General features: G+C 43.1%; 3 protein-coding genes, 1 long non-coding RNA gene and 1 other non-coding gene across 6 annotated transcripts; 3 read left to right on the top strand and 2 right to left on the bottom strand.

Moving 5' to 3' along the window:
• Positions 1-46,356: 46,356 nt before the first annotated feature.
• On the top strand, positions 46,357-136,368 carry PPP1R16B (protein phosphatase 1 regulatory subunit 16B). Its single transcript, XM_089673305.1, has 11 exons — positions 46,357-46,612; positions 67,521-67,838; positions 90,060-90,130; positions 102,327-102,472; positions 106,832-106,935; positions 110,214-110,338; positions 112,408-112,533; positions 114,616-114,691; positions 115,302-115,431; positions 118,901-119,051; positions 131,744-136,368. The coding sequence occupies exons 2-11, from the start codon at positions 67,583-67,585 to the stop codon at positions 132,215-132,217; spliced, it is 1,659 nt and encodes a 552-aa protein (XP_089529431.1). The 5' UTR covers positions 46,357-46,612; positions 67,521-67,582; the 3' UTR covers positions 132,218-136,368.
• Positions 70,819-169,578, bottom strand: LOC149465790 (uncharacterized). 2 transcript variants are annotated; one of them, XR_016312206.1, is made up of 4 exons: positions 169,423-169,578; positions 117,777-117,865; positions 71,297-71,342; positions 70,819-71,054 (listed from the first exon to the last, which is right to left on the bottom strand). It is a non-coding gene; the product is annotated as an uncharacterized LOC149465790 (long non-coding RNA). The 2 variants fall into 2 exon arrangements; XR_016312207.1 differs by lacking the exon at positions 117,777-117,865 and having other exon boundaries at positions 169,423-169,569.
• LOC149465792 (U2 spliceosomal RNA) lies at positions 111,488-111,681 on the bottom strand. The gene has a single exon (XR_016312220.1). It is a non-coding gene; the product is annotated as a U2 spliceosomal RNA (small nuclear RNA).
• A 290-nt stretch (positions 169,579-169,868) lies between the features above and the next one.
• On the top strand, positions 169,869-193,191 carry SACK1D (scaffolding CK1 anchoring protein D). Its single transcript, XM_089673304.1, has 4 exons — positions 169,869-170,368; positions 183,884-184,051; positions 186,447-186,571; positions 186,814-193,191. The coding sequence occupies exons 1-4, from the start codon at positions 169,916-169,918 to the stop codon at positions 187,748-187,750; spliced, it is 1,683 nt and encodes a 560-aa protein (XP_089529430.1). The 5' UTR covers positions 169,869-169,915; the 3' UTR covers positions 187,751-193,191.
• A 19,559-nt stretch (positions 193,192-212,750) lies between these two features.
• DHX35 (DEAH-box helicase 35) lies at positions 212,751-275,456 on the top strand. Its single transcript, XM_089673303.1, has 22 exons — positions 212,751-213,010; positions 223,985-224,112; positions 225,725-225,817; positions 227,338-227,415; positions 232,506-232,610; positions 234,261-234,322; positions 235,566-235,635; positions 238,348-238,407; positions 244,488-244,600; positions 244,702-244,798; positions 251,447-251,605; positions 253,338-253,548; positions 257,058-257,182; positions 257,611-257,665; positions 262,169-262,264; positions 265,430-265,524; positions 268,042-268,119; positions 269,394-269,523; positions 271,866-271,947; positions 272,739-272,810; positions 273,246-273,357; positions 274,754-275,456. Exons 1-22 carry the CDS (start codon positions 212,824-212,826, stop codon positions 274,796-274,798), a joined length of 2,253 nt encoding a protein of 750 aa, XP_089529429.1. The 5' UTR covers positions 212,751-212,823; the 3' UTR covers positions 274,799-275,456.
• The last annotated feature ends 12,902 nt before the right edge of the window (positions 275,457-288,358 follow it).

The following is a 288,358-nucleotide window of genomic DNA, read 5'->3' as shown; positions in this document are numbered from 1 at the left end:
GCTGCTGCGGCTGGTTAGTAGTTTCCTCACTGCGCTGGTGAAGAAAGCTACTCATCATCGACTGCAGACTGAGGCAGCCGCTGCTGGTGGAGCTGCCACTGCTCCTACCACCCCACCCCTCCCCTGCTGCCATGCCAGCGGAACGCGAGCGCACAGGGCCCACAGTGTCTGAGGATGGACGTTGGCGCACAAAGGCAGAGACCAACTGACTACATAGGTGGTTTTTATAGTACGTAATTTTGGCCTCCCTCTCAGCAGGTGTGAAAAAGGCCACCATTTTGGACCGGTAGCGAGGGTCCAACAAGGTGGACAGCCAAAAGTCATCCCTCTGTCTGATGGTTATTATTCGGCTGTCGCTACGCAAGCAACCGAGCATGCTATGGGCCATTTGTGCCAAGGAATGCGAGGGACTCCCTGCCTCCATCTCCACAGCATACTGCCACGGTGCGTCTGGGTCCTCTGTCTCCTCCTCCTCCTCTACCAGATGCTCCTGCTCCTCCACTCCTGTCCGCTGAGTGGAAAAACCACCCATTTCACTCAATAATTCCTGAGCACAAATGTCCTCCTCTACCTCCTCCTCTTCTTCCTGTCCTGCCCCCACAGGGGTCATGTGGCGTTGAGATCTGTGCGCCACGTCTACCGCACCCTGACCAGCCATTGTTAACAGCATTTGTTCCAGGACGTGCAACAGAGGAATGACGTCGTTCATCCCATAGTCCTGCCGACTCACGAATAGCGTGGCCTCCTCAAAGGGCCTGAGCAAGCGGCAGGTGTCACGCATGAGCTGCCAATGGCTGACATCTAAGTTACACAGGGGAGTACCTTTATCCGCTTGTAACATCAGGAAATCGGTGATGGCCTTTCGCTGCTCGTAAAGGCGGTCTAACATGTGTAGGGTTGAATTCCACCTTGTTGCAACGTCGCAGATCAGGCGATGCTGTGGAATTCCGTTCTGCCGCTGCAGCTCAATGAGGGTGTTCTTTGCGGTGTAGGAATGGCTGAAATGCATGCACAGTTTACGTGACATTTTAAGGATGTCTTGCAGTGGGATGGTGGATTTTAGGAACCGCTTGACAACCAGATTGAACACGTGAGCCATGCATGGCGCATGGCACAACCTTCCTTGACGCAGAGCAGACACCATGTTCTTTCCGTTGTCAGTCAACATGGTTCCGATTTTTAGTTTGCGCGGAGACAGCCATCTGTCGATTTCTCTGTTCATTACACTCAGCAGTTCCTCCCCTGTGTGACTACGTTCGCCAAGGCATACCAGGTGCAGCACAGCGTGACACCGTTGCGCCCTGCACATGTGATATGCCGGTCGGGTAATGGGACTTGGCACGGGGGTGGCGGCTGAGGACACGGCGGAAAAAGAGGTGGTAGAGGCGGACATGCTTGCTGGACCAAGGACGTGCAAACGTGGAGGCAAAAGCGTCGTGACCTGTCCAAGTTGCTGGTGCGGCTGTGCCGGCACCACGTTCACCCAGTGGGCCGTAAATGACATGTACTGTCCCTGACCGTAGTTACAGCTCCACACGTCGGCGCTGCCGTGCACTTTGGCAGAGACCGACATGCTCAAAGACTGGCCCACCATCTCTTCTACATGTGAATGCAGGGCTGGCACTGCCTTTTGGGCAAAGAAATGACGGCTTGGCACTCTCCACCGCGGCGCGGCACAAGCCATCATTTCTCGGAAAGGTGCTGAGTCCACCAGTTCGAAAGGGAGGGACTGCAGCACCAGCAACTTGGACAGGAGGACGTTCAGCTTTTGCACCGTCGGGTGCGTGCTCGCAAACTGTTGTCTCTTGGATACGGATTCCAAGAAAGACTGTTGACGGAATCCGAGAAGAGGAGTAGCAGGAGAAGGAGCATCTGAACGAGCGGAAGATGCCAATGAGCGACAACTCCCCTCAGCAGAGGTGTTGGAGCCTTGACTGGCTGATAGAGGGCGATTGACGACGTCGGGTGACGGAGCAAGTAACGGAGCGGGTGATGGAGCGGGGGCTGGGGCAGGCAGAACCGCCGTATGTTTATCACGGTTTTCCCAGGCCACCGAATGGTGACGCTGCATATGCTGACGCAACGCTGTAGTCCCAACATGGGCCCCCTGGCCACGCTTGCATTTCTGGCCACATAGTCGACATACGGCTACGTTTACTTCCTCGGGCGGCTTGAGGAAAAATTGCCACACCACCGAGTAGGAAACTTTGCCCCCGCTACTCTTCACTGGCTGACTGCTACTTCCTCCGTGCGCAACGGCACCACTACTGGCCGTGGTGGTAGGCTGCAGTGGAGCTGGTGCTCTACTCCGTGGACGTTTGGCTCCACTGACACTGATGCGACCCTGCTGCTGTCTCCTGGGCAACCCACCGACTGTTTTGCTCGCTGCCAAGCTGCCACCCTCTTCTCCTGATGATGCGGAAGAAATTGCCTGATGACGACGAGGCTGCCAAGTGCGATCAACCTCCTCATCATCAAGTAGGGTCTCCGCCTCACTACTAGCCCCCTCGGCTGCGTCTGGGTCAGGAGACAGACCTGTCTCTAGACCGGCTACCGAGCCACTCTCCTCGCCAGTACTTGTTCGCTTGGCTGCTGAAAAGGCCGATGTCTCCCCCCGTTCCTGACCGCCCTCTGTTAGCTCTTCCTCACTGTACAGTGGGGCTGAGCCCACAGCATGCGATACTTCGCTTGGTGAGGGAACAGCAAAGGACAGGGGCAGGTAGAGGACACGTGATTTCAGTGGGCTTGGTCCCGGGCCATGCCAACTAACGGTTGTGTCTGACGTACCCACCGACCGTTGGCTGTAGGTGTCAGAGGTGACCTGGGAAGAGGAAGACGACCGAGCCAACCAATCAATGACGGCAGGGTTGTCGGTGGAGACACGACCGCTGGATGACACCGGGAGCACTGGCCTCTGGCTGCGAATACTGCTGCCTCGACCCCTTCCTCTGCTGCCACGTCTGCTCGCTCCTAAAACATTGCCTCCTCTGCCACTCCTCTGCATGTTGTCTGACATACTATTTAATTCAACGATTAGGTGTCCCTGAGTAACAATTCTCTGGCACTCAGTAACAATTCTGTCTGTCCCTGAGTATGAATTCTGTGGCCCTGAGTAACAATTATGTGTCTGTGCGAGTAACAATTCTGTGTCTGTGCGAGTAACAATTCTGTGTCTGTGCAAGTAACAATTTTGTGTCTGTGCGAGTAACAATTCTCTGGCACTCAGTAACAATTCTGTCTGTCCCTGAGTAACAATTCTCTGGCACTCAGTAACAATTCTGTCTGTCCCTGAGTATGAATTCTGTGGCCCTGAGTAACAATTCTGTGTCTGTGCGAGTAACAATTCTGTGTCTGTGCAAGTAACAATTTTGTGTCTGTGCGAGTAACAATTCTATGGCACTCAGTAACAATTCTGTCTGTCCCTGAGTAACAATTCTCTGGCACTCAGTAACAATTCTGTCTGTCCCTGAGTATGAATTCTGTGGCCCTGAGTAACAATTCTGTGTCTGTGCGAGTAACAATTCTGTGTCTGTGCAAGTAACAATTTTGTGTCTGTGCGAGTAACAAATCTCTGGCACTCAGTAACAATTCTGTCTGTCCCTGAGTAACAATTCTCTGGCACTCAGTAACAATTCTGTCTGTCCCTGAGTAACAATTCTCTGGCACTCAGTAACAATTCTGTCTGTCCCTGAGTATGAATTCTGTGGCCCTGAGTAACAATTCTGTGTCTGTGCGAGTAACAATTCTGTGTCTGTGCAAGTAACAATTTTGTGTCTGTGCGAGTAACAATTCTCTGGCACTCAGTAACAATTCTGTCTGTCCCTGAGTAACAATTCTCTGGCACTCAGTAACAATTCTGTCTGTCCCTGAGTAACAATTCTCTGGCACTCAGTAACAATTCTGTCTATCCCTGAGTATGAATTCTGTGGCCCTGAGTAACAATTCTGTGTCTGTGCGAGTAACAATTCTGTGTCTGTGCAAGTAACAATTTTGTGTCTGTGCGAGTAACAATTCTCTGGCACTCAGTAACAATTCTGTCTGTCCCTGAGTAACAATTCTCTGGCACTCAGTAACAATTCTGTCTGTCCCTGAGTAACAATTCTCTGGCACTCAGTAACAATTCTGTCTATCCCTGAGTATGAATTCTGTGGCCCTGAGTAACAATTCTGTGTCTGTGCGAGTAACAATTCTGTGTCTGTGCAAGTAACAATTTTGTGTCTGTGCGAGTAACAATTCTCTGGCACTCAGTAACAATTCTGTCTGTTCCTGAGTAACAATTCTCTGGCACTCAGTAACAATTCTGTCTGTCCCTGAGTAACAATTCTCTGGCACTCAGTAACAATTCTGTCTGTCCCTGAGTAACAATTCTCTGGCACTCAGTAACAATTCTGTCTGTCCCTGAGTAACAATTCTCTGGCACTCAGTAACAATTCTGTCTGTCCCTGAGTATGAATTCTGTGGCCCTGAGTAACAATTCTGTGTCTGTGCGAGTAACAATTCTGTGTCTGTGCAAGTAACAATTTTGTGTCTGTGCGAGTAACAAATCTCTGGCACTCAGTAACAATTCTGTCTGTCCCTGAGTAACAATTCTCTGGCACTCAGTAACAATTCTGTCTGTCCCTGAGTAACAATTCTCTGGCACTCAGTAACAATTCTGTCTGTCCCTGAGTATGAATTCTGTGGCCCTGAGTAACAATTCTGTGTCTGTGCGAGTAACAATTCTGTGTCTGTGCAAGTAACAATTTTGTGTCTGTGCGAGTAACAATTCTCTGGCACTCAGTAACAATTCTGTCTGTCCCTGAGTAACAATTCTCTGGCACTCAGTAACAATTCTGTCTGTCCCTGAGTAACAATTCTCTGGCACTCAGTAACAATTCTGTCTATCCCTGAGTATGAATTCTGTGGCCCTGAGTAACAATTCTGTGTCTGTGCGAGTAACAATTCTGTGTCTGTGCAAGTAACAATTTTGTGTCTGTGCGAGTAACAATTCTCTGGCACTCAGTAACAATTCTGTCTGTCCCTGAGTAACAATTCTCTGGCACTCAGTAACAATTCTGTCTGTCCCTGAGTAACAATTCTCTGGCACTCAGTAACAATTCTGTCTGTCCCTGAGTAACAATTCTCTGGCACTCAGTAACAATTCTGTCTGTCCCTGAGTAACAATTCTCTGGCACTCAGTAACAATTCTGTCTGTCCCTGAGTAACAATTCTGTCTGTCCCTGAGAATGAATTCTGTGGCCCTAAGAATTCTCTGGCACTCAGTAACAATTCTGTCTGTCCCTGAGTAACAATTCTCTGGCACTCAGTAACAATTCTGTCTGTCCCTGAGTAAAAATTCTGTGGCCCTAATAACGTTTCTGTGGCCCTAAGTAACAATTCTCTGGCACTGAGTAACAATTCTGTCTGTCCCTGAGTATGAATTCTGTGGCCCTAACTAGCGTTTCTTTGTCCCTAAATAACGATTCTGTGGCCCTCATTAACAAGTCTGTGTCCCTGAGTAATGGTTCTCTGTCCCTAAGTAACTTCTCTCTGTCCCCAATTCTCGTTTCTGTGGCCCTAACTCTGTCCCTGTCCCTAGTACAGAGCGGTCTGCCTCTGTTCAATGACTGCAGGCAAATGAAGATTTCCAAAATGGCCGCTATATATACCTCGACCATTACACAGTGCTGGCTGGCTGGCTGCTGATTGGCTGATGCGATCACATGTCGTTGAGGAATGCATTATGGGGCAGCGCGCCTTGTCTGCGCGCCTTCCCCGACATCCCCGCTCCGTCGCCGCACATGTCAGCCGCCATTTTCGGAAAAATTTCGATTCGCGCGTCCGAATTAGGCTGTTTTTCGGATTCGGCACGAATCGAAATTTTTCCGATATTCGACTCGAATTCCACTTCAGATACTTCGATTCGCTCATCTCTAATAATAATAATACATTTAATTCAATAATATAATCAAACCAAAAACACTGAAATTTGAAATATAGCGCCAAGTTCGCACATCACTGAGCAAAGTCGCAGAATCGTTTTCAGTGTCTGATGACGAATTTCCCCACGAATCATTATCACTCAATTCTGCAAGTGGTTCTGATTTACTATCGCTGTTCTCTAGCCGGTCTAAAACCACTTTTGACCTAAAGGGACACTTTTTGGACGTCATGGACGTTTCTCAGTTTCCAGGCAGAAAGAACGGTAAAAATGCAGGCAGGGCACAGGACAAAGCACTCGGGACAAAATGTATGTGAAATGGTTTGATACAGGAATGTTTTACTATGTGATTTTAGTGTATTTAGTGAATGTCACTTTTTATCATTTTTAAATTTCCAGCCAGTTCCGTCCCCCGTACATCCTGACGTCGCAGGGAACGGAACCCAGAAGACAGATGCCGGCATCAGCCGGAAGACACTGCAGGAGGGACATCGCAGGAGGACAAGGTAAGTGAAGAACAGATCCCGGAGCAGCGCTGCAAGGTATTGCCGAGTGTAGCTCGGGGTTACCCCTTGTGGTGCTGAAACATTACCCCGAGCTACACTAGGGAATACCGCCAGGGAGGTTAAAGCAGTTGTAAAGTCTGCTGTTAAAAAGCTGCAAGCAGGCATGCAATATCTCTTCTGCAATAAAATAAGCCTACCTGCCTGCTCACAGTCTCCTGTAGAATGTACACTGAGCTGTGCATGTGCAGCTCAGATTACATTCCGGAGCAGTGCTTGTGTTTCAGGAAAACTGCACTCCTGTGCATGTGCGGGAGTGACGTCATCTTGTACCAGCCAATCAAGATGGCTAGAGACTGGCCTCAGAAGAAACCAGAGAGATGATACCAGGGATGGAGCTTGCGGGATTTGGACTATTGAAGCACAGGTAAATATTGCAAAGTTTAGCTCCGCTTTAAAGCAAACCTGTGCTTTCCCTATACCACGTAAAACAACTGGGTGATTTTAATGCCCCCCTCCCCATCACACTCTCCATCAAATCCTCTTCTCGTCTTTCACTTTGTTTATCTGCTGAAGTCAAGGAAAATATCCATTATGGGGGAATATGACTTTCTCCCCTTCCCCTTAAACAGCACTGGTGCTTTGAGATATGTCACATGGAATGGCGAGAGAAAACCCTAAGCTCCAACTAGAGTGACTAGGAGTTAGCACTGACCATATGTGGCTGCTTATACCAAGTGTTGTATATTTGTAAGCTTAACCTTATGTGACAACCAGGGGCGGACTGACAACTCATGGGGCCCCTGGGCAATAGGGGATCATGGGGCCCCTGTGTCCTTGCCCAAACTCAAAAAAGCCTATGAAAAAGGTATCATCTGATGGGGCCCCTACTGAACCCGGGCCCTCGGGCAGTGCCCGAGTTTCCAAATGGTCAGTCCGCCCCTGGTGACAACAGTTTGGGGAGGGTAGGCAATAATTTCTAGCTATGGGTGACCCTGTAGATACCGCACAGCTTGACAAACTTCAATCTGAAAAGCAAGGGAGCCAGATGGACATTCCTCTGTTGATGCAGTCACTGTTGGTGCGGGTGCAAGCTGGCAGAATATCTCCATCCACAACGCATAGTATGCATGAGGAAATTTATGGTTTTCTCTTGTGCAGGGCTGAAAGAGAGAAATCTTAACATGTATTGCAAGCCTAAAATGCCTTTGTATGCTGTAGCTCAAACACTGTCTTTCACTTGACACACCTCAGCTCAGCAATGTGGTGGCGTGTTCACATAATTAGGCCATGAAGGTAGGTGTAATCAGGTGTGGGAAAAGGGGTGGACAGGAGGGGCAGCTGCCCTGGGCACAGTGGTGATGTTGGAGTTAAGGGGCATGCCCCTTCACCTCATGCTGCAGGCCAGTGGATGGCAACCAGCAGGTTGCACCTTGATGCTGTTTGTGTGCAATTTCCTTCTAGGTGCCAGAAAGCAAACGATTGGCCACGCCTGTGCAGCACACGCCATGCCAACCATGGGCAGCTGGAGCAAGGGGGCAGTGAATGGGTGCAGAGTGTTACACCTATTCTACTCCATGCATTAGCAGTGGGCGAAGAGGTGCAATTCGACATCCTTGCCCTGGGCGCTGGACAAACCTGTGCTGGTACTGGGTGTACCACACACTTTTGGCCATATAGAATACAGCAAGCCAATCTCTTTTACATATACTGGATATGTAATAAAAAAAATGAAACGACAATATTGTAAAAATATATTTCCCAGTAACCAAATATAAGGCCTCAGTAACTTCTGTAGATATACAGTCAGTGGTAGCCTATTACAATCATCATTTTGCTGATCCTGTATAGCCTAATGGAAAATCACAGTGCTACTTTCTGGTAGCCTAGAGGGAAAATGAACAATTAGGACTTTTATGTGATAACAGAGCCAGGAGCAATAATGTGCAGTAACCTAAAGCAACAGACCAGCTTTCATTAGTCTCATCACATAAAACTATTTCAATTGCATATTTGGCTGCTATAGCTTGATCATGGTAAATGGTGCCAATAGTTTAGACAAATATAAAACTATAGAAACTATATGCAAGACTGTAGAAATTGTCTCTAGACAAGCCAAGACAGATTTCAGCAAATGGCTTTCAGGTTATTGTTTGCCAATCCAACCTATGCTTTTCCTGACATATCCGTTCCTTCTATTGATGGACAATGCCTGGATCTCTTGAACATGAATGCCTTGTGACTTCAATGAAAATGTGATAAAAACATGTATTTGGTCTGACAAGCAATGTTGCAAATGACTTAGAAGATGGGTTTATTTGTATTGTTACATTACGTCTTTTTTTTTGATCCTCTATAAAGGATGGTTGATGTTCCTTTATGAGCATAACTATGTTCACTTCCTGATCGGAGATTCCAATTGGTTTACCATATTGTAGTTTTATGTTGGCAGATTGCTCAGGAAGCAACTGCCAATGGACAAGGCCAGCAAATAGCACTAATTGGATTGAATCATGCCAGAAGGTCAAGACAAATACACTGTATGGCTAAAGATTTGTGGACACCTGACCATCACACCTCAGTGAGTTTGGTATCCCTTTACAAAACCGCTTTTGGCTAAGATCAAGTGTAGTATCTGTTCTTATCAGTGTCCAGTGGGGGTTCTCCACGGCCATTCTAGCTTTGCGGGGATGGCTGGTTGTATAGTACCCCTGCTGGAATGATGGGGTCTGGACGGCTAGTACCGGGAGAACAGAAAGCGTGGTGCCCACGAGTAGTAGCTGGGGCCCGTGAGTAACTCTCACAAGGAGACCGAAAGGACCCAGTTCCTCCTGATTTGGATGGATCTACCTTGTCTGGCCAGGGGTCGGGAAGGCAGAAAGTCCACAAACCAGTGCCCCTGAGTAGTCGCCTCAGGGGTGCCACTAGTAGCACCTGGGTGTGGGACCCCACAGTGTGAAAATGGCACATGGTCACTGTTTCCACTTTTCTTGCACAGCGCCCTTAGGACCAGGCCTTTTGGCTAGGACCAGGGCAATTTTTGCTACAGGCCTCAGGGCCTGGTCTGTGCACTATTTGGCACGACCACTTTTTTATTTTTTATTTATTTAATTTATTACACCTCCCACGTTTTGTCACTTTTTCTTACTTATGTGTGTGTTTTTCTCACAGGATGGAGGGTGTGGGTCCTCGGGCCTGCCCTGAAGTCTAGGGGGAGGATGTGTGGCCTTTTGGTTCCTTCCTCCCCTGTCCCTAGGGGGTTTTCTCTTCGGGAGAGCCCCCTGACCAAGTACTGGGTGTCTGGCTTCGGCTGGACACAAGGAACGGTGGTCCACCAGGCCTTTTGGCCAGGAGGACCAAATGGGAACCTTGTCCCTGTCAGGAGCTTCGTGCCCCGGGGGATCAGGGTAGTGGTCCATCCCCTTCGGGGGAAGGACAATGCACACCCCTAAGTGCACTTTTTCGTGTGGTGTTTTACACTTGCACTTTTTTTGTGATTCACTTACGGGTTTTTCGTTATCTGCACGTTTGCGGACTTAAAAAAAAAATCCCTTTCCAAAACCAAAGGCTTTATTATAAAGTTAACCACTCCTTTGCAGCTATAACAGCCTCTACTGTAGAGGGATTCACCACAAGATTTGGAGTGTGTCTGTGGGAGTATTTACATATTCAGCCAGAAATGCAGTTTTGAGTTCTGGTACTGAAATGGATTGAGAAGACCTGGCTCACAATCAGCATTTCAGTTCATCCTAAAGGTTTTCAGTAGGGTTGAGGTTAGGGTTCTGTGTTGGTTCCTCAGCACCAGACTCTTCAAACTGTGTCTGTATGGAGTTGGCTTTGTGCACAGGGCCACCGTCATGCTGGAACAGAAAAGGGCATTTCTCAAACTATTGTCTAAAATGTCCTTGTATGCTGTAGTATTAACAGTACCCATCACTGGAAATATATGAACTCAACATAATGATAATATCACTAACTGGACTAATACTTTCTGATGTTCTTGGCATATATATATATATATATATATATATATATATATATATACGTTCTTGTCAAACTTTCCACACTTTTTTTTACTCTACTGTATATATAAAAGTGCGTAAACATTTTGAAGACCCATCACATACATATACTGTATATACTATTTTTACTGTTTTGTACTTTTGTACACTTACTGTTTTTTTTTTGCCTTACAAAGTCCCAGGGGGATATTTCTATACTTTTTCTTATAAGGAGCAAGAGTGGATACTTTGCGCTCCCTAATTCTTAAAGCCCAATTGAAGCTTCCACCTAAATTGTATAAATAAACTATGTGTGCAGAAAACTGCTATATTTCCCACCTTTGTGGTGTTTTCATAAATCGCCTCTCTATTGTCGCAGAAGAGTGCTTCTTCACAGTATACTGCAAAGTCAGACAATGGCACTCTGTGTGAGGGCATTGGTCCAATCTGCAGTGTTTTTGAATGCCCCTGGATGTGTTGAAGCTACAGTTCTCCAATCATCAATGTTTTCAGGTGGTGTGTCAAACAGCTACAGAGAAAAAAATGCTGCAGTCCACATCTGATACAACATGGAGGATCCCAAATGGTCCATGGCATGCAGCTTCCCTGAGCATAGTGTCCATTGTCAGCGGCATAACCCCACTTCCGCATTTTCTATTCTTAAAGCATAGTGTCCACCGCCAGTGTCTTAACTCCACTTCTGCAACAGGAATCCCAGTGGTCTCTTTAGTGCTTGGCTCTCTTAGAAACACGCAGTTCAGAATGTGACCCTGAATGCGCTAAATTATTGATGGGAAAGTGATAACAGAAGGCATGTTCACTAAGTTTTGGTTCACTCCGAATACGGCTTTGAAATCGTGCTACTTCAGCTGAACTAATGCAATTTCAAAGCCGCTGATCAGTGCGATTTCCTGTGCAGCTTCATGCACACACGTGAATGCAAGTTGCATATGAAATCAACAAAAATAGTGCAAGAACCTTTTTCAAATCAATGCAAGTCAGAGTTGCACCGATTTGAACGGTTCCATAGGCACAAAGAGGGTCAACTGTTAAATCGCATGACAAATTGCATTGGTGTGAACGGGGCTCAAACTGAAAGAATCTAAAAGCATAACAAAGCAAATGATTTATTGGCTTGGGTATTGTTGTACAATTAGATAAACAACTAGCGATTTTAATGTAATTTTACTTTAAAAATATGCACCAATTTTCCATTTCCTCCCAGATAACCTTTTATTTAGGCTATCAGGAAATTCTAAGAGGATGTGGCTGTTCATGAGATAAAACCATATCCTTTAAAACTCCATGCTTTGATGGTGCATGTAAAGGTTAATGTGCAAGGCAGGGTCTCATTTTGAATTCCATAGATAAGACACAATATGGACAAAGATTATAGAAGTTATAAAACCTGAGTTTCAAGTATAAGTAATGGAATGGTAGGAAGTGAGCAAAAAATTAAAAGGAAAGGGAAATTTAGGAGCAACATAAATATTTTAAAATATGGCTCCACCTACATAATCTAATACACACTGGAAGCCTAGATATGCAAGACCAGATTCCATCAATAGAGTCTGTCCTCAGCATATTAAGAAAAAGGGGTTGATTTACTAAAGGCAAATAGACTGTGCACTTTACAAGTGCAGTTGCTGCAGAGCTTAGTAAATGCGGAGAAGTTCTGCTGTTCCAGCTTAAATTCACATACAAGCAAAACTGCAGTTTTTCTTTTCTTTGCATATGATTGGGTATTCTTTGCAAAGTGAAGCCTTACCTCATTTACTAAGCTCTAGAGCAAGTGCACTTGCAAAGTGCACAGCATATTTGCCTGTGGTAAATCAACCCCAATGTGTAACCTTATATAAGATTAACCTCCCTGGCGGTATTCCCGAGTGTAGCTCGGGGTAAAGTTTCAGTACCAAAAGCGGTAACCCCGAGCTACACTCGGGAATACCATACGGCGTTGCACAGGGATTCCCTACAGCGCTTACCTTGTCCTTCGCTCCCGTGATGCGTCCCCTGCAGCGTCCCCGGCCATCTCCTCCGGCCGATGCCGGCATCTGGCTTCCGTGTTCCGGTCCCTGTGATGTCGGGACGTACGGGCGCCGGAACCGGCGGCAAATTTGAAGATTTAAAAAAAATTACATTTTTTTTAAAACGATTATTTCATAGCAAAACATTCCTGTGTCAAAGCATTTCACATACATTTTGTCCCTACTGCTTTGTCCTGTGCCCTGCCTGCATTTTGACTGTTCTTTCTGTCTGGAAACTTAGAAAAGTCCACGGCGTCCCTTTAGGTCAAAATCGGTTTTAGACCAGCTAGAGAACAGCGATAGTAAATCATAACTACTAAGTAAATCATAGCAGAATTGAGTGATAATGATTCATGGGGGAAATTCGTCATCAGACGCTGAAAACGATTTTGCGACTTTGCTCAGTGATTTGCGAACTTGGCGCTATATTTCAAATTTCAGTGTTTTTGATTTGATTATATTATTGAATTAAATTTATTATTATTATATTATTATTTTTTATGAGTATTTATTAAGTAAGTAATTACTAAGAATTGCAGGCCTACAATACATAACACCAAATTTCCATGCAAAAAAATGGTACCGCTTTTGGTACAAAATTCCTGACATAATCATACCGCCAGGGAGGTTAATGAATTTCTGAAGGTGACTGGAAAAATATGAGGTTGATGGCTATCTATATAGAAAACAAACCTCCTTTTTGCCATCACTGCCTATAAGCAGAGATCCATCATACTGTGATGTTTTACCTAGCAAAGCAGGTACTTGTCTGTTAATTCACCGGATTTATTTATATATATATATATATATATATATATATATAAAATATATATATATTTTTTTTATATATTTAAATAAAACATAAAAAAAAGAAAAAAAAATATATATATAAATAAATCCAGTGAATTAACAGACAAGTACCACAAAGCATTTGTAATAACCATCCACGTGCACCATATGACTTTGTAGCATATGAAATGCTATAAGAGAAGACTGTGAAAACAAAAAGGGTGGATTCACAATTCAAATTTCTGCTGATATGCCAGTTTTGTTTTATAGCTGAACTCCAGCCCAAGCTATAAGACACAAATTAATGCATCTCTACATTCTTCACTATACCATTAGATCTATTTTTAAATGAAATCAGTTTATTTGACTTGGTATCAGCCTCGTGCGTCCCCTGTACAGCCCAGGTCAGACTGGGATAGGGGGTGGGGGTAGGACTAGGAGCTAATCAGGTGTACTGCATTCAGATGTGTTGATATACTGATAGGAAAGCAGTGATCACCTCTTTATCTGCTGCTGCTGTTTGACGCTCGGTTCACACTAGCCTGCAGGCTGTGGGCTTGTTCGGGTGCAGAAATCACACCTGTTCCCGCACCTGCACCCACCCACAGCCGAATCGCGCTGCTCTTTATGGTCTGCTATTCGTGCCCCATGCATTTCAGCCCGCAGTGTGATTGCGGGTGTGGGAACCGCATGGTCTTTATAGTCTTGCGAGATGTGCAGGCTTGCCATTCATTCCCCATGCATTTCAGACCACAGCCTGCCATTCATGCCTCATGCATTTCACCCTGCAATGTGAATGCTGTGTGGGAATGGTCTTTACGGTCTTGCGAGATGTGCAGGCCTGCCATTCGTTCCCCACGCATTTCAACCCACAGCATGATTGCGGGTGTGGGAACCACATGGTCTTTATGGTCTTGCGAGATGTGCAGGCCTGCCATTCGTGCCCCACGCATTTCAACTCGCAGTGTGATTGCGGGTGTGGGACAGCATGGTTTTTCTGGTCTTGCGAGATGTGCATTCATTCCCCATGCATTTCAGACCACAGCCTGCCATTCATGCCTCATGCATTTCAGCCTGCAGCATGATTGCTGTGTGGGAATGGTCTTTATGGTCTTGTGAGATGTGCAGGCCTGCCATTTGTTCCCCACGCATTTCAACCCACAGCATGATTGCGGGTGTGGGAACCACATGGTCTTTATGGTCTTGCAAGACATGCAGGCCTGTCATTCATAAACCACGCATTTCAACCTGCAGCGTCATTGCGAGTGTGGGAACCACATGGTCTTTATGGTCTTGGAGACATGCAGGCCTGCTATTCATGCCCCACGCATGTCAGCCCGCAGCATGATTGTGGGTGTGGGAACCACATGATTTTTATGGTCTTTCGAGATGTGCAGGCCTGCCATTTGTGCCGCACGCATTTCAGCCCACAGGGTGATTGCGGGTGTGGGAACCACATGGTCTTTATGGTCTTGCGAGACATGCAGGCCTGCCATTCATGCCCCACGCATGTCAGCCCACAGCGTGATTGTGGGTGTGAGAACCGCATGGTCTTTATGGTCTTGCGAGACATGCAGGCCTGCCATTCATGCCCCACGCATGTCAGCCCACAGCGTGATTGTGGGTGTGAGAACCGCATGGTCTTTATGGTCTTGCGAGACATGCAGGCCTGCCATTCATGCCCCACGCATGTCAGCCCACAGCGTGATTGTGAGTGTGGGAACCACATGGTTTTTATGGTCTTGCGAGACGTGCAGGCCTGCCATTTGCGCCCCACGCATTTCAGCCCACAGCATGATTGCGGGTGGGGGAACCACATGGTCATAAAGACCATGCTGTTTTCCTGCAGCTCCATTTTTGGAAAAGTGCATGCACCTTTTTCCTGCAGGAAAAGCAGCACAGCAGTCCATTCAAATAAATGGGCTGCCCTGCCTGAGCAAATGCGGGCCGCATGGCCCAAAATAGTGTGAACCAAGGGTTACTCTCCAGTTAGAAGGCTGTGGGAAGTGCACATGCGCAGCTCAGTTTACATTCCCACACACTGACAGTGTGCCGATATGACTGCAATCCCATGTATGCATGGGACTGATGTCACTTCATTGGCCAATCAAAACAATTTAAGATTGGCACCCGGAAGGGAGAAAATGTTGGTGTGGAATCTTGCAGGCGTCGGACCGTTAGATCTAAGGTAAGCATTAGCTCCTTTAGTTCTGCTTTCCGCATACTGGTAGGTTAATTGGCATCATCCCCTAGAGTTGCTATAAATGTAGTAGAAACATTCGATTGTGAGATTATTTGGGGGACAAGGACTGAGGTGAATAGATCTATATACTCTCCAAAGTAGAATATAAATACAGTTGGTGATGGATGAAAACTGGGAATTCATCCCCTTTCTCTCTAGGTACCAGGGGCAGACTGACAACTCATGGGGCCCCTGGGTAATAGGAAATCATGGGGCCCCTGTGTCCTCGCCCACACTCAAACCACGCCCAAAAAAGCCTATGAAAGGTACCAGGGGCATCTCATGGGGCCCCCTACTGACCCCGGGCCCTCGGGCAGTGCCCGAGCCCCTAAATGGTCAGTCTGCCCCTGCTTGGTACATTCTGTTAGATTGTAAGCTCTTATGAGTAGGACCTTCTTAATCCTTTTGTTTGATTGCATTGTAGCTGTACTGTCTCCAGGGCTGGTGCTTCCACTAGGCAAACTAGGCAGCTGCTTAGGACGCACTGCCATCTAGGGGCGCCTAGGCGCAGCACAGGCCGGCACTCTCTCTATGTGGGACACTGCCATGTCATGAATGATCCTTCAGCTGAGGGGAGGGGTGGCAGAGGGGAGGAAGAAAGGGCAGAAGAAGATGCCTGGTGTAGGGGGCCAGTGTAACAGCTGAGCTGCGGCGCCTTCCAGTGTTCCTCTCAGACTCAGTCCCTTACTGCAAGCCAGCTGGTGGCTGCCGATCACTGTGTAGTTCCAGCCCTTCTCTTCCCATTCATCAGCAGAGGTGGAGCTACACCTGCAGTGGAAGGTAATGTCTGACTCTGATGTCTCGTGTTTGTGTTAGTGTGACTCACCCAGCCATCCATCACATGTGCAATGTATCAGTGAGTGATGACACGATCCCACAGCTTGCTCTTCTAGTGCCTGCTAGGTCTGCTGATCTGTGTCAGTGTTGGTGGTGGTGTGTTGTGTCGGATCTGTCACTGTGTGGGATCGCTCAGTTCAGGTGTTCTGTGTGTGTGTGGGGGCTGGCCTACCTGCTGTCTGCCTGGGGAATTCTAGCCTGGGATCTGTCAGAGTGTGGATCCATCATCTTCCACTCACTGCAACTGCCACTGCCAGCCACAGATACAGTCCGTCCATGACACTGATTTTGTCTTTAAAGTGTTACTAAACCCAGGACCCTGCATTCAATATATCTGATCTCCCACAGTACACAGAACATGGAAATGCAATTATTTTAGTAAATATAAACTGCTAAATACCCTTTCTCTTCAGCAGTTAGAGTAGTCTTGTGACTTCTATCAGTGTACATCTGAGTACTGGTTAAAGCTTGTAGGAGGAGTTTTCATTTTGCTCTAGGAGGATGCAGAACCCCTGACCTCTGCCTGGACAATGCTGATTGGCCCTGTGCTGATTACATGCACTCTTCCAAGGAAAAAAAAACTTCTCTAGCAATACACACCAAACTTGTGCAGAGTGACTCCATATGATATGTCTTATCAGGAGATAATAGGGGGGCATTGGAAGAAGAGGAGGATCAGAGAAGTCAGGATCAAACCGTGTTTTTACACAATGTGGAGGATTAACCCCTTAGGCTACATAGTGAGTATAACAAGCATGCTTTACAGCATATACAGACTGATTTACTGTTGTGGGTTTAGTAACACTTTAATATTGGTGCTGGTGGCATCTTATGGCACTTATTTTTACAAATTAAAAGAAATGTAGCAGTTTCATGTTTTAAATTTTTTTTTTTGGGGGGGGGGGTGGGGGTGCAAGGGCGCAAAATAGTCTAGCACTGGTCTTGACTGTCTCGCTTTATATTGTAAACTGTCGATATATAAGTCCTGTATAATAATAATATTAACTCTACCTAAAATAAAGTAATTTCCAACTAGAAGAGTGTCCTCTCCTAAAGCAGATAAACCTTTTTTTTTCATTTTGGATAGAGTAAGGGAGGGTTTTAATACCTGTCACTTTTTTGTGTCCCAATGCTGAGATTTCCCTTCACTTCCTGTCCCATAGCCAAAACAGAAAATCCCTCCAAAGTGAGGGCATCCCTGATTGTCTCCAGGGTCTTCATTGGAATATTTCAGTCTATTTCTATTCTGGTGACAAAGCAAAATTTGGGATTTAATTTTACTTTCATTCTCGGTGATAACAGTAAACAGAACAAACAGTGAGGGTGAATCTCCATAAAGGACAGAGACAGCAATAAAAACCTGTCAGGTGTTCTAATCCCTCCCCACTTTATCAAAAACTTAAAAAAAAGGTTTTGCCTTTAGTTATTCTTTAAAATTTTCTTTTGAATATATTCCTTCTACAGTGCGGGCTGGCTGCGCAGAATTACGTACATATGCGTAATTTTGCATTTGCGGGTAAGGGGGGCGCATGCGTGCCCGTCAACCTGGCTGTGCTGTCACTAGCTCCAGCATATGCCAATCACCGGGTTCTGGGCCATGATTTATAGCCTGGGACCTGCCGATTGGCAGAGCACATGTCAGGAGAGGACAGGAGATAGCTCTGTGTTGGTAAACAACACAGAGCATTCTGCTGACAACGGCGTTGTACTGGTTTTTGTCTCCCTGCAGGGAAGCAGAGGATAAAAACCGGCACATCCCTTAGTAAAAGCAGAACACAGTAAACACTTTACACTTGTTAGGTACACAGTTAACCCTTTGACTGCCCCCTAGATATTAACCCCTATCCCAGCCAGTGTCATTAGAACAATGTCAGTGTATATTATTAGCACTCATTACTGTATTAGTGTCACTGGTGGCAGTTAGTCAGTTCCCACAAACTGTCATTTAGTGTCAGAATGCCTGCCGTCCTATCACTGTCCTACTATAAGTCCCATCACTATTATCAAAAAAAGAAAAATTCCAGTACAGCTTTCACGCAAACCAATTAACCACTTGCCCTCCAGAGGATTTACCCCCCTTCCTGACCAGAACATTTGTTGCGATAGAGCGCTGCGTTACTTTAACTGACAATTATGCTGTCATGCAACGCTGCACCCAAATGAAATTTACGTCCTTTTTTCCCACAAATGTAGCTTTCTTTCTGTGGTATTTGATCGCCTGTGCATTTTTTATTTTTTGCACTACAATTTTGAGAAAAAACAATATTTTTGACTTTTTGCTATTAAACATGTCAAGTAAAAAAATGTCAAAAATCAAATTTCATCATACATTCAGGCCAAAATGTATTCTGCTACATGTCTTTGCTAAAAAAAAAACCTCCAATACTTGTAAATTAATTGGTTTACGTGAAAGTTATAGCATTTACAAATGGCGATATAGAGACTGGAATTTTTTTTTTTACAAGTAATGGTGGCGATCATTGACTTATAGCGGGACTGTGGGACTGCGGTGGGCATTCTGACACTAGGGAAAACTAAGTTGGTGTCACTGATGTCCCCAGTGACACCAATACAGTGGTCAGTGCTAATAAAAAGCACTGCCACTGTACTAATGACACTGAGCAGGAAGGGGTTAACTGTGTGCTGTTTTACTACGTGGGCTGTGTCTGTGTTTCACAGTAAGCACACTGCTATGCAGAGCCATACAAACAGTGTGCAAGAGCTGACGGGAGATATTCGGTGATCACCGGGTGCTGGCGAGTAATCACCGGCTGGGACACGGTTATTGACAGCCAAGGCCCCAAATAGCGGCGCGGGCAGGGCACACACACGGCTCACGCGTCCCCCCTACCTGCAACTGCAAGATCACATATATATATAAGTGATTCTGCACTCCCCTGCCACCTTGTAGCAGTATTTCTGCTATAGGGCAGAGGGGAAGTAGTATACATGCTTATTGGGATTTTTTGTTTGCCAAAAATATGTAGCAGAATGCCTTTTGGCCTAAATTTAAGAAGAAATTTGATTTTTAATTTTTTTTTATTGGATATGTTTTATAACAGAAAGTAGAAAATATTGTTTATTTTTCAAAATTGTTTGTCTTTTTTTGTTTATATAATAAAAAAATGAAACAACAAAACAGCGATGATCAAATAGCTCCAAAAGAAAGCTCTATTTTTGTGAAAAAAAAAAAATATATAAGGTCAAGTTGTTAATAGCCACAAAGGATATACATTTATTTTGTGTGCACCAAATTCCTTTGCCAACGCAGTTATTACCTTGTAAAAATAAATGTGAAATAATCACTGTTCAAAGGATATACATTTATTTTGTGTGCACCAAATTCCTTTGCCAACGCAGTTATTACCTTGTAAAAATAACTGTGAAATAATCACTGTTCAAAGGATATACATTTATTTTGTGTGCACCAAATTCCTTTGTCAGCCCAATTATTACCTTGTAAAAGTAACAGTGAAATTATCACTGTGCTGTACATAACCTGTGCAGAGAGCAGAGCTGTGGGAGGGACCAGCAGGCCCATGCTGTACAGGCTGGGTACATGATGGGGTCGATATAAGACCAGTCTTTCATACAGGAGGCACAGAGGCAACATTTCACACTCGATTACTGCATAGATCTGGATGAAAAACACAAAATGTAAAGATTTAAGGAAGAATACAGATGCTTTTTGTGTTTACACAATATTTTTCATATCCCAGAGTTCACGTTTAATGTTGCTGCAGGATAATGTGCACCAACACCACCTGGGTTGTGCCATGCATTTTGCTTATGGACGTGCTCTTTTGCAGCCGTTGCTTTTCTATGTTTCTAAAAGGAGAAGAGACAGCCTGACAGCTATCCTAGCATGCGCTGGAATGGGCAAATGTCATCTATGACTTGGAAAGAGAGACCACACAGAGTGAAGTTGCCTGCTTTAACCCTTTCGCTGCCAACCCCTGCACTCTACTTTTAAAATTAGGTGGCCAGACCATTTTTGTAAACTTCCCATTGCTTTTTTATTTTTCCCTTACAGCTTTAAGAGTTTGTAAAAGATCCACCAAACCATATATTTTCTGAAAGCACATGACCAGTACAATAAAAAGAAGGTGCTACTGAATTTTAAGGCCCCGCAATATTTGCGCAAGTGTTTATCAAAGCAATATTTTTGCTAAAAATGCACTAAAATCATTATTTGCAGATATAAACACAGAAAATTGTTACAATATTCCTGCTAAATTCCTACTAAATATATATGCTCAATCTTTACTGAGCTAATAAATAACAAATATTTGTAAATTTTAATTTGCACTTTTTTGCAAAATGGTGAAAATCGAATGTGTGCAAAAATGTAAATAACCAAATGTCTCTAAAAATCTGGAGGTTTTTTATTTTTCCCTTACAGTTTTCAGAGTTTGTAAAAGACCCACTAAAAGCATATATTTTCTGAAAGCACATGACTTGTAGAATATAAAGAAGGTTCTAGTGATTTTTTGGGCCCCACAACAATTGCGCAAATGTTTATCAAATTGCTATTTTCACTTAAGAACTAAAATCCTTATTAGCACACATAAACACAACATAAATTACAAAATTCCTGCTAAATTCCTACTAAGGCCTCATTCAATGGGGTGTGCTAAAGTGTATGCCCATGGAAGGACATGTTTACTTGCACGGGGATGCACAGGTGTTTTGTGCATCCCTATGCAGGCAGTCCTATTCATGTCAGCTGGGATGCAGCAGCTGCAAAGACAGATCTGACATCCATGTGGGTATAGGTGTATGGCCCCAAATGCCAATAGTGAGAGTTCATGGACATGCAGCAGCTGCATCCTAATTGTTATGGATGGGACTGCTTGCACAGGAATGCACACAGCACTTGTACATTCCCGTGCAGACTTTGTGTCCCAATTGACAAAAATGGGACTGTCTACATGGGGATGCACGGAACACCTGTGCCGCTAAACACGGCCCTGCAGTAGTATTCCCCGCATGAATGAGGCCTTAGGCTTTGTTTACATTTGTGGTTGGGGGGTGGAAAAAATGTGCAGTTGAGCTGTGTTTCTGCCGCCCATCAACCACCACCCCTTATGCTGCAATAGGTAGCGACAGGGGTGTTGTTTAACTGCTGGGACTGCGATGCTTCAAGCCTATGGCAAAGTTGACCAGACTTGTAGCGATGCCACTAGCCAAATCCTACACATTCAAGTCAATGGAGAAGTGTCGCATATGCCACGCAACCATGTTCAATGCATGCAGTTGCAGGGCATTTGTCTGCAAAAATGGGGTTAAAACAGGTGGTGAGAAGGCGTTGCATCACTTCCTCACCACCTGTCAGTAGCCTCTAGAGTGTAGCCTTGGGCTTCAGGTAAGGGAGATTTAGACGCATATCTAAATCTACCCTTACTAATTTTTTAATTTTTACTTACAATTGTATTTATTTATTTTTTTAATCAAATACAATTTCTTTTTAATATTTTTTATTTTATTTTTTTGGGGGGAGGGGCTTTGGAGAGACATCAGGGGTCTAAACATACCTCCAATGTCTCTTTTTTAGACAGAGGAAGGGACTGAAGACAGTCCATTTCTCTGCAGCCTGAGCTGCACTGTAGATGAATGAATAGGAGTCTGTGCAGACTCCTATTCATTTATAAAATGAAACATAGTACATGGTGTTTACTATGTTTCATTCACAAACTAACACAGTTTACTGTGAGTCAGTGATTAATGAATACAGAAACGATGTGTACTAATAGCTGTCGGTATTCATTCAGGTAAGTAAGGGGGCTGGTAAACACATGTGTACCATCTCCCCCACTCTCCATCCTGACAGCGATCTCCAGCTGCAACCAGTGGGACGGTGAGGAGGAAGTGCCAACTGCATGGGGGGCTGAGGGATCAGGGGGAGCAGGAGATTGAGGGCAGGGCGGTTTGCACTGCTATAGTGGCCATAAGCTTATAGCAGTGGTTGCAGTTCTACTCTTTTGGCCCAGACTGTTTACATTTGTGCATTCATGACAGAACCCTGTGTTAGTTCTCCCTGAACAAGCAGGCATTGTCCCTGCGAAACATGTTGGAAACATCTGCATGACATCTGGGATTATGTTTATTGGTAAACTGCTAATTATACCAACTGCAGCTCTTTTTTACACTTTCGCTGTTGGAATGCTTTGTTTTTAAATATCTTTGAAAGTTTTTGTATAATAAACATGAATATGTTTATATATAGCTTGGTGTAGTACTGTGGTCCTAGTAGTTAGCAATGGCGGCAAGCCTCAAAATTTTCACTCACCTGCTCGCTTTTGGTGAGTGGAAATAACATGTGGGCAAGAGAGTAGAGGTAGATCTCCGTTGTGTCGATACAGAGCTCCCTCTTCCACACCCCTCATGATCTGGTGGACCAGGGTATTACACAGCTCTTGCAAACGTGGAGGAGGAGAGGGAAGTTGATCTTGGGGTGCACGGAGTGGCCCATGTTCCTCCCAGACCTTGGCTGGTTGAGGGAATTCCTGCCTGACACTGATTTGCCTCCACCCTGACTCAGGAGACCCTGGCTCACCCCCCTCTTTTGCAGCTTTTCCTTGTGGTTTGTTCCTTCTTGTCCTGCACTGATGGTGGAAGTGGCTCCTCCTCCAGCCAGCCAGATCCCCTGGACCTGGAGAGTGGGGTGCAGCTGGCCCGAATGAGTGATTCTTCTGGGAATTCTACTTCACTCACCCTTCATATCACTGTACTCCGAGGGGGGGGGGTGACTGGAGAAGAGGGGGACATGGGATGGGATAAATGGGACTGGAGGAGGAGATGGGATGGAGGAGGAGGAAGACATGGGACGGAGGAGTTTTTACATTCCTTTATGTTCGTATTCTTAAAGTTGTTGGTCATTTTTATTTTTGTAACTTTATTCTGCATTAAACATTTAACAGTGTCATTTCATGAGATAATTTTACAAGGATGTGTGTAGGGGTGGGACGGGGCAGGGTAGGGGTTGGGTGGGGCAACTGGTGGCGAGTAACTCTGAAGGCCTGGCTAGTAGCTCTGGACTTGAAATTTTGAGCCCTGATGGTAGTCTTCTTCTTCAGAGAAGAGGCAAGATACCAGTGCTGGACACTATAAGACCTGCAGTGCTCAGGTCTGAAGCAGGTGAGAAGTATAGAGGCAGCTGTACTATTCTTGAAAACTTTTTTACACAACTCTGGAAAACGTCTACAAGAACATAGTGTTGAGCTGAGGTTAGGCTATATTAACAACTGTAAACATTCTAAAATGAGCGTGCCTAGGGTTGGGCTTTGTGTCCCCACCTCACTCTGCTCCAGGAAATACTTTGGTGACATCTAAACACATTACTATGCCATCTAAAAGTTTACACAAAGCAAGTGATTAGCTAAGAAAACCAGCCGTGTACTGAGTACTGATACTAGTACATACCAGTCATACTAGTACTTATCTCAATATATTGGTACTGAGATAAGATAGAGAAATAAACCATTTTTATGACTCACATGATATGCACAAAACACAGAGAAGAACAATTCTTAATGAACAGTAAAGCCACATGTCAAGGTAAACAGCATATCCAGAGGTATGAGCCATATCCAGAGGTATGAGCCATATCCAGAGGTATGAGCAGCTGTAGTTCCATGCAAATCTCGACTTTTTATGTCAAAGTGCATTTAATTTGGCTATCTCCCCTCTGAGCTACCAAGATTCATGAATGATAATTTATGTAAGGGATTGTCTAACTGACCAATAAAAAGACTTGGAAGGTAAAAGGGGACAGATTCCATCTCCATTTTTACAGAAAAAGCCAACATGTGTATGTAATTTCAGCTTCCTTAAAGTGTTACTAAACTCATAACAGTAAAATAAGTCTGTATATGCGGTAAAGCATGCTTGTTATAATCACTGTGGAACCTAAGGGGTTAATCCTCCTCATTGTGTAAAAAGGCTGTTTGATCCTGTTTTCTCTGATCCTCCCCTTTTTTCTACTGTCCCCAATCCATCTTCTGATAATGCATAGCTGTAGGAGTCACTCTGCACATGCTCAGTTTCATGTGTATTGCTAGAGAGTTTTTGCAGAGTGAATGCAGGATCCTGGGTTTAGTAACACTTTAATTTCTGAATTTACTAATAATTGCAGACATGCTGTTATGGGTCTCGCTGGCAAGTGAGGTAGGCTCACCCAAGATATCTAAGTGACAGTTGGTCTTCACCAGAATAACTGAAGGTGGAGATGTGAAGGAGACCCCAGTGGACCCAGATTAATTTGCTGCAAACTGTCACTAGCTTGCAGCCCTTAAAATATTCCTATCAAGAGGATAGCAGAAACCGAATGGCTGTGGTGTAAAAACTGAGCACTTGGCAACAGGCAGGAAAATACTCAAGTCAAAGCAAGTGGCAAGCAAGACAGTAGCCAGGTTCAGGCAAGGGCCTTGACAGGCAGCAAACCAGACAAAAGCCAGTTCCAGGCAGGGGGTCTAAGGGCGGCAGCAATTAAGAGAGCAGTCAGGCCAACCTGGTAAGCAATGGTCTTGCATTCCTATAGGTAAGTAGCTCTTTGCACAAGGGTAGCTGGCTATAAGACACAGCAACAGCCACATCAAAGGCTGGAGCTTAAACACCCTTATGGTCAGAGGTCCCACTGATCATTTTTTTAAGGACTTTGGAAGTCCTGGCAGGGATTCTTTAAGTACCATTTGAAGACCTGGCAGGTATTCTGTAAGTTTCAATGGAAGAACTGGAATGGATTCTATGAGTATCATTGGAAGTCCTGGCAGGAATTCTGGGTACCACTGGAAGCCCTGGCAGGGATTCTCTGAGTACCACTGGAAGTCCTGGCATAGATTTTCTGAGTACCACTGGAAGTCCTGGCAGGGATTCTGAGAGTAGGAGTTTTGGAAGACCTGGCAGAGATTCTGAGAGTAGGAGTTCTGGAAGGCCTGGCAGAGATTCTGAGAGTAGGAGTTCTGGAAGGCCTGGCAGAGATTCTGAGAGTAGGAGTTCTGGAAGGCCTGGCAGAGATTCTGAGAGTAGGAGTTCTGGAAGGCCTGGCAGAGATTCTGAGAGTAGGAGTTCTGGAAGGCCTGGCAGAGATTCTGAGAGTAGGAGTTCTGGAAGGCCTGGCAGAGATTCTGAGAGTAGGAGTTCTGGAAGGCCTGGCAGAGATTCTGAGAGTGCGTGACTCATGCACTTTTCTAGTCATCTCTGGTTATGTGTATTTCCATCATGACTTCTTTGAATTGCCCAAATCTGACATTTTTTTCTCTAACAAAGGAGCAAATTTAACATTTTAGATCATTTAATGAATTGGCATTTCCTTTAATTTCCTTTAAAAGGACAAATGGTATAACCAAGAAGCATGCAATTAAAGTAGAACTAAAGGAAGGAATACCCCCTGGCCACCACTAGTATCTTCTCTTGTGTGCTGGGTTTCAGCCATCTTCATTGGCCAGAGTGGAATGACGTCACTCCTGTGTATACGTTCTGGCACACAGGATCGGCCCAGCTGCTGTAAGCTGAGCAGCTCAGCTCACAGTCGGGGAATGCTGTGAGCAGACAGGTAGGTATGTTTTATTGCAAAAGAACCATTGCGTGTCTCTTCTGCTCTAAAATGCCTGCCTGCACACAGTGTATCATAGCACAACTTTACTTCCACTTTAAGCAGCAAAGTGAAACTCCGTTCAAAATTGAAAAGTTGTAGCTGATGTTCCACTTTAACAATATACCTACAGAATATTAGGTATTTTGTGACATATTGGTCCCTGAAAGACCTATAGACCTGGAAATTGATATGTTAATCCACGGGCAGGGCCATAACTAAACAGATGGCTTTCTAATACCTCTCTAGTCTGGGTTCAGCTAACTTGTAATTAAGAATGGGGAAATCCTGACCATTGTTAGCAGTGTTGCCATGAAACAAGTTTGAATAAAAATCTATCATGTTAGTTTTAGAATGGGCCAAAGAAAAGCAATTTTGAAAATTAAAATAACCAAAGTATCTTTAAAGCGGAGTTCCACTCTGTAAAAAAAATAAAAGTCAGCAGCTACAAAAACTGTAGCTGCTGACTTTTAAAAAACAGCCACTCACCTGTCCCACGATCCCGCGGTGCCCCCCCCCCCCCCCAGAAGTTTCACCGGCCATCCTGTATTCCAGGCATCTTCAGTGTGGGCACCCGGCTGTGACAGCTTGCGGCTTCACAGTCGGGTGCCCACTACGCATGCCCGAGTAGCGCTGCGCTTCCTGATTGGCCCCGTCGTCTTCTGGGACCTGACACGTGTCCCACAAGACTACGGGGAGGGAGGATGAGAGGACAACTTCTGCTTCCGATCGCCTAGGTGATTGCAGTGGAAGTGGGAGCGGGTACCTGTCAATTTTGGGTAATTGCTCCCCCCCTCCCCAAAGGTGCCAATCCTTAATGGAGAGTGGGGGACCAATCTTTAAAGTGGAACTTCCCCTTTTGGGTGGACCTCCGCTTTAAGGTAACACCTCACAGTATCCATAGATGTAGAAGAGAGGATCATGCAAATTAGTAATAAAGCAGATTAATGTGGAATGGGTCCATTCTACAACAAACAGCTGGTCCCCACAAATTGCTATTTTCACAGGGCAAACAAATCTTTTAACCTCCTGCTCTCTAGCTCTCTTGTCTCTGCCTCCCATGCTCATCTCCAGGACTTCTCCAGAGTCTCCCCCATCCTCTGGAACTCTCTAACCAAATCTATTAGACTATCGCCTACTCAGCCCACTTTTAGGCGATCTCTGAAAACCTATCTCTTCAGGGAAGCCTATCCTGCCTTCAGCTAATAATGGAATCTTCTATTCCTCCTACCAGTCCATCCCCCACACTTATTACCTTTTGTACCACCAGCCCCTCCCTCCTAGATTGTAAGCTCCAAGGACCAGGGCCCTCCTAACCCTCTTGTATTGAACTGTATTGTTGTTGTATTGTCTCCCTTTACATTGTAAAGCGCTGAGCAAACTGTTGGAGCTATATAAAACCTATATAATAATATAATAATAACAGGTAAAGGGGTCCTTTAACCCCTTTTGTGGGCATAGAGGTTCCACGAATCCTTCAGACCCATTACAGCTGACTCAAGGCCTGCCATTTACAGGCCTACCCCGATAATAATGGACTTCCTTATTATGGCAAATATGTTAAAGAGAGCAGGTTTAATTCTGTGTGTAGAGAATGGTGACTGAACAAGTAAAGAGTCCAAAGGAGCCCTTGACTGAGCAAGTAAGTGGTCCAAAGGAATACCCATTGGAGTAAGTAAGGGGTCCAATAGAGTGCTCAACTGAGCAAGTAAGAAGTCTAAAGAAATACCCAATTAAGAAAGAAAGGGATCCAAAGGAATACTCAACTGAGCAAGTAAGCAGTCCAAAGAAATACGTAAATAAACTGGTAAGAGGTCCAAAAGGAATACCGTATTGAGCAAGAAAGTGAGTCTTTATGAATACCTGATTGAACTGATATGGGGTTCAAAGGAATACCAGATGGCGCAAGTAAGGTTCCAAAAAAATACTTAACTGAGCAAGTAAGAAGTCCAGAGAAATACCCATTTGAGCAAGTAAAGGATCCAAAGAAATACTCAAATGAGCAAGTAATGCATCCAAACGAATACCTGACTGACCTATTAAGGGACTGAAAAGAATATCGATTTGAACTAGTTAGTGGTCCAAAGGCATCCCTGATGAACTGATAAGGGGTCCAAAAGTAACAACTCAAGTTTGAGCAAGTAAGAGGTCCAAAGAACCCCATAATCTAGTTTACTACATAGGCAGATTGCAAACATCCACCAAGTAAATTGCACCCCCCATTCTTCCAAGTTACCTGTGATAAAGATTTTGTGATATTCTCCCATCACAGATCTGTAATGGCCATGGAAATAACCGACCTTCGGACAAGTAAGTTAGGATAACATGCACTATGAAAACACCCACCAAGCCAGACTTATGTTGCCTGAAGCTGTTTCCATTGGCAGATGAAAGCAGTGTTTCTCAAGCAGGGTGTCATCTGGGTTCCCCTGGGATGCCACAAGCAAAGGACAAAGTCAGCCCTGGATCAGCATCAAGAGCTGCCATTGTGTGGGCAGGCCATCATCACCATAACAATCATTACACTCTAGAACTAGGACGCACAGCTTTATTCATTGCTTTGGTGATGGCGGCTGGTTCGCCTGCACCATGACAACATATGACTCTGATCTAGTGCAGGCAGCATGCAGAGCAACCTGCAGCATTCAGAAGAAGATGGAAGCCCACCTCCTCCAGATTCTGCTGCACTGCTGGAGCCATAAGGTAGGGTTTTTATGTGAAGAGTGTACTGTGTGATTGAAGGGCTCAGTGATGGGGGTACTCTGTGATTGGAGGGCTCGGTAATGATGGTGGGGACTCTGATGTGATAAGGGAACGCATGGATAGGGGACCTGTGAAGTATAGGGGTGCCTCTGGTGTGATGGGCGGCACTCATGTATGGGGGGACTCTGATATGATGGAACCTTTGACATCATAGGAGGCCTCTGATGTGAAGTGGGGACTCTAAAGTGAAGTTAGTTTTATTAACCCTTTGAGGACCGTAAGATTTTGGAACGCCAAAAGAATACATTTTTTTGTTTTTAAAGTTCGTACACTTCAGTTGCTGTAACTAAGCCATTTCATGAAATAATTGGCAAAAAGCTAGATCCATTTGTTGTTTGTTGATAAGAACTAATATTTTGACTCAAACCAAAAAAAAAAAAGAGTTTTAAGTTCTTAATCAGATGATACACGCAAATAAAAACATGGAACAAATACGTCCCTTGGCCCTCAAAGGGCAGTTGTGAGCATTGTCCCAAACTTAGGTTTCTCATTGACAAGTAACATTTACAATTTTTTGATTTTAGACTGGGGTGTCTGGAGACGCTGGATTAGAGAGGGCGCATGGATGAGGTTTTATTGTGTATAACAGCCAGTTTGTTGGGTCTGCACCCCATCCGTTTCTTCTGAAGCTTTATACATAGATAAATAACCTTAATCTTACAAATGTATTACTAAATTTGTTGCGTTTAGTGTTTTTCCATTCATATAATTATGATAAAAGACCCTTTCAGAAGAAAAAATGATCTTAAAATGCAAAAAATAGTTGCAAGCAGGAACATTTTCTGTTTAATTCTTTTCTTTCAGCTTTGTAAACAACCAAATTCACTTTAAATTATTTTTTGGGAGAAATTTGCTGGCAGCAGCCATTAGCATTGATGACATTACATGAAATTTTATCTGCAGTTGAGTAATCCTAATAATTAGCTCCAACATTCAAACAGCAGTGTCCTCTCCCAGAGAACAGAAGCATATGATTATGTACGCCTCAAGGTCTTCAACCCACTCGCTGTGTACATGTATATTACACACTTTCATGTTTAGCGTTACTCATTAGAGAAACACTAAAGACACAGACTTCAAAATACCAATATTTTCTTTCCAAGTAAAGTTGATTTTTATTATATTAACCTCTTGCCACCCATATAATGCGAATGTGCGATGGCAAATAGGGTGAGCTTTAATGCCCACACGCCGCACATATGTGCCCATGGACAGACGAGCTTATGGTTTTCAGAGTGCGCTAATTGCGTGTTCACAGCACAGTGACCGAGCTGTCATAGATAGTTTTCGGTCTCTCGTCTGGATCCAGAGAGACAGCCTTCTGATCACGTGACAAACAATTACAGTGGTCATGTAATCATGAAGGCCATTTTGCCCTTTGCGAGTAAAGACAAGGCCTGGACTAAGCAAAGCTAAAAGGGAGGGCCAGCATGGCGTGCAGACGAGGCGGAGCGTGTATTTTGGGTGGGAGTATATGCAGGAGGTAAGGGGGGTGGTTACTTACCTGATTGGAGTACGCAACATTGAGGGGTGGTCTTGCCAAGATTAGGAGGGGGGTTGGGTCTTGTCGGAGGTCAGTCGGAGCTTGTGCCAGCACTGGGGTGGTTTCTCCTGCCCTCCCTCCCTGGAGCTGTTTCGTATTTTGTTTTGCTGTTTTGGTTCTGGTTTGTTCTTTGTGTTTGTCCTGTTGTTTGTTTTGTGTGGGTTCCTTGAGTTTGTTTCTTGTTGGGAATGGCTTTTGTGTCCCTAGGTGTTTGTCTGTTTGTTTTGTCATGGCAGCCGGCAGGGGTCCATGGGTCTTTAAAGGCGGTGCTGGAGTGACAATTTGGTGGATTATGGGTTGGGCCCATCGTAGGTATGGGTGTCCCTTCCCAATTGTAAGGTCACGTTGGTAAAGTGGGAGTTCATTGGCTGTATCTGGGATTACTTATTTTAACCGGGCCCAGATAAAGGTGAATAGGGAGGTGGCGCGGTTTTTTGTGCGGAATGGTGGCCTAGAAGTCCGTCATCGTGAGTTGGAGGAGGAGTCCTGGCGGTATTTGCATGCGGATGGGGTGCATCTCAATGCTGTTGGCATTGACTTGTGCTCGTTAGGCCTCCAGGATGGTATACAGCGAGCGTTACGGGTTTGGCGGGCTACACGAGTGTAAGGGTTCCATGGGTCTTTGAAGGCGGTGCTGGAGTGACAATTTGGTGGATTATGGGCTGGGCTCATTGTAGGTATAGGTGTCCCTTACCAATTATAAGGTCACGTTGGTAATGTGGGAGTTCATTGGCTGTATTTGGGATTACGTAACTGTAGTATTGTCTCCGAGGCGGTGTAGTAGCGGCTGGGGGCCTTTTCATTGGGTGTCAGATACAGCCGAGTTTGTGATGTGAGTAACGGTGCCTTCGAAGACCTTGGTCCCGGTTGGGATCATTACTGTCAGTTATTATTTGAGCGTACTGTAAGAAGTGTTGTGTTTGAGTTATGTTATATAAATGGCTGCTATGGCCGGTTTTACACCAAAAAGAGAGTCGCGTGGTCATTTAGGTGGGGAAGGTTTGAAGGGTGGTAGTGGTTTTATGGATTAGGGGTAGGTATTAGCCTCGATATTCTGCAAGTCCAGCAGTCAAGACCCATTTAAAGGGATGTCAGGGCTGGGCAAAAAGGACCCAGCCTCCAAACAGGTAGAAAAGGTCACCATTTTATCCAGTTATGTATTCACTATAAATCATTCTTGTATTTTATATAGGACTAGTATAAGTACCCAAAACTTTCTTTCTGCTGGCTTCCTGTAGACCCTAGCAAAGAAGACTAGAAGGGCGGCAGCACTGTCAATCAGAGGCGTCACTAGGGTTGGTGTCACCTGGTGCGGTAACACACGTGGTGTCACCCTGGTCCCGGGCTCTGTGTTGGGAGACGGAAGGATGTCCTGTGCAGGGACTGGCCAGTGATGTGTGATACAGAGGGGCGGGCTCTGGGTGGGGTCATTACCAGTCATGGACTGACAAGTAGAGTAGGAGCCGGCCAATCAGAGGGCAGGGGACAGGCTAGGTGTGAATTGGCCTGCAGCAGCAGCTGTGATCCCAGGGATCGGACCCCCCCCCCCCGCAACCCCCCGCCGGGACACGACATCTCACCCCCCGCATGGCACGGCTGTTCCTGGGGCTGCAGGAGGGATGAGGAGCCCCGGTACCTGGGGAGAGGATGGGGGACACTCCACTCGGATGGATGACAGCCACTTACAGCTCTTCTTTTTATTTTGGTGTCAGTCCCTGTGATGGTGTCACCCAGTGCGGCATCGCACCCCCCTAGTGATGCCACTGTTGTCAATTAAGATAGAGCTCTTGCTCTAAACAGTGTTGTTAAAGTGTACTGTATCTAAAAGCATTTTTTTGGATAGCAGAAAGGGTAAAAGCCCCCCTATAATTAAAGGGTTATATGCTTTTCAAGTTTAGGGGTAGAGGGATAAGGTGTAATATTAACTTTACACCTCACTCCCACAGGCTCTGGTGCTCCTCTTCTCTCTGAGTTGTGGGCAGGCCCTCGCCATCCTCATGTACAATGCAAGTCTCTGTGTTCAGCACCGTCTTTGATGACGTCATCATGTGACCGCTGGTCCAAACACATTAAAGAAGAGATTTCAGGGGATTGTTCACACAGTGTGGAGGAAGGCTGCTGGGTGGAAGGAGTAAGATAAGGGTTACACCTTATTCCTCTACCCCTAGACTTAATGAGTATTTAACTTTGCAGTGGTGGGGGAGAGCTTTTATTTCTGCCTCAAAACCACATCAGGTTGTTTTGCTGTTTGTGTCCCATTGGGGAGATTTCCCTTCACTTTCTGTCCTAGAGTCTCAACAGGAAGTAAGAGAAAATCTTTCCACTATCAAGGGAAATTTACCTCTCAAATAGTTGTCACTAGAACTGCTGTCCCCATTGGAAGATTTCCCTCACCTTCCTTTGTTGGTGGCGGTGACAAATGTAAAATTTGGGATTTGCCATCACTTTCTGTCCCACTGAAAATGGTCCCCAGGACAAATACAAAAGGTAAATCTCCCTAACAGGGACTCAAACAACAATAAAAACCTGATTCAGTCTTTGCTTCCTCCCCCCAGTAGATAATGTGTACAGTTTCTGCTTCTAACCCCCAACAGCATTCCCAAATCCAACCCTCTATCCATCCCACCAGTGCAAATTCCATCACAGAAGCAGAGGTTCCTGCCTTCATCCTTGCAATGGGGACAATAATGTAAGAGGGGCTAATATAGGGACTCAAATATAAGGGTGACTCTGATGTAAGGGGATGGGGGCTCAGATGTAAGGCAGGACTCTGATGGGGAAACTAATGTGAGAGGGGCTCTGATGGGTACACTAATATAAGAGGGGCTCTGATGGGGACACTGATGTAAGGGGGGACTCTGATAGGGACACTAATGTGAGAGGAGCTCTGATGGAGACTCTAATGTAAGGGGGACTCTGAAGGGGACACTGATGTAAGGGGAACTCTGAAGGGGACACTGATGTAAGGGGGACTCTGAAGGGGACACTAATGTGAGAGGGGCTCTAATGGGGACTCTTGATATAAGGGGGGACTGTGATGGGGACACTGATGAAAGGGGGAGGGAGGTTCTGATGAGGAAACTGATATAAGGGGGCACTCTGATGAGAAAGATGCAAACTGAATATATTTTTGTTCAACTTTTATCAATGCTTCAAGATTAGTTGGAATTTATTTTTGCTTTATTGAAAATCTCAGTTGTGCCAAATCATATCAGGCTGATTACAAGAAAAAAGCTCCAAGTAAACCTCATTCATCTAAACTTTATTCATGAATTTATAAAACTGATTTTTTTTCAGCCCACAAATTATTTGTAAAAAACACAATGTGGCTCTCCTACTGAAAACTGTGGAGATCTCTGATCTACCCATGCTGTACATAATCCCCTCAAAATTTGAGACTTTAGATTCTCTTTCAGCATCTATAAATCCAATCACTAAGATCTCTTGTGTAATGTAATTAACCTCCCTAGCGGTCTGATTATGTCCATATTTCTGTGCTCACAGCGGTAAATTTTTTTGCATGGAAATATGTATTTTTTTTATTGTAGGCCTGTAATTTTTAGCAATAACTCACTGAAATCTGTCCGAACAAGAGTCTAGTAAACATCCCGGGTATGTTAAAATTTGAAACACGAAATAATAAATTATAATTTAATAAATAATCATAAAAAATAATAATAATAAATTTAATTCAATAATATAATCAAACCAAAAACACTGAAATTTGAAATATAACGCCAAGTTCGCACATCACTGAGCAAAGTCGCAAAATCGTTTTCAGTGTCTGATGACGAATTTCCCCACAAATCATTATCACTCAATTCTGCAAGTGGTTCTGATTTACTATCACTGTTCTCTAGCTGGTCTAAAACCGCTTTTGACCTAAAGGGACGCTTTTTGGACGCCATGGACGTTTCTCAGTTTCCAGGCAGAAAGAACAGTAAAAATGCAGGCAGGGCGCAGGACAAAGCACTCGGGACAAAATGTATGTGAAATGGTTTGATACAGTAATGTTATTCTATGTGATTTTAGTGAATTTAGTGAATGTCACTTTTTGTCATTTTCAAATTTCCTGCCAGTTCCATCCTCCGTACGTCCCGACGCTCGCAGGGGACGGAACCCAGATGACAGATGCCGGCATCCGCCGGAGGACATTACAGGGGACACTGCAGGAGGGACATTGCGGGAGCGCAGGACAAGGTAGGTGATCGAGGGATCCCGGAGCAGCGCCGCATGGTAAACCCGAGTGTAGCTTGGTGATCCTGCCATGAAGGTCTTTGTCTAGGTACTTCCTGGTATAGTGTTACAATGCTGTTTCTCCTGATTGTGCTCCTGCATTGTCACCCTATCATACAATGTGCAATGAAAACTACACGTGGCTGTTTTAACACACATTACTCGGCCCACTGTTGTCACCATCAAGGCACTGACTCTTCCTGCAGCGTGTTGCAGTTCATTATGAATGGCAACCCAATATATTGTACAGCAAATCACAACAAAGTCCACCACGACACCACAACATTTTTTTCATGTGTTCCTATGGGCTGTCTGCACTGGATTCACACAAAGCAGACAGCTCAGATAAGGGGATGCATCTGATTGTCTGTCTGAATGAGCCCTAAATATTTATGACCTATGATCACCAGCTCCATCTAGTGGCCACAATGCAGTATTTTCCTGATTCACTCTATTATTATGAAAGAAAAACATTCTACCTAGAGAGATCACAGCCTAATAACATTTCTTTTTTCCTCCATTTACACAGAACGAATATACATGCAGTTTCATAGGACAAATAGCTCTGCAGCTAGGTATCAGCAACAATAAAACAGTTAATTTTTTATCCCTTATTCTTTTAAGATGTTTAGAAAAGCAATTCAATGTGGAAACCCAATACTTTATAACTCTGTAATGCCTCTCTGTTAAGTAGTACTTAGATAACTTGCCATTCAACAGGATTAAGAAAGGTAACGTGTCACCTGAGTAAACCAAAGCAGACAATTGTGTAAGTGATATTTACAACGTCTCCCGGAGCTTCTGAGCCTTTTCTGGCCAAACATTTTCCGTAATACCATCGCTGTATTTTCATATATCACACAAATGATGACTTGTAATAGTCATTTTAAACATTGCTTCTATAAACTTTGGGCTTCCAGGTTAGTAATACTATCCGACCATTCTGTCCCCTTTTAGATCGACTTAATCTGTCCTTAAAGTGTACCTGGTGAGTAATCGGCAGTTCCAAGTCAGCAGTTTTGGTGGGTTTTTTTTAAAGATGAACTCCGGAATAAGCACATTTGTCTAAATACAAGTGATATTTGTATTCTTACTTATATTTTCAGGGTATATATTTAAAATAAATAAATTACAGAACTTTCCATCCTGTGAAACTGCATGTGCATTGGTAATGGTGGTAATGGCGGGCAAAAATGAATGTTGTCAGGACAGTTTCTTTTTGGATCGAATGTTATTCTTCATACAGAATAGAGTCAATCAATGAAATACTGCATCATGGCTACTAGATGGAGTGGATGTCCATATGAAAAAGTATTTAATCATATCTCCTATGGTCCTCAGCTTCATCTAGTGGCTTCAGTCCAACTCTTCCCTGGGATCACTTGAAGCCAGGGGCGGACTGACCATTGGGGAACTCGGGCACTGCCCGAGGGCCCTGGGTCAGTAGCAGGGGCGGACTGACAACCCATGGGGCCCCCGGGCAATAGGGGATCATGGGGCCCCTGTGTCCTTGGCCAAACTCAAAAAATCCTATGAAAAAGGTACCAGGGGCATCTCATGGGGCCCTCTACTGACCCCGGGCCCTCGGGCAGTGCCTGAGTTTCCAAATGGTCAGTCCGCCCCTGGACAGTAGGGGGCCCCACGAGATGTCCCTGGTCCCTTTCATACGCTTTTTTGGGTGTGGTTTGAGTGTGGGCGAGGACACAGGGGCCCCATGATCCCCTATTGCCTGGGGGCCCCATGAGTTGTCAGTCCGCCCCGCTTGAAGCCAATCATTAAAGTAGATGTAAACAATATGGGGTGTATTTATACAAAATTCACAGTTATTCCTCTTGTGAAACTGCAGGTACATTTGTTCTTTGCGAATGGGGCGAAAACAAATGTTTTTAGGCTTTGATCACCCCAAGTTGAATGTGTTTTAGCCCTCATGCACACTGGGGGGACATTTTGATAACGCTGGTAACGTGAGCTGTGTAAAGTCATGTTAAAAACATTTTCTGCTTTTTTTTAGCGTTTTTGCATTAGCATTGAGCAGCGTTATGCCGCCCTTAGCGGTGTTTTCCCGTGTTTAGCAGCATTTTCCCACGTTTGCATTTTCTAGCATTTTTGTTACCCACAAAAATTGGGGGGTCAAAAAATGCCGGTGTGCAGCGTTTTACCGCGGTGTGCCGCGTTTTTCAGCATTAGAGTGTTTTTACAACTACAAAACTCCTCTAGAAACCCACTAGTCCTGGGTTGTTTTTCCAGCCAAAAAATCGTTGATTACAGTCTATGTGTGCATGGACATATAGGATAACATGCTGGGAGGTTTACTAGCTGTAGAAAAAAACGTCAAAAGCCAAAAACAACCGCTGGAAAAACATCCCGTGTGCATGAGGACTTATGGGCAGTACAGTGGCTAAATGGTTAGCACTCCCGCCTGGCAGTACTAGGGTCGTTGGTTTGAATCCCAACCACGGCACCACCTGCCTGGAGTTTGCATGTTCTCCCTGTGCCTGCGTGGGTTTCCTCCGGGTGCTCCAGTTTCCTGTTACACTCCAAAGACATGCTGGTAGGTTAATTGGCTCCTGTCTAAATTGGCTCTAGTATGTGTATGAATGTAAGTTTAGGGACATTAGATTGTACACCCCTTGAGGGTTAGGGACTGATGTGAATGTACAATATATATGTAAAGCGCTGCATAGATTGACAGCACTATATAAGTACTGAAAGAAATAAATAATATTAGAGTGAATCAGGAAAATACTGCATTATGGCCACCAGATGGAGCAGAAGATCATAGTAAATAAATACTTATTTACTATGCTCTGACCTTCCATAATGCGGCATTTTCCTAAAATACTCTAATATAAACGAATATCATTTTTCCTGGGAACTAAATAATCTACTTACTCAGAACAAATGTACATGCAGTTTCATTGGACAAATAACACTGAGAATATTTTTTATAAATACACCTCTTGGTGTGCCTTTGTATTTCTTCCAGATCTGTGCAGTAATCCAATGTGAAACATTGCCTCTGGGTAGGAGCTTCCTGTAACAAAGACTGGTCTCTCACTGTGCAGGGGGACTGGTCTTGTGTTCATACCCCTCCTGCAAACAGCCTGTGGTGGGTGATCCTTCTGGGTACCTCCTACAGCTCTGATCTCTGTACAGGCAATGTGCAGCACAGATGTCACCATTACCTTTGCAAGGTAATATCTGGGATTTCAAAGCAATTTGGTGCACACACAGCTGATTTATATACTTTGTGGCTATTGAGGAATATACTTAAATTACATTTTTTGTGCCCGGAGTTCAACCTTTAAATTGTACATTTCTGATATACTGTATTTGCATAAAAATATGTAGCACTACACCCATAGGAGCCGCTGATTAGGATGGGTCCTCTGAATAGCACTTTATGGACTGTTATGTTGCACTTTATTTATGTTAAATATATTTATGTTAAAGTAATTTGATTACATATATTTTATCCACTGTTTATTATTGGTCCAGTATGCTATACATCCTGTGCTAAGGGTTTCAGTTTATGTGGACCTCATTTACACCAGTCATTATAGTGTAATATACACTGTCACTGTATTTATATTTTGTTTATTGCCTGAGAACGTTAAATTTTACATCTTTATATGGATTGAATTTAATTTTATTATTATTTTGTTTTTTAGAGCAGCACTATTTTTTCTCTTTTCTTGTATTTCTCATAGTTGTGGAACACTGTACGGGTGCTTGCTGCTTTCTTGATTTTTTGTTTTATTTGTAGTTTAGTTTTTTATTTGGTTTGTGTGCCAGTGCATAAGATCTTTACCATTATAAACATACAATACCACAAGAAATCACTGAAAGTAATACTTAGTACCCAGTAGTAGCGCTATGTCAAATAAAGTAGGCACCAAACCAGTAGTATAGGCAACTTAATATATTGTCACTCAATATGTTTGGAAACTAAACAAGCATAAAATGGATTAGCAATGGTAAGAACAGAATTTAGCATACAAAGTGATTAACAGCAAGGACTAGGCATTAGATGGTATTTGGCATTCAGATCAGCATAAACAATAGCAAGGTCACCTCAAGAGCAGCAGTCAGCAGTGCTAGAGTTTAATCTACCGCGTGCTGGAACTATACTGCCAGAGAGCATTTATGGTGGTGATGCTAGTCCTAGACTGACTGGGTATGCACTGTCCAAAAGAAAATGAAGAAGGTAGTAGAGAAGGCAGGTGCAAAGGGAGCTTGCAGACTAATTATTATAGAAGGGGCAGTCTTGCACTATATACTTCTGCCGGCTATCATTGGGGCCATTTAAGAGCATTGGTGCACTTAACGACAGTCCCAGTTAATTTGTATGCAGTATAGGTATGGTATAGTCTGGGCACCGGTGCAAGGTAGATGTGGTTCCAATTCGGTAAAGGTTCAGTATAATGTGGTGTAGGGTTGGTATAGGTACAGCCTAGGTTTGAAATAAGTGCAATATGGGTGCGGTATGGATTGGGTACACTTACACACTGCAATAGGAGGATAGCTCTCTCATCATTCCCCAGGATGCTGCAGTGACCTCTCACTGTAGAAGGCTCCAGGTTCGGATCTCCCCTGGTATGGTCTCCAGCTGGCAGGCGAATATTCAGACAAAGGTGCACTCTCTCTAACTCCCTTGGTGCCAAGAGAAAGAACTTTCCCAGGCAGTTTAAGAAAAAAAAATCATTGCTCCACTTCTACCGCACAGCGCCTATTGGTATCTGTAGTGCAACCATTATAGTGTAGCCATTATATAGCTGCGATCTCAAACTACAGCTCCCAAGACTCTCAGCGCTCTGCACAGAAGTCTATAGGCTTGCTTGGCTTTAGCTCTTCCCATGCTGGCCGGAGGAGGATGGTGCAGCATGACATCAGTATCTCAGTAGAGAGAGAGAAGAATAAAGGGCAATGTCTCCATTGCACCAGGCTGCAAATACATGTAAGCTTCACAGTGTTATAAACGCCCAAAATCCAGATGGGGGCTACAAGAATGAGTCAGGTCTGGAGTTTCATTCCACCCCCCACCCCCCGGTACCCTAATTGATCTATACCAGCTTTTCTCAACCTTTTCAACACAGAAGAACCCTTGAAATAACTTTCTGGTCTCAGGGAACCCCTGATAAAAATTACTATATCCACCACTCATGATACGTTAGTGTGAAGGTCAATGGGAAGAGGCTGAACTGCTGTAATACTGACACTCAGTGGCTGAATATCTCCTTGCCATGGGAACTCTGCCATACTGAAGTTTCTATCTGCCAAACCCAGCTCTGATGAAGAAGGGAGCACCCTTCGAAACGCGTTAGCCTTCACCCCCCCCCCCCCTTTTTGATTTACCTGTAACCCTGTTTGGATTATGGTTACTTATGCCTGTTATACAATCATTTTGTGAGTATATTTCCTTATTAATAAAATTAGTCACTATTTATTGAGGTAATGCGCAAGCTTTGTGCGCTCTTTCTTTCATCTTCCTCTACAATGGGAAGAATGCTCCTTAAACTTGTGGTCATGGGGAGGAATTGCCACCTCATAGATAGCTAAAAAAAGATCATTGGTGTCAGTGGGAACTTATCTGAGAGGCAGAAATTGCCCATTGCTCAGGGAACCCCTAACAACCTATGGAGGAACCTTAGTGTTCCATGGAACCCTGGTTGAGAAACCCTGATCTATATAATCACCTCCTCCACCCTCCTAATTATATTGCCTGCCATAGACCATAAGTTATTAAGTCTAGATGCCTATACTATCCTAAAGAACAATAACAGAAATAAACAATTGTGCAACCCTGTGTATCTACTTAGGAGTACGAATAAATACACACTGTGGCGCAATTGTTTATTGTTCTTGTTCTTGTGAAGAGTATGGCCCCTTTCATATGGGGCAGACCCATCAGCAGATTCACTTGCTCAGCGGGGGGATCTGTCCGCTGATCCCCTTTGAGCAAGTGAATGACAGGTCCATGTCCACTCCACTTACAGTATGTAGCACGGACACAGACACAGCCCGCCGTCTTCTATGGGCTGTCAGATGGCAACGGACCGCCTGTGCATTTCCATCCAATTGTCATTTGATCCAATCCACCAGATGGATGAAGAATGGATCCCCATCCATCTGTTTTTAGCAGACAGGATCGGATAGGATGAAGGTGGGTGTGAACAGACACATATCCATTTACAACCTCCGCTCTATAGAAAGCAATGGAGCATCCAATCGATTCCGCCTGAAAAACGGACAACTGGACCCAATCGGTCTGCTCATGTGAAAGGGGCCTATATGTATCAAGACTTGCACAATAGGTTTTGGTCTGTGGTAGCCCCCATAATGAAGAGGGTGGAGGAGATGTTAACAAATACTGTATACTAACCTTTATGAGATAAAGAGAAGAAAAGAGAAGCACCTCTCAATGTAGACACTACAAAAATGTATTGCTAAAAATGTAGGCAACTTACATATAAGTGGAGAATAAAGGCACATCTAGATAAAAACCATCGGCGGGGAGCTCACCACTTGTAGGGATGCCACTGGTCATTGCTGCCGCCTTACTCGAACAAGGAAGCTGGCCAAGAAATGTCTTGGATCTGAAAGAGAGCGCTGGAGCACTCGTGGACCGCAGTGCCAAGCATGATGACGTCACTGGAGAACTTGTAATGCATTTCTGAGCATGTGCACTGTGTATCAACTGACAGCAGCACTCCTTTCTCTCATATACAGTATATAGCATAATGGAGCATCCAAGTGGCCCCAATGTACACAACATATATAATTAACAAATAATAAGGAATAAAAACACAGTATATACTACCAAAGTAAATAAAATATCATGGGCTGGGCAGCCGTGGAACTACAAGGCTCAGCAAGTATACCTATGTTGTAGATCTATTGTACAACAAAGAACATTGGTCATACAATTAAACATATAATATATAAAAAGATGTATACTAGTCATAGTATTTGGCTCAGTAAAATACTAAATGGTTAAAAATATTATACAATAGCTGCTACACTGAGCTAAAGTGTATCTAAACACAAAAACAAAAATATAGTATACAGTATTGCAGCGTACGAGACCCTAAGTTAGGTTCACACTGTTGCATGTTGCATGTTGATGCTGGTGCAGGACAGCATGTAAATCACACGTGTTTCCACAGCCAAAACACACTGCTTCTTAATGGAACTCCCACACATCTAAAAAAGGCAGTGCATTTTCCGGTGAGGGAAATCACACGGTGCTTGTGCACCATGTGATTTCTGGGCGGCTGTAATTTTAAAAAGGTGCAGGGACTTTTTTCCTGCAGGTACAACAGCCCACTCAAATAATTGGGATGCTGTGCTTGCGCAAACGCAAGCCGCACAAGACACGACAATATGAGCCTAGTCTTAGATGTGATGGCTTGCATAGAAGCTTCACAGCATCAGAGGATATTTATTTATTTATTTCAGGTACTTATATAGCGCCATCAATTTACGCAGCACTTTACATATATATTGTACATTCACATCAGTCCCTAACTGGGTTCCAGAAAGTAGTTGTTACAGGAATCATCTGCCCTTACTCAAGATGGCTACAGCTAGAAATGTGATTTCTCAGCAAAATACATCCCAGGAGTCTTCAGGAGGGGTTTTCTCATCTAAGCATGCCCTCTTGCCTGTATGCCTGGGCTAAGGATAGATGGATTCCAGGAAGTAGTTGTTACATGAATCATCTACCCTTACTGAAGATGGCTACAGCTAGAAATGCAAGGAGTGTTTTTCTAAGTGATTTCTCAGCAAAATAAAGCATGGAGACATAGATGGATGGGGGAGTTTGCTTTGGATATTAAATGGACCGCTCTTGTTCTGGGAGGACGTCATATGACGTCCTTCCATTCTTGCCGCACAGCGTGGCAATCAGTGTTGAGCTGTGTCCCTTGAACATAGCACATCACCGATCAGGGTAAAGAGCCAATGACGTTGGCTCTTTACCATGTGATCAGCTGTGTTCAATCACAGCTGATCACATGTAAACAAATGTTGGGTATTGGCATTTTCTTTCCTGTCGACAACTGAGGAAAGGAAAGCCAATAACCAGCTTTCCTGTGACAGGGACATTTTCACTGTCATCAGTGCCCTGATTATCAATGCAGAACCATCAGTGCATCCCCTTCAGGGCAGCATATCAATGTTCATCAGTGCAGCCCCATCAGTGCAGCATACCAGTGCCCATCAGTGCAGTATATCACTGCCCATCATTGCAGCATATCACTGCCCATCATTGCAGCATATCACTGCCCGTCAGAGAGGCATATCACTTATCACTGCCCATCATTGCAGCATATCACTGCCCATCAGTGCAGCATATCACCGCCCGTCATTGCAGCATATCACTACCCATCAGTGCAGCATATCACTGCCCATCAGTGCAGCATATCACTGCCCGTCATTGCAGCATATCACTGCCCATCATTGCAGCATATCACTGCCCATCATTGCAGCATATCACTGCCCGTCATTGCAGCATATCACTGCCCATCAGTGCAGCATATCACTGCCCATCAGAGCAGCATATCACTGCCCATCATTGCAGCATATCACTGCCCATCATTGCAGCATATCACTGCCCATCAGTGCAGCATATCACTGCCCATCATTGCAGCATATCACTGCCCATCATTGCAGCATATCACTGCCCATCATTGCAGCATATCACTGCCCATCATTGCAGCATATCACTGCCTGTCAGAGCAGCTTATCAGTGCCCGTCATTGCAGCATATCACTGCCCATTAGTACAGCATATCAGTGCCCATCAGTGCAGCCCCGTCAGTGCAGCATATCAGTGCCCATCAGTGCAGCATATCAGTGCCCATCAGTGCAGCATATCAGTGCCCATCAGTGCAGCCCCTTCAAGGCAGCTTATCAGTGCCTATCAGTGCACCCCCATCAGCACACATCAGTGAAGAAGAAAAATTACTTATTTTAAAAATTTTATAACAGAAACAAAGAAAAAGTGTTTTTTCCCACAATTTTTAATCTTTTTTTTTTTCGTTTATCAAAAAATAAAAACCTTCAGCGGTGATTAATAACCACCAAAAGAAAAATTAATAAAAATGTCATATGGGTACAGTGTTGCATGACCGCGCAATTGTCATTCAAAGTGCGGCAGCGCTGAAAGCTAAACATTGGACTGGGCAGGGAAGGGGGTGAATGCACCCGGTATTGAAGAAGTTATAAATGGATTAAATAGCGCTTTTGGTTTGTGGTGCTCAGGTTCAGTGTAGTTCCCCTCGAAGTATTCCTGTGTGAGCGAGGCCTACAATTCCACCACTTTGCAGGAGAGATGCTTGGCAAAGTTCAGTCAGGGTTTGCGACAGATTCACATACATCTTATACATGAATGTGCGCCAAGTTCGGCCATTTGACGCACAACCATGATGTCGATTTCAGAAGAGTGACCACAACTCTATGAATCCCAGGGAATGTCACTAATGACTAATACACAGAGAAGATGGCTATAGGAGGTGAGGCAGAGGTTTGCTGACAGACATCTATCAGATAAGTGGGCAGAATGTACTGCAAATGAAGGCCGGAGAGGAAGAGCACTACCGATATGGACAGAGGAAGAGGCCTAGGTTTTACTGAAGACGCACGGGAGATGTGCAAAACATGTTATCCCCCAACTGTGCCGTATCAAAGTAAACAGTGTGTAGGCGATTCACATTATATATGCAGAAACTGCCAGCCGCTCTCTGTACAGAATCTGCTGGGTACAATGTGAAATCACATCCACAGGTGTCTGCGATACAATAGAGAGAGAAGGCGTCCCATTATAAAACAGACGCTTCTATAGGGGAACTGTTCCGTCCTGCTATCGCCAGGCAACCGTCATCACTTCTGTCTTCTGCCACACACGCATCTCTGGAACCACACAAAACTGCAGAATGTGGTATTAATTGTGTCTGTTATACACAGAGTGATTTGTTATTAGAGTCATCTGTATTAGGCCTTGTTTGCACTTGTGATGGGGGGTATAAAACACAGTGGAGCTGCATTTTAACCACCCTCCAACCACAGATGCAGCAAGTAGGGGTGTACACATGCCATGTCCACGATGCTTAGAATTGCAGCATGGCAAAAAAGATCTTCCTTGTCATGTACAGCCCCCCAAATGTCACCCATTCAAGTAAATGAGGCCTGACACCACTGCGTGCAATGCAAGTGGTTGTGGTGCAATAGTGCAGACTTCTAGGGAAGCAATATAATATACCATCTGGCAATGCTAGTGTGAGCAAACCCTTATATACAGAGTGGTCTGTGTCTGTATTATATACAGAGCGGTGTGTGTCTGTATTATACACAGAGAGGTGTGTGTCTGTATTATACACAGAGCGGTGTGTGTCTGTATTATACACAGAGTGGTGTGTGTCTGTATTATACACAGAGCGGTGTGTGTCTGTATTATACACAGAGCGGTGTGTGTCTGTATTATACACAGAGCGGTGTGTGTCTGTATTATACACAGAGCGGTGTGTGTCTGTATTATACACAGAGCGGTGTGTGTCTGTATTATACACAGAGAGGTGTGTGTCTGTATTATACACAGAGCGGTGTGTGTCTGTATTATACACAGAGAGGTGTGTGTCTGTATTATACACAGAGCGGTGTGTGTCTGTATTATACACAGAGAGGTGTGTGTCTGTATTATACACAGAGCGGTGTGTGTCTGTATTATACACAGAGAGGTGTGTGTCTGTATTATACACAGAGCGGTGTGTGTCTGTATTATACACAGAGAGGTGTGTGTCTGTATTATACACAGAGAGGTGTGTGTCTGTATTATACACAGAGTGGTGTGTGTGTATCTGTATTATACACAGAGCGGTGTGTGTCCGTATTATACACAGAGTAGTGTGTATCTGTATTATACACAGAGTGGTGTGTGTCTGTATTATACACAGAGGGGTGTCTGTATTATACACAGAGCGGTGTGTATCTGTATTATACACAGAGCAGTGTGTGTCTGTATTATACACAGAGCGGTGTGTGTCTGTATTATACACAGAGAGGTGTGTATCTGTATTATACACAGATCGGTGTGTGTCTGTATTATACACAGAGCGGTGTGTGTCTGTATTATACACAGAGCGGTGTGTGTCTGTATTATACACAGAGCGGTGTGTGTCTGTATTATACACAGAGCGGTGTGTGTCTGTATTATACACAGAGCGGTGTGTGTCTGTATTATACACAGAGCGGTGTGTATCTGTATTATACACAGAGCGGTGTGTATCTGTATTATACACAGAGTGGTGTGTATCTGTATTATACACAGAGCGGTGTGTGTCTGTATTATACACAGAGTGGTGTGTGTCTGTATTATACACAGAGCGGTGTGTGTGTCTGTATTATATACAGAGCGGGGTATATCTGTATTATACACAGAGCGGTGTGTGTCTGTATTATACACAGAGCGGTGTGTGTCTGTATTATACACAGAGCGGTGTGTGTCTGTTTTATATACAGAGCGGGGTATATCTGTATTATACAGAGCGGTGTGTGTCTGTATTATACACAGAGCGGTGTGTGTCTGTATTATACACAGAGCGGTGTGTGTCTGTATTATACACAGAGCGGTGTGTGTCTGTATTATACACAGAGCGGTGTGTGTCTGTATTATACACAGAGCGGTGTGTGTGTCTGTATTATATACAGAGCGGGGTATATCTGTATTATACACAGAGTGGTGTGTATCTGTATTTTACACTTACAATGCGTCTGTGTATTAAACCCAGGGTAGTATGTATGAGACATGCGGGCTGTGCTCTGTGTATTAGCAGTGGCGGTTGTGCTGTAGGTGGAGTTGTATAATGAGACGTCTCTGCACTCTCTCCCCCTCCTCGCAGAGCTCTCAGGCTGCAGCAGACGCCTCCTCTCTTTAGCCTGCAGAGCTGACAGCAATGTGCACTGATGCCAGCAGTCTGCCTTCTACGCCGGTCCCCCAGCACTGTCTGCATTAGTCCCTCTATGCTGTCAGGTGGCTACCAATTTCTTGATTGTTCTGCCCCGGTGGTCAGCCTGTCTACCACTGAGATCTCCTGCTTCTCCTGAGCCTTGTCTTCTGGTCCCAGAGCAGTGATCCCCATACAGAGCAGTGGTCCCCACACAGGTAAAGAACAATCTATTCGATTTTAAGCTTCAATTATATTCTGTACATGTCACATGTTTATGTCTATGTCCATTATGGTTCCCATTGCCTGAAATATATGTGAAATGATCTAATTTTCTAATACAATTGTATTCGTGTAGTGCGAACCAGCAGCGGGTGCAATGTGCACATCATATACTTACATCTTGTATATGCAGCATTGGATGAATGTATACAGTGTAGGGGCATAAAGCATGTGTGACTATACTGCATATATAGGGGCTGTGTTCATACTGGACACAATACCTATACATCATTGTCACTGCTCTGTGCAGCAGAACACATGTATCGGTCATCCAGGGTGAACTGTAAAGTATATAGGTGTCCCAGGATATAGAAAGATAGATAGATAGAGAGAGAGAGAGAGAGAGAGAGAGAGAGAGAGAGAGAGAGAGATAATGTTTCACGGAACAGGAGATAGATAGATAGATAGATAGATAGATAGATAGATAGATAGATAGATAGATAGATAGACAGACAGACAGATCAGCCTTATAGTTTTCAGGTCTAGGGAACCCTTGCTAGAACCAATTAATTGGTGGTCAGTGAGAAAAATCTCCTTGCATTAGTGGTCATTGAGAAGTTTGAAACCCTTACAGTGTTGGTCAACGTGCAGCCCCTACAGCAAAACAAATCATGACTTCAAGACTTCATGTAACTGGCTCTACCAAGTGGTGTTGACCCCAGAACTTCGCCAACACACTCAGATGGAAAGTCAATCAACCACAGCCCAAGGAACGTGTAGCAACCTTCGGGTTCCTTGGAACCATGGTTGAGAGATAGACAGATAGATAGATAGATAGATAGATAGATAGATAGATAGATCATCCTTTCTCAGTCTTTTTACTCCAGAGGAACCCTTGAAATAGTTCTCATGTCTTTGAGGAACTCTTGCTAAAACCCATTCCTTGGTGGTTATTGGGAAGATTGCAACCCCTACTGGCTCCACCAAGTGGCAATGACCCTGGAATTATGCTGGCACCATCAAATGAGGGGGTCAATCAGTCACAGTTCAGGGAACCTGTAGCAACCCCTGAAGAAACCTTGGGGTTCGTCCGAACTCTGGTTAAGAATGGCATAGATAGATAGATCAGATAGATAGATAGATAGATAGATAGAGAGATAGATAGATAGATAGATAGATAGATAGATAGATAGATAGATAGATAGATGCCAGAGAAACCCTTGAAATAGTTCTCAGGTCTTTGAGGAACCCTTCCTAAAACCAATTCATTGGTGGTCAGTGTGAAGACTACAACCCCTACTGGCTCTACTAAATGGGAATAATCCTGGAATTATGCAAGCACCACCAGATTGGGGAGTCAATCAGCCACAGCTCAAGGAACCCCTAGCAACCCGTGGAGGAACCCTGGTTGAGAAAGGCTCTGATAGACAGATAGATAATGTGTCCCAGAACCAAGATATAAAACAGAGAGATAAATACATAAGTAAAATAGTAAAAAACGTAGATCTACAATGGCATGTGTATACAGTAACAGTGGGTGGCCGAGCCTTTAGCGTCCATAGCAGGGCTGGCTTTGGAGTGAATATTCAGAGCATATGCTAGGATGGTTGTCCCTTTTTGCCTCAAGTTATTATTTATGAAAAGATTTTAATAACAGAGGTGACACTGAAGCAGTAGACAAATGTAAAGCTGACAATGAAGGCTTAAGAATGTGTACCCTTTGATAGGATTCAGAATTCAGGAACAAGTCAATTAGGTGTTGGAATGGAAGCATTAAACATGTGGTTGCCTGTGAGCAGGATATATTCCAAAAAGTTGGACTCTAGTTGAAGGTAACATTATTTAAGGTACATCGCTCAACTGGATCTGGAGTGTCTTCAGCAATGCTCCGACACATTATGCTGGAACCTCCGTAAGACAGCAAATGAAGGAAGTTGTTCCACCGAATAAAAACAAAAAAATTTGACCTATACAGTTATGCTTTTAATTGCTGAAGAGTAACCATACTGTAAGACTCAAGTAATAGGAAAATGTTACCCAATTAACACACCTTACCTAAATATTTATTATAAATAAGTCTGGGATATCTATTCAACTATTCAGGGTTGCATAGTTAATTAAAGATCAATATGAATAGTATGTATTTATTTTTTGCACACTATATTTAATAGCTGTCAGTTCAAAGCATTCAGTATTTAATCTGCCAAAAACGAATTCCTTCATTTGCGCTATAAAATTCGGCCTAGGGTTTCCGGAATAAAAGGCATGACAGCGTATCGTTTCTGGATTACGTTTGCCATGAGATTTCAAAGCTCATCCTTTGGACTTTCTTGTCTGTGTGAAGACCGCATGATGCCTCTGCATCTTGAGCTGTAGAAGGAGGCTTTAACTAGTTCTGTTCCAGTTCAGTTCCAGATCACAGAGTCACCACAGGAGGCTGGAGGCTTATACGTTAATCTCAGGTGATGCTGAGAATTCCTGGCATTTGTGCATATTTGCACTGATTACGCTTCCTGCTAATCGGTTTCCATGCTTCCTGATGTCATGTGGCACGCTGACAGCAATGAGCAGTGATAGGTCTAGGAATGAAATCTGGTGGTGTCAGTTTTTCCAGCCCGTATTGTAAAATGGCATTTTTATTTGTAGAAACATTTGATTTCTAATTTCAGTTTTTTTCTATAATATCATCTGGAATACGATGTGCTGTTTATAGCAACTAATAGAGCCCATTCATGCCAGCGGGTGCGCATTGAAGTGACCCTAAAATGATATCCTTATTACCCAAAAGTAATCTATACACATCCACTACTTAATGGTCCTGTAATCTACTTTTCATAAAATTCTTGCTTACTGTTGTTTTTCTGCCTCCTTGTAACATCATCTGTGAGCTCCCCTTCACTTACATGTTTGGAACAAGCAGCGCACATTAGATGCGGTCATGTGTACTGCTCTGTGCATACTAAAAAAGTCCATAGTCCACCCCAGGAGCAAGCGAGAGAGGGTGACTACGCTACTACATACATTGGGACCAAGAAGAGCAAACGTTGCCACCCTTTAACAGGAAGTCAGGCCACAGCACCAAAAATAAGGAATTTAGATGAGAAGGGACTACATACAGTATTTGAATAGAATTTTCATTTTTTTTAACCAGAGTTTAGAGTCCATTTAAGGTGTGCATAACACTTTATTAACCCTGACCAACTGACAGATCACTCACTGTTGAGCTCTGCACAGCAGCACGTTGCAATACATTGTAGCTCATCTTAATCCACTACGTAAAAATGAAACATATCATACTTTTTTTTACTAGAATGGAAACAATAGGACATTAAGCAAATTGCCTTGTCTATGTGTTGGGACTGTGTTGTCCAACACGGCCCAATGCAGCCCTTTGGGGTTGGTGTGAACAAGCCCTTAAACTTATATACAAAACTCTGAGCTGTGCATGAACATTGCAGCCTGGCCAATCAGGATGGCAGAAGATCCTGAACCTGAAAAAGACCGGGCAAAGATGCTGGCACCGATGAGGGTGCAAGGAGAAGTGAATATGGATCTGTTTCAACTGCAGAGAACCATCACATCACCAAGCTAGCTGTACTGTTTGGTATTTTATATACATCAGGACTGCATATACAGAAATACTAATCCTTTCACAGATAAACCAGCTCTGTAAATGTATTTAAATACTATATTTAGCTGTTCGTCTAGAGCAGCCATTCTCAACCAGAGATCCATGGAGCCCTAGGGATCCTCCAGAGGTTGCTCCAGGTTCCTTGAGCTGTGGCTGATTGACTTCCCATCCAATCGTAGTTCTAGGTCCAATTGGTTCCAGGACAAGGTAATCTAGTGCCCGGGGTGAACAGGCCAAACTGGGCTCCCCCCACCCATGATGTGTGATAAGCATGTATCAGAAAATATCGCCTCTCTCCCCACCCCCAAAAAAATTGAACACTGAAATTCTCCTCCCAGTACAAATCCCGCCACTGAAATCCCCCTTCCAGCACAAATCCTTGCCCCCCTCAATCCCCCTTTCAATTTTAAACCCTCTCCCCCCAATTCATCCCTCTTTACACATCCCTCCCCCCAAATCACCACTCATAGCAAAAATCCTTTACCCCTTAAAATTTCCTCTATGTACACGAATCCTCTGCCTTCTCCAAATTCCCCCTCTCAGCACAAATCCCATCAAATCTCCCCTCCTAGCACAAATCCCATCAAATCTCCCCTCCTAGCACAAATCCCATCAAATCTCCCCTCCCATGCCCCTTCCCATATCAAATCCTCTCCCTCCCCTGCTGAAATCACCCTCTCAGCACAAATCTTTGCCCCCCTCAATCCCCCTTTCAATTTTAAACCCTCTCCCCCCAATTCATCCCTCTTTACACATCCCTCCCCCCAAATCACCACTCATAGCAAAAATCCTCTACCCCTTAAAATTTCCACTATGTACACGAATCCTCTGCCTTCTCCAAATTCCCCCTCTCAGCACAAATCCCATCAAATCTCCCCTCCTAGCACAAATCCCATCAAATCTCCCCTCCTAGCACAAATCCCATCAAATCTCCCCTCCCATGCCCCTTCCCATATCAAATCCTCTCCCTCCCCTTCTGAAATCACCCTCTCAGCACAAATCTTTGCCCCCCTCAATCCCCCTTTCAATTTTAAACCCTCTCCCCCCAATTCATCCCTCTTTACACATCCCTCCCCCCAAATCACCACTCATAGCAAAAATCCTCTACCCCTTAAAATTTCCACTATGTACACGAATCCTCTGCCTTCTCCAAATTCCCCCTCTCAGCACAAATCCCATCAAATCTCCCCTCCTAGCACAAATCCCATCAAATCTCCCCTCCCCATGCCCCTTCCCATATCAAATCCTCTCCCTCCCCTGCTGAAATCACTCTCTCAGCACAAATCTTTGCCCCCCCTCAATCCCCCTTTAAATTTTAAACCCTCTCCCCCCAATTCATCCCTCCTTACACATCCCTCCCCCCAAATCACCACTCATTGCAAAAATCCTCTACCCCTTAAAATTTCCCCTGTGTACACAAATCCTCTGCCTTCTCCAAATCCCCCCTCTCAGCACAAATCCCATCAAATCTCCCCTCCTAGCACAAATCCCATCAAATCTCCCCTCCCCATGCCCCTTCCCATATCAAATCCTCTCCCTCCCCTGCTGAAATCACCCTCTCAGCACAAATCTTTGCCCCCCTCAATCCCCCTTTCAATTTTAAACCCTCTCCCCCCAATTCATCCCTCCTTACACATCCCTCCCCCCAAATCACCACTCAGCAAAAATCCTCTACCCCTTAAAATTTCTCCTGTGTACACGAATCCTCTGCCTTCTCCAAATCCCCCCTCTCAGCACAAATCCCGTCAAATCTCCCCTCCTAGCACAAATCCCATCAAATCTCCCCTCCCCATGCCCCTTCCCATATCAAATCCTCTCCCTCCCCTGCTGAAATCACCCTCTCAGCACAAATCTTTGCCCCACTCAATCCCCCTTTCAATTTTAAACCCTCTCCCCCCAATTCATCCATCCTTACACATCCCTCCCCCCAAATCACCACTCAGCAAAATCCTCTACCCCTTAAAATTTCTCCTGTGTACACGAATCCTCTGCCTTCTCCAAATCCCCCCTCTCAGCACAAATCCCTTCAAATCTCCCCTCCTAGTACAAATTCTCCCCCCACTCCAAAATTCCCCTCCTAGCACAAATCCCCCCAAAACACCCCTACTAACACAAATCCCCCTCATCCCCTTCCTAGCACAAATCCTCTTCTTCTAGCACAATTTCACCCCCAAATCACTGCCATTAGCGCAACCCCCCACACAAATCTCCTCTCTTTGCACAAATCCTCTTCCCCGTCATATCCCTTTCCTCCCACAGCCCCTTCTTCCTCAAATCACCCCCCCCCCAAATCTTCCTTAGCACAAATCCAGTTTCTACCCAAATTTTTCCTCCTAGAACAAATCCCACCCCCCCCCCCGCTTCCTTTTGCAAGCAAATATTTCCATCCAGCCCCCGGGCCACGGTTTGGAAACCACTGATATAATGCACAAGCCTGCTAAATCAATTACTGTATTTATAAAAGATTTAATCCCTTCTCTGGTGAGGTTTATATATAGACAGTATAAAATTTACAGTCATAAACATAAACCTCAATGCCAGTTTTTAACATCTTTAGCCATACATTTGCAACCAACTGAACTTCTGGATTAGGGCAGTTTCACACTCCATGCTGTGGTTTGGCAGCAGTGGGGGGTGCAGCAGAATGTACCAGCCAGGCCCGGACTGGCCTTAGGGCACACCGGGCATTTGTCTTGTAGACCAGGGCTTCCTGGATAGTAGGGGTGGTGTGGATAGTAGAATCGGCAAGGCAGCATATAGAGGAACTTATACGTCCATTTCTCTCCTGTAGCCGCTGAATGCCTGCTTCTCCTCCTCTCCCTCCTGCATCATTCAGTGGCTGCAGGAGAGAAATGAATGGATTGGTTCCTCTATATGCTGTCGTTTGATGTTTCTACTATCCATCTTCTTTCTGTTGCCTTCGGGCCCCTGTTCTCTCTCCTGGTCCCCCTTACAAACAAAATAAAATGGCTAAAAATAATTAAATAATTAAAAAACTACTGACACCAGTGGCGGAAATACCAGGGTCACAAAGGTCACACTTGCGACCGGGCCCTGGTGTTTCACCACCAAGCTCCAAGAGAAGGGCCCCTGGGCTCGGGGCTGCTTAGTTTTAAATGCCCAGGCCTATTTTTTTGTCCCAGTCCAGGGTTGATACCCCCGGTTACCTGCAGTTTCCCATAGATTTCAATTAGATTGCACGTGTTTGGTGTGTTTTCTGAAAGTGCACCATAGATGCAGCATGTTTTTTTTGCACTTTCACACAATCTAATAGAAATCTATAGGAAACCGTGGGTACACCGTGATGCACTTGCACTGCAGGAACTGTGAAACCGACCTTACTCATGGGATAACAGAAGATTTGACATTACACCAGACATGTTAGCAGTCATCATTTTTGTCCTAATCTGTTTGAAGTCTGTCAAACTCTAATAATGTATTACAGATAAAGCTTTGGTCTCAAGTTTGGTCTGAATAGAAAAACAAAATATCCCTTTGGCAGCCACCTTGAGAGCTTCAAGGTTCCTAATCACTGGTGTAGTTTGCTTTTTTTATTCCAGGTGTGTGCAAAAATAATTTCCTCTTTTGAGAGACAGCCAGCAAGAGAGGTGCCGGCTGCTGCAGCAGAGGCATGGGACGGGGCACCGGAAACAACACTGGCTATCTTATTGGGACTGTGCAGTGTTTACTTACCTGCCACCTACCCACATTCTTTGCTGCCGTGATAAGAGCAAGGAGATAGAGTGTGGGGAAGCAAACACTGCACAGTCTGGCTCTGGCAGTCCCAATCCAAGAGCTCAGCTGCGGCAGGGGGAAAAGCTGGAGGGGAGAGAGAGCATGGCCCACTCCTCCTCCCAGCTCCACTTCAGATTTGGTGTGTCACTTCCCACACTAAGCTGATAGGAGTGGTGAGATGCTGCAGTCACTACTTCTCTCAGCTTGTAGTGTCAAGAACCGTGATGCCCCTCACATAATACCAAAGTGCCCAGGGCAGCCTCCCCTCCTACTTACCTTTTGTCAGGGCCCTGGGTCCAACGCCATTTGACAATGCCAACAGCATGACACCAATGATCATTTTAGCTATCTGTCAGGGTGGCATTCTATCCACCAAGGTGGGGGGGGCATTTTTCCCACTGCCCACCAATTTAAGGGACATTCTTCCCATTGCCCAACAATGTTGGGGGGCATTCTTCTTACTGACAACCAATGTAAGGGACATTCTTGCCATTGCCCACCAATGTTGGGCGGCATTCTTACCACTGACAGCCAATGTAAGGGACATTCATCCCACTGATCCCAATGAATTAATTTCACCTAGATTCCCTGAGGCCTGAAAATTATTTTAGGGGACCCTTTGGGTTAAAAAAAGATGACAAAGGGTGGTCTAAGGTTTAGCTATAACATGAACCTATGTTTTACCCATAGAGTAAAACAACAAGTTAATTTAACTGCCTTTCTTCCCAGATGTAAACAATCATTTTCCCTTCTCTCCACTGCCTTTCCATTTCTCCCATCAGGCGCTCTGTACTTTCAGGTATGGGGAGCATATGACCCCTTCCCTCACTCCCACCTGATGACACTAGGGCTTGGTAATTGGTCACTCAGGCACCCAGAATTGTCACAAGGTGGCTGGGAGAGAGTCCTCTGCCCAATGTGAGCTCTGACTTGATGGACTTGGAGCTTACACAGGACTTCCTCTCTTCTCTCTTTGCTGCCAAACACAGGAGAGGGAAAATAAAGGAAGATAAATATGTGCAACTAGGCAGGGTAGAGGTTAAAGCCACTCTATTATTAAAATAAAAATGTAAAGAGAATTTCCTCATAAGGAAGAGTTAATGCCTTTCTCTCCTTCCCGCTGCCTGCACCTACAATCTGAAGACAATATGTATGCCTAAGGAACCTTCAGAATCTGACACTTCCAGAATTGTCTGAATCTTGGTCCTCTGCTTCATGGTGTGGGTCATTCCACCAGCCCTTATGTCACATGGTAGAGAAGTAGGATAGATGGACAACAGGAGAGTCAAAGTACTGTATATCTAAAGTCAAAACTTTTTTTTCATTTTGTAAAGAGTAGAGGAAGATTAAAAAGGCTGTCATGTGTTTCATTAAAGAACAACGCCACCCTACCTAGTCCCTGGTAATTGTTTCTGTATATAAATAAAAAAAAGACATACAGTACTTACTATTTCATGAAATCTAGTATTGCCCTCCCTCCAGCCCAAAGTTCTTCATCATCACTCTACTGCCACGCTGCCATCTTGGATCGGGACTCATGGCATGTTTGTGCATGCATGAGATCCTACAAAAGCCCGGCGCATGCACAGACAAGCCATGCGACTTTGTCAAGTCCCATAGACTGGCAGAGACCTACTGCTTTCTATATGTGTGTGGGAGGTTTGCTGGATTTTATGCCTGTGCAGACATTCTTTAGGTCTCTGCTGGATCCTATAGACCTGGTAGATACCCCGTTCTGTCAAAAGTAGGAGGATATCTTTCCACTGAGACTTAGACAGTTAACACAGGAACAAGTGTCCCCATTGAAAGATATCACTTCTAGTTATGTTCCGATGGCAGCTTAAAATTTTAGATTTAACCTAATTTTCAGTTCTGGTGACACTGATGTTCAGGAAAAAAGTGAATCTGCCTATCGGGGACATATACAGCAATAAAAACTTGACAGGTGTTCTACCTCCTCACCATATTTTTAAAACGCTTGTGCTGTACCTACTCTTGCTACATACACAGTTAAAATACATCAATATAAACTGTTTTACCTGCCAAAATTCTGTTCATCCAATATTAGGATTGACATGCTCCTGCCAGACAATGCAGCCAAGTACAGTTAAAGGGGAGGAAGTCTTTCATTTTTTTTTAGAAATACGAGTGCAAGTGATAAACTTAAAGTAAATAATCTTATCAGTGTGTCATATTGTTTCCCAAACTTTATTTCTAAGTATAGTTTAATTAAATATATGTACAAAGGAGTGGCCATGTTTGCTCATTACATACAAAGGCTTTTCTTTATCTTTTATCTAACCTCAAGTCTCCCTAATTGCAGTCTGTAATGACACACCGTATGCATTTGGTAGCCTGGGATCATGTGATCCTATGCCTAGGGTTAAGGTCACATGAAGGAGAGCAGGAACAATGGTTTTGTACCCATAGCAAGAGAGTGTTATTCTATTATACAGTGCATCCAGAAAGTAGTCACAGCGCTTAACTTTTGCCACATTTTGTTATGTTCAGGGGCGGACTGACCATTTGAGAACTTGGGCACTGCCCAAGGGCCCGGGGTCAGTAGGAGCCCCATGAAATGCACCTGGTACCTTTTTTATAGGCTTTTTTTGAGTGTGGGCAAGGACACGGGCCCCATGATCCCCTATTGCCCGGGGGCCTCATTAGTTGGCAGTCCGCCCCTAATAATGTTACAGCCTTATTCCAAAATTTATTAAATTCATTTTTTCCTCAACATTCTACAAACAATACCCCCATAATGACAACGTGAAAGAAGTTTGTTTTGAAATCTTTGCAATTTATTAAAAATAGAAAATGAAAAAAAAAACCACATGTACATAAGTATTCACAGCCTTTGCTCAATACTTTGTTGAAGCACCTTTAGCACCAATTACAGCCTCAAGTATTTTGAGTATGATGCTACAAGCTTGGCACACTTATTTTTGGGCAATTTCTCCCATTCTTCTTTGCAGTACCTCTCAAGCTCCATCAGGTTGGATGGGGAGTGTCGGTGCACAGCCATTTTCAGATCTCTCCAGAGATGTTCAATTGGGTTCAAGTCTGGGCTCTGGCTGGGCCACTCCAGGACATTCAGAGTCGGCCCGTAGCCACTCCATTGTTATGTGGGCACAATGCCCCCCTCATGTATAGGTTGACCGTATTTTGATAACTGCATGTTTTTACTATGTGCTTAGTGGTAATTTTATTTTTAATATACATGAGGGGGCATTGTGCGCAACTGTGACTTGTTTTGCTCTTGTCTCCTCTTTTGCGGAGCATGTTTGTACTATGGGTCCTATCATGGATATATGACGCTTTTATGTCAATAAATGGTTATGTATGTTACTGTGTGGTCTCTTACTGTGCCCTAAGAATCCATAGCCTTTACCGTACCTAGCAGTTTGGTTTCTTTTTCTTTTGTATCTATAGGATTTGGCACCAGGAAGCTTTTTTGGTATTTTTTTTTATTTGTATTTGCTGGTATTTGCTCAGAATGGATGTATATTCAGTTTCGCAGAACAAATAGCTTTGCAAATTTTTTTATAAATGCACACCTTAGTGTTAAATAACCTGTAGACCTGGGGTTTGGAAGCTTGGTGCTGCCCTTCTAACTCCCCTAGGCACAGGCTTACAAGTCCGGTAGGTAATCAGCTCCAACAAGTCCACTTGCCAGTGGCCAGGCAGAACTGAAAATTTAGTTTTGGCTATTGATGGACTTAATTTTTGGCTATTTATGTACGAAATATTAATTCTACCAGGCTGGATGTTGTGTTTTAACGAGCATTGCAAGAACAGAAATATCTATGCTATGTTATGTAACAATTAGAATGCATTTTATACACTATCTGAGCCGGTCTTTTTTCATTTGTATAAATCCTTTGCGTGTTTATTTGGTGCCGTGTTCATCCTCTGCTGCTCTGGTATTGAGCCGTGTGTCACTGCAGGAAGTCACATCGGTTCTCGGTCTCTGTCTTTCCTGCTTTGGTTTCAGTTGACGTATCTGGCTGTGTTAACCGCACAGGAAGCTCCCCATAGCTGAATGATCAGAGATTAAACCCCTGTGCTATCAATTAGATCATGTGGTGATGAAGCAACATATCAGCATTTATTTTATAATGAATTGTGTCATTAACCGGAACACAGCTAAGAATTATTGAAATCTAAAATGACCATGTAATTCTGTCCTGGTAATAGAAACATTTCTGGGAAGCCTTCCTTAGCTAACATGGATCATGTATAGAAGTTTGAGTTTTTTTTTTATTAGTTTTGGACACGGGAGGTTTAAAACCGCTATCTTTCTCTTCATTTATTGTCGGGGCGGTAAAAATGGGCAATCTTACACTCCTCCCCCAGCCACCCATCTAAAGGCCAAACAACATTTGGAGGAGGCTGTTGACATCCCCCAGCCGCAGCAAATTTACCTGCACGCTGAGTTGACAGGTGGCATTGCTTGTCAAACTCGGCCATTATGATCTATGAGGCACCACAACCACAAGCCAAGTGCTTGGCTGTCCATCGAGTAAACAATATACTGCTCAGGTACGTATACTCACTCAAGTTCCATGCAGGTGCTCGCCACAATATATGCAGGAGAAAAGAAGACAATGGCTGCACACCACAGACTTGATGAAGATAATCCTTGATTCTTCCTATAGTGGAAGGAACAGCACAAAGGACTGACAAGCTGTTAACACATTGCACACAATTAAGTGCTTTGTCATAACTAACTGGTTATTCCTAAGCACTTAATAGTGTGAAATGCGTTAACAGCTTGTCAGTCTATTGTGCTGTTTGTTCCACTATAAGAAGAATCAAGGATTTTTATCTTCATCAAGTCTGTGGTGTGTGGCCATCATCTTCTTTTTTCCAAGTGCTTGGCTGTGTCAGGGCAGGGCTGTGGAACGGACAGGTAGGCCTAGTGGCAGGGTAAGGCACTGGCTGACGACAACCACCACCAACAGACCGAAGTCCCTCAGGGCGCGGAGTCTAAGTCCCAGGCTGCCCTTCACCAGGGCCCCTGATGGTGGGGATGGACTTGACGCAGCCAGGAACCAGGTCGCGGCCCCCGAGACACCCCGGCTGCGGTAATGGCGTGTAGCTGGTGAGAATGACAATAGCGTAGTCAGGCAAGCCGAGTCGACAACAACGGGACAAAACAGTACAGAACAGTAGACAGAGAATCACAGGTCACGGGCCGGGTTCAGCAACGGAAGGTCAGATCGAAGGAAAACACAGAGAATGGTCTTAGTCACAAGCCGAGTCAGAATACCAGAAGAGTCACGAGCATATACACAGAGCTGTAGCAAGACAAAGACACAAGACACAAGTGCAAAGAGCATGTGCGGATCACAGGCTTATATGTACTCAGCCACACCCCTCTGGGGGATGGACCTCAGAGACCTGAAGGCATAAAAGCTTCCCACCATGCTCAGCAGAAATCCAAGATGGATGCCAGCACATGAAGTAACAAAACCTCGGGGAAAAGGTAGGACCTTGACAGTACCTCCTCCTCAAGGGCCCCTCCCCCTCCGCGGCTCAACAAAAGGTTTCTGAGGAAAGCGGGTATGAAAAGCGCGGAGGAGGGCAGGAGCATGGACATCCGCGGAAGGAACCCAGGAACGCTCCTCGGGACCATAACCGCGCCAATGAACCAGGAACTGTAATCGACCGCGCACCAATCGAGAGTCCAGGATCCGGCTCACCTCATACTCCTCATGACCGTCAACCCGAATGGGACGGGGCCGAGGCAGAGAGGTAGTGAAGCGATTGCAGATCAGAGGTTTCAACAGTGATACATGAAAGGTATTGGAGATCCGCATCCCAGGTGGAAGGGCAAGGGCATAGGCCACCGGATTCACCTTGCGGAGAATGCGAAAAGGACCGACAAAACGGGGAGCTAGTTTGGGTGTGGGCACCCGAAGATTGAGGTTACGAGTAGACAACCACACCTGATCGCCGACCTGGTATGAAGGAGCGGGCAACCGTTTGCGATCAGCCTGGAACTTCTGACGCTGAGCCGAGTCCCTCAAAGCCCTCTGGATCTGCCCCCATGAAGAACGCAGGGCAGCAAGATGGTTCTCCACAGCCGGAATGTCCTGTGGTGAGAACCTCTCAGGTAATACCGTGGGTTGGTACCCATAGTTGGCCATGAAGGGAGACATCCCGGAGGAGGAGTTGACCGCTGAGTTCCTGGCAAACTCTGCCCAAGGCAGGAGATCGGCCCAATCGTCCTGATGGTCCGAGACATAACACCGAAGGAATTGTTCTAAGGCCTGATTGGAATGTTCCGCAGCCCCATTGGACTGCGGGTGGTAGGCTGAAGAAAAGGAGAGACTAATACCCAACTGGGAGCAGAAGGCGCGCCAGAATCTGGACACGAACTGACTCCCGCGGTCCGAGACAATCACCTTGGGCAACCCATGCAGGCGAAAAATCTCCCTGGAAAAGACCGTGGCCAGTTCTTGCGCTGTTGGTAATTTCCTGAGTGGAATACAATGGCACATTTTGGAAAAACGATCGACGACCATGAGAATGACCGTATGACCCCGAGACACAGGAAGGTCTACAATAAAGTCCATGCCCAGGTGTGACCAAGGACGCTCCCCATTGGGAATGGGTTGCAGAAGACCCATTGGAAGATGCCGTGGAGATTTATTCTGGGCACAGATCGAACGTGCCGCTACATAAGAGGCGATGTCGGCACGGAGAGTTGGCCACCAGAACAACCGAGAGACGACCCAAGACAACTGGTTCCTCCCCGGATGCCCGGCAGTTTTGGAGTTATGGTAAGTACGCAGCAGACGAGTGCGCAACCCCTCGGGTACAAAACATCTACCCTCCGGTCTCTCGGGAGGAGCGTCAGTTTGAGCCGCCAAAATCTGCTCCCCAAGGGGAGAAGTCAGACTGGTGTGAATGGCAGCCAGGATCTGATCCGGAGGTATGACCGAGGTTGGCTCAGAGTCCTCCCTGGACAACTCAGAGTATTGCCGTGATAATGCATCAGCCCTGACATTCTTGGAACCAGGCAAATAGGAGACCACATAGTTGAACCGCGACAAGAACAAGGCCCATCTGGCCTGACGGGGTGTCAATCTTTTGGCCTCCGAAAGATAAGTCAGGTTCTTATGATCGGTAAGAATGAGGACCGGAACTGCGGAGCCCTCGAGCAGGTGCCTCCATTCCTTGAGAGCCAGAATGATTGCCAACAACTCCCTATCTCCAATCTGGTAGTTGCACTCTGCAGAGGAAAGCTTCCTGGAGTAGAACCCACAGGGAAGTAGGGGTCCATCGGGTGACCGAGTTGAGACAGGAGAGCGCCTACTCCTGTCTCGGATGCATCGACCTCAAGGACGAAGGGCAATCCAGGATTGGGATGAGACAGTATCGGAGCCGAAGCGAAGGCGGATTTCAGAGCCTCGAAAGCTACGATGGCCTCGGATGGCCACTCGTGAGGATTACTGCCCTTCTTGGTTAGGTCTGAGAGAGGCTTTGCCAGTGTGGAGAAGTTCCTGATGAACTTCCGATAGTAGTTGGCAAAACCCAAAAAGCGCTGAATGGGCCGAAGACCATTGGGACGAGGCCACTGCAGAACCGCCGAAACCTTCTGCGGGTCCATGGAGAATCCCTCCGCAGAAATGATGTAGCCTAAAAAGGCAACTTGGGATTGATGGAACTCGCACTTCTCGAGCTTACAAAAGAGTTCGTTCTCCCGTAATCGTTGCAGCACCCGCTTGACATCCTGGATATGGGACTCCATGGAGGTAGAGTAAACCAGGATGTCATCCAGGTAAACCACTACGCACTGTTGCAACAAGTCACGAAGGACATCATTTATAAATTCCTGAAACACTGCGGGCGAGTTACACAACCCGAAGGGCATCACCAGGTATTCGTAGTGGCCGGTTCTGGTGTTAAACGCGGTCTTCCACTCATCCCCCTGTTTGATCCGTACGAGGTTGTACGCCGCCCTAAGGTCAAGTTTGGTAAAGACTGTTGCCCCCTTAAGGCGGTCGAACAACTCAGTAATCAAGGGAATCGGGTATGCATTCTTAGTGGTGATTCGATTGAGACCCCTATAATCAATGCAAGGCCTCAATTCACCACCCTTCTTCTTTACAAAGAAAAAGCCCGCTCCTGCTGGGGAAGTAGACTTACGAATGTGCCCCCGGGAAAGCGCATCCACAACGTACTCCTCCATGGCCTTATTCTCCGCAACCGAGAGAGGATACACCCTGCCACGTGGAGGAGTGGCACCGGGTTGCAAGGATATGGCGCAGTCGTAAGGACGATGAGCAGGTAAGGCACCAGCGCGTACCTTATCAAACACGTCCTAGTACTCCCCATAATCAGTGGGCAACGCAGAGTCCGAGGAGGCACACAACACCTTAACCGGCCCACGGATGCACCCGGCCCCACACTGTGGAGACCACGAGAGAATCTCAGCAGTTTGCCAATTGAAGGTTGGATTGTGCATCTGGAGCCAGGGATACCCCAAAACCACCGAATAGTGCGGAGAAGAAATCACCTGGAAAAAGGCCAACTCCCTGTGAACAGCCCCAATAGCTACTTCCACTGGCATAGTCTCGTGGGTAACCTGCGGTGGTTGCAGGGGCCTGCCATCTATCGCCTCAAGAACCAATGGGGTAACTCGAGCCTGCAGGGGAATGGAGTGCTGGGCAGCAAACGAGCTGTCCATAAACAACCCGCCGGCCCCAGAATCTACCAACGCCTGGGCCGTCACTGAGCCCTCCGCCCAAGAGAGGACAACGGTGATTAGTGGCTTATCTCTGCGGAACGCCGGGGACGAGGAGACTCCACCCAAGATCTGTCCCCGACAGGATCTCAGGTGCGAGCGTTTCCCGGACGGACCGGACAGGACTGCCGAAAGTGCCCACCAAGACCACAGTACAGGCAGCGACCCTCCCGACGCCGAGCGACCCGCTCCCCCTCGGAAAGGCGAGCAAACCCCAGCTGCATGGGCTCACCACCAGACAATCTATCCCCAGGAGGCATGGGAGGAGAGGGGGGAATGGGTGGGACAGAAAACGCAGGTGCCAGTCGATTGGAAGGCCTCTGCAGGCGTTCCTTGAGTGAAGGCCTCTCCCTGAGCCTGGTATCAATCAGGATCAGGAAGGAAATTAGTGCCTCCAGCTCCACAGGCAATTCCTTGGCTGCGATCTCATCCTTCAATGCATCAGAAAGACCCTGAGAAAACGCAGCCACCAGAGCCTCATTGTTCCAACCCACCTCTGCTGCCAGGGTACGAAACTCTATGGCGTACTCGGCAACGGTCCGTGAACCCTGATGCATAGACATGAGCAGCTTGGCAGCCGAGGCGGAGCGAGCCGGTACGTCGAATACCCTACGGAAGGCATCGACAAAACCGGAAAACTCGTGAATCACTGGGTCATTCCTCTCCCATAAGGGATTCGCCCAGGCCAAGGCCTTGTCTGAGAGTAGCGATATTAGGAAACCCACCTTTGACCTCTCAGTCGGAAAAGTGTGGGGTATTAATTCGAAGTAAATCCCCACCTGGTTGAGGAACCCACGACACTGACTCGGCTCACCCCCAAAGCGCTGTGGAAGAGGGGCTGAACCAGTCATACCTCTGGGTGCCGCGGGTGCCGCAGCAGTCGCGGCGGTAGGTGCAACAAGCGGAACAGCAGCGGGAGCGACCACCGGAGTGACAACCGGCCTAATAACACCAGGAGTAAGGTGCGCGGTGCGTGCCAGCAGAGTTTGCAACGCCTGAGCGAACTGATCCAACAGGAGATCCTGTTGTTCCAGTCTGGCGACCAACATTGGAAGCGAAGGCGTACCTGCACCGTCAGAATTCATGGCACTTGTGTAATGTCAGGGCAGGGCTGTGGAACGGACAGGTAGGCCCAGTGGCAGGGTAAGGCACTGGCTGACGACAACCACCACCAACAGACCGAAGCCCCTCAGGGCGCGGAGTCTAAGTCCCAGGCTGCCCTTCACCAGGGCCCCTGATGGTGGGGATGGACTTGACGCAGCCAGGAACCAGGTCGCGGCCCACGAGACACCCCGGCTGCGGTAATGGCCACCGCCAATGGCGTGTAGCTGGTGAGAATGACAATAGCGTAGTCAGGCAAGCCGAGTCAACAACAATGGGACAAAACAGTACAGAACAGTAGACAGAGAATCACAGGTCACGGGCCGGGTTCAGCAACGGAAGGTCAGATCGAAGGAAAACGCAGAGAATGGTCTTAGTCACAAGCCGAGTCAGAATACCAGAAGAGTCATGAGTATATACACAGAGCTGTAGCAAGACAAAGACACAAGACACAAGTGCAAAGAGCATGTGCGGATCACAGGCTTATATGTACTCAGCCACACCCCTCTGGGGGATGGACCTCAGAGACCTGAAGGCATAAAAGCTTCCCACCATGCTCAGCAGAAATCCAAGATGGATGCCAGCACATGGAGTAACAAAACCTCAGGGAAAAGGTAGGACCTTGACAGGCTGGCAGTTGCAGTGCATTAGCCCCATTATTAAAATAACAACCAAAAAAAAAAAAACAGACAGTCAGGTGGCAGGATCTCCTTCTGAAACCCTGACAGCGGCTGCGTAGATGCACTCTAAAAATGTCAAGGTCCTACCTTTTCCCAGAGGTTATGCTGCTCCATGTGCTGGCATCCATCTTGGGTTTCTGCAGAGCATTGTGGGAGTCTTTTTTGCCTTCAGGCCTCTGCGGTCCATCCCCCAGAGGGGTGTGGTTGATCACATATAAGCCTGTTGTCCGCACGTACTCTTTGCATTCATGTCTTGTGTGTTAGTGTTGCTACAGCTCTGTTTATACTCTCGTGACTCTCCTGGAATCTGACTCGGCTTTTGACTAGACCATTCTCTGCGGTTTCCTTTGATCTGACCTCCCTTTGCTGAACCCGGCCTGTGACCTGTTATTCTTGTCTACCGTTCTGTACCATTTGTCCAGTTGTTGTCGACCCGGCCTGCCCGACTATGCTATTGTCTGATCTGGTTCCTACCAGCTACATGCCATTGGCGGTGGCCATTACCACAGCGGAGGTATCTCGGGGGCCGCGACCTGGTTCCTGGCTGCGTCAAGTCCATCCCCACCATCAGGGGCCCTGGTGAAGGACAGCCTGGGACTTAGACTCCGCGCCCTGAGGGACTCCGGTCTGTGGGTGGTGGTTGTCGTCAGTCAGTGCGTGACCCTGCCACTAGGCCTGCCTGTCCGTTCCACAGCTCTTGCCCTGACAAAAAAGTGATCCACCATACATTTCTTTTCAGAGTTATGCTTAGTGTAAACCTAGCCTAAGGGAGAGGAGAACTCCCATCTTAAAGCTGGCCATACACTGTTAGAAGTTCCTGATAAACTGGCCGAAATTATCTTGTTGGCCTTCAACCGCTCAACAGCCTTCAAAATACAAGGAGCCAAATAATAAAATTGCTCACCCAACAACTACTGTATCCAATCACACGCAGCCACTGTTTGGGTATTCTGACAGACGCTGGTTCAAGCTTCAGTAGGAAAATCATCCATCTATGCTGTACAGTGCCAACAAGCTAAATGAAAGAAAATCTAATAGTGCATGGACAGCTTCAGGCAGTTGCCCAGAACATTTGTTCCTATTGGATAACTTCCCCACACAAACCACCAAAAAAACCCCAAAAAACTTGGCACAGCTTCTAACCCTCCCCACTCTATCCAAAATATAAATAAAAAATTTGCCTTTACAATACACTTTTAGGTATTAGTTATTTTACCCAGTTCAATATGCCTTTGCTTTAAATTGAACTTGTTCTTTGGCCATATATAGATTCACTTTAATGCTCAGTCATCCAAATGGATCAACTTTACCTATAAATGTTATATTCAGTTATATTCTGTGTATCTAAGAAAGAATCCAGGACTTTTTTAAAGCAATCCACTGAGCTGGCCAGAACCAACTCTTGAGGGAGTCTATTCCACATTTTCACAGCTCTCACTGTGAAGAAACCTTTCTGTGTTTGGAGATTAAATTTCTTTTCCTCCAGATGTAGAGTGCGCCCTTGTCCTCTGTGATGACCACAGGGTGAATAACTACACCGAGTTCACAATATGAACCTCTGATGTATTTATATATGTTGATCATAACCCCCCCTGCTCTCCTCTTCTCAAGAGAGAATAAATTCAGTTCCTCTTTCCTCATAGCTGAGCTCCTCCATGCCTCGTATCAGTTTGGTTGCCCTTCTCTGTACTTTCTCCAGTTCCCTAATGTTTTTTTTGTGAATTGCTGCTCAAAACTGAACTGCATATTCCAGATGAGGTATAACTAATGATTTGTACCGGGGGAAATGATATCTCTCTCTCTCTGGAGTCTATACCTCTTTTAATACAAGAGAGGATTTTGGTCGCTTTAGAAACCGCAGCTTGGCATTACATGCTATTATTAAGCTTGTGATCTACCAGAACTCCCAGATCCTTCTCCACCATTGATTCCCCCAGTTGTACCCCCCTAGTATGTATGATGCATGCATATTCTTAGCCCCTAAGTGCAGAACCTTACATTTATCAACTTTAAACCTCATTTGCCACATAGTTGCCCAATTAATCAGTGCATTGAGGTCGGCTTGTAAGTTGAAGACATTCTGTAAGGACGTTATTCCACTGCACAGCTTGGTGTCATCTGCAAAGACTGAAATGGGATTTTTAATCCCAGACCCTATAGTGTTTATAAATGTATTCAAAAGTAAGGGTCCCTATACTGAACCTTGGGGAACACCACTGACAACCCTAGACCATTCAGAGTATGAATCATTAACCACTACTCTCTGAATACAATCATTTAGCCAGTTTTCTATCCATTTACATACAGATTTTTCTAAGCCTGTAGACTTTACCTCACAGATTAGCCATGTGTGGGGAACTGTGTCAAACGCTTTTGCAAAGTCCAAATATACCACATCCACCGCCATCCCTCTGTCCAAGGTTTTGCTCTCCTCCTCATAAAAAGAAATCAGATTTGTTTGACAATTTCTGTCTTTCAGTAATCCATGCTGTCTGTTGCTTAAGATATTTTTTTCCAGCAAGAACTCATCTATGTGGCCTTTTATCAAACTCTTCAGTATCTTCCCAACTATAGAAGTTAAACTGACAGGTCTATAATTACTTGGTAAAGATTTTGACCCCTTTTTAAATATTGGCACCACATTGGCCTTACCCTAATCCAGTGGTACTATGCCAGTCATTAAAGAGTCCCTAAAAATTAGAAACAATGGCTTTGAAATGACAAAGCTCAATTCTTTAAGGACCCGTGGTTGTATGCCATCCAGTCCAGGTGCTTTATTCTCCTTTACTCTGTCTAAATTTTGTCACTTACCTGGCAATGCTAAGTGATAGAGCTGTGTGTAGCTTAGGACTGAATGAAGGGAAATACAAATTCTTTGGCAGATAAAACAACTCCCTTATATGTATTTTATGTGTATATTTAGCTTTTTGCCTGTAGTTTAGCCTAACGGTTTTCTTTACAGCTTGAGTTATCCTAAAGATCTCACTCTATGCTTCATTCACCAGATATGTCAAGGACTCCTGCGCTTGTTCAAAAGGAGAAGTTTTCGCTACCCTGACAGTAAAATATGGCCACAAAGCCTATGGATCTACTGGCAGAACTTCAGCTCTTAGAGAAAGCATCTACTCTAGAGAGACTGCGTGCCGCAAAGAAACGGAGAGAACAGCAGTTGAAGAGGTGGGTGCAAAATGAGAGGGAGGAAGACAACAGAAGGCGACGTCAGCAGAAATCCAGAAGGAAGACGCCCACCAGGAGCAAAAGAGTTTCCTTTCCTTCTCGAGTTACTCTCCATGAGGCCTGCCTGAGGAATGACCCAGACGAAGGTGAGCACAGTAACATGGGATAATAGATACTGTACATAAGACAAAACTGAGATCCATTTATCAAAGAGTAATTTGGATTAACTGATAGGTCTGTTGCACACAGTCAAGAAAAAACACCACCATCATGGTTGTATAGTGTTTTTTTTTTTACAGATCTGAATACAGGTGCATTGTTGTCTATGGAACAATGCACACAGCTGCTTAAAAGAGAAGTATGGGAAATATATATATATTTTTTTAAATCATACTTTCCTAGGTGGATGCAGCATCAGTCCAATGCTGTATCTGTCCCCCGTTGGCTCTAAGGCTAAGGGCGAGATCACATGACCACTGATTGCTGAGTTCTCACCCCAGTTGTGAGCAGAGAGTGGTGACTGTCAGTCTCCGGATCTTTGCTTTGCCCCCCACCCACACTAACTGGAGTGCTGAGCTGTGGAGGGGAGGGAGCAGCTGGCTTAGGCTCTCAGCGTCTCGCTGAGAGGCTGAGCCAGGTGCCACTCCAGACTCTGGGGTGGATCCCGACCATATGCTTGTGATCCTTCCCCAAGCCCGGACCAGCTAATACACACTGTCTGCAGATAGCCCACCCCAGGTTTTTATATTTACTGATTCTGCCTCCCCTATGAACCAGCTTGGCCCCCATGAGACAGGATTTGCGCCTGGTGATTGGCAGCTTAGACCTGAGCACTGTCACATTCGAGAGATCATGTCCCCATCCCACCTGAAAGCCCCTCTTCTTTAGCAAGGGCTCTGGCAGTGCCGGAGTGGGGTATGTTCGATCTGCAGACACTGCCATTTTGCCCTGAACCGATCTTGTCAGAAATGTAGAGTTGTCCTATGCATATTTATTAACTCCCTCTTATCTCAAGAGGTCTAATTAGCCCTCCTAGTTTCCATCTAAAGCCTTGTACACACAATGAGAATATCGGATAGATGAACGTCCGTTATTTTTTTTTTTACATGCTAGTCTCATATCAAAAATGAATAGTTTACTAAGGTTACGAAATTCTCGTAAAATAGAATACAATTTCTGAAGTAATATAATGTATTGTATTGTATTCTTTCGTTTCTGAGCATGCATGGTCTTGGTCACTTGAATTTTTTCAGATGAATAATGTACTGAATAATTGAAAATCAATCATTGTGGTATCATACGAGAAAAAGTTTTGTGCTTGTTCTTTCAGATAATTTCACATAAACTGTCATGATCTGCTCTGAAAAGCTGTGTACTAACAATCAGATTATTGGACGATCACTTCGAAAGCGGTATTTTTCGTCCAAGTTTCTCATCGTGTGTACTAGACTTAAGACTACAGAATGATTATCGTCTGAAGCTGGCCATAAATGGATTGAAATTTGGCCAGTTCAGCAGGAATCATGTATCCATGTATGGCTGTTCCTGTTCAAGAGGAGTTGATCTAGTTAGTTTATTTTTGCTTGATCATCATTTGTAGCCAATCGGCTACAGCACTGATTAATGTATTGTGGCAGCAGAGGAGTTTGCTGCCAGAATACAGTAGCACAGCAGGATGATTCCCCCATCCACCTCGAATGTGTGGATTGGAAAATCAGTTTGTTTGTTTTATTGGTCGGCTGGCTAGCTAATCAAAGAAAAACAAAGATCCATCTATGGCCAGCTTAAAGTGTAACTAAGGGCAACTTTTTTTTACATTCTACATAGAGTAAGAGTGTAAGGGACCACCTGGCGGCACCTCTAGCAACCCACTGGTCAGGTTTCCCCGGAGCGCGGAATCTAAGTCCCAGAACACTTGTTCAACAGAGCCCCTGATGGTGGGGATGGACTTGGAGTGCACCGAGACCAGGACGCGACTACTGGGTATACCCACCAGTGGTAGAGGAGTCCGCCAGAGGCTCCCGCAGGATGAGAGCCTGATGTGAGGGGACCAGGAGGTCCCGGTGGAAAGGACAGATGGATGGATGAGCTAATGCAAAGTCAGACAAGCCAAGTCGGTAGCCGGGGGGGTCGGTGCGGTACAAAGCAGCAGGCAAAGAATGGTCGGGTCACATGCCAGGTCGGTAACAGGAGGTCAGATCTATACAGGGGCATTCAGGAGCAAGGTCAGGCAAGCCAAGGGTCAGGACAGGAGAAATCAACAAGATCAGGCAATCCGGGTCAGTAGTACTCACAACACAGGTTTCAAGGAACAGGAATCACAGGAAGACCATACGGCAACCAGTGACGGCACAGGGGGATTTAAATACCGCGCCCTGCGCTGTCATTGGTGCCAGGCGCGCACCCGCGAACGCCAGTGCGCATGCGCAAGCTCCGTCGCCGCGGCTGGCCGGGACCTAGCGCCCGCATCCCCGCATGAGACGGCATAGTGCGCATGCGCCGGGACCAGCGCCGCGGCGATCCCTGACAAAGAGGTTATAACCCCTGTCAATATTTTTTGCACCTGTCACTTTTTTGGCCCTCTGTGTTCCATTGGTGAGACAGATTTCCCTTCACTTCCTGTCCCATAGCCAAAACAGGAAGTGAAAGGAAATCCCTCCAAAGTGAGAAAATCCCTGGTTGTCACTGGGATCGCCAGAACTAGTGCCCCCATTGGAAAATTTCCCTTCTATTAGTGTCCTGATGTGAACCCCAAATTTGTGATTTTTTTTTTTACTTTTGATGGTAATGGTAAACAGGACAAATAGAGAGGCGATCTCCTTGGGGCACAGAGAGCAATAAAAACCTGACAGGTGTTCTAATCCCTCTCCAGGCAAGGAAATTAATCCAGAATTTGCTGCACTTTCTCAAATCCTTTATTGAATCTTCTGATAAAAACATCACAGCCACTGCTGGAACAATACAAGTCACCATGTTTTGTGCTGTGGTCAGTGCTTACTCATAACCTTGCAGCAAGTATTAATTTAGTCGAGGACTGAATTGTCCAGTGCTTATCTGTTCCTGTCCTAATTTATGATGCTGGTTTGCTCTGGAATGTGCGCACATAAAGAAACTCACACTGACACGTTTGGTCTGTGAAAACTTCTCTCTAATTTATTGAAATGAAACTGTGAGTTTATATATGAAAAATGATGCAAACATCTCGTGATAACAGCATAAGCATTATATTAGTCTTTGATTGGTCACTTTCCTCGAAAACAATCTCCGTCATGGTATAGGTGTAATCTTCTTCCAAGTCTTATCTTATAGAAAGAAAAACATTCCTTTGTCTTCCAAATCAGATGATTGGAGGGGGTCTGTGCCTGTGAGCAAACATTTCTTAAGCAAGGATTTCTTAAAGTACCACAAAGCCCAGCAGGCAGAAAATATTCACACAACATATATATTCATGCTAAACATTTATAAATATGAAGAAAGAAATAGTATTAAAGTATAAAAGTAAATATGTATAGAAATGTGTATAAAAAAAGTGTATATATATGTTCAATAGGAAACCAAATAGGCATTTTACCATATCCATCACAGTATTATCTTGATTTCTCACCTGGAGCGGCTTTACTCTTCCACTTTTACTTCTAATCCCTCTTCATCTATCCAAAACAAAAAAAAGTTTTGCGTTTAGTTATACTTTAAAGCAGTAGTAAAGAAAAATAGAAAATACAATGTCCTACAATAGAAAAAAAAAAAACTGGGCCCCCGGGGCAGTTTAAGCCATAATGTGCTGGTATGCCACACATACTACCACATTATGTCAGACCTTAAACAAAGCTCTCCAGCAGCGTGCTGTCACTGCTGTTGGTGCTTGCATCTTCACCTAGTCTTCCTTCTGTGTTCACACTCTGGCCAGTTGAAGGCTGTGATGATGTCACTCCCAGGGGCGGACTGACAACTCATGGGGCCCCCGGGCAATAGGGGATCATGGGGCCCCTGTGTCCTTGCCAAAACTCAAAAAAGCCTATGAAAAAGGTACCAAGGGCATCTCATGGGGCCCCCTACTTACCCTGGGCCCTTCGGGCAGTGCCCGAGTTTCCAAATGGTCAGTCCGCCCCTGGTCACTCCCATGCATGCGCATGGGAGTCATGGCACAGCGCTCTCAATGGACAGCATACTCGAGGAAATATTCACTGTACCTACAGGTAAGCCTTATTATAGGCCAGGGGCGGACTGACAACTCATGGGGCCCACGGGCAATAGGGGATCATGGGGCCCCTGCGTCCTTGCCCAAACTCAAAAAAGCCTATGAAAAAGGTACCAGGGGCATCTCATGGGGCCCCCTACTGACCCTGGGCCCCCGGGCAGTGCCCGAGTTTCCAAATGGTCAGTCCGCCCCTGTTATAGGCTTACCTATAGGTACAAGTCATAAAGCGGAGTTAAATTTTGGAGAAAAACAACTGGGTAGGGCTGACACCAAATCTTGTAATTCTAAATCCAGAAAATCCTACGTGTTGTCAGCCCACAACAGGAAATTAGGCGCTAAGTACATTTATGGCAGATCAGCAGTTTTTTCTGTAATTGGAGGAACTTTAAAGGGATAAAACAAAGGGAAAATGTAGATGTATTGCAATAATGTACTACATATGGTTTTGGGTTTTCTTTTATTTTGTCTTGGCATACATTTGGAAATAGGTGGGGTGGGGCCAAGTCCAATTTATACAGGAAAATGTGAGATTTACATATACCTGGAGCTGCTTAAATCTACTGTAAATGTATTGATTATTTTTACTTGTGTGTTTTTTTTTGTAAAGTGTAATCTGCCCAGGTCTGTGAAATGTTTGCTTAGTTAAAGTGGTATTAAAAACCAGAAATATAATATACTGTATAGCAGCTTGTCAATCATTATATGTGTGGACTGCATTAGTTTTCTTTTTTGTAGGCTTTTTGCCTCATCATGTTTTCATTTGGTGATCTGGCCAGTAACACACCTCCTGTATTAGAGTGGCCATACTCTGGATAAAGGGCCACAGGGTACACCTTTGGACAGCAGCATTGTCATTCTGGTGGACTGGAGTGTTAGATGGACTAGCAGACTTAAATACAATAACATAGTCAAACTCCAGCTAACACTTTATAAGCAGTTCCAGAAGTCTATTTTCCTTTTGGGACAATGTTTTTACATAAATGAATAAAAGCTGATCATTGTAAGCACCCCTGTCAGTGGTAAATGGTTTCCCTCAACCTTTTAACTGCTAGATCTGCAGGACAGCTTGCTCTGTTAAAAAAACAACATACTTACTGGCAGGATCACCAGGTGAAAATAAAGGAACGACAGTTTAAAAAAGAAAACTAATACAGCCATCATGTATATCCAGATAAAATGGTGCAGCGCTGCACCATTTTATCTGGATATACATGTATTATTGGAGGTTTTTCTTGGTTACCTTTTTCGGTGTATCAGCAGCTTATTAACATTGTTGTGTATATATATATATATATATATATATATATATATATATATATACTTTCATTTTTGTTTTAAGGTAGCGCTCACTAAATATCCTTTACTATATAATACAGCCATCACATCCAATAATTGGTAAACTGAAATTTATTACATTTTTGGCTTTGGGTTTAATACTACTTTGGGCCAGACCGGAACAGTACAAACAGCCTAGCTCAGTCACCTGTACGTATTGCAAATGATAAAGCAAAGATATTCTTTAATATTGAAGTTTTAACTGTAGGAATCAGCGCTCTGTCCAGAAGAACGGAGAAACGTAATAAGTAGTTTGATGTAAGGTGGAGTTGAGTTGTGTTGAGATCAGTGTGTATGTGATAAAGTTGAAGTACGCTTTGATCAGTGGTAAGCTTGACATGACGGGGTTAGTGCTTCGAGCTGTAAAATTCTGTAGGGATTAGTTTTGTAAGTGATGTGGCTGAGGTATGTAGAGATCAGTGCTATAAATAATGAACCTGAGATGTGCTTAGGTGCTTGCGGTAAGTTTGATGTGTCGGAATCAGCAGCCTGACTCATCGCTGCCTCTGGTGGCATCACAGTGGGGCGTTTGATGCAATATATGGAGTACACAATTGCCCCTAACCATCATTAATGACCTCTTAATGAACTGTGCCAATGCAGACTGTGATATTTTATTTGAAACCAAGTTATTTTACGTTGGAATTTAAATAAAATGAGATTCAATCCAGTTTTCTTATGCCTGGACTTATTCTCATTTACTGGCATGCATTCAAGCTCTCCGGATTGATATAGTTTAGTACTACTAGACAACAAATGCTTGCACATAAGAATAAGGCTGCCAAGTTTATTTGCAAACCAGCCAATGTATTGTACACACTGTGGCAGGCTAGGACTTGGAACCTTTGGTGTAGGGCAGGGGTCTCCAGACTTTCTAAAGAAAGGGCCAGTTTACTGTCCTTCAGACTTTAGGGGGGCCAGACTGTGGCCATTGGAAGTAGAAAATGACCCAGCAGCAGTGGGAATAAACAATGCTTCTACATCTTTGGTGGCAGTGAGAGGAATTGTGCCCCATCATTGGTGTCATTTGTGGGAAGAATCATGCCCCATCATTGGTGTCATTGGGGGGGAACATATTTCCTCCTCATGTTTTCAACTTGTGATCTGGCCAGTAACACACCTCCTGTATTAGAGTGGCCATACTCTGGATAAAGGGCCACAGGGTACACCTTTGGACAGCAGCATTGTCATTCTGGTGGACTGGAGTGTTAGATGGACTAGCAGACTTAAATACACTAACATAGTCAAACTCCAGCTAACACTTTATAAGCAGTTCCAGACGTCTATTTTCCTTTTGGGACAATGTTTTTACCTAAATAAAAGCTGATCATTGTAAGCACCCCTGTCAGTGGTAAATGGTTTCCCTCAACCTTGTAACTGCTACATCTGCAGGACAGCTTGCTCTGTTGATAAAACAGGCTAGGACTTGGAACCTTTGGTCTAGGGCAGGGGTCTCCAGACTTTCTAAAGAGAGAGCCAGTTTACTGTCTTTCAGACTTTAGGGGCGCCAGACTGTGGCCATTGCAAGTAGAAAATGACCCAGCAGAAGTGGGAATAAACAATGCCGCATCTTTGGTGGCAGTGAGAGGAATTGTGCTCCATCGTTGTTATCATTTGTGGGAAGAATCATAGCCCATCATTGGGGTCATTGGGATGGAACTTATTGCCTCATCATTGGTGTCATTGGGAGAAATTGTGCCCCTTCGTTGGTGTTAGTGGGGGTGCGGTGGGGGGTTATGCCCCAATGATGGTGTCAGAAGATGAAATATTGCACCAAGAGCTGGGTAAAAGCAATCAAAGGGCTGAACCTGGCCCCAAGGTTGCAGTCTAGAGGCCACTGGTCTAAAGGAAAAATACAACCAAGTGGTCCTTTCATGACAGAGACAGATCTCTGTAGGCTAAAGAAAGTATTCTGTGCAAAGCGTACTTTGGTGCTACAAAGATTATTGGGTATGGTGAAAAGTGAAACACCTATTCACGTCTTCCAGCATCTTCCTCTGCAGCATTTAATCACATTCCATCACAGAGCCTCAGAAGGAAGTCGGTGGTGGAAGACTTCCTTCTGCTAAATGCTGTGATCACAGGTCTGACTGGGGAGCAGCTGGCTATATAATGTCCAGCATGTGTCACTGACTGCAGGACCCTCTGTGATCAATGTCTGAATGTTGAAGTATCTACAAATCAGAACCATCAGCCCAACATATCTTATCAGTACTAGCCCAGGGGACAACATTTCCCCCAAACCCAGTCCACTCCTAGTATGTGGTGTAAATGAGCAGGATGTTGTAAACCATTAATAAAATCTTCTGTTCTCCATTTGAAAATGGTGCATGTTGAACATGTAATCCTAGCCAACAAAAGTAACATTGGCCGCCTGAGTGCAGACTCAATGGACTACTTGATCTTTTTGCCATCACTTTGCTTTAGTTAAGCCATAGATGGTATGATTTTCTTTCCTGCAACCGTGGGTTAGGGTTGCAGAAAAGAAAAGCACTCGGTTCCCCCATCAACACAGTCAGTGATCATGGAGGAATCCCTCCCGCAGCACTATTGTGTTCTGCAGATGGGGTGCTTTCCCTGTTGACAGAACACAATGATTACTGCTAGCAGCTATAGCCTCTGGCAGTAATCAATTAAAGAAAACCCCACATTTTGGGTTGTCCCCAAACAAGTAATAGAGGGAAATGTTTCCAATGGGGACACTAGTTCTGGTGACCTGGGGCTCCGCAAGGAATTCCCTTAATTTGCGGGGATTTCTTCTCACTTCCTGTTTTGGCTATAGGACAGGAAGTGCAGGTAAATCTCCCCTATGGGACATAGATGGCAAAAAAAAAATTGACAGGTGACATAACCCTTCCTTACTGTATCCAAAATGAAAAAATACATTTTGCCTATAGTTCTTCCTTAAGTCAATCGATGGATTGACTTCAGTACAATCAGCCTGCCCATAGATAGATCAAATCTCGGCCGGTGCCTGCTGAACCGGCGGAGATACGATCCATCTATGGTCGCCAGCTTTTTTTATCCACACTACTTGTTGGCCCTTTGGAGACCCTGCTGCTGCATGTCTGTGGCCATTTATTGCCTCTGTGTACCTTCAGCTGGTCGGCTCTGGTGTCTCAACTTGCCGTGTCATTATCCATTGGCGGATTGGTGATTTCTGGCATGTAAGTGTGCTGCTTTCAATAAAGGTATTTTTCACTCTGTATTTACCTTGGCTCCCTAATTTTTGGTATTTACTATCTAAATGTGGTTCAAAACATTGAAAAAGTCCAATGTATGCTGTTTTTCAAAAGAGTAGTAATAAATAATGCTGTAATATTCATGTGGTATATATCACAAGGAAGGGATGACCACAAAAGTTTAGTTAGCTGACATTTCTGATAACTCTTAGGCTCCAGTGACCTATATATCTCTATATTCAAACAGTCAGCCTAGTCTATTGATAATAACTATGTTACTAACATATGTTCTTGGCCTAATTGCTGGATTAATATGCTTTTGATGGATCATAAATGCCAGCGTGATGTTGTCGAAGCTGCAATATTACAAAGGTGGTAGGGTGGGTCATAAAGGTATGTAACACTGCGGCACCATTGTAAGAAGGTTAAAGAAGCACAAGGACACCTGTCTATTTATGGGCCAATAAACCTTTGTGAACTTGTTAGGTTGGCTTGTTAGGAACTGGTACAGGCGGGTTTGAGAGAGCTGAGTACCAAATCTACATTTATTAGAAAGAGAGTATCCAGACTCTATACCTAATAAAATACAGCTCATGCCTTCTCTGTGTTTGTATCTCATATTCCGATGGTTATAAAATTTCACAGTAATGATCTTATGATTATGGGCTAAGATTCTGTCCTGATTATATCTTACACCAAAAACTAAACTGAAACATCTCCCTACAAGATCTTTTCTATGGATAAGATAGCTATTAAAAGGTCAATAGACCTAGTCTTGTTCAGAATTACCTACCCAAATCTACAGTACTTGGGTTTCAGCTTAGGACAGCCAATTGAGAAACAATGGTAGAGCCAGGTCCCTTGCTGCATGGAATTCTAGAGCCCCCTCTGTTGCCCCACAGTTAGGCTTGCCATACACTACTAAAACTACAATTTTCTGAACAATTTCTGCCCAATTTCCTTTAGATTTACCTTCAACTATGTAGTGCAAGAGCCTGCCTAATTGGATATAACTGAAAGTGTTGTTTGGGTTTGACCTTGTATTGTCAGGGATCAGGGTATGACCAGAAATGTGTGGACTGACACAGGGAAGTAGCAGGCTTCAGGAACACAGGCGTAATCAGGGCTGGAGAGGTGGAATGGTCAGGCAGGCCGTAAGGTACTGCCAGGCACCGCCCGGTGGGATCTCTAGTGACCCACAGAACAGGATTCCCCAGGGCGCGGAGTCTAAGCCCCAGTCTGCCTTTTCACCAGAGCCCCTGATGGTGGGGATGGACTTGGAGCAGGACTGAGACCAGGTTGCGGCCCCTGAGTGCACCCAACTGTGGTAGAGGGGTCCGCCGAGGGTATGTACCGGGGGAAAGCCTGATGTGAAGGGGCTGGCAGGTTCGGACAGTAGTGACTGGATCCGTGCGGGATGGATGGATGACAGTATGGAGTGTAGCGTAGTCAGACAAGCCGGGTCGGTAACGTTGGAGGCAGATCAGTACAGAGCAGCAGGCAAAGAGTAAACGGGTCACGAGCCAAGGTACAGCAACAGGAGGTCAAACAGCATAGGAGTAGGCAGAAGAATAGTCAGGGATGAGCCAGGAGTCAGAGCAGGAGATGGTCAACAGGAATCAGGATCAGGCAGGGTCGGCAACAAGGTAACTTCTCTCAGTAACAGATGCACAGGAAACTAGGAACAAGATACAGGGGCTCATGGGAAACATACACCAAGGCACTGACTGCAGGTCTGGCCATTCCTTAAATACACCTCCTGCAATCAGCCTCAGGTGATGGCTGATTGCAGGAGTGAGCCTCTGGTTGCTGAGAGCACCCACTGGCCAGCCCTGGTACTGCAGCCCACAAGGCAGGTGAGTCCCACCACCATTGTCAAGTCCATTCCTGACACGCATTATATGGTTTTTGGTAAATCTAAAGCAAAAATTTCAAGAAGATTGTATAGTGTATGGCCAGCCTTACGCTTATCGCACAGCTCAGCAGGGAAGATACATATATTTCTATGCATCTCTTGTGCTTGATCATGTGATCTGTAATGTCATATGACTAAACAAAAGGAACACAATTAGGAGTTGCCATGTGTTGGCTTGGCAGATTCCCTGTGTGGTCCTGTAGGGTCTCTTGGCTACACAAGTTTGGCACACTTTTCATTTTAGGTGCATGATAATGTATTATGTGCAACATTGGTATAGGGTTCAGATGGCGGCTACCACACAAGGGGGAAAAGGCTCAGTAAGATAAAGCGGGATCTTTTTCACTATACCGAACACTTTGTACGAACACCCCACAAAAGCAGATGGGAACCACACATCCTAGGGTTATACAGATCCCTAAGCTAGATTTACACCACATCTGTTATTATTAAGGGTACTTATGTAACATATATATTGTACATTCACATCAGTCCCTGCCCTCAAGGAGCTACAATCTAAGGTCACTAACTCATATACTTGGGCCAATTTTAGACAGCAGCCAATTAACTTACCTTTGGAATGTGGGAGGAAATCAGAGTACAGCGAGGAAACCCACGCAGGCACATGGAGAATATGCAAACTTCAGGCAGGTAGTGCCATGGTTGGGATTTGAACTGATGACCCTAGTGCAGCTAGGCAGAAGTGCTAACCACTTAGCTGCTTTGAGCTTGCTTTGACTCACGTAAAATGCACTTTTTGCAATTTTTTTTAAGGAATTGCAACTTTACAACTTGTTGCATGTATATGCAGGTTTATATACAGCAGGAGCCAAAATGTATATTTTTTTCTTAAGGTAAATTGCAGTATAGTGTGATGCATTGTAGAGTGCTGCACTGCATTTGATTGAAGCACATTCCATTTTCACAAAGTGCACACCAGCGCAGTTCACTGACGTGAACTACACCTTTTGGAGTCTCCAGTCAACAAACATGAGTCTTACTTGACCCCAGGCTGGTCACCCCTTTACTAATGCCTCTCCATTTGGATAGAACATGCAAAGACATGGAACTAGTAGCCCCCTTCCTCCCAGCTACAGGCAGCAATTAAACACCAGGTCTCATTTCCCTTTAAAGAAGATTACCGAATCGGGTCAACTTCTTACACCAGTTCTCTCATTGCCTCACTGTTCCTCGTTCTCATCAGCCATGATCAACCCCTTTCCTTTGTGATTGCCTGTAAAAACTCAGAAAAGTGATCCCGTAGGTGGATGCAGAATGAATGCAGAGTTCACACAATCTCTTGTTGATCAATAACCGAAATATTCCATCTCAATGGCATGGACATTGGGCACAATCCAGATAACAGGCTATAGTAACATGCAAGGTCAATTTATAAGGTTCAGACCCTCTCCTGTGAAAAAATTCTGCATGATAGTGCTTCAAAAATGTACCCGTAAATATATATATACGCACACACCTTACCCCCAACTTACATCAGTGACACCTAGGCAAGGGTGACGCGACACTCCATCCTGTGAAATCCTGGGGAATACAGAGTAGCCCAAATTTCTCGAGAAGATGCTCTTGCATTGGACTACAGTGTCTTCTTGTAAGACTTTGTCTACTCTGCATCCCCCAGGCTTATTAGCATGTCAAACCCTGATGGAGATGGCAGATGGGAGTAAGCAGATAGTCTTTTTACCTTACAGGTACATTTTTGAAGTTCTCATGCAGAGATTATTATGAGGCCCTTGACCTAATGACCATTGCATTTTACTGCAAGGTTCTCCCTGACAATGGTAACACAGAGGACCAGCAAATCTCTCTTCCTTCACCTCCACTCCATAGAAGAGGCAAACTTAAAGCCCCCAGGGAGAGCATGGCTAGCAATGCCATACTCCCTTTAGTTGAGAAACTCTAGACATCAGCTACATAGAGACTTCAAACAGACATACTGGCTTGAGAGATCAAAGCTTAGGCTGTCAGTACTCAGGTATTCACTATGTCACAGACAGTTCACCTGCACACTTTCATAGTCTATCTTAACGGAACTTCATCAATCAGAGAATTGACTATAACAGGAATAGTAATATTGAGTGCATATTTTTTTTTTTTTTTTTGGGGGGGGGGGGGGGTTACACAGGAACCCAGAATTTTAATTCTTGTTTTTTGGGGTCAGCTGGTTTAAGGGCCCTGGGTTCAGATATTGCCTGTAGCGATTCCACCAGTCTGTGCTATATCACGTACATTGCTGTGCATTTTGCTGCCAATAATTGTGTTTAGACATGTGAGAACCTATTGTTTCTATCAAACCCATTCTCACCCATTCTCACCAAAGTGTTGTGTTTTCTTTGAAAGAGTCCTGTATGCTTAGATGCATGTAAACTGAATATAGTGTTTAGGTAGGAGTGGACCTCACACCACATAGCTTTGGAAAAAATGCTCTGTAAACGCCGGACCAACGCTTGTCAAACGCTATAGGGGCATTTGGCAAGAGTTAGAAAAACAGTCAAGTGTGAACGAGCCCTAAGTGAGCCAATTCAAGTGACTTGGAAAATAGAGACTAAGGGCTCTTGCACACGTGCGCCCCATTCAATATCAATTCTGGCGTTCCCTCCCTTTATCATAAACACAGGTATAGTGTAAGGGAATAGGCAAAAAATAGAAAATGTTCTACACTGCCAACACCTGGGCACACCCTACACTTTTCCCGTAGCTTTCTTTACCCTGGGCATTGTGCCAAGCCTAACAAACACTTTCTGACTAACACTAGATAGATTCACACTATTGCGTTGCAGTAATGCACAGCATGGCATATGACATGTGGTGGTGCATTGCAGTGCCATTAATTCTGAATGTCACTCCAACACACCTTGCCAATGGGCATGTGTTGCAGCTCAGGACAACATGCTAATGTGCATTGCCATTCCGTGCACTGCCAGAAATGGTACATGTATCATTTGTGGTGCATTTTGGTGCATTGGTAGACCATCCTTCTAGAATTGGCAGCCTTAGTGCCCTCTCTTGACCCATAGACCCCTTTGATGGAGCAGTTGTCCTTGTGCTCAGCCATGCCTGTTATATGAATCCTTTTTCTAGATCAGTGGTTCTCAACCTTTCTAATGCCGTGACCCTTTAACACAGTTCTCATGTTGTGGTGACCCCCAACCATAAAATTAGTTACCCAGTAATTATAATTCATGAGTGTCGTTTTACCTGCAATACTGCTGCTTTCAACACAGTAGCTGCTTTTAACAGAGTAGCTGCTTTCAACACAGCAGCTGCTTTCTACACAGTAGCTGCTCTTTACAGATTGGAAATATGTGTTTTCTGATGGTCTTAGGGGACCCCTGTGAAAGGGTCGTTCGACCCCCAAAGGGCTCGCGACCCACAGGTTGAGAACCACTATTCTAGATACTTGTTCTGATTTTCTGACTCGGGGGTATTAAAGTTGTGGGATCAATGACAGCCAAACAGTAGTAAGTCAAAAACATTTTTCCTTGAATGTTCTCCTTAAAGCTAAAGTGTATCTATACCCAGCAAAAATAAAACATATTGCGGATTAGCAAGCATTTGTTGTGTTGGCTAATTTGTTGTGGTGATCCTGCCAGTAACACACTTCCTGTGCCAAGGTGACAACAGTCATTCACTGCACTGTATCCAGAGTGGAGCAGCATTGTCACCTTAGGTTAGGCTGCAGAACACCCCCCCCCCCCCCAGTATTCTTCATAACATAGTGAACAGGAGGTCTGTAGTCTGCTGGGAACAATGCTAACTGAAAATAGCCAGCAGAGGGAGAGAGCTCACAAAATTGTTGGCAGTATCAGCAGGTATATTTTGCAGTTATCAAACAGATATAATATAATGTTTCTATGATATATTTGACAGACCAAATAAGATAAATTGCTTGTTAGATTTTACTAGGGCCGCCAATATGGGGGGTACCACCAGGGGCGGACTGACCATTTGGAAACTCAGGCACTGCCCGAGGGCCTCGGGTCAGTAGGGGGCCCCATGAGATGCCCTTGGTACCTTTTTCATACGCTTTTTTGAGTTTGGGCAAGGACACAGGGGCCCCATTATCCCCTGTTGCCCAGGGGCCCCATGAGTTGTCAGTCCGCCCCTGGGTACCACTAGGCCTCCTACAGGGGGTCCTGGACAGCAGGGGGATCGGTGTTCTGGGATGGGAGTACAGTTACAGAACAATGCATTGTATGTGTGTCTTTCCCTCCAGCAGCTGAAAGCTGGTTTCTCCCCCTCTCCTTGGCTTTCAGCTGATGGAGGCCCTCCTGTCCCTCCACACCAATCCCCCTTTCTGTGCTGCCCAGATCCGATTCCCCCCTGTGTGCCTGGGCCCCCCCGCAGCACTGCCAGGTTTCCTATCTTGCTGCTGCTGGTACACAAGCAGGTGGACAGTTGAGCGAGGCGGGTAAATATGCAATTTACAGGCCTCTTCCTTTTCTGAATTGGACACAGTGAGTGATCAGTACCAATCGCTCCTGTGTCCATTTATAACTGAACTGAAACGGTGTTTACTATGCTTCAGTTTATCAGTGAACAGGAGCCTCTGTCTCCTGTTCATTTGTCTTCAATGTAGCTGAGGCTACAGAGAAAGGAACTGAAGAATCTGTGTCCTCAATTGCTTTCTCTGTCTCAAAGGTGAGATGTAAGGAGTCTCTGATATTTCATCCAAGCCTTCCCCTCCCCGAGGAGCATTGTAAAAAAAATGTACAAAATCATTTTTAAAATGTAAAAAATTATTGTGAATAAACATTTTTTAGAGTTGTGGAAAAAAAATTAGAGATAGAAAAACATTTTTTTTTAATTTTTTGTCATTTTGGGGGGGGGGGCTGTCAGGTAGGCTGTACAGGGCCCCGTGATTTGTAACAGAAGCCCTGGATTTGCATACATGTTAACATTAAAGTACAGGTCTGCTTTACATGGAGCAATGCAATAACTGATGAAGGCTGGATCTTACCTGCTTTGTGATAGGAACTAAGCACACAGGGCAATGTGCCACCCTAGTATGGCCAGATCCACTGCATATTTGATTAACGCCATGCTGTGTAAATAGTGAAGGTCTGTGTAATTACATTGCCAGGAGGGTAGTGAGAGCAGACTATAGAGGAGGGAGTCAATGCTTTGTCTGCGGTAATCAATACATATTTGGGTAAAGTGTTGCTAACCTTTATCTCCTTCTGTGTCAAATGCCACAATCTGACACAATTAAACCTGTATATTGCCCATTCAGGACGAAGGAAACGCTCATTTTAAGGGGTAGTTTACACGAGCTATATGCCGAATATGCTGCACTTGGAACTCAATTAAGTGTTAAATGTCATATATCAAATAACATCATATATTATAATAAGAAGAAGGTCAAAACATAATGATGCAAACAAAAAAACAGTGCTGCATAAACAACAGTGTGAAAACAGGAAATCTTAAAAATAAAAGAAGTACAAAAAACCAAATCAAAATGAAAAATCTAAAGTCTAAAAACCATGGAAGTCCTTCCACTCCAGAACTATCTCCATGACTATGTCAAAATGATGAGAAAAAAACAGAGTGGTTCTTACAGACGTCAACTTGTGAGCTTGCCAGATAGCATATGACTCTTAGTATAAGAAAAAGTCAAACAGCACTTGTGTGTACCAGTCAAAAGATCATCATCACAACAGAGCTCTCCATCACTCCTCGCTCATATTTACTTGCACAGATCAATGCTCATGGAAGAGAAAAGAAAAGATCACCATGCTCTCATAGTGTAAAATCCTCAAGGAATGTATTATAGTTAAAATGCCAGTACAGGAGTATACGTCGATTGGCAGCAAAACAGACTACAATACCCAGAAAGCTTTTCTCATTCATGCATGCGTGGTGACGTGACAACTTCCACTCAGGCCCTACATGTTTCGTCAGAAATGACTTCATTAGGGGCACAGAATAGTTTTGCCATTTCACATTCATGACTATTTGCGTTAATCATAAAGTATTACATATGAATGTTTAACATTAGTAACCAGTAGGCAACAGGGTTAATGCGAGATCAGCAGTTTTTGTAGCCACTTTATGCCATCCCACCCCTGCCACCATAACCCAGCTTCACAACAGCCAACAGTTTTTTTTTTTATTTCTTTCTACCTTACCTGGGAATTTGCTCCCCATCTCCTAAATTCTGGACTTGATATTTCTATTGCCTGCAACATCCTGGGATACCCACATCACACATCCCAGAAGAACACTGGGATGGTATTCTACTGTGCATACACCAGGGCATGTCATTGGGAGCAAGCTCTCTCTTACTAATACCAACTGCCACTTCTCTAATGAAAGGGTGCAACTAAACTTGAGAAGCAAGAGAGATCAGCTGACACACATGGTCTCACACATTTTTTAATAGGGAAAGCATCTGAACAGACCAATCTTGGTGTGATCAGATGCTTTTAGAGCAGAGGAGAGATCGGGGGTCTAATAGAACCCCGATGTCTCCATAAAGAGTACCTGTCACTGCCTGTTGAATAAAATTGACAATAAAAGTGATTAAAAAAAATGTAAAGAAACAGTGTAAAAATAAATAAATGAAATAATAATAATTTAAAAAAAATTTTTAAAGCACCCCCGTCCCTTCATGCTCATGTTCAAAGACGAACACATGTGTTGGTCCCTCACGCATACGTAAATGGCAGTGAGATCAAAAATTCTAAACTCTGTAACTTCTACTTCTAAACTAGTAACCGGTAAAAGCTTTTAAAGTGTCGCCATTCCACAAGCGTGTGCAACTTTAAAGCATAAAAAATGGGTATTACATTGTGTTTGTGTGCATTAAAATGAAAAAAAGTGTATTTGAAAAACTGCTGCGCAAATACCGTGTGACATACAAAAATTGCAAAACCCACCATTTTATTCTCTAGGGTCTCTGCTAAAATATATATATATATATATATATATATATATATATATATATATATGTATATATATATATATATATATATATACATATACATACACACACACACACACACACACACACACACACACACATATATATATATATGTATATATATACATACACTATATTGCCAAAAGTATTGGGACGCCTGCTTTTACACTCACATGAACTTTATTGACATCCCAGTCTTAGTCCGTAGGGTTCAATATTGAGTTGGCCCCGCCCTTTGCAACTATAACAGCTTCAACTCTTCTGGGAAGGCCGTCCACAAGGTTTAGGAGGGTGTCTATGGGAATGTTTGACCATTCTTCCAGAAGCACATTTGTGAGGTCAGGTACTGATGGCAGACGAGAAGGCCTGGATTGCAGTCTCCTCTCTAATTCATCCCAAAGGTGTTCTATCAGTTTGAGGTTAGGACTCTGACAGGCCAGTCATGTTCCTCCACCCAAACTTGCTTATCCATGTCTTTATGGACCTTGCCTTGTGCTCTGGTGAGCAGTCATGTTGGTACAAGAAGGTGCCATCCCCAAACTGTTCCCATAACGTTGGGAGCATGAAATTGTACAAAATGTCTTGATATGCTGATGCCTTAAGAGTTCCTTTCACTGGAGCTAAAGGGCAAACCCCAACCCCTGAAGAGCAACCCCACACCATAATCCCCTCTCCACCAAACGTTACACTTGGCACAATGCAGTCAAGCAAGTACCGTTCTCCTGGCAACCGCCAAACCCAGACATGTCCATTGGATTGCCAGACAGGGAAGTGTGATTTGTCACTCCAGAGAACATGTCTCCACTGCTCTAGAGTCTAGTGGCAGCGTGCTTTACACCACTGCATCCGACGCTTTGCATTGCACTTGGTGATATAAGGCTTGGATGCAGCTGCTTGGCCATGGAAACCCATTCCATGAAGCTCTCTATGCACTGTTGTTGTGTTAATCTGAAGGCCACAAGAAGTTTGGAGGTCTTTAACTACTGACTCTGCAGACAGTTGGAGACTTCTGCGCACTGTGTGCTTCAGCATGCACTGACCTCGCTCTGTCATTTTACGTGGCCTACCACTTCATGGTTCAGTTGCTGTTCCCAGTTGCTTCCACTTTGTTATAATACCACTAACAGTTGACTGTGGAATATTTAGCAGCAAGGAAATTTCACGGATGGACTTATTGCACAGGTGACAACCTATCACGGTACCATGCTGGAATTCACTGAGCTTCTGAGAGCGACCCATTCTTTCACAAATGTTTGTAGATGCAGTCTGCATGCCTAGGTGCTTGATTTGATATACCTTTGACTATGGAGGTGATTGGAACACCTGATTCCAATGATTTGGAGGGGTGTCCCAATACTTTTGGCAATATAGTGTGTGTGTGTATATATATACATATATATATATATATATATATATATATATATATAATGTTTGGGAGTTGTAGGTAATTTTCTAGCAATAAATAAAAAAATACAGATTTTTACTTCAAGTAAATATACAGTAGATGATCCTAACTATTTATGATTGTCAATGTATGTGTGTGTTATGAGCTGATCAAAGGATAATACTAGTTGGAAGAATTTGGAATCGATGAAGAAAGTATGTTTACTGACTCTCACACTAGGACATTGAATAAAAATAAACACTGGAATTAGTTCAAGTGCTTCTGTTTAAGGAGGTAAGGGGTGAAAACTGAAAGAACTGTTTGCTGAATGCTGCTACTCATGTATAAAACCGACGATAAAAAATATATATATCCCGTATATATGGTTTTTCAAAAAAATCCCTGTTTTTAAGAATATTAGTTCTTATTGTCTAGTTATTTCTCTGCTGTTTAAAGTATAAAGTCATAATGGTTTATGTGGTTCATGTGATTCATGTGGTCAATCCACTAAGAGCTGGAAGGATTGACCCCTGGTGGTTTCTCCGTAGGAATCTATAAAGAGGCACTCAGAAGAAGAGAAAAAGGAAGTGACATTATCATTGCTCCCCTAATGGGTTCAAGTAGAGAATGCATTCCATGGCAGGGTGGTCAGAACACTACAATGCTCTGAATGTCACAGGGTCATAAAATATGGAGTATAAATATCTATTCTCAAGAGGGACCCAGCAATAACATTTTTTGACAGAAAATTTAAGCTGTACACAAAATATTAAAGACCTCGGTACTATGCATATGGGTGCAGCTCAGTCCCTAAACATGTGAGAATTCTCATATACAAAAAGTACCCCTGGGACATTAAAGGAGCTGTGCCAAAAAGACAAGTCAATACATTATTAAAAAGTTCAAATTTTTATTCACATGCCTGATTAAAAACAGGTTAAAATTACATAAGGTACACTCACCGGCCACTTTATTAGTTACACCTTGCTAGTGCCAAGAAATTATCCCCCACACCATTACACCACCAGCCTGAACCAATGATATAAGGCAGGATGGATCCATGCTTTCATGTTGTTTACGCCACATTCTGACCCTACCATCTGAATGTCGCAGTAACCAGTCTGCCCATTCTCCTCTGACATCAACTAGGCATTTTTGCCTACACAACTGCTGCTCACTGAGATGGATGTGTGTGAAAATCCCAGTAGATCAATAGTTTTTAAAATACTCAGACCAGCCCGTCTGGCACCAACAACCATGCCACCTTCAAAGTCACTTAAATTCCCTTTCTTGCCCATTCTGATTCTTGGTTTGAACTTCAGCATGCTGCCTTCACCATGTCTACAGTTCTAAATGCATTGAGTTGCTGCCATATGATTGGCTGATTAGCAATTTGTGTTACCAAGCAGGTGTACCTAATAAAGGGGCCGGAGAGTGTATAACCAAAAATAATTGGTAAATCTGATGTGTTTGTATGGGCATTTGCAGTTTGCACACCATTTGCACTATTTTTTCTTTACACAGTCGTTTTACATAAAGCAAATAGCATAGATAAACACAATCATCCTGTGTGAATAGGAGTAAATATGTAGATTCATTCAATCTATTACATTCATATAGTAAAGAGCTTCTAAACAAAGTGGGTCTAGAAACAAGGAAGCCCTCTTTGGTCCTGCTGAATATCAGCACTGTTCAGCAAGTTAGTGCCGTCCCAATCAGTCACAGTTTAACTGAGTATACTATTAATTAAAACAGAGCTTGAACAATATAGAACTGTCTATCTAGAATAAATTGATAGCTCTACAAATGCAATGAATTGTAAAATTAATATGAGTTCCTAAATGTCTGGAAAGATTTATGACCAAAATATGGAGGTTTTTGGCTTATCAAGGTAACGTCTCTTGGTTTCAGGATTTTGTAGGCTAAACCTAAGCCAAGCAATGACTTCTGTCTTCTCTGGGCACAAATATAGCGATTGGTTTCCAGAGCACCTGTAAAGCCAACCATACATGGGTTGAATTCTGAACAAATTTTCTTTCAAAAATCGTAATTACAAATGTTCTTTCAAATTTTGCATCCTTAGTGGGCCGCAGCAATGGCTGATTTTCATACAGCCATGTGAGTGATCTGGCATGTTGGAAATTTTTTGAAAAACAAACGAATTTCTAATCAATGATGGTAAAATTGTGCAAGAAATATTATCGAAAGAGAAACGTGCATGAGCTGTGACCTGGGAAAAAAAGAAGATTCCTGGCCACAAAATTTCTACAGCAACATGAGGTGAAATTGAAGGCTTTGTTGGTCGAATTATGAAATCAATGATGGTACCATTGGATTATGAAAAGCACAAAATTTCCAATTTTCAATCAACAAATCGTTTGGAATTCGACCCGTGTATGGCTTGCATAATGCAGACTAAATGATATGGTGTAGTAGAGGAAATTGGAAGATAAGCATTTTTTCTGTTTGTAAAGGTTTTATAATTTGTTAATGAAGGTTTTATGGTTAGAAGGCTAATTTAAAACTCATCATAACTAAAAGTACCTAAGATGGTATTGTGTCTGTAGCATTTCTATGGGGTAGATTTACTAAAACTGGTTCACTCAGAATCTGGTACAGCTGTGCATGGTAGCCAATCAGCTTCTGACTTCAGCTTGTTTAATTAAGCTTTGATAATAAAACCTGGAAGCTGATTGGTTTCTATGCTGAGCTGCACCAAATGTTGCATTCTACAGTTTTAGTAGATCTCCACCATAGTTTCTTGATTATGCCAGGAACCCCAAAATTTAGAGCTTTCCGATAGGCAAATAAATCTTGACTTTTGCAGGGAAAGGTTTGAGATGACCATCCCTGTCCACCTCTTACAACTCTTCATTGGTCTATTGAAGTTAACCTGTAGCCACTAGCAGGGTCCTGAAGAGGCAACAGGACCCTACTGTAGGCACCTCCCAGAGCTAGTGCTGATTTTGTTGCACTATGCATGTCCCTTCTGCTCTATTCACCTCTCTATTGGCCCTAGAGGACACCCATCACACATTGCAGCCAATAGGGAAGTAAAGAGAGCAACAGCGTGACCATATGACTATAGAGGTTCTGGTTGTTGTGTGGCATTATAGAGCAACCTGAGATTTTGGGGTCTTGTAATCAAGAAATGTTTTCAGTAAAAACTTGCTGGTTCCAATCCCTAACAGAAGCCACATATTTGTTTTAAGATGATGAACTGACTTACTGACCAATATCAAGTTGTGGAAGTGGCAATTGGCTGTGCCAGTGTTAGACTTTTTTTGCCAAAAGTTTGCACATTAAATTGCAACAAAAAATAGACTAAATAATCTTTGAAAAGGTTTTGTATTCCCTAAAATGAGGTTAAAACTATTCTCTCTCTCTCCCTCTCTCTCTGTCTTCTGCAGTCCTGGCATTACTTAAGAGTAATGTGGACCCAAACCTGAGTAATGAAGATGGCTTGACAGCTCTACATCAGGTATGTGGAGACATATTTTGTACAACAGACACTACTTCGTAAACTGTCATTCATTGTGCACCTATCATTAATACTCACACTTCACTTCAATCAAAACTGTATGTGTCAGCATAACCAAATTAATGTTTGGTGACCCAAAGTCAAAACAACCTGGATCACATGGTCCCGGGCTAACATGTCCATAACGGGTATTTAATATTATCAGACTACAGGCACTGTCCCCCCTCCAAGGCTCCACCTTAAAACATTAATTAAAGCCCAACTCAATGGTGCCTCCAACCTCCTTTTACTATTTTTTTACATTTTAAAGACATACCTTTTATCCTGGGGGTGTTCAACCTGGTCACATGACATCCCATCCTTCCCTCCTCCTCAGGTCCTGCAGAATTCTCCCGTGAGCCCAAGGGTCCTTGATGCCCTGGGCTCACAGTAGGTAAGTTAAATGACCCTGCAGTGCTGTAGCAGTGATTCTGCAGGGAACAGAGCTGGAGATAGGGTAAGTACTGCAGAGAAAGCTGTTTTTTTTTTTACATTTAAACTGGTGCAGGGCAACTTCATTTTAAAGCTGCAGTTGGGTTCTAAGACTACAGGTCACCTTTAAGGGTCCATGGTAGCTGATTGTTTATGTTGTAGTACTTAACTCTGTTATAACAGAGGGGTTAAGTGAAGCCACTGCCATTTTTAACCATAAGAAAGAACTTCAGAGATTGCACATTCTCAGCACCCTACATAGATCCGAGTATCAAGGCAGGCATTGTCTGCCACCCACTGTTTGTCCGTCTGATCCTGTATCCTCGGTCATAATTATACTGCCCTGTGTTCAATGCTGTTTTTCACAGTGGTAGGAAAGCAGCTGGCCTTGGGACACTAAAGCCCAGACTGATAGGGATAAACACAATTCAGCATCAAGTTCCCATCATTTTTAGGATAATGCCTTTTTTCATACTTAAACAGCCAATACAACACATGTTCTAAATAAATAGCATGGATGTGCTTGCTTTCTCCAGTTCTGCTTTCTCTCATTCCCAAGTAACATATCTAGAAAAAGGAACATTCCACCCAAAAGTGATTTCTATTTTTGTAGAGCCTGGTGGGCTGAGGTAACCCCTGGTTGATTAAAAAAAAAAAACAAACAAGGTCAGGTCCTAACTAATTTTGCTCATTCAATCGAATGTGCAGGCTTCATCAGTAGTATGTGTTGGGTAAAGGCTTCTTTTAGAGTGGTTGCAAACCCTTACATATTTCCAATGAAGTGACTGGCCTCAGGTGATACACAGAGATCCATTCGAAGTGGTGCATGTATAAAGCTTGTCAGAATTCAGCAAAAGAGGGTGCAGGGAGCTTAAATCACACACTGCAGAGCTCAGTGAGGAGAACTCTGAGAGCTGATTAGAGGGAAGAGACACACCACCCCTCCACACAGCGCACAGGAACAGAGCTGAGACTGTCAATCTGCTGGAGGTCCCTCCCCATCACCATTTTTCTCTTGGTCTCAGAAAAACTTGTTAGAAGTGATTTATGCTGATAGCAGTGGAAATAAGCAGCAGACAGAAGTAACATTTAGTGATCTGGATTGAGACAAGTATACACTATAGAGGGATATGCTTTGTTCATGTTTCATGTCTGAGGTTTACAAAAACTTTAACCCCCATGGACAGGGGTAATTAGAAGCCTTCATGTATAATGAAACTTAATTGAAGGTTTTAGATGTACTTAACTATGATGGTGCTGTATGGGTGCTCGATAATACCATTACCCCATCGCCAAGATTATTTAATTTTGTATGAAGGCCTATCAACTTGAATGCATTGTCCTGTCCTTATAAAATCTTCTCAAGAACAATTTACTTAAAGCTGAACTCCAGGCAAAGAGCCAAATAAACAGATGTAATAAAATACTGTACATAGTCATCTTTGCCAAAGGATTTGTATTCCCGGCCATCTAGTCCTGAGATGTAGGCCTGCCATACATGGGTCGAAATTGGACCGATTTTTCCTCTGAAAATCAGACATAAGAATAATTGGCCGATTTTCGCTCTGTTAGTGGGTCAATGGCACCGGCCGTTTTCATGGTTCCTCCCCTTTTCAGTGATCGGCATGTTGGAAAATTCGTGAAAAACTACCAGTTTTCGACTCAATGATGGTCAAATCGTATGATCGTTTTTCCAAAAAGAATATGCGCATGAGCCGTGACCTGGAAGGAACAGAAGTTTTTCCTTTCGGAATTTGACCCATGTATGGTCTGCATTACACAGCTCTGCCACAAAGCTCTGCCCTGTCTAGCAGATGAGTCCTGGTTTTTCTCTGCTGAAGTTCAGTAACTCATACAGGTTTCCTCCCTACCCAAATCCTGTAAGGATAGTAATTAAGAGAAGCGGTACACTGATGAACTGATTTCTCTGTCTCTCTGCTGTCTCCTTCTCTCAGCATACACCTTGCACTGTCGCACAGCTGATTGGCTCCTTGTGATGCTTCTCTCTCCCTCAGTCTCAGCTCTGCTATACAAGCACCACCAGAGGCTGGCAGCAGGTCAAATTCACGTACTTATACTGGTTGAATTAACAAAAATCTATTTAATTATGTATATTTTCCTGAATTTGAACTTCAGTAATGGAGATGAACATGGGGGTTGCCATTGTTGAGCTCTCCTTCTTAAAACACTAGTTTTCTAGCTGCCATGAGGATCCACATGCTACAATACTTTAATTCACCATGCCTGAGAAATATACAGTACAAATGTGAACTTTGTTCTGTTCTCCAACTTAAGCAGTTTGCAGGTTTTCCGGGTCAATGGCCCAGTAAGTATTAAAGCAAAATAAAATGTCTCCTGGAGAAGAAGACATGTTCTAATTATTTGTGCCATTGCCCAGTCATAGAATCTGTGCTTCATTGCTGAAAGATCCGAAGGATCTTCTGACAAACTTCAGGGTGTGTTGAAAGCTTTTGTCCCTGCCGTGTTCTGTGTCTTATTTTGTTGACCCCTTTGTCACTACAGGACACAGGAACCAGCCAAGGGTATATCTACCATGAGGCAAACAAGGCGTTTGCCTTGGGCGACATTTTTTCAGGGAGTGCATATCATACATGGGTGCGGGGTGCACAGCTGCAGCAGGGGTTAACCACTTGCCTACCAGGCACTTATACCCCCTTCCTTACCAGGCCAATTTTCAGCTTTCAGCGCTGCCGCACTTTGATTGACAATTGCGCGGTCATGCAACATTGTACCCATATGAAATTTTGATCATTTTTTTCTCACAAATAGAGCTTTCTTTTGGTGGTATTTAATCGCCACTGGGCGCTTTACTTATTGCGCTATAAATTAAAAAAGTGCAAAAAATTTGAAAAAAAAAAAAAGTTTCTTTGTTTCTATTATAACATTTTTCAAACAGGTAATTTTTCTCCTTCACTGATGTGCGTTGATAGGCAGCACTGATGGGCACTGATAGGCAGCACTAAAGGGCACTGATAGGCAGTACTAATGAGGTGGCACGGATAGGCGGCACTGGTAGGCAGCACTAATGAGGTGTCACGGATAGGTGGCACTAATATGCAGCACTGATAGGCGGCACTGATAGGTGACACTGATGATGGGTACTGATAGATGGCACTGACTGGCATCACTGCTGGGCACTGACTGGCGGCACTGACTGGCACAACCGCTGGGCACTGACTGGTGGCACTGACTGGCAGCACTGCTGGGCTGCACTGGTGGGCAGCACTGGTGGGTGGGCACAGGTGGGTGGCACTGGTGGGCACAGGTGGGTGGCACTGGTGGGTGGCACTGCTGGGCACAGGTAGGTGGCACTTCTGGGCACAGGTGTGTGACACTGCAGAGTGGCACAGGTGGGTGCACTGCTGGGCACAGGTGGGTGCACTGCTGGGCACAGGTGGGCAGAGCTAGTGGGTGCACTGCTGGGCACAGGTGGGCGGAACTTGCGGGTGGCACTGCTGGGCACCGATCATCAGGGCACTGATCATCAGTGCCCTGATGATCGGTGCCGATCCTCGCTCTGACAACTGCCGGTTCTCGGCAGTACTTTCCTCACGATCTGACAGCGTGAGGAAAGTGCAGCCGAGAACCGGCACTTGCATTTCCCTGTGATCAGCGTGTCATTGGACACCGCTGATCACGTGGTAAAAAGCCGGTATGATTGGCCTTTTACCACATCTCGTGATCAGCTGTGTCCGTAGGACACAGCGATCACGGAGATCGCCGGGTGCGCGCCCCCTGGGGCGCGCAGGAGAGCGCGTTCTGGGGGGACGTCATATGACGTCCACCCAGAACTGGCCGGCCGCAGTGAAGCCGTCATTCGGCTATCTGCGGTCGGCAACTAGTTAAGTGTCTCCACATACAGTGTCTCCTCTGCTGGCCCCATCCCCACCTCTCCTCCTCTAACAATAACCCCCCTCCCCGCCTCTCCACCCTTAACAATAACACCCTCCCCCCGCCCCCCCCACCACCTCTCCACCCTAAACAAGAACCACCTCCCTACCCTAAGCAATAAACCCCTCCTCTGAAGAGGTGGAGCTCTAATAGGAAGAGGTGGAGCCTAAATAGGAGGAGTTTACAGATGAAGGGGTGGATCTTAACCATTAGCCGCCCGGCCAATGGCCGTTTGGCGGCTTGAAAAGCGCTGCAGCTTTCCGGGTGCACGCCATTTGGCGTGCTCCCGCACATGCGCGGTTTGCGCGGTTGCAGAGCGACGCAGCAGTGCGATCTGTCACCGCCCGTGCACCTCGGACACGGCCGATGACAGATCCGAGTACCGGCTCCCGTTGCCGGTACCATGTGACCTGCTGTGACCAATCACAGCAGGTCACATGACAGTTGTATACAATGGATGGCTTCATTCATGATGCCATCCATTGTATACTAGTGCCTAGCTGTGAATGGTCACAGCTAATCACATGCACATGTCATGTGATTAGCTGTGACCAAATCACAGCTAAGCACAAAAAAAAAAAAAAGCAAAAAAAAGCTGAATGAATCGATTTCATTCAGGTAAATGCTTGCTTATAGCAAAGTAATTCTTTGCTATAAGCAAATTGTGTAAAAAAATAAAAAAAAAAAATACTGATCACTTCCCCAAAGTAGTACAGTGTTACTATGGTAACATTGTACTATTTTGGTCACAGTAAAATATGAAAAAAAATCTTGAAAAAAAATAAAAAAAATGTAATAAAAAATTAAATATAATAAAAAAAAAAAAAAATTAAAAAAAAAATATATATATTTTTTTTTCATACTGTCACCAGTCAGTGTCGCTGTTCACCGCCATGCCAGTTATATGATGACGCTGTACTGCACTGGTGACAGTATGTAAAAAAAATAAATAGTGAAAATAATTTTTTTAATTTTTTCATTTTCTGAAAAATTATGACAAAAAAATACAACTTCAAAAAACTCGCCATGCCTCTTATGAAGTACGTCGGACTGTCTACTCTGCAAAAAGGGGTCATTTGGGGGATATCTGTACTGTTCTGACATTCTTGGACCTCAAGATATTAGATTGGCTGTCAGTACTTCAGGATTGATCAATATTCAGATATATACCATAGTTTGTGAACTCTATAACTTTCCTACAAACTAAAAAATACATCCTAATTTGGGTTATTTTCACCAAAGACATGTAGCAGAATACATCTCGGCCTAAATTTATGAAGAACAATTATTTATTTGTAAACTTTTATAACAGAAACAAAGAAAAATGTGTTTTTTTTTCAAAATTTTTGGTCTCTTTTTGTTAATTTAGCAAAAAATAAAAACCCCAGCGGTGATTAAATACCACCAAAAGAAAGCTCTAGTTGTGTGAAGAAAATGATCAAATTTTAGTTTGGGTACAATGTTGTATGACCGCGCAATTGTCATTCAAAGTGTGAGAGCGCTGAAACCTGAAAACTGGCCTGGGCAGGAAGGTGTAAAATTGCACGGTATTGAAATGGTTAAACAGGAAGGGCTGGGACAAATTTAGATGGAGAGGGGCGCCTGATTTCAGTCTTGCTTAGGGCAGCACAAAACCAAAATAAACCACTGGGGCCAGCAAGAGGAACCAGAGAGCACAGGTGGTGGAGAAAATTATCTGACACACCTGGAAGTGTGTCAGAAATATAGATCCTTCAGGCAGTCAAAGATGGAGCGAAGCTCCTATGTTAGGGTGCCAGGACATGTAAATATAATATGTCTTCTATTGCAGGAGCTTTTCGATATATATACTGTATCTATCTATCTATCTATCTATCTATCTATCTATCTATCTATCTATATATATCTATATATCTATCTATATATATATATCGATGTCTATATATATATCTATCTATATAGATAGATAGATAGATACTGTATATATATAAATATATATAAAATGTTTTTTTTTATTTTTTTTATTTTTGTTTTAGCAACATTAACATAAATGCCAAGAAAATGGCATTTTCAGACAGAGATAATCAATTGCAGCCTCTATATTTCTTTTATGACAGGTTTACGGTTTACTTGTGCACTAAATGATAGTTTACATATCAATCCAAGGTTCACCCAGACAGCAATCACACATGATGTAATAAATATAATAAAGTGCAGAGGTCTCCTTTAGGGTAGACTGGGTCTGCAACCTGTTTACAGGGATTCCCTTCCTCTGGGTACTGTGTCATTCAGCAAAGAACTCCACTGGCTCTGCAACTTAATAGCTCCATGAAGAAGCCATAGAAAGAATGCCCATAGTGTAGTATGTTCCCAATGGTTTTTATTGACAATGAAGTAAATAAAATAGTACAAAGGAGAGACTAACCCTTATCTAAGATGGCCGCCAGACCAACTCGTGGCTCCGGCGGCATGACGTCACAGCGCGTTGAGCCTCCTGAGGCCTTTCGTGCTAAAGCACGTCTTCAGAGGGGGATCAACCTCCAGATCTCTGGATATACAGTCTTCACCTACGTACCGCTTTGCTGCCCACTTCCTAACCTACCGTACCTCTTCATGAGGTGGATTTATTTATGCGCATATCCCATGCGCATCTGGTAAGTGCGCAATTTTACCAGTCTTCCCGAGCACAATTACCCTGAGCTTCGAGCACACTCGAATGTTATTGGCACATGTGTCCTGATATGTCCTATAGACCTGATTGTGACCTAATATTTAGCGCTGCACTTTATTATATTTATTGTATCTTTGGGTTTTTATTTGGTTACCTTGAGGTGCCAGCTGCTATATCAGGAAGCGCTCACTATATTTGTTTTATCACTGTTTAATCACACATGATGTACTTGGTACATCTGCTCAGTAGCAATTTGTTCTTAGAAATTCTGTCAAGATATTGGCAGGAGTACATGCTGTTGCATAATTTGTACTGAACATGTACTAAATAGTTGTACTTGCTTTAATGCCTGTGAAAATTAACCCAATAACAGCCCAAGGCAAGTCACCTTTGCTTCCAGAGCTACCACTAGTATAAACTGGAATAGGATAATAACCAATTAATCTGAGAGGTTGTGTACTTAGTGTCCATTAGGTGCCCTTTTACTTTGACCACCTAATGTGCTCCGTGTATTTAAAGAGTTTATTTATATACACATACCCTCTAGTGACTTGTTTCTGACATGAATTTGCATGACAAGTATAGAATTTAAAGGAGAACTTAAGTGCACAGGATAATGGCACATTTACTGTACCTACTAGTGTACCCTCCACTAGTGCTAGCAGTTCGAGGCTCGCTGTCATCGTTTCATCCCTCTGCTTCTTCTCTGCCATTTCTAGGTAGGTAATTGCTAGGTAATTGCACACTTACCTACTAGAGTACCCTTGCGCATAATGCACACTTACTGTACATACTAGAGTGCCCTTCACTAGATGTTAGATCAAGGCTTGCTGTCACTGCTCCTTCCACCAGCTGCCGCCATCTTCTCTGCCACTTCTTCCAGGTCCCACATTGCTCCTCTTCAGCCATTGAGCAGGCATTGATGATGTAAATCCTCAACATGCACACAAGAGTTATGTTGTCCCCAGTATGTTAAGTATACACTAGACTGCGCATGAATCGTGCAGTTTATACACAAAATTAAAAATTGCTAGAAGATAGAAAAAGATAACATATCGCAGAAGAGATTTTGCATATCTTTCCTGCCAAATAACTTTACCTCCTAGGAGTTTTTATTTCGTGAACTTAATTTCATTTTAAAGAGGGCCAGAACTGTGGAAGCTGTGCCCAAAAAGGCCCAGGAGACAACAAAGAACTAGTCACTGGCCTTTGGTCTCTTTGCAGTTGATTCTTTCACATAACAAACTTCTGTGGCCTTGTCCCACACTGTCTTTGTGTGCAGGTGGCCATGTATGTCGAGGTACAGGGCTTTGCTTCCTCATGTTAGAACTGCCCCCTGATGAATGGTGATCTGGTGGAAGAATTAGTAGGAAGCATCAGGAGAGGAGCAGAAAGCACAGATCCACAGAATGCATACAGCAGAAGCAGTGAGATCCTTGCATTACAGGTCCTCATGCACAGCTTCCACTCCAAGAAGCCCCCAGGATAACAGTGAGCAGCACAGTATTAACATAACCAAACCTCACATTATGTAAGATTGGCATTCAAAGGCAGAAGTGCTTTAAAGAGGAGTTTGCGCCACCCCCCCCCCCAAAGGAAATACTGTAGCTGCTGACTTTTAACCACTTGACAACCGCCCTAGAGCAGTTTTACTGCTCTTGGGCAGTCGCTCTGCATAAAATCATGTATATATACTTGATTTTGCATTTCAGGGTGGGGGTTTACACGCATACGTCGTCCTACCCATGCTGTGATTGGCTCCTGTAGGTGTCAATCACCGGGTCCTGGTCATCGACTCATGGCCGGGACTCAGTGATTGGCGGAGCAGCTGACAGGAGAGAGATCTCTGAGTGTAAACAACACAGATCTCTCTCCTGTCAGCGGGAACATGCTGGTTTTTATCTCCCTGCAAAGCACATCCCCTAGTAAAACACCACACAGTACACAGTGTAATCACTCCCTAACACACAGTTACCACAATTAACCCCTTCCTGCCCAGTGTCATTGCTTTTTATTAGCACTGATCACTGTATTAGTGTCACTGGAGTTGTCTGTGTCAGTTAGTCAGTTCCCACCCAGTTAGTGTCAGAATGCTTGCCGTACCATCGCAGTCCTGCTATAAAAGTTTCTGATCACTGCCAATACTAGTATAGAAAAATAAAGAAATACAATTTCCATTTTATATACTACCATTTGATTTGTAGATACTATGACTTTAACGTAAACCAATTAATATACAGTTATTGGGATTTTTTTTTATCAAAGTCATGTAGCAGAATACATTTAGAAGTTTATGAAGACATTAGATTTTTAATTTTTTAAAAATTGAATATGATTTACAGCAGAAAGTAAAAAATATTGTTTTTTTTTTTATAGCGCAAAAAATAAAAAACCCACGGGGTGATCACATACCACCAAAAGACAGCTCTATTTGTGTAAGAAAATAAAATAAATTTTATTTAGGTACAGTGTTGCAATTGTCAGTTAAAGTAGTGCAGCGCTGTATAGCAAAAAAAAAATGGCCTGGTCATGAAGGGGGGTAAGTGGTTAATATTAGGGCACTTACTTGTCCAGGCATCCAGCGGTGTCCTCACCTGAGCCAAGTCTTCAAACGTCTGTCGGGTGCTGGCACCACCATCTTGACTAAGGGAAACCGGCAGTGAAGCCTTGCGAAAAGAAGAGGCGAATCCGACTTCAGTGTTCTCTGATGGCAGTTTGAGAGAGGAAATCGTTAAACAAATTCCCTAAATTGGACAAAAGGTTGATCCCAGAACCATGATGAAGAGCTCAGATAATGTTGAGGAGGTTCCTGTATCTATTCAGCTGTTTGGATGTTACATGTTAAAAATTATTTTTAACTCGAGCAAGTGAGTGCAGGAGCCATGTCTGTCTGTGAACTAAACCATTCATCAATGCCAGGGGTGCTCAACCTGTGACCCTCAAACCAGGGAAGCATACTTCTCTTGGGGGTTTGGTGCATTTTCTGAAAGCGTACACAAACTTTTGAATGCAGGCGTTTTGGTTTACTTTCATAAAGTGCACCACACCTGCAAGTTTTAATAGAAGTCTATGGCAAAGTGCAGCTAACCCACAGGAAAGCTGCAGGTGCACTGTGCTGCACCCTCGGTGCCGGTAAACCGCAGCGCATCAGTGTGAAAGCAACCTTCTAGGGGGCTCAGGACAGTAAGGGCTTGTTTACATTTGTGGTTTGAAGGCAGTAAAACCCCATACCTGAGATGTGTTTTTACCACACCCCCTCAACCACGAGTGTACTGTTAGGGGTCTCAATAGTGACCCCACCCCATGCTCCATGGGGTGTGTGAGGCTTCCCTGTCACATTCTGTTTTACACTTGGACAGGAGAGGCGGTGTGGGCAGCATATACAGGAATCAATTTTCTCCATTTTCCTCCTGCAACTGCTGAAAGCCGATTTCTCCTCCTCTCCCTTTCGCATTCAGACGATTTCTCCTCCTCTCCCTTTCGCATTCAACCGATTTCTCCTCCTCTCCCTTTCGCATTCAGCAGTTGTGTTTTTACCACACCCCGTCAACCACTGGTGTTCCATCAGGAGTCTCAATAGTGACCCTGCCCCAAGCTCCAAGGAGCGCATGGGGCCTTCCTGTCACATTCTGTTTTACACTTGGACAGGAGAGGTGGTGGGGGCAGCATATACAAGAATCAATCCTCTCCATTTTCCTCCTGCAACTGCTGAAAGCCGACTTCTCCTCCTCTCCCTCCGCCGGGATTCAGCAGTTGAAGGAGGAAAATGTTCATTATGCTATACAAAATAAAAAAATAAAAATTCTGAATATTTCATTTCATTGTGACCCATGACCAACTACCAAACACCTAAGTGGCCTTCGCTATTCAAAAGGTTGAACACCCCTGATCTGTGCTGTGATCAATGGATTCCCGGTACTGTGTGCAGATGTATTTCATTGGAAACTCTTTTCCTGCAATGATAATAATGAGAGCTTTAGCTGAGGCCTGCTGAATTTTACAACCAACTTTTGTTTTATTATGCCAAGGCTTTCAATATACTTATAGATATTAGACATCTATAGACTGCAGTACCAGCAGCTTTATTTATTAGTTGAGTTATCTGTCTGAAAAACTTTCCAAGAAAGTTTGGGTACCACTGTTGAATGAAGAGATAAATTGGCTCTTGAAGAGAGTTTTTGTTCAACAGCTGAAATATTTTTTTATATATGTACAGAGATGAGACATGGGTTGCTGATCCCAATATGGGCCTTATCAAACAAGCCCTCACCTCAGTAACTCCCCATGTCCCTCCTTATTCCAGATGCTGTCCTGCAAACAGACCACCTTTGACTGCCCAGTCTGTTGCCCCATAAAAAGTATTATTTGCTGTCTTTTGTTTATTTATATGCATCATGTTCTGTGCCACATCTTCCTAGTGGCAGTTATCAATCACTGAATATTGATATTATACAGTATTTATAAAGCGCCAATAGTTCGCTCAGCGCTGTACATTACAAAGGGGGACAGATCATGTGACAGAACAATACCAATACAATGCAAAACATGAGGGGATTGAGGGCCCTGCTCTTTCGAGCTTACAATCTAGGATAGAGACACTCTTAGCTCAAGTATTTATGGCATTGAATAATAAAGAAGAAGAGTTGGTATATGGTGCTGGTTAGGTAAGTACAGTGTATGTGAAAGGTGAATTATCCATAGTAAACAGTGTTGTGGGAGCCGAGGTTGCAGTGCAAGTGTCATTTCCTGGCCTAATGATACCTTCAACATCTGCAACACCTGCTATAAATCTACTGAGAGGCACCATAGTTTGCAGGATACTAGCATGGTAAAAAAGAGATGTATAGGTGGTTGGATTATTTTGCCTTCCTTATGGCTATGGTTGCCTTTAAGTGTATGTATATTTGAAACATTTCCATTATTGGTTTGGGAATGTTGTCTGTACACCACTTTGTCTATGTCCTGTGTGTCATGTGACCTGTCAATGAAGGTGCTCAAACACCTCTTCCTTATTGTTGTGTCTGTACAGTGCCTTGATCACGTACCTACCAGTAATGCCATCCTCTTGCATCTGATTGTATTTCATATTCTGCAAATTCTGCCCATTCTGAATCACTGTCTTTCCTGCATCACATCATCTGTCCTGTCACTCTGTCCCCTCAGTGCTGCATTGATAACTATGAAGATCTTCTCAAGTTGCTGTTATCACATGGTGCTAATGTTAATGTCACAGACAATGAGCTTTGGACTCCTCTCCATGCGGCGGCCACCTGTGGTCACACCAACCTGGTGCGGATACTAATTCAACAGTAAGTATTTGTGCCATATTGTGCTGCAATTTACCATGGTCTCTTACTTTATTTTGATGGCCTCTTCTTACCCCCAGGGGAGGGCTGGAATGGGGGTCATTTGCCTAATGGGCCAGTACTTAAAAGATTTGTTAGGCTGGTGACTCTTAGTGGAGAAACTTTAAAATTCAGACATTTGTAAGCCTAGGACTTAAAGCCATTAACACATGCTGGGCATTATATAGCTACTTACTCCCCATTCAGATCAGAAATCACCTTGTCTGGCAAGGTGAAACCTTCCATCACCAACTTTTGTTCTCACTCTGACATGTCATGTGACCAAATGCCAACGGAAGCTGATGCTGGAAGATGTGAAAAATAAACCATGCAACATGGTCCACCAATCATTGCTGTTCCATGGCACACTTTACTTGGTACACTTTATTTAGCCCACAGAAATCTGTATTTACCATAAAAGAGGCAAGTTGATTGTTTTTGCCCCCACCCTGTGGTCAAGGGTTCTCAGTCCTCCCCTGTTTGCCTAGAATTTGGTTCTAAAGGAAACCTGTAATGAGAAGAATCAAGGGGATGACATTTCTGACCTCCTTCTGAAAACTGATTGAGTATTTCCAGCTTAGTAGTTATTAAGTAACTGACCTACAAAAAATTACACAAGCAACATCAGCCTAAAATCAGAACTTCAAACTTTAGGGGGCCAGACCGTGGCCAGCGGTAGTAGAGAATGGCCCAGTGCCATTGGGAGCAAACAATGCCTCAGGTTTTGTGGTCAGTGGGGATAGAAAAGATACATAGTGCCTGTGGTCAGTAGGAGGAGGAATAGTGCCTTATCATTAGTAACAGTGGGAGAAATAGTATCCTATTGTTGGGATCAGTGGAAGGAACAGTGGCCCATTGTTAGTGTCAGTGGGAGGAATAGTGCCCCATCGTTGGTGTCAATGGGAGGAATAGTGCCTCATTGTTGGTGTCAGCGGGAGGAATAGTGCACCATCGTTGGTGTCACTGGTGGGAAAAGACTCCTCACATCAGTAGGAGAGAAAGTGCCCCAAGGGCCGGATAAAGGCAAGCAAAGGGCTGCATCTGTTTGGAGATCACTGATCTAGATATATGTTCAGAGTCAGTGACACAGAAAGTGTTAAAGGAGCATAACAGCCTGGCAACTAGCATTTTTGCCAGAAGAGGTCAGCAATAGCAGCCTACATCTTTTCTAAGAACAGGTTTGCTTTAATGAATGTCAGTATTTTTTTTATAGTTATTTCAGACCCAAAAATGTTGGCCCCTAATCTCGATGAATGACATTTACTCTAAAGCAGGCATGTCAAAAATTTACCTTCAGTAGGTAGAGGAGTCTTTCAGCGAGCTGCAGGGAAGGTGCCTGTCTCTGCACAATGAAGGTGGTGGTGGTAAGCAGAAGACTTGCTCACCACATGTCACTCTTAACTGTGGCCGCTGCTTCAATCAGTGACTGATAGGTAGTGGGAGTGCGTGATTATCAGCACAACCCTAACAAACAAGGTATTCACTGGCTATAGTGTGTCTATGCATGCAGCTGAAGTTTGTATTTGTTAACCTTGTCATTTGTTTGAAGGTGGTTGTGTGGGTAGCGAGTAGTGTGAAGATGCTGGACAGTGAATTTGAGCTAAAGAAGGTGGTGGGCAGTGAGTTTCTGATGATCAAGAGCAGTAAATTTGAGTTAGATGGGGCAAGTTTTTATAATGCAATGTTTAGAAATTAAAATAAATGCTAATAAAAGTTGACATTTTAAATATTTGAAATTACCAATGATAACTGTTTACGTGTGGCCCATGGATGAAGGTGTGACTGCCTTAGTGACCCGTCCTTGACTTGAGTTTGACATGCCTGCTTTAAAGGGAATGTATAATGGTTAGTACTATTATTTTGCTTTCATACGTGTATAATTTGCTAAATTTATATAGTGTGTAATCAAATTACACAACGGTTCGCATTGCAATTATATATGTTATATCAGGTCTTATAAACAAAATTGAAGTGTTAAGACATTCCATCTTTACACAGAGATAATTGTGTTGGTGTCTTAAAAATATATTATAAAATGGGGTGGAGATCTTGTCGGATTCTACCCATGAATGAAAAACAACTTCTGGATGGGTCTGTTTTAAGTATTTTCAGGATTTGTGGCTCAAGGTTACACAGCTGGAGTACTGGGGTGTGTATTGAACCACATCTGGGAGCACTAACCACTCTGCCAACTTATGATGGAACTAGACACCAAAAGAATTGTAGCCATGGACTTTAGAAGACATATAGACATCGAATATAAACACTCTTTGTTATGATGGGCCTCAGCATAAATTTAAGCTGAACTCTGGTCAGCTCAAAGAATTTCTTCTATTGGTAAGCCTGTACCCTCTATAGTAAGGAATCAACGCTCCTCTAACATAAGGAGCATGCAAGAGACAGAATTATTTCATATTATTCCATGGTCCTCCCTCCCAGAAGACCACTGCCCTGAAGCGACTCTACATCTCTAATCATGTGGCAGGCCTCCTTGGTGATGTCATCACCAACAATGCAGGACCAGCGGTCCAGCACCACACTTGAGGACATAGAAGGGCCCCACATTTTAGAACTAGAACTGAGAAGAGTAACAGCTGCGGGGGGAGCAAAAAATAAGGTAAGTATTCCTCTCCGTTTTTTCCCCTCTAAAGGCAATGAGCATTAGAGCATTATCATACTAGGAGGAGGGGGTTCTCCTATAAGGACATTTTTGTTTACTAACTGGAGTTCTCCTTAAACTTATGGCATTAACAATATAAAGTATAAAAGTCTAATAATATACAGGTTGAGTTAAGCCCTGTGTATTTAATTTCTCATGATCTAGACCAGGGGTCTCCAAACTGTGGCTAGTGGGCTGGATGTGTCCCTTTGCTTTACCTTATCCAACCTTTTGGGCACTAATTGACACCAGCAGTTGGGTACTATTCCTTCCACTGACACTAGAGATAGAGAACTAATTCTCCCACTGACACCAATAATGGGGAACTAGTTCTCCCACTGACGCCAATGATGGGGTACTATTCCTCCCACTGACACCAATGATAGGGCATTTTCCCCCCACTGACACCAATGGTGTGACACTATTCCCCCCACTGACACCAGTGACTAGGTACTATTCCTTCCCACTTACACCAATGATGGGGCACTATCCCTCCTACTGACACCAAAGACAGGGCACTACTCCTCCCATTGACCCCCAATTCAGTATTCCTTCCACTGACAGCAGAGATAGGGAAATAATTCTCCCACTGGCATCAATGATGGGGCACTATTCCTTCAACTGATACCAATGATGGGGCACTATTCCTCCTCCTGACACCAGTTATGTGATATTTTTTTACTCCCACTGAACACCAAGCCTGGGGCATTGTTTACTCCCACTGATGTAAAGGCATTTTCTACTCCCACTGGCCACAGTTTGGCCCCTCCTAAAACTGGCCATTTGTTTAAAATGTTTGAAGGCCACTGATCTAGACAGTTAAAATGTTAACCTTCAGAATAAATAACTTGGTTTTGAAAAGCAAACCTTAAAGCAGTCCTAATATCAGAAATGTCATCTTATAGAGGGCATGCATATCAAGTAATGTATTTGTGCACAAGTATTTATTGCCTCTCAAAGTACCCATATAGCCCTAAAATTAGCAAAATTCATAATCTCTGCTGTCTGGAAAGCTCTAGCTCTGAGAGCACTGCTTCAGCACAGAGCAAGGGACCTTCTCTACAGCAGGCTATAGAGTGTTTGGCAAAGTCAGTGCAGTAGAGTGTCTCAGGGTGATCAAGTCATCTGGAATCTCTGATAACCTATGGGTACTTTAATCGATAGGTTTGATTACTGATACACTGGAGAGCAATTACATTTTAAAATGTAACAACACTGTTACATGATTCATAGGCAGAAGGGCATTTTAAAATAAGAACTCCATTTCAATAAAACATGACATAACATATATAGCTGGTAAAGAATTAATAGTTTCCATTCCATTTCAGTCTGCGCACAACTATAAATTTATAAAACTGCCAAAGAACAAATTTTCACTTCTTGGCAGCTGAAGACATTCTGTATTCTCTTTTCTCGTGAAATGCCGACAGGAATCTCATTCCTCGGTCCTGTGATGGGCTCACTGCTTTTACAATTAGTTTGTCTTATTACAACACTAGGGCTGAGCAAAAGATAATAACAAACAGACACTTACATTTCTTTTAAAATAAGTAGATTGGTTTGTCATCTATTTAAAATTGAGATATGTTATTTAGCAGATTAACCCTTTACATTACAGGTGTCCACAACAACCATGTTTCATTGTAGTCATTTGTCTCTTTCAGTGGAGCAGATCTGCTGGCAGTAAATGCGGATGGCAACATGGTGTATGATCTGTGTGAGGATGAAGCCACACTGAATGTCATCGAGAATTTCATGACGTACAAAGGTGAAAAGAGACAATTGCTACAACCTTCACTTCCCATGGTTGCATTTTACAGGCTTCCACTGAAACTCAAATTGTATGAAAGAATGACTAACAAACAAACATTCACATATACAGGATTGCTATCACTGGCCAAATATATCTCATATATTATGCCACCCATCTCAGCAATATCATATGTGATTGGTAAACAAGGTTTAGACCAGGGTGCTCAACCTGTTGAAGAGCAAGGGCCACGTAATTGATTTGGTAACCAGTAGTACGCCACAATTATATTAAATGATTCAGAATTTCAAATTTTTATTTTGAATAGCATTAAGAATATTATCCTCCTGCAGCCGCTGAATGCCAGCAGAAGGGAGAGGAGGGGAGGCTGGCTTTCAGCGGTTTCAGGAGGAAAATGGAGAGGATTGGTTCTTGTATATGTCACCGCCCATCCTGTCCAAGTGTAAAACAGATTGTGACAGGGAGGCCGCACGGGCCACCTGGAGCATGGGGTGAGGTTGCCACTGCAACCCCTGATGCTGCGCCAGTTGTTGGGGGAGGGGTGGTAAAAACGTCTCAACTATGGGGTTTTACAGCCCCCCAAACTGCAAATGTAATCAAGCCCTTACTGTCTTGAGCCCCCTAAAGGGCTGCTTTATACTGATGCGCAGCAGTTTTCCCGGCGGATGCAGCACAGTGCACCGATGGCTTTCCTGCAGGTTGGCTGCGCTTTGCCTAAGACTTCTATTATATTTTGTTGGTGTGGTACACTTTCTGAAAGCACACCAAACCTCCTGCATTCAGTTTTGGTGCGCTTTTAACCACTAGCCTACAGGGCACTTATACCCCCTTCCTGCCCAGGCCAATTTCCAGCTTTCAGGGCTGTCACACTTTGAATGACAATTGCGCGGTCATGCAACACTGTACCCATATGACATTTTTATCATTTTTTTGTGACAGATAAAGCTTTATTTTGGTGGTATTTAATCACCTTTGGGTTTTTTAGTTTTTCTTAAACAAACCAAAAACCACTGAACATTTTGAAAAAAAAATGTTTTTTCTTAGTTTTTGTTATAAAATTTTGTAAATAAGTGATTTTTCTCCTTCACTGATGTGCGCTAATGAGGCTGCACTGATGGGCACTGATGGGCACTGATAGGCTGCACTGATGAGGAGGCACTGATAGGTCGCACTGATTGGCATTGACAGGCATCACTGATGGGCACTGAAAGGCAGCACTGATATATGGCACTGATATATGGTACTGATAGGCAGCACTGACTGGCACTGATAGACGGCACTGACTGGCACTGTTAGGTGGCACTGACTGGCACTGTTAGGCGGCACTGACAGGCGACACTGATGCGCACTGATAGGCAGCACTGACTGGCACTGATAGGCGGCACTGACTGGATCTGATAGGTGGCACTGATTGGCATTGATAGATGGCACTGACTGACACTGATGGGTGACACTGAAAGGCAGCTCAGATGGGCACTGATATGTGGCATTGATGTGCACTGGTAGGCACTGATATGTGGCACTGATGAGCACTGACACAAGGCACCGATGGACACTGACAGGTGGCACTGGTGGGGCTAAACTGATCATCAGGGCACACTGGTCATCAGTGCCCTGATGAGCAGTGTACATGTCCCCTCCGCGGAAAGTCGATTACCGGCTCTCCTCTCCTTTCGAGTTGCAGCGTAATAGAAGTCTAAGGCTCAGTGCAGATAACCTGCAGATACACTGCGCTGTACCCATGGATCAGTGTGAAAGCAGCCTAATAGTTGTTATCCTTTTTATAAGTGCTCATAAACCCACTGAGAAAGCGCAGTGTATGTGTTGTTTAATACACTGACCTTTTTTTTACCTCTTCCAGCTTCTGCTGGCATCGCTCTCCATTTCCAGGCTGTTAGAAAGGTCCCAGGCGAAATGTGCACTTGGTATCACTGTGCCTGGGACAGGAGCCAGCGCTACAGAGGAAGCATTGGCTTATGTGGCTCCTGCTCTCTATGCTGCCACCTGCTTCCTACGCTTCTGGCACTGACTCAATGCACTCTGGTGCTCTGGGATGGCAGGTCGGCAAGCCCAGATCGGGATCAATGAGTTTCTGAACCCGGGCATGAGCTTACCAGGTTTGAGGTCAAGGATCACATCAGAGGGCTCCGAGGGCCACAGCTTGAGCACCCCTGGTTTAGATTATTTGAACCCAAAAACAAAAATGTTATATATTACAGTTTACTATTCCTTATGGTGTCAACCCTATGCAGTGGCTATAGCAATTTGTATACTTTTTTACTAGCACTGAGCTGAGTGCAGCAGATCACGGAATGAGAATGAGTATGCATCGGTTGTACAGACTCATCTGTAGAAGCCGCGTTTGCAGGTACACAGGGATTGGTGCACACAGTCTAGTGGCAGTAAAAAAAGTGAACAAACAACTCTGGTCACTGCATGGGGCTGAGCTCCCCTGGAATGAGCCCTAAGATTTGATGGATGTATTCATTGTCTTTGTTTAGACATTTCCATTAATTTTACCTGGTGATCCTGCCCATAGCATGCTTCCTTTCCTGCAGTGAAATCACTCACTCACTGTACTGTATCTATGGAGAAGCAGCATTGTCACCCTAGGCAGCTCTCCTGATTGGGACTACAAACCCCTTCTCTAATGCTCTTCCTCATCACCTAGGAAAGAGGTGTTCTGTAGTTCACAGAAGATAGCTCTACTTTTAAAAAATATTCTTTGCCTGAAAAAAACTCACCACATCTAAGCTGCAATATAATAGATTTGTGTTTTAGTACATCACCCCCCATTTCTCTGTACCTGTCATGCTGGGATAAATTAAAAACACGCACTCACCTGTCCAGCAGAACCAAAACTGTGTTTGTGGAGTTCCACTTTAATTACTAAGTTCTGACTTTCTCTGACTTCAAGGCTTGCCAGCTGCAAATAAAGCTGCCATGGTGTCCAGTAAGGGCAGTCTTATTGGATGGCAGTGGGATGGCAGCTGGTAGAATTTTGCCACAAGGCAAAGTTAAAACCTCAATAATAAACTGAAAATAAATCAGAAAACAGAACAAAGAGACTTTTTTGAGCAATAAAGGTAATATGAAGCATGATGTGGTGTCTGTTCCTAGGAAGGTTTACTTTAGAGTCTTTTGGGTCACAGAATTAGATCAAGCATGCAGCAAGGGAAGTCAGGACTCCTGAACTGCACACTTTTTTCAACTTAATGACTAACTCAGAAAAAATTAAAGCCTTTACCTTTCACTAACCAATTTGTTTCCCGTAGGCATCACACAAGAAATGGTTAATGAAGCCCGCCAGGCTCCGGAGCGTCACATGCTAAGTGACATCAGACTGCTGGTATCAGCCGGACAGGACCTGAACAGAACAGACAACCAAGGGGCCACCCTGGTGAGATAGGTTAATTTATTGTACAGGCAATTCATGCCTGTAGGTTCTATACCTACAATGTCTATCATAAGGGGAGCACTCAGCAACTGTTCATCCCACAGTTCAGAGAGAGCTTGTATTGAGTAGAACACATTTACAGCAATTTATCCATATCTGATGCATTGCTGCTTTCACTGATGTGCTTGCAAAGTTATATTCAATTGATTATTCCCTCTTTTACAGAACATTAACAAAGCATGCTGCTTGGGGGAAGAATTGATTCAGAATTATCCATTAGATCATTTTTAGGCCTCATGGACATGGGGCACCTTTCTTTCTGGCAGCAGCATTTTGGTAAAAAAAATATACTAATATATTCTGGCCATTGAAATGAATTAACACTTAAGGCCTTGATGCACCTAGCATTAACTTGTATTTAGACACATTTACATGCATCAAGCATTTTTTCTGCCAAAACGCTGCTGCTCCTGAACACACTGGCCTCTAACAGCACTGTTAGAAATATCCATTGGCAAGAATTGTATTATAAATAAAATCTTTTGGGCTTATGTTGATGGCATCAGTTTGAAATCAGTGTGAGAAGGTACTAAGCTAATTTTTAATTTATTCACAGGAACATATGATCTGCTATTGACCTCCTTCTTACATGCATTGACCTGCTTCAAGCAGACTTTGCTTTCCTCATTCACATTGACACTCCAGCATTTAGAAGCTACCTAGGACACTGGTTCTCAACCACTATAGCCTTCCTCCTTCTAGAACCTTGTTTTCCTGTCTGCTCTGACAGCTAGACTTTAGCTGCTGGAGTAGATGGGAGCTGGAGTGCGCTGTCTTCTTTCACTTTCGCCGTGTTCCGGAGTGGCGGTGGAGATATTGGGGTTCTATTAGCTATGCTCTGGGTGCTCGGACTCCTGACCATCTCAGCAAAGTGATGCGCACCAGGGTCTAGCTTCCCTACTAGTACAAAGCATCCTATAATACTTACTCTTTGGGGACACAGCAGCTGTAAGGGCACAGCCACAGGTCCTAATTTGACAGACGTGTGAATGCGCAGCCCTGGAATCACACTGCCTGCGTTTGGGGCCATGCACCCGCTCGCCTGTCCAATTAGGACCTACTGTGTCCTTACAGCTGCTGTGTCCCCATGCATTAAAATAGGCTGCCTGCATGAAGCTCCAAGCGGCTGCAGCCACAGGAACAAAGGGCTCATTCACACTGTAGCCCTAGGAATTATTTTTTCCCTAAATGAAGCTAAACTGGCTGCACTGAAAAATGGGCAAGCACTCAAACACTGATAAGAACAGTTACTAGACTTGATCTTAGCCAAAAGGCCAAGAAGTGTATCTAAATACACCATCCAAACACATATATGTTCATTTGCTCTGCAAATTCAGGCATAGATGTCATACTGCATAGTAAGCAGAGTGACAAGACTACTGTATTTCTTGTTGCAGATTTAGATTTTCCTGTGTTACAATGTACATGTCTGCTCATTGGACGCTATATTAACATAATCTCCGCTAGGGTCTTCCCTGAGTTCTCCTGTAAACTTCCTATCAAACTCCTCACTCCCTTTCTCACTGCCTGAAAGCATGTTGGATTGACAGCATTGTCCTGTGCAGTATAGTCTGTTTGGTTCAGAAAGTAGAGCCACCCATTTTCTAATGTCAGGACCAGGGGCGGACTGACAACTCATGGGGCCCCCGGGCAATAGGGGATCATGGGGCCCCTGTGTCCTTGCCCAAACTCAAAAAAGCCTATGAAAAAGGTACCAGGGGCATCTCATGGGGCCCCCTGCTGACCACGGGCCCTCGGGCAGTGCCCGAGTTTCTAAATGGTCAGTCCGCCCCTGGTCAGGACAGGAAGTGATGACAATTCTCTTCTAGAGGGACCCAGAGGGTTAAATCCTGGTAATATTTGTAGTACTGTGTGTGCCTTCCTGTCTCGGTAGCAGTCACACTAGAACAAAGGACAATTTCCCTGACCCTCTCCCCTGAAAAAAAAAAAATTGACTGGCTATAGGCCTTAAATATTAATATTAACTTAAAACCTGTGTTCTTCCTGTACAGCTCCATATTGCATCTTCTCGAGGTTATGCAGAAGTAGCAGAGACACTGCTTGAAAATGGGGCTCAAGTGGATGTGAAGGACCCAGATATGTGGGAACCTCTGCATGCTGCAGCATTTTGGGGTCAGGTAAGAACACGTTGTGCTCAGACTGAGAGATTAGTTTAGAATTTGATGTCATTATGCCGGTATGAAGATAGCCTAACTAGGGTACATTAGCATTGCTGCCTAGCAACACGAGGCTATTGGGTTAGAAGCAGGGAAACTGTTCAGTTTTATTTTTGCATTGGTGTGCCGCAGGTGCTCCACTTATCTTTTGTATCCCAAAAGCAATTTAATATCTTAAGTGGCCTTCAGTAAATTAGTTTTGCTCTGTTGTGTTTAATTGTTCAGCTAAACGATTAAGGTGCCTACACACATTTTGAGACCTTTTGCTTGATCTGGACATATCAGGAAGAGTTGCGTGTGTGTAGGCACCTGGCTAATCCTGTTGCAAGAAAAAAAAATAGCTTTTAACTTGGAAAACCCAACTGGCCAATAAATGTAATGGGGAGAGTAGTTGGGACCAGAACCAGATTGATCTTACTTTTTCCCTTGGTTAGCTATCTTGTGCCACCCCTCACCCTCCAAACAACTACTCGAGGTTGGTCATTGTGGACAAGGCTGGGTAGCTCTAGAGCGGAAGTAGGCTGTAAGTAGTTGAAAGTCAGTGGAGGGGCAGATTGGGGGGATCTGTGTGGGACTGCTGAGTTTCCCAAATCCTGCAGGACATTTCTGTGGGCTCCAGACCAGGGACTTGGTAATCTTAGGCTTAGTGCCACTCTCACAATGATCATCTTGTGCTAACATGGTTTGTATCTTCTTATTTTTAGAGAATTATTATATTGCTGCAACAGTACCCCTAAACGTTTTTGCCTAACCTTTAGCACGGCCATGTTTGATAGACAGTTTGCCCTTCATATAAATGTGGAGATAAATGGAAATAAAAGCATTTTATTTAAAGAAAGGACAAAGTCATCTTATGTATTATACACAGTTTTGAAATACAATATTTTTTTATAGTGGACCTACAGACTGAACAACACATAGGAGGCGATTTACTAAAACTGGTGCACACAGAATCTGGTGCAGCTGTGCATAGTAACCAGTCAGCTTCTAGGTTTTATTGTCAAAACTTAAAAGAGAAGCGTACCATGGGATTTAAAAAAAAAAAATCATACATACCTAGGAGGATGTAGCACCGTTCCGATGCTGCATCTGTCCCCAGCTCTAAGGGTGAGAACTCAGCGACTACATGACTGATGATCGATGCGTTGTCACCACCGCTATGATCAGAGAGCGGTGACTGTTTGCTCTGCCCCCTCCCTTCCCCATGCTCACTGGAGGGCTTGGCTGTGGAGGGGGAGGGAGTGGCTTACTCAGGCTCTCAGTGGCTCACTGAGAGGCTGAGCCAAGTGCCACTCCAGACTCTGGACTGGATCCCTACTTTAAAGTTGGGATCTTTCCCCAGCCTGGACTGGCTGAGTGACATCAGTTGACAGTGGGCTTCAGCGGGTCACAGGACGGGTCAAAGGATGAGTCACAGGAGTGCAGAACGAGCCGCACTCCTGTGATCCACAGGAGAAGTACAGCCAAAAGAGCTTTGGCTGTACTTCTCCTTTAATGAAGTTAGAAGCTGATTGGTAACTATGCACAGCTGCACCAGATTCTGTGTGCAACAAGTTTACCAAATCTCCCCCATAATGATAAAGTGTATGTACAGCCAAAACTTTTTTGCAGTTTTGTATTGAGAATAGAAGGGTCAGTTTATTTCTGTGTCCCCTTCGAAGATTTTTTTTCACTGTCCCAAAGACACAATAGAATGTTAAAGGAAATGTCTACAATGTGAGGGGAATTCCAGTAAAATGAAAGATTTCCAATTACTTTTTATCTGAGTGTTGTGGTCACTAGAACAAACAGAGGGTGAATCCATCAAGTGGAGACACAGGTAGCAAAAAAAAAAAAAAAATCTTGATAGGGGTTATAATCCTTTATGCTCTATCCAAAAATAAAGAAAAAAACAGAGGTTTCAGCTAATCACACATTTTAGGTTGCTCTTATTTTGGTTGGGCAGTTCCTGTGCATTCTTTTCTGGATATCCACATAAAATTATTTCTAAAAACATCTTTCCTCAAAAAGTCTCCAGAATAATGACTGTGTTGCCTGTTTCAGATCTATGTGGCAGAGATTTTGGTCTCGCACGGAGCTAGTCTGAGCAGTAAGACCTCTTTGGATGAAACTCCTCTTGGTGAGTCTAGATTTTGATTTTATTTTAAGTTCACTTCCCAACTTTATAAGCTTGCCTGTGCCCTGTGCCGACCAGTGGTATTAGGGCCTGTATCAGTGGGCTTGCTTTTTGAATGCCTTCCACTTGCATTTGACATCGGTTTGGAATGCTTTAATGGAAATGGAAAGATTATTCAGAATTTACTGGCAGGTGCATTTGACCTCTCTTTATGCTGCAGCGCCCTGCTGCTTTCACACTGTCAATGACATGTCTAGGGAGGAAACAGGATTGATGTGAGCAAAAAGTGCTTTGACATAGGCTCTTAAAGTGGCAAAGTAAAGAATCGGGTTCATCATTGCTCCGGGACATTTAGAACAGTGCCTTGATAGCTGATTATTCATCATTTTAGTTTTCGATAAAATCACCCCATTGGGTCATGAAATCTGCAATTCCTGTTCCCATGGGAAAGTAATGGAAGCAACGTGGGGCTGCAGTCGTGGTCAGGAAAGTACAGACAGCAATAAAAACATTTTTACTAGTGCTAACACTTTTTCGCTGTACTAAAAAATGCGTTTTTTACCTGCAATTTTCATTCCTGATTTATGAAACATTTGTATTCCTCTCTCCATAGATTTGTGTGAAGATGAAGATCTGCGATCTCTGCTGCTGGAGCTGAAGCACAAGCACGACCTCATTATGAAGTCTCAGCAGAAGAACAAGTCCTCTCTGAGCCGCAGGAGCTCCAGCACTGGAAGCCACGGGTCAGTACGAAGGATGATGCTGACTATACACTTAAATTCTCGGACAGTACTTTTGTACTGGGGCATTTGGTGGGTCAGCAGCACTGCTAACCCTTCCTATGCCACTCCGGAAGGCTTGTAATTAAAAAAAAAGTACATTTTTAATATAAATGGCTATCTTCACCTCCAAGTCAGCACCTGTGCTTGAGAATGTGGTTACCCTCTATGGTTCATGGTGCCATGTGTGGTAAATTTCAGAGTGGTAGTTCATGTAAAAGTGCCCTAATACTCTATATAATATAATATGGATTATACAAATTGCTGGGGTGTAGGTCACTTAAAAGCACACATAGGGCCATATTTAAAATAGAGAGTGGAGGCCACTTTTGTTCTTTGAAAGACATTGCAGTATTTACACCACATCTGCATTTTACGTGACATTCATAAAATACAGATGGTGGTGTTGAGCCAGCCTTTTAGAATGTTTTTTTGCATAATATTATAGAGAATACTCTGCAGTAGGGGAAGAGGAGTAAAGGCCTACCAGTCATGTCATTAGGTTCTCCTCCTCCCAGAATAATAAAGAGCACCTGTGTCTAAACTACTATCATTAAGGGGTGAATTTACTAAAACTGGAGAGTGCAAAATCTTGTACAGCTGTGCATGGTAGTCAGTCAGCTTATAATTTCAGTTTGTTCAATTAAGCTTTGACAATAAAACCTGGAAATGGATTGGTTTCTGTGCAGAGCTGCACCAGATTTTGCAGTTTTAGTAAATCAACCCCTAAGTGTTTAAATATTCCTAAGCAGCTAAAGAGCTTTAATACAAGCCATTACTAACCTCTCTAGCTGCAGACACTGTGGAGAAATTAATCTTCCATGTTCACAACAGAAAACCTGTTAACAGTCAACATGTTGATTTGCCCTACCTGGACATGCCTACTTTCTCCTCCTTGAAAGTTTTGTATATTACTGCATTGGGTTGGTACAAAAAGTACCTGCTTCCAATAAAAGCAGCACCAAGATGAGAGCATGAAAATCACCACTTCAGTCTTTGTATTTGCACCAGAGATCATGTAATATGAACTTTCTTTTAAATGAGAAAAGTCCAAGCTTCAGTGCGATCCTTCTTGTTCATTATAAAACTTTAAGAGGTTCTGGCGGTGGCCAGATGTTTAGTCTATTGTCTGGCACAATTTACAAAGGAAGTCAAGTCTAATAGCTGAAGGTCAGAGCGGTTTCGGTAAATCATGAGTTTCTATTTATGAACCCATCTACATTTACTGTGTTTAACAAGAAGTGTTAGACAAATATACCAATATCCTGTTATGATAGGAAGCAGCTGGTTAACTCTTTGCACTATATGTGTACACGGCTATGTGAAATTGTTGACTTTGTTTGTTCATACACAATGTCTATGAAACCATAATGTTAATGTGAAGAGATACCAAAACCGGAAGAGCAAACTGGGGTTAACAATGTTAAGAGACTTGAGAAGGCCACCTATCCTTACCCATCCCCATGTCTGTATGACTGTTCTGAGTGTCACTAATACTAGAATACTGGGTAATGCAAGATTTTGAAAGCATTAGAAGCCCACATAATCAACAGTGTGCATTTACCGACATACTGGTAAATTTGTGTGATTGGTATTGTTGTGTTTGTACAATGAAAAATGTCCGGTCAGCAGTGGGCCTGGATAAACAGGTTTCACTAGTGGAAGAGACCTGGTGTGATGGTGGTCAGTATCACATGGGAGTAGACTTTTTTTTTTTTAATTAGGAACGGGCAGTGAGTGGGTGGGTTGGATAGGGGTTGAAGGGATATTGCTTTTGCTCAGATACGGGTTTAATATTCTCAAGGGGGCTGAACAAGAGAAATCACTTGATTCCCCCATGCATGCTAAACAGTGTGTATAGACAGATCTGTAGTACTGGCTATTGTGTTCTGGATCACCAGCACCCTCCAGCTGTTAGAATACTTGAACAGTACCTGCATCTGACTGTATGCCTGTGCTGTTTGGCTGAGAGTTTTGTGCAAAAGTTCAACAAAAGTTGATTGAAAATGGTGGTGGTGCCATTAGGGCCACCCACATAACCAATTACAACATTATCAGCAGGGATGCGCCAATTTTCAATTCATGTACAGTTTAAGCAGTCCCAATCCCAATTTAAAGTGGTAGTAAATGCAAAAAAAAATTGGGCCATTGCAGGTAATGTCATTATGTGCTTGTATGCTCTGGATCAACTGTGGGTATAGGATTATAACTTTTTTTTTAATGGTTGAACTGGATGAACTTTTGTCTTTTTTCAGCCATACTAACTATGGAACTATGCACTGTATACTAGCACATTATGATAGGCTTACCTGTATACAAAGCCCTCCAGCGTCACACTGTCACGGATCCTGGTGCTTCCATCTTCACCTAGCCTTCCTTCCAGGTTCACAGGCCTCAGCTGTTTGAATAGACAAGCCAAGGTGATGTCACTTCCGCGCATGCGTCACCGGCTGCTACTAAAGTAAATATCTCCTCTACTGTATCTACAAGTAAGCCTCGTTATAGGCTTACCTGTAGGTATAAATTAGCATGATGGACTTTGCTACTACTTTAAAGTTAGATCCAGGACATAATGGGGTTTATTTACTAAAGCTGGAGAGTGCAAAATCAGACTCACTTGTGCATAGAAACCAATCAGCTTCCAGGTTTCATTGCCAAAGCTTCATTGAACAAGCTGAGGTTAGAAGCTGATTGGTTTCTATGCAGAAGGGAGTCTGATTTTGGACTCTCCAGCTTTAGTAAATAAACCCCAATGGGACAACCATTCCTGACTACTCACAACCACCTTTGTTGTCTAAAAACTTATTATCATCATGGCTATACTCACTGCCTCAACCATCCAACTATGTATATATAGTATATAAGTTATAAACATTATATTATTATTATTTAGTTAGAATTTTTATATTATTAAAAATCATTTAAAAACTAGAAATTATAAAAGTTTTTTTGTGTACATGACATTATTTTAACACATTTACTGGCAATGTCTTTATAATTATAAAGATGCAATGTTTTTTTTTTTACTAAAACTAAAGAGTACAAAATCTGGTGCAGCTCTGCATAGAAACCAATCAGCTTCAAGGTTTTATTGTCAAAGCTTAATTGAGCAAGCTGAAGTTAGAAGCTGATTGGCTACTATGCACAGCTGCACCAGAATTTGAGTGCTCCAGCTTTAGTAAATCTCCCCCAATAATTCAACAATGCTCTTCAGAATTCAATACTGTAAATTACAGTGTATGCCTTTTCTGTTCTAGGTCACAATCTTTTTCTGTTGATTTTAGCCTGATAAAACAGTCAGTATTTGAACATTTTAGATTGTTCTTTATACAGGCAATTAGCTAAGTCTTGTTCTGTAACTGTCATAGTAATCTATCCTTTCATCTTGATTCTATACATCTTCCAGTGATCTGACAGTTTGGTTGTTTCTCAGAAAGGTTGTGCGGCGTGCCAGCTTATCAGAGAGGACCAATATGTACAGACGGGAATATGAGAAGGAGGCCGTAGTGTGGCAATGCCTTGTATCAGCTGGGGAAACTGAAGGAGCACAAGAAGAAGAGGAAAGCAGCCCTGATATACAGAGAGTAAGCAACACTCCATACAGTGGTACAGTATATCTACCTCTAAAGTAATACCGCAGTGCTTCTTTGCAAGTAATTACCATTAAATTCTCACATCACATACATTTTGTGAAAACAAAAGTGTAATACACATGGAAAAACTATATATACTGTAAATGTATGTGCTTCACACAGGACGAAATCCACATATCCCAAAGTTCATAAGCAAATAAATGAGAATTATACAAATAGCATTCCCATACTTTTAAATAAATTCCCCATAAATTAAATAGTGACAGTCTCTGTACAGTCCACTTAATTCCCAAAAACACCTCTTCCACAGTGTGCAAATCCAATCCATAGTGTGCAATACCATCCACCACCGTAATCCTCATGTCTGCCCTCACCTAATCAGATAGACCTCCTCATCAAATAAAAAAAGCCATAAAGAAACAAAGAGAGCTCATAGTGTAAGCCACTGGTCTCCAGACGTTGGCCCTTTGTTTACCTTTATCCAACCCTTCAGGCATTATTCCTGCTACTAACACCAACAATGGGGCATAATTCCTGCCACTAACACCAACAATGGGGCACTATTCCTTCCACCGACACCAATGATGGGGCATAATTCCTTCCACTGACAACAAAAACGGGGCAATATATCTCCCCCTAATACCAAAGGTAGGGCATTGTTTACTCCCAATGGCCAAAGTCCACCCCGCTAAAGTTTGAAGAACAGTAAACTGACTCTTTTGTTTGAAAGTTTGGATACCCCTGGTATAAGTCATATAAAATGTATTACTGCAGCAAAAGAATTACACTCCCATTAAGATGGAAAAAAATACTGGCATCTCTGTGTATCACAGCAAGTGCCTATCATAATCAATGCCTCTGTATAGTCCTGCAGTTATCCTGCCCACCGCGATGACGTCACAGTCCCACCCACTCCAGTGATCTCCACTTGCTTATGGGTGCTGTGCTGAGTGGCCGAACTCCTGTATTTACAATACTTTAGGCCAGCAGCTCAGCACAGGACCCAGAAGCAAGTGGAGATCACTGGATTAGTCATGTCTACTTCAGTGAACTTCAGCTTCTAGGGGCATCAGCCAGGTATGGTATATACAAAAGTGGGTTATCCAATATACTGTGTGCTATATGCCCTCAATCCTGAATTCAGATATACAAATGTAAATATTAGTAGCCAAGGACTTTCAGAGGGACATATAGAAGCAAGAAGAACACTACATATATATTACATAAATTTACTATAAACATTCAGGTAAAATCCAAACCACAAATAAACAAACAACACAGTGCTAAATTTTAGGGTTCCCACACATAGACTTGATGCATTTCGATTAATCTTCCCCCAGAGTACATGTGAATGATCAGTGTGACGAAACCTACAATTCTCTTAATTAAAACATATTACTTCTGTAGGTCTCCCTGAAAGTCCTTGGCTATTAATACTTATATTTGTATATATGGTATGTAGCCCTACCCACTTGAGGGCCGCTGTGTTTCTAGGTCCCCCTATGCTCCGCAGAGCCAGACAACACACATTTTCCACACTTGCATCCACAGTCAGTGAACAGTCCATGAGCTTGGTTTTGTTATTTTATTAGGGGAAATAACATGGATAGGGTAATAGGGATTAGAGATGCCCAATTTGACTGAATCAATGCACAGGGAAAACTTTCTTCCTATTTACAGAACTGTTCTTTTCCTTGAAAGGGGTCAGTCTTTACATATCAGTAGCAACAGCAACTTACGGGCTAGGGACTCTCAGCCCCTTTGAAAGTTAGCTTAGATTGTTACAACTACATGCAGAAGTATCTCCTCTCCCTTGTAGAACTGCTTCCACCTCCACAGCCTGCAGACACTAGAGCCCTCCTGGCTGCTCTGAAGATCTCCCAGGATAAGGATAAAGGGTTAAGAACAGTGTTGTCCTTTGAAAGTTTGCTACACGTGGCAGTCTCTCCCCTTGGAAATCCCTGGGTGTGCTGGTGTACTCACTCTGTCCTCCTTGCTTCCACAGCTCCCAGGCCTTGATCCTGTTCATGCCATAATGGTGAACGGATCCTCCTGAGCCAGCCCGAGCTCAGCCTGGAGGCCCCCCCCCCCAGGCCTAGAGGACCCAGACGTAGGGAACCCCTCCCAGGCCACTGACAGTCTCCTCAGCACTCCATCTGCCACCCAACTTCCTTGCCAGCCTGACTCTCCCATATTTATGGGTTGGCCTGACCACTATATCAGGGCTTTCAAACCTGGGATTGGTTAGGCTCCCATAAACATGCAGATTTAGGTCTCCACCCCTTCCACCCACTGGCTTCTGAAAGCTTCCATGGTCCTCCAGAACCAGGTGGAGGCGACTGAGTCCCAACCTGTTAAGTCATCCAGCCTGACCTGCAGTATCCCACCCTAGTTACAGACTCACATAGTTATCATGAATCATACACAATAAATTTACCTACACTAATACTAGTAGCACACTAGAAGCTGCTACTGGTATATTGTACAGTACATACTGTAGTTACATTGGCAAAAAAAAGTACAAATACACCATGCCTGGAATTCTTCCTTAATAGCACGCTGGTCCTGTGGTGTAAGATTAATCACTACTACATTGTTTGTATAACTTCCACCACAATGATCCATTGTCTCTATTTGCGTAGACCATGATTACTACTTTCAGTAGACAATTGCTAGTGGTTTTAGTAACCTGATTAAGCTAGTACAAAATTGGCCGTGTACTTCTGCCTTAAATGTGATTTCCTGCAAATCAGTCTGAATTAAATGCCAACATTAAGCCTAGGTTCACACTACAGCGGTGCGGTAAATCCCATGTGATTTGCACAGGTACCGCACTGCATTCCTGTGCAAATCACATTCGCACAGCACCAAAAATGTGCAGGATCCTTTTTTTGGTCCGCACTAGAATTGGATCGCATAGGTATTCACACCTATGCGATCTGATTCTGCATTTTGCGGACCAATGTCAGGGTGTTGTTAACTTAACATACACACCCGCATCGGTTCCTATGAATGAGGTGCGATTGTGATGCGGTGCGGAATTCGCACTGAAAATGCTGCAAGGGAATCAAAAGGTGCTGATTAAGCACGTGCTTGTTTTTACACCCTAGTTAACCTCTACAGGTTGATTAAAATACAACTACACCTCAAAGCCAGCCATAGATGGAGCGATTTTCTTTCCTGCAACCTCAGTCAGTGTTGATGGGGGAATCCCTCCCGTAGAGCCATTGTGTTCTCCTGCCGGAGACGGCTCCCCCTTGCACAGTGATTACTGCTAGTGGCTATAATAGCCGCTAGCAATAATTTCATGTAAAATCCAACAGGTAGGTTGTACCCATCGATCAATCAACTTGGCCACATTAAGCCTGCCCGTACATGGTTCGAATCTTGGCCAGTCCCTGCTGAAGCGGTCGAGATTCTAACCATCTATGGCTTGCTTTAGGCTGAACTCTAGGCAGAAAAAACATTTATTAGAAATACATTCCTCAACAGCCACAAAGGATATAAATCCATTTTGTGTGCACCATATGCCTTTACAAATCCAGATATTACCTTCTAAGTGTAGCAGTGACATCACCACTGTGCTGTACATAATCTGTGCAGGGAGTAGAGCTGTGGGAGGGGCTCATAAGCTCTACCCACTACAGGAGAGGGCGGAGACAAGACCAGTCACTTTGCACAAGGAGAGAGAGCAGCAGCGATCAGTCTTTATTACAGGAAGCTCCTTCACAGAGGTAAAGTTTCACATTGGATTACTGCACACAAAGCACACCAATATTCAAGCAAGTATGCACATGGCTCTTGTATTTAGACATTTGTTTAGCCCAGAGTTAAGCTTCTCTATATATTCAAGCAAGTATGCACATGGCTCTTGTATTTAGACATTTGTTTAGCCCAGAGTTAAGCTTCTCTATAAAATCCCCCAACTGTCCCCTCTAACCTCCTAACTGAGGTTAGAGGGGACAGTTAACTGAGATACCCCTCCCCAATGCATATTTATCTGTCTGTGGCAGTGGTGGACACCCTTACAGTAGGGACCAGGGGCAGACTGACCATTTGGGCACTGCACAAGGACCCGGGGTCTGTAGGGGACCCCATGAGATGCCCTTGGTACCTTTCATAGGCTTTTTTGGGTGTGACTTGAGTGTGAGCTAGGACACAGGGGCCCCATGATCCCCTATTGCCCGGGGGCCCCATGAGTTGTCAGTCCACCCCTGGTAGGGACGCTAGGAGTTCGGTGCCATTTAAATCTATGAGGAGTAACTGCAAGTGCATCCTGTGCCAGAGAAGATTTCTGCATAGAGTATGCAATCACAGAAAGGTAAGTATGCACTGGGGTGGGTGGATTCCAGGTTACATTTGCTTAGGAACTAGGAGTGGGTGCTGAGGGATTTTATAGAAAATAGTTGTTTATCATAAGTAGGCCTGAATCAGTTGCATCACATATAACTCCAGGTCCATGTAAGTCAATGCTGAGTCATGATAACAAGCACAGTGTAGGTTTACTCATAAGTGGGAAAATCAAGCTAGAATAATAGCGTGTGGGGGTACAGCTCTGGAACAGTTAAAGTGTCTCTGATAATTACATCTGAAGACCTCATTATGTGGAGAATTATTTGTATGGCTGAGTAATCAGGTCCATGGGTATACTGGCGCAGCCATGTGTGGGGACTTCAGTGCAGAACTGAGTGTTCAGTACACAAGGTGATGACATCATCACATGCACTGTCACTGTTAGCATACCGCTATGTGACAGATGGCAGCTGTCATTGTATGTGGAATCAGGCTGTCATAGTAAGCAATGTGTAGAAACAAAGTGGCACCATTATACTTATACTTTGATATAATATATAGACTATATACACTCACTGGCCACTTTATTAGGTACACCTTGCTAGTGCCAAGAAAATAGCCCCCTCACCATTACATCACCACCCCCAGCCTGAGCCATTGAGGACAAGGCAAGATGGATCCATGCTTTCATGTTTACGCCAAATTATGACCCTACCATCTGAATGTCGCAGCAAGCAGTCTGCCCATTCTCCTCTGACCTCAACAAGGCATTTTCATCCACACAACTGACACTCACTGGATATTTTCTCTTTTTCGGACCATTCTTTGTAAACCCCAGAGATGGTTGTTTGCGAAAATCCCAGTAGATCAGCAGTTTTTGAAATACTCAGACCAGTCCGTCTGGCACCAACAACCACGCCACATTCAAAGTCACTTAAATCCCCTTTCTTCCCCATTCTGATGCTCGGTTTGAACTTCAGCAAGTCGTCTTCAGCACGTCTACATGCCTAAATGCATGGAGTTGCTGCCATGTGATTGGATGATTAGCAATTTGTGTCACCAAGCAATTGAATGGGTGTACTTAATAAAGCGGCCGGTGAGTGTATATTATATTATATATATTTATATAGTGTGTATACAGTGCTCAGCATAAATTAGTACATTCCAACAGATTTGGCAGAAAATCTTCAGCCATGGGTTCACACTGATGCGGTGCAGAATTCGCAGCGTTTTCAGATTTGGCACCCCGTTCATGTGAACCGCTGTGGGTGTGTATTTTAAGTTAACACCTTGAAAGCGGTCTGCAAAACGTGGGGCGAATAGGTGTGAATACCCATGCGATCTGATTCTAGTGCGGACCCAAAAAAGGGTCCTGAACGTTTTTGGTGTGGGTGCAGTGTGAATAGAGCCATACAAAATGTATGGCTCCAATTGCACCGCATACAAATCACATGTGATTTGTACAGAAATGCAGTGCGGTTCCTGTGCGAATCACATGCGATACACCGCACATATGTTAACCCGGGCTTACTTTTCTTTCAGAATCAAAATTTTCTATGGGACACTGTACTACAAAATACTCCCACAAATGCGGGCTATTGATTTCAAACAAGATTTTTTAATTTGCACACACCGAAAAAGTATTTTTCCTAACAAATTAATTCAAGACTATGTTGCCAAAACGAATACACCCCAATGAAAGTTTTAGGAGCAAAGCTAAATTTTAGACAACAAAATCCTAAATAACAAGAATTCAACTACAGGTGAGTCTAACTATTCATTAAACAGGTGTCCAGCAGACAGTTAATTATAAAAGGGCGTTACCCCACTTGCCCTCCAAATGTTCTATAAAACTCAGTTTTTTCAAAATTTTGGAAATTGTTCTTGTGTTCATTGAAATATTGATTAAAATCTTACTTTTCAAAAGGAGTGTACTCATTTATGCTGAACACTGTATATATGTATGTGTGTATGTATGTATGTATATATATATATATATATATGCAGCACAGTTGCTAAATGGTTAACACATCCGCCTGGCAGTACTAGGGTCGTTGGTTCGCATCCTAGCCAGCACCACCTGCCTGGAGTTTGCAGGTTCTCAATTTGCCTGCGTGGGTTTCCTCCGGGTACTCTGGTTTCCTCCCACACTCCAAAGACATGCTGGTAGGTTAATTGGATTCTGTCTAAATTGTCCCTAGTATGTGTATGTATGAATGTGAGTTAGGGACCTTAGATTGAACGCCCCTTGAGGGTTAGGGACTGATGTGAATGTACAATATATATGTATAAAGCGCTGCGTAAATTGACGGCGCTATATAAGTACCTGAAATAAATTATATATATATATATACACAGAGTATATATATATATATATTTATAATTCCTGTAATGGACTGTAAAAAAAAAATAAAAAGGTTTACTTACCTATATACTAGCGGCTGTTGTCAGCTTCAAAGCAGTCCCCTTGTGCAAAATTGCACTCCATTAGATGACTGTGCCACTGCCAGAAACATCCTGGAATTTGTTTTCCAGAACACTGTGCAGTTTCGTTGTCTCAGTGGATTTTCCTGAAATCAAATCTGTGTCTGCAACCAGGGGCGGACTGACCATTTGGAAACTCGGGCACTGCCCGAGGGCCCGGGGTCAGTAGTGGGCCCCCTGGTACCTTTTTCATAGGCTTTTTTGAGTTTGGGCAATTACACAGGGGCCCCATGATCCCCTATTGCTCGGGGGCCCCATGAGTTGTCAGTCCACCCCTGTCTGCAACCCAGATGAGTGCAAGTTAAAACATGTCGGAACACGCTTAATAACAATAATAATCTATATTGTCCAACCATTCATCCATATCCATACACCCCATATCACAACTCCCCACACACACACACACCCACACCTTACATACACACACATTTTTTTTAAACCACAGTGTTGTTATTTTTGCATTTTTATCATTTACCGAATAGACGTACTTCTGCAACTAGTATGACAGTATTACTTGAGTATTGGCTACCCCATTGGGTGTCCAAAATTGTTCAAAGTGATCCCAGAATACAGAGAAACAGCTCCCTCTAATGGTCACTAAGGAAAAACTTCTAGCAACATAAAGACATAGTTTATCCCCTTCTTCCCGTGAAGTATATCTAAGGTGCATATTTATAAAGTGGTGAATAAGACAAACATTTACTGGTGGTGAATGATTGGATATAACTCAAAACATATGCACCTGCGGTGAATATTTGGTGAATGTCCCATTCACTGCTTTATAATATGTCCCTAAGTATTATGTTATGTACAAGTTGTTAAAGGCAAACCTTGGCTCTGCTCATAAGATTCTACCACACGGTGGAAATGGTGCATTGAATGGAATAATAGGATACAGTCCACATCTAGGCATTCCAGTCTGGTGTGTTTTGAAAAAAAAAAGAAAACCCTGCTAGCTACATTTTGTTTTCCATTAGAAAAATTATCCACAGGGATTAATAGTACTACAGTGAAGGAAATAAGTATTTGCTCCCCTGCTGATTTTGAATGTTTGCCCACTCACAAAGAAATGATCAGTCTAAAAATCGAATGGTAGGTGTATTGTAACACTGAGAGACAGAATAGCAACACAAAATTCAAAAGAAATGCATGTCTAACAAATGATGCACTGATTTGCATGTTCATGAGGGAAATGAGGGAAATAAGTATTTGATCCTCTATCATTCAGCAGGATTTCTGGCTACCAGGTGTCTTTCATACAGGTAACAAGCTGAGATTAGAAGCAGACTCTTAAAGGGTGTGCTGATAATCTCATTTTGTTATCTGTATAAAAGTCCACAGGAGCGATCAATCAGATTCCAAACTCTCCACCATGGCAAAGACCAAAGAGCTGTCCAAAATTGTAGACCTACACAAGGCTGGACTGGGCTACCAAACCATCCACAATCAGCTTGGTGAGAAAGTGACAACAGTTGGTGCAATCATTCGCAAATGGAAGAAATACAAAACAACTGTCAGTCTCCCTAGGTCAGGTGCACCATGCAAGATCTCACCTCTTGGAGTGTCAATAATCATGAGAACAGTGAGGAATCATCCCAGAACTACACTTGAGGATCTTGTCAATGATCTACAGGAAGCTGGGACCAGTCACCAAGAAAAAAATTGGTAACACACTATGCCGACAAGGATTGAAATCCTGCTGTGCCCGCAAGGTCCCTCTGCTCAAGAAAGCACATGTCCGGGCCCATCTGAAGTTTGCCACTGAACATCTGAATGATGCAGAGGAGGACTGGTTGAAATTGTTGTGGTCAGATGAAACCAAAATCAAGCTCTTTGGCATCAACTCGACTCGCCATGTTTGGAGGAGGAGGAATGATGCCTATGACCCCAAGAACACCATCCCAACTGTCAAACATGGTGGTGGAAACATTCTGCTTTGGGGGTGTTTTTCTGCTAAGGGGACAGGACAACTGCACCGCATCAAAGGGACGATGGACAGGGCAATGTACCATCAAATCTTGGGTGAGAACCTTCTTCCCTCAGCCAGGGCATTGAAAATGGGTCGTGGATGGGTTTTCCAGCATGACAATGACCCAAAACACACGGCCAAGGAAACAAAGGTGTGGCTCAAGAAGAAGCACATTAAGGTCCTGGAGTGGCCTAGCCAGTCTCCAGACCTTAATCTGTTTTGTGAAGGGGATCAAATACTTATTTCCCTCATGAACATGCAAATCAGTGCAGAATTTGTTAGACATGCATTTCTTTTGAATTTTTTGTTGCTATTCTGTCTCTCAGTGTTACAATACACCTACCATTCGATTTTTAGACTGATCATTTCTTTGTGAGTGGGCAAATATTCAAGTAATGTGTATAGAAATTGTTAATAAAAAGCAATGTAGTAAAATGCACAAATTATTAGAAATATCCAGCGCTAACCAAAGTAAGCTCAGAGACACTTCCAGATGATTTCAACAGACCCATATTCTGCAAGAGACAGTCCAATATCCAGCAAACAGACAGCCCCATATCCAGCAAGAGACATCCCCCATATCCAGCAAAAAGACAGCCCAATATCCAGCAAGAGACAACCCAATATCCAACAAAGAGACATTCCCATATCCAGCAAAGAGACAGGCCCATATCCAGCAAAGAGACAGGCTCATAACCAGCAAGAGACATCCCCATATCCAGCAAAGAGACATCCCCATATCCAGCAAAGAGACAGGCCCATATCCAGCAAAGAGACAGGCCCATATCCAGCAAAGTGACAGGCCCATATCCAGCAAAGAGACATGCTCATATTCATCAAGAGACATCCCCATATCCAGCAAGAATACATCCTCATATATCCAGCAAAGAGACAGCCCCATATCCAGAAAAGAGACAGGCCTATATCTAGCAAGAAACATCCTCATATCCAGAAAAGAGACAGGCCCATATCCAGCAAGAGGCATCCCCATCCAGCAAACAGCTAGCCCAATCCAGCAGACAGCCCCATATATAGAAAAAAGACAGCCCATATCCAGCAATGAGACAGGCCCATAATCAGCAAGAAACATCCCCATATCCAGCAAAAAGACAGCCCCATATCCAGCAAAGAGACAGGCTCATATCCAGCAAAGAGACAGACCCATATCCAGCAAGAGAGATGTCCCCATCTAGCAAACAGCTAGCCCAACCTAGCAGACAGCAAAGTCCAGCAGAGGGACAGCCCCATCCAGTAAATAGACAGCCCCACATCCAGCAAAGAGACAGCTCCATATCCAGCAAAGAGACAGTTCCACATCCAGCAAAGAAACATCCCCATATCCAGCAAAAAGACATCCCCCATATCCAGCAAAGAGTCTTATATCCAGCATGAGACATCCCCATATCCAGCAAAGAGACAGACCTATATCCAGCAATAGACATCCCTCATATCCAGCAAAGAGTCAGGCCCATATCTAGCAATAGACATACCCCATATCCAGCAAAGAGACAGGCCCATATCCAGCAAAGAGACATTCCCATATCCAGCAAAGAGACATCCCAATATCCAGCAAAGAGACAGGTCCATCTCCAGCAAAGAGAAAGGTCCATCTCCAGCAAAGAGAAAGGTCCTTCTCCAACAAGAGACATCCCCATATCCAGCAAAGAGACAGACCCAGATACAGAAAAATACAGGTCTATATCCCGCAATAGACAGCCCCATATCCAGCAAGAGACAGCCCCATATCCAGCAAAGAGACAGCCTCATATTCACCAAAGATACAGGTCTTATTCCACAAGAGGCAGCCCCATATCCAGCAAAGAGACAGCCCGTCCCATATCCAGGAAAGATACAGGCCCATATCCAGCAAAGAGACAGGCCCATATCCAGCAAAGAGACAGACCTATATTCAGCAATAGACATCCCTCATATCCAGCAAAGAGACAGGCCCATATCCAGCAATAGACATACCCCATATCCAGCAAAGAGACAGGACCATATCCAGCAAAGAGACATCCCCATATCCAGCAAGAGACAACCCCATATCCAGCAAAGAGACAGCCTCATATTCACCAAAGATACTGACCTTATTCCACAAGAGACAGCCCCATATCCAGCAAAGAGACAGCACGTCCCATATCCAGCAAAGATACAGGCCCATATCCAGCAAAGAGACAGGCCCGTATCCAGCAAAGAGACAGACCTATATCCAGCAATAGACATCCCTCATATCCAGCAATGAGGCAGGCCCATATCCAGCAATAGACATACCCCATATCCAGAAAAAAGACAGGCCCATATCCAGCAAAGAGACATCCCCATATCCAGCAAAGAGACAGGACCATCTCCAGTAAAGAGACAGGCTCATCTTCAGGAAAGAGACAGGCCCATCTCCAGCAAGAGACATCCCCATATCCAGCAAAGCGACAGGCCCATATCCAGCAAATAGACAACCCCATATCCAGAAAAAGACAGGTCCATATCCCACAAGAGACAGCCCCATATCCAGCAAAGAGACAGGCCCATATCCAGCAAAGAGACAGGCCCATATCCAGCAAAGAGACAGGCCCATATCCAGCAAGAGGCAGCCCCATATCCAGCAAATAGACAGGCCCATATCCAGCAAAGAGACAGGCCCATATCCAGCAAAGAGACAGGCCCATATCCAGCAAGGAGGCATCCCCATATCCAGCAAAGAGACAGGCCCATATCCCACAATAGACAGCCCTATATCTAGCAAACAGACAGCCACAAATCCAGGGAAGAGATATCCCCATATCCAGGAAAGAGAGAGGCCCATATCCAGCAATAAAAAGCCCCTATCCAGATAACAGATCGTTCAATCCAACAAAGAAATAGCCCAGTCCAGCAAAAAGACAGTCACAGGCACTGCAAATTCCCAATCAGCAACATTGTCAATTAATTTACCAAAAAAAGGCTAAAAATTTGTCTCCACAGAGACTTGTCTCCTACACAGTCGATTTGCTCCACACCTCTGCTGCACAGCGATTTCACTGGCTCAGTGGCACCAAAAAAAGCTTCCGGTCTGCAGGAAGAGGCTTAGCAGAGTGCAGGTCACTCTGCCTTCCGCTCTCTCAGGCTGCAGCCAAAGTTGAGCTGTATTGCCTGCCTGCCTCTCCACCCACTTACTCCTCTGTATGATCACTCCAGCGTGGCAGCGAGCTTTGCTCCCAGTGCCTCCCACACTGTCTCTGCCGGGGGTGCGTTATATGTGTGTACAGCACACTAATGTAAAAAGGCCCTAAAGCTTGTGCCAAAAGTGCATTTAAATACAACAAAACACAGACCTAGGCTGATACATATTTAGCATAATTTTTACTAATTAAATAAATCAGTAAAAGTTTAAATTATTAAAGCTGGACTCTGGGAAACCACTGTCTCAGGTCAGTTCAAGGGGCCAGCTTTGCTGTCCAACAGGGTTGTATCCCAACCAGGGGCAGACTGACAACTCATGGGGCCCCTGGGCAATAGGGGAACATGGGGCCCCTGTGTCCTTGCCCAAACTAAAAAAAGCCTATGAAAAAGGTACCAGGGGCATCTCATGGGGCCCCCTACTGACTCCGTGCCCTCGGGAAGTGCCCGAGTTTCCAAATGGTCAGTCCACCCCTGATCCCAGCAGGATCACAAAATGGGCTAAACTGGATTACAATTCCTCCCCATTACAGTCCATGTATATGTTATCCAATTGTTAATGTGTACTCAACTTCTTTGCTGGAGTTCAGCTTTAATGCAGCACCTCCAAACTATAATACAGGCATTTTCCAGCAGAAAAGAAGAATGTTAATAGAATAGTAACCCTTTTATATAATCTATTTTATATAGTATCTATAGAAATAAATGATGAATGGTAAGAAGTAAAATAGTAATCTATTCAGTGACAGCAGCATAACAGTGTTTTTGATGTTTGTCTTTACAGAGTAAACCCTTGGACCCTGACCCGATTCGAGGAAATCATGATAACTTTCCAGAAGCTCAATACCATAATGGTTTCTGCTCTCCAGTCCCTCCTTTTTATTGTTCTCAAACCATTGCTGACTCACCAGTCCCTACCCCCCTTTCCAATGGCAGCTCCAACCACTCCCTCTCCTCATATACACAAAGCCCTATGTGGAGCAGCATCATGGACCAGGCCCCGCTTACGCTTTCTGAGCTGAAGCGGCAGAGAATGGCAGCAAAACAGAGCAGGTACCTCGCACGGAGTACCAGTGAGTTGCTTGGGTCTGGCAATGTAGACTACTCTAGTGATCCTGGCACACCCCCATGGTGTTCCAATGGTACGCCTGTGTATTATACACCCACTAGTGGGGATCCCCCAATTTTACGGCTAAAAGCTACATCTGAAGAAGAGGAAGAAGCCAGCAAAATCTTACGATGCTGTCGGCTGTCATGACTGCAGCTTATTTAAAGTCCTTTATCTGTGTTATACGCAGAGCAAAGTGTACATATATACACTATATGACCAGGAGTTTGTGGACACCTGACCATCACAACTATATGAGCTTGTTGGGCATACCATTCCACAACCATGGGCATTAATATGACATTGACCCCTCCCTGTCTTGCATCTTTAATAGCTTTCACTCTTCTGGGAAAACTTTCCACAAGATTTTGGAATTTGTTCCCATTCATCCAAAAGAAAGTTCATGAGGTCACTTGCAATTGACATTCCATTTCATTAGGTGTACAGTAAAGTTGGGTCAGGTCTCTGGTACAGGATACTCGGGTTCCTCCACACCAAACTTGTCAAACCATGTCTTTATGGAGCTGACTTTATTCACAAGTGCTCAGTCATGCTGAAACAAAAAAGGGCCTTTTTCAAACTTTTGCCAGAAGGTTGTAACCTCACAATTATCTAAACTGTCCTTGTATGCTGTAGCATTAACAGTGCCCTTCACTGGAGTTGTCCTGAATTTTAGATGACATTAAATATGGTTTCAAGGTCATGGATTTGGTAGGTCACATCTTAATCCAAATTTTAGTGTAATCTTTGCTGTTTGGATTTGCAAAGGGACCAAAGACTGCTTTAGAGGCTTGTTCTGCCTTTTATGTGCTCCTGCTGTCATCTGGGCACCCTTAGCTTGACTTCCAGTGCCACAAGATCCCAAGCCTTCTTTCTTAGTATCCTTCATCAAAGTAGCTCAGGCTGGGTTTTTTTTTGGCCTATTTATCTCTTCAACAGGACTGCTAAAAGCTTCCCAAAACAATTTTGCATGTGTTGCTTTTTATATTGTCTTCAGTGGAACTTGTGCTCCAGAAATTCAACATTTCAGATGTTTGAAAATATTTAAATGGTTTAGCTGAATTACAAATAGACAAACTTTTCATAGGTTTCGCGCCTCTCCACTCTTCATTGGATATGTCTTAACTCAATATTTAGAGCGGTGTCAGCATAGTTTTGGCCATATAATAGCTGTGACAGTCAGGTGTCCAAAAGCTTTTGACCATATATTGTCCTTTTGGAATGACCATATGTATAGAAATATTTGTACAAATACATGTATATAGACTGGTCCATGAGTGCTTACACAGAGAGTGTAATTCTGTACATAAAGTGTATGAAGTTTTGCATACAGTACATATTGTATAAATGCAACTATGTGTATCTATGTATTACAGCAGAACACCACTTAATATGTATTTTCCTTTTTGGGGGGGAGGGGAGTATGACTGGGTGGGATCTGCCCCAAATCCAATTCTATCCATGCAAGTCCTGTTTGGCTCTTCAGCCGAGTTTGCATTATCACTGGCTGGTTACATTGGTTAGTTGAACAGGGTGGGCTGGTGAGTACAAACCCCAACCCACGCCATACTTTGGTGGAGTTTTTTGGTAAAGAGTATCAGCCACAAATGTTTAGGTTCAAATTACTATAATAGTAGTTTGAATTCTTGCAGAAGTCTATTACTGATTATTTTTCAAGTGTCGCTGTGCATTTTAAATTAGTCTTCTTGTATGACAGAGACCTGAATGGCACGATTTTTTATTTATTTTGCCATGCATATGTTCTGTATGGCCTTTTCTATAGGATATAGGCATTTGCTAGCAAACTAAACAGACCTTGCACAGGACAGTTGATATGGTTGTGTAGCACCTAAAATTGATTGGATGGAGAATTTTTGGCTTCCCATAGACCCAGTGAAAAAGATCAATCTGCTCATGTTTTAAACACATTTATGACATGTGAATATCTTAACAGTGACGTGCATATTTGTATGTTATATTTTCTTTTATCAGTGGTGACATCAGTGCTAAAACATATGACTATATTTGAAGCAACGAGGTCAAAGACTCCCCTTGGCTTACTCTAAAAGTGCCCTATGATGAATTGTGTAAGTGCCGCACTTTCACCTATAATCTGTTTTATTATAAGGAAACATAGGCCAAACCTACCATATGGTCTGAAATAAGAACTGTCTTAGTTGCCCTAAACAACAAATTAGCAAAAAAATGGGTGATAGAAAATTAACTATTTAGGCTGGTTGAGGTGGAGTAGTACAATCCAACTGTTACAAATCAATGTGTAGTTTATATGACTTGTATGTAAGTAGCGGTCCTTTCTAGCTACTTCAATCCAGTTCCCTTCTTACTGGTCCTTATGGAGATGACAGCAAAGTAACATAAGCACACTGAACAGGAACAAGGTTGTATACCCCTTATAGGGGCAATTGCACCTAAATTGATATTTTAGTTATAGATGGAGCCTGAGTCAGCCCCAGTGTTTCTTGTCTGCCTTGGATACAGCAAGATCTCCCTGCTATTCCTGACTATGCCTGTCCACCTTGGAGTCTTAGATGTTCTCGGCCACCCTTACCAGCTCTTACAGTTGCATTCTGATATATTCAAATTAAAACATCCAACAGGAAAAGTAAAAACACATAATGGACTCAGCAGGTGTGCAAACCCGGGAACAACCTCAACAGAGTCCATGAAACATATAAGAAACTCTTAGTTTAGGTTTCCAGCACTTACCAAAGACTGAAATACGGTTTTGGAGGACTGACTTTTTAACAAACCATGTAAGTGAGACAATTTGAACACTTCAGTGTGACTTTTCATAAAAAAAAATTAAGAAACAATTAAACTAATTTAAAGCAACTTGTCACTAAAATAAAAGTCTCAAAAGTGGTTCCTTTGCATAGAAGACAATACTATTCTTGCAGGGCCACCATCACGGGTGGGGCAGCCCACACATATGTAGGGGGCCCAGGTGACAGGCCCCAACTATTGGGTTGTTGCCTTGTTCTGCCCCCACTGTTTCCTCTAGTTGTGACTGCCACGTGTACACAGACACAGTAGATCACACAGCTACAGAGATTCAGCTCTTCGTTGTGTGAGGAGACCCCATGTCGGGAAAGCTGCAGTGGAGACACGTGTAGGGAGCCAGCTAGGCAGTAAGTAACCAGGATGATCTTACTTTTTATTTCTAGTGATTGCTGATGAGAAGCATTAACAGATGGATTTATCTGTTCCTGCCCCTGATCCTTCCATTGCACAATGCCTGCCACATACCTCCATCTCTGTACTATATGTTTTATCCTCTTAGTCCTCTCCATAAATTTAGCAGAAATGTGTGTTTAAGCTCAGCTTGCTTTGCAGCTCCCAAGTCCCTTGGAAATGAATGAAGTCTCACCATCATAACACTTTTAGGAAGAAAATGAAATCTTTGCAGGTGATCCATGGGGCAGCTTTCAGGAGGGGAAGGGGGGGATAGAAGAGATAGGGCAATAATGCAGGTTGGGGGGGAGGGGTTATACAGATGATAGTGGTGTAGATGGGCAGGGATCTGGGTACAGGGCCAATGTCACCTGGGGGGGCACTGTGATCTAGGCAGGCAGAGCAGACCTGGGAAATGTTCTCCTACCTCCATTGAACTTACCATACCACATACAAATACAGGGATGTGCAAATCATATTACCTGACACCCATGACATGCAGTTTCGAGCATGTAGTTCTTTTTTACAGTTAGCCCTGCTAAGGGCAAGTGGCAGGGTTTACGGGTAGGGGGTGTGCACACGCCTGCCTCCCTGGCTGTGCTGTCATTCACCCCAACACATGCCGATGACCAGGTCCCCTGCCAATGATTTATGGTTGAGCCCTGCTGATTGGCAGAGCGAATGACAGGAGAGAGCTCTGTGTTGATAAACAACACAGAGCTCTCTATTGACAGCGGCGAAGTGATGATTTTTGTCTTCATGCAAAGCAGAGAATAAGAACCGGCACATTGCTTAGTGAAAACACCACACAGTTAACACATTAACACTTGCTAGGCACTCAGTTAACCCTTTGATTGCCCCTAAATGTTAACCCCTTCCCAGCCAGTGTCATTAGTACCATGACCATGTATATTATTAGTGCTCATCACTGTATTAGTGTCACTGGTGATGTCAGTTAGCCAGTTCCTACAAGTGTCAGTTAGTGTCAGATTGTCCACAACACCTTTGCAGTCCTGCTATATGTCGCTGATATTTTTATTTATTTATTTATTCATTTTCAGTCTTTTTTTGTTTATATAATAAAAAAATTAAAACCAGTGGTTATCAAATATCACCAAAAAAGCTGTGGGGGAAAAAAATTATATAAATTTGATGTGGGTACAGTGATGCATGGCCGCACAATTGCTAGTTAAAGTAGCTCAGTGCTGAATAGAAAAAAATGGCCTGGTCATGAAGGGATTAAAATCTTCTGGAGCTTAAGTGGTTAATGGAGTGGACACCAGAGCTTGATTTGGCTGCTCAGTATGTTCTTTTACTGAGCACCCAAGTGCTTCCATGTGCAAGGGTAACCTGAAGGAATAAAGCTTTTTATTTTTCTTATTGAGGCTGGCACTGGAGGATTCAATAAGGCAGGGCCCTGGGGAATGTTGGTGGTCAGGCCCGGGGGTAAGGGGGGTGGGTTGAAGGCCCAGGCCTAAATTTGTGTAAGGGGCCCCAAAATTTCTGACGTCTGCCCTGCTATCCTGCCACCCACAACGCCAAACTCCCATATATTAAAGAGAAACCGCTGACTCTTCAGAATCTTATACATCCAAGAGTGTCAAACTCATGGTCCCCCTCCAATGGTCCCCAGGTGACCTACAAACGTCACTACAGGTCAAAGTAGTAATGTAGAGGCCAGTGGGTTCAACCACTGGAACTAGGAAACTCACACATCCAAAAATGTCTTCAGGGTGTGGGAGAGGAATCTTCTTTGTAGAAGACCCTTTTTTGGAACGTTTATTTTAGATAGAGTCGCTTTAAGATACAGTCTAAGCAATTAAATTGTATGAAGGCAAAATAGTCTTGCCTATAGTAGCCAATCCAATACTTCTTTTATTTTCACCTGCTGTGTTGAAATTAATAGTTGGATTTGTTGCTATAGGCAGAAGATCTTGTTCTCTACTGTCAAAAAAGCCCTGTCTAATACAACACAGCAGTCTAATATAGTTATTGAAATCACAGAAGATATGTATATGTGTACAGTTCAATTTGTATTTAAAGAGTTTTAATATGCTAACAGTAAACTTGTCACACACTTGGACAATTCAAATGAAACATATGATACAAAAATGTGTAAGAATTGTTTACATTCACTGAATGTCAGCGTGATCTGTGAATCAAAAGATATACAGTTGCAAGAAAAAGTATGTGAACCCCTTGGGATTACGTGGAGTTTTGCATGATTTGGGCATAAAATGTGCTCTGAACGTCATCTAAGTCACAACAATAGAAGAACACAGTCTGCTGAACATAATACTACACAAACATTAGATGTTGCCATGGTTTAATTGCACATAACATGTAAACATTCACAGTGCAGGGAGGAAAATGTATGTGAGGCCCTAGCTTAATGACTTCTCCCAGAGCTAATTGGAGCCAGGAGTGAGCCAACCTTGACTCCAATCAGTGTGATGATATTGGATGTGTTGCTGACAGCTGTCCTGCCCTTAAAAAACACACACCTGTTTTGGGTTTACTGGTTTCAAGAAGCACTGTCTGATGTGAACCATGCCTCGCAGAAAAGAGCTCTCAGAAGACCTACAATCCAGAATTGTTGACTTGCATGAAGCTGGAAAGGGTTACAAAAGTATCTCCAAAAGCCTTGATGTTCATGTGCCCACGGTAAGACAGACTGTCTACAAATGGAGAAAGTTTAGCACTGTTGCTACTCTCCCTAGGCGTGGTCGTCCTGTAAAAATGACTGCAAGAGCACAGTGCAGAATGCTGCATGAGGTAAAGAAGAATCCCAGAGTGTCAGCTAAAGACCTACAGAAATCTCTGGCACATGCTAACATTTTTGTTGACACACCTACAATAAGGAAAACATTAAACAAGAATGGAGTACATGGGAGGACACCATGGAGGAAGCCATTGCTGTCCAAAAAGAATATTGCAGCACGTTTGAAGTTTGCAAAAGAGCACCTGGATGTTCCACAGCACTACTGGCAAAATATACTGTGGACAGATGAAACCAAGATTGAGTTGTTTGGGAAGAACACACAACACTATGTGTGGAGAAAAAAAGGCACAGCACACCAACATCAAAACCTCATCCCCACTGTAAAACATGGCGGAGGGAGCATCATGGTTTGGGGCTGCTTTGCTGCCTCAGGGCCTAGACGGATTGTTGTCATTGATGGGAAAATGAATTCCAGAGTTTATCAAGACATTTTGCAGGAAAACGTACGACCATCTGTCCACCAACTGAAGCTCCGCAGAGGATGGGTGATTCAAAAGAACAAAGACCCAAAGCATACAAGTAATTCAACAAAACAATGGCTGCAACAGCACAGAATACGCCTTCTGGAGTGGCCCAGTCAGAGTCCTGACCTCAACCCGATTGAAATGCTGTGGCATGACCTTAAGAGAGCGATTCACACCAGACATCCCAAGAATATTGCTACACTGAAAGAGTTTTGTGAAGAGGAGTGGTCCAAAATTACTCCAGATCGTTGTGCAGGTCTGATCTGCAACTACAGGAAATGTTTGGTTGAGGTGATTGCTGCCAAAGGAGGGTCAACCAGTTATTAAGTCTAAAGGTTCACATACTTTTTCCTCCCTGCACTGTGAATGTTTACATGTTATGTGCAATTAAACCATGGCAACATCTAATGTTTGTGTAGTATTATGTTCAGCAGACTGTGTTCTTCTATTGTTGTGATTTAGATGACGTTCAGAGCACATTTTATGCCCAATTCATGCAAAACTCCACGTAATCCCAAGGGGTTCACATACTTTTTCTTGCAACTGTAGGCTACTAAAATAGCAAACACATCTTACATTTTTGTTGCAAATTCTTAGTTTGGGCCACCCTGTCCAGTATTGGACCTTAGAGCCCAAGTCTACTTTATTTTTTTATTTTTATATATATATAGCCTAGGAATTGGGCTTTGCTGGGATGAATTGCTTCACTGGAAAATAGTCTTGTGAGGTAAGAGGGAGAAAGGAAAATAATAATTTTTACAGAAATGGTCGAGATTTGCATGTACATTGACCCTTCTTTTTATTTGAATGTACAGATCATTTTGACATGCAGGGGTTTATTTACTAAAGCTGGAGAGTCCAAAATCAGACTCCCTTCTGCATAGAAACCAATCAGCTTCCAGGTTTCATTGCCAAAGCTTCATTGAACAAGCTGAGGTTAGAAGCTGATTGGTTTCTATGCAGAAGGGAGTCTGATTTTGGACTCTCCAGCTTTAGTAAATAAACCCCGCAATGTCAGAAGGTAACTTCCACTCATGCATTTTGTATCCTGTGCTCAGTTTTATTTGTTCAGGTTTATGACAGTTTACCTTAAAGTAAAACCCTGTGACCAGACTGTGCACACTAAAGTATTTACAAATTAAGAACAAGCAGTATGAGCACTTTACTAGAGCCCCAATTCATCTCTGTGGCTAGAGGCATGGTGGAGAAATTAATCTTCAAACTTCACAACAGAGGAAAAGAAATGTTAGCTATTTTGTATAGATAGTAAATCTCAGAAGCCTACCATCCTTTTAATATAAACACACAGCTCATGTTTCTAAGCTGTTAGAAACCAACTGAAACCAGACTTTTTGTGACATTTGAGGATTTTGATAATGAACAACTTTACAGTAAAAGCAGCTGAAGAGATTCAGGATTGCATTTTCTAAAGCTTTGTTACTGCTTGTTATGAATATGTGAACACTTAAATGTCCACAGTCTGGTTCACAGGTATACATTTAATTTTTTATTTTGCTTGGATACGGTAAAGAAGGGTTAGAGCCAAATTTTTACAGAGGCACCACTCTATTCAAAACTAAAAGAACTTTTTTTGGTTAGAGTTAGACCTTAAAGGGTACGTTTACTTTTCATGCAAGCCTCCATCCCAGGTTAAGCAGAAGTAGGATTTTTCTGACTTTCATATGGGTAGGAGAGAGAGGATTTTGTTCTGGAAGTACTCTTATCTTTTGGCTAAACATGTATATTCCTGTGCACAGAAGGATGTCTATATGTAAAAAGTATATGTTTAAAGATATATATTTATATTTCTGCATTGCATTTGTTCATAAAAGTGCAGACTATCTCACAGGTACTGAATACAAGATAGAATTTTGTCTCCAGCAGGCCTGTTCTATATGGTAAAAGCAAAATGCAGTGACCCATGATAACTAGTCAAAAACGAAACTTTAATGTCCTGCCTGCTTTCTAAGGAAGTGAAAGGAGAAATCCGACTGAGTAATGCGAGTTTGGTGCACGATGATCAATATATTGTTTACTGCTTTATTTAACAAGTGTGAAAGTGAATGAAATTTGTGCTTCCTGAAACATGTGACCCCAATTTTTCTCATGTTGAGTTTTCTTTTGCTGAGCTAATAAATTATATATGAGTTGAGAATTATTTTTAGTGGGGATTGCTCTCCCCTTGTGCTAAGATTGTGGTACAGTGTACATTTTCCATACAGTACTACAGCTTGAGCTAGCAACAAACTAAAATCTTGGAGCCTAACCAGAGGGTCAAATGCCTTGTGAGTTATTTTATGTGCATTATTTTTCTTCCTAAATTTTCATTTTAAAATGGTAAAGTGATTCTGTTGCTGGAATAAAAACTTGAAACTAAGGTCTCCCTGAACAGAATTTATGCTCACTTATCCCACCACTACCTCCCATGTTGCCAATCTTCACTTTCTTGCAGAGCTAAGCTTGCTGAATTCATTTAGCATTTGACACTTCTGGGAGTGTTGGATTCATGCCTAGTCACCTATATGCTCTGGTTCCTTCCACCAGCCATAATATCAGTACAGGGTTCAGAGGGTGGAACCACAGCACTCAGCTGTAGACCAGGCATCTCACACACCCATAAGTGGCGGCCAACAATTATTGTTTTTGCTGTGTAGCAGGGGAATGCAACATATAACCCAATCCTACTTAGACCACAGTGGATTCCCTTGATCCAGGTTAGTACTTTCAGCATAGAGCCCTCAGGATCCCAGAACTGGTCACTTAGGGATCACCTGAAGGGCAACCCAGCTTGGCCTAACCAGCACAGTCGAGGATACTCTCACAACTGTCCTAACCCTAGCACACAAAGGACCTCATGGTGACCCCAATGCAAAGGGCTGTTTACAGGAGACATTACCAAGTAGGATAGAGAAAAGAGTAGTCCACGCCAAAGAGTGTCTTTTCAAGAGTTTACTAAATTTATAACATAATGTAAAAGTCAGACTTCGATGAGGGTTAATGACAAACAACTTCAAGATTACAAACAGTCCATAGTAGAGTTCAGTAATGCAGGTACTTACAAGAGGGTGTCCCAGAGTCCAGCATCCCAAAGCAGGGGGATGTATTAGTCCCAAACAGGAGTGGACTGACCAGGGGCGGACTGACAACTCATGGGGCCCCCGGGCAATAGGGGATCATGGGGCCCCTGTGTCCTTGCCCAAACTAAAAAAAGCCTATGAAAAAGGTACCAGGGACATCTTATGGGCCCCCTACTGACCTCGGGCAGTGCCCGAGTTTCCAAATGGTCAGTCCGCCCCTGGGACTGACAACTCATGGGGCCCCCGGGCAATAGGGGATCATGGGGCCCCTGTGTCCTTGCCCAAACTCAAAAAAGCCTATGAAAAAGGTACCAGGGGCATCTCATGGGGCCCCCTACCGACCCCGGGCCCTCGGGCAGTGCCTGAATTTCCCAATGGTCAGTCCGCCCCTGGTCCCAAACTGTAAAGTCTCCTCTCATCATGGTAAAGGATTTCCAACTACATCTTAAGCATTGATGGTCCAACAGGAAGAATACGAATATGAAGACCACTTCTTCCAGTAACAGTTACTACTACCTTGCTTTCTTCCCACCAAGCTATAGATATTTATCCCATGGTGCCCCTCTAGCAGGATAGGGCTTCCACTCAACCTGAAGTCACTGCTCACACTCCACCAATGGGGTCATTAGCAGTTAGATAGAGGAACTACAATGGCCCACATCTGTGTCCCACCTTACATTTTCCTTGCAGAAAGCAAAAATAGGTTCTAGCAACATAGTCACTTTAAAATTTCCAAAAAAAAGTGTATAAATGTAGAACTGTTATTGCTGGCATGAATTAACATTTAACTATTGAAAGCCCCTATTTCTCTAGTTTATCTTAACCCACTTTATTTTCTCTCTACTCTCTATTCTAATTGCTTCTTTTCCTGTTTTCTTCAATAGATGCTTTATAGCTTGCTGATAATTCTATCCAGAAGCTAGTGATATTTTAGAATGAAAACTACTGCCATCATCTTTGTGAAGTGAGTTTTACATATAGAATACCATGCTATCTATGATGTACGAAATATAAGTTACTCATACAGCTGGTACATAAATGGGAAGAGCACTTACACATTGGGCCTGTGGACTTCAGGGGCCCAGAAATAACGGTCTTCTCTACTTATTTACTGTTATGTCCTAGGAAAGTATACCTATTGTGTGAAAATATGGAAGATATCTTTGATGATCCCTACTAAAAATGCTAGTTGCCTGGCTGCCATTCTGATCCATTGGCAGTTTACGAGTGTTGACTATACTCTGAAGTCATCGACTGTATGTTTGTTCCAGGTCAGTAACTCCACTCATATGATCAAAATAGAATTGGAGGCAAAACGTTTCTTTTACATTTGAGATAGAGTGAGAGAAAGGTCTAACACCTTTAGCTTTTGTTTTGCCATCTTTGCCCCATTGGGGAGATTTCCTTTCACTTTCTGTCCTGTAGCCAAAATAGGAAGTTAGAAAAAAACCCTCCAAAGTGGGGAAGTCCCTGTTTGTCACCAGGGCCACTAGAACAAGAGTTGCCATTGGAAGATTTCCCCTGTGTTCCTGTTCTGGTGACTAAAACTTGAGATTTTCCTTTACTTTTTCTCTTGGTAGTAATGAAAAACAGGACAAATAGAGAGGTTGAATGTCCATAACAGGGCACAGCAAGCAATACAAACCTGACAGGTGTTCTAATCCATCTCCACTCTGTCCAAAACTAGAAAAAATGTTTTACCTTTAGTTATATTGTAAGCCTTCAATTAGGGAGAAATGGGTCAGAGCAGGGGAATGTGGTGGGTAGGTTGTTTCCACCCATGTATAATAAGGATATTTGAAAGAAAAATGCTGGAGTCACATGGTCAGAGTGGCTATGAATCCATGGTTAGACTTTAGAAATAGACAGGACCAGCTCTGTCTCATTTGGCACACATGACTGCCAGGAGCAGCCTGCAGGGAACATGGAGCTAAAATCTAGTCTTTTGAACACTAATGGTATTGAAGACAGAGACAGCTAGGCAACTAATATTTTCAGAAAAGGGTCAGTAATGACAACTTTATTATTGCATCGTGGGTTACATTTAAACCTATGCTAAATCTGGCCATAGATATAAGATTCTTTTTTTCCAATCCAGTGGTGTCACTATGGGGGTGTGGAGGATGCGGAGCACACCCAGGTGACACCCACCAGAGGGGTGACAGCAGGGTTTCCAACAGTCCATAAAAAATATGGCTGCGGGATGACTTTGGAACTGTGCATGTGCAGTTCTGAAGCTGAGAGGGTTCAGACATGCTCAGCCATTTTCGACCAGGCAGGCGCATGTACAGTGAGTCAGTTTGAATGAACATCAGCACGGCAGTGGGCATGCCTCCCGAGTCCCAACCCGGATATCGGATCCTAGCTCGCACATTCCTACCACCATGCCACTGTGAGCAGCATGGACATGGAGTCAAAGACTGAACCCTTGCCTGCACCATCCATCCATGGCTACTGAAGACTCCCACCACACCACTGTGAGCACAATCACACGGAGTCCCAGAGACCGGACCCCGCACCATCCAACCATGGAGGCTCCCACGCCACTGTGAGCACAGTTATGGCCATCTCTTGTGGAAAGAACAAACAGAGGGCGCACAGTGCTAGTGCATTACCATAAAAAATGTTTTATAAGAAATAAAGCAGGTGTTATACTCACAAACGACAATAAAGTCAAGGCACATCATAAAAGAACAGCTGGGTCAACAGTCTGCAATAGGGAGTGTAGACATCCAATAGCCTGACGCGTTTCTTGGACTTGCCTCTTCCTCAGAGCCAACCAATTGCTGACTTGAAAATTCATAATTCAAAGAGTGGGAATTCCTATAACAAGACTATTCTCTATACAATCTCTGAGATTTGTTGACAAGGCACATTTGTAAGGGTCATACAGGCAGAAAACCTAGGAGTATTTTTTCTAAAGGGCATGTTTTTTTTTCCTACAGTGCATGTAATTCTTTAATGTGAGCTATGAGTTTTTAGCTGCTTGTTTAGTTGCTGAGGAAGTTGTCGTGAGAACTACAAGCAAATGGAAAGGCAGACTAGCAAAAAAAAGTGTTGACAGCTAAATCTAGATTAAATTTCCCCAAATCCCCAAAGAAAGTTGACATCCCAGTCCCTATGCAATCTTACTGTAGCATTTAGGATTTTCAACCTGAATTGTACTGTGTGCTGAATGCCTTGTTTGGTATTAATGTATCTAAGATACGTTGAACTAAAGCATTTTGCTATCCACTCTGTAGCTAGCTGAGCAACTTGGCATTGCTTGCCTTGAGGTAGTATATAAAACTGATTGCCTGTCTGGGCAAGTGGTCCCTTGTGTGTGGCTTCCTGCTACGTTCAGTTATGGAGTGAGTCTACGTTCTGGAGGTGTAATCAGATCGGAAACCACTAAACAAGTGTAAAACTGTCTTCATTTCTAGCTTTCTTCTTTCCACAAGTGAAATAAACAGTTTTTCTTAAACTATTGAAAAATAATATTCTTGACCAGGGCTTGATCTTCATCACTGGAACCTCAGGGCCAACCACTTCTGGTGCCGTGAATAAGAACTCTCTTCTAAGATTATTTCTTGTACATAGGATATTTAAACAGTTTTCCTGTTCCTACCATGGCTTAGAATATTATGATAATCTATAAATAATCTTATTTGAGATGACGATCTACTGGTTATGAGAAAAAAAAATGCGAAAAAAAAAAAAAAAAGGGACATGATTAAAATATAACAAACACAAAAGTCTGTGCTATAACACACCCAAAATAATACAAATAAACCAGCAGTTTGCAGGAAGACTGATATATAGAGCCTTTGAAAAAGTTATCATAAAGACTGCAGCTCTATGAAAAAATGTAAACAAAAAATATATATTTTCTCCTTCACCAAGTGTTCTTCATTGTATATACACTGCTCAAAACAAATTTGAAAACTTTTTAATCAGAGTCAATTAAACTCCTGGGATATTGATCTGGTCAGTGAAGTAGCAGAGGGGGTTGTTAATCAGTTTCAGCTGCTTTGGTGTTAATGTAATTAACAACAAGTGCACTAGATGGGCAACAATGAGCCGATCCCCAAAACAGGAATGGTTTTACAGGTGGAGGCCACTGACATTTTTTTCCTACTCATCTTTCCTGACTGTTTTTAACTAGTTATGCATTTGGCTAGGGTCAGTGTCACTTCTGGTAGCATGAGGTGATACCTGGACCCTACAGAGGTTGCACAGGCAGTCCAACTCCTCCAGGATGGCACATCAATACATGCCATTGCCAGAAGGTTTGCTGTGTCTCCCAGCACAGTCTCAAGAGCATGGAGGAGATTCCAGGAGACAGGAAGTTATTCTAGGAGAGCTGGACAGGGCCATAGAAGGTCCTTAACCCATCAGCAGGACAGGTATCTGTTCCTTTGTGCAAGGAGGAATAGGATGAGCACTGCCAGAGCCCTACAAAATCACCTCCAGCAGGCCACTGTTGTGAATGTCCCTGACCAAACAATCAGAAACAGACTTCATGAGGGTGGCCTGAGGGTCTGACATCCTCTAGTGGGCCCTGTGCACACTACCCAGCACCATAGAGCTCAATTGGCATTTGCCATTGAACACCAGAATTGACAGGTCCGCCACTGGCGCCCTGTGCTTTTCACAAATGAGAGCAGGTTCACCCTGAGCACATGACAGACGTGAAAGGGTCTGGAGAAGCCGTGGAGAATGTTATGCTGCCTGTAACATCATTCAGCATGACTGTTTTGGTGGTGGGTCAGTGATGGTCTGGGGAGGCATATCCATGGAGGGACGCACATACTTCTACAGGCTACACAATGGCACCCTGACTGCCATTAGGTATCGGGATCAGATCCTTGGATCCATTCTCAGACCCTACGCTGGTGCAGTGGGTCCTGGATTCCTCCTGGTGCGCGACAATGCCCGGCCTCATGTGGAGAGAGCATGCAGGCAGTTCCTGGAGGATAAAGGAATTGATACCATTGAATGGCCCCCACACTCGCCTGACCTAAATCCAGTAGAACACTTCTGGGATATCATGTTTCAGTCCATCCGACGCCGCCAGGTTGCACCTCAGTGATGCCTTGGTCCAGATCTGGGAGGAAATACCCCAGGACACCATCCGTTGTCTCATTAGAAGCATGCCCCGACATTGTCAGGCATGCATATAAGCACGTGGGGGACATACAAACTACTGAGTACCATTCTGAGTTGCTGCAATGAAATTTCAGCAAAATGGACTATCCTGCTGCATTCATGTTTTCACTTTGATTTTCTGGGTGTCTTTGAATTCAGTCCTCTGTAGGTTGATCATTTTCATTTTTATCAAACGATGGGGCATCCTTACATTCCTAACACATTACCCAGTCCATATCAGTATGTAGCATGATATTTTTCCACATTGAAATCTGATGTGTTTTCAAAGTGTTCCTTAAATTTTTTTTTGAGCAGTATATTTACAAATGGCTCTTTAAAGTATTAGATCATACTGTTCCAAAGGTCTTTTTAATGTATAGTTGTTCATTCCCAAACCATAGTTCACAGAGGAGAGGGCAGAGAATCGTTCAATATGGAACTACCAACACTGCCACCTTGTGTGAATCATGGTTTACCAGAAGGATGGACCCCAGTTTCCAGAGGTCAGAAATTGCTTTGGTGTGGTACAATCCCCATACCATGATAAAGGAGCCCTAACCACTGTGCTCGCCAGAGGTGATGATACACAGAGAATAATATGAACATCGCCTGCAAAAAATAAATTAAAAAATTCTTCAATGGTTGTACAAACACATTTTTTAAAGAGATTAGAATCAATGCCTCAAAAATCAGATGAGAATGAAAATGCTCCAAACCAATGAGAATAAAAATGGGCTTATATATGGTATATGAATAAGCACACCAAACCATAAGTGGCTGCATGTGCAAACCATATAGCGTCATTGTCTAAAACTCCGTCCAACGCGTTTCATCACAAGAGGATGTATTCAGGGATGTGCCTACTGTGTCTAAAAGGTAAACCTGGCTCTGTGTTCTTATGGCAGAAGCACTGCATTTGCAGTTCAGACCCATGGCAAGCTACCCTCCAATAAGGTAAGGTATAAGGGTTCATTTACACAGGCTTGAAAACTACACTGGATCATGTTGGCAGTTCCTGTCCATATACTGTACACATGTAATGTTTTTGTAAAGTTTACATACATAAAGTATAAACTACCTTATTGTAGTATAGTACTAATAAACGATTCATTCTCTGAATGGTGTATAATTGTGAGTGTTGTGCCCAGGGGCAGACTGACAACTCATGGAGCCTACACTCAAACCACACCCAAAAAAGCCTATGAAAGGTACCAGGGGCACCTCATGGGGCCCCCTACTGACCTTGGGCCCTCGGGCAAATGGTCAGTTCACCCCTGGTTGTGCCCAAGGGTTCTGGGAAATTGCATATCCCACAATCCTGGGTCTCTCAGTCTAGTATTTTGCAGGTGAAAATTAGTAATTAGATCTAAAACAACCACAAGCAGGCAGGGAAATGAAGGGAAGAGATCCTGTATGTTTTCATCACATTTGCATTCCTACATTTGTGATGCAACACAGAGGAAATGATGAGGCGTGGAATGGATGCTTTGTGACCTTCAGCATTAAGTTACCTGTCCCTTTGGTGAATGAATACATAGACATAAGGGAATCCATCAGCCATGACACACAGGAAATATAACTACATTAATACCTAGTTTACAAAAAAAAAAACACATTTGAAAGTGTACAATGCCTTTGACCACTTCCCGTCCAGCCCATGTAGATAAACGGCCAGACGGGACCGCTGCCAAAGTGGGTTGACGTTTCTAAACACCACCCCGCATTCATTGTCTGTGCGCGCTCCACCGATCGCTGTACGTATGTGTGGCCAATCAGTGATCACATGAATAGTAGTAAACAAGATGTCACTTCCTGACTTCATTGCTTACTACTTGTGAAATCTGTGAATGATCACAGAGGTCACATGGTACAAGGCTATTCACAACAGCCATGTACCATGTGACAAGCTGTGACCAATCACAGCTCTCACAGTATTTCTCAATGGCTACAAGAATGCAGTCAGAGAGAAGGATAAATTGTTGCTTTTACAGCTTTTATGGGTGTAAAAAACAATCAGTGTAAAAAAAGAAAAAAAAATCTTCATCACCCCACACAAGTAGTACAGTGTTACTATGGTGACACTGTACTGTTAGGGTGACAATATGTAAAAAAAACCCATAATATTAAAAAAAAAAAAAAAATGTAAAAAAAATGTTTGCAAAATTATAATTTTTGGGTATAAACTAATTTGGGCAATTTTTTTCACTAAAAAGATAGATGAATACATTTTGGCCAAGATTTATGAAGAAAGATTATTTATTTGCAAAATTTTATAAGAAAAACACTTTTTTTTCAAAATTTTTGGACTTTTTCATTTATATAGCAAAAAAATAAAAATCACAGTGGTGAATAAATAACACCAAAATAAAGTTTTATAGGTCTCCAAAAATGCTAAAAAAACTAATATGGATACATTGTTGCATGACCGCGCAATTGTCATTTAAAGTGTGATAGCACTGAAAGCTGAAAATTGGCCTGGACAGGAAGTGGGTGAAAGTGTCCGAACTTGAAGTGGTTAAGGAAACAACAGATCATTCTAGGGTGAAAAAGATAGAAGAAAGCAATAAAAGCTCACCGGGTACCCCAGAACAAATCCATGAACCCTCTAGGTGGGATGACTGATCACAATACAACTCCTTAGCCTCACATGTCCCCAGCTCAGTCATCTATTGCCAGTTTGCATCACCTGTCTGCTTTTGTGGCACTATAAAAGATAACATTTTCCAATGGTTTGGGTAGCTAACAGGGGCAGACTGACAACTCATGGGGCCCCCAGACAATAGGGGATCAACAGGGGTGGACTGACAACTCATGGGGCCCCCAGCAATAGGGGATCATGGGGCCCCTGTGTCCTTGCCCAAACTCAAAAAAGCCTATGAAAAGGTACCAGGGGCATCTCATGGGGCCCCCTACTGACCCTGTGCCCTCGGGCAGTGCCCGAGTTTCCAAATGGTCAGTCCGCCCCTGGGGATCAATAGGGGATCATGGGACCCCTGTGTCCTCGCCCACACTCAAACCACTCCCAAAAAAACCTATGAAAGGTACCAGGGGCATCTCATGGGGCCCCCTACTGACTCCGGGCCCCCGGGCAGTGCCCAGTGTCCAAATGGTCATTCCACCCCGGTACCTAATGAGTCTTTCTACCTGAGCCGCCTGGATAAAGTATCTTCTGCTAAGAAGCAACTGCACAAAATACAAACCTTGACAAGTTTTGTAATAATCTAAGAAAGATGTACTCACCATAAGGAATACTGTTCTAGAGCAAACCTCTCCACCAGGATTACCTTTGATGTAAATAATGCCTCTTACTACCTGGAATATCACACCCAGCCTGTACACCTTTAGGCACTAACTCCTTTTATATCCAATGCAGCAGACTGCTATCTCTAAGAGACGTTTGCTAATAGTCACAGGCCAGAATGGATATCTGTAATAGGGGAAGCTTTCCCAAACCTGCCAGTCAAGGAAGCCTCTAAAGGGCCTTGTCATCCATTTAAAGAGCCAACTTCTACATTTTACTAATAATACATTTAGCTATGTGTGTACCTATCAAAATAGTACAAAAAAGCAAATAAGTGTGCTTTTTAAATAATATATGTTTCACAAACAATCCGTATATTTAAAAACACATTTAATATTGCTTTGTGTTTAGGCTGTGACAGTTTTATGAATTTCGCCCATATAAATGGGACTGGTGTCTGCAGTACTCTAGTTCCTCCACAAGAAGGCAGTGTTTTCCCATCTCAATAGGGTTGAAGAAAAAAGTCAACTGATTGTTTCAATGGACTAATTAAACATGAGAATAAATGGAAAACTGTAGGAGATTACATTGTAACTAAAGCAAAAAAATAAAATAAAAAATTACATATACAGTATCTCACAGAAGTGAGTCCACTCCTCACATTTTTGTAAATATTTTAATTCTATCTTTGTGACAACACTGAAGAAATGACACTTTGCTACAATGTAAAGTGGTGAGTGTACAGCTTGTATAACAGTGTAAATTTGCTGTCCCCTCAAAATAATTCAACACACAGCCATTAATGCTTAAACCGCTGGCAACAAACGTGAGTCCACCCCTAAGTGAAAATGTCCAAATTGGGCCCAATTAGCCATTTTCCCTCCCTGGTGTCATGTGACTCCTTAGTGTTACAAGGTCTCAGGTGCGAATGTGGAGAAGGTGTGTTAAATTTGGTGTTATCGCTCTCACTCTCTCATACTGGTCACTGGAAGTTCAATATGGCACCTCATGGCAAAGAATTTTCTGACGATCTGAAAAAAAGAATTGTTGCTCTGCATTAAGATGGCCGAGGCTATAAGAAGATTGCCAAGACCCTGAAACTGAGCTGCAGCACAGTGGCCAAGACCATACAGTGGTTTAACAGGACAGGTTCCAATCAGAAGAGGCCTTGCCAGGGGTAGACTGACCATTTGGAAACTTGGGCACTGCCCGAGGGCCCGGGATCAGTAGGGGGCAGGGGCGGACTGACCATTTGGAAACTCGGGCAATGCCCGAGGGCCCGGGGTCAGTAGGGAGCCCCATGGGATGCCCCTGGTACCTTTTTCATAGGCTTTTTTGAGTTTGGGCAAGGACACAGGGGCCCCATGATCCCCTATTGCCCGGGGGCCCCATGAGTTGTCAGTCCGCCCCTGGTAGGGGGCCCCATGAGATGCCCCTGGTACCTTTTTCATAGGCTGTTTTGAGTTTGGGCAAGGACACAGGGGCCCCATGATCCCCTATTGCCCGGGGGCCCCATGAGTTGTCAGTCCGCCCCTGGGCCTCGCCATGGTCGACCAAAGAAGTTGAATGCACATGCTCAGTGGCATATCCAGAGGTTGTCTTTGGGAAATAGACGTATGAGTGCTGCAAGCATTGCTGCAGAGGTTGAAGGGGTGGGGGGTCAGCCTGTCAGTGCTCAGACCATATGCCGCACACTGCATCAAATTGGTCTGCATGGCTGTCGTTTCAGAAGGAAGCCTCTTCTAAAGATGATGCACAAGAAAGCCTGCAAACAGTTTGCTAAAGACAAGCAGACTAAGGACATGGATTACTGGAACCATGTCCTGTGGTCTGATGAGACCAAGATAAACTTACTTGGTTCAGATGGTGTCAAGCGTTTGTGGCAGCAATCAGGTGAGGAGTACAAAGACAAGTGTGTCTTACCTACAGTCAAGCATGGTGGTGGGAGTGTCATGGTCTGGGGCTGCATGAGTGCTGCCAGCACTGGGGAGCTACAGTTCATTGAGGGAACCATGAATACCAACATGTACTGGGACATACTGAAGCAGAGCATGATCCCCTCCCTTTGAAGACTGGACCGCAGGGCAGTATTCCAACAGGATAATGACCCCAAACACAAGACGACCAATGCCTTGTTAAAGAAGCTGAGGGTAAAGGTGATGGACTGGCCAAGCATGTCTCCAGACCTAAACCCTATAGAGCATCTGTGGGGCATCCTCAAATGGAAGGTGGAGGAGCGCAAGGTCTCTAACATCCACCAGCTCCGTGATGTCATCATGGAGGAGTGGAAGAGGACTCCAGTGGCAACTTGTGAAGCTCTGGTAAACTCCATGCCCAAGAAGATTAAGGCAGTGCTGGAAAATAATGGTGACCACACAAAATATTGACACTTTGGGCCCAATTTGGACATTTTCACTTAGGGGTGTACTCAGTTTTGTTGCCAGTGGTTTATACATTAATGGCTGTGTGTTGAGTTATTTTGAGGGGACATCAAATTTACACTGTTATACAAGCTGTACACTCACTACTTTACATTGTAGCAAAGTGTCATTTCTTCAGTGTTGTCACATGAAAAGATATAATAAAATATTTACAAAAATGTGAGGGGTGGACTCACGTCTGTGAGATACTGTACATATACTTTGTTTAAATTTTCAATTGTTTCTTTTAAATATTGTGTACATTTAGTTCCCATAAACACCTTAGAATAATTTCAGGGATCCCCATCTGCATTAATTTCCTTTATGCCTGTGTCTTTAATTCATTCTAATCTCGCAATATCTCCCTTTGTAGTAATACATTCAGATGCTTTGGGAGCAGAGGCTGTAAGTGAAGACAAGTGTTGAGCCTGATTTCATATTCCTCTCTGCAGGCCACTGGATGGAGCAGATTTTAACTGTGCTGTTCGGTGGCTAGCTCCTTCCCTGGAACATACACATCTAAAGGGTGCCTGGATATGTGTTCTTTCCTTTCTCCAACAGGAAGCTGATGTATCACTCCCCCTGCTGGCTATCATGAAGAGCCAAAAAAGCAGCAGCTGCCGCTACAGGGATGGACAGAGGATATACACACATTTTTCAAAGTAAGAAAATATATCAACAATACTAATACAGTTTTTAAATAATGATCCTTACTAATATTGTTATGAATACAATACAGTACTCCCTTAAGATTTGCCAGTTTCCTGAAGTCTCCCTTTGTGTGATTTGTATACTAGAGGATTGACCAATGACCTCTTGTAGTTTTTTTATTTTATTTTTTTTTTATTATTTTTTACATTTTTTTTAGGAGCCAAGTTGGGTAGCTTTGTTGAAATATCAGGGTTCTAAACAGATCTCTGATGTTCCACCTTTGGGACAGAGAATGGAGATTGAGGCAACAGCTCTTAAATTTCCCTCTCTGCATCCCTCAGATGCACAGAATGAATGAACCGGAATAGCTCTGTACAGTGCTTTCTGTCCATTGATAAACTGAAGCATAGTAAACACAGTTTACTATGTGTCCGTTATGAATGAATAGAGCCTTGATCGGTACTGATCCCTGACTGTCCATTCAGAAAAGGAATGGGCCGGTAAATTACACATTATTGGGCCCTTCTCCGCTCTCCAACACTACAGCATTCCCAGGAAAGGGGAGGGGGAACCCAGCAGAACAGGTGGCAGGAGAGGAGGGGCCTGAGAGCATGTGAGGCCGAGGAGACCGGGGGGGGCTATATGCAGCAGAAGGAAGCTGGATAGGAGGGGGCGGCTGTATATAGAGGAACCGATCTCTCCATTTTCCTCCTGCAGCCACTAAATGCCGGTGGAAGGGAGAGGAGGAGAAGCAGGTATTCATTGGCTGCAGGAGGAAAATGGAGAGATTGATTCTTCTAAATGCAGCCGCCCCCACCACTCCTTCTATTTAGGCATATAAAGGGGCCACATCATAAGACCCCTGCAGCATAGGGCTGGGTCACAATTGCGACCCCTGTAGGTAGGCCCCTGGTATGTTTTCTATTTTCTATTGTTTCAACTTACAAGCCGACCTCAATGCACTGTGTAATTGGGCAACTATGTGGCAAATGAGGTTAATGTTGATAAATGTAAGGTTCTGCACTTAGGGGCTAAAAATATGCATGCATCATACATACTAGGGGGGGTACAACTGGGGGAATCAATGGTGGAGAAGGATCTGGGAGTTCTGGTAGATCACAAGCTTAATAATGACATGCAATCTGGCATTCCAGGGGGGGCGGGGCCTGAACATGGCGGCAGGAGAGAGCTCAATGTAGGAGCTCGTGGACGGAGCTCCGCTGTCTGACCTCCCCAAGCCTCCAAGCCTAGCCCCTGAGACATGTTAGAGCCCAGCGGTGTGGGACTTACCCGGCCTGGCGCCTCCCGTTGGAGGAGAGTTTGACGCGGGCGAGGGGAGTGAGAGGAGCGTCTGGAGACTGACAGAGAGAGAGTCCCTGGACGCTGGGAGACGAAGGGGGCCGGTGCGATCACGTGACCGGCCGCAAAGCATTACTGGGAGATCGGGAAGCCGGCCGGCCGGCGTTTTGCAGTGAGAGAGCAACGCCGACCTCTTTGCCGCTGACAGATTCATTCTCCCCCTATCCCACTAGTACCCCTTGAGCCCAAAAGAAATTATAAGAAGATCTACAGAGAACTGGACAAGCAGGCCGAAGAGACCCTGGGGAGTCCCCCCCCCATGAATGGACCCTCAGAGGAACTGAGCGAGAAGGCACTCACTGGAAGAGGATACAGGAGGAGGGTGAGTGATTATGAATGAACTGTGATTTGCTTTGGAGGAACTAGTGTGTTGATCTCCAAGAAACAGAGTGTAAGTGAAAGGGGGGACCCCTGGAGAATGTTCAAAAGGTGGAAGACGCCCCCAGAGAGAAGAAGAGAGGCTTAAGGGGAAGGAGGGGGTGAGGGGAGAAGGAAGAAGAGGAAAAAAAAAGGAGAAAAAGGAAAACCAGCAAGGGGACAGGGCAGAAACTTGAAAAGTTTAAAGAACTATTTCCCCTCCTCACCCACGAATTTATACAGGACTATAAGAAGGAAAAGTGCCATAGAGAAAAATGAAAAATAAAAACGTAAAAGGAAGTGGGCTTAAAGGGTCCCAGGCTGCTACAATTAAAAAATATACATTCCAAGGAAACGTAACCCCAGAAAGACCCCAGAGCAGGACTGAAAGAGGAGAAGCAGACCTCAGTTCGGAAAGCAGTCCTAGAGTATCATTAGGCCTTGATACTAGTAATCAGCAAATACCAGGCAATACAGCGATGGAAAAAGATCTACAAATACCTAATAAAAAAGAAATGGCAGAAATGTTTAAAGAACTGGAGAAAACAATAAAACAAGAAATGGTAAATATTCGTAGTGATCTGGGACACCTGTTGGAGAGAGTTGAGGAAACGGAGGAGAAAGTTAAAGGTCAGGCCCAGGCTATCTCTGAACTGGAAAAAAAACTAACCAATATAGGGAGAGCCCAAGAGAAACTGCTGTATAAGGTTGAGTTACAAGAAAATAAAGATAGGAAGAGGAACATCTTGATACGTGGGGTCCCAGAAAACTCAAAGGGAGAAAATCTGCAAGAGGTGGTTTGTAAAATATTTAACACTATAACAGACAGCTCAGAAATGGAAGGGTCTAAAATAGAAGGAACCTTTAGAAAAGGAAAATCTCTGAGAAACCTGGGGGAAGAAAGGCCGAGAGATATAATAGCTAAATTCTATGAACTTCGGGATAAAGAAAAAATCTGGAAGAAGTCCAAGGGAAAATCAGTAATTAAGTATGAAGGAGGAGATATACAGATATATGCGGATCTGGCTCCAGAGACTCTGTGGAGAAGGAGAATTTTGAGACCCCTATTGGAAAGGTTGAAAGAACAAAATGTGCAATATAGATGGGGGACTCCCGAGTGCCTAATAGGATGGAAAAATGGGACTACAGCATACCTCAGGTTTCCAGAAGATTTGAAAAATTTCTGTGATAGTTTAAAAATCCAAAGAATGGAAATCCCTGGTTGGGAAGAAGAACAATGGGAAAATAGAATGAAGAGAAAAGAGGACTGGCAATATGTGGGTGGGAGGAGATGGAGGGCAGGGGATAGGGGGAGAGGGATGGAGGAAGAGAAATAGGTTTCCATTATCTTTTTCTGTTCCCCCCCTATCACCCTCGTTATTCTTTTCGGTGCCTATGATAAATATGGGAGGGGCTTGGGGGGTAATGGGGAGGTTAGATAAGGGGAAAGTCGTCCATGGACGGAGTCTTAGCCCAAGGAATAAATCAAAAGTGGACTTTGTAATCCATAAATGATTAGTAGGCAAATGTTAGGCCTAAAAAGAGGGGGGGGGGAGGGGGTTGGAGGGGGGGAGGGAGGGGGGTGGGTTGGGAGAAAAGGAGGGTGGGAGGAGGGGAGGGGAGTTGGCTGGGGGAGGGAGGGGAGGAGGTATTGGGTTAACACTCTGCATGACAGATGGGATAAAGAGGAAGAGGCAATCTGGAAGAGAGATGGCGTTAATTGGGAAAGATGGAAGATATACAGTTTATAACCTATAATGTGAATGGGCTGAGTTGTCCAGGGAAGAGATTTAGGTTGTTTAATGAGTTACATCATAGGGCTGCGTCAGTGGTGTTTTTGCAGGAGACGCATTTTGAGATAGAGGCAAATGTGAAATTGAAATCCAAATATTTTCCAACATGGTATTATGCAGATTCTCCAATTAAAAGAGCAAAAGGGGTTGCAATAGGCTTAGCAAAGAATATGAGATTTGAGCTGGAGGATAGAAGAACCGACCCGGAGGGGAGGTTTTTATTCTTAAAAGGTAGACTTCAGGGGATTGAGTGTACTTTAGCCAATATATACTGCCCTAATAAAAACCCGGAGACGTATATGAAGGGTCTGTTGAGAAAATTAATGGAGTTTAAAAAGGGGCGCTTGATAGTAGCAGGAGATCTAAATTTCTGTATGGACCCACAAAAGGATAATACCTCTTCCGTGCAAAGAGAGGGGAGTAGGTCTCTGAGAGCCTTGAAAAAAGTGATGCATGAATATCAACTGGTGGACATCTGGAGAATAATGCATATGAAAGACAGAGACTATACCTTCTTCTCTAATGCACATGAGATATACTCGAGATTGGATTACATCTTAATAGACCATCAACTTATAGACCACCTGGTTAAAATTGACATAGAGACGAGGACGTTCTCGGATCATGCCCCGGTTGTAATGAAAATGGGATGGGGAAGCAGGTGGACTGGAGGATTGGGATGGAGGTTGAATGAGGCTCTTCTTCTGGATGAGGATTTAGCTCAGAAAATCGAGAAAGAGATTAAGGTATACTTTAGGGAGAACGAGACAGAGGAAGTGTCGATCGCTACAATCTGGGAAAGCCACAAGGTATTTATAAGAGGAATCTTGATTGCGGCAGGAGCAAGGAAAAAAAAGGAAAGAAGAGAGAGGGTCAGTGGGCTTTTAAAAGAAATATTGGACTTGGAGCAGGTCCATAAGAAGAAAATAACAAAAGATACGAGACAGAAGTTATTGGACAAGAAAGATGAGCTTGAGAGGTTGATGGATGAGGAGAAGAGAAGAGTATACAACAGGGTTTTGAACGAGAGATATAGATGGGGAGACAGGCCAGGAAGATATCTAATGAGAGCTTTGAATAAAAAGAAAAATAGGAACTATATAGAAAAGATAAAAAGTTCAAAGGGGGAGTTGGTCCACTCAACTAAAGAGATTATTAAAGTGTTTACGGAGTATTACAAAAAGTTATATAATATTAGTCCCCATGCTCCGATAAAAGAAGCTCAAGAGGGAAGTAATGAAAAAAAGATGATATACTTAAAAAATGCGGGATTACCAAAACTAAGTGAAGTACAGTTGAACTCCTTAGACGCAGAAATTTCCCAGGAAGAAATTAAAACAGCGTTAAGAAGCACAGGGGGGGGAAAAAGCCCAGGCCCGGATGGCTATACAGTTAGGTACTATAAGAAATTTAGTGAAGTACTGCTACCCAAGTTGGAGAAATATATGAATGCTCTGGGAGGTGGGATGGAGGTGAGGAGAGAATCCCTACAGGCCCATGTGGTACTTATTCACAAGGAGGGAAAAGATCCATCTCAGTGCTCCAGCTATAGACCTATCTCATTATTGAACACAGATACTAAACTGTATGCAAAGGTGTTAGCAAACAGGTTGAAAGATCTAATGCCTGAATGGATCCATGGAGACCAGGTGGGCTTTGTTCCAGGGAGAGAAGGTAGAGATAACGGCTTGAGAACCCTGATGCTTATTCAGAAAAGTAGAAAAGGGAAAGCCCCGGTGGTGCTCTTGTCAATTGATGCAGAGAAGGCATTTGATAGAGTGGACTGGGGCTTTATGATGGACAACTTAAAAGTGCTGGGGATAGGTGATAGAATGCGTGAATGGATAAGTAAACTTTATAGAGAGCCCACTGCAATTATCACGGTAAATGGGGAGAGATCAGAACCCATTGGAATGACTAATGGTACAAGACAGGGCTGCCCACTGTCCCCTTTACTATATGTGTTGTCACTCGAACCTCTGTTGTCAACAATAAGGAACAGTGGATCAGTGAAGGGAATTCAGATAGAAACCATAGAACATAGAGTAGCGGCCTTTGCGGACGACTTATTGTTCTATGTGGGGAATCCCCGAATAACTCTCCCAAATATAATGAAGATCCTGAAGGAGTACGGTGAACTATCAAATCTAAAAATTAATCCAACGAAAACAGAGATCCTGAATATTAATATATCAAAGAATGAAAAAGAAAAATTACAAAAAGAATTCCCCTTTATATGGAGAGAAAAGGAGATAAAATACCTAGGAATAAAACTCACTGCCTCATATAAGCATCTGTATAGATTAAACTATATCTCTTTGATAAACGAGATCAGGGAAGATTTAAAAAGACTAGAAGGAGGAAACCCATCCTGGATAGGACGTATAAACCTAGTTAAAATGGTAATTATGCCTAAAATACTGTATAGATTTCAAATGGTACCAATTAAAATTCCAGAGGCCTTCTTTAAGATAATGAAAAAAATGTTAACAAGATACATATGGAAGAATAAAAAACCTAGAATTGCATATGAAACATTGAGCAGGACTAAAGAGAAAGGGGGATTGGCTCTACCAGATGTCAAGAGATACTACAAGGCAGTGGTTTTAGCAAGAATATATGACTGGACATTTAACCATAAGGGGAAAAGTTGGGCAACAATAGAAAATGATCTTAGTGGCATCAGATTGAGTCAGGTGATATGGGTTCCACCACAGTTTAGAGGAATTAAAGAAAGCACAAGTATCTACACTTTAAATGTTTTAAGGATATGGGACAATTTACACAAAAATATGAAATGGGAATTTAACTCTATATTAATGCCTCTCTAATGCCCCGGGAAAGAATAAGATATCAGGGAGATGGTTTAGAAAGGAGGATACCCAACTGAGAGACGTTTTGGTGGAGGGGGAATTGAGATCACTTAAAGATTTAATAGAGAAGAAGGGAGACATTTTTATTAGAATAGATGAGTGGAAATATCATCAATTGAAATGTTTTATTGGAAATCTACCGAAACCCCTGAGATTAAAACAGGAGTGGAACATGTTTGAAAGGTTGTTGGAGACACGAAGGGATGGGAAGCACGGTATATCAAAAGTGTACAGAATACTCACAGAATTAGACACAAACACAAAGTTAATTTTTATAACTAAATGGGAAAGGGATATGGGAGTTGGGTTTGATGAGGATAAACAGAGAAAAATGTTTAGATTGATACACGATAATGTTAGTATGAGAGAGGTTGAGATTAATTATAAGTGTGTGACACGATGGCACATTACTCCGAGTGTAGAGCACAAGATGAATGGGGAAAACTCAAATATGTGTTGGAGAGGATGTGGAGAGATAGGCACGGTGTTTCACATATGGTGGGAATGTCCAAGAATTCAGATTTTTTGGAAGAGAATAGTCAAATTGATTGAAGAAATAACTGAAATCGACATAGGGCTAGACCCAACGACGTGCCTCCTACACAATGTGGAGACATCGGTAAATAAATATAAAGACTCAGGTATATGGTATTTCTTGAATGCGGCGAAAGGGCTGATACCCAAGTTTTGGCGGAAATCTGAGGTTCCGAGGGAGGAGGACTGGATAAAAAGAGTGAACCAGATAGGTAGAATGGAAAGATCATACCATATGCAGGAAGATAGGATGAGAGTCTATTACAGGAGATGGGAAAAGTGGGAAAGAGCAGGATTGAAAGAGAAATATAGGGAAATATAAACTAGGATGTTAGCAAAAAATCATTAAGCCTCGAGAGACTAGAATGGGCCAGAGTCTGCAGAGGGGGGGGAGGGGGACGGGGGGTGGGATGGGGGGGTGGTGGGATGGGAAAGAAAAGAGTTTTTAGCGGGGGAAAGGGAGAAATGTTATAAATGTTTATCTGTATGAGAAGTATTTCCCCTTTTTGGGTATTTGTATTGCTATGAAAAATTTAATAAATATTTAAATTAAAAAAAAAAAAAAAAATAATGACATGCAATGCCAAGCTGCAGTTACTAAAGCAAGCAAAATCCTCTCTTGTATTAAAAGAGGTATAGACTCCAGAGAGAGAGAGATATCATTTCCCCCGGTACAAATCATTAGTAACACTTCATCTGGAATATGCAGCTACATTTTGGGCACCAATTCACAAAAAGAACATTGGGGAACTGGAGAAAGTACAGAGAAGGGCAACCAAACTGATAAGAGGCATGGAGGAGATCAGCTATGAGGAAAGATTAGAGGGACTGAATTTATTCTCTCTTGAGAAGAGGAGATTAAGGGGGGATATGATCACCATGTATAATACATAAGGGGGATATGATCACCATGTATAATACATAAGGGGGGATATGATCACCATGTATAATACATAAGGGGGGATATGATCTCCATGTATAATACATAAGGGGGATATGATCTCCATGTATAATACATAAGGGGGGATATGATCACCATGTATAATACATAAGGGGGGATATGATCTCCATGTATAACACATAAGGGGGGATATGATCTCCATGTATAATACATAAGGGGGGATATGATCAACATGTATAATACATAAGGGGGGATATGATCTCCATGTATAATACATAAGGGGGGATATGATCTCCATGTATAATACATAAGGGGGGATATGATCTCCATGTATAATACATAAGGGGGGATATGATCTCCATGTATAATACATAAGGGGGGATATGATCTCCATGTATAATACATAAGGGGGATATGATCTCCATGTATAATACATAAGGGGGGATATGATCTCCATGTATAATACATAAGGGGGGATATGATCTCCATGTATAATACATAAGGGGGATATGATCTCCATGTATAATACATAAGGGGGGATATGATCTCCATGTATAATACATAAGGGGGGTATGATCTCCATGTATAATACATAAGGGGGGATATGATCTCCATGTATAATACATAAGGGGGGATATGATCACCATGTATAATACATAAGGGGGGATATGATCTCCATGTATAATACATAAGGGGGGTATGATCTCCATGTATAATACATAAGGGGGGATATGATCTCCATGTATAATACATAAGGGGGGTATGATCTCCATGTATAATACATAAGGGGGGATATGATCTCCATGTATAATACATAAGGGGGGATATGATCAACATGTATAAATACATCAGTGGTTCATATAGTGAACTCGGTGTAGAGCTATTCACTCTGAGGTCATCACAGAGGACAAGGGGGCACTCTTTACATCTGGAGGAAAAGAAATTTAATCGTCAAAGGTTTCTTCACAGTGAGAGCTGTGCGAATGTGGAATAAACTCCCTCAAGAGTTGGTTCTGGCCAGCTCAGTGGATTGCTTTAAAAAAAAAGTCCTGGATTCTTTCTTAGATACACAGAATATAACTGGATACTAACATTTATAGGTAAAGTCGATCCAGGGAATATCCGATTGCCTCTCGGGGGATCAGGAAGGAACTGTTTCCCCTGCAGGAGGAAATTGGATCATGCTTTGCTGGATTTTTTGCTTTTCTCTGGTCAACTGTGGGTATAGGATTATAACTTTTTTTTTTTTTTTTTAAAGGTTGAACTGGATGGACTTTTGTCTTTTTTCAGCCAGACTAATTATGTAACTATGTGAATAAAATATGGCTTTGTAAAATCTGCAAATCATTGCATTTTTGTAGATTTACACATTGTCCCAGCTGTTTTGGAATTGGGGTTGTCTTTTTTTTCCCCTGAATTCCCCACGTTTCTTTATACTTGGTCACATCCAAATAGCCTCGAACACAAATCTCTCTAGACTCATCCACATTTGATTTGACACCAGATAAAACTGTGACTAGCTAAAAAATGCAAACTTTATGCAACAAGTCATGAAAAAGGTATGCGTCCAGTAGAACGCTAAAAAATAACCTGCAAAGATGAAGAGTCTACATGGTAAGACTTGTACCATAGAGTCCGGAGGGCTGATATCAGCATGTGTCACAAAATATATCAGGCAGAATCAGTTAAGAGTCACAAAAGCTTTTTGGAATTTCCCTGAAGGATTGTTTGATTAACTGCTTCACCTACATGAATTGTGAAACAAAAAATATTGAAGAATGTTATAGGTGCAACTGAAAGAAAATGAACAAAGAAGAAAGGTATTAAACAGGTGTTTCTAAAGCAGAGCGCTAGACAGATATGAAAGGTACAAATAAATACAGCTGGATATTTATTTACTGTATACATCATTAGCTCAATTTGTCCCAATCAGCCTCTTGCACAGCAGGGCTCACAGTGCGAAAGAAAGAAGCAGCACAAGGAGCCAATCAGTTAATGTGCTGACAAGGGGCATTCTGATAGGGAGAGAAAGAAGAATGACAAAGGGATGAGCTCATCACTGTGTTACTTCTTCTCCATCCAATCACTGGCTGGCGGTGTCACAATGGCCGCTAACTTCCAATCAGTACTAAAGAACAGGAACTGTCTTTGACAGCTTGGTCATTGTGCTGGGAGTGTGCCATAGGCTTCCACTGCTGTCAATCACAGCCAGTGAGCCAATGAGGAGAGATCTGGGGGTGAGGCTGAGCCACAGCTCTATGTGTCTTAAAGCGGAGCTCCAGTCCCCCTAAAACTTTTTTATTAAAAGCAGATCCACGTTGACATTACAAATAGCATTAACAATTGGAATAATTCAATATTAAAAGCATTGTAATTACTTAGAAAATCATAAACATTTACCAGCATCCTGGAAGCAGGCAGGTGCCATGCTGGCTGTGGGCATCTGAAGCCCGCAGGTATTTATTTGCTGGAATCGTGCTGCTGGCTATCCCAGCATGCAGCACACGTTCTCACACATGCGCAGTACAGACACTGCTCGGCGCGACGTGTGCAGTACAGGTTGCCATAACAATGGTGGGGATGGATCAGGGGCGGACTGACAACTCATGGGGCAATAGGGGATCATGGGGCCCCTGTGTCCTTGCCCAAACTCAAAAAAGCCTATGAAAAAGGTACCAGGGGCATCTCATGGGGCCCCCTACTGACCCCGGGCCCTCGGGCAGTGCCCGAGTTTCCAAATGGTCAGTCTGCCCCTGGGACGGATGAATTTCCCACCCCCATCAGGCAACCTGTACATCACTGTACTGCAAGGAAGGGAATATATCATGGACTCCGGTAAAATGGTGCGAAATACCTCCCATTCGCGTCATTTCTGGTTTCCAAGTCCCGTGATTACAGGAAACCAAAGGACTCCTGGGATACAGGAAACAACATCCCAGGAGACCTTGCAAATCGCCTTATGACGTCATCTCCTAGGTGGTCGGGACCAGGGGCGGACTGACAACTCATGGGGCCCCCGGGCAATAGGGGATCATGGGGCCCCTGTGTCCTTGCCCAAACTCAAAAAAGCTTATTAAAAAGATACCAGGGGCATCTCATGGGGCCCCCTACTGACCCCAGGCCCTCAGGCAGTGCCCGAGTTTCCAAATGGTCAGTCCGCCCCTGGGACGGATGAATTTCCCACCCCCATCAGGCAACCTGTACAGCACTGTACTGCAAGGAAGCAAATATATCATGGACTCCGGTAAAATGGCGCAAAACACCTCCCATTCGCGTCATTTCTGGTTTCCAAGTCCCGCGATTACAGGAAACCAAAGGACTCCTGGGATACAGGAAACAACATCCCAGGAGACCTTGCAAATTGCCTTATGACATCATCGCCTAGGTGGTCGGGACCAGGACTGCAGGCTTGCAGTGGATTAAAAGGTATGTATAATAAAAAAAAATATCCAACTTGTGCTTTATTTCACAGGGACTACATATTAACATAAAGTATTAAAAATGGGTGGAACTCCGCTTTAAGGACACATAGAGCAGTGGCTTGGGAGCGAGCACGTAGCGGTGCTCCCAAGGCAAGCAGCTTTCTCTGGGAGCACTGCTTGAGGGGGAGGAGCCAGAGTGCCATGATGGGCCCGAAAAGAAGAGGACCGGTCAGCTGTGTGCAAAACTACTACACAGAGCAGGCAAGTATGACATGTTTGTTATTTTATTTTATTCTCTTAAATGAAGCTTTAGTATCACTTTAATCATTTGCCGCCCGCCCTTTGGCCGAATGGCGGCTGGAAAATGTCATCAACGTTCTGGCTGGACGCCATATGGCATCCTCCCGCACATGCACAGATCGCGCTCCTGCAGAGCCACGCAGCAGTGCGATCTGTCACCGCCCGTGTACCTCGGACACAGCTGATGACAGATCTGAGTATCGGCCCCCGTTGCCGGTACCATGTGACCTGCTGTGACCAATCTCAGCAGGTCACATGACAGTTGTATACAACGGATGGCTTCATTCATGCCATCCATTGTATACTAGTGTCTAGCTGTGAATGGTCACAGCTAATCACATGCACATGTCATGTGATTAGCTGTGACCAAATCACAGCTAAGCACAAAAAAAAAAAACCCTGAATGAATCGATGTCATTCAGGTAAATGCTTGCTTATAGCAAAGTAATTCTTTGCTATAAGCAAATTGTGTAAAAAAAAAAAATACTGATCACTTCCCCAAAGTAGTACAATGTTACTATGGTAACATTATACTACTTTGGTCATAGTGAAATATGAAAACAAAATCTTAAAAAAAAGAAAAAAAAATTAATAAAAAAATAAAAAATAATAAAAATAATAAAAAAAAATATATATATATTTTTTCATACTGTCACCAGTCAGTGTCCCTGATCACCGCCATGCCAGTTATAGGATGACGCTGTACTGCACTGGTGACAATATGTAAAAAAAAAATAGTGAAAATAATTTTTTTAATTTTTTCATTTTCCGAAAAATTATGACAAAAAAAATACAACTTCAAAAAACTCGCCATTCCTTTTATGAAGTACGTCGGACTGTCTACTCTGCAAAAAGGGGTCATTTGGGGATATCTGTACTGTTCTGACATTCTTGGACCTCGAGAAATTAGATTGGCCGTCAGTACTTCAGGATTGATCAATATTCAGATCTATACCATAGTTTGTGAACTCTATAAGTTTCCTACAAACTAAATAATACATCCTAATTTGGGTTATTTTCACCAAAGACATGTAGCAGAATACATCTCGGCCTAAATTTATGAAGAACAATTATTTATTTGCAAACTTTTATAACAGAAACAAAGAAAAACGTGTGTTTCTTTCAAAATTTTTGGTCTTTTTTTGTTAATTTAGCAAAAAATAAAAACCCCAGCGGCAATTAAATACCAAAAAAGAAAGCTCTAGTTGTGTGAAGAAAATGATAAAATTTTAGTTTGGGTACAATGTTGTATGACCGCGCAATTGTCATTCAAAGTGTGAGAGCTCTGAAACCTGAAAACTGGCCTGGGCAGGAAGGTGTAAAATTGCCCGGTATTGAATTGGTTAATACTGAGTGGATCAATAAACCAATAACTGGCTGACCCTCTAACACATAATTAAAGAGACTTAGCTATAAATAGTGCCAACATATAAATGACAAAACTCCTGCATGAATGAAGTGAAAACCAAATATGATAAACAATAAAAAATGAATGATAAATCAGAAAACACCCAGCCGTTATTGTACACTGAAATAAAGCAAAAAGGCTCCTCATAGTATAATAAGTTATTTAAAGGTGATTAAACAACCAAAGAATCACACTCACATAAGGTTAGGGGCTCACAGAACCCTCATAAGGCATGACACAAGACATCACACGATCACAATATCAACAACGCTGTTATGAATGAATTTAATATTTTAAACATAAATGAATTTCATTCATAACAGCTGTTTCCTATAGTGAGCTGTGATTGGTCCATAGCTATTATATGGTACCTGGGCCAATCACAGCACCCTGTACCAAGTGATAGCTGGTGACCAATCAATGATCACAATAGTATAATCCCAGCTGGTATAAACGTAACCCATTCATGACAGTTCAAAACATTGCTGTTACAGTGAACTTTGCTGTAAAAGCAATCAAAGTGTAAAAAATAAAATACCCCCAGAGTAGTACAATATTACTATGATGACACTGAACTACTAAAAAAAAGTTAAAAAGAAAATGTTTTAAAAATATTTAATTAAAAAATTATTCACAGTTTCTTTTTTTTTTTTTTTTACATATCGTCACCAGTTAGTGCTCCTGATCATCGCCACATCAGTCATATGATGCTGCACTGGTCACAGTATGTAATTAACATCACTCTGTATAGATGAAAAAAAGGGGACTGGAAAGCAGCAGCTGGAGGCAGAACAGAAATGGTGCAGTCGCCTGGATGCCGGCTGGTGTTCTGGGTGGCTGTTGTGGCATTGTGGTCACTTGCGTTTTTTTATTTTAACCATCTCTACAGCGGGATGTTGATTACTATTATGTTATGTTGTAATAATTATCAATATTATTATTTTAGACTTTTAGACATATTTTAGACTATTTTAGACATATATCGGCTCCTGAAGAAGTGGACTTTGTTCAGGAAACACATCAAGTCGTTATGTTATATATTTTCTTGAATTTGATGTACTATATTGATAAGATTGTTTTACTGTAATGAGATGTTACAACATTTTACAGTGGGGATCGAAAGTTTGGGCACCCCAGCTAAAAATTTGTATTAATGTGCATAAAGAAGCCAAGGAAAGATGGAAAAATCTCCAAAAGGCATCAAATTGCAGATTAGACATTCTTATAATATGTCAACAAAAGTTAGATTTTATTTCCATCATTTACACTTTCAAAATAACAGAAAACAAAAAAATGGCGTCTGCAAAAGTTTGGGCACCCTGAAGAATTTATAGCATGCACTGTCCCCTTTGCCAAGCTGAGACCTGCCAGTGTCATGGATTGTTCTCAATCATCGTCTGGGAAGACCAGGTGATGTCAATCTCAAAGGTTTTAAATGCCCAGACTCATCTGACCTTGCCCCAACAATCAGCACCATGGGTTCTTCTAAGCAGTTGTCTAGAAAACTGAAACTGAAAATAGTTGACGCTCACAAAGCTGGAGAAGGCTATAAGAAGATAGCAAAGCGTTTCCAGATGTCAATATCCTCTGTTCGGAATGTAATTAAGAAATGGCAGTCATCAGGAACAGTGGAAGTTAAAGCAAGATCTGGAAGACCAAGAAAAATATCAGACAGAACAGCTCACAGGATTGTGAGAAAAACAATTCAAAACCCACGTTTGACTGCACGATCCCTCCAGAAAGATCTGGCAGACACTGGAGTTGTGGTACACTATTCCACTATAAAGAGATACTTGTACAAATATGGTCTTCATGGAAGAGTCATCAGAAGAAAACCTCTTCTACGTCCTCACCACAAAAATCATCGTTTGAACTTTGCAAATGAACATATAGACAAGCCTGATGCATTTTGGAAACAAGTTCCGTGGACCGATGAGGTTAAAATTGAACTTTTTGGCCGGAATGAGCAAAGGTACGTTTGGAGAAGAAGGGGCACAGAATTGAATGAAAAGAACCTCTGTCCAACTGTGAAGCATGGGGTTGGATCAATCATGCTTTGGGGTTGTGTTGCAGCCAGTGGCACAGGGAACATCTCACGAGTAGAAGGAAAAATGGATTCAATAAAATTTCATCAAATTTTGGATGGTAACTTGATGCCATCTGTGAAAAAGCTGAAGTTAAAGAGAGGATGGCTTCTACAAATGGATAATGATCCTAAACACACCTCGAAATCCACGGGGGATTACATCAAGAGGCGTAAACTGAAGGTTTTGCCATGGCCTTCACAATCTCCTGACCTCAACATAATTGAAAATCTATGGATAGACCTTAAAAGAGCAATGCGTGACAGACAGCCCAGAAATCTCAAAGAACTGGAAGACTTTTGTAACGAAGAATGGGCAAAGATACCTCAAACAAGAATTGAAAGACTCTTGGCTGGCTACAAAAAGAGTTTACAAACTGTGATACTTGCCAAAGGGGGCAGTACAAGATATTAACTCTGCAGGGTGCCCAAACTTTTGCAGACGCCTTTTTTTTGTTTTCTGTTATTTTGAAAGTGTAAATGATGGAAATAAAATCTAACTTTTGTTGACATATTATAAGAATGTCTAATCTGTAATTTGATGACTTTTGGAGATTTTTCCATCTTTCCTTGGCTTCTTTATGCACATTAATACAAGATTTTAGCTGGGGTGCCCAAACTTTCGATCCCCACTGTATATACAATGGTGATGTATTTTTGTAAAAAAAAAATATTCTATCAACATGGATTAAATGATAAAAAAATAAAATGTTATGAATAATGGTGTGCCTCATAATAACCCCCAACATTTGTGTCAGTGGACGCAATAATAACTCCCAGCATGGATGTCAATGAACGGATTAATAATGCCCATCACTGGTGTCAGTGGACGCAGAAATAACCCCCAATATTGGTGTCAGTGGATGCAATAAAAACCCCTCATCATTGGGGTAAGTGGATGCCAAAATAACCCCCATCACTGATGTCAGTGAATGCAATAAAACCCTTATCATTGGTGTCAGTGGACGCAATAATAACCCCCAACGTTGGTGTCAGTGGACGTAATAAAAAAAACCATCATTGGTGTCAGTGGACACAAATCCCTCATCATTGGTGTCAGTGGACACAAAATCCCTCATCATTGGTGTCAGTGGACACAAAATCCCTCATCATTGGTGTCAGTGGACACAAAATCCCTCATCATTGGTGACAGTGGACACAAAATCTCTCATCATTGGTGTCAGTGGACACAAAATCCCTCATCATTGGTGTCAGTGGACACAAAATCCCTCATCATTGGTGACAGTGGACACAAAATCCCTCATCATTGGTGACAGTGGACACAAAATCCCTCATCATTGGTGTCAGTGGATGTAATAAATAACCCTCATTGGTGTCAAAACTAATCATTAGCGGCTACTTCACACCCACCTTGCGCCCAGTGCTGACATTACGCCGGGATTCTGCCAATACACATCCATATGGATAGTGTACACTGACTGACTGACATACACAGAGAGGATATTGCTTGCGAGCTGTGATTGGTTAGCAGGCACGAGAGGCGGAACCTTGCTGTGGACGCGGGCTCTGATTGGACATCCATCAGAGGACTGGACACCCACTGGCGGTCTGGCAGCCAATGGCGGGGATATTCCTCTGCATACACTCACATACACATTAGGAGAATCCCCGCCCACAAGTCAGTTCTCAGCCATACAGAAGTGTGTTCCTCTGTGACAATCCTAAACTTAAAGGGTGTGGTTTTAACTTCGTGGCTGTGACTTCCGTCCTATCACTAGTCGGGGGTGTGTTTATTGAACCAATGAGCTGCCGCCCCGGGCTTGTTTGGATTTAAATGTCCTATATCTAGCTGTGGCAGGGTTCTGGTGTCCTCAGTTGCTGCGACTCTCCCGCTCTGTCCGCTATGGCGAATCTGTCGCAGTGTCTGGATGACATCACTCCTCTGGGCTCCCGCTGGCCCGCCGCTCCCCCCGATCTGTACAGCGAGGCCCAGCGGCTGGCCCTGGAGGAGTTGGTGTCCGGGGGACCGGAGGCTCTGCGGGGATTTCTGCACCGGGAGCGGGTGCCGGGCTTCCTGTCCGAGCCGGAGGTCGGGGAGATCCTGGACGTGGCCTCCAGCCTGCAGTGTGGGGAGGAGGAGGTCTCCGTGTCCGCCTCGGTGGACTGCTCTTCGGTCACCTACTTCCCCGAGATCTCCGATGTGGAGCCCCCGCTGCTGGAGCTCGGCTGGCCGGCCTTCAGTGCGGGATCGTATCGGGGGGCCACCCGGGTGGAGGTCCATTTCCAGCCCGGATTCGGGGAGACCATCTACAGCTGCAAGGAGGCGGTCCGGGCTCTGATCAAGGGCGCCCGGGAGGTGGGTGTACTGGGGGGGGACCATACACTGTACGATCAGGTCTAACAAGAACTATATAGCACTAGGGCCTGCCTGATTGGATACTATTCATTTTTAAAGGGGATTATACAATCAGATTGTATAGTGTGTGGCCAGCCATAGGATGATCAATGATGAGCATCAATATTAATCGATAAGACAAGCGGGGTGAAGAATTGTCAGGTCATGGGTCTATGACTCCTATTATGCTCACCACACATTACCATCTGTATAGGCAAGCAATTGTAACTGTATAGGGAATCGATTCCACAAATTCCAATATTTCATCATTCAAAAAAATCAATTGTTCCTTTTTTGTATCGATAATTAGTGAGCTCCTTCACTTGGCTGTCAGTGAGGACAGAGCAGGCGATCACTTGTCCTCATTGGTTGATGTCTTTATGTTGGCCATATACAATACGAACCATGTCTAATTTGTGCTGGTGGGGGTTTTTTTTTTTTTAAACCAGGGGTCTCCACTTTCAAAGTTTGATCAATGGCCAGTTTACTCTCCTTCAGACTTTAGGGGGGCCGGACTGTGGCCAGGGGGAGTAAAAAGTGCCCTGACATTAGTGGGCATAAGCAATACACCATCATTGGTTTGAATGGAAGGACTAATGCTCCATTGTTGCTATCAATGGGAAGAATAGTTCCCCACCGATGGGGTCAGTTGGTGGAATAGTACTCAAAGGGCCAGGTAAAGGCAAGCCAAGGGCCATATCTGGCCCCAGGGCCACAGTTTGGAGACCACTGGTTTAAACCTCGAGCACACAAGACAAAATTAAAGAGCCTGTGATAGTGCTGGGTTTTGACAGTGCCAAGGTTTGTTTTTTTTTTTTTTTTTTTTTTTTTTTTGTTGAGGCCAAAAAAAAAAATTGCTCATACAGGTTTGTTTAGGATCAATCTACATGTGGGGGGAAAAGTAATTGTCCCATGGAGCACAGGAAGCTGCCACTGAATTATTATATTCTATTTTTTTTATTTTATATTAGAGAATTGTTTTCAACTTTGTAAATATAATGTTCTAATTTAATATAAAGATTATATTTCTAATCTAAAAATGTAAATTTATATATATTGCACACACTGTTGGGATGCCTGCCTTTACACGCACATGAACATTAATGGCATCCCAGTCTTAGTCCGTAGGGTTCAATATTGAGTTGACCCCGCCCTTTGCAGCTATAACAGCTTCAACTCTTCTGGGAAGGCCATCCACAAGGTTTAGGAGGGTGTCTACGGGAATGTTTGACCATTCTTCCAGAAGCGCATTTGTGAGGTCAGGCACTGATGTCAGACGAGAAGGCCTGGCTTGCAGTCTCCGCTCTAATTCATCCCAAAGGTGTTCTATCGGGTTGAGGTCAGGACTCTGTGCAGGACAATTAAGTTCCTCCACCCCAAACTCGTTTATCCATGTCTTTATGGACCTTGCACTGGTGTGCAGTCATTTTCTATCAGGAAGGGGCCATCCACAAACTGTCCCACAAGCAAGAAATTGTCCAAAATGTCTTGGTATGCTGATGCCTTAAGAGTTCTCTTCACTGGAACTAAGGGGCCAATCCCAGCCCCTGAAAAACAACCCCACACCATAATCCCCCCCCCCCCCCCCCCCAAAAAAAAGTTAAACTTGGCACAATGCAGTCAGGCATGTACCATTCTGGTAACCTCCAAACACAGACACTTCCATAGGATTGTCAGACAGAGAAGTGTGATTCGTCACTCCAGAGAACATGTCTCCACTGCTCTAGAGTCCAGTGGCGGCCTGCTTTACACCACTTCATCCGACGCTTTGCATTGCACATGGTGATGTAAGGCTTGGATGCAGCTGCTCAGTTATGGAAACCCATTCCATGAAGCTCTCTACACACTGTTGTTGTGCTAATCTGAAGGCCACATGAAGTTTGGAGGTCTTTAGCTATTGACTCTGCAGACAGTTGGCAACTTCTGTGCACTTCAGCATGCACTGACCCCGCTCTGTCATTTTACGTGGCCTACCACTTTGTGGCTGAGTTGCTGTTCCCAGTTGCTTCCACTTTGTTATAATACCACTAACAGTTGACCGTGGAATATTTAGTAGCAAGAAAATCTCAGATGGACTTATTGCACAGGTGACAACCTATCACGGTACCATGCTGAGAGCGACCCATTCTTTCACAAATGTTTGTAGAAGCAGTCTGCATGCCTAGGTGCTTGACTGTATACACCTGTGGCCATGGAGGTGATTGAAACCCCTGAATCCAATGATTTGGAGGGGTATCCCAATACTTTTGGCAACATAGGGGGAGGGGTGTATGTATGACTTTTGAAGGAACTATTGCGTCTGAGCAATTTCTGCATTGCTTTTTTTTGTCTTTGCACTTGAATTTTGTCCCTGACTCCAAAAAACGCACCAAGTGAAAACTCACAATGTGAACATGTCCCATAGGAAGTCATGTTAAACAGACTGTACTGCGCTTCTATGAAATGCTTGGGTGTGAGCCTAGGGTTCTAGCTTGTCTTACATTCAGGATAACTGAATATTTTGTCTTGATTGACGTGCAGGTTTCCTGGAAGCTGGGCTGCAATGTAGGCAGAAGAGGCGACTGTCTTGGATGCTGTGGGTAGGCAAAAACAGGACATACAAAATGTTTCTGAAGTAGTTACAGCTCATTGGGAGTTGGGGGTGAGCACTGCACCCTACTGCCGTAACCTTTTCCACTTTGTGCTTTGACGCCTTGGGTTCTAGAGTGTCTTGTCCTATCACTGCCTGGAATCCTCCTGGGCTCATTCATACATACAGCATCCCTTGACACCTCTCTGAAAAATGATCTACAGTGTTGCTTTTTAGAGGCAATTGACAGGGAGTGAGGAGGTAATGTGTCTGGTTTAACCCTGTAAATGCTGCAGTGTACAGCCTTGTGGCTGCAGCATGTGTACAGCGATTTAAATCCCTAGCGAAAAGGCTCAAATTAAATCATCATTTTTAAAGAGCAACTAGCATCTCTGTCCTGCAGCTGCTTCTGACCCGCTGTTGACTCACCGACGGTCCCATTCACGTTAATGGGACAGCTGCCGATGTGGCAGTGACACAAGGTGAGGGACGTGGCAGCAGCAGGGCAGTGGATGCCCGCTAACAGGCGCTGCCATGATGGATCTAAAATGACAGGTGCTCTTTAAATATAAGGAATCCAACTCTTTCTTGCTGGTAGTTAGAATCTTTAATATTTGCAAACCAAATGAAGGTTTCTTTTTTAGAATAACAAGCTTTCCGGTTAGTAAAACAGCGATATTCGAACAGATTTTAGGTTAATCAGTTACCGTATTTTTCGCTCCATAAGACGCACCTGACCATAAGATACACCTAGGTTTTAGAGGCAGAAAACGGGAAAAAAAAATTCTCAACTAATGGACTGCAAACATAGTACAGGAGATGACCAGAGACTGCGGACACAGTGCAGGAGATGACCAGAGACTGCGGACACAGTGCAGGGGATGACTGCTGACCTTTGGGGAGGGGGGGCAGGTACCCGCTCTTCCACGGAGTTGTTCTTTGATCTTACCTGTTCCTCTATCCAGCCGCGCGCTGTCTTCCCGGCTTCTGTAGTGTGGGCGCTCGGCGGACAGCCAGATGCCCAGTGCACATGAGCGAGAAGCGCTGCGCTTTGTGATTGGTCCGGCAGCTTCTGGGATCTGTCATGTGTCCCAGGTACTGCCTTACCATTCACAAAGAGCACCGCTTCGTGCGCATGCGCACTGGGCATCGGGCTGTCACGCACACTACAAAAACCGGGAAGACAGTGTGCCGCTGGATAGAGGAACAGGTAAGGTCCCACTGCAGAGCTGAGCGGCCGGCCCGGTATTTTGACGCGGCGGTGGAAATACCGGACCAGCCGCTCCATAAGACACACTGACATTTCCCCCCCCTTTTTTGGGGGGAAAAAAGTGCGTCTTATGGAGTGAAAAATACGGTAATTGCACATAGTTGAACTACTCAAATTCTTTCATTTCATGTTTTTTCTCATGGTTACTGTGAAGTTGTGTGAATGCATCAATGCAGTGCATGTTATCTCAACTTGCAGAGCTTGGATTCATTGAATGAGTTTACCAAAAATGTAAATATTGCAGAATATACAGCCTCATGCTACATGACTAAGCTCCATTTCATGCTGAATAAACTAAATTCTTAATGTATCTTAAATAGAAAACTGTCTTTAGAATAGTTTTTTTTTTTAATCACATTTATTTTAATAAAAAAGCTTTGTCTAATCCAAATCTGATTTTAAATAAAACTTTTTTTTGTTCACCCTGGTTCATCTTGGGTGTAAAAAAAAAAAAAAAATTTTTTTTGCTGCTCTAGAGGTGCCTTCCCCCCAACCATGGTTTCTTTTTAGAGGTTGATGGGGTTTCTTGAGCGGTGTCCAATTTTTGCCTTTCAGTTGAGTAATCACTGACAACGGTGATCTGTTTAGCCATCTGTAAGGGGGAATTCTTCTCACAGACCATCACAGCAATGTAGAGTGAGCTGTAGATCTAGTAATGTATTAGAAGGGGGTTCCCAAAGATCTAAAAGTTAGTTCCAGGGTTCCTCCATATTAACCTTCGTGTGAGGCTGGTCTAGAAGATGTATCATTACACTTGCCTTATTTTGTCTAGACAAGTTAGGACGGTGAGCTCTGTGACTTGGGTCATTCATCTCCTTCAGCCCAACCCTTACTTCTAGCTGTAACCTAGCAATTGAAGCATTTAAATAAAATAAGTCAACATTGACTCCAGCCACTAAGCCTGTAATTTAACATTTCATTCCATAAGATAAAGGTCTTTGTCAAAGTGATTTTAAACCCTTACATATACCCTGGGAAGTGACTGGCCTCAGGTGATGCACAGAGATGAAACCAATCAAGTCATCAGTTGTACCTGTTTTATCTATACCATCTTTCCTGTACATCCATTCAAAGTGCAGCATTTACACAGGATATCTCGGCTCTGAAAAGCAGGGGGCAGGAAGCTCTTACATGAGTGGGGTGAAAGTTGATTGGAAGAGAGGGATACACCCCCTCCACACAGCTCAGGTGAACAGAGCTGAAGTTGTCAATCTGCTGGAGGTCCCTCCCCTGTCACCATTCTCTTGATGTCAGGAAAACTTGTCAGAATTGACTTGTGCTTATAGCTATAGTTTTTCTCAATCACTGAGCTAATGTGACCCCAGCACTGATGGGGAGGGTCAAACTAGGATGCTGTGCAGGCAGCTGACACCCTCCTTATCAACTGATGAGGTCATTGGTTGTCAGGGAGCTGGCAGCTAGAAGGTTGTAATGGTGCACAATGAAAACTTGTGACTTTGTGTAACTAAAAGGCAGGCTTGTCCCACAGGTTTCGGGCAATTTTTAGACCTTTTTGCCAAGGCATCCCTGAAGAAACCTCAAGGCACCCTGGTTGGGTGCTATGTTCATATTTCATGCCTCAGGTTTCCAACCACTTTAAATATCCTTTTTAAACAGTTTTAAGCACACCGATAAGTCCCAGTATTTATTTTTGTCACCAGTTTATGATGTTGGCTTTTGCACAAATGGTTAGCTGTGCAAACAGTCTAGATCAGGGTTTCTCAACCAGGGTTCCATGGTAATCATAGGGTTCCTCCAGAGGTTGCCAGTGGTTCCATGAGCAATTTTTTTTGCCTCTCCGGTAAGTTCCCATTGATCTTTTTGGCAATCTGTAAGGGGGGTAATTCTTCCCAATGACAAGTGTGCATTCTTACCTCTGACCATCACACTAATGTATCATAAATTGTAGATCAGTGGTTCTCAACCTTCCTAATGCCGCGACCCTTTAATACAGTTCCTCATGTTGTGGTGACCCCCCCCACCATAAAATTATTTACCCAGTAATTATAATTCATGAAGCATCGGATTTCCTCCAATACTGCTGCTCTCTACACTGTAGCTGCTCTCTACACTGTAGCTGCTCTCTACACATCGGAAATATGTGTTTTCCGATGGTCTTAGGCAACCCCTGTGAAAGGGTCCTTTGAACCCCCCCCCAAAGGGGTAACGACCCACAGGTTGAGAACCACTGTTGTAGACAGTCATTTTTAGCAAGGGTTCTCTGAGACCGGAAAGTTGCGTCAAGGGTTCCTCTGTGTTTGAAAAAGTTTGCGAGGCTGGTCTAGGTGGATGAAATGGTTATGACCTTAACAGGCTGCTGGTAATCAAGTACATCGCTTTAATTTTTATCAGCTGGTGATATACAGACATGTTCTAGGAGAACACTCTGTCTTTCATGTGAAAATCTTCTGCTTCAAAGGATGCTAATCTTCTTCTGCCTATATAATGTGATTTATGAAGGCAGTTGTGCTGAGCTGTGATGTTGGTGCAGAATATCCTGTTTGGGTCTCATCTTCTGCTGTAGCCTGTAGTTGCTTTGAAGATGGCTTGGCTTTACCTCCATAAATCAAAGTCAAACATTGCAGCTCCAATGAACGCTCTCCAACTCCTTGATGTTTGCTCAAACGGCCGCTTTTGCCTTGAGCATTATTATCGGTCACACAAAGTTGGAGGCTAGTGTGATTATTCTCAGCTGGTGCTTGGAGATGTTTGCAGAAGATTTATATTTATATTCAATGAAGAATATAGGTTTAGCCAAGGTTTGCCTTGGCCTTCTACATGTTTAAAGCTGTGTTTGATTTTTGATTAGGTCCATTTAGTCCTTATCGTTGTTTGACTGATAGAAATCTGATGGGATAGCATTGTTAAAGCGACATTAAACCCAAAAACAGAATTAATTCCATCATACCAGTCCTTAACCACTTGCTTACCAGGCCTGCCCATGCCAATTTTCAGCTTTCAGTGCTGTTGCACTTTGAAAAAAACCCCCCCCAAAAATCTCATATGGGTACAGTGTGGAATGACCGCACAATAGTCACACACATAAATGGCTTTCTTTTGGTGGTATTTAACTGCTTTCCAAAAACCCTATAGCAGAAATACTGCTACAGGGCAGCACGGGTGTGCAAAATCACATCTGTCTGTCCTTGCAGTTCTGGGTAGAGGGCATGCATGCGCACCCTACCCGTGCCACTATTCGCGGCTGTCGATCACTGGGTCCCAGCCGGTGATTGCCGAGCATCTCCAATGGGGAGGAAAACTGTAAACAAAACAGTTCTCGTCCCTGTCAGCTCGTGCACACTGCTCTGCAGTGTGCTTACAGTGAAGCACGCACACACAAGTAAAACCCGCACACAGTTAACCCTTTGACTCATGCTAACCCCCTTCCTGCCCAGTGCCATTAGTCAGTGCCTTTTTTTTTTTTTTTTAAATTTCTTTTTTCTTAATGTCTTTATTAGCGCTAGAAATAAAAACACACAGCCGATCAAATACCACCAAAAGAAGGCTCAATTCGTGGGGGGGAAGAGACATAAATTTCGTTTGGGTGTAGCGTTGCATGACCACGCAATTGTCAAAGTAACGTGGCACCCTAACACAAAAAATGCCCTGGTTGGGGGGGGGGGTTAAATTAGGAGGGCAAGTGGTTAATCTCCACTGGGGTTTATTAAAAAAACAGCTATAAACAAAGAGCAAACGGGTAAAATGTGGTTTTTTTTTTTTTTTTTTTTTTTTTTTTTTTTTTTTTCCCCCCTTCACTGATGTGTGTTGATGAGGTGGCACTGATAATTGGTGCCCTGATTATCAGTGTGTATCTCCTCTGTCACATTTGCCGCATATTGGCGGTACTTTCCTCATGCTGTGACAGCATGCGGAAAAGTCTGCCGATAGCCAGCAACTGTATTTACTTTGTGATTTGCCGTGCCATTGGACACAGCTGATCACATGGTAAAAGGCAGCTGTGATTGGCCTTTTACCTTGTCATGTGATCTGCTGTGTCATTGGACACAGCAGATCGCATGACAAAGCTGTGGACTAACAATCAAATTAATGGTCAGGGATGCACCGAAATTTCGGCCATGAAACATATTGGTTGAAAATGGCCCTATCGTCACTTTGCCGATACAGGAGTGTTTGTACTGCAGATGTGAGTGCAGCAGTGCTGGGGCGTCTCTTCTGTTAGCTCCATATTTTTACTGCAAGACTGTTCAGCTTGCTGCAGTATTCAGCCATCGACACACCACTTCACCATATGTTGCAATCATTACATGCGTTTTGGTTTAGCCCACCCCCTACCCTGTCTGTGTGCCCCAATCCCAGGTATGGGGGTAGGTTGTCTGTCCATTGCTAATATAATAAGCTCATCAGTGTGCTGCTGCTTCTTCTTGATTGTCCAATCACAGGACTGGGTAGAGAGAAATCAGAATCCTTTGACCAGACTCACAGCTCCAGTCCATTCCAGCTCTGTATTATCTGTGCAAGTCAAACTCTGATTTGCTTATCTTGTCTTAAAGTGACACTAAACAATATCTTTTATTCTGCAGAGAGGTGAGGGTGTAGAAACAGAGGAACACTGGTCTTACCAGTGAATGGTTTTTGCAAGGGGAAGTGTTGGGACAAGTCTGATTGGAGGAGAGCACGGAGTTCCCAGAACAGCTAAAGAATTGATCACTGCTCTCATGCCTAGTGTGGTCAGTTTTAATAGGAAAGCAGAGTGACTGTCAGGAACACCAGGTATTTTGCACAAAGGAAGCAACACAAAGAGCAGGATATTTTCATAAAAGTACATGGTACAGCTGGAACATATCAGGAATATGGCATGTTGGGTTTACATATTCTTTAAGGTGGAGCTCCACTCAAAAGGGACCTTCTACTTTTAAGTACTGGTCCCCCACTCCCTGTGGAGAATTTTCACCTGGGGGAGAGCAGGTACCTGTTTTTGACAGGTACCCTCTCCCTCTTCCGCTGCAATTGCCTAGACCAGCGGTGTCAAACTGGCAGCCCTCCAGCTGTTCCATCATGCCTCTATCTTTGGGAGTCATGCTTGTAACTGTCAATCTTTCAATGCCTCATGGGACTTGTAGTTTGGCAACAGCTGGAGGGCCACCAGTTTGACACCTGTGGCTTAGACCATAGGATTCAGAAGTTGTCGTCCTTTCTTCTGGAACAAGGGACCATTCATGAGGTGCAGCACTGCATGCGCAGTGGGCTCCTGTTTGTGAGCTGGGTGCCCACACTTAAGATGCCGGCATAGGGGAGCGAGGATGGCTGGTGAAACTGGCTGCAGTGAGTACACGGGTGGGACGGGTGAGTGGTGGGTTTTTTTTAACTTTATTCATATTTTTACACAAATTGACAAAAGAAAATAAAAATACAAATTCTGATGGAGAGGAAGCAGGCAGTAAATATACGATACAACACTTGCAGTTTACATATTGAGAGAGAAAACATCAGGTGTGAATGGTCCTATTTCCAATCATAGAAAGAAAAAACAAGGAAACAGAAACAACTCCAAAAAAAAAAGACAGATTAACAAAGAAAGTTGTACATCATAGTATATAGTTAAAGGGAGGCCTACCATCCCAATTTGAGACATAGCATACAGGGATATATATATATATATATATATATATATGGAAGGCTGAACTCGGGACTGGAAACCTCGACTCTGTCCCCAATTAGCACATATCGGGCTCATAACAGACGATCTTCGCATGTTCAAGGGTCTGTCTGAGTCAAGCAGGTTCATAATGGCCAGGTCAAAAAGACTTATTGAGGCTCCTGGTGGAAAAGAGGGGTCCAGGACTCCCAGCTCCTCTGTTTACCCAATAGGTGTACTAAGTATCCCCCAGGGCTCCAGGTTGTTTGTAGCTTTGACTGGCGCTCCCGCTTTTGTTTCTCACTGAACTGCTATATATTAATTACCTGTAAGACTGTCAGCTTTAGTTTTCTCTTTAGCTTGCCCCGGTGTGTTTACTTTCTCAGGGTGACATACGAGCCCCTTAGGCTGTCCCTGAATTCTGTCAGATTGGCCTTCTATCATCTACGTGGTAAACATCACGAGTCTATGGTCCGCCCTTGAGGGGTCTGCTGACTCAGCTGGGACTCCACCACTAAAAATATTGCTGCAACTCCACTTCTGCCGTAACATGTTCAATCTAGCAGCAGCTGGCACCCCCTCCCACGACTGTATCAATGTGGTATGTGAGTGATAAGAGCGCATTCTTTCTGCACCTGTCCCCTTTAATATCCGACTTGAATGATGACTATTTTCTGGAGGGCAGAAATCCCAACTCCCCCCAAAGCAGCTGCTATGTGGGCCTGAGAGAACGGCATTGTTCACATTCTTAAATTATATAATCTCCATGGAAAAGGACAAGACATCACATGTGAAATTAGGACTTTAAATATGCTTTCATGGATTATTTATTTCAGGTACTTATATAGCGTCATCAATTTACACAGCACTTTACATATATATTGTACATTCACATCAGTCCCTAACCCTCAAGGGGCGTACAATCTAAGGTCCCTAACTTACATCCATACATACACATACTAGGGCCAATTTAGACAGGTACCAATTTACCTACCAGCATGTCTTTGGAGTATGGGAGGAAACTGGAGTCCCTGGAGGAAACCCACGCAGGCACAGGGAGAACATGCAAACTCCAGGCAGGTGGTGCCGTGGTTGGGATTACTAGAATGGTTTCTATAAGGTGGCTGTATCTTTGCTAGATGTTCAAACATTCACAGTACATATAGATCTTTGCTACAAGCCCATTCATATAACCATCTTATTCACTGAGGGCTGAGAGGCTTTTGTTTGAATGCGATCTGTCTAGCTTTTATACTGGAGCTACTTTTTTATAATTAATTTATTGTTATGTGCAAAGCTATAAACTTAGAGGAGGACTTTGCCACAACTAAAAAATATTCTCCGTTTGCTGCTGACAGAAGACTGTATTTGCTCAGTCTCCTCTTCCTCTGATGTGAAACTAACTTTTTGTATCAAGTCACAGGGTGAGGGGCTGATCTGTGTCAGATATAAAGCAAGAGTTGCACAGGTATCAGAATTTACATGATTGTCATCTCTATGCTAGCAGCTTGCATACTGACCCTGAAGGATGCCTTAATAAAGATGGTGCTGTTCTTCTAGAAAGGAACTCCAGTTCTTAAACGTTCTGGGAATGTACTGTGTTCTTTTTGAGAGTTAACAAATACCTGGAAGTGTTACTTGAGCTCCGGAAGGTTTGACCCACTTCATGACCCAGAACATTTTTTGCTATTCAGCGCTGTTATTTTAACTGACAACTGTGTGGTCATGCAACACTGCACACAAATTAAATTTTTTTTTTTGTACATTTTTTTTTCGATATAAACACTTTTTGGAAAAATAAAATTTCTTAAATTCTAGGCAAAAATGTATTCTGCTCTTTTGGTAATAAAAAAAAAAAATCCCAAAAGTGTGTATTAATTGGTTAGTGTGTGTGTGTGTGTGTGTGTGTGTGTGTAATAACCACTTTCCCTCCTGAGGATTTACACCCCCTTTCCCTTCCTGACCAGGCCATTTTTTGCATTACAGCGTTGCGTTACTTTAACTGACAATTGTGCAGTCATGCAACGCACTCAAATGAAATGTACATTTTTGGGGGGGTTTTTTGTGTAATCCTTAAAAAAAAAAAAAAAAAAAAATCTACATTTGGAAATGCCAACTGACACCAATAGTGACACTAATACAGTGATCAATGATAATAGTGTACACTGGATAGGAGCTAACATCTAGGGGCAATCAATGGATTAAATATATACCTAACTGTCTGTGCTGCTTTTACTTTTCTATCTGGATGGTCTGTGTACAGAGCCCTGTTTTTTTTTTTTTTTTTGTAATCACAGGGCTCTGTGCTGTGATTAGACACTGCCGATCAGCAGGTCTCGACTGTGAATCATTGACTGGGCCCTGCTGACAAAGCGTGTCCCAGTGCGGTACAGTCAGCAGTGGGCACAAACATGGCCGAAGGTGAAGAGGAAGGCAGCCTTGAAGAAGGAGCTCTGCTCATGCTCCGAATTGCGTCACTACTCCATGCTTACGTCACTTCCGCTCCGTGGACAGTGTGCGTTCCACAGTGTGCTCCAGCAGTCTGAACAGAGCAGTGGCCATCTTTAACACCTCCTCAAGCCTCCCCTGTAGCTGCTGGCTGGGACAGCAGCTCCATCGCTCAGAGGACCGAGCCCTGCTACATTAGAGCCTGTTTGTACTACTACATTGTAAGTGGTTTTTTTAACCGCTTTTTATTAAAGTTGACCTGGAATACTACACCTAAAAGCGCCTTCCTGTTTCACCTTCTGCACAGAGTTTGTCTCCACTCTTTAGAAGTGCTGCTCAGTACCAGTTTCCCTACACCAGTGGTGGGCAACCTTTTTTTTCAACTGAGCCAAATCTTGCCAAAACCACGATTGAAATTTATTTTGAGAGCCACATTTTTAAAACTGAAAATACATACCCCATAGTAATTCATCCCCCCTATAGTAATTCATTCCCCATATTGTGTCAATTCACTTACCTTTGCTCCGCGCGTTCCTCTCGCCGTGTTCCCGCGCCGTTCCGGTCTTCAGGGCGGACTGTGAGAGGAGAGGAGTTCGTCACGCTGCCCCGCCTACATCCTGACAGCCAATGTTTGCCACGCTCCGCGGGCCAGATTAAAAAGTCCGCCGGGCCGTAGTTTGCCCATTGCTGGGCTAGCTGCAGAGTCCTGACTTTTTGGGCGGCTGCCCGAGAGGAGGGAGGGGAGCGGGCACCCGGCACACAGAAGAGCTGCATTGAAGTGTGTAAAGAGCCGCATGTGGCTCGCCGACCACTGCCCTACACCATCCACCATCACCTGCCATACTTCCACAGCATCGTCCACTGGTGTGCCCTACTACATACCTTACTCAAACATGGCAGAGCCTCGGTGACGTACACTTATGTGATCCAGCAGGACTGTGTTGCTCACCTGCAGTATAACTACGGTGGGCGGGCAGCAAGCAGTTAAGAACTTCACCAAGGGTTGTGAAAAGTCAGCAGCTACAAATACTGCATCAGCTGACTTGAGAAACAGGGCCAGATTCCATGGGTTGGAAGTATCTGTCTTCTCTGCAGCTGATTCTTATTGGCACTGATGCCCTTGGGGCTGTCATCTTAGATTTTGAGAGTCGGCTGTGACCCCCTTGATGTCTCAGCCAGCTTCCCATGAGGTTGTACAGAGACTGGTCCTGCAGCTTCCTCAGACATGTGAGACCTCATTCCTGCCTAAGCCAGGATGGGAGTGGTACCTGTCAAAGGGTCAGCAATTGTCATGCTAGAGAACTGCACCCTAAAATTGTTTCCTGAAGTAGTGACCTCCAAACCTACGATGGGAAGAGTAGAGCTTTTAATCTAGAGAATAGCTGTGGTCTCATTTAGTATTCTCAAACTGCAGAAGGCCAAATGTAGCCTGGAAACCGCCAATTTAGCATGCCTGATTTACTGGTTTAAGTATTGCTGGATAGGAAATCAAGAAGCTTCCTGATATCCCAACATTATGTAGTTATTAAACTTCAAAGCTGTCCGAGCTGAGAGACCTCAGTCTGGTGATGAATAATTGTCCCTCTTCTCCAGGTAATCGCAGTGGTCATGGACTCCTTTACAGACAATGACATATTTCGAGATATTCACGAGGCATGCAGAAAACGCCGCGTTCCAGCTTACATCTTAGTGGATGAGTCTCAACTGCCGCATTTTCTTACCATGTGCCAAAATCTTGGCATTTTAATTGAAACAGAACAGGTACGTGTAAACTAGACTAGATTGTAATAAAAGGAAACCTTTAAAGTATGGAATTGAAGTTGTGTTTCCTCTGGTTTTGTTATTTTATAGAATCTAAAAACAAAGATCTTTTAAAAGTTCTGCCTTCTGGGACTTGTGTTGTAGTACACAGACCTTCCCCCTCCCCCCAGTTAATAAGCATGTCAAATACTGTTCATTTGTAGGCTCCTATTACCAAGGAGAATTCACCACCTTTCATATTTCCTAGCAATAAAATGGTCAAAACCAACTTTCTGGGCTACAGGAGCATAGAGAGAATACGTATGAGACTTCATCTGGGGATTAACTGACCCTTTTATGGGGCAAATAGTTTTTTTATGCAGGCAGCAAGGTGCAAAATTTGTCAACGTGTTCTAATCCTCATCTAATCAGTTGTGGTGGATCATCCTTGATGATGCTAGCCTGCAAATGAAACCATGTACATCAGGGGCACTCAGCTCATGGGCCAAATGTGGTCTGTGGAACCCTTTTGGTGTGGCCCACAACTCAAACCAGGGCAGCATCAGAGTGCATAGGAACAGTGCTGGCAGCAGAAGAGGCAGGCAGCCATAGAGAGCAATGAGCTGCCTAAGCCAACGCTTCCTCGGTATTGCTCCACCAGGGACAGTTAGTGGTGCTACAAAGTGCAGTTCACCTGGGACCTTTCTAGCAACCTGGAGTGCAATGCCAGCAGAAGTTGAAGAGGAAAATCTCAGTGTATTAAACCCATACTATCTACATTGCACAAGTGCAGTGTAACACTTGTAATAAAGGGTTACTTTCATACTGTTGTACATCTGCAGTCATAGACCTGTTATATCCTGCAGGTGTGCTGCACTTTCTGAAAGTCCACCAAAACGCCTAAATGCGGGAGTTTGGGTGAGTGTGCTTTCAGAAAGTGCACCACAGCTGCAAGATGTAATAGAAGCTTATGGCTCCATGCAGGAAAGCTGCAGGCGTTCTGTGCTGCACCCACAGAGTGGGTAAACCGCAGCACATTGGTGTGAAAGCAGCCCTAAAGGGGGCTTGGGACAGTAGGGACTCACATTTTGCAGTTTGGGGGGTGAAAAAAAATCATGTAAGTCATTGTGGGCCGTGACTGGTTGCCAAATCACTTAAGTGGCCCTCGTTCTTCAAAAGGTTGAGCACCCTTGATGTACATTGTATGTCAAAAATGAAACAAAATGCTGAGGTTTTCAGGTGCTGCTGGCAATTACTCTTGAATTGGAGTGGATTTAATAGAGAAACCACAGGGGTGCACTATACCCACACACCAAACCCACTATGACCTAAAACTTCACTTTTATTCGTAATTGTCTAAAAATCATAGAATATGAAAGGAAATCTTAAAGATGCCAGATGTATAACCCTATAGGGCAATGTGAATTGGTGGAAAAAATACAAAATGATGGAACAAATATACAACTGCCTTCATTCTAGAGAGTGAGAACAACCAGACAGCAAGTATGACTGTAGCTACTGTTTGGTCAATTTTATGTGTTTAAGTGGAGATGTGTATAGGAGGGTCAGTCATGGTGTGTGGCCAGGATACTGACCATACCCTACACACATCTACACTTATCAAACCTAAATTGGCCAATGGCAGCTAAAGATGTTTTTTCTTTCTTCATTATAGGGAGATATCTGTTCCATCATTTTTTTTTTTTTCTTTTTGTATTTTTGCACGGATTCCGCATTGCAATTATAAGGTCATACATCTGGCATCCTTACGTCTTCCTTTAATTATCTCTGTGTTTTAGACACTTGTGAATTAAAGCAAACCTTTTAGGTCATAGTGGGTTTCGTGCATGGGTATAGTGCACCCCTGCTGTTTTCTCTATTTGGTCTTTTATGTAGGAAATATTTAATCTTGCAGTATAAATATACATTAGGTAGTGTTTTTGGAGTGTATTTAGCTGAAACTGGAAAAGCCACTGTGCCAATTCCAAGCAAAATACCAGTCGTACCTGCACTCACCCCTCCGTTCCTTTTGGAAGTCAAACCCTATGTAAGCTCCGTGTCGGATACCTTACATGAGGTCATCATCATCCTCACTTGACAGTATTTGGCCCAGCCACTTGGTTGCTTGAGTACTGCATTATGGGAGGTAGTCTCATACCCCCAACATACCTAGAGGACTGGTTATTTGTGGTGGATCCAACAAAACAGCAGGCTACCACGATGAATGTGTGTAAGCAGATTGTAAAGGTGGGCTATCAGTAGATGATGTAACCCGTTCTGGTAAAAGTGACCGATTTTTTTTTTTCTTTTTTTTTTTTTTTTTTTTAATTTTGCAATGTATGATTTAAAAAAATAAAATGTACTTCTTGTGCTATTTGATTTCTATAAGCTATGATTTTATGTACTGTCCCTACAGAATATGCGGGTCCGAACCTTAACCGGCAACAACTATTATACCAGGTCTGGTGCCAAGATTGTTGGGAAGGCTCATGAAAAGTTCCTGCTTGTGGATGGCCTGAAAGTTGCCACAGGAAGTTACAGGTGTGGTTCTGGCACGTGTACCTGATCCAGACAATGTTGTTATATCTGTGACCTAGAATGCTAAATGTTTGCTTTGTGTAAGCAGAACACCCAATTTGCTACTGTAGTAAAATATCAAGAACACAACTGCAGTGACAAATATTGATGACTGTTTTAGTCACAACTATTGATGACTATTATCAGCATCTATATTTCTTTTTGATTCTTTTCAGAAATGAACTTGCTATGTCATCTCTCCACAGCTTCACCTGGATGGATGGTAAACTCAACAGCAGTAATGTTGTATTATTATCAGGACAAATAGTGGAGAAATTTGACCTCCAGTTCAGGATTCTTTATGCTCAATCCAAGCCAATTAGTACCAAGCTTCTAATGAGCATCCGGAACGCGGCTGTAACTACAGATAAAGTGTCCTGTGCTCTGCCAGCCCAAAGGAAGCCGTTACTGACAAACCTTCTACAGCTGGAGATTGCCAAGTTGTCAAGCACACCAAAGAGAGTGGCTGTGGAAACAAAGACCACATTGGAGACTGATACTGGTAAGGTTAAAGGGTCTGAAGAGGACTGGTTGCAGAACTGTGAGATAATATCTGGTCTCAAGGAAACTGAAACTGTGGCCACTCAGACTGAGCCTAGTGATGGCTGGTGGAATCTTAAAGGAAAAGATGCAGCCACTCAGACAAATGTGAATACGTCAACTGCTGGGACTCAAACGGCCATTTTGTCCAGAATGGCGTCCACCCAAACTGTGACCTTTTCAAGGTCTGCAACGACTCAGACAACTCAAGTCCAGGAACCTTCAACAGAATTGAGCAAAACCTCAACTGTTTCAACAGTGGCAAGGTTGTCGTCATCGTCTACTACATCCTCCTCATCTTCGTCTTCTGCTTCCACCACTAGCACAGCATCTGACACTTCCATTCGCTCAAGCAGTGGTTTGCACCACTCTGATTATACCATGCGTGACTCCTTCAAGAAACTTGGCAAGGACCGTCAATTACATTATACCTCTATCAGGTCTAAGCTTGATCACATGGTATCCATCCTCTCCAGGAGGAATCGATTGACCAGCTCGTACTTTAACTGCGAGCCAACTCCCTATGGCTTTCAGAGAAGAGATGTAATGCACAGCAGTCTTCTTAATCTCAGAGATGGTGTTCGCTTTGCTCCTCATATGTAGCATAGAGCTGTTTTGAAATATGGTACGTCTTCTAATTGAAGCTAACAGCTTGATATATTTTCTTATGTGAACTATGCCATTCCTCCCTGGCTTCACTACTTTTAAACAGCTGTAATTGTAGCACTTTATTTCTTCTGCAATGACTATACTTGGACTGTGTCTAATGTTGTTAGAACATGTAACACTATTGGCTGCTTTTTTCTCCTTTCTGTGATGGTGGTTTAATATCTAAAAATGAAGATATTTATAAAGCTTTCCCAGTCAGCCTTAACTAGATGCAAAAGATTAGGTAAATAAGAATTGCTTATCTATACACCAAAAATGGATAAAGATTTAAGAAAAAAAAAAAATCACGTGGTTGTATAGCCTTCTAGATATTTTTCTAATTCTCCCTGAAGCAGTAGCTGGATGAGGCTTGCTATTCAACAGAATGTGGAGTGATGAATACCATCAACCGTGAGATGCTCCGTGTCCCCCCAAGGCGTTGTAGAAGACATGTTTGAACATCTTCCTAATTCCAGAATGTAGTGTGGTTTTTGTCACCTGCTGGCTTTAACAGTTGATGGTAATAATGTAACACCTGCCACTTGTTTTTATCCTGTGCTGTCTCTATATGTGTTTTTAGCTTCACTACAGATGCCTTAAGGTCTCTGCTCCTGCATTAAGTATTGATTTGGTAGTTATTTAACAACAAGCTCATTTAGGGTGGGGTAATAGTTTAATCTGATGCTTCCTAAGGAAGTCTGTGCAAGTTGTGTGTAAGGATGAGTTGCCTCTGTGGGAATGAACGCTTTTACTAAAGCATGAATTTTTCAGAACCGTAGTGTCAATGTGTATTTTACATCTTTACAATATTTACCAGATGAGCTTGACTTTGTGCGTAATCTCCTGAACTTTGTGTACTTGAACCTTTACATTCTCCTTTTTGGTCTGCTCTAGCGGGGACTAGCTATGCATCTCCTAATCTCTGCTAAAAAGTCCTTAATGTTCTGTATCCTAAAACTATTAAGAATTGGTATAGGCCAGTGAGGCTGCCTATCATGGTGATGGGCCAGTGAGGCTGCCTATCATGGTGATGGGCCAGTAATGGCAGACCAAAGATGTGGGGGTGGTGTAGGGTAGCTGGTAGATTTTTGCATAACACTAATTGAGATGAGACATAGTTTGCTCTAGAGCAGTGGTTCTCAACCTTCCTAATGCCGCGACCCTTTAATACAGTTCCTCATGTTGTGGTGACCCCCAACCATAAAATTATTTACCCAGTAATTATAATTCATGAGTGTCGTTTTACCTCCAATACTGCTGCTTTCAACAGAGTAGCTGCTTTCTACACAGTAGCTGCTCTTTACACATCGGAAATGTGTTTTCTGATGGTCTTAGGGGACCCCTGTAAAAGGGTTGTTCGACCCCCCCCCCCCCCCCAAAGGGGTCGCGACCCACAGGTTGAGAACTACTGCTCTAGAGTAAGGCTGAGAAAATGTATAGTAAAGTGTTACTAAACCCAGGACCCTGCATTTACTAGATCTGGCCTCCCACAGAACATGGAAGTGCACTTTTTTCAGTAACTATACACTAAACTGCTAAATACCTTTTCTCAGCAACAGTATATAGCAGTCTTGTAACTTATATCTGTGACCAGCTGAGCGCTGGTTAAAGCTTTTCATTCTGTTCTGACTGTCCTATGAGGCTGCATGACCACTGACCCTCTGTCTGGACAGTGCTGATTGGCCCTGTGCTGATCACATGCACCCTCCCAAAGGAGAAAAAAAAAAATTCTAGTAATACATATTAAACATGAGTGTGCAGAGTGACTCTTAGAGCTCTGTACTGGCAGCAGATGGATTGGAGATGGTAGAAGATGTTGAGGATCAGAGAAGACCGGATCAAACTACCTTTTTACACAATGTTGAAGATTAACCCCCTAGTTTACACAGTGAGTATAACAAGCATGCTTTACTGCATATACAGACTGATTTTACTGCTGTGGGTTTAGTAACACTTTAAATTAGGCAAAGGTATCAGTGATGACAGATTTGTTTAAAAAAAAAAAGTGTTTAAGGCCCTTGCACATGGGTGTGATCCATTCAGTCATGTGTGGGTTTTTTTTTTTTATAATACAAAAAAAAATTCAGTTTTTACATTAGTGCTCAGATTATGTCAGTTTTCATCTCCCTTTTTAGTTTAGGTTAGTCTACATCTATATTTACTTGTTGTTGAAGAGACCAATCAGAGGTGATTTAAGAATATAAACAAAAAAAATTTTCTTGCCTAAAAATGGACATAAACAGAACGGATCTGGAGGGATCATTTTTTCAATGGCCTGTAACGGACATGGATGATCATCTGTTCACATCCATTGGTCCATAGCAATACAATGCTGTCCTTCTCCCCTTAACCCCCCCCCCCCCCCACCTAGTGAAAGGAATATAACTGGCTCTGGAGATTTTCATTAGTTCCCTCCCAATCTTTCTTCTGCACATGTTTTTTGTAAAAGTTGCACTGCTAGACTCCTGCTGGTCATTCCCTTCTATGACCCCCCCCCCCCGTTTTGAACAGAGTAGGCAAGGATTAGGATGCCTGTCGAGTCTTTTTTTTATTTATTTTTTTTTTTTTGCTGTCTGCATCTTCACTGCGTAGATTTAACTCTTCTATTGGTCCTGGGGCTCATTATCGCCAAGACAAAATGTGATGGTTTTGACCAAAGTAAGAGATAAATGGGTATTGTAGAAATTCTCTTTTCACTTCCTGTTGCATTTGTGGGACAGCAAGAGAAGTGATATCTTACCTATAGGTCAGAGCCAGCAAAGAAATTAAAGCAGAGGGGTTTTAACCCCTTCTTATGCTATCCTAAACATACATGATTTTGTAGACACATTAAATCATTACTGGCATCATTCTAACTCCCTACCTCCAAGTTGTAACACTTTTTTACCTTTTTAACATAGTTGGATGCAGTCTTGGCTACTCTGTGGGTCATCTGTGCCTGTAAGCATTGTTTACATTGGGAGTTTGGGCAAATGGCCATCAACCGATACATATAGGTGTTTTTTGTTTTTTTTTTGTCCTGCTGGTATGTGAATTAACCCAGGTCTTTCAACTAGAGTGCTCCTGAAGTACCAAAAGAAAGTTTGGGTTGCCACGTCAGACTTTGTAAAGTCATTAACAGTGGATCAATTATACACATGGATAGGTGCATATTTATTTTTTATTTTTTTTTAGCAGGTGCTTCACTGAGCAATAAATGGCAAAGGTTCTACCAGAGTAAGATGGGCTAGTATAACCAACCCCCATCTGATGTTTTATGCATGAATGGGGCAGATCAACTTCTGGTGCTCATACACTAGACCATTTAAAAATCTGTCATTTTGGACAGTTCGTTCGTTTTGCATCTGGATGAAAGGCCCAAATCAAAAGTTGAGCCCAAAAAAAATCGAAGGAGAACTTTGAAAAACTTCTGCCAAACGGACAATAAATTGAAAGGTTAATGTTTCTAGCCCATTTAAAACTCAAGCTTTTCGTACTGTGCATATGTGACAAAACAAATGAGAAACTGATTAATTCATGTCCATTGAAAATTGGTCATTACATGATGGCAATAGCCCTTGTTGTCGCAACTGTGTTTTAGTTTTTCGAAACGATTTTTCGACTAGTGGCTAGCATCAACCACTTGGCACACTTTGAATAATTCCAATTGCAGCAAGATGCTCTAGACCTGATATATGCTACCCATATCCCTAAATAAGATAATTCTGCTGTAAAAGGTATCTAAAGCACAGTATTGAGCTAATATGACATTGTGTTTTGTATGGAGATAGAGTTTTTCTTCATTAAAGTGCACTTATCTTTTACATAGACCGTGTGTGGGTGAACGTTGAGCCCTGGTACCAACACTGAATTAATGTGACTTATTAATAATAGACTTGTCACAGCACTGATGGTGGGCTAGATTATTCAGCATATACTATGACTTTTTTTTTTTTTTTTATCTGTAACTTCAGATTTAAAGTAAACCTGGTTACTTGAACCAGAGCTTCTAATGAAAAATGCATAAGCAAAAGTTGTCTTCAAGGAAATTGCCATTTCAAAACAATTGGCCAATCCAAAGAGGAAGGTAGCTGAGGCTAAGCAAAAGATTGAGGTTTTTCTTTTAAGATGTGAGTTTGGCCCACCCCTGAGCTTCTTTATTAGTTCCTAGGGTCACCAACCCACTACAGGATCAATCGTGAGCTGGGGCCTAAGTTACACTTCTACAAGAACAATTGAGATTTCCATAAAATTTTGAAAAAATTATCTAATCTCAAGAACAATAAAAAACGCATCCATTGCAGCTTACCATTCTAAAGCCAGCCATAGATGAATCAAGTCTTGGCAGGAACTGGCCATGATTCCATCCCTTTAAGGGTAGTCGATCCATCGATCAGCTTTAGTACAACCAGCCTGTCGGTATGTGAATACTGCCTGTAGAGAACACTAAGGCTAGGTTCACATCTGTGCGGGTGGTGCTGTTGCGGATCCGCACAAAAATCCGTGCAGCCGCACCACCCGCACAGAAGAATGTGGACCCACGGGCGGGTGCCATTAATTCTAATAGCACACCACCCGCAATGGAAATCTCAACCGCACTGGGAACCGAGGTTCCCGTGCTGGCTTCGGTTTCCAAAAAGTGCAGGTGTCTTCCCTGTGTGTCACGGGGCACGGGAGTTCATTCAAACAAAGTCCATTTACAGAATAAAGGAATAAATTATGCCTACAATACAATTCAAACCAAGAGGGTTAGGAGGGCCTTACTTGTAAGATCTTACAATCTGTTAATCAGTATACACACATATCTGCCATGAGATAGAGAAGTTGTATCACAAGTTTGACCTCTCTGACAACCATTGTGCCTTCTTCCATAGATACAGTGCACTGAATGAGGGTAGCCAACTTTTTTGAGAGTATCTTATTTTTAGGAATTACCTGGTATACCAGCTATATTACCAGCTTAAACAGAATTTTTTTTTTTTTAAATGCTTTTCTCAGTTTACACTACCCAGTGAGACAGGTGTACTTGAATGTCTGAGGTTTTCTCTGCCTCTTTCTAGAACTGCCAACTATCATAGGACAGTTACTGCCTCTCTTAAGAGGTAGGAAAGTCATGTGCTGTTACTGCTGCCACAGCTGATGGCCCGGTCCACTACCATCAGTCTTGCCTGTACTGTAATATAATTTTAAGAATTACATAGTCACAATAACTAAGTTAGGTGGTAATCTGTTTTGTTTTTTAACTTTCTGTGCAAGCATTTGGTGAGGGGTTACTTGGCCAGCTAGCATGTCAGGGAATTAGGGGTTTAGTTTTATGCACCTTTTTTGTTATGAGTATTGTTTAGCAGTCTGTATTGTGTTTGTCTTCTATGTCTATGTGCTTTAAAGTTTGGCTTAATAAAAAAAAGTAAGCTGTGTGTTATTTTTCTTTTACAAAGCCAAGGGGATATCATCGCTGTAGAAAATGCAAGAGCTCTCCTGCAAGTTGTTAGAGGTCCATTTACACCATGGGCTTAGACTGTTAAAAGTAAAATTAAACCTTTAGCAGGTTTTAGCTTAACACATTTGGGGTTTATTTATGAAAGCTGGTTCACTCAGAATCGTGAGCACGTCTGCACAGAAACCAATCGGCTTCCAGGATTGAATGCTAAAGCAAAATTGAACAAGCTGAGGTTAGAAGCTGATTGGCTACCATACACAAGTGCACCAGATTCTGAGTTAACCAGTTTTAGTAAATAAACCTCATTGAGTACAATAAAATAAATCTCCCCCACCCACCAATCTATGTTAAAATGCTTACTCAGGGTTGTAGTTTAAGACTCCAAAAAAAACAAACCACACGCTGTTCCTTGAGGAGCAACTACTGTTATCCTATGCACTTTAGGTAGTGTAGAGGTGTATTTTAAGCTCCGCATTTAGAGGCAGAAAAAAAAACCTTTGGTTTTTATGTATTTGAGAGTGTGTTTTTTTTTTTTTTTTTTTTTTTTTTCCTGGCACGAGCACTGGAGTTTCTTAAGCTAGTGTGCATGAAGCTTTAAACTTTCAGTGCTGCTTCTGCCCCCCTACAGGAAAGCATTAGCTGGGCCCAGTGCAATCTCTAGTCAGTCCATTAGTTAGAAGGGAGTAGAGGCAGGGCTCTACCTTACTATGGTGTCCGTTTATGAAACAGAGAATAGCTGCGATTCAACGGATCTCAGCTATTCTCTGGTCACACAGTTTATGACACTCAGGAGATCATGTCAGCCCTTCACTGGAGATCTGTGTTCTCCCTCCAGATTCTCCAGCCCAGAGCTGGAGAATCGGAGCGACCGCAAACTAAGCAGAGATAATTTACCTCTGCTTAGTAAACTGATCTTTTACTGTAATCTCGCGAGATAATAGTAAAATCAGCCGTTTTCCAGAGTTTGTGGACCATTTTCCAGCGTTTGGAGACCGTTCTCCCTTCGTTCGGAGAACTGCTTCATAAACTGCATTCACGGGAGAACTGTGTTCTCCAAGAATGCCGGAGAACTGAGCAGCGATCTATTACCGCTGGTTCATAAACGGACACCTATGCTAGCCAATGGGGCTGTGTGTTTCTATTGATGCACAGGGTGGGAGACACAACTAGCCTCTGTAGGCAATGGTGTCTCCAAAAGAATGCTGCAAGCTAAAGGAGCCACCCTGAAATTGAGAAACCTGGCACATTAGCCATGGCACCTGCATAAAACTGGAACACAGGCAAGAATTAAAAGATAAAACCATACACCGTGATTAAATCAGCTGCTGGAAGCACTTTGGAAACGTAATGTTTACTCTCCCTTTATGGCAGGCTGACAATTACTCTGGCTCCACTGACAGCCATGCTGGCCCAATCAAAACATTGATGCTTCAGAATAGCCGAGGACATGCCAATGCTTAATATGGAACTTTTCTTATAGCGGACTATCTGTGCCACAGCTGTGCAGTGGAAGTGGGAAAAAAATATTCTCACTGTAGTTATTCATGCCCATAAAAAGGCTACACACCAACCAAAATTACCAGTTGGTTTGGTTGATTTTGATGCGTATAAAGTGTAATTTACTAAATATGAGCTCTAAGCAGACCAAATATTAGTGTAAACTCATCAAGGTCCAACTATACGTGGAACCAGCTTTAGGATTGTAGCAAGTGGGCTACTGAATAGGACAAGTTATCTGAACAGGTGCATGGTGGTTTATGTTAATGTAGAACTAAAGGCAAAACATTTTATTTTGGATATCGTAAAGGAGTGGTATAACTCCCATCAGTTTTTGCCATCTGTGTCCTATTGGGGAGATTTTTCTTCAGGTCCTGTCCCATAGCCAAAACAGGAAGTGAGAGGAAGTCCCTTCAAAGTGTGGGGATCCCCGGTTGTCACCAGAAGTAGTGTCTCTATTGGAAGACTACCCTCATGTTCTGGTGACAATCCAAAATTTTAGATTTTTCACACTTGGTGACAATAGTAGACAGGATAAATAAAGTAATTCTCCCATACAGGACACAAATAAAAATGGGATGGGTGTTTGTAATCCTCCACAATTCAAAGTGGGAATAAAAAGGTTTGTCTTTTAAATATACCTTAAAGCAGAAATCCGGGAGGAAAAATGGTTAAAAAAAAAATAATTTTTACTGGAGTTCTGCTTTAAGGCTGTCTATGCTTCATGGGAATCCAATCATTCACTCTCCTTTTTTTATTTGGTTATCTATTAATATTGGATAACTAATCCTGTATATTTGCTCATTGGGCAAGTTGGAAAAAAAATGGAACATGGCAAAAAATCAGATTGCTTTCCATCAAATTACCTAATAGGGTATCTGTTTTTGATCAGTTTTGGTTTAAAGTAGCACTAACTGCTAGGACTTTTTTTTACCTTAAAGTATAACTAAAGGCAAAACCTTTTATTAATTTTGGATAAAGTGGAGAGGGATTAGAACACCTGTCAGTTTTTATTTCTGTCTGTACCCGTTTGGGAGATTCACCCTCTGTATGTCCTGTTTACCATTATCATTGAAAGTGAAGGTAAAAGTAAAACCCAAATTATGGGTTGTTCCCAGAAAAGTAATAGAGGAGAAATCTTCCAAAGGGGCCATTAGTTCTGGTGATCTTTGGGTCCCCAAGGAATTCCCTTTTTTTTTTTTTGCAGGGATTTCCTCATTTCCGGCATGGCTATGGGCCAGGAAGTGAAGGCAAATCTCCGCAATGGGCCACAGATGGCAAAAAAAATAAATCTGACAGGGTTTATTGCCCTCCCTTGCTCTGTCCAAAATAAAAAAAAAATGTTGCCTATAGTTCTACTTTGGCCATTTTTAACCTTAATGCAGAGAATGCATTAGAGCCTTTCTATACTCTCCTTTCCCAAAACCCTTACCTGCGGTCTTTTTGTCACTGCTCCCAGGGCCAAAATTATCTGTCCCGTTCCCCTGATCTACCTCTGGTTTGTAAAGAAGGCTCCTGCTGCCTTCAGTGAAATTGCTGGAAGGAAGACCGTGCAGGCATGTGGTTTGCTTAGTATGCTACCCATAGAACCGGCCAAGAGTGATACGCACATCCCCTTCGCTATCTGGCTGCTTGGGGACTGTCCTCAAGGTAATTAACCAGGTAATTTTAAAAATAGAAGAATCATCATGTAAGTATGGACCTCCTGGGGAAAAAAATGTTTAATGTCACTTTGCAAGTACAGTATCATTTCAATATACAGTGGAAAAAATAATTTTTTGATCCCTTGCAGATTTTGTAAGTTTGCCCACTTACAAAGAAATGAAAGGTCTATAATTTTTTTATCATAGAGGCAGAATATCAACCAAAAATCCACAAAAAAACATGACACAAATGTTACAAATTGAGTTGCAGTTCAGTGAGTAAAATAAGTATTTGTCCCCCAAGCAAAACATGACTTAGTAGTTGGTGGAGAAACCCTTGTTGGCAAGTACAGAGGTAAGATGTTTCTTGTAGTTGGTTACCAGGTTTCCACACCTCAGGAGGGATTTTGGTCCACTCTTCTTTACAGATCTCTAAATTCTTAAGGTTTCCTGGCTGTTGCGTAGCAACTCAGTTTCAGCTCCTTCCATAAATTTTCTATATAATTAAGGGCTGGAGACTGGTTAGGCCACTCCATGACCTTAGTGTGCTTCTTCTTGAGCCACTCCTTTGTTTCCTTGGCGGTATGTTTTGGGTCATTGTCATGTTGGAAGAACCATCTTCAGTGTTCTGAGGGAATAAGATTCTCCTCCATGATTTTACATTACATGGTCCCGTCCATTGGCCCCTCAATGTGGTACAGTCAGCAAAGTGAAACCGCCCCAAAGCATAATGTTTCTACCTCCGTGCTTGACTGTAGGGATGGTGTTCTTGGGGCATAATTCATTTTTCTTCCTCCAAACATGGCGATTTGAGTTAATGCCAAAGAGCTCAATTTTGGTCTCATCTGACCACAGCATTTTCTCCCAAACCTCTGAATCATTTAGATGTTCAGACAAGCCTGTACATGTGCCTTGAGGAGGACCTTGCAGACGCTGCAGGATTTCACTCCATGGCATTGTATTGTGTTACCAGTGGTTTGATGACTATGGTCCCAACTATCTAGAGATCATTCACAAGCTCCTCCAGTGTAGTTCTGGATTGATCCCCCCCCCTTCCTTTTTCATGATGATCCTTACCCCATGAGGTGAAATCTTTCATGGAGTTCCAGAGCAAGGGTGATTGATGGTCATTTTGTATTTCTTCCATTTGCGAATAATCTTTCCAACAGTTGTCTCCTCACCAAGCTTCTTACTGATGGTCTTGTAGCCCATTCCAGCCTTGTGCAGGTCTACAATCTTGTCCCTGATGTCCTTTGACAGCAATTTGGTCTTGCCCAAGATGGTGAGGTTTGAATGGAAGAAAGAGATTCTGTGGACAGTTGACTTTTATTCAAATGACAAGTTTTTGTTAGGAAGACCTTCTTAAATTACCAGGACTAATCTGTGCACCACATGAGCACATAGCCAGTCGGTGGGAGCCAGAATTATTGCTGGTTGGTAGGAGATCAAATACTTATTTTACTCACTGCATTGCAACTCCATTAATAATATTTGCATCGTGTTTTTTCTGGATTTTTGGTTGATATTCTCTCTCAAGCATTTAAAATACACCTATGATAAAAATTATAGACCCTTCACTTCTTTGTAAGTGGGCAAATTTACAAAATCTGCAGGGGGTCAAATAATTCTTTTTTCCCACTGTATTAAAGCCTAACTCCAGGTTTTAGTGAACTTTACATAGGTTGTGTTGACCAAGCTGGTCCATTGCCTTCAACTGGGCTGCCACCCACTGGGAACCCCTGCTGAATATCTTGCATGTAATTGCTAATGGCCCCATTCACAAGTGTGACTGGGCCTTAAATATCTCTAAATTGCACTCTAATACTTGCAATGGAAAGCACTCTTTGGACAGGGCAGCCATGTGACTGTGCTGACCAATGTGAAGCGCATCTGAGGCTTCTTCGAATAAGTGTTTCTCATTGGTCAATGCAGGCACGTGGTCACAGTAATCAATGAGCGTTTGCCAGTGCGATTATTATGATCGATATTCACTTCAGGGCTGTGTATTACAATGTACTGACTGCTTTACTAGCAGCACCTAGTGCAATAGGGTTTGGAGTGGTGGCCAGGATCATTGGAGTTCCTTCACTTTTTCATTAAAAGATGAATTTACCTTTTAATAAAGCTTTGTTATTTATATCACGTTTGATTTTTTTTCATGAATTGGCTCTCATCACCTGTGATAATTTAGGAAAATGGGTCCTGTGACCTGCTCTCCCAGCTTTCATAGGAAACCTCAGCTACAGGGTGTTTGTTACTAGGACTGTCTGTAGATATATAAACCAGTAGCAATAACCACCCTGGAGCAAGGGAAGAAGATTATCAGAGTAATCACAGGGATACTTATGGCACTAATACATTGTTTGTGAAGCAAACACGTCATGGAGCCACAGGTGCTGCATACAGCCACCCCATAGACATGAATGGCTTGATGTTATATGCCGGTACATGCAAAAACCTGCACATGCTCAAGGATCTAAAACCCTGAACTCAGTCAGCCATTCATGCCTAGGAGGTGGCTCTATGTAGCACCTGTGGTTATATGCCCAAACATTACATTGTATGGAACCATCTGCATGAACCCTTCCTGTCATTGTGACATTTTGCCAGCCAGATAGGGAAAATCTGCAACAGTGTCACAGACAGCAAAAAAAAGCTGACACAGGTAATGGCCTAATGCAGGCCATAGACAGTTCGTTTATCAGCCGTTTTTTTGTCTGAAAGAATAATTAAGATAATATTTTCACACTGTTAGTGGGGCAATGGCATCGGCCGATTTTCATGGTTCTTCCTCATTTCGTTTATCGGTCATGCTGGAAAATTCATGGAAAACGGCCAATTTTCGCAATCATTGGTGGCAACATCGGTTTACAGAATGAACAATGTTTCGTTTTTGGGATGAAAAATCGGCCGTTAAATGGACCGTCTATGGCCTGCATTACCCTACTGTACTAAAAGAAAAAATGTTTTTGCCTATATTGCTGTTGGAGATGTTTCCTCACTTCTTGTCTAGTGAAGGGCAGATAGAGGACAAAGGATTAGTCTCCAGTATTGCCTTTGATCTCCCTGCAGCTGATCATTCCCCATTACTGGCTTAGGGCTCATGTACACGGGGCATTTGGAAAACTCTTCTGAACGATGGAAACTGAATTCTGGAAAACGTAGGTTCAAAAACATCAGTTTAGCTGCGTTTGCATACCGCGTTTATATGCGTTTGCATTTTGAAGCGTTTTTAAAAGATAACCTCAGTAGACCTTCCCAAATGGCCAGAATGCACTGAAAAATAGTAAGCAATTAACTATTTCAGACATTTTGAGAGGAATAGAGCAGAAGCAGAGAAAGCAGTATGTTTTGAGATTACCTGTCTTTTCTGGTTGTATTCCTTATGAATCCTATCATGAGCATAAAACAGCACGTGCTACCATTTTTCCCTTCACTTGAAACCTGGAACTGACTGCGCTGGTGTGCTAGGTCCATTTGAATACATGGAAAATGCTCTGAATGCATTTCTGATGATGAAAAAAAGCTCTGGACAGCATCTGGACATAGAGCAGTTAAAAAACACTTATAAACGCGGTTAACTGCGTTTAGAAGCGTTTGAAACGCCAGTAATATCTACTCCTTAATGCAAGTTTGGTGCATTAAAAAAAACGACTGTAAACTCAACTGCCTGTAAACGACTATGTGTACATGGACACATAGGAAAACAGAGAGTTCAGAGGCTGCTGAAAAAAACCTTACTTTGCACTCTTTGGTGTGGTGCGTCACATTCAGATTCAAATACTATCTTCATTTCCTCAACGGAAGCAGCCCTCATTTCCCAAATTCCCCATGGAGACACTGTCAGCACAGTATTGATGAAATACATTTTGAGTACTCAAGCATCACTTAGTTAAGGTTCAAGCTTCATCAATTTACTATTCTAAACTTTGTATGATGGAGATAAAGGTCAGGGGATGGAACCCCCAAAATGTAATCAAAGGAGGTAGGGCCCTGTGAAGCATGAAGAGACTGGTCCACCAGGTTGGAGGATGGCATGGGCCCAGCACACAAGATGAAAGAAGTGTACAGAAACCAGTATGTAGTCAATGCCGAAACTTCACAGAAGGCCAGAGCCATGTGAGAGCTTAATGCAGGCCATAGATGGGGAGAAAACCGGCCGTTTTTTCTTTAAAAAAATGAAAAATCGGTCGTTCAAGCGGCCGACGTTACCAGGAACGGTAAAAAGAAATTGGCCGATTTTCATCCCGTCTACAGCCGGCAAAAAGTGTCCCTGCAGAGAGCTCCGCTATTTCTTTGACAGTTCCTTGACATTTATATTGGTTGCAACATTGTATTTATTTATATCCATTTCGGATACAGATGTTTTTCTTCGGAAACAAATAGATACATTGTTGCAACCGCTATAAATGTCAACGAACTGTCAAAGAAATAGCGGAGCTCTCTGCAGGGACACTTTTTGCCGGACTGGAATTCTTCATCATCCTCTTCTTCTTCTTCATCCTCTTCATCATCCTCTTCTTCTTCATCCTCTTCTTCATCTTCCTCATCCTCTTCTTCCTCCTCTTCTTCTTCCTCCTCTTCATCTTCTTCTTCTTTTACTTCTTCTTTTTGTCTTCCTCTTGCAGGTCACTGCTCATGCGCAGATTTTTTGATCGGTAAAAAGATCGGCCGATTTGCCCATCATTGCCGCGAAAATCGGCCGATCGGCAAAATCGGCCGATCTTTTTCCAACTTTACCAATAAAAAAAATCTGCCGAAAAACGGCCGAACAATTAGCCCACTAACGATCCGAAAATCGGCCGATTTTATTTTCGGCCGAAAAATCGGCCGATTTTCAACCCATCTATGCCCTGCATTTGTGTTTGATAGCCATAGTACATCTTTCCTTCTTTTAAAGGTGTCCTTACACATGAATCCCATTTTAAAGCATTCTTTTCATCCAATAGAATGAAATTGTAACATCCTTTTAAATGTATGTTCAGGTTTAAATAATGCAATAGGTGACTTCAAGCATCACGTAAACCTGACATACCTCCTGTATGTAATAATCACATTCTAACACGGGTGGGTGTGGAAATCAAATGCAGCTGGATGCTTTGTAGACAGTTTAACGGTTGTGCCCACCCTTGGCTGATTAATGTTTACAGTGTTCCTCTTTCAACAAGACAATGTTCTGTTTGTATGAACCCACTTCAATCTCATCCCTATATGCTGACAAGCCATGTCATTCCTGATTACCCTATGAATATATTACACCTAACCTTTCATCACCCAATAACACAACACCACTATTTCAGCTATCTGAACAATTATAGTGTACACAACTGTGTATCCTATTGAAACCACACACTAAAACATATATATACAGTCATGGCCGAAATTGTTGGCACCCTTGATATTTCTCCAGGAAATCATGTATTTCTCACGAAACGTATTGCATTAACACATGTTTTGCTATACACATGTTTATTCCCTTTGTGTGTATTGGGACAAAACAAAAAAAGGGAGGAAAGAAAGCAAATTCGACATAATGTCACACAAACCTCCAAAAATGGGCTGGACAAAAGTATTGGCACCCTTTCACAACTGCGGATAAATAAGAATGTTACAAGCATGTGATGCTCCTGTAAACTCACCTGGGGCAAGTAACAGGTGTGGGCAATATAGAAATCACACCTGAAAGCAGATAAAAAGGAGAGACGTTCACTTAACCTTTGCATTGTGTGTCTGTCTGTGCCACACTAAGCATGGACAACAGAAAGAGGAGACGAGAACTGTCTGAGGACCTGAGAACCAGAATTGTGGCAAAATATCAACAATCTCAAGGTTACAAGTCCATCTCCAGAGAACTAGATTTGCCTTTGTCCACAGTGCGCAACATTATCAAGAAGTTTGCAACCCATGGCACTGTAGCTAATCTCCCTGGTCGTGGACGGATGAGGAAAATTGATGAAAGATTGCAACGCAGAATAGTCCGGATGGTGGATAAGCAGCCCCAAACATGTTCCAAAGACATTCAAGCTGTCCTGCAGGCTCAGGGAGCATCAGTGTCAGCGCGAACTATCCGTCGACATTTAAATGAAATGAAACGCTATGGCAGGAGACCCAGGAGGACCCCACTGCTGACACAGAGACATAAAAAAGCAAGACTACAGTTTGCCAAAATGTACTTGAGTAAGCCAAAAGCCTTCTGGGAAAACGTCTTGTGGACAGATGAGACCAAGATAGAGCTTTTCGGTAAAGCACATCATTCTACTGTTTACCGAAAACGGAATGAGGCCTACAAAGAACAAAACACAGTACCTACGGTAAAATATGGTGGAGGTTCAATGATGTTTTGGGGTTGTTTTGCTGCCTCTGGCACTGGGTGCCTTGACTGTGTGCAAGGCATCATGAAATCTGAGGATTACCAAAGGATTTTGGGTCGCACTGTAGGGCCCAGTGTCAGAAAGCTGGGTTTGCGTCCAAGATCCTGGGTCTTCCAGCAGGACAATGACCCCAAACATACGTCAAAAAGCACTCAGAAATGGATGGCAAAGAAGCGCTGGAGAGTTCTGAAGTGGCCAGCAATGAGCCCAGATCTAAATCCCATTGAACACCTGTGGAGAGATCTTAAAATTGCTGTTGGGAAAAGGTGTCCTTCCAATAAGAGAGACCTGGAGCTGTTTGCAAAGGAAGAGTGGTCCAAAATTCCGGGTGAGAGGTGTCAGAAGCTTATTGATGGTTATAGGAAGCGACTGATTTCAGTTATGTTTTCCAAAGGGTGTGCAACCAAATATTAAGTTAAGGGTGCCAATACTTTTGTCCAGCCCATTTTTGGGGTTTTGTGTGACATTATGTCATATTTGCTTTTCTGCCTCTGTTTTATATTTGTTCCAATACATACAAAGGGAATAAACATGTGTATAGCAAAACATGTGTTAATGCAATACCTTTTTTGTGTGAAATACTTGATTTTCAGGAAAAATATCAAGGGTGCCAACAATTTCGGCCATGACTGTATATATAATTTTTCCCCTATTAACAAACCTCCAAAGCTGGCTATATGCTTGTAGAATTTTGCTTTTTGAAATTTTTTGTTAAATTTTTCAATGATTAATGGGGTCAATGCAGGGAGGGGGCACGATTACTGGAATTGATCCCCTGTATGGCTCCCTCTACAGCAGCTGAAAACCAGTGGGAAGGAGAGGAGATGAAACCAACTATCAGCTGCTGCAGAGAGAGCCATACACGAGATCAGTTCCAGTAATTGCCCCCCCCCATGCCAATCACCCTCCCTGCCCACATCTGATTCACCCAGCTGTCTGGGCCCCATCAAGAGGAGTGGTGATACCCCCTTATCCACTGCCCTAAGTGTTTTACATGGGAGAAATATAAAGTCTGCCATCTTCCTGGAAACTCCAGTTTCATGGCTTTCTCTGGCTTCAATGTTTCCAAGGTCACTGACCAAAAACAACTATCCAGGAAGACCTCCATATGTGATGAGCTTTTAGCTTTAGATATTAGCTTTTGATGCTGGAAGATTTGTGCTCATAGTTTTGAGGTCAGAACTAAATCTATAGTTTAAAGGTGTTTTGAGGTGTCAATTATGAAGCCTCTAAATCAACCATTTTAAAGCAAGGTTATGTAGAACTCCAGGGTTTCTCCAGAGGTTGCTAGTGGTTCCTTGAGCTGTGGCTGATGGACCTCCTGTTTGAGGGCACTTGCATTGTTCTGGGCCAAGACCACATGGTAGAGTCAGCAGAAGGACACCAATATTCTTCTTTTACTGTCATTACAGGGGCATTCTTCCCACTAGCTACCAATATTAGTGACATTGTTCCCACTGACCCCCCCCCCCCCTTCCCCAAGGAACTGGCTTTAGCAAGAAACTTATTTTGAAGGGTTCATCTGGTATAAAAAAAATTGAGAAGGTCTGCTCTAAACATTTGTTTGAATAAAATTTTCTCTTCTCCATGTTGCTGATGGTTCCTTTTTTGGTATAGTCCTAGGATTATAAAGCAAAGTTGTCAAATGTATTGACTGAAGATATACAGTATCTACGCATATTATTTGACCTGCTCTTTGTTTCCTGACTACACGACCATTTTTTCCTGCCTTCTATTAGAGACTGTGAGGCTTCTCATGCCTTTTATTAATTTTATTTCCTTTGCTCTTTCTTCCATGGCCTTCTTACAAAGGCTGCCCAAAACTGTACCCTGCATGTAAGACGCAGCCTTATAAATGATTTATACAAAGACAACACTAAACCTGCATCATGTGTTCTATCTCACACGTACATTCCAAGATTTTATTTGCGTTTGCATTTCTGAAAGGTTATAGATTGGTATTACGGATGAATCAGCCCAAACCAGTCTGTCATCATATGAGTAAATCATAAACTAATTATCAATTGTTTCTTCAAGCAGAACTTCAATCTTCTGGCTTGATGTGATGTTTACCTTTAAGGGTGGTCAGACACATCCTGGCCCTGCCTCCAATCCATTGTACAATAAAATACTGATGCCATTCAGGGTTATCCTGGTGAATGATGAACGCTTCCGATCAATGAAAGCCTTAATTATACTTCAGAAAAGATTTCCAAAATTCTGGCAAATGTCTGAGTTTACCCTTTAAGCAAACAGCCTAGACTTTTTTAGTAAATCAACCACAGTATCTTCAGTCGTATGAAACTAAAATATCAGTAAATCAACCATAGTATCTTCAGTCGTATGAAACTAAAATATCATTGTTGTATTTTACATTTTTATTTTTCATACATACTTAAAGTATAACTAAAGGCAAAATATATAATAGAGAAGATAGATAAATAGATAGATAGATAGATAGATAATGTTTCACGGAACAGGAGATAGATAGATAGATAGATAGATAGATAGATAGATAGATAGATAGATAGATAGATAGATCGATCAGCCTTTTTATCTCTTAGGAACCCTTGAAATAGTTTTCAGGTCTAGGGAACCCTTGCTAGAACCAATTAATTGGTGGTCAGTGAGAAAAATCTCCTTGCATTAGTGGTCATTGAGAAGTTTGAAACCCTTACAGTGTTGGTCAACGTGCAACCCCTACAGCAAAACAAATCATGACTTCAAGACTTCATGTAACTGGCTCTACCAAGTGGTGTTGACCCCAGAACGTTGCCAACACCCTCAGATGGAAAGTCAATCAACTACAGCCCAAGGAACGTGTAGCAACCTTCGGGTTCCTTGGAACCATGGTTGAGAGATAGATAGATAGGTAGATAAATAGATAGATAGATAGATAGATAGATAGATAGATAGATAGATAGGATAGGATATTCACCCTCTCTATTTGTCCTGTTTACCTATATCATTGACAAAGAAAGTAAAAGAAACCCCAAATTTTGGGTTGTCCTCTGAAATGTAATAGGGAGGACATCCAATCGGGACGCTAGTTCCAGTGACTTGAGGGTCCCCAAGGAATTCCCTTAATTTGCAGTGATTCTCTCTTGCTTCCTGTTTGGGCTATGGGACTGAAAGGGCAGGTAAATCTCTCCAATGAAACACATGAAACTTCACCTTTCGACAATTACAACTGCCATGAGACAGCCATAGGGCCAATTTGGGCTGTGAGCAATTTCCTTATAAAAATAATAATTATACAAAATTCTAATGGGTTATCTAAATAGGTGTTCCTATTTAGATAACTAATACGTCTATGTTTTTACATATGCACATCTAGGAATTCTGGATACCGTGCCCTTCAAATTAACATGTTTAGGATTTCCTGTTTCACACATCACCAATCCACATCACCATCTATAGGTTTACTGCTGGCAATGAATGTAGAACATTGAGGCTGATGACACATGAGTCATTCTGCTGCCACAATGCAACCATCACATCTAAGATTTGGTAAGCTGCAATATAATAAATGTTTGCTTTTGAGTTTAATACAGCTTTAACCACTTTCCGTCTGGCCCATGTACATAAATGGCCGGAAGGGAGCGCTGCCGGAGTGGGTGAACGTTTCTAAACGTTCCACCCGCATCCATTGCTTGTGCGTGCTCCCTGGGAGCACGGGGCACTGCGATTGGTGTCCGCTGTGTCCTCCAGACACAGAGGAACACTGATCGCTGTATGGGACCTCTGTGTAAGGTCCTGATCATGTGATCACTGATTGGCCAATCAGTGATCACATGAATAGTAGTAAACAAGACGTCACTACCTGACATCATTGCTCACTACTAGTGAAATCTGTGAATGATCATAGAGGTCACATGGTACAAGGCTATTCACAACAGCCTTGTACCATGTGACAAGCTGTGACCAATCACAGCTCTCACAGTATTTCTCAATGGCTGCAAGAATGAAGCCAGAGAGAAGGAGAAATGATTGCTTGTACAGCCTTTATGGGTGTAAAAGCAATCAGTGTAAAAAAAGAAAAAAAAATCTTCATCACACCCCCACACGTAGTACAGTGTCACTGTGGTGACACTATATTGCTAGGTGACAGTATGTTAAAAATAAAAACATACATAATAATATAAAAAAATAAATAAAAATGTAAAACAAAAATTTGTAAACTAATTTGGGTTATTTGTTTTTTACTAAAAAGATAGATTAATACATTTTGGCCAAGATTTATGAGGGAAGATTATTTATTTGCAACATTTGTATAAGAAAAACACTTTTTTTTCAAAATTTTTGGAATTTTCATTTATATAGCAAAAAAATAAAAATCCCAGTGGTGAATAAATACCACCAAAATAAAGTTTTATCTGTCTCAAAAAAATTCTAAAAAATTCATATGGGTACAGTGTTGCATGACCGCACAATTGTCATGAAAAGTGTGATAGCACTGAAAGCTGAAAATTGGCCTGGACAGGAAGGGGGTGAAAGTGTCCGGACTTGAAGTGGTTAATGGCCCTGTAATCTATTCATCACAAAATGGTTTCTTACAGTGTTTTTCTGCCTCCATGAGCTCCTGAACTTTCTCTTTTTGTTCCTCACTTCCGATTGTTTAGAAAGAGCAGTGCATTTCAGTTGCAATCATTTGCACAATAAATCCCATAATCCATAGTCTCTAGTCCATCTCGGGAGTGAGCGAGAGAGGGTAGCTACATTTAGTGGGACCATGGAGAATGTACGTAGCCACCCTCTAACAGGAAGTCAGATCACAATGAAAAAAATAAAATAATTTGAAGATTTATTATTTTAGTGTCACTGTAAATCAACCATGAAACTTTGGTCCTAATAATGGATTGCAGTCTACCTGCCCTAACCATCATCTTAATATTTTTTGCATCTGGCAGCATTAAATGTCACATTTGGATGTCAATATAAATGCTTAAATTGGCTGCAGATCAAGTTGGTTGCTGCCAACAAGGAAAGTCACGTCACCCAACTGGGAAGTGTTTGGCCAGCATTAAAAAAACATCTTCAGAACCCTGACACATTCATATTTATTACTTAACCTCTGTGAAGTTATTTTGTGCTGTAAGTCAGATTTCCCACCAGCCGAATAGCAGCTTTAAAATGTGCTTGTGTATTAGACTCTGTCTTCTAATAAAACTGCCGGGAATTTCAAAAAGGCACGTAATTAGTCAGATGAACCAGAAAGTGTCACTGGTTTACGTTACTGATTGACAAGATTTGCTCCAACCTCAACCCAATTTTTTATGACTTTTCCTAAGTGCGCCATGAAAAGCACAGATCTGAGATCACAAGTTCTGAGTACCTCATTCTCTTGGTTTAAAGCGGGAGGTAGCAAACTGTACGAACGTGCCTCTGAAACCAGCCATCGGTGCTAGCAGGGGGTGTATTTACCACAAGGCAAACAAAGGTATTTGCCTAGGGCGGCATTTTTCAAGGGGGCAGCATTGCCCCCCCCCTTCCTGGAAGAAGGGACACATGCGGCATGGGGACCAGGTGGGATCCAAGAAAGGCTGTTGCCTGCTTGACGGTGTATGCAGAGCCCGACTCTCATTCCCAGGGAAGTCCAGAGCTGTGAAGGTGAGTGTCTTCTCTCTCTCGACAGGGGGGAGTGTGTGGTGGCCAGTTTATGGGGGGCGATGGTAGTGGAAAGCTTTCTCGGGTGGGGGGGGGGGGCAGGGATGTTGTTGGTTAATGTCAGGCTCTCTCCCAGGGGAGGGGGGGTGTTGATCGGTGTCAGGCTCTTTCTGCAGAAGGGGAAGGTGTTGGGGGGCCAATTTTGGTGTTGCCTACGGCAGCACAAAACTTATATACACCATTGGGTGCTAGGGCAAGGTCCTTAAAAGACAAGTTCACCTTTGGGATCATGATACATGTTCCCACTGCTGAAGCATCTCCCCATTCCGCCACCTCTAGTGACAGCAAGCTGGGGATCTGCTCCCCTGACTCGTGGTCATAATTTAACCAGGGTCACACATCATTCCAGGTGGACATCATATGACGGCCTCCCTGGAACGCTCCTCACAAGGTTTCCCAGCAGGACATTGCCCAAATCATCACTTTGTGAAAAGACCAAGCAGCTTGGAGCTATCCATGCAATCATCTATCCATGTGGGATTCTGTTTCACTCAAATGCGGTTCTAGACCTCTTATAAGGCGAAGGCTAAGCTTCTGGTTAATGGACTCTTTTTTTTCACATGGTGGCTGGTGCACTTTGGACTTATCAAGATTTTTCAGTTATGGTGGACTTTGTGATTTATAGTGGCTGAATGTGTGTGACAGTGCAACACATGGGGGTTGATTTACTAAAGGGAAATAGGCTGTGCATTGCAAGTGCAGTTGCTTTAGATCCGAGGGGAATCTCTGAAATGAGTCCAATTGCAAAAATGTCGGCAACAGGTGAATACAAAAATCTTCTTTATTGCATAAAGGTGTAAAAATATTCCATGGCATACTTACATTAACCACTTGCCCTCCTGAGGATTTACCCCCCTTCCTAACCAGGCCATTTTTTGCTGTTCGGCGCTGCACTATTTCAACTGGTAATTGCGTGGTCATGCAATGCTGTACCCAAACAAAATTTATGTCCTTTTTTTCACACAAATAGAGCTTTCTTTTGGTGGCATTTGATCACCTCTGTGTTTTTTATTTATTGCGCTATAAACAAAAAAAGACCAAAAATTTTGAAAAAAAAAGATATTTTTTACTTTTGGTTCTAAAATATATCCAATAAACTCAAAGTTAGTAATAAATTTAGGCTACATGTCTTTGGTAAAAAAAAAATCTCACCATGTGTATATTAATTGGTTTGTGTGAAAGTTATAGCGTCTACAAACTATGCTTTATATATTGGAATTTACGTAGCTTTTACTTTCTGACTGCCTATCACATTTCTTGAGGTACTAAAATGCCAGGACAGTACAACCCCCCCCCCCCCAAATGACTACCCCTTTTTGGAAAGTGGACACCCAAAGGATTTGCAGAGAAGAATGTTGAGTTCATGGAACATTTTATTTTTTGTCACAAAGGTTTTGAATATGACAATTTTGTTTTGTTTTTTTTACTTTACACAAAGTTGTCACTTTAATGATATATTGCTCATGCATGCCATGATTATATGTGGAATAGCACCCCAAAACACATTCTTCTACTTCTCCCAAATATGGGGATACCACATGTGAAATACTTTTTGGCAGCCTAGCTACATACAAGCCCAAAATCCAATGACCACCTTCAGGCTTTCAAAGTGCATATTTCCTCATATCACTTCCCCACTACATATCACAGTTTCAGAGGCTCTAATATGCCAGGATAGTACAAACACCCCCCCCCCCAAAAAAAAATGACCCCTTTTTGGAAAGTAGACACCCCAAGGAATTTGATAAGAGACATGCTGAGTATTTTACAGATATAATTTTTTTCACAGGGTTTTGTAAAAGAAAAAAAAGAAAAGAAAAAAGTTTTTTTGGTTTTCTTTCTTTATTTTCCATAAACATGTGTCAACAAATTAGATCTGCAAAACACTCACCATGTCTCTTAGCAAATACCTTGGAGTGTCTACTTTCCAAAAAGGGGTCATTTGGAGGGGTTGCTTCTACTATCCTGGCATTTCAGGGCCAACATTAGAAGCTTATGCCACACATCACCCACTCTTGAAGATCAAGCCTTTTCTGACACTTTTTGTTCACACGAGAATACAGTTTTTTTGCTAAAGAAAATGACTATCAAAAGTTTACACATAAGTGCAAACAAAACGTAAACATCAGTGAAACGATAATTAAAAGTCCATACAGTATAAAATATGTGCTGGTGCAAATCACAAATACTGTGACATGTTGCAGTCCATATATGTGCCAGTGATACTGCAAATTGCAAAACAGCAATGTATCCAGCTCAAATACAGTGCCAGTGAATCCAGTGAACACTCCACCACCACCACTATGCACTCACCAGAAAGCTACTGCTATAGTAGCAAAAATCTATGGTCACTATTCACAATCCTGGGCTGGAGATCCTCTAAAATGGCCACCGCTCCGGATCATGGCGGCGTGACGTCAGCACGTAGGCTCCACCCAACGCGTTTCGTGCGCATGCACATCCTCAGGGATCTTCATTCCGCTGTGTCTGCTGGACACAGCAGTTGCAGGGGGGGGCATGTATTAGTACAGCCAGAGCGACGTACGAGTATGTCGCTTTGCCTGTAGCTGCCGCCCGGTCGCGGTACATTGCGGGCGGGCGGGAAGTGGTTAAGAAGTTTCAGTCTAAAAACAGACTAAAGTCAGTGCTTGAAAGGGTATATACCAGTGTGCAGAGGGTCCTTCAGAATTTCTGTTTTTAGACTGAAACGCGTTAGCATTTCTAAGCAGATGGAGACTGCTAGTTGGGCACGGTGAGCTTATATGCTTTAAGCCTAATACATTTGACAGGTAGTAGCAACCCACTTATGTTTGGATTTGGAAGCTCTGAAATGAGGTGAAGCTGCTGATTTCCGCCATCCAATCATGTGCAAGCAAAAATAGTTTTTTTGTTCCTTGCATGTTCCCCTCAGATTTGGAGCAACTGCAATTGCAGTGCACAGCCTATTTGCCTTTAGTAAATCAACCCCATAGGTTCTGTTCACAAATAGGCGCTTTAAATTGTGTGCCGAATCGCCATGATTTTGACCAAAATTTCAAAACGTGATGTTAAAATGTGACATCACACATCAGCGTCTTTAGGTGCCATTTATTTCAATGGCACCTAAAAATACCAGGTGATTCTGTTGCGTGATTTTTCATGTGACAGTCATGCAAACAAGAATGCAGCCAGAGAGAAGGAGAAATTATTGCTTTTACAGCCTTTATGGGTGTAAAAGCAATCAGTGTAAAAAAAAAAAATCTTCATCACCCCCCACAAGTAGTACAGTGTCACTACCTCCCTCCTATATTGTAAGTTCCAAGGAGCAGGGCCCTCCTATCCCTCTTGTATTGAACTGTATTGTTGCTGTATTGTCTCCCGTTATATTGTAAAGCTCTGAGCAAACTGTTGGCGCTATATAAATCCTGTATAATAATAATAATACGGTGACAGTATGCTAACAACAAAAACCCAATAATATAAAAAAAATGTAAACAAATTTTTTGAAAAATTTTAATTTTCGGTTATAAACTAATTTTTTTTTTGTTTGTTTTTTTTACTAAAAAGACAGCTGAATACATTTTGGCCAAGATTTATGAAGAAAGATTATTTATTTGCAAAATGTTATAAGAAAAACACTTTTTTTTCAAAATGTTTGGACTTTTTCATTTCTATAGCAAAAAAAATAAAAAATCCCAGTGCTGAATGAATACAACCAAAATAAAATTTTCTGTCTCAAAAAAATGCTAAAAAATGAATATGGGTACAGTGTTGCATGACCGCACAATTGTCATTCAAAGTGTGATAGCACTGAAAGCTGAAAATTGGCCTGGACAGGATGGGGGTAAAAGTGTCCGGACTCTCAGATGTCACTGTAACAAGACAATCAATGGTATTCCCCTGTCAGTGGTCATACAGTCATGGCTGATTGGTGTAACTCCATATAGTCTGCCCCAGATAATACTTTGTACAGGTTGCAGTGCCATGGTCACTGTGCTGTACATAGCCTGTGCAGAGAGCAGAGCTGTGGGAGGGGCCCTGCAAGCTCCACCCACTGCAGTTTGCCTGCAGAAAACTACAGGAGAGGGTGGAGAAAAGACCACTCACCCTGCACAAAGAGAGAGCAGCACTGACCGGTCTGTATCACAGGAAGTAGAGGCTCACACTGGATTACTGCACAGATCTGGAGGAAATACACAAAGCACTGTGAGAGTCACAGAAGAATATACACGACTCTTGTGTTTAGACAATAACTGCGGATCTTTAACCCTCCAGCTTCTCCAGGGGGTCAGTGGTCATGGAGAACACCTGATGATGATGACCCCCGGAAATCACAACCCAGTCTTCCCCCTCCCCCTTACATCACCATCTCCTCCCCTCCTCCTCCCTCCCGGCAGCCCTGTGGCCCCTCTCCTCCTCCCTCCCTCTCCCCCAGTCACCCCGTATGCCCCTATGCCTCGCACCCTGTCCGCTCTACTGCTCGGCTACTGCATTTGCGATCTCTCCGACAAGCCGGAAGGAAACCATGGCGACCGTCCATCACTCGCCTCCACAGCCTCCGCGCATGCTCACTTCCTCGGCCGTGCTCCCTCAACAAAGATGGCGGCGCCCGTGGGGCCGATTCGCTTCTGGAAGCCGGGTAAGGGAGCTGCGGGCGAGGTGAGGGGGAAGGGATGAACGGGGTGCCGGGTCCGGTGTGCGGAAAACTCAGGGTACTGAGCTGGAACGATCGTTATTGTCAGTCTGGACGTAGCAGTCGTTATGGCACATTGCTGGCAGTGAGAAGCACTTCACGAGGACCGGAGAGCTCACTATTCGTGGGGTGAATGCTGCTCCTGCTGGTGCTGCTCACTTAAAGAGACCCTGTCACCAACTTGGAGAATACAGGCCAGACCCAGAGAGGTTCCAGCAGAACCCCAGGCCCATTTTATTGTATTATCCGGTGTTCATGGAGCAGTCCCCTCTCCTAAGGGATATCTCCGGGCCTGATCACCACCCCGCCGCTGCGTCCTTCACAATCAGGACTTGTGTCGATGTCGAAGACATATGGGGACTTCGTACTGTTGCAAGCCCCCCTCATGCATTAGCTGGCACCCCATCCCTTGTCACAAGATTGTCACCCCCCCCCCCCCTTCCCAATCACATATTGCAGCCCGAAGACAAGATAAGCGGTGATAGGTAGATCCTCCTGCTGTTGTCCAACCAGCCTAGAATGGAGCTTCTCACCAGCAGGAACAGTGGTGTGGCCCTGGAACTCATTTGCCTGTCTTCTCTGCCATAGTCCTTAGCAGTTTCAATATTGCCATGCAACCAGACCTCTAAGTTCCAGAAGTGGCAACCAGACTTCTAACTACCAGAAGTGGCGAACGTGGCCTAGCCTATTCCGGTTGTGGAGCCCTGAGCTACAAGGGACAGGGATAACTAAAATAACAGCAGCATGTAAACATTTTTACAATAGGTTCACCTGCAAACATTATTTTTTATCTTTATGGTACTTGTGTAGCGCTGTCAATTTACACAGTGTTTTACATACATTTTAGGCATACAATCTAAGGTCCCTAAGTTTCATATATATACTAGGCCCAATTTAGACAGGAGCCAATTAACCTACCAGCATGTCTTTGGAGTGTGGGAGGAAACCGGAGTACCCAGAGGAAACCTACACAAGCACAGGGAGAACATGCAAAATCCAGACAGGTGGTGCCGTGGTTGGGATTCGAACCAGCGACCCTAGTACTGCCAGGTGGTAGTGCTAACCATTTAGCCACTGTGCTGCCCAGGACAGTGGCTACTACAAATATACAGCACAGACCTATCTGTCTGGCACTGTGCATGTGAGATAATGACATTAGGACAAAGATTTGTTATAAGGATTCTCAAGAAGCTATGGGCAGCTGCAGTTAAACTATTAGAACAGAGAGCATGCCTAATAGTCTCTGCTTCTGGTCTGGGTGAAAATACAACACTGCCCATATGTGGACATGTCTCCAAAAACCTTTCTATCTTCTTCCATACTCTGGGTTTTTTTCTTAACCCAGCCTTCCAGACACAATAATAGCATTCATTACATAAAATATACCAGCAAACGGGAACTTCCTGTCCCGTTGACAGAACAAAATGAATTCAGACTGAGTGCTGCTCAACCATTCACAGAGAGCTTTGTATTTTATGAATGTGTACAAAACGTCTTCTGATTGGCTGTGGAGATCATGCTGTCATTCACCCACCTCTCCAACTCAGCCAATCAGAGGAAGCCTTGTATTCATTCATAAAATACAAGGCTTACTGTGAATGGCGGAGCAAAGCACAGATCAACCTCAATTACTACACCAGCAGAAATGCAGAGTTTTTACATTCATTGCTGTGGGTGATGGTTCCACAAGGAGGAGGAAGAGGGTATATGGGAAGGTTATTTTGGGTAATGATGTCTGCAGCCTCAGATTGACCTATGCTGGTATCAGGAGGAGCGTCAACATCTGACAATCAATGACATCAGAAGTGCCTCTTGGAAAGGCCCTGTAGATTAGTGGCCTGTAGGTGCAGAGAGGCAGGCGATACTTTGTCATTGACAGCCTAATGTGCTGTAAATACAACCTATGGCAGTGGTGCTCTATTTGTGAGGCGTAGGGGCCAACTTTAGAAACCTCTGGTCATCTAATGGGCCAGTCTGAGTCTATGCAGGCAAGCCACTGGACAGCCTTCCAGGTACTACTGGAAATTACATTGTTTTCCAGCCTTGGCACTTGTGCATTAGGGTGCCTATCACTGGGATAGAATCTAGTATACAGAGAAAGCTGTCGTGTTGTAAAAATCTGCCAACTAGTTGTTTTAATCCTTGCTACCATGGAGCATCAATTATCATATAGTTAACAGTCAAATCAGTGATTGCTCAGTGGACAATAGCCATGGTTATCCCTGTTTTACAGTGACTGTCCCAGGTTTTGTCTCTGAAAGTTTGTGTTCTTGCTTTTTAACACTAGGCAGCCATGCCATTTAAGTCCTGTAGTTGTCGTATCATACCCATTGCTCCAGGGCCATTAATGAACTGCCTATATGGCTATATAATAAGGACTTTTGTTTTTACACTTTTGCATATCGCAGCAGATGTCTTTTTGAGCCCCCTGTGAAGTGCAGGAAAAGGGAGTTATTATTATTATTATCATACAGTATTTATAAAGCGCCAATAGTTCGCTCAGCGCTGTACATTACAGAGGGGGACAGAACATGTGACAGAACAATACCAATACAATGCAAAACATGAGGGGATTGAGGGCCTTGCTGTTTCGAGCTTACAATCTAGGAGGGAGGGGATGGTGGCACAGGAGGAGATAGCTGTGGGGGATGGAGTGGTAGGAAGAGTGGAGGAGGTCGGCAAGTTAGCAGGGGGTGGGGTAGGCTTCCCTGAAGAGATGGGTTTTCAGGGTGCGCCTAAAGGAGAGGAGAGTAGGTGATAATCTGATGGGTTGGGGCAGGGAGTTCCAGAGGATGGGTGACACCCTGGAGAAGTCCTGGAGGCGGGCATGGGAGGAGGAGACCAGGGAACTAGAGAGAAGGAGGTCTTGTGAGGAGCGGAGTGTGCGTGCTGGGCGGTACTTGGATATTAGGTCAGTGATGTAGTTCGGGGCAGTATGGTGGACAGCTTTGTACGTCAGCGTTAGGATTTTGAATTTGATCCGTTGCGCAATCGGAAGCCAGTGGAGGGATTGGCAGAGGGGGGTGGCGGAAACGGAGCGGTTGGAAAGGTGAATGAGTCTGGCAGCCGTATTCAGGATGGACTGAAGCGGGGATAGCCAGCGGCGAGGCAGGCCAGTGAGGAGGGAGTTGCAGTAGTCGAGTCGTGATATGATGAGGGAGTGGATGAGCTGTTTAGTGGTTTCTGGGGTTAGGAACGTGCGTATTTTGGCGATCTTGCGGAGGTGGAGTCTGCATGAGTTTGTTAAAGATTGGACTTGGGGCTGGAAGGATAGGTTGGAGTCCAGAATGTCACCAAGTACTCTGGCCTGCGGGGCGGGTTTGATGGTGACGTTGTTGGATGTGATGGAGAAGTCAATGGGGGGTGGTGTCCGGGCTGGGGGGAAGACAAGAAACTCGGTTTTGGAGAGGTGCAGTTTAAGGAAGTGGAGCGACATCCAGTCTGATATGTCGCTCAGTAGGTGTGTGATTCGGGCGGAGACCGAGGGGGTGAGGTGGGGGGTTGAGAGATAGATTTGCAGGCTTTGCCAGCAATGCTGGCTTCCCAGTCTATATGCACTTATTTTAGTTGACATTTTAGGCCTCGTGCACACTGGGCATTTAGCCCTACTACTTGAGATGCCAGGGTTTAGCTGCTGTTGGAGGGCACAGGTGCATCATCCAGCCCTGCTGCCAGCAGTCTGTCAAATGCTGAGAGTCTGTCAGCTGCTGAGGGTGGGTGGTGCACCTAGCGGTTGTGATGTCACGCGGTGCCCGACCCCTACCCTTCTCACCAACTCGTGACAAAGGACCAGCCAATCTCACACCGTGCTGTCACTTGCGTAACAATGCCACTCTCAGCTGCACCCTGCACAAAGATTTTCCAGCTCGCGGGACCACAATCTATGTGCAGCAGCCTGAGAGTGGTTGTCACTGGGTTAGGTTATGCAATTAACCCTTCACACTACCACTACCGCCTTTTTACAGAGAAGGAGGAAACTCACAAATCCTAGCAATAACACTATGATTTTAGCTTTAGCGTCTGTAATACACACTGTCACCACAGACAGGGATATTCAGAGGATTGTTGTATACAGTAGCACTCTTCAAGAGACAGGGATTCTTTAGTTCGCATTAAAAGCTTTAGAGACAGTTTCAACACTTTTCAAAATAGAGTTTATTACTAAAACGGTGCAATTTAAAATATTTACAGAAAAAGATGTAACAAAGACATAAAGAGAACAATAATGCAACAGAGAAATAAAAGAAAAGAGTTGAGAAGGCAGAATACTTGCAAAATCCTGGTTTAGCAGAGTCCAATTGTCCAAGCAAAACGATTGCCTTGGCTCTCAAGCCCGTTAAGATGTTTCTTGATTGATGTTAAACGAGAGCTCCCCTTCACCAGGCCTGTCAGTCCTTTTCTAGGATATTAAAGGAGTGTCGCCAGAGAACAACTGACCAATCATCCAGTTTGGGGACGGGTTCTAGGAGGTCACCAAGTTTATGACCAAGTCGTAACAACAATTTCATACTAATAATAATAACTTCCAGTAATCGCAGGTGGTATTCTAGCAACTGGCAGATTAATATTCAGAATTATATTTCAAACCCAGGGATACCAAATACAACGTACCCTTGTCACCCTGGAGGGAAGAGACTGCTTTCTTCCCCTTACTATGTGCTAACATAGTCATGTATGCCCTTGTTTGGCTCGGCATGAAATGATCTATCCAAATATATACCTAATATTAATGAGCCCAGTTCATGTTGGATGTTATGAACTGTATGTGAACTGGTTACATGTGAAATAGATAATAGAAATAAATGGCATGCTCTGCATTTCTAGAGCTCTAATACCTAATAGGTCACATGTGATGGCTGACTGAGTTATTGTTTTACGATAGGGCAGAGGAAAGGGTCTTTGCCATATAGACATCCTGCCAAGCCTAATTAGCGGTTTACAGATGGCCTCTACTTGTGTTTTTCTTTTAAGATAAGAGGCTCTTTTGAAGTTTTGTTACAACTTACAGCTACAAATTCCAATTTCTAGAGGAGGGAGAGAGATGATTGTAAATGAAAAACAACATGGCTGAGACCTTAACCACTTGAGCCCCAGAGGATTTACCCCCCTTAATGACCAGGCCTTTTTTTGCTGTTTGGCGCTGCACTAATTCAAATGATAATTGCGCGGTCATGCAATGCTATACCCAAAAAAAATTTACGTCCTTTTTTTCACACAAATAGAGCTTTCTTTTGGTGGTATTTGATCACTTGTGCGCTTTTTATTTTTTGCGCTATAAACAAAAAAACCACGAAAATTTTGAAAAAAAACAATATTTTCTACTTTCAGCTATAAAAAATATATCGTAAACTCAAAGTTAGTCATAAATTTAAGCCAAAATGTATTCTGCTACATGTTTTTGGTAAAAAAAATCCCAATAAGTGTATATTGATTGCTTTGTGTGAAAGTTATAGCGTCTACAAACTATGGTATAGATACTGTAATTTATGCCTTTTTTTGCTATACAGCGCTGCAATAACTCAAATGATAATTGCGCGGTCATGCAATGCTGCACCCAAACGAAAATTACGTCCTTTTTTTCACACAAATAGAGCTTTCTTTTGGTGGTATTTGATCACCTGTGCGCTTTTTATTTTTTGCGCTATAAACAAAAAAACCACAAAAATTTTGAAAAAAAACAATATTTTCTACTTTCAGCTATAAAAAATATATCGTAAACTCAAAGTTAGTCATAAATTTAAGCCAAAATGTATTCTGCTACATGTTTTTGGTAAAAAAAATCCCAATAAGTGTATATTGATTGCTTTGTGTGAAAGTTATAGCGTCTACAAACTATGGTATAGATACTGTAATTTATGCCTTTTTTTGCTATACAGCGCTGCACTAACTCAAATGATAATTGCGCGGTCATGCAATGCTGCACCCAAACGAAAATTACGTCCTTTTTTTCACACAAATAGAGCTTTCTTTTGGTGGTATTTGATCACCTGTGCGCTTTTTATTTTTTGCGCTATAAACAAAAAAACCACAAAAATTTTGAAAAAAAACAATATTTTCTACTTTCAGCTATAAAAAATATATCGTAAACTCAAAGTTAGTCATAAATTTAAGCCAAAATGTATTCTGCTACATGTTTTTGGTAAAAAAAATCCCAATAAGTGTATATTGATTGCTTTGTGTGAAAGTTATAGCGTCTACAAACTATGGTATAGATACTGTAATTTATGCCTTTTTTTGCTATACAGCGCTGCACTAACTCAAATGATAATTGCGCGGTCATGCAATGCTGCACCCAAACGAAAATTACGTCCTTTTTTTCACACAAATAGAGCTTTCTTTTGGTGGTATTTGATCACCTGTGCGCTTTTTATTTTTTGCGCTATAAACAAAAAAACCACAAAAATTTTGAAAAAAAACAATATTTTCTACTTTCAGCTATAAAAAATATATTGTAAACTCAAAGTTAGTCATAAATTTAAGCCAAAATGTATTCTGCTACATGTTTTTGGTAAAAAAAATCCCGTGCATTAGCGGGCAAACTGGCGCTATCTAGGAGGGGCGCTAACACTATCGGAAGTCGCCAGCGACACTGATACAGTGATCAGTAAAAATTGGTTCACTGATCAGTGACACTGGTGACAGGGCAGTGCAGGGGTTAACTGGGGGGGGGGGGTGATCAAGGGGTTAAACGGGATTACTGGTGTACTGGCGGGCAAACTGGCGCTATCTGGGAGGGGCGCTAACTCTATCGGAAGTCGCCAGCGACACTGATACAGTGATCAGTAAAAATTGGTTCACTGATCAGTGACACTGGGTGACAGGGCAGTGAAGGGTTTAACTGGGGGGGGGGGCAATCAAGGGGTTAAACGGGATTACTGGTGTACTGGCGGGCAATCTGGCGCTATCTGGGAGGGGCGCTAACTCTATCGGAAGTCGCCAGCGACACTGATACAGTGATCAGTAAAAATTGGTTCACTGATCAGTGACACTGGGTGACAGGGCAGTGAAGGGTTTAACTGGGGGGGGGGGGGCAATCAAGGGGTTAAACGGGATTACTGGTGTACTGGCGGGCAATCTGGCGCTATCTGGGAGGGGCGCTAACTCTATCGGAAGTTGCCAGCGACACTGATACAGTGATCTGTAAAAATTGGTTCACTGATCAGTGACACTGGGTGACAGGGCAGTGAAGGGGTTAACTGGAGGGGGGGGGGCGATCAAGGGGTTAAACGGGATTACTGGTGTACTGGCGGGCAAACTGGCGCTATCTGGGAGGGGCGCTAACTCTATCGGAAGTCGCCAGCGACACTGATACAGTGATCAGTAAAAATTGGTTCACTGATCAGTGACACTGGGTGACAGGACAGTGAAGGGGTTAACTGGAGGGGGGGGGTGATCAGGGGGTTAAACGGGATTACTGGTGTACTGGCGGGCAATCTGGCGCTATCTGGGAGGGGCGCTAACTCTATCGGAAGTCGCCAGCGACACTGATCAGTAAAAATCGCTTCACTGATCAGTAACACTGGTGACAGGGCAGTGAAGGGTTAACTGGAGGGGGGGGGGGGCGATCAGGGGGTTAAATGTGTCCTAGAGTGTTCTAACTGTAGTGTAGTGCTTGTGTACTCACTTTTTGGATGTCTTCTTCTCTGTCTGGAACGGAATGTGTCCAGGCAGAGAAGAATGACATCATATCCTGCCCTGTGTATGTCAACACAGGACAGGATAGGACAGGGACCGATCATGTGATTTCAGCCAGAAATCACTGGCTGAAATCTAATGATTGATCCCTCCTGGATCAAATAGTGTCACCCGCGGGTCGGCGGGAGCGCGCGCGCGCGCCCCCTGCCGGCGAAAGTGTCGGGAGCGCGGAACCCGTTTTTAAACGTGGTTTTGCGCTCCACTGCCGCCCTGCACACGTATATACACAGTGGCAGGGCGGCAAGCGGTTAACAAGGTGGTACGTACAGCTTCCATGTTTCTATTGCGCACAATCGTCACAGTGGTATGCGCCCAGGATTGAATGCCCATATCTGAAGCAGTCTACATTATTGACATTCACAGTGGACACATACTGCTCTAAACAGAATTACCACTGAGTGCACCACCCAGCCCTGTCCAGCCACAGCATATCATAGAGTTTGACAAGCTGCCGGAGCTGGATGGTGCACATGTGACCTCCAACTGCAGCTTAACCCTGGAGCCTCATACATCAGGGCTAAACGCCCAGTGTGCATGAAGTCTTAGTATGCATTAGGCCCCTTTCAAACTAGCTGTCTGATCAGGTCTGCCTGTGGGTCAGGTGAACCCGATCATACCCTACATTCTCCTCTGTGGAGCTGCACATGTCCGTTTGCACTGCCTACATCCAATCTGATCTAATCCACTACAAACGGATGGATAGGGATCTGTTCCCCTTCCATCTAACGGATTGGATGGCAGTCAGATGTAAACGGACAGGCGGTCCGTTTACAAACGGATGGATAGGGATCTGTTCCTCTTCCATCTAAAGGATTGGATGGCAGTCAGGTGTAAACGGACAGGCGGTCTGTTTACATTTGACGGCTCATAGAGCAGATCAGGCTGTCTGTGTCTGCTATGCATAAGCAGAGCACACATGGACCAGCCATCTGCCTGCTCAGCAGAGATCAACGGATAGATTCTCCTGCTGAGCAAGTGGAGTCCACCCCATGAAAAAGCGGCCTTTATACTGTCTACTGTCTCTGTGGGCCTGTATCGATGGACTCTGGGCAGCGGGCAAATAAGTTTTTTATTCTTGTGCCTTCCACTTGTAGTTGACCTCGAGAGGCTTCTGACATCCAAGTGTAGTTCAGGGCAAAATAAAAACAAACAAACCATATTTAGTATATTTCTGCAAAAGCGCACATTTCCCAATTATTTATCCCTTGTAAAGTTCTAGTCCACCATTGGGAGTTTGCTTCACATTACACCCATATTTAGGATGTCACATGAAACATGGAGGTCAATTCACTAAGAGACAAATACCGCATGAATGTTTGAGTTAAAATAACTCATGCGGTATTTATTTCAAAAGCAGTCAATTCACTAAAAATAATGCATTATTTACCAAATGCGTTAAATATTTATGTTTTGCTATATTTAGCACCTATATTTTGTGTTATTTTGGATGTTGTTTTTTCACAATTTTTTTTTGCAGGCTAAAATTGCACCAGAATGCACACAGCTAAACTATGAAAACATTGTAGTGTGCTTTCATTCATCCCTCTGATGATATGTTACAATTTATTTTCATACCTGAGCTCAGAGGAGAACATTTTTACACTGATACATTGTAAACTTTTCACTTTCTGGCCAGTGCAGAGTTCCTTTAATTGTTGTTTTGTACATTTCTAAAATACCGCCAGCAAGCACCTGGTGATAAATACAGAATGTGTTTTTTAATGAATTGACTTTTTGTTTTTTTCTAATTTTTTTGTGGTATTTATCTCACAATTGTAACAAATGTGTGGTATTTACTTCACATTTGATATTTTACTTGGATGAATTGACTTTTTTATTATCTCATACAATAATTTATGCAAATGAGTCACGTGACCCTGATATTGCATGCGGTAACCTTTAGTGAATTGACCCCATGGTCACAATACACAATCTCATCCACCATCAAACTGTCACTTCCCCACTTACCAGATTCATGGTCTTCTTCTCCCTGCCACCTTCGGTTTTCTCTTGAATTTGGTGTGACTCCACTTTCACAGCTGTGTCATCCATTCACAGAGACTACAAGTCCCATCTGCCGCTGGGACAAAAGAACCCATAGATCTTTTTGGAGCTCAAGTGTGGGGATGTCACTGCATATGTAGTCTGTTGATTACTTCTTCAAGCTGGACAACTAAAGGTTTGTACCCCAATACAGACTTGGAGCTGGGGGACAGCCTGCAAGAGCCTATGCAGTGCACTCACATTCCACCTGCTGCTCCGTAGGCCTGAATGCAATAAATGAATAAATGTAATTTTTTTTTATCAATGTGATTAAATTATTAATCAAAGTGGACTACGCCTTTAACCGATTCCCGTCTGCCCTATACTGCTACAGGGCGGCACGGGCGCGTAAAATTTTGCATTTCCAGGTAGGGAACGCGCGCCCTACCCACACTACTATTCGCAGCCGCGGCTGTCTATCACCGAGTCCCGGCTGGTGAATACTCGCCGCCACCCGGTGTTTAACGAGCATCTCCGATGGGGAGAACTGTTTATAAACAAAACAGTTCTCTTCCCTGTCAGCTCATGCACAGCCATGCAAAGCAGTGTGCTTACAGTGAAGCACTAACACACAGCCCAGTATGGAAAACAGCACACAGTTAACCCTTTGATCGCCCCACATGTTAATATTTAAACTTTTCTTGTTTCTGTTTGCTTTGTCTATCAATATTTTTACACCTTTAACATTTACACGTTTCACATTTTAAAAAGTGTAAAACTGAAAAAAAAAACACTTTACTTAATTTCTAAATATCTTTGCAATTCTATGTACCAGAGTTATAATTTTAGTATGATTTTAAACAAGACAAATTACAGAATACAACATACACCTTTTATCTGCACTAACACTACTGTATTTATTTTTAAACTAACAAAGCTCACAAAAAGAAAAATTGTTTTATGTTTATTGTCTATGGATTGTAAATAAAAATCATTGTTGCAAGACCATATTCCCGAAAAGAAAGCCTTGTTTGTCAACAAAATATACATTACTTTGTTATCTTAAGTAATGACAAAGTTATCGCTGAATAAATAGGTTCCTAGCAGAAAGGTAAGAATTTCTCTGGTCCATAGGGGGCCAACAGGTGTGATAGGTGAAGTGGTTGAGTTCATTTAAGGAAAACCCCTCAGGATACTTGAATCAAATCTGTCATTTAACATATGTGTGTATTGTGTTTACAGGAACAGAGGGTCCTGGTGCCAACCTTGCTGAGGAGAGGCAAAGTAATGCTGAAGTGACCTCGGTTATCTATAACCCACATGCCTCGCTCTCAATAGAGCAACAAAGACAGAAGCTGCCTGTGTTTAAGGTAAAGTAGAATTGTCAATCTTGTGTCTGAGCACCTTAAAGATTTCCAAATCTGTTATAGCTCAGCTCTATCCGCCTTGGCTGTGATTGACAGCAGCGGGAGCCAGTGAGGAGGCAGAGATCCAGGAGAGCATCTGCTGACGTGCACATTGCTGGATTGGGCTCAGGGGAGTATGGGGTAGGGATGTGGAGGGTTTTCTGAGGGGGCGCTGCACACTGAAGGTTTTTTAACTTCATTCATTGAATGCCTTTAAACGTTTAAATTATATATGTCAAACACAAGGCCCCCAGGCCATTCCAAGCCTTGTCGTGCGGCCCCCACACCCAGTTTTGCAGCAGAACGTGGCGGAATGAAGTTCCACTTCCTGTCTCTCACCCTCCGCTCCCACTCCTTGCTATCACTTGTAAACACAGAAGCCTACTGAGACAGCTTTGCTCAATGACTCCCGCATCTAACAGATTCCTGCACGTGCTCACGGCAGGGACAAATATCCAGAGGGAGAGAGAATGATCTCCCTGCAAGGTGCATCGCCTGTACATAGCGCTCCCTTGAGCTATGTACCTGAATTTTGCACACTGCACACCCCTGAACTTTGCACTCTGTACACAGTGTCACTAACACTGACGTATAAAGCCGTTCATAACACTGCCCCTAAATACATCACCGATCTTGTCTCTAAATACCACCCAAACCGTACTCTCCGCTCCTCGCAGGACCTCCTATGCTCTAGCTCCCTTGTCTCCTCCTCCTATGTTCGTCTCCAGGATTTCTCAAAGGCTTCACCCATCCTCTGGAACTCCCTACCCCAATCTATCTGGCTATCGCCTACTCTGCTCTCTTTTAGGCACATTCTGAAAACCCATCTCTTCAGGGAAGCCTACCCCGACCCCAGCTAATACTGGAATCCCCTACTCTTCCTACCATCCCATCCCCCACAGCTAATTTCCTCTTGTACCACTATCCCCTCCCTTCTACATTGTAAGCTCCAATGATCAGGCCCTCTAATCCCTCTTGTATTGAACTGTATTGTTACTGTACTGTCTCCCTCCATAATGTAAAGCGCTGAGCAAACTGTCGGCGCTATATAAGTCCTGTATAATAATAATAATAATAATTCTGAACTCTCTACGTAAAACACACTCCTGAACCCTGCAATCTGTACATAGCACTTTCATTCACAGCATGCCATTAATGTAACTGTTTCATATACCAATAAATCTGTAGGTTTAATTCCACTTTAATCTGTCACCTCAGCCAAGCTCCAGATGTAAAAAACGGAACAAAACCCTCCTATCCTTTATAGCCAAGGAAGTTGCCATCCTAGCTTCTGTTTGATTAGCAGTTGCCATGGTGATGCACATGTGATCAGTTATGGTACCAGCCATATGATATCTTGACAATTCTTTGAGAGCACAAGCAACTGTGACAGTTTCATCATTGATGACATGCTTTAACTGTAACAATGGATTTAGTTCTGCTTTAATACTGTATATGTTTACTCAGTAGGTTTCCTAAACATCCATCACCAGCAAATACATTACTTTTTTCTATTTAAATCTCAGAGTTCAGCAACTGTTAACTCTATAATGAGTGTATTTTATTTTTCTTGCAGCTCAGAAATCACATCCTTTACTTGGTGGAGAATTACCAAACAGTTGTGATAATTGGAGAAACAGGATGTGGCAAAAGTACACAAATTCCCCAGGTACTTGCTTCATTATGGAAAGTTTGCAAAAAAAATCTTTCAGTCTAAAATGATCATTTAATACTTTAAAATGGAAAAATACTCTGGAAATAAAAAAAAAAATTATAGGTGATAGAGCTTTTTGGCAGAAGAAACTGCATGTCTCTTCAGTCAAAGAAAAAACATTCCCCTTTCTTCTAACAATTTTTTTTCACTTTGACTTTGTTCACTGCCTGCTGCACTTGTGCAGTATTTACACCCTTTAATTAAAACGGATAATGCATTTGATGGAAACAGTCATCCTCTGATTCTTGTGCTGCATGCTAGCTCTTGGTCCAGTAAAGCTGAATCAATTGAAGTGAATCTGTTGTGGATAAAGCATTTGCTTTGCCATTTCTAACACCCTTCTTAAATCCTAGATGAGTGGATGTCCTAATGATACTTTAGCTTCACTGCTTAGGGAGTTGGTCCATTAAGGGAGTTAAAGTGTTACTTAACCCATGACCCTGCATTCACTAAATCCGGTCTTCCACAGTACAAAGAATAGGGAAATGCAATTATTTTAGTAAATGTTAATTGCTAAAAACCTTTTCTCATAAGTGGTATATAGCAGTCTTGTAACTTCTATCAGTGTCCAGCCGAATACTGGTTAATCTTATAGGAGGAGTTTTCATTCTCCTCTGATTGTCCTATGAGGCTGCATAACCCCTGACCTTCTGTCTGGACAGCTCTGATTGGCCCTGTGCTGATCACATGCACTCTCCGCCGAAAAAAAAAAAAAAAATACTCAAGCAAAATACACCAAACAGCATATGCAGACTTGCCACTGCTTTTCTTACTGTGGCAGATGGATTAGAGACCACAAAAGAAAGGGATGATCAGAGAAGACAGGATCAAACAGCCTTTCTACACAATGTGGAGGATTAACCCCTTAGATTGCGCAGTGATTATAACAAGCTTGCTTTACTGCAGATTTTACTGTTGTGGGTTTTGTAACCCTTTAATAGTTCCTACCTCACTGAAAGCACATTTGCTTGAGGTCCGTGACACACCATGAAGCAGTAGCAACATCTCAGGAGCTGGCTGGGCAGTTAACTTTTTTATATAATCTGTACCAAATAGAATCCTGATTCATTCCACTGCCAATAATCAGAAATGGATGCACACTAATGGATCTGAAACCACCCAGCAATATATACAGTAAATCAGGAGAAAAAAAATCTGATTTCACCCTAAAGGTTAGACACATCAGTAGGTGATGGTAGGTGAAAGTATCTTGGTAGCACCATGAACGTACATGGCAGTGCAGCTCTTCAACTCATTCCTGATCAACTTTCTTCAAAAGGGTCCGACATTGCAGCACGGTGTTTAGTGTATTTAGGGCAGGGACCTGTCCATTAGAGATGCAGCCCAAAGAAAGGGATTACTGCTCTCATCTGAAACTTCTTACACAGGTACTTTGCTGTGCGACAGAGTCCCTTTTTAAACTCACAGGATACTCCCTTCTGTAAATTTAAAGCATTTTTTTCCCTCTGATATAGTACCTTGCGGAAGCTGGGTGGACAGCAGAAGGGAAAGTAGTTGGAGTAACACAACCCCGGCGGGTGGCCGCAGTTTCGGTAAGCCAGGAAGAATGAAACTTGTTTACATTTGTGTACTTTACCATTTGACTCACTTTTTTCAACTTTTGTGTTGAATTTGTTCTTATATTTTTCCACTATATTTGTCAGATTTCCAGTGATACTCAAAATGTATACATGGCCAAATAAGTCATAGCCTAATAAGTCACCTATCACACATCTGGTATGTTTGTATTCTAGTTTATATTGCTCTTATGTGGAAGAATAGGGGAAAGGCAAAGTTAGGAGTTAGTGTAGATGTGAGGTTTTGTCCTGCATTTAAAATGTATATGAACCACACATCAGATACATGTCAGCAGATTTATTTATTTATTTCAGGTTCAACGGTATAGCGCCGTCAATTTATGCAGCGCTTTACATATATATTGTACATTCACATCAGTCCCTAACCCTCAAGGGGCGTACAATCTAAGGACCCTAACTCACATTCATACATACTAGGGCCAATTTGGACAGGAATCAATTGACCTACCAGCATGTCTTTGGAATGTGGGAGGAAACTGGATTACCCGGAGGAAACCCATGCAGGCACAGGGAGAACATGCAAACTCCAGGCAGGTGGTGCCGTGGTTGGGATTCGAACCAGCAACCCTAGTACTGCCAGGAGGAAATGCTAACCATTTAGCCACTGAGCAGATTTCCCTTTATGTCAGTGGTGTAGTGTAGATGTTAGTGCTTAGGCTGCTGTAGTTTGCATTGCATTTCTTTGATCCTTTTAAGATGTGTTTGTATTGCAAACCAACTCTCTTGCTTCATTTTTGCATTTGAGCAGCACTGCACTACGTTCAAAGGAAGGTGTTTGACTACAACACTGGTCCACACAAGCCTTTTCATCTCTAGATGTATATCTTCTTCCACTGCTCTGTAATGCACACAACCCTGCCATAAAGATGTGTTGTCTAATGACATGCACACCTTGTGCATTACAGCCTGTGTTTACCATAGGAATCGCTGCAGGCTGCAAATGTGTATTATACTACTAAGACATATTCCCTTCACCTTTGACCATGTATTTTTGGCTATTGTAACCCTTATGAGAACTTGGCCTTCGTCTGTTTGTATTTTCATTCCAATTTGGCTTTGTCATAGAACAAAATTCTTGTACCAGCATATCCCACCTCTTAAGTCTTGCATGCGGACAGTGAGACTGCCCTTCCCAGTGACTGGCCAGCAGTGGGACTTTTGAGGATGGGAAGAGTAGATAGGAGGCCCTCAACCCAGGAAGACCGATTTAATATTTGTATACCTGGGCATGCTCAAGGCAATGAACAAGGAAGCGGTCCTTACATGCAGGCATGTTTGCTGCCAGTCATTTAAAACCACATTAGCTTTGCTTTAAGGATGTATATTGGTACACGTTTCATTGACTGTGTCACTTAAAGGAGAAGTACAGCCAAAGCTTTTTTGGCTGTACTTCTCCTGTGGATCACAGGAGTGCAATTTGTTCTGCACTCCTGTAACCCAATTCTAGCTGACAGTGGGCTGAAGTCACTCAGCTGGTCCAAACTGGGGAAAGATCCCGACTCTAAAGTCGGGATCCACCTTAGAGTCCGGAGTGGCTCCTGGCTCAACCTGTTAGAGATCTGTTGAGAGCCTGAGTCAGCCGCTCCCTCCCACTCCACAGCCCAGTACTCCAGTGAACGCTGGGGGGGAAGAATTTAGAGATCAGCGGTCATGTGATTACTGAGTTTCCACACTTAGAGCCAGCGGGGGGGAAAATGCAGCAGACCAAGCCTTTTCTGACACTTTGTTTACATGTAAAAATGTTTGTTTTGCTAGAAATTTACTTAGAACCCCCAAACAGTATGTATTTCTATAAAGCAGAGACCCTAAAGAGTAAAATGGTGGGTGTTGCAATTTTTTTGGTCACATAGTATTTGCGCAGTAGTTTTTCAAATGCATTTTGTTGGGGGAAAAATACTGTTTGGATTTTAATGCACAAAAACACAATCTAATACCCAATTGATAACATTTAAAAGATGATGTTACATCGAGTAAATAGACACCAAACGTGTCATGCTTTAAAATTGCACACACCTGTGCAACGGCGACAAAAAATTCAGGGGAAGGTTTAAAAGCCTTTACAGGTTACCATTTTAGATTTAGACAGGAGGTCTGGTGTTAAAATTACTGCCCTTGATCTGACATTTGCGGTCATACCTCACACGTGTGAAATCGATTGCTGTTTGCATGTGCATGGGACTGACGCGTTTTGTTCTCCTTTTGTACGTGAGCACAGGCGGAACGGGGGTGCTTTCAATTTTTTTTATTAATTAATTTTTTTACACTTTCGCTTTAATTTATTTTTCTTTTTTATCACTTTATTACAGGGAATATAAATGTCCCCTGTGTTAGCAGTAGGTAGTAGAGGATGAAAGAGAGCGCACAAACCTTGCGCTTTACCTCAATAAATAGTGACTAATTTTATTTAATTTAGGAAATTTACTCACAAAGGTGATGATAGGTGAGTATATTTCCTAAATTAAATAAAATTAGAAAATTAGTCACTATTTATTGAGATAATGCGCAAGGTTTGTGCGCTCTTTCTTTCATCCTCTTCTACAGTTTTATCAAGCTTCCCCAGCTTCATGATAGAGCTGCACAACCTCTGATCACCAGCGGATGGACACGCTGTTTGTTACTAATGCCCATTTGATCTGAGTCTTTGAGTGCAGGAGATAATGGATCTTTAGCAGTAGGTAGTGACAGGTACTCTTTATGGAGAGATCTGGGGTCTATTTGACCCCAAATCTCTTCTGTGCCCATAGAAGCACCTGATCACACCAAGAGCAGTGTAATCAGATACTTTACCATTTTACATCCGGGAAAACAAGAAGTGATGTATGCTTATCGTTTCCGGTTTCCTATGTTGTAGAGGTGATCCGAGCCAATCCGGCCTCTGTTTGCCTCTGTGATAAGCCGGCAGAAGTGACGGCTGATCACTCAAGTTTCCCTGTGGAACAGAAGAGCCAGAGGGAGCTGTGGGAGGGGAGGGACATCCCGTCTAGCTGTGTGTAAAAGAAATCCAGTGGCTAATTAGCTGCTTGGATTGCTTTTATAAGAAAACTGACCATTGGCTCCCAAATTAAAAAACAATACAGCTGCAGGCATCATCCCTGTATAATCACTAAAGTTCAGCAACATACGGTTACGCCCCTGGTCCGAACTGCATGCATTCAGTGGTTCCTGCACATAACTGCAGCAGCTCCTATTCAAATCTGCTACAGCTGAACCTAAATCACAATAAGGTTACTCAAGCTTTTCATTATAAAGTGTACAATAACCAAGTAAAGTAAATCAAGAAATCCACCAGTCAATTAATGTGCCTTCATTTTATGCTTTCATGTGTTCAAAGAAGGCATAAAACCCTTTTTGTGCAGTCCACCACCACTATCGGCCTCAAAAACTGACCTCTTAAGGTCATATAAGAGCTTTGTGGTCCCTCATTCTTTGCCTGTTTCTCTTCTAATCTTGCAGTAAATATAAACTCGCTATTCAGGACAGCAAATGATCCACGAAACATGAACTAAAAGGGAAATACAGTTTATTGCATAATATTTAAAAACCGCAGTACAGCTCACAACAAAAAAAGGCAAAAAAGTAGTTTTGAATACACATGAGAATGTCCTCCACACTGCCTCTCTCTCACTCCCCAGACAATCGAAAAACTTGCATGACTGAGGATGCGTTTGAGGATTTCCAAACACACCCCACTGCAGACTCTTTTCTCTGCAGTCTAATTTTATTAGAGGCACAGTCATGTCCTGCAGCCACCAAACACATTCTGAATTGAAGAGAGAATTTTGCACTACCTTCAGGACACTTATGCAGGCCATAGATGGGGAGAAAAACGGCCGATTTTTCTTTAAAAAAAACCGAAAAATCGGTCGTTCAATCGGCCGACGTTACCAGGAACGGTAAAAAAAATCGCCCGATTTTCATCCCGTCTACAGCCGGCAAAAAGGGTCTCTGCAGAGAGCTCCGCTATTTCTTTGACAGTTCTTTGACATTTATAGTGGCTGCAACATTGTATCTATTTGTATCCATTTTGGATAAAGATGTTTTTATTCGGAAACAGATACAATGTTGCAGCCGCTATAAATGTAAAAGAAATAGCGGAGCTCTACTGCAGGGACACTTTTTGCTGGAATTCTTCCTCTTCCTCTTCCTCTTCTTGCTCTTCCTCTTCTTGCTCTTCCTCTTCTTGCTCTTCCTCTTCTTGCTCTTCCTCTTCTTGCTCTTCCTCTTCTTGCTCTTCCTCTTCTTGCTCTTCCTCTTCTTGCTCTTCCTCTTCTTGCTCTTCCTCTTCTTGCTCTTCCTCTTCTTGCTCTTCCTCTTCTTGCTCTTCCTCTTCTTGCTCTTCCTCCTCTTCCTCCTCTTCCTCCTCTTCCTCCTCTTCCTCCTCTTCCGCCTCTTCCTCTTCCTTCTCTTCCTCTTCCTCCTCTTCCTCTTCCTCCTCTTCCTCTTCCTCCTCTTCCTCTTCCTCCTCTTCCTCTTCTTCCTCTTCCTCCTCCTCCTCTTCCTCCTCTTCCTCTTCTTCCTCTTCCTCTTCCTGCCTCCTCCTCCTTCCTCCTCCTCCTCGAAAAACGGCCGACCTATTAACCCACTAACGATCTGAAAATCGGCCGATTTTCGACCCATCTATGGCCTGCTTTACCCACCCCTCATGTAAGCAGTTCTCTGGATTCTGCCATCAGTAAAAACAGAAATCAGAGTATAATTCATTAAGGACTTTTAGACTTCAGCATTATTGCCTGGTTTGCTGGCTATTATTTGTTTGAATGATTTACTTGACTTGTTTCCCGGAATTTCTTTTAATATAGACTGCAACATGAATAGTGAGACTGTTTGGTAGAAAGGTTTCAGAGCTGGGTAGTAAGGAGAAACAAGATTTTGTCACTAGTAACTAAGAACATGAATCCACCTGTTTGTGAAATTTGTGCCTGATGAACTTTCCCACAAGAACAATTCTGTAATCTTCTTTCATATTTATGCAAAAGATGATGCCGAGATTATTGCAGAGGTTGTTTTTGTTCCTGAATGCCTCTTAGTGTCTTATATTGTAACAGGTGGCAGGGCGGGTGGCAGAGGAGAGAGGCGCTTTGCTGGGACATGAAGTTGGCTACTGCATACGATTTGATGACTGTACTGACCCTCAGGCTACACGTATTAAGGTGAAAACACAATTTACTATGCCTGGTGTGATGTGTTCATTGTCTGTCATAGCAACCTTGCAGCTAATAGCTCCTTCCACCTCAAAGGGTTTATTGGTGTCCGTGCTCATTAACACATTGTCCAGTGTTGCTCTACATTTGGAATGTCCAGCACAGATTATAGTGTCAGTGATTGCGAAAATCTGCTGGGAGCATTGACTCACAGATGCATCATTAAAACCTTACACTTGTTCTCAGACTTTATGGGTAGATACAGATAAATGTGTGTCATATCCATTTAGTCATATCCGATTCCCAGCGATTCTGTGGATCAGCCCTCCGGGCACATTTTTCTATACCATTTTCCTAGCATTTCTTTTTTTTTTTTCTACAAGGTGGGTAGTAAGGCAGAATGTGATAACACACGTGCACATTTTAGACCGTAGCCTATTAAGCTACATACACAGTGACAATTAGAACGGGTGCAAATTGTAGCAGCAGTTCCTTTATGCGGATTTATAATGACAGGTTGGTGGCTGCCGAACCTTTTTGTGGCTCTCTGCACAGCCAGAAATTTCCTGTGGTGATCACTACTGGATGCAGACAAAGTGGGGTTTATTCACACAGAATCTCATGCACTTTTGCAGGGAAACCAATTAGTTTACATCTCTTATTACTAAAAAGTAGTTGAACAAACTGAGGTTGAAGCTGATTGGCTTACCATGCACAGATGCACAGGATTCTGAGTGAACCAGCTTTAGTAAATCTCCCCCAGTGTGTCCAGCAGCGATCATCACAGGTAATCGCTGGCTGTGCAGAGAGGCGCAAATTGGGTGCAGCCTCCGCCGCCCTGTCACTCTAGTGGGTGGGGCTGGTGACTGCACCGACCCGCTAACAGCTGCTGAATCGCAGAAGGAACTGCCATTACAATTCATACCGACTCTAATCGCCGACGTGAATGTATCCTGAGCCTATCAGCATGTAGGACGTTAGATGGGACATTGTAGTGCGAGAGGAAACCAAGGCACCGTAAGGAAACACATGCAAGCACAGGGAGAACATGCAAACTCCATGCATATAGTTTCCTGACTGAGATTCAAACCAGGACCCCAGTGATGCAAGGTATAAGAGCTAACCACTAAGCCATTGTGCTGCCCACATATAAATATAGCCATGCGTTATCATTTATTATAGGCAATCAGCATTACATGCAGCACACAGAGAACAGTAACCTATCGTAGCCCCACATCTTTTATTCTGCAGACTGCACTGAACTATAGTAACAAGAAATCTGATTGGTTGTTAGAGTTCTTTACTGTCATGTTAAGCAAACTGTATCTGGAGCTGCTTTTTAGGCTTCATTCGTGTGGGCATACAACATTGTACACCCATATTAGGGCCATGGTTGCCCACACGGATATGCACATGTGTTCTGTGCATCCCTGTGCAGGCAATTTCATTCATGTCAATTGGGACGCTTCAATTTCACAGACACGGCCACTGCTCTTAATCTGACAGCTGCACAGGTGTGGGTGCACGGCCCTGAATACAGTCAGTGTGAACAAGGCCTTCCTGAGAATTCTTTTATGCTGTTGATTTTTTTTTCTCCACATTTTTGATTGCTTTGTTACATGTTCATCTTTATTGGACTATTTTATTGTCTGTTTATAGTTTCTGACAGATGGCATGCTTGTCCGAGAAATGATGTCTGATCCATTGCTCACCAGATACAGGTAAATATTGTAAATGTTTGGCACATAGCACTGTGGCAAAGGGACAGTTTCTGTGCACACATTGGCAACCTTTTAGAAATGTGGGAAAAGTGAATGCTTGGAAATCTGATCACTAATGTACAATCCGAAGCATATAGCTTACATAGCGGGAGATTTACTAAAACTGATGCAATCAGAATCCTGGTGCACCTGTGCATGGTAGCCAGTCAACTTCTAACTTCGGCTTGTTCAATTAAGCTTTGGCAATAAAACCTGGAAGCTGATTGGTTTCTGTGCAGAGCTGCACCAGATTTTGCACTCTCCAGTTTTAGTAAATAACCCCCATAGAGTCTATAGATATCCGAAATTGGTCTCTATCAAACAGTCTGCCTGCTAAATAATATTTCAGATGCCATCAGTCACATATACACACACAAAATATACATTTACATTTCAGTGTGTCCTTTCAGTTTGTCCTTGTGTGCTGTATAGACATCTCTGCAGCCAGCTAATATGCCTGGGGGGAAAGTAGCTAGGAGATCACGGTCATTAATTTCTTCTTCAATGTTACTGGATTCGTGAATGACCTCTATAGTGGAAAATATTTTATTCTGTATACAGTTACTACCTGTTATGAAGGTATTCGTGAATTCTTTCTTATTTCACAACCTTTATGTATAGTTTTCCGTATTTACACTTGTGCCAAGTTGTCCAGTTACAGAGGCTAGGGCAAAATGTAACTGCCACGGGTGCTTACAAAGTCAAGCTTTTATTCATGAAAGACTAAGTTCCCAAAAGAAAAGAAAACTGTGCCTGCTTAAAATTGATAGCTTAAGTTGGGCTTTAAATATTTTGAATGTGATTAATGAAAGCAGAGAGAGGGAGAGTAAGTTACATAGCACAGGTGCACTCACAGTGACCCTGTGAGGGGCTCTTTGGATTTTTGCTACGGAGAACTTCTACTGCACTCATTGGAGTGAATTTTCTGACTTTAGCACAGTTGCAGGGTTTGCTGGTTAGCATAAGTAGCTTACTGATGGCTGTAATTTGTTGCCCGATGCAGCAATGCATCCAGTAAATACGTCAAAGCCTAAAATGAAAGATATTAACAAAAAATATTGGAAGACCATTGATTCAGTAGAAAGCAATAACCTATTGATCAGAATTCACTGAGATGGGCATATTAAGTGCACACAGTGCTGTAGAACAATAGCTCCATTATTCTAGTTGCTGGAACTTAATTTGTCTTTCTTACACAATACAGCGTGCTGATGTTAGATGAAGCCCACGAACGCACCCTCTATACAGACATTGCTATTGGCCTCCTGAAAAAGGTGAGTTTTTCAACAACACTAAAGAAACACTGTCACCTTGCCTGTGCAGAGCAAAGTCATAGTGTCTCTGCAAAGAGCCCCCTTCATCCTCACCTTTACTAGCACTCCCTTACTACTCCCTCCCCCCTTGCAGATACTAAAATGATTGGTGTGATGGTGTCCTGGAAGATTGATTGACATCACTCCCTAGTAATCTGTTGCACCTAGCGATTGGTAGCTAGAGCCATGCACTGTCACAGAGTTGGAAGCCATTTGTTCTCCATACCCGAAAGTGCCAGGTATTGTCTCAGGCTAAAGGGGAGGAAGGAGTGGCAGGTGAGTGCTGGTAGGGTGAATATCGGGGGGTATGGGGTGCCCATTGCAGAGTTACTGAAACTTTGCCCTGCATGGGTAAAGTGACACTACATCTTTTAACAAATTTTGTTACATTTTGCATTAGTATTTTGGTTTCAAAAGTTTTATTTTTTTTTTAAATATTAAATGTTGTTTGATACATATGTTCTGAATGCTGGTAGTTCATATCTATTGTGCTGCTGGGAACACATGAAAAATTAGAAGCATCTCTAACATTATCTAAAAAATAAAGTTTCAAACACCTAATTGCTCCCCCAACCCCCCACCCCCCACAAAATTTTACGATCATTTTCCTGTTCCCTACACTAAAGTGTGTAAAACCTAACATTTCCCTACTTGAACACCCAACCCTTCGAACGAGGCCTTCCTTTACACGTATTCCCCTTAACGCTGTGCACATTTCTTTAATACGCATACATTATGTAAAGTAAATCACAATGAACCCCTAAGCCTAATTCTAACCTAACCACAAAACGAAAATTATTTTTAAAATTGCACATTTTTGCTTAATGTTTAATTTGCTTAATTTAATGCTTAATTTTTGCTTGTGTCATATTAGGATTGTCTTTCACATTCCATATTGTGTATGGTGAATAAATATGGATCAGATCTGGTCCCATAGCCTTACATAGAAATCGGAGGAACAGTAAAGTACACTGCTCAAATAAATTAAAGGAAATTTGAAAACACATCAGATCTCAATGGGGAAAAATCTCCTGCTAGATATCCATACTGATATGGACTGGGGAATGTGTTAGAAACATAAGGATGCCCCATCGTTTGATGGAAAAGAAAATTATCAACCTACAGAGGACTGAGTTCAAAGACACCCCGAAAATCAAAGTGAAAAAATGATGCAGCAGGCTAGTCCATTTTGCTGAAATTTCATTGCAGCAACTCAGAATGATACTCAGTAGTTTGTGTGCCCCCAAGTGCTTGTATGTATGCCTGAAAACGTCAGGGCATGCTCCTAATGAGACGATGGATGGTGTCCTGGGGTATTTCCTCCCAGATCTGGACCAGGGCATCACTGAGCTCCTGGACAGTCTGAGGTGCAACCTGGCGGCGTTTGATGGACTGAAACATGATATCACAGAAGTGTTCTATTTGATTTAGGTCAGGTGAGCGTGGGGGCCATTCAATGATATCAATTCCTTCATCCTCCAGGAACTGCCTGCATACTTTTGCCACATGAGGCCGGGCATTGTTGTGCACCAGGAGAAACCCAGGACCCACTGCACCAGCATAGGGTCTGACAATGGGTCCAAGGATCTCCTCCCGATACCTAATGTCAGTCAGGGTGCCATTGTCTAGCCTGTAGAGGCCTGTGCTTCCCTCCATGAATATGCCTTCTCAGACCATCACTGACCCACCACCAAAACTGTCATACTGAACAATGTTACAGGCAGCATAACATTATCCACAACTTCTCCAGACCCTTTCATGTCTGTCACGTGCTCAGGGTGAACCTGCCCTCATCTGTGAAAAGCACAGGGCACCAGTGGTAAACCTGCCAATTCTGGTGTTCAATGGCAAATGCCAATGGAGCTCTATGGTGGTGGGCAGTGAAAACAGGGCCCACTATAGGATGTCGGGCCCTCAGGCCACCCTCATGAAGTCTGTTTCTGATTGTTTGGTCAGAGACATTCACACCAGTAGCCTGCTGGAGGACATTTTGTAGGGCTCTGGCAGTGCTCATCCTGTTCCTCCTTGCACAAAGGAGCAGATACCGGTCCTGCTGATGGGTTAAGGACGTTCTACGGCCCTGTCCAGCTTTTCTAGAGTAACTGTCTCTTTCCTGGAATCTCCTCCATGCTGTTGAGACTGTACTGGAAGACAAAGCAAATCTTCTGGCAATGGCACGTATGGATGTACCATCCTGGAGAAGTTGGACTACTTGTGCAACCTCTGTAGGGTCCAGGTATGGCCTCATGCTACCAGTAGTGACACTGACCCTAGCCAAATGCAAAACTAGAGAAAAACAGTAAGAAAAGATGAGTAGGGAAACAAATTTAGTGGCCTCCACCTGTAAAACCATTCCTGTTTTGGGGGTCATCTCATTTTTACCCATCTAGCGCACCTGTCATTAATTTCATTAACACCAAAGCAGCTGAAACTGATTACCAACCCCCTCTGCTACTTAACTGACCAGATCAATGTCCCAGGAGTTTAATTGACTTGATGCTATACTCTGATTAAAAAGTGTTCCTTTCATTTTTTTTGAGCGGTGTACAAAAGAAAAATATATAGTGCTTATGCAGTCACCTGTCATAACAGGTCCAGATCTACAGTCATTCTTTTGCTTGTCATACAGCAGTCAGATGCATCACCCCAGTTTCCTCTTTCTCATATCTGCAGGTTCAGAAGAAAAGAGGAGATCTGAGACTGATTGTGGCCTCAGCAACACTTGATGCAGAGGTAACCTTATGAGCTTTGCCTTGTTTCATTCTTGGAATTTACCTTTCTACCTGGAGTTCTAGTAGCCTACAGATTTTTGCAGCTTTGTTTAATCCCCATATATTGATATATCAATTGTGGGGGGTTACTGAAAGTGTAGATGAACTGTTCCTCTGCTGTGTGCTATTATCTCTTACTGTACATCATTGTCATTCATTGATATTGATCATTCTATGGATTGACAGATCTGGACACAAGTCTTAGAAGCATGTCAGTTCCCAGGGATGTTTTTCATGAGCTGTTTATAGGATTGTGCTTGAATTGCAATCACTCACTGAGCCAGCTAATGCTCAGCAATAGAATTCACTCTCTCAACAGAATTGGCTGTGCCTCAGATCTTTTCTCTCTTGAAGAGCTAGGACCGCAGGCAGAATCTTCCGTTGCCACACACTGTGGTTCAACAGGCTGACAGTTATGGCACTACTGTATCACAGAGATAGTCAGGATGTAGCAGCCAGCGAATGGAACCCAGCACCAGGGCCAGTGCCACCATAAGGTAGCTCAGGCAGTCACCGGAGGGCACCAAGATGGGGGGCGGGAGGGGGCGGTAATTCACATACCTCCTGCATTAGTAGGAACCTTGCCAATGAATCCATGCTGAATTCTGCTGAAGAAGTGACTTGCCCAGCAGGGGCGTGCTAGTGTGCGCACACCCACCCTGCAACTTTTGCAGGATGTTTGATGTCCCACGCATTGCGATCTCAGATCTTCATAGCAGCCGGCATCTCTCCCTGCCAGCTGCCTTTCACACTGTAACATGGCAGACAGTGCTGAGCGGAATAAAGCCACAGCCTCCTACTCCTCCTCAGCTCCAATGTCTTCCCGTTCACAAATAGGAGGAGGAATAGCCGAGGAGGAGGGACACTGCTGTGCGTGTGCTGCGCTGATCTGAGGTCTGTGATTATTACATTATAGATGACACGTGGGGGGGGGGGGCAAGATGATGTGACAAAATGCAGTAGGGAAGCATGGGTAAGAGGATACGGTTTATGTTAGGTGGTGCTTTGGGATGAGAGAGGACTTGAGCTAGGAGGGGAAGTGGATATGAAATCTGACCAGCCGCCCCAGCCCACCCCTACCCGCCCAGGGCAAGTTCTCTCTCCTCCCAAAGCTCCACCTATCACATACAGATGCTGGTTGTTACACAGGGGACAATCATGGCATCTGGGACCCTGGGTACCCCACTAGAGATGCAAGGCAATCGCCCCAGGTGCCCACACTAGTGCCCTTCCGCCAGGCAAGTTAAAGGATCCAGGTGGTGGAACTTTTTTCAGCAATGGGCTCTAGTACTCGGGGTGGATTCCCACCATGATTCACAGAGGAACGCACTGTGCATTCCACGTGCAATTCACATGCGTTCCATGTGCAGTGCAATTTCAGCCGATTCATTTGAATGGGCTGACATTGTACTGGACTGCACCAAGAGTTATAAGACATACAGGAACCTGATCACTTGGTACTACTAGAACATTCAATCCGGTGCAGGTAAATGCATTTGCGACCTGAATTTTGGGTGTCATTAAGTTAATATTGAAACCCACTGCAGATCGCAACTGCAGTGTATTTTGAATTCGATATGAGAAACACACGGAACGTGGGTTTCCTGTACTGTGTGCTGGTGTGAATGGCCTTTAGTCTGTATTTCCGGGATCTTGTTCTTATCTCAGGAGGTGGGAGGATTTATGATAGAACTGTGAAGCGGACTTGTGCTGGGGGGGGGGGGGCATTTGGGGGAAAGAGTATTTGTGCTGAGGGGGCAGGAGGGATTTGATCCAGGATGGGGGGGGGGGGGTGTTGTGTTGGAATGGAGGACTTGGGGAGAGGATCTGTGCCAGAATTGGGGAGAGGATTTTTGCTGAGAAGAGGGATTTGCAGGGGGGGGGGGAATGATTTGTGCTAGAATTGAGGAGAGCATTTGTGCTGGGAAGGGATTTGGGGGTGGAAGATTTGTTCTGGGAAGAGGGATTTGGGAGAGAGGATAATTTGTGCTAGATATGGGATAAAGATTTACACTAGGAGGAAGATCTGTGCTAGGAGAGGGATTGGGGTGGGGAGATTATGTTTGAAGGAGGGAAGAGAACTTGGGAGAAGAAATTTGGGGGGATTTTTTGTGCTGGGAAGGTGGATTGGGGGAGGGGGCAAGAGGATTTGCACTGATGTGATTTGGAGAGGGGCAATTTAGAGTTCAGCACAGCTCAAACTTTCAATGCCTTGCGATGTCCATACTGCACCCCATCACAACATGAATGCAACGTGAGGGAGGTACCAGCGTGGCTGTAGACAGTGGGGGGGGGGGGGGGGAGTTGCATTGTGGAGGAGAGGGGAGGGGGTCGCAGGAGGATGGTGGGTGGGGGGGCAACAAAATGCACCTTCGCCTGTGTAAACAAAAATCCTTGCACTGGCCCTGGCCAGCGGTTGTATCTATGCAGAGGCCCTGCAGAAACGTTAAGTATAAAGGCCTCATTCACACCATACGTGCATAACAATTGGTGGAAAAATGTCCATATTTGTCTTGCATAGAATATTTTGGTCTTGTTCACACCATGTACAGAGACCTGTGTTTTTATAACATAAGTCTTTGCAAGGACACAAAAAACCCATTGTTTTCTATATGCCTCGTTCACATTGCAAAGCTGCTGTCATGAGTTTTTACCTGCCCAGAAGTAAAAGCACATGATACCAGTGTTGTGATGTGAACAGGGCACATAGAACACAATGTTTTTCTTTTTGTCCTTGCAGAGACAAATGCAGAAACACTCATGACTCAAGCACTCATGACTCTACAGTTTTTTTTTTTTGTTTATCTAGTGATTTAAACCAGGCACGCTCAGCCTGTGGCCCATGGAGCTGCCTGATGTGGCCCACGACCTCAAATCTAATATGATTATCAATTAATAAAAAATGTAAAAAGCAACGGACCAGGAAAGTGTATGCCCTAGTGCAGTGGTCGGCAAGCCGCGGCTCGCGAGCCACATGCGGCTCTTTACAAACTTAAATGCGGCTCTTATGTGTGCCGAGCGCCCCCTCCCCTCCCTCCTCTCGGGCGGCCGCCACCCTCCCCTCCCTCCTCTCGGGCGGCCGCCCCAAAAGTCAGGACTCTGCAGCTGTCAGGATGTAGGCGGGGCAGCCAGGATGTAGGCGGGGCAGCGTGACGAACTCCTCTCCTCTCACAGTCCGCCCTGAAGACCAGAACGGCGCGGGAACACAGCGAGAGGAACGCGCGGAGCAAAGGTAAGTGAATTGACACAGGGGGGACTTACTATATGGGGGATGAATTACTATATGGGGAATGAATTACTATATGGGGGATGAATTACTATGGGGGATGAATTACTATATGGGGGATGAATTACTATGGGGGGGGGGCTTACTATATGGGGGATGAATTACTATGGGGGATGAATTACTATATGGGGGATGAATTACTATAGGGGGGATGAATTACTATATGGGGGATGAATTACTATGGGGAATGAATTACTATATGGGGGATGAATTACTATATGGGGGATGAATTACTATATGGGGGATGAATTACTATGGGGGATGAATTACTATATGGGGGATGAATTACTATATGGGGGATGAATTACTATATGGGGGATGAATTACTATATGGGGGATGAATTACTATATGGGGGATGAATTACACTATGGGGGATAAATTACACTATGGGGGATAAATTACACTATGGGGGATGAATTACTATATGGGGGATGAATTACTATATGGGGGATGAATTACTATATGGGGGATGAATTACTATATGGGGGATGAATTACTATATGGGGGATGAATTACTATATGGGGGATGAATTACTATAGGGGGGATGAATTACTATGGGGGATGAATTATTATGGGGGATGAATTACTATGGGGGATGAATTACTATGGGGGATGAATTACTATGGGGGATGAATTACTATGGGGGATGAATTACTATATGGGGGATGAATTACTATGGGGGATGAATTACTATATGGGGGATGAATTACTATGGGGGGGGGGGCTTACTATATGGGGAATGAATTACTATATGGGGGATGAATTACTATAGGGGGGATGAATTACTATAGGGGGGATGAATTACTATAGGGGGGATGAATTACTATATGGGGGATGAATTACTATGGGGGATGAATTACTATGGGGAATGAATTACTATGGGGAATGAATTACTATAGGGGGGATGAATTACTATATGGGGAATGAATTACTATAGGGGGGATGAATTACTATAGGGGGGGTGAATTACTATATGGGGGATGAATTACTATGGGGGATGAATTACTATGGGGGATGAATTACTATGGGGGATGAATTACTATATGGGGGATGAATTACTATATGGGGGATGAATTACTATATGGGGGATGAATTACTATGGGGGATGAATTACTATGGGGGATGAATTACTATATGGGGGATGAATTACTATGGGGGATGAATTACTATATGGGGGATGAATTACTATATGGGGGATGAATTACTATATGGGGGATGAATTACTATAGGGGATGAATTACTATATGGGGGATGAATTACTATGGGGGATGAATTACTATGGGGGATGAATTACTATATGGGGGATGAATTACTATGGGGGGGGACTTACTATATGGGGAATGAATTACTATATGGGGAATGAATTACTATATGGGGAATGAATTACTATATGGGGAATGAATTACTATATGGGGGATGAATTACTATGGGGGATGAATTACTATGGGGGATGAATTACTATATGGGGGATGAATTACTATGGGGGATGAATTACTATGGGGAATGAATTACTATATGGGGAATGAATTACTATAGGGGGGATGAATTACTATGGGGGATTAATTACTATGGGGGATGAATTACTATATGGGGGATGAATTACTATATGGGGGATGAATTACTATGGGGGATGAATTACTATATGGGAGATGTATTTTCAGTTTTAAAAATGTGGCTCTCAAAATAAATTTCAATCGTGGTTTTGGCAAGATTTGGCTCAGTTGAAAAAAAAGGTTGCCCACCACTGCCCTAGTGCAATAACCTTCTTTTATTAAGTAAAGATAAAGGAAGAAAGGATACTTGAAAAATTAGGTCATGCCCCTGAAACGCATTGTAACATGCACAGCCTCCTTCCAGTGTACGCTGCCCTACTCAATGATTGCTGGCCCTCCATAATCCTGAAGACTGCTATACACAAGACGAGATTGTGGCCAGCTCTGCACTTTTCTCTTTTCTTCCTTACACACAGACATGTGGAGAGGAGCCTTTAGCCAAGTGAATTACATCTAGTGGCATCCATACAGGGGTTCCGAAGGTGCATTCTCACAGTTGTGCTTGGTGTCATTCCGGTAGCAAGCGAGTGCATTATGTGTCATTTTATCTTTGCTTAATAAAGAGGTTTATTGCACTACTAGGGCATGCGCTTCCCTTGTCTGTTATTTTTGTTTAGATTGTAAACAGTCCTTATTTTAGCAATTCAAGGGATGGCTGTAAAGACCCTGATAGAGTGAAGGATGCAACACTGGTTCGTAGCTTTTTTGGCTGGCCACATCTGACCGCAAGCGTGAGATTACTGGTGATCCGGTTAATAATAAAAAAAATTGATTTTTGTAATTGTGATTAAACAGCAGATAAACACATTGGGACATTGGTCCCACAGAAAATGATTATCCTTTTTGTTTAAAATGTTCATTATACTATTAAAAATAAATTTGAAATTCTGAACCATTTAATTTCATTGTGGGCCATGACTGGTTACCAAATCACATAAGTGGCCCATGCTCTTTAAAAGGTTGAGTGCCTTTGCTTTAAACATAGATGCCATGAGTAAGCACTGTTAATCATGACAATCATAGAAGTTTTGTGAGAATGTGGTGTTACTTTCTTGGGAAACCACTTACAAAACAACAAAAAACATGAGATAGTTGATGTGATCCTATAATTGTTTGCTAAAGGAGGGAAATGGTTAGCCTTCTCTGTCTTCTCTGAATATCTGTGTACTAAACCTAACAGCAAATATCACCCCTTATACAGAAATTCAAGGCGTTCTTCAATCAGAATGACACCAATGATCCCAACAGAGACACATGTGCCATCCTCACAGTGGAAGGGAGGACATTCCCTGTGGATATTTTCTATACTCAAAGGTCAGGATCTTCCTTTCTTCCTTTTTATCACAGATTTCCCTGTCTATTCATTTTTATCATTTGTTTCAATCTTCTCTCTTTATCCAACTTTTTTTCATCAGCCCTGTTCCAGATTACTTGAAGTCTACAGTACAGACGGTGATGAAGATCCATCAAAGTGACATAGATGGAGATATTCTTGCTTTTCTAACTGGCCAGGTATGACACACTTATGAAAAGGTGAAAAGATGATTCACACTGAAAGTGACGAAGTTGCTAAACGTATTCTCTGAATAAAAGGCCTCATTATAAAGTAGATGATAAATACTTTCCTCTCTGCTGCCTGCACCATTGAATGTTACTCTAATCCTCAAGCAGCGACTTCACAGCATTAGAGCAATGTTTGGTGATATAGGGAGCGGGAAAGTATTTCCTATCTTCTTTAAACAAAGACTATTTAGTCAGTGTTTGGAGTTTAGTCCCTTTTAAAATGAGTTTTTGAGAGGGCTAAAATAAGAGACTGCTGCAGGTTTCAAGTGCAGACACCTAGAAGTGTCTCAGATCATTTTCACAAGCACAGCTGTTGCACTTCCTGAACCTTGTCAACCCCTTGCAAAATTCTGCACATTCCTATGGACTGGTAGCTGCACATTCCTATAGACCGGTAGCTGCCCATTGTAGTGATAGACCAGGAAAAGTGTGTGTGTGTGTCTGTGTGGGGAGGGGGGGGGGGGAATTTGGCTTAGCAACAAGATCAGAAACTACCTGAAAGTGTTTGTGCTTTGCCCATTGGAAGGGCCCAAGATTCATCCATGATAAAAATGGTATGGGTAGCTGCTTTGGGTACTTGCTCTTCTCTTCATACCCGTAGCAGCAACCCCTTTCCTAACAGAATCTCTCTAAGGGTTCATACACATGGTTGTATGAGAATACGGCAACTAGTATGCAGAATTTTGCTTGGAAGAAGATAGTAACAAGATCCTGCGTAAAAAGTGTTTTGTATGTTGTATGCATGTAACTTTTGATCAATTTTTACATACATACAGCTTAAATAGCCCTGTTTCTAGGATGCAGGTAGCTTCTCAAGGAAGCTGCCTAGCATCCTCTGTTGCTAGGACACAGGCCGCTCTTATACTCCAAGGGTTTACAGCATAAAATATAGTCCATACACAGGACCTCAAATGCAGCTTTTTCCTTTGCAAAAGTCCTATTCAGTGCAGGCTTAACAAAATTACTGCTATGGCCTACGTTAGCCAGAAAATGCTCCTTTCTGACACCTGTTTTACTTTGTTAGTGAAGGCTTCCTTTGGGGCTAAAAAAAAAAAAAAAAGTAAGTTTTCACCAAATCCTATTGACTTTCAAGACACAATCCTAGCATTTGGGCAGGCAAAGTCATGGGAGACAAGCCCATAACAACAAGGTGAAACTAGGATCACAGGGATGATCTAAAGATTTTTTCCTAGCTATGCATGCTTTAAGGTAAGACTTTTGCATTTTAAAAATGCAAAATGTCTTCTTTTTTAAAGTGTTACTAAACCCAGGACCCTGCATTCACTACGTCTGGTGTCCCACAGTATACACAACATGGAAAGGCAATTATTTTTAGTAAATATAAACTGCTAAATAGCTTTTCTCATCAGCAGTATATAGCAGTCTTGTGACTTCTATCAGTGTCCAGCAGAGCACTGGTTAGAGCTTGTAGGAGAATTTTTCATTCTCCCCTGAGGGACCCTCTGGACAGTGCTGATTGGCCCTGTGCTAATCACATGCACTCTCCCAAGAAAAACAAAACTCTAGCAGTACACACCAAACTGAGCATGTGTAGCTTGTCCCCAAACCTCTGTTCTATCAGTAGATATGTTGGGGACAGTAGAAGAAGGGGGGAGGATCAGGGAAGACATCATCAAACATCCTTTTTACATAATGCAGAGGATTCACCGCTTAGGTTCCACAGTGAGTATAAAAAGCATGCTTTGCTGCATATACAGACTGATTTTACTGTTGTAGGTTTAGTAACACTTTAAAGATCTCTGCTATGCTTTTTTGCAATTAAACTGAATACAATGTAATTTTAGAAGAAAAGGATCCCTGTGCTTGTAACATTAATAATATTTAGGATCATTTGACTGAACACTCCTTCTCTTTTGCTTTTCATAGCTAAGTACATAATGAACCAATCGTAACAATAATTACCTTTATGTGTCAGTCTTGATTATGCGATGGCGGGATCTGTGCAAGCTACCAGTCAAATGGCTTCCAGTGATATTAAAGCAGGATGGGCACAGACAAGAAGTTTTTTGGGTGTGGTTTAGGATATCTGTTAATTTCATATGAACAGCCTCCCAGCATCAGAACATGAGGCTGCATTGCTATGAGATCACGATATTAAATCCAATTGGAAACTAAACGAGATTTTGTTTGTTTTTTTTAGACCAGGGCTCTTCTCTAGAGCTCAGATGGCAATAAATACTGGCTTTGATGTATTCAAAAGGATTTTTAGTCTTTTGGGCTAAAGCAGACATAAAGGCTAAGTTCACCATTTACAAAAATTGCCTATGCAGACAAGGGGCCCCAGTAGTTTTAAATGCATTGTGCGATTTGTTAAAATATAATTTGATACAAATGCTATACCTGAAGGCTACTTCTGTTTCCCATTCAGCCTGCTAGAAATTCTTCATTGTATATATTTCAACATTCTGGGCTAAAAATGAAGTTTGGGAATTGAAAAAAATCAAATATTCCTACTTAGCTAGATGGCTGCAGCACCGATCCCAGCTGTCCACCACTGGCTCTAAGCGATCAAAAGTTCTTGGTCTTCAGTGAGCAGAGAGCTGGTGACAGTTAGTCACCAGCTCTCTGCTCTACCCCTCCAGCACTCACTGGAGCCCTGGACTGTGGAGGGGACCGAAGTGGCTGGTTCAGGCTCTCAGCGGCTTGCTGAACTGCAGGTCCAGGCTCTGGAAAGATCCCGACTTTAATCCCGGCTCTGTGACATCAGCTGACAGCGGACTTTAGCAGAACTAAGTCTACTCCTGTGACCCACAGTTGAAGTAGGGCCAAAAGAGCTTTGGCACTACTTCTGCTTTAGTTGCAGGACACAGCAGCCCTTGGTGTTTGCTCCCAACATTGTAGGACCGAGTGAGCTTCCTTTTTCAGTGCATGCTCTTTCTCCGCTTTTCCAGCAACACTGAGCTGAGCCACTGCTGGAAAAGGTGGAGAACACACTGCACATATAGGTGAAACTCAAAAAATTAGAATATCGTACAAAAGTTCATTTATTTCAGTAATGCAACTTAAAAGGTGAAACTAATATATGAGATAGACTCATTACATGCAAAGCAAGATAGTTCAAGCCGTGATTTGTCATAATTGTGATGATTATGGCTTACAGCTCATGAAAACCCCAAATCCACAATCTCAGAAAATGAGAATATTGTGAAAAGGTGCAATATTCTAGGCTCAAAGTGTCCCACTCTAATCAGCTAATTAAGCCATAACACCTGCAAAGGGTTCCTGAGCCTTTAAATGGTCTCTGTCTGGTTCAGTAGGAATCACAATCATGGGAAAGACTGCTGACCTGACAGTTGTTCAGAAAACCATCATTGACACCCTCCATAAGGAGGGAAAGCCTCAAAAGGTAATTGCAAAAGAAGTTGGATGTTCCCAAAGTGCTGTATCAAAGCACATTAATAGAAAGTTATGTGGAAGGGAAAAGTGTGGAAGAAAAAGGTGCACAAGCAGCAGGGATGACCGCAGCCTGGAGAGGATTGTCAGGAATAGGCCATTCAAAAGTGTTGGGGACTTTCACAAGGATTGGGCTGAGGCTGAAGTCAGTGCATCAAGAGCTACCACACACACACACACAGACGGATCCTGGACATGGGCTTCAAATGTCGTATTCCTCTTGTCAAGCCGCTCCTGAACAACAAACAAGGTCAGAAGCGTCTTACCTGGGCTAAAGAAACACAGACCTGGTCTGTTGCTCAGTGGTCCAAAGTCCTCTTTTTTGATGAGAGCAACTTTTGCATCTCATTTGGAAACCAAGGACCCCGAGTATGGAGGAAGAATGGAGAGGCACACACTGCAAGATGCTTGAAGTCCAGTGTGAAGTTTCCACAGTCTGTGTTGATTTGGGGAGCCATGGCATCTGCTGGTGTTGGTCCACTGTGCTTCATTAAGTCCAGGGTCAACGCAGCCGTCTACCAGGAGATTTTGGAGCACTTCATGCTTCCTTCCGCAGACGAGCTTTATGGGGATGCTGACTTCATTTTCCAGCAGGACTTGGCACCTGCCAACACTGCCAAAAGCACCAAAACCTGGTTTAATGACCGTGGGATTACTGTGCTTAATTGGCTAACAAACTTGCCTGACCTGAACCCCATAGAGAATCAATGTGGCATTGCCAAGAGAAAGATGAGAGACATGAGACCGAACAATGCAGAAGAGCTGAAGGCCGCTATTGAAGCATCCTGGTCTTCCATAACACCTCAGCAGTGCCAGAGGCTGATAGCTTCCATGCCAAACTGCATAGAGGCAGTAATTGCTGCAAAAGGGGCCCAAACCAATTACTGAGTACATATGCATACTTATACTTTTCAGAGGTCCGATGTTGTTCTATGTACAATCCTTGTTTTATTGATTGCATGTAATCTAATTTTCTGAGATTGTGGATTTGGGGTTTTCATGAGCTGTAAGCCATAATCATCACAATTATGACAAATCACGGCTTGAACTATCTTGCTTTGCATGTAATGAGTCTATCTCATATATTAGTTTCACCTTTTAAGTTGTATTACTGAAATAAATGAACTTTTGCACGATATTCTAATTTTTCGAGTTTCACCTGTACATGGCTTTTTAAACACAGTCTTTAAAATAGGTCTGCACTCAAAAAGTTAGCATTTTGTTTTGTTATAAGGAATGTCAAGAGATGTTTATTGTTCATAAGTAGTACCCTGAAAATCTACCTGTTTGTCATGAATTCATCCTTAAAATAGCAGTATCGTAGCTATATAGTATCTGCAGTGTAATATCTAATTACTGATTGACTGACTGCTAGTCTCACGAGATTTGGAGTGAGATTGAAGATTGGAGTGACGTCACTACTCTGTTGCTCATTGTTCACGTGGCTGGAGAAAAAGCGGTTCCTGAGGAGCCTTAGTGCATGCATTACCCTGCTTCTACTTTTTCCATTCAGTGGATCTGTGCATCTTTATTATTCCTCTCTGAGACTTTTTTTTTTTTTTTCCTTTTTAAAGGCTGTATCATTTATCATTAAAAAGCTATTCCTGGGCTCCAGTTCAGAGATTTTGCTTAGGAAATTATGTCATCTGTTTGCTGCAGGCAGAAGGAAGCTTTTCCTCTCTCCTCTGCTTCAGTTACCATACCTCAACATTATAATTTTGTAGCAAGTCACTTAGAGGCTGCAGCAGGGCTGTGTCTGACTTTTGTGATCACAACCAAGAACTGCACAGACACCAGAAATTACAGGCCGGTGTCATTTCTGAACCAGCTTCTCAGTCTAGTGAGAAAATGCTGACCCTGGAGAATGTTTGAACAAACGGGGCTCTGTCTTTCTTGAGAGGAAAGCAGATAAGGACATTTTCAAGGAGAATACTGCGATGACTTTGAGAAGAAATAAATGTTTGTTAGCATTTTCTTTTAGCATGCATTTGCTTAAAGATGAATGGTATATTTATGCATAGTTACATTGGTCCAGCTTGGACCAATATAACAATGTGTATACCATACCTGACTGATGCCCCTGTGAAGTGAACACTGGGATTCAGTGATCTACATTTGCTTCCTGGTCCCACGCTGACAAGCTAGCCTGATACATTCTGAACACAGGAGGTTGGCCGCTCAGCTTGGGAGCCAAACAGAGAATGTCCTGCATTTTCTTCACTTCCTTAAACCGAACCTCTCCAAAACCGAGTTTCTTGTCTTCCCCCCAGCCCGGACACTACCCCCCATTGACTTCTCTATCACATCCAACAACGCCACCATCAAACCCGCCCTGCAGGCCAGAGTACTTGGTGTCATTCTGGACTCCAACCTATCCTTCCAGCCCCAAATCCAATCTTTAACTAACTCATGCAGACTCCACCTCCGCAACATCGCCAAAATCCTCACGTTCCTAACTCCAGAAACCCCTAAACAGCTCATCCACTCCCTCATCATATCACGACTCGACTACTGCAACTCCCTCCTAACTGGCCTGCCTTGCCGCTGGCTATCCCCGCTTCAGTCGATCCTGAATACGGCTGCCGGACTCATTCACCTTTCCAACCGCTCCGTCTCCGCCACACCCCTCTGAAAATCCCTCCACTGGTTTCCGATTGCGCAACGGATCAAATTCAAAATCCTAACGCTGATGTACACAGCCGTCCACCATACTGCCCCGAACTACATCACTGACCTAATATCCAAGTACCGCCCAGCACACACACTCCGCTCCTCACAAGACCTCCTTCTCTCTAGTTCCCTGGTCTCCTCCTCCCATGCCCGCCTCCAGGACTTCTCCAGGGTGTCACCCATCCTCTGGAACTCCCTGCCCCAACCCATCAGATTATCACCTACTCTCCTCTCCTTTAGGCACACCCTGAAAACCCATCTCTTCAGGGAAGCCTACCCCACCCCCTGCTAACTTGCCGACCTCCTCCACTCTTCCTACCACTCCATCCCCCACAGCTATCTCCTCCTGTGCCACCATCCCCTCCCTCCTAGATTGTAAGCTCGAAAGAGCAGGGCCCTCAATCCCCTCATGTTTTGCATTGTATTGGTATTGTTCTGTCACATGTTCTGTAATGTTTGATTGCGTGTCAGCCGGGCATGTTTACTATTTTGTGTCTTTTCTCCCTCTGACAGGAGGAGGTGGAAAGTGTGGTATCCATGCTAGTGGAACAGGCCCGTATCCTTGCTCGTTCAGGCATGAAGAAACACCTCCGCGTTCTCCCCATGTACGCAGGACTTCCTGCCTCTGAACAAATGAAAGTGTTTGAAAGGGTCTCTACCAATGTCAGGAAGGTATGCTCAACTTTGTAAAACCTGCAGCAAAAATCAGTGTTGGCGGCACCTGCACACTTTCTCCTCATAGACTTTTTAATAGGTCCGTCAGCTGCATCAGTTGATGTGCCTATAAAGGTCTTTGGGGAGCAGAAAAAAATACCTAGGTTATGAAAATGACTTTAAGATCATGAACGATACACAGTATGTAGGCAGCTTCTGCCAAAAAGGGAAGGTTCGCTGCCTCTATTTTTCAGTGGGACAGAAAGTGATCGGAAATGCTAAATTTTACAGTTGTCAATAGAACAGGAATATTTAGCAACTCTTCCAGTAGGGGGACCTGTTCCTGCTATTTTCTCTCACTTGATGTTGTGTCTCTCTGTTGGGAAATGAATGGAAATCTGCTTATTTGGATACAGATAGCAAAAAACATTATTTAATTCTGACGGGTGTTGTATATATTCCCCTCTCCTTTACAAAACTAAAAAAAAAAATGTTGGCTTCATGTAAACGTTAAAGGATAAGTATGACCAAAGCTCTTTTGGCCATACCTCTCCAGTGGGTCAAAGGAGTGCACTTTATTTCTGCACTCCTGTGACCCAGATTCAGCCGATAGCGGGCTGAAGTTCACTGTCGGCTGACGTCACTGTGTTGGTTCCGACTGTGGAGGGATTCCGACTTTAATTTTGTGATCCGCCCAGATGCCTGACTGGCAGCTGGCTTAGCCTCTCAGCGTGTTGCCTGAGCCAGCATCTCCTGCCCCCTCCAAAGCCCTGCGCTCCAGTGAGCACCTGGAGGGATAGAGTGGAGAGCCAGTGACTGCCAGTCACCTGCTCTCTGTCCACTACAGACCAAGAACTGAGTGATAAGCGGTCTTTGACCGCTCAGTTTTTGGTCTTCATGATGGTGGAGGACAGATGCAGCTTGGATCAGTGCTTCATCCATCTAGATGAGTATGTGTGCTTATTTGTTAATTCCCACATTTCTCTTTTAAAGCACCTGGCAGCTTCCTATGTCTCCCAAGGGACTTTGATGTTCATTTCCCTGGGCCTTCGTTCCCAAGACTGCACAACTACATTGGCCATTACAAAAGAGTCCCACTCATGTCTCTTAAATTATTTTTATTATGGATAATGAAAGTGGAGATATACGATCTATCCAAAGTGGAGGGATATATTCAAACCTCTAAGGTAATAGTCAGGATCAGTGGTGGTAACTATGGCAAGGAAATCTCACTTCGGAATCCTCAAGAAAAAAAATGAAGCCATCTGGTCATGTAGCTGAGTGAGCTGTGTGGGGAAAAATGAAGTCTTGTATAATGGTAGAGTATATCTAAACCCATCTTTTGCTTTGGATAGAGTGAGGAATGCCTGTCAGTTTTTATTTTTTTTTTTTGCTGTTTCCCATTGGAGAGATTTTTTACATCTTTTTCAGTTTGAAGACACAGCAAGCAGGAAGTGACAAGAATCTTCTCCAATGGAAGGCATGTGTTCTCTTAGATAGCTGTCACTGAACAGCCAACAAACGGTCATCAAGTCAAAGTGAGAAAGTAAATCTCTCTAGTAAGGACACAGCAAAAAAAAAAAACTAACAGGAGTCCTAACCCTTTCCTGCTCTATCTTAAGCCAAAATTGTTGGTATGACTTTATGTATACTTTAAGTCCCTGATTCTTCTGATTTTTCTTCTGTATATTTTTCTTTTTTTTTTACTGTTTCCTTGCTTCTTCATAATCCTATTGCTTTCTCCCTTCAGGTAGTTGTTGCCACTAACATTGCAGAGACATCCATCACTATAAATGGAATCTCCTTCGTTATAGACTGCGGATTTGTCAAGTTGAGAGCGTATGACCCCAAACGAGCGGTAGAATCTCTGGTCGTGGTTCCAGTGTCACAAGCCTCAGCCAGTCAAAGAGCTGGCAGGAGTGGAAGAAATCGGTCTGGCCAGTGTTATAGGCTCTATACAGGTGATTAATTATTACAACATATTGAGTCAGTGAAAAAGCTGCTAATACAGTTGTGGGAACCGTGCTGCTGTGTAAAATATGAGAACATCCACTGCATCAGCTGAAATGATAATTATACTTTTTGTACACTTGTGCTGCACTTTTGTACAGTTGTGTAGCTATCTCCCCCAAAACCTACACTTATCTGTCCCAGAGGTTCACTGTGCTGTATGTTGGGAGCCCCACTATCGTCTCATGAAAAGCCTCTCAGGTGGGTTGCACTCAGGCAATAGACTCCCCATTCATAATCCAAATAGAAGACAGCCTTTCTATAGAAATGTGAATGGCGATTTTACTGTGGATGTGCAGTTGGCCAGTCTCATTCATTCTGCTGCATTTTCAATGCACCAGGAAGAGACCTCTTTGTAATGGCAGCAACAGGACGGCTGACCTGAGAATGTTGGTGTCCTAATGAGGTTTAAGCAACCAGTAGAATAGTCATACTGCCACTGCTACTATTTAACTAAACAACAAAAGGTTCTAATATTCAAAAATCTAAGGTCTTGAGCCTTTTGAAAAATATTTTTATGACTTTTCCCTAATTTTTAAAAAACTGAAGCCTGCATTGACATTTTGGGATAATATATTGTGTGCATTCGATATTCTTGTTGGCATATTATTCTGATTTCCTATGATGTTCTTGGCTTACTATACTCCATCATCCTCCCTACGTGTGTCCCCAGGCTTCTATATTCAAATGTCTTGGGATTTTACAGGATATAAAATCCCATTCATTGCTGTACACTTGTTGGATCATGTTCCCACACCCTTCTCACTCCAAGGTGTGTCACTTTACAGCTTTTAAATAGCTGGTGTAATCAACCGATTTTCCCGCCTTAACATTTGAATTTTAAAATAATAATGCATGTGTTCCACCGCTCAGCATGTAGCTGTCTGAAGTCATGATAGGATGATTATAACCAAGTTATAGTTGGCAGTACAAAGTACAAACCTCCATCCCACCCACCACATAAGGAGTTACAGTGATCTCACTTATTTACACAACGGACGCCAAAAGAACTTTCAAGAAGGTAGGAGAGAGACATCTAATGTGCTAGCTTGATAATACACAGTTAACTAGGTTGAATGAAAAATGATGTCTGTGAAGTTGATCAGCGCTTTTCCTCCAGAGGAAGAAGAAACTCCTTGGGCTTCTGTTAACAATTATGAAAACATTTTTAAAAATTGTACACACTTCAGCTCAATGGTTTGCAATAATTGACAAGGCCTGAAAAAAGACAAAAAAAAAAAAAGTATAGTTTCAAAGATTCTGCATGATCTTATTTTCTTCTGTTCATGGATAAGCACCTATTATTGGTACACATGGGGCACTTTGATTCTTTCATCTGTTCACTAGTAGTAGTGGCTTTGCTTACTAATGGAGAATTTTTTTTTTAACCTCACAACCTATGATCAGTTTTAAAAACATTGCAAGCACTGGTCCTGTCCAACACATCTGCATACAATATATCCCTGGCTTTGTGCTGTGGTTCTTCCCACTCACCCTTTTGACCCTTTGGTAACATAGTGGCTGGGCAGAAGAACCAAAGCCTCAAGTACAGCTTATCTGACACGCTTGGAATAGTTGCATAGTATTGCTGCTTTAAAGTCTGCTTAAAAGTAAAATAAATGGACTCACCACCCACCAGACCGATAAATGTTCAACTTTTTGACCCCTTTCAACAAGCGGACTGTTTGCATCCACCTGTCTGTTTTTCAGGCAGACCCAATCAGACCATCTATTGTTCTCTATGGGGAGGCAAATGTAACCAGACATGTTTCCATTCACACCCGCCTGTATCTGATCAGCTAAAATCAGGTGGATGGGGGATCCATCCCCCATTCGTCTATCGGATCGAGTGACAGTTGGAGACAGGCGGCCCATTTACATCCGACCGCCTCATAGAGAAAAACTGTGCTCGTGTACGCTCCACTTGTGCATCCACCTGTTCAGTGGGGAACAGTGGGCAAACCTACTGCTGAGCTTTTTTTGTTGTGATTAGCTGTGATTGGCCACGGCTAATCACATGACACAGAATTGCTGTGACTGGCCCAGCCTGTGCATGTGATCACTGTGACCATTCACAGGTAGAAACAATTGTATACAATGGATGGCATGAAAGGAAGCCATCCATTGTATACAGCTGTCATGTGACCTGCTGTGATTGGTCACAGCAGGTCACATGGTACTGGCAACGGGGCCGGTACACAGATCTGTCATCGGCCTTGTCCGAGGTACATGGCCAGTGACAGATCTCGCCACAGCGCGGCCCTGCAGGCACGGTCAAAGCGCGATCCGGGAAGGACCTCGTATGACGCCCTCCCGGAGGGACGAGAGGTTCTCTTGGCCATCATTTGACTATAGGCTGGACGGCAAGTGGTTAAACAGAGATTCTAAAGGTGCACGTGTCTTTGCAAATGACGGTGTTAACAGATGTCGCTCTGTCTGGCCGAGCTGCAGTGAAATAAAGCTCACCAGGAGCAAATAAGCTCTCAATAGTGTAGTATTTACTAAAATTCAATAGAATTAACATCAAGTGTAATGAAAAAATGGCAGCTTACATAGATGGCCCCTGCCAACCTGGAATCGTGCAGCGGTATGATGTCAGCACTGTAAACTCCTCCCCAGAAGAGGGGTGGAATCTCTGTTTAAACACAGGGCGTTTGTGCTGTTGTAGTGGCAACCATCATTTCTGGTGAGTTTTTAATTCACTGGGAGACGGTGACAGCATTTGTAAATCATTTTGCTGCAAGCAAGAGCACTTTATGGTTGTGGATGGACATCATTTAATTTTTTTTTCACTGAATTTTTTACTTTATGGACATTGAATATATTTTTGTTATATTTTCTTTGACTTTGTTAGTGACACTATTTTATGATTGGTGCTACACTTTTATATGTTTTTATAGTGCTGTGTCAACATGCACTGTGGTGTAATAAATTTTTAAAGGCCTAAGCAATGCACCTGCATTACAAAGCATGGTAGTTCACTACTGGGCATTGCCATGCATTCTGTTATATAATATAGTACATGCACCTTTTTTGGTGCATTAGGTAGCCCATTCAGCAATGGGCTGCTGTATTGCAAGGTGGGCTAAAGTAGACTGCCCCCACAACCTTACACAATCAATGACAAACATAGCACATAAATAAACACATTGTTACTTACCTCTTTTATTTGCACTTCATCGCATTCCATTGCTCCATTTCACCTCTACTGTGAAAAATGTGCTGTCATTTTTATCTTCCCTTTCAAGTCCCTTCTATAGCCTATGACTGTGAAAAGTGATGTATTCCACTTCACTGTGCTGCGTTGTTGGGCTGTGTAAATTACAGGACTGAATAGACAGAATCTTGGGAAGTTTGTGTATTTTATATGTGTATTTAACTAGAATTCAGCTTTTTTTTTTTTTTATATTCTTTACACTTTTGGGATTTACTAATTGAATTTTTTTTATGCTCCTCACAGAGGAGGATTTCCAAAAGCTTCCTCCTTCCACCATCCCAGAAATGCAGAGAAGTAACCTGTCACCTGTGATCTTGCAGCTAAAAGCACTCGGCATAGACAATGTTTTGCGCTTCCATTTCTTATCGGTGAGTTGCAAATAATATTGATGTTATTGCATCTTAATAGGGAAGACATGGGATATACTGATCGTTTATCGTTTGCTGCCTTGGAATCTGGCAGTTTAAGCCTTGGTGTTGAGATGAAACCATGTCTGAAACATGTCTGTGCTAAAATCCAAATAGCTTGTATATACTGTTGTGCATGTGTATATATGTATGTGTGTGTGTGTTTATTACATTGCAGCAAAGTGTCATTTCTTCAGTGTTGTAACATGAAAAGAGAGAATGAAATAGTTACAAAAATGTGTGCAATACTGTATGTGTGTGTGTGTGTGTGTGTGTGTGTGTGTATGTATATATATATTTAAATATTATATATACTGAATTTGTGGGGCACTTTATGCTGAATCCCATATTTATGCGTTGTCTTTGTCATTTTTTTTTTATTTGCACAGCCCCCTCCTGCACAGTCAATGGTTCAAGCTCTGGAGCTGCTGTATGCCTTAGGAGGTAACAAAATTCAATGGGGGGGGGGGGGATTCAATAAAGCTGCTGAGCCACTTTTCTGGCATTTATCCCTCTTGTTAATGTATTGCGCCAAATTCATGAAGCATTTGCAACACTTCTGGTTCTGGCAGTGCACCAAATTCTAAAATGCTCCACATTTTCATTATGTTGCATTGAATGCACCAAATCTAAAAGTGGAGGTAATTAGGGCCAACTTTCTTTTTGGTGTACATAGAGAAAAACTGACTCTCACAGATTTTGCTAAAGTGTCTCATATGCATTCTAAAATTGGAGCAGCACAAACCAAATTAATTTACAAGTTACACTTTCAAAAACATAGTCTTTATGAATTCCAGGGAATGTCTTTTTCAGATATCTTAGAGTTTTTTTTCTTGTAAAGGGCTCTGGAACATAAGTTACAATGTAAATTGTATAAGAGAGTAAATCAGTAATCTTCTGTTTAAATGCTAATGTTTCATACATTTTAAAATACCTGACATTTTGGTACTGTACAAAATAGATTTTATTAGAGATCTAGGCAAACAGTTGAAATTCAAGTTATTGTAAACTTAAAAATAAATGTTTTTCTTTAAAATAACAAGCATGTCAAACTTACCTGCTCTGAGAAATGGTTTTGCACAGTGCAGACCCGATCATCCTCTTCTCGGGTCCCCTGCTGGCACTCCTGGCTCTTCTCTCCCTGCCAAGTGCCTCCTTAGCAAGCCACTTGATATTGGGACACTTGTATGGGCTCACTTCCTAGCCATTTTCTGTGTGTCCGTTGACACACAGAGCGAGTCCCTGTCCCTGCTCCCGTCTCACTGGTTGTGACTGACCGTAGAGCGAGCCAATGGCTTCTGCTGCTGTCTCTGAGCCTATGAGGAAGGAGAGAGTGCAGAGAGCAACTGCTCTCAAGCACAGTGCTGAATTGAGATTGGGCTTAGGTAAGTACACTATCTTACTATATAATAACTTAATTGATACAGTAAAAAGAAAAAAAGCAAAAAGAACACTGAAATGAATAAATAAGTCCCAGTGCAAAAGGACACTGTGAAAAGTCCTTAAATACAATCATATGTCTTCAATCACTTGGATGATCATTTATATCTAGGTTCAGCACATATCACCCACTCAGTGTAAAATATCCTTAAGTGCAGTCATATATCTTCAATTAATATGGTGATCAGACACATCCAAGTGCAACACGTGTCACCCGACTCTGTGCTCAAGGGAGGCTTACAAGATAAATTTGATCATCATGTTAGAGTGGTCAGATAAAGCACAAATAGGATCAAAAGGCAACTGCTCCAACCTCCACCACAGCTTCCAAATGTAGGTCAGTCAGCGTTCACCCACTCCATACGGATCATCAATATCAAGCCTGTAATGGGCATGTGCATAGAACAACAAAACTTCCTATAGTGTAAAACCCTTAGCAAAGTTTATTCAAACCAAAGTATTGCACTTACATGAAAGAGGATATATATATATGTATAGTGGCAAAAATCTGCGTGTTCCCACTTCCAACATGGCTGGGGGCATTTTGGAAGCTAGGGTGTACGTCACCACGCATGTGTGCATGCCCGCGGTATCCTTTTTGTATGTATGCTTTGTATTCTTTGTATCAGAATATAGTGCTGGTAGCTTATGTTTGCATGGACCAACGCGGATTCTGATGCCACTTTACACAGGTATTGCCAAAAGCGCTGGGCTGCCTGCTCACCCATGTCTTTATGGACCTTGCTTTGTGCACTGGTGCGCAGTCATGTTGCAACAGGAAGGGGCCATCCCCAAACTCTTCCCACACAGTTGGGAGTATGAAATTATCCAAAATGTCTTGGTATGCTGACGCCTTAAGAGTTCCCTTCACTGAAACTAAGGGGCCAAGGCCAATTCCTGAAAACAACCCCACACCATAATCCCCCCTCCACCAAACTTTACACATGGCACAATGCAGTCAGGTACGTAGCGTTCTCCTGGCAACTGCCAAACCCAGACATGTCCATCAGATTACCAGACAGAGAAGTGCGATTCATCACTCCAGAGAACATGTCCCCACTGCTCTAGAGTCCAGTGGTGGCGTGCTTTACACCACTGCATCTGACACTTTGCATTGCACTTGGTGATGTAATATTGGGGCAGCACAGTGCCTAAATAGTTAGCACTTCCACCTGGCAGTACGAGGGTCGCTGGTTCGAATCCCAACCACGGCACCACCTGCCTGGAGTTTGCATGTTCTCCCTGTGACTGCGTGGGTTTCCTCCGGGTACTCCATTTTCCTCCCACACTCCAAAGACCTGCTGGTAGGTTAATTGGCTCCTGTCTAAATTGCCCCTAGTATGTGTATGTATGAATGTGAGTTAGGGACTTTAGAATGTACGCTCCTTGAGGGTTAGGGACTGATGTGAATGTACAAAACATGTATGTAAAGTGCTGCGTAAATTGACGGCGCTATATAAGTACCTGAAATAAAAATAAAATAACATATGTAAGGCTTGGATGCAGCTGCTCGGCCATGGAAACCCATTCCATGAAGCTCTCTACGCACTGTTGTGCTAATCTGAAGACCACATGAAGTTTGGAGGTCTTTAGCCATTGACTCTGCACAAAGTTGGCGACTTGCGCTGACCCCACTCTCATTCTACGTGGCCTACCACTTGGTGGCTGAGTTGCTGTTGTTCCCAGTTGCTTACACTTTGTTATAATACCACTAACCGTTGACTGTGGAATATGTAGTAGCCAGGAAATGTCACGGATGGCAAAGGTTGCAACCTGTCACGGTACCACGCTTGAATTCACTGAGCTCCTGAGAGCGACCCATTCTTTCACAAATGTTTGTAGAAGCAGTCTGCATGCCTAAGGGCTTGATTGTATACACCTGTGGCCATGGAGGTGATTGGAACACCTGAATCCAATGATTTGAAGGGGTGTCCAATACTTTTTTCAATATAGTGTATTTGGTAGTGGGGACAACTGCACTGAGAAGATTTTTTTACCCTAATGCAGAGAAATAATTAATGTAAAAAACCTTCAGCTTTTACAACCACTTTCGTAAATGGGAACTTTTTTTTTATTTGTAATTTTGTTTAGTCAGTCTTGTGGTGTATATACATCTGCTTTTATACATCTCTGCCACACTGCACAGCCAGGAAGATCCCTATTCTACATCCTGATTCAGCTTTACTGCTGGATGGATCACATCTCAGCTAATTGGACTCAGGTGAAGATGGTGATTATTGGTCTACTGGGTAGACTGGAGTCAGAGGTGTAACATCTAAAACCACATTGTGGAACAAGAGAGTGTATGTTATCTGCCAGTGTGTGCCATATGGCAGAGGTGTGGTAATCACAAGACTGGTTGAACAAAATTACAGATCCTTCAAAGCTGTCTGGCTGTTTGCTTGGAGCTCAACTTTAATGATTTTCTTACTTTTTGCTTTGAAAGAAAAACCCAAAAGTATTGCAGGTGTAAAGTGCAGGCACCTGAGGTGCCTATGCATACCTGTTAACCCTCCCAAACCCTGCTGTGACAGCCGAATACTGGGGAATTCTGACAGCCGATGGCCCAGCACTTCTGAGTACTGTCAGAGCTGGATATTGAGTCCTGCCCCCACAACCCCGGTTGGTCCATCTCTCTGATGGACAGGCTTGCTGGCCAAAAGGAATATATGAGAGAGATGAATGGACGTTTTATAGGAACTGCTGAAGCTTTGCCTGCACAAAAAGCCTGGCATCAGTCTACAATAGGAAGGTTTGGGAGGATGCTGCAGGTACCTTTAGTTACCAGCAGCCATTTTGAGTATTTTTCCATTACACAATCTCATAAGGATTTCTGTTTAAACAAACTTAAAAGTGTCTTTAATTTGATGAATCTTTGCTGTCTTTGAAACAAGTAGTTTGCATTATATAGTAATGCTTTTTATATTAAACACAAAGGGAGCCTGCCAAAATGGAATTATGGGAGTTGCCATTGCTCTTCTGTTATGACAGTGTACATTCCAGGTCTGCGATCCTAATCCTAATGACAAGTCACTTACCTGAAACAAGCATGTCCATACCGAGTGTTCCAACTCTTCATTGGCTGCAAATTTTGAGTCAATGACCCTAAATAGAAAAAAATAGGGAATACAGTCCCACAGCATGCAACGTCATAAAAAAGTCCCCAATCATAGCCTCCATATTTCTACTGACAGGTTCCCTTTAAGTCAAGTCACCTTCTTTTATGCAGAGTTAGTTGTATGTAAAGTGTTAGGTACTGCACCCAAAACTGATATATTAAGTTTGTGGACCCCAGACCATCACAGGTATTTGGAATATTCTATTAGAAAATCATGGACATTAAAGTGTTACTAAACTCACAACAGTAAAATCAGTCTGTATATGCAGTAAAGCATGCTTGTTATACTTTATACTCAACCTTTCCTAATGGATTCTTTTATAATGTGAACAAACCAATGCTTGTTGTTGTTATAACCAGAATAACTTCTTTTGCAATTTGTCTCTCAGGTCTGGATAAGCATTGCCGACTAACGGAACCTCTTGGTGTGCGAATGGCAGAGTTTCCTCTCAATCCTATGTTTGCCAAGATGCTCTTAGAATCAGGTACATTTCAACTGATCATTTATAGCTGCTTGGAGGCAGTTTAAAACGTTTTTTCGAATGCAGGCCATAGACGGGCTGTTTATCGGCTGAATTTTCGGCCGATAAACGAAAAATCGGTCAGCCCCGTTGCCGATGCTGCCACCAATGTCCACGGAAAACAGCCGTTTTTTGTGGATTTTCCAGCACGACCGATAAATAAATGTGAAGATCCGCAAAAAACAGCCGACTGACTGGCCCCACTAACTGCGTGAATATCGGCCGATTTTTCACACGGACGAAAATTCGGCCGATAAACGACCCGTCTATGGCCTGCATTAGAGATGAAGTAGCACAACTATATCCAAAGTGCTTACTGAAAATTGTTAAACATGGGTTATTGAGTTTTTATTTTTTAGGCCTCTGTATGGCCAATTGCTTGTTCATTTTCTTACCTGTTTGCTTTCATTTCAAATCGATACTCTTAAAAAGTGGTCAAAAACACTCTGAAGATTTCCATCTTTGATTCAGTTTTTCATAGATCAGATCTCTAAAAAAATTAAAATGTGTGAGCAACCTTACTATTGTGAGAAGTTCCTTCTCCCCGTCATCTTCCTGTAACTGTATTTATTAATTTTCAGAGGCTTAAAGTATTATTAAACTCTGTGCTTTTTAGTTTAACATTGAGCACAATAAGATAAACATTTCCCTGTAAATTGTTTGTTAAAATTATTATCCAAGCGCTTGCAGTTTACTTTCATTGCTGCTGGCTCTTGCAATCTCAGTGTTGCTTCCCTGAACTTCAGGTCTTCACAGGAAAAAGTTAACTGTGAACTTTGGGAGCCAGTCTTTTCGCTTGGAGAAGGAGGAGGAGCAGGGGAGTGTCTTGTCATCCTAGGCTAGGGGCTGTGTGTTTCTGTTGATAGAACCTAGTTAGGAAGTGACAACTCTAGTCCCTGCATGCAATGATGGCTCCATAGGATGCTGAAAAGAGCCACCTGAAACAGGAAATCTGGGGTAACAGTCATGGGACCAACTTAAACTGGAACATAGGCAAGAATTTAAAAGCTAAAAAGCTGAATACAGTGTAAGTTATTAAATCAGCTGCTGAAAGTATTTTAAAAAATTCTTTATTATCATTTTGAAGTGGAACTGAACTCATATAATGAATATTTACTATGCTATAAGGAACATCTTGAAATGTTAATTATGCCTAAGGAGTGCCCAGAGAAGTCTACCTTTTTTATCTGGAATTCCTCCTGAAAAAAGCAGTGCGCTGTCTGGTATGTGAGGGTGCCTAGGCACTCTTTTGCCTACAGGTCCATAGCTATATGTCTGCAGTGTCAGATCTAAGACTTTGCTGCATCCTGACTGCTAGTCTCATGAGATTTGGAGTGAGATTTGGTAATGTCACTACACTGTGTTGTCATCACTACATTATCTCTCTTGATGTGAGCTCTGACTTGAGGAATCAAACCTCTGCCTCTACCAATATGGCAGCCTTAACACAGAGAAGCCAAAAAATACTTTGTAAGTAACAGGGAAAGATCAGTTGCAGGGCGACCACAGGCATTGCTGGTGACTAGTCCTTTGCGCTCTGTCTGCCTTTTTGGGCACATCTTTTAGAGTTCAGTTCATTGCCAACAAAGGATATATAACAAAGTATTGAGATGAACTTTTGATATTGACCAAATACTTATTTTCCACCATAATTTGCAAATAAATTCTTTCCAAATCAGCCAATGTGATTGTCTGGATTTTTTTTTCTCATTTTGTCTCTCATAGTTGAGGTCTACCTATGATGCCAATTACAGGCCTCTCTCATCTTTTTAAGTGGGAGAACTTGCACAATTGGTGGCTGACTAAATACTTTTTTGCCCCACTGTACATCTGACAGTGGTAAGCCTGGTACACACACGAGAATATCGGACGAATGATCGTCCTTTTTTTTTTTTTTTTGCATGCTAGTCTTATATCAAGAATGAAGAGGTTACGAAAATTCTCGTACAACAGAATACAACTTCAGGAGTGATATAATGTGTTGTATTGTAATGCATTCTTTAGTTTGTGTGCATGCGTGGGCTTGTTCTTTCCATTTTTTTTTTTTTCAGATGAATATTGTACTGAATAAATGAAAATCGTACGGCCTGGTATCGTACGAAAAAAATTTTTGTTTGTCCCTTCAAATAATTTTGGACGAAACCTGTGTACTAACGATCAGATTATTGTATGATCGCTTTGAAAGCAGTATTTTTCATCCGATTTTCTGAACGTGTGTACCAGGCCGTAGCCTCCCACTATGTTTACAGCCTTGCTGCGGAAACTTTGTCCTATGTCACCCACATCTGTGCAGAAACTTCCCATAGACTTCCACAGTATGAGTGCAACCTATTTAAATCAATGGGAAGTTACTGCATAGGCAAAAGCAGCATGGGACAAAATATCCAAAACAAGTCTGTAAACCTCATAGAGATTTGTAGATAAACCACCAGAATCAGATTAGCTATTTAATAACTCTGCTTAAATGCTTAGGCCCTGTTCACACCTGAGGATTTGGTAGCTTGTAGCTCGAAGCTCAAAACCGCTCAACAAGCAAAAACCTATTGTGTTCAATAGTCCTTGTTCACATCTAAGCGTTTTGTTGTCTGTAGCAAAATGCCTGTCGATCAAAAAAGAATATAAGCTACTTTTCAGACAGACTTGAGTGTTTTTATCCCCCATAGACTTCAACTGGAAAGCCTGAAACATGTGACATGAGCGTTTTTTAAAGAATTTTGTCATGTGTTTTCTGGTCAAACAGAAGCTCTCCACCCCTTTTTAGCAGCACTCCAAATGCCTACTTGAAAAACGCCTGACAAAAGCTTCAAAAGCATGCAATTCTGCTCCAAAAACGCTCAAAAACACTTGAAAAAAATGCTTTAAAAAGTGACGCTTAGGTGTGAATGTAGCTTACTGTTAATGTGCGTTGTGAGTTGAATAGCAAACACAATTAATATGTTGCACTGCAAAGCAGGCAGCAGTGCATGAATAGGTAATGAGCAAATATGGCTGCTTCCATGTAGATATATTTACAAACTGTACATAAAAAGAAAAGTTTTTGTTTTTACATGACCACTATATTTACATCAGGATGATCCCTTTTATGTTGAAGAACAAATTAAAAGACTATTAATTTTAATTTTTTTAAAGGCAATTTTGGATGCTCAGCTGAAATTTTAAGTATTGCAGCTATGATGCAAATTCAGAATGTCTTTGTTGTCCCTCCAAACCAGAAATCACAAGCGGTGAGTAGACGTTTTTGGAGTGAGCTTTTATAACTGGATGGCTAGTTGTCACAAAGTTCAGAAAACAGAGAGGGGCAAACAAGTTAACTCAGTGCTATATTTTGTAAATCTTTATATGTAGACAAGTGTCATCTTCTTCAGTGCATGCAAATTTGAAGTTTCAGACAATCTGATAATGGCAGGAGTGGAGGGACATTGTGGGTAGGATAGTTATTAGAGGATGTAGATAGCATGGCACAACTTTCAACTGGAACTTTAGCTTTTTAATTCTAGTGGAGCAATGACAAGTTTGTTCTGTTCTGGACTTAAAGTGGTATTAAACCCAAAGCCATAAATGTAATATATTGAAGCCTGCCATTCGTTGTAGTGGCTGCATTAATTTTCTTTTTTTAGACTTCTCCCCTCCTATTTTCACCTGGTGTCCTGGCCAGTAAGACACCTCCTGTATTAGAGTGCCCCAACTCTGGATGAAGAAAAGCAGGGGGCACCTTTGGACAGCATCGTTGTCAATCTGATGGGAGGGGAGTGTTAGACGTACTAGCAGATTTAAATTAACAAATTGAAGCTGAACTCCAGCTAATACTTTATAAGCAGTTACAACAGCAGCTTTGTTCCTTTTAGAATAAAGATTTTGCATAAATAAAAACTGATCATTGTAAGCACCCCTGTCATTGTAAAATGGTTTGTCCCCTCACTGTTATTGATGCATCTGTAAGAGAGTTTGCTCTATTGAAAAACAATAGACTTACTGGCTGGATCATCAGGTGAAAATAGAAGAAGGAAAGCCTAAACAGGAAAATGAATGCAGCCTCACATCTAATAATTGGTAAGCTGCAATAGAATAAATGTTTACTTTTGGGTTTAATGTTGCTTTAATTGCAGTTTGAGATTTCTCACCCATTTCAATGAAACAATAGATTTTGCTACTAGGATCTCTGTGTTGGTATCTTTTAGTGCAGAGGGGCGTGAGGGATAAAAGGAGGGTTAGTGTCGGGGTTGCTGAGTGGGTTAGTGTCGGGGTTGCTGAGTGGGTTAGTGTCGGGGTTGCTGAGTGGGTTAGTGTCGGGGTTGCTGAGTGGGTTAGTGTCGGGGTTGCTGAGTGGGTTAGTGTCGGGGTTGCTGAGTGGGTTAGTGTCGGGGTTGCTGAGTGGGTTAGTGTCGGGGTTGCTGAGTGGGTTAGTGTCGGGGTTGCTGAGTGGGTTAGTGTCGGGGTTGCTGAGTGGGTTAGTGCCGGGGTTGCTGAGTGGGTTAGTGCCGGGGTTGCTGAGTGGGTTAGTGCCGGGGTTGCTGAGTGGGTTAGTGCCGGGGTTGCTGAGTGGGTTAGTGTCGGGGTTGCTGAGTGGGTTAGTGTCGGGGTTGTTTAGAGAGCTAGTGTCGGGGTTGCTGAGTGGGTTAGTGTCGGGGTTGCTGAGTGGGTTAGTGTCGGGGTTGCTGAGTGGGTTAGTGTCGGGGTTGCTGAGTGGGTTAGTGTCGGGGTTGCTGAGTGGGTTAGTGTCGGGGTTGCTGAGTGGGTTAGTGTCGGGGTTGCTGAGTGGGTTAGTGTCGGGGTTGCTGAGAGGGTTAGTGTCGGGGTTGCTGAGAGGGTTAGTGTCGGGGTTGCTGAGAGGGTTAGTGTCGGGGTTGCTGAGTGGGTTAGTGTCGGGGTTGTTTAGAGAGCTAGTGTCGGGGTTGCTGAGTGGGTTAGTGTCGGGGTTGCTGAGTGGGTTAGTGTCGGGGTTGCTGAGTGGGTTAGTGTCGGGGTTGCTGAGTGGGTTAGTGTCGGGGTTGCTGAGTGGGTTAGTGTCGGGGTTGCTGAGAGGGTTAGTGTCGGGGTTGCTGAGTGGGTTAGTGTTAGCATTAAGTGATAGATTTGTATTAGGCTTACAGGGAGGATTATTGTTGGGGTTACTTGGAAGGTTCATGTGAGGGTTGAAGGAAGGGTCATTGTTTAGCTTAACAAGGAGGCTTAGTGGTGGTTACAGGGAACATTAGTATTAGTGATAGGGTTGCAGGAAGGCTTAGGTTACAGGAGAGGTAATGTAAAGGGCTCCTGAAAGTTGGGACTCTTTGTTTGTCGAAAGCAAATTGCTATTTTTTGGCTTAATGTGGCAGACTAACTCCTTGGTTCCCCTTTCTGCTTACTATTTCCAGTCATTCCTGTGGATCATCTTCTAGGTGGCTGGTGACACCAACAGTATGTTGGTCCCCAGTTTTTCTCAACAGAAATTTAAAGAGCATTCACTCAAAAGAAAAAAAGCGAAAAGTTCAGGCCAGAGCCAAATTCTAACAGTCATGGCAAGACCAGGTTTGGGGGTGATCTTCAACACTAGGGTCATAGACTGCAGTAATGCACAGAAAGTAATTTATAATGAAAATGAAGAGGGCAGTTTAAAGCACTGCAAAGAATGGGAAAAATATTGTTGGCTTTCTGTAAATATCTTGAAAGGACAGATATTTTTAAAAAAATTGTACATTTTTAACATTCATAAGTAGAATAAATGATTTTCTTTACCAGCTCTTCACCGTGTTTGTTTACAGATAAGAGAACACCGGAAGTTTGCTGTAGAAGAGGGAGATCATCTAACCATGCTAAATGTGTATGAGGCCTTTATCAAGGTAGGAACTGTTTTTGTTTTGCACCCTTTCTTTATAACATCAAGTGGTATACCTAGTACCCAGACCACAGGTATATTGGAGAATACCCAGGTTACTGCATAATCGTGATTGCACATACCTTTAGATGCATTCTTCAACAACTTGAGTGCTGTGAATGCCAGCATAATGTAATGAACATGTTCTGATTACTAGAACATGTTCTAGTATTGAGCACTGACCCACCACTTCTTGTTTCCACTGTGTTGTCCTTGGTCAGTTGCTACCATTTGGTCTTGCAGAGCAGAAGACATGCTGGGGTAAGGGGGGGTTGTCATTTTAGCACTATTGGGAAGTGCAGAAACGTGCTTGTTGTACTCTCTAGTCCTAACCCTTTTTGAATTTGTTATATAGCCCATTCCAAAACTATGGGCTTTGGTATGGAGTTGGCCACCCATTGCAGCCTCGACCCTTCTTGGAAGGCTTTCCACAAGATTCTGGAGTGTGTTTCTGGGAATTTGTGCCCAATTGGCCAAAAGAGCATTTGTGAGGTCCAGTACTAATGAAGGATGAAAAGACTGGCTCACAATAGGTGTTCTGATGCATCCCCACGGTTCAGTAGGGTTGAAGCCAGGGCTGTGTGAAGGCCAATTGAGTTCCTGCACACCAGTGCTGTCATTGCGCACAGTGGCACAATCATGCAGGAACAGAATTGGGCTTTCTTCGAATGGTGATCACAAGGTTTGAAACACACAATTGTCGAAAATGTCTTTGTATACTGTAGCATTAACAGTACCCTTCACTGGAAACACATGGACTCAATCATTTGCAGGGATGTCCACATACTGTTGACCATATAGTGGAGGACCCTCGGATTCAAGGCATCCAGGGTGTTGAAGTTTTTTTGTAAAAGTATACATTGTAGTCAGTAATTTGTTCAGTGTCTTTATGGTACTGACAGTTATACTTTAACAACTAGCTCCTTGGTGTGTATGTTGCTATTAGAAGGCAGTAGCTTAATACTCCTATATTTAAATATACCTTAAATAGTGTACCACTGGGCAGTTCATTTTAAACAGTATTGTATCTTTCTTTATGCATTTATACAAGTTATCATGGAGATTCTTCTCCATTAATCTATATCTTTATAAATCTTTTTCTGTGCAATGGTTAATGTATATCCAAAGTCAGTAAGAGACCACCATGCAAATTGTGTTCACAGGAAGGGAGCCTATAGAGCGTAGTTATTCTCTCATTCATATGTATTTTGTGTTAATTAATGTTTGCTGCCTTTTTAGTTTAACAAGAGCTCACAGTGGTGTCAGCAGCACTTCCTGAACTACAAGGGGCTTATGAGAGCAGTCACGGTGCGGGAACAACTGAAGAAAATGCTCAACAAGTTCAGAGTACCCAAAAATTCCAGTGAAGGTGAGACAGAGGGGGGGGGGGGATAAGAGAACCACCTCTGGTGATATTGACACAGGAAATAAACTGTACTTGGCCTATCTACCTAAGGTGTTGAGTTGGTATGTTGGTTTTCGGTACCCTGAACCCAGCACCAGGTATTCTCATCACCCTCTTACCTTAACCTGGCTCTTAGGCTGACCCTAATGCAAAACCATCCCACTCACCTAAGCCCTAAAACTTAACCTACACCCTATTTTGAAGCTAAACTTTAATCTGTTTATATGTTACCTTCCCCCTTCTCTTCAAATGCTAATTTAATTCTTAAAGAAAACTGCATTCTTTTCATTACATGCCTTCTTTTAAACCCAGTGAGATGTCTGTCTGTCTGTCTGTCTGTCTGTCTGTCTGTCTGTCTGTCTGTGTATGTATCAGATGCGATTTCTACTGTGCTCTAGGGCCCAGACCGGTGGCAAATAGATGGAACCAACACCAGAGCAAGCGACCACCAGTATATTTCAAGGTTGTGCAGCTCCAAAACAGGGCTGGGGAAGCCTGATCGATACTGCAAAGTGAAACAAAAAACAAGAAGCGCACCAACCTTGCGCATTACCTCAGTAGCAGAATTTATTAATAGAAGATAGGTACTCACAAACGACGAATAAAATCAGGCATGTAGTCCTCAAAGGGACTTCAAAGATAAGAAGCCAGCGCGAATCCCATAATGGGGGTAGACACTCAGTATAGCTGACGCGTTTCGAAGAGCTCTGAGGAAGAAGGCATAGCCTTAGAAACGCGTCAGCTATACCGAGTGTCTACCCCCATGATGGGATTCGCGCTGGCTTCTTATCTTTGAAGTCCCTTTGAGGACTACATGCCTGATTTTATTCGCTGTTTGTGAGTACCTATCTACTATTAATAAATTCTGCTACTGAGGTAATGCGCAAGGTTGGTGCGCTTCTTGTTTTTTGTTTCACTTTGTGTATGTGTATATGTGTGTGTGTGTGTGTGTGTGTGTATATATATGTATATGTATGTGTATGTATGTATATGTATATGTATATGTATATATATATATATATATATATATATATTGTGTGTGTGTATGTATATATATGTATGTATATATATGTATATATATATATATGTATATATATATATGTCTTTATGAAATTCAGATGGTAGCAAGGTGTACCTAATAAAGTGACCGGTGAGAGTATATCAAGTGAAATTAATAAATAATCACATTTCATACACCATATAAAGGTGAATAAACTGCAATTGTGCATAAATCAAAGAAATAAAATAATTAAAAGTCCATAGAAATTCATTACGTCCCAAACTGGTGCTGTAAAAGATCCAACACAGTATCGCTCAAAGTGCTCCACCACCATCAAGTGTGCAAAACTCCTTACCAGAGAGATCAGACCTCTATACTATAGGACATCCTTTTCAACACGGGAATCCTTGAAATAACTTTCTAATCTCGGGGAATCCCTGCTAAATATTACTATATCTACAACTCATGATACATTCGTGTGATGGCCAGTGGGAAGAATGCTCCTTACACTTGTGGACATTGGGAAGAATTACCCCTTTACAGACCGCTAAAAAGACCAGTGGTGTCAGTGAGAACTTAGCTGTGGGGTGGAAATTGGTCAAGGAACCCCTAGCAACCTCTGGAGGAACCTTGGTTGAGAAACCCTGCTATTAGAGGTTGATTTAGCATGGATGAGCTAGACCCAAGGGATCAGAAGAACCACCACCTCAATACCACTATCGAATAAAATTACATATTTATTAAGCAACATTACTCACAAGGATAAAGAAATAATCAACGTGACACATCCAACATTGCATTCACACCACCGCCCGGCCTGTGGTGTGCGTGATTACATCCCAAGTAAGCTTCACCCAACGCGTTTTGTCTCAGAACAAGTCTTCAGGGGACCGTAGCAGTTAAGATAACTTATGTAGTATTTCTAGGTTTCTTTTATGGTCCCATACATACAGGCGGCAAAGTTAGGCTCCTAGTGCCTGCACATTACACCTGCCATGTGCATCCTAAAACGCTAATGCGGATGCATGTTGCAGCGGTTCATCCTGGTTTCCTTAGATCTTCCTCCAAAGGCTTCTTGCTCAAGAGAACACCAATGATTTTATTTAAAACTTGAGAGCCCATTGCTCAGTTAATGTTACCCATGTTTACAACCCAGTGTACATATACCTGAAGAAAACTGTGTTGAGATTCCTGTCTAGATTTCATAGAGCTACATTGGACTCTTTACTTTCTTCCTTTCATTTTTTTTAACAAATAGAGTCTTGCATAACTGAATAATTCACTTTAAAATTCCACTACTCTTTAGGCGATCCAGATCCCATATTAAGATGTATCGTTTCTGGATTCTTTGCCAATGCTGCCAAGCTTCATTCCACAGGTGCCTACAGGTAACTGAATACATTAAAAAAAATACATGTTCCATGTATGTTTATTTGATTGATTGTACATGACTGTGCTGTCCACTTGCATTTTAATCTGACTGTTTACCCTCCTTTTAGATTTACTAGAAGCTTTATAGTGTGAGGGACTCCTTGCTTTGGTTTAAAATTGATTAAATGTTATAGCTGCACCCTCACACTACACGGTTGTAGGTAAATATAAGGAAGATTGTAGAGACTGTAATTGTGCAGATAGATTTAGTATTTAATATTGGGTAATATAGCAGACAAAGCAACCTAATGTCCATAAATACTGATCTAGATTGTACCTGTTTGCTGTCAGATATCCTTGTTTCAAATGCTACTAAACCACAGACATGTTATTGGGTCCTTGGAAACTTGCATGTGGCTGGGTATTCTTTGCAAAGTGAAGTTTTGCTTCGTTTACTAATCTCTGGAGAAAATGCCCTTGCAGAGTGCAACTGCACTTGCAAAGTGTACAGTAGATTTGCCTTTTAGTAAATCAACCCCATATAGTCTCTTTTGTAATAAAAAAAAAAGCTACTTGTTGACTTTTTTTTTTTTTATAAACTTAGTTTAGCTCTGCTGTAACTGTTACCGTTGTTCAAATATAGGACTTTCTTTAAAATTTCAGACAACTTTTCATATTTTCTATCAGGTAAGTCTTGATATAAATGTGCAAGTATTGTAGAGATTACCATGGATGGTGCTTGCCTAATCATATCGTTTTCTGACCTGTGCTCCAGTTGGTCATCATACGTTGTCTTTTTTTCCCTAAGGACAGTTCGAGATGGCCATGAGTTACATATACACCCGTCTTCAGTACTATATGCAGAGAAGCCTCCAAACTGGTACGTGGTTTGTATCGTTCATTTATGTCTACTATGTATCATTAGGTGTATGTTTCTTCAGAAAATCCAAACCCAATAGCACATAAAAGAAATGTGGACTGGGCCCAGCTCGTGGACTGTAGATAGCTGGTTCACTACTTATTAAGTAGATGATTAATCAGTGGCCTGTTACTTGACAAGAATGGTACACATGTTCAAAAAAAATAACTAGCATAAGAGGAGAGTGCCATGCTCTCTCTACACAGGTGGATTGTAAGAATGATGTTGTCTTCTAAAGATTACTCCAGTGAATAGGTGTTTATTTTAATTATAAGACAGCTTGGGTTCTTTTAAAATGAAGTTGAAAAAAACGGATCTTTATTTTACTGATGGTCTGTGCCAGGAGAGGTATCTGCATAGAGAAAGGTGAGGCTCATATTCTTCTTTTTCCTACAGGGTGCTGTTTAGTGAAGTCATCCAAACCAACAAGTACTACATGCGGGATGTGACAGCTGTTGAATCTGCATGGCTGTTAGAGCTGGCGCCACACTTTTACCAGCAGGGAACGGTACGTCCTAGCACACCCAATTTTTTCCTGCTCTGTGTGATCTTACCCAATGCTACCCCAAACTAAAATAATGCTGTGAAATGAACAGAAAAACAAAAATCTCTTCCATCCCTGCCATGGTCCTATCAGCTATATAATAGATACCTTTTTTCATGGACCTTCCAGTGCAGCCCATTACATGATATCTGCAGTGTGGTATTGGGGCTGCCGCTCAAACCATGACATAGGCCCCCCAATCCCATACTATGACATTGAACCTCCAGGCCATACCATGACATTGGCCATGCTGCCTATACCCATTATATTGGCCATGCTGCCTATACCATGACATTGACTCTTCAGCCCATATCCATGACATCAGCCCTCCAGCACCTTCCAGTCCATATGCCTGAGGCAACTGGCTGGTAACGTGGTCGGTGGGGAAACCATGTGTCCTTTTTACATGAAGTGAACCTATGCTTTGCTTCCTTGTTGCATACACTTGCCTAACTTGCCATTCCATTTTGTCTTTTGTAAGTTCTAAGTCTATCTGGTTAACAGGGTAAGATAGGCTGGTAATATGGATGAGCAAAGCACATGCTTGCTTTGAATTTCAATAATAGAAAAGTCTGCAGATTAAATACTGACTGATCATTGGCAGATGAGCTGGTGTCTGAGAATCTCTGCCTGCTACAATTCATCCTAGCAAATCTTTCAGCTTGTAGATAAATTATCTTATTTTTACGTCATTAATCCAGATAAAGTATGCACCAAGCAAAGTTCAAACTCCTGATCTGCCTACGTGTGCTGGGTCAGTCACTCAGGAAGCATTGAAGCCAATGGATCAGCAAGACAGTCACCTAAACTCTTTCTTCTTCACCCCGAGATACCATCATGCGTCTCTGTCACTATTTTTAATGGCATGATTGTTGACGATTAGGTTCTTAGGGACAAACGTATCTCTGGGTTGGTTATTTCCATGATGTTAAAAGCTAGGAAGTCTACCACAAAGTCTATCCCTGCATATGGAAGGCATACAGTACTTCACTTGGTGAGAGACCAGAAAATTGCCTGGTAACCTTTTCTTTCCTGTTTGTGTCTTCCTGTCCTGGTGACAACTGAACCCCCCATTGTGGTGGCGTCCCAGGAACAGATAATGAAGGGAAATCTCAACGTGATCACTGACAAAAATAAAAACCTGACAGAAATGTTAACTCTTCTTTGTTCTAGCCACAGCTAAACTAAATGGTTAGAGTTAAACCCCAGCATTGAGAATCCTGGCTGTAAGAGTTTGCAGTTGTAAAATTAAGACCAAACTACTGTGTTTAGTTATAGCTGCATGCTACAAGACCAGGGAATTTAGCTGTGGTGCACTGTATGGTTAAAATATCTGATTGTCCTCATCTTCTTTCAACAGCATCTATCTCGATCTTCCAAACGGCCCAAGATGGACAATTTATGAGCCTTGCCACATTTGTATGTAATCTCTTGGAGAGTGAACCCATCCAAAACCTCACCGACATTTCTACGTCTTACCTCAAGAACCACAGAGATTCACCTGCTCCTCTCTGGTGAGGATCAAGTCCTGGAACCTCTCGATGTCCAGCAGGATGGCTTCATAGCCTGGCGTTTGGCATTTAACACGTCTGTCTGTGCCACTCCGCACAAGTCTCACTTAGGCACATCGTACAATGGTATATATGTGTATAAGAAAGCCTTTTTTTATTTTTTTAAGTTGTAAATGATGGACATGAAAGAACAGAAGTGGAGAAATGGTAAGCGGATGCCATGCCTTTTTCACCTGAGTGCTGTGTTTGAGCCTTCGCAGCACCAAGTAATTAGCCTTGTTACATATGTATCATGCGCATAGTTTATCCCTTAACCTGATCTGCTGAAAGTGCCTCATTTCAAGCAGGTTCATATGTAGATGGCTTAAGCCCTGTTCTGCTCTGCCAGGTCCACATTGACACAACACAGAAGTCAACTTTCTATTCCACATGTGACACAGAGCTGAAAAACGCTTAGAAAATTAACACAGATCTGCGTGGCTGTCCCTTATCACAAACCATCTTTGCTTGTAAATAACTGTACATGTTCATAATAAACCACAGAGTACCTCACATACATTGTTGTCTTCCTTTCTATCTAGGTGTACCATATGCTGCTGTTAGGGCTGAAGAGAGTAAAATATATTGGTATTACCTATAGCAACATATTAGATTTTAGATGTTATTGCTATAATACAGGCCAAACAGTAAACGCTAAGACCACTTTAGATGTTATAGGCAACAGACTTTTTATTTACTTGAAGAAAGCCTCACACTTTCAAGCTAGGTTCACACTAGCCAAAGCTATTGCAATCTTTAGAATAATGGTTCCCAGTGCTAAGAAATCAATAATATATGATTCAGTTCAGAATAGTCAGAACGGACAACTGGTGGTCACAGACTAGTGATTGGAACGAGCTAGCATGGTTCCCAATCATGTGATCACCATAACAGCCAATCATAGTAATCACATGAAGTTTATTCACAAACTTGACAGCTGCAATTGACACTGTGCCTACCTCTCTGTGGCGTTAGTTCCTCCTTACACTGTTTTACAAAACCGCCCTGGACACCTCAGCTCCTGCCTGTGTAATTGGCTCACTGGTATTCCCTGATGTCTGCTCTGAGATACAAATTGCATTCCAGGCACCTCCTGCAGTAATCAGTAGATCAAAGGTGCCCAATGTTGAGAAAACAATCTATTCGTGATCAATTTAGGAACTAGGAGCACACACCTTTGTGCATTGGTCATTCTGAGGCTGCAATTTCACTGCCAGCTGCCAGCCTTAGAGTAGCAATTGGGTGCCAATCTGCGTGGTTCCCAGTAGCATGATCACCATGACAGCCAATAATAGTGATGACATACGGTTTGTTAACAGACAAAGCTGACATCTGCAGCTGTCACTGTACCTACCTTTGTGTGGCATTCTGTACACCTTTTTACATATGTCCTTTGGACAACTCAGGCCCTAATTGTGTGATTGGCACACTGCATTTCCTTGACATGACTGCATGTTGCATTTCCACATCCCTGCAATGGGAGCAATATGGTCTAATGCATTGGTAGGTAACCTCAGCAGTTTAGCTGTTGTGGAAGTAGTTCCATAAGGCATTGCAAGACTCTGACAGCCACAGACACAACTCACAGAGGCATGATGGGATTTGTAGTTTCACAATAGCTGCAGTGGCGAGGTAGCCTACACCTGGTCTAAGGACACTCTCCCACCAGCCCTTACGCACTATGCACCATACGTGTGTGCTGATCTGTTATGCATTACATTTTGCGTTGTTTTTTTTTTTTTTTACACTAAATTATATTTCATTCAGCTCTGTGCAGTGCACCTTAACGCAGTGTTATTGTATGAACGAGGCACATAAAAAACAATTCTTTTCCACCTGCCCTTGTGTTGAGCCTGCATTACTCATTGCAGTGCATCTTATGTGAACATGCCTAATGGCCCCTTTCTCACAGGTTCGTCTGTCTGTTTTTTTCCAGGGGGACTTGATCAGAAGCTCCATGCAGCCCTATTAAAAGGTGGATGTAAACTGACTTTTGTGCATTTACACCTGCCTACCTCTGAGTCTGTCCAGGGCCAGTAAAAAGAAACAGATCTGATTGATATAGCAGGCTTCAGCACTACTTCAAACGTCAACAACCTTATGCATATATGTGGCAGCTCGTCCAAATGCCCGCCACTTATTTGCATTGTGTTGTTCTGGGATGCGCTCCATCTGCACCCTTAGTACGGTGACTGAGCTATCACCGAAAGTTCACGGTCAACTACAAACAATCAGAAGCTAGTAGGATGGGTTTCCGATTACATCATCAATGTGCAGCTAATCACAGTGCTGTGTGATTGGAGGCCCCTCCTACTGGCTTCATGTATCACAGCCATGTAAAAGCTAAGTTCACCTTTATTGCACCTCTATTACAATGAGCTCAAGCAAATGCTGGGGCGTGATTAGTTCACCTTTTAACCATTAGCCGCCCGGCCTATAGCCGTTTGGCGGCCGCAAAAATGCTGTAGCTTTCCGGGGTATATGCCATTTGGTGTCCTCCCGCACATGCGCAGTTCGCGCTTGCAGAGCCGCGCAGCAGCGCAATCTGTCACCGGCTGTGTACCTCGGACACGGCCGATGACAGATCTGAGTACCGGCCCCTGTTGCCGGTATCATGTGACCTGCTGTGACCAATCACAGCAGGTCATATGACAGTTGTATACAATGGATGGCTTCATTCATGCCATCCATTGTATACTAGTGCCTAGCTGTGAATGGTCACAGCAGGTCACATGCACATGTCATGTGATGAGCTGTGGCCAAATCACAGCTAAGCCCCAAAAAAAAAAACCTGAATGAATTGATGTCATTCAGGTAAATGCTTGCTTATAGCAAAGTAATTCTTTGCTATAAGCAAATTGTGTAAAAAAAAAAAAAAAAAAAAAAAATACTGATCACTTCCCCAAAGTAGTACAATGTTACTATGGTAACATTGTACTACTTTGGTCATAGTAAAATATGAAAAAAAATCTTTAAAAAAATGCAATAAATTAAAAATAATAATAAAAAAATATATATATATTTTTAATTTTTTTCATACTGTCACCAGTCAGTGTCCCTGTTCACCACTATGCCAGTTATATGATGACGCTGTACTGCACTTTTGACAGTCTGTAAAAAAAAAATAGTGAACATTTTTTTAATTTTCCGAAAAATTATGACAAAAAAAATACAACTTAAAAAAACTCGCCATTCCTCTTATGAAGTACGTTGGACTGTCTACTCTGCAAAAAGGGGTCATTTGGGGGATATCTGTACTATTCTGACTTTCTTGGACCTCAAGAAATTAGATTGGCTGTCAGTACTTCAGGATTGATCAATATTCAGATATATCCCATAGTTTGTGAACTCTATAACTTTCCTACAAACTAAATAATACATCCTAATTTGGGTTATTTTCACCAAAGACATGTAGCAGAATACATCTTGGCCTAAATTTATGAAGAACAATTATTTATTTGTAAACTTTTATAACAGAAACAAAAACGTGGTTTTGTTTTCAAACTTTTTGGTCTTTTTTTGTTAATTTAGCAAAAAATAAAATCCCCAGCGGTGATTAAATACCACCAGAAGAAAGCTCTAGTTGTGTGAAGAAAATGATAAAATTTTAGTTTGGGTACAATGTTGTATGACCGCGCAATTGTCATTCAAAGTGTGAGAGCGCTGAAACCTGAAAACTGGCCTGGGCAGGAAGGTGTAAAATTGCCCGGTATTGAAATGGTTAAAAAAATAAATAAATAAATGCACATATTTTTGCAGGTAAAAGAATGTGCAATTACTTTTTTTTTGTCTGTAAAGCATTGCATCCATGATCAGCAGATCGTGGGTGCAATGCAGATCCCACTGTCACAGGGTAATTGTGCAGGAGGAGGTTATGTTACATGTAAAAATGGGTGTAACTTGTTCCCAAAGGTGAACTTCTCCTTTTAAAGAGTCAGCACCCAGCAGCAGTAATAGGTTAAAGCACTATCAATCATTTTCTTGCACTGATCTGTCCCATCTCAGGAAAGTGCAACTGGTATGAATCAGCCATTTCCTTCCTAGGTTTCTTGTCAGGGTTGGAGGGGTGGTGGAGTCCCTGCTTAACTGATCATTTTCTATCCATTTCGATGCTTTTTAATCTGAATTTGTCAAATCGGGTGGCGCTTGCAGTGCCACCAATGGCTCGTATTTAGCAGACTCAGCGGAAATTTGAGCCAACTATGGCCAACCTTGGAAGTGCACCATTTGAAAGCGTGAGATCTACGGCCCAGTGTTATCTGGTGTGATAATAAAAAATCTCATCCTGAAAATATATTCCCTATTCATGGATATACAGAAAACCTGTACTGTTAATGGTACCAGAAGTTCTAGATCAGTGCTTTAGTTGTTGAATATGTGCTCTCCATCAAAACTTCCTTTCCTTGTTTTGTGTCTGTTCATGAAACTTGTCAAAGTAACATGCAAAAACTGCTGTTTTTGCCGGCATCTTGCAAACACCTCCAGTGTAACAGCAGGAAGTATGTCAGCAAATGTATTACAATGAGCTCAAACAAATGCTGAGGCGTGATTAGATCAAGGACGATGTGTGTGATTACAAGTGTAAATGAAGGTTGTTAATTTTTGTAACATACTCAAAAGTAGTTATAAATATAACACTTTTTTTTTTTCTTTTTTTTTTATGGTTGCTGTGTTGTTGCCCTGGGGGTGTCAGTTCTCACTGATAATGCCATCCTGTTTCATGCTTTATGTGTGAGGGTAACATCCGCCCCATGTACAAAAAGCTAATAATCCCACCAGCCAAGTAAAATTCAATTGGACCACAGCTAGCATGAAGAAAGGAAAACCCAGCTACATAATAACATGAACTTCTTTATAAATGTTCTCTTTAGTGCCCCAGGTCCTGAATGTACACCAACTCTGTTGGTGTTCTTGTGCTTGATAACCTACTGTGCTTTACAGGGCATAAAGGTAATCATCCCAACCCAAGTTGCATTAAAGACAAAACACAAAGTGAGCGTGATCTATGTTCTTTCACATCCTAGGGTTGTGTGAACAGGATCAGCATTTGGAGGGAGGATAGGTAATGGGCAGCAAGTGGCTGGAGCTTCAGGTCATTGGCCGGGATGTGCATATCTGCCTGAAGCCTCACAACTGTCAGTGTACTGATTCACTAACAAGAGCTCTGCGGAAGGTATGAAATGATGTGATAAGTATTATGCTCAGTGTATTGGGATGTATGGTGGGTGTGTTGATTGTATGAGGATGCATGGTAAGGAATGTTGCATGCAGTGCATAGTGAGATGTGTTGCGTGCGGATGTGGGTGAATGGTTGGCATGTTTATTGTACCAAGGTGCATGGTGGGATGTAAGACGTATGCTGTGCGGCCTGCTGAGATTATTAGGGTACATTGTTGAGCTTTCAAAGTGTATTGGGTTGCCTGGCAGGGCCTACTGAGGACATGGGGGTGAAAAGTGGGGCAAACTAAGTGTATTTGGGTGTATGGTTTCTCATGCAGAATATATTAGGGTACATTATTATTATTATACAGGATTTATAGAGCGCCTACAGGATTTATATAGCACCAACAGTTTGCGCAGCGCTTTACAATATAAAGGGAGACAATACAATTACAATACATTTCAGTACAGAAGGAATAGGAGGGCCCGGCTTGTGGAGCTTACAATCTAAAGGAAGGGGGAGATGGTACAAAAGGTGATAGCTGCGGGGGATGATCTGATGGAGGTGACTCAAGTACAGTTCTTAGGTGGAGGTGGGGTAGGCTTCCCTGAATAAGTGAGTTTTCAAAGTTCGCCTAAAGGCAGACAGGATGGGTGCTGACCAGACATACTGCCGTAGGAAATTCTAGAGGATGGGAGAGGCCCTGGAGAAGTCCTGCAGGCGAGGAGGCTTAGCTGCATAATGAAGCATGCTATGCCTATTGAGCTACATAAGAATGCATTGTGGGGTGTGCTTACTGTATTGGGAGTCATAATATTACATGCTGCGTTTTAGGGTACAAGGTGGGGTGTGTTGAGTGTATACAGTAGGTGTTGGTGGTGGGATACAAGGTGCATGGTGATACATGAAGAGTGTATGAGGGTGCGTGGTAGAATATGCTGAGTGTAAAGGGCTGTATAATGGGGCATACTGGGTGTATGAGGATGCATGGTGTGGCAAGATGTGTGTATTAGGGTACATAGTGGATTGTGCTGAAAATGAAAAAAAAAGCTGGATAAAAACCATTAATAATAGCGTTCTTGTGCCAACTTGTAGTAGCATTTAGAAGCGTTTAGGAGCGTTAGTGTTTTTACATGCATGCAGAAGAAAAATAAAAGGTAGAAAAAAGCTGTTAGGAGCGTTTTAGCGTTTTTTTTCTGTCGAAAAACACTCCCAAAAACTCTTATTTCTGCTCCTAAACACTGAAGCTTGAAAACACTACTATCTTAAATTGGTGTGTATGGACACATAGGATAGCATGATTTAGATTCTAGGAGCAGAAAAAAATGCTTAGAGCTTCTAGAAGCTTAAAAACACAGCCAGCGTGCATGGAGCCTTAAGACATCTAAGTGCATTTGTTTCACCTTTTGCCATTTTTGTCTGTTACAAAGGTACTGTATATATGGTTGAGGGATAAACAGTACTGTTTGCATGGCTGCTGTATAGGGAGGTAGAAAACTGATACCTAGATTCTGTGTGTGGAGAAAACAATGTATTTGGATGTAGCATAGATGGGACTGTATATATGGCTGCTATGGGGGAACAGTACTGTATAGATCGGTGGTTCTCCACCACTGGGCTGCGTCCTCCCTTTTATCTAACCGTTCAGAAGATCCCCTGAACCCTCACAGTGCCTACCAGCTCTCATAGTGCCCCACAACTTTCCATTTTGAACTGAAATGCTCTTCAGCCTCCATAGTGCCCCCCCCAACTTCCCAGAATGCTTTTCAAGCTTCCACAGTACCACCCAGCCCTCCCAAACTACCCCCTCCCCAAACTCCTGTAGGGACCCCCAGGCCCTTCTGAGATTCCAGCACCCACAGTGTTCTGTTCTCCTTATGTGTGAAGGTACATAGCTTGACAGACAGCTAAACCTTTCTCGGCAATGAGTTGACAAAGAAGCAACGTCCAACTTTGTCTTTATTGCAAAGATATAAGAGGTGAAACGACGATGCTATTGTGAACCTGAATGTGAGGGTTGGATCCTACCAGCAGCGTGGTTACCACAGGAATGGAGTCTGTGATGAGGAAATGGCTGCTATGAGCAGGGCTGATGATGTAATCAGAGTTCATAGGCTACAAGCTATGGAAGCTGAAATGGGTCAAACTTCTACTGTGAAAAGATGCAGTGTATATAAACGGCCACTAGATGGAGCAGTTACACAACGAACAGAGAATTACAAACTGATAAGGCATACTAATAATGCCTAATTAACAAAGAACAAATTGCTGAAGGCATGACGGTGCCCGTCTGGTATCTAAAGGATACCACATTAAATCACCCCTGGAGAGAGCAACAAAACCAGTTCAGTAACGGGTCTGAGAAAGAGTTTGGGCTCCTGTTGTCTGCAGACCTTGACCTCCACTTTTCTGACTTTCCCATCTTCACTTGGGAACACCTTGGTTATCAGTCCCAAAGGCCAGTCATTTCTTCTTGACTGAGAGTCTTTGACAAGAACAACATTACCAACCTCCATGTTGGGTTTGCCATTTATTTCGGACATGTAGAGTAGAGATGTATTGTTTTCTCCATTTATCCCAGAAGGTATCTGCTAGAGTTTGCACTCGTCTCCACTGACACTTGTACAAGTCTTTAGCACTAAATTCGCCAGGAAGAGCCGATGCTGTACCGACTTTTTGGGTGAGAAGAGTGGAAGGGGTGAGCAAGAAGGGATCTTCTGGATCACTGGATATTGAAGTCAAAGGTCTGGCGTTCATGATCGCCACTACTTCGGCCATGAAGGTTGAGAGGGTTTCATAGGTGAGCCTCGAAGTTCCCAGCTGTAGAAAGACAGAATCAAGGATCCGGCGAGCTATGCCAATCATACACTCCCAAGAGCCTCCCATGTGAGACGCATGTGGGGGGTTGAATGTCCATTTACAGTCTTGGGCGGCAAGATATCTCTCTACATGGTCACTGTCAATGTTTCAGGGGATATGCAGTTCTTTGCAGGCCCCAACGAAGTTGGTACCTCTATCAGAGCGGATTAGTTTAACTGGGCCTCTGATGGAGATGAAACGTCTGAGAGCATTTATAAAGCTGGATGTGTCTAAAGACTCGATAACTTCTATATGCACAGCCCTGATACTCATGCATGTAAATATGACTGCCCAGCGTTTGCGGTTTGCCTGGCCTCCTCTAGTGTGCCGTGTGGTGACAGACCAGGGACCAAACACGTCAAGACCAACATTAGTAAAGGGAGGTTCTATACTGAGTCGGTCCGCAGGGAGGTTAGCCATCTTCTGTGACTGAAACATACCACATAGTTTTTTGCAAGTGACACATTTGAAAATAAGACAACTCACAAGTCTTTTCGCTCCCACTACCCAAAATCCAGCTGTACGTAAAGCTCCTTCAGTGAACAAACGTCCCTGATGTTTAGTCTTCTCATGGTAGTGTTGCACAAGTAAAGATGCAATGTGATTGCTTGGAAGTATTATGGGATTACATTCTTTACTCTCGAACTTTGCATTTGAAATACGTCCCCCAACTCTCAACAGTCCATTAGCATCTATGAAGGGGTCAAGCCTCTTGAGGGAACTGTCTTTAGGAACACTCTTTTGATTTTGGATGAGTTCAAATTCTTGAGTATAAACCTCTTGTTGGATACAACGGATGATGACGACTCTGGCCTGTGTGAGCTCATCCACTGTATGGGCCTTGTGACAGTAATGCCAACCTTTTGCAGTGATCTGATCCTGTAGGTGTGGCTCTAAAGGATCTGGCTATGTGGATCAAGCCGGCTATAGCTCTGTTCAGTGATTTCCACGTAGAAAACTTGTTGAATCGTTTGGATCCAAGCTTTGTGAGAAACTCTTGTGGTGAGTACAGAAATATGAGGACGAATCTCTGCATCAGCATTTGGTTCTAATAGCTGAAATGAGTATTTCTCCAGGGTGTCAAGTACAGGTTTGTAGAGGAATGGTGGCCCTGTGAACCACGTAGTATCTTTAAGGTGAGCTGCTGGAACAGCTCTTGTAGCATGGTCTGCTGGGTTGAGGTCAGTTGGTACATAGCACCACTGGGTAGGCTGTGTTGACCTCCTAATTCTTTGAACTCTGTTATGAACATAGACATAGAATCTCCTAGTCTCATTGTAAATGTAGCCCAATACTACTTTGCTGTCTGTATGAAACATTGTACTGACAAGTTTTATATCTATTTCTGACACAATGAGATCTGCCAGCTCTACTGCCAGAACAGCGGCACAAAGTTCCAGTCTTGGTATGGTAATCTCAGGGCTTGGTGCCAGTTTTGCCTTGCCCATTACAAAGCCAATTTGGACTTGACCTTTAATGTTTATAGTTTTAAGGTAAGCGACTGCAGCGATTGCTTTTACCGAAGCATCACAAAATATGCACAGCTGCCTAGACTGAACTTCTGCAGGGGAGAAGTGGGCATATGGCCTATAGATATGTAAGTTAGATAATGCCTGTAGAGAGTTTCTCCATGCTATCCATAGTGCTTCTTTCTCTGAGGGAAGTGGCGAATCCCAATCACACGTATCTGTGGTTAACTCTCTGAGCAGAGTCTTACCTTGGATGATCACAGGAGCTGCAAATCCAAGTGGATCATATAGACTGTTAATGGTAGATAACACTCCACGTCGTGTGAAAGGCTTTTGCTCTTGGTCGACCTGAAAGGTAAAGGTGTCAGATTTGAGGTCCCAGCTGAGCCCTAGGCTGCGCTGCATGGGTATCGGGTCTGTCGCTAAGTCTAGATCTTTCAAATCACTGGCATGATCTTGAGTAGAGAAGGCTTCCATAACAACTTTGCTGTTTGAAGCTATCTTATGAAGTCTGAGGTTTGAACAGGAAAGCATACTCTGGGTCCTTTTGAGTAGACTGATTGCAGCCTCTGGTGAGGGAAGCGACTTTAAGCCATCATCTACATAGAAGTCTCTTTCAACAAACTTCTTAACGTCTTTCCCATAGTCTTTTTCACCTTCTTGAGCAGAGAGTCTGAGTCCATAAATAGCGACAGCTGGAGATGGGCTGTTGCCAAAAACATGCACCTTCATGCGATATTCTATGATGTCTTGAGTAGGGTCATTGTCCTTGAACCAAAGAAATCTCAAGAAGTTCCTGTGCTCTTCTTTTACTAGGAAACAATAGAACATTTGTTGTATGTCGGCAACTATAGCGATGGGTTCTTTACGGAATCTGATGAGGACACCGAGAAGTGTGTTATTAAGGTCTGGTCCTGTCAAAAGGACATCATTGAGAGAGACTCCCTCATACTGTGAACTGGAGTCAAATACCACTCGGATTCGTCCTGGCTTCTTAGGGTGGTAAACGCCGAAGATTGGTAGATACCAGCATTCTTCTTTTTCTTTTAGGGGTGGAGCTACTTCTGCATGATTGTTCTCAAACATCTTTTTCATGAATAAGAAGAAATGTTCCATCATCTCTGGTCTTTTCTGAAAGTTGCGTCTAAGTGAACAGAAGCGTTTTAAGGCCTGATACCTGTTGTTGGGAAGATGACGTCTCTGTGTTTTGAAAGGTAGTGGTGCAACCCAGGTGTTTGTTTTATCCTTGAAGAATCCTTGTTCCATTATGCCCAAGAAGGCTTCATCTTCAATAGAGGGAGCTATCTTGTGGTCTTCCTTTGTCCTCTGGAACACCGTGCACCCCAAGTGATCTTGGTCTTCACTGCAAGAGTGGTTCTCGGTTTCTGTAAAGTCAGGATATAGCACACTTGCCGGCTTCTCTCTTAGAAGGAATCTGTTAGGACAAGGCTGAAAGAGGGATGGACGTCCATTCTCCAAGGTATTTGTGTAAAGAGAATTCACTGTGGTTGGCTTGTGAACATTTCCTAGGCAAACATCACCTATGATGACCCACCCCAGGTCAAGCTTCTGAGCATATGGAGAACTATGAGGACCATTTATTTGTTTTCTTACCTTGTGCACTCTTATGATATCTCTCCCAAGGAGAAGTACTATTTGGGCCTTTGGGTCGAGTGCAGGTATGAGATGCGCTATGGTCTTTAAATGTTCATGATGTAATGCTGCCTCAGGTGTAGGAATCTCTTCTCTATTGTTTGGGATCTGATTGCATTCAATCAAGGTAGATAGTTGCAGGGATGCTTCACTATTTATGGATTCGACTTGGAAACCAGTAGCTCTTCTGCCTTTTTCTTCACTCACACCAGCGCAAGTTTTAAGTGAATATGAAGAGCAGTGTCCTTTAATACTGAAGATATCAAAGAAGGTTGAGTTTGCAAGAGATCTATTGCTTTGGTCATCAAGGATGGCATACAACCTTACCGCTTTCTCTTTATGACCGATGGGGTAAACTGTAACAAGACAAATCTTGGAGCAAGATTTGTTACTAAGACCTTCTCCACAGACTTGGGTGCACTGGGGTGTCACTTCAGGAGGTACTGTGTCTCCCTCCTCCCCGCCGTGCTCTACAGCCTGGTCTGGGGGTGTGAGAGTCCATGGGGCTGGCCCAGGGTGTAAAGCTGTACTGTGCGCTTCACTGTTGCATTCCGAGCATTTGATGTTCGCTGTGCAGTCCTTTGCAAGATGAGAGGTTGAGGCACAACACCTGTAGCAAATGTGGTTTTCCTTGAGGAAAGTTCTGCGATCCCTGAGAAGTTTTCCTCTAAATCCTCTGCATTTCAACAATGAGTGTGGTTTCTTATGTAGAGGACATTCTCTGCATGGGTCCTTTGTGGAGATCGTCTCAGACTCTGTAGTACTGTAGGTTTTGTTTGAGGAGTCTTTAAGAGACACACTGGTTTTGTGTACTGCAACCGGTGTACCTTTCATGTTACGAAGTGAGATAGGTTTACCTGATTTGGGGTAAGCGGTGTCAAACATCGAGAAGTTAAAGCTGGGATCATTCCTAGTTTTTGCTTGTTGGTGCACGAAGTCCATAAAGAAAGAGAATGGAGGGAACGAGACATCGTACTGTTGCTTGTACCTGGAGCCTTGAGCAATCCACTTCTCTTGCAGGTTGTACGGTAATTTTTGTACTATGGGGTTTACACCACGTGCAGTATCTAAGAATGCCAGACCTTGTAAGTCTCCTTCAGTTTTGGCAACTTGTAGCTCTGTTAACAGATCACTCAGTTCTCTTAGCTTCTGGGAATCTTTGTTTTGGATCTTAGGGAAATCCTCAATTCTTTTGAAAAGTGCGTTCTCTATCACTTCTGGTGAGCCGTAACACTCCTCAAGTCTCTCCCATATCATGTTTAACCCTCTGATTGGGTAGTTAATATTAATGTCTCTAATCCGCCTTGCATGCTCTGTCGACTCATTTCCTAGCCACTTGACAAGAAGATCTACTTCTTCACATGCAGACAGATCCAGATCTCTGATATTATTCCTGAATGATGATCGCCATGACCTATAGCTTTCAGGTCTGTCATTAAACTTGGAGAGTCCCTTGGTTATTAACTCACGTCGGGCAAAGAATTTTAGAAAATCTGACATACCTGTATCTCTGTTTGACAGATTGTTGCTGTAATAGGCACCATCTACTTGTTCTACCTTAAAGGATTTGACCATACTGCGATCATTTGTGGGTTTGAATGCAGGTTGCAATGAGGGTTGATGTCCTATGGAACCATCGACTTGTTCCATGCAGGGTCTTTGGTTAACTGAGGTCGCTTGTTGTATGACTGGAGTCTGTTGGAGCTCCTTAGCAGGGGTTGATGTCGCTCTTGGACCTGGATTTAGGCCGTCTTCTGACTTAGCATGTTGCAGTACGTAATCTGAAGTGTGTTGCGAGTTATTGTGAAGACTGGGTTCGGGCCTACTTATGTAGCTGAGTCTATCGCTTGTGAAGTTTGCTGCTTCCTCTAAAGCCTCTGCTTCTGCTACAGCAGCTGCAGCTTCTTTTTCCACAGTTAGCTTTTCTAGAGCTGCTTCCGTGCATGCTTTCTCTATTTTTAATTGTCTTTCTTGTTCGGCAAATGTCACGCGGGTTTTGGCGGCCTCGGCCTTCGCGCGGGCAATGGCGACGGTGGAGCTGCTCAAAGATCTCCCTGAGCCTCTGGAGTTAACTGAGATGCGAGACCTTGTCTCGAACTGTCCGGATTCCCTTGCTGACATGATGATGCTGTGAACGGGTTAGCACACTTGCAACCGCTGCGGGTGGCGATGCTGCGTAGTTCCTCCTATCCAGCTTGTGAGAAGCCACCGTTTCGCTGCAGTCAGGACTTCAGGAGTCGCAGTCCTCGTATCCAGCTTGTAAGAAGCCGTCG

Source organism: Staurois parvus, unplaced genomic scaffold (assembly GCF_062004578.1).
Source record: "Staurois parvus isolate SC_StPar_1 unplaced genomic scaffold, SC_StPar_1.0 ptg000137l, whole genome shotgun sequence".
Classification (NCBI taxonomy): Eukaryota; Metazoa; Chordata; class Amphibia; order Anura; family Ranidae; genus Staurois; species Staurois parvus.
This window is presented reverse-complemented; position numbering and strand designations above follow the sequence as displayed.

Excerpts from the sequence above, each read along its gene's own strand:
- PPP1R16B (XM_089673305.1), top strand. The coding sequence starts at position 67,583 with ATGGCCACAAAGCCTATGGATCTACTGGCAGAACTTCAGCTCTTAGAG. Across the intron at positions 90,131-102,326 it reads GCTTGACAGCTCTACATCAG|TGCTGCATTGATAACTATGA; the intron begins GTATGTGGAGAC and ends CTGTCCCCTCAG. Across the intron at positions 114,692-115,301 it reads TTTGGATGAAACTCCTCTTG|ATTTGTGTGAAGATGAAGAT; the intron begins GTGAGTCTAGAT and ends CTCTCTCCATAG.
- SACK1D (XM_089673304.1), top strand. The coding sequence starts at position 169,916 with ATGGCGAATCTGTCGCAGTGTCTGGATGACATCACTCCTCTGGGCTCC. Across the intron at positions 170,369-183,883 it reads TGATCAAGGGCGCCCGGGAG|GTAATCGCAGTGGTCATGGA; the intron begins GTGGGTGTACTG and ends CCTCTTCTCCAG. Across the intron at positions 184,052-186,446 it reads TTTTAATTGAAACAGAACAG|AATATGCGGGTCCGAACCTT; the intron begins GTACGTGTAAAC and ends CTGTCCCTACAG.
- DHX35 (XM_089673303.1), top strand. The coding sequence starts at position 212,824 with ATGCCTCGCACCCTGTCCGCTCTACTGCTCGGCTACTGCATTTGCGAT. Across the intron at positions 224,113-225,724 it reads AGAAGCTGCCTGTGTTTAAG|CTCAGAAATCACATCCTTTA; the intron begins GTAAAGTAGAAT and ends TTTTTCTTGCAG. Across the intron at positions 227,416-232,505 it reads GGCGGGTGGCCGCAGTTTCG|GTGGCAGGGCGGGTGGCAGA; the intron begins GTAAGCCAGGAA and ends ATATTGTAACAG.